Raw genomic sequence first — 288,358 nt, 5'->3', positions numbered from 1 at the left:
GGATTCCCAGCAGTGGACAGACATGTGAGGGGTGGCTGCAGAGGACTCCCAGCAGTGGCCTGCAATATGAGGGGTGGGTGCAGAGGACTCCCAGCAGTGGACAGACATATGAGGGGTGGCTGCAGAGGGCTCCCAGCAGTGGACAGACATGTGAGGGGTGGCTGCAGAGGACTCCAAGCAGTGGCCTGCAATATGAGGGATGGGTGCATATCACTCCCAGCAGTACACAGACATGTGAGGGGTGGGTGCAGAGGACTCCCAGCAGTGGACAGACATGTGAGGGGTGGGTGCAGAGGACTCCCAGCAGTGGACAGACATGTGAGGGGTGGGTGCGGAGGACTCCCAGCAGTGGACAGACATGTGAGGGGTGGTTGCAGAGGACTCCCAGCAGTGGACAGACATGTGAGGGGTGACTGCAGAGGACTCCCAGCAGTGGACAGACAAGTGAGGGGTGGCTGCAGAGGACTCCCAACAGTGGACAGACATGTGAGGAGTGGGTGCAGAGGACTCACAGCAGTGGACAGACATGTGAGGGATGGGTACAGAGGACTCCCAGCAGTGGACAGACATGTGAGGGGTGGGTGCAGAGGACTCCCAGCAGCGGCCTGCAATATGAGGGGTGGGTGCAGAGGACTCCCAGCAGCAGACAGACATGTGAGAGGTGGCTGCAGAGGACTCCCAGCAGTGGACAGACATGTGAGGGGTGGCAGCAGAGGACTCCCAGCAGTGGACAGACATGTGAGGGGTGGCTGCAGAGGACTCCCAGCAGTAGACAGACATGTGAGGGGTGGCTGCAGAGGACTCCCAGCAGTGGACAGACATGTGAGGGGTGGGTGCAGAGGACTCCCAGCAGTGGACAGACATTTGAGGGGTGGGTGCAGAGGACTCCCAGCAGTGGACAGACATGTGAGGGGTGGGTGCAGAGGTCTCCCAGCAGTGGACAGACATGTGAGGGGTGGGTGCAGAGGACTCCCAGCAGTGGACAGACATGTGAGGGGTGGCTGCAGAGGACTCCCAGCAGTGGACAGACATGTGAGGGGTGGCTGCAGAGGACTCCCATCAGTGGCCTGCAATATGAGGGGTGGGTGCAGAGGACTCCCAGCAGTGGACAGACATGTGAGGGGTGGGTGCAGAGGACTCCCAGCAGTGGACAGACATGTGAGGGGTGGCTGCAGAGGACTCCCAGCAGTGGACAGACATGTGAGGGGTGGCTGCAGAGGACTCCCAGCAGTGGACAGACATGTGAGGGGTGGCTGCAGTCAGTGAAAAGTCCATGGACCTCAGAAACCTGCGTTGTTCAGACATCGATGCTGACATGCCCTCCATGAACGACACCATCTGTGTTAGCAGTGTGGTGTGGCCATGGAGGACAGTCAGTACCGATGCCTGCCCAACCTGCAACTGCCGCAGTATGTCCACAGACTCTGCACTGAGGGCAGCAGGGGTGACAGGGGCAGGGGGTGCGGTGCCTGTCCTGAAGGAGACATGGGGGTGCCCTGCACGGACAGAAGGGACCGGAGCCACTGGGAGGGCGGTGCTGGGAATGGAGGAGGCGGGGACAGATGTTGGGCTGCTGCCAGGTGTTGTAGCAGCCTCCTCCCCCTCGATGAGGTCAGCCTCAGACCCGTCTGCGTCGTAGTTGGATTCGCCACCAGACAGGTCCTCTGACTGACTCCCCTCGCCCTCCGTGCCACTGGCTCCTGCAGACTCGCCAGCACTGGTGGCACTGGTACTGGGTCCCTCATCCAGGTCCATGCCCGTATCTCCCTCAGTTTCCAATGATGATGCTGTGGGCAAGGTGAAGATACAGAAAAACATCAGTCACCTGTATACATCTGACACATGAGTACAAAAACAATAGGTCACAGTGCATATCAGGCAATGCATCATGAGTAACAGCTATATTACTCCGCACATAGGTAAGCCCTGTACTCCCCAGTTGGTAGACCCACCATGACACAAAGAACAATAGGACACACCAGCCCAAAACTTGAATGAGAAAACACTGAGGAGCTAGTGTCTGGGAACAGGTGAGCACAGCAATACAATTAAGTCATGCCACCTCTTGTTTACCATGAAAGAAACAGTAGTGGTGCACCCAAGGCTAAGTAACACACCTCAATACCAAAGGTGTCCCCACACTCAGAGACCTGTAAGTACTGTGGAACACAAAACTAAAAAAACTTGGTCCCTTAGGAATCACAATACTTGACACAATCGACATGGTCAGAATGTGGGAATGTGCCATTTTGTGAACAGAACACACATGTGCCTTCATAACAGATGGCTCCCAAGGAGGTGCACACAAAACTACATGTACCCAGTCATTGAAGAAGCTGCCAGCCTTCTTTAAAGAAGCCACTGTTAGAAAGAAATGTAGTTGCAGAAAGTACATATACATGGGCCCACGGAGGGCTTGATGACTTGACACTCGTAAGTTGGTATCACCAACAACCAACGACCTACCCAATTTCCACAACACTGGGGGAACATGTAGATGTATAATAAGAAAAACAGTCTCATTAGAACAGTGCCTTCTTTAAAATTGTGCCAGTGTGTTCCCTGAAAGTGTGAAGGTGGTTTGGTGTGCACTTCCTTGGGAGACATCTGTCATGCAGGCACATAATTGTTCTTAACAACAAAACATCAAACTAAAGCATAGAAAACATGAAGACCTGTTGACAAGTGTTGTGAGTGGCAAGGTACAATACCTTGTGACTAACAACTTGAATTATGTCAGTTGTCACATGCCCATCCGTTACCTGATGACACAGTTGCAAACACATCTGACCCACTGCCTGTCATGTGGAGTGGCACACATGTCCAAACACAGGACAATGCATGAGCTAATGGGCCTGCTATTGTTTTGTAAATAGGCATACCTGCACTGAGGAGACACCCCCATGGCAAGCCAGAATGTCCACACAGATGTCAGCACACAAAGACCGAACTACGTAGCATCTTGACCACACACTGGTGCAAAACATGAATGAGCAGGAATCATGTATCTAAACAATTGACACATGCTGCAAAGCACAAACATTAAACCCTGCACAACATCACTGGGACACTGCACGTTGAGTCTCTGTCCAGCCAATTATCACACACAGGTCAGACCTTACAAGGAGACATAAGGTCTGGCCATGTAGGCCTCACCCGCACAAATCCCCCATACCCGAGACAATGTGATTGAGACAGATCAAGAAGTGACACCTCTTAAAAGGCTTTACTAAAATGTGCAGCAAGCCTTCCCAAATGTACTCCACATCACCTTGTAAGGCTGCCAACACATATTTGTGACAAAAAACCATTGACAGATAGTTGTGAATAGACACACAGGCACTGCCCAGTGTGAGTATGCACAAGCCAAATGGGGTCTCCCTGTCCAGTGGACACATGTAGCACACTTTGGATAAATACAAATGAGGCCAGGGAACAATGCCACAGAGGCAAACATATGCTAAACACACTGAGAATGGACACAGTGTTGGATGACACACATGATTACGAGGCTAGGGTGTCTCAGGGGACTGTAGTGGGCACACTGCTCCTTGTTCCTGGAATGATCTGACTGTAACATGAGCAATCGTCCTGGCACTATGCATATCTCCCACTCATGCACATCATGTCTGAGGCCACAACATTGGTCATGCATGCTGCAAGGGTGTTCATTTGAAACCTCACACTCCCATGTTGAGACTCATCATCAGTGCCAACAAATATGTACCCCCAACAGAGTGAACAGGACAGGGCACAGGCAAGGTACCAACACATGTCACAGACCACCCTCCCACATGATGCTGAAAGCAATGTTCACTTGGATCAACTGGCAGGCTAGATGACCATGTGCAATTGTGATTACACACAGACCAGGGGACACATGTCAAGCAGGGGAAGGGATGAATAAGAGCACCGGTTGACTTTGTGGAACAGAATATGCACTGCACATATAAACCCTGGCAGTATATCCAGGCTACAGAGCACTTCCAAAAGCTGGGGACACACAACACAACAAACAGACAGGTACCTACCCCCTCCTTGCTGCTCTCCCTCCTGTAACTGCCTATCCAGGTCAGGGAACACCACCGCCAGGACACGCATCATGTGGGTGGTCAGGCGTCGGCGCCCGCCGTGGGGGTGTGGAGGTGAGAGCCCCAGCTGGACCCGGGAGATCCGCCGGGTCCAACACTGGATGTCCTTCCACCGTTTTCTGACTTTGGCTAGGCGCCGACTGCGACCCCCCGCCACTCTCACAGCCCTCACGATCCGTTTCCAAATCACCCCCTTCTCGTAGGCAGTTACCTGTGAGGTTGACAAAGTGAGACAACATCACTACACCTGCTCCATGTCACAGAGACACTAATTTGAACATCGATGATATGTTGAACAGGGCATAGGATGCTGCCAAGGAATCCCATCTTACTCATATCGACATTGGCCTCTGTGGAAGCCCCAATGCACTACATGGCATTGAAACTACAAAGGTGGCAGGAGTGGTGCGACACACTCCCTGATCATGGCACACACTGTGCATCACATGCAACACCAGGCTGATGGACAGCACCTCAAAGCAGTTATATGCTCCAGCCCACTGACGCAACCTCAGCAGAGTACACAGACACACACAGGCACAGATCAATCACCTGCCATTGGCACCAGCGGATACATACCTCACTCTGCACATGTGCCACTTGCCTGTGGGGTGTCACAGGTGTCGGGCTAGCCCAGCAAGTCAGACACACAGCACGGCTTACTCCTCACATCAGATGGGTAGAGCTTTTGCCTCTTCCATGCAGCTGTGGTGCAACACTTCACATAGACACTCACACACATGACAAGGAACATTCACACACATCAATGTCCAGGAGGGCGTACACATCACTTGGACACTCTCACCACAGCTCCCCTCAACTCATACACATCTGTGGGTACAGTCACCTGTCACACCGGGGGGACCACAGAATCACCTCAGGACAATAGCCAAAAAATGTCACCCAGGATGTGCCAGGCTGAATGTGTCATGCACTATGCAGTGAATGTCACAGTAAGCACAATGCAAGTGAGGAGTGCACACAGGAATTACTTCATGCTCTGCATGACAGACATAAGACTCTACCCCCTGGGACCCACTCTAAACCTCAATGCATGTCTGTCACACCTGGACACAATGCCAGAAGTGACAGCCACGAAACAGGTGCACAGTCAAAGGTAGTGGGGTCAGCACTCACCTGCTCCCCTGGTCTCTCATACAGGCTGGGGTACTGTGGGAGGGGGACATCCAGCAAAGCCTGATTCTCCTCCTGGGTGAATGGCTGGGCCCTCTCCACAGTCCGCGACATGGTGCCAGAGGAAGCACAGACAGCAGCAGTGTGGTCGACAGGAAAGTTGTGCAGGCAAGTGCCCTCTCATGGGTTCTGGCTGACTTATATCTGTCTTGCTGGGGGCTTTCATTTACAGTAGTACAGAGTGATTGGTCAGACTCATTTGCATCCTACGTTTCCTCCAATCCCTTTAAACATACACCAATGATACAAATTTGCATGGTTCAAATTTTGAGCATCATAGCAAGGTAAACACCACTTTGCAACATTGTAATTTTTGGCCCAACTGACTTTTCAAGCCCACATGATGGCCACATTGCAACTGAAATCTCTGTATCCATGACAACCAGCACGCATTTTTGGCCTAAAACTCTTCCCCTATGTAATTTTTAAATCCAAAAAACATGTACGGTGCGTTTCACACGTACCCGTACACGTACGCAACCACTACAATAGTGATACGGACCGTACACACGCTCTGAGAGGCTGTGTATGGTCTGTATCACTATAGTAGTGGTGCCGTAGGAGTACGCGTGTGTGTACGGTCCGTACCACGCATACTCCGACAGCACCACTACAATAGTGATACGGACCGTACACACGTGTGTACGGTCCGTATCACTGTAGTAGTGGTGCCGTAGGAGTACGCGTGGTACGGACCCTACACACACGCGTACTCCTACAGCACCACTACTATAGTGATACAGACCGTACACACGCTCTTAGAGCGTATGTACGGACCGTACCACGCGTACTCCTACGGCACCACTACTATAGTGATACGGACCGTACACTCGCTCTCAGAGCGTATGTACGGTCCGTACCACGCGTACTACGATGGCACCATTACTATAGTGATACGGACCGTACATACGCTCTGAGAGCGTGTGTACGGTCCGTATCACTGTAGTAGTGGTGCCGTAGGAGTATGCGCGTGTGTACGGTCCGTACCACGCGTACTCCTACAGCACCACTACTATAGTGATACGGACCATACACACGCTCTGAGAGCGTATGTACGGTCCATACCACGCGTACTCCGACGGCACCACTACAATAGTGATACGGACCGTACATAAGCTCTGAGAGCGTATGTACGGTCCATACCATGCGTACTCCGACGGCACCACTACAATAGTGATACGGACCGTACACATGCTCTCAGAACGTGTGTATGGTGCGTTTCACACGTTTAAACTGGTGATAGGAGGCGCACACGAAAGGAATGGAGGTCTCCGACTCGCTCAAGGCTGTACATCAAGTCATTGTCATTGCAGACTTTCATGTGCAGGGCCTAGGTGTGTCAGGCAGTGATATTGCACATGTCTCCTCATGTAGTTGCACAATTGATGTGTGATGACCTGTGTACACATGTCATGTGTGATGGGGCACTATGTGGCACATTTCCCCTTCACAATTTGCACATGGGTGCCTGTAGTACAAACGTGTCAAGCACAGCATCACTGGTATGGCACAGTCACCACCACCACCCGCAACTGTCCCCTGATGCCAGGGACAGGGACACTAGCAACTGACATTTCACAATCAGCATGCCCCGATGTGACTATGTCATGTGTTTGTCATGTGTTCCCATGAGCTTGCTGTTACTGTTCCGTCAACTACATCTGCTGTTGCTGCATCCAACATGTGTCTGTGTGGAGATGGGCATGGCACACATCTACGCACACCATGCCACATGTGGATTCCCACGTAAGCAGGGTCTGTATGCATCGGACATGATATTTTCACCTCAGGACATATCTGCGTTATTTCAATGTCTGTGTTTTCTGTTTTCATGTGTACCCCTTCATGGCAATGTGTTGGATCTGTACATATGAGTTTCCATGTTACCTGTGCGTCTAGCTTGCCGTAAGCTGTCTGTATGAGATGACATCCTTTAAATGCAGCTATGTGGATGTATGTCACTCCTGTGATGTCTCTGGCTGTTCACTCAGACTGGCCCCAAGCTCATTTCAGGGCATGTCATGTAGACTTGCCAATCAACGGGTGTATCTGGCTTTTCGTAGGAGTATCACCAAGCTAGCATACGTGTCCTGGATGTATTGCACACACCAGACTCTGTATTTAGCAGATGTGTAGTAGCAGTTGAGCATGTGCTCTGTTCATTGACATTGATGTTGTCGTGCTCTCAATCCTCGTCATTCATCACAAATTTCTGCAGGGCACCGCCTGTCCCCCGAACAATGCCAGACTTTGGTGCCTTGAGGGACCGTGCCTGCATCCGACGTTACCGATTCACTCAACAGTTGATTGAGGACTTGACCGCCAAGGTGGCACCACACCTCAAACCGCGACACAGGTATCCCCCTGCGCTGACCCCCAAGATGAAGGTGATGGCAGCCCTACATTTTTTTGCCACAGGTACGTTTCAATTCACCATAGCTGATGTTGGTGGCATGTCACAGACAATGTTCAGCCGTGTCCTGCGTGATGTTTTGGCAGCCATGTTGGAGCACCTTGATGAATTCATCCATTTTCCGACTCCTGAGGAGCTGACAGGTGTCAAGGGTGATTTCTATGCCCTGGGAGGGATGCCCCATGTCATTGGGTCCATTGATGGGACACATGTGGCTTTGGTACCACCACAGGCACAGGAGGTAGCCTATCGCAACCGTAAACAAAATGCCCTTGTGGTGTGTCTTGCTAACATGCTGATTTCCCATGTCTGTGCATGTTTTCCAGGGTCAGCACACGATGCCTACATCATGAGGCGTAGCAGGGTGCCACAAATGATGCTGCGGCTGCACAACGAACGAGCATGTCTTGTTGGTGGGTATACTCTGTTTGTCCTGTGTGTTGCGGTATCTCTGGCTCTTACGGCATCTTGTGACCCACTTATTTACATGATGTTTCCATGTAGGGGACTCTGGCTATCCCAACATGACATGGCTGATGACGCCTCTCCGCAACCCAAGGTCAGCTGCAAATCACCGTTACAACAATGCACACGGGCAGACCAGGCGAGTGATTGAGAGGACGTTTGGCCTCCTGAAGAGCCGATTCCGGTGCCTTCACAAGACAGGCGGGTCCCTCCCATATGCACCGGCGAAGGTCTGCAAAATCTTCATCGTGTGCTGCACGCTGCACAACATGGCAGTGGAGAAGGCAGTGCCACTCATCCTGGAGCAGGATGAGCAGGAACATCCACCTGTGGAGGGTGAAGGGCTTGGTCACGAGGCAAGTGATGAGGAGGAGGAGGATATCCTGAGTCAGCTCATACGCAACTTCTTCTCATAATGGTGAGTCACTGGGTCTGAGTGTGCACGCTTGGAGGCTTGGGTGGCATGTGTTGCAATGTGTGTGTCCAGCTGACTGTATGCTAAGTGAATAAGATTTGTGTTCTGATGTGTCACTCGAGTGATGATGTCATTCCACACATTTTAGCAGGGACAGTTTCTTTTAAATTAGCATGGGGACAACATTTTTCCTGTTTAGTAAATGTCCATGTATGCAGAGAAAACATATTTTCGCTGACTTCTTGTGTTTCTGTCATTCCCAGGTTCTTGCGCGTGTTGTCTGCTCGTGTCATCGTTGTCCTCCTGCTCTTCCTCATGAGTATTGCAACGTGTGCTGAATCAGCGTTCCATGCACGGACATGGGGAAATTTCATTTTGGGTAAGGATTGCAGCAAGGCATTTTGGGGGTGGTACGTGTTTGGAATGTGTGAGGACTGCCTCTGTGCATGTTGTGTTACCATGCATACATGTAGACTCACCATCGGGCACATAACATGTAGCATGACTCCCATGAATTGACAGTCACCCTTCGTGACAGTCATCTGTAATGGATTTAGGATTCTGATGAAGGCATCAATGTGTGTAAAACTTCCCTCTGAAACATACGGGATGCTGCGGGTGGACATAGTGTAGGACATCCCCATGACGGGCTCAATGGGGAATTGCAGCCTCTCCGTGTGCAGCAGGAGGTGTTTGGCTCATCCCCTTAACTTGTGTGCCAGTTCATTTGGATTTACAACATCCGTGTTGTGAAGGGGGTGTCCAGTGTAGGTCCCACATGTTCATTCAAATGACCTGTGAGTTTGTTCATATTGATGCATTTCCCTTAGTGTGAGCTTGAGTAATAAAGGTGTTCCACACCCTCCAAAGTGCCTCATCTCTGTCAATGCAGGTCTCTTGCCACTTTGCATGCGTCATCTCTGGCATATTTGTCAAAGATTGTGCATATGAATGTATGTGTAGTTCGGCAACATGCATGCAGTTCTTCATGGCTAATAATCTCTATTGTGCATGAAGTCCATGGTTGTGTATGTATTTGGGCAGGTTGCTCCCCCCAACGTGCCGTCAACGCCTGCTGAGGATGTGTCTCCTGTACGCAGCTCGGCCTTCTGTTTCCTGATCCTGTGTCAGTCATCTTTGGTGATTGTTCATCCATTTTCTCAGGGTGAGCCATGAGTAACCTGACACTCCTTCCTTTACATACGCCTGTTGCAGTTGTCCTTTCTGACATCCTTGTCTTTGTGTGCTACTTTTGGCCTAGTTTCCAGTACATGCCGCCTGCTGCTGCAGCCCCTGCGGCAAGGGCCCACCAAGTTCCCGGATTCTGCAACCCACTCCTCCAAGATGCTCCTCCCTTCCTCCCTGCACCCATTCATTAGGCTGTCATCAGCTTGTCTGTGCCAATGTTGCGGCCACGCCGTGCCAAAGGCAGGACCGTCAGCGCATGCAATGTGCACATTGCACGACCCTCATGTCCTTGCATGACCCACAGCACACAACAGTCTCATGTTGCAGCCACCCTCCAAGCAATGTCCACCCGAAATTCAACCGCCTGCTCTCAGGCATACCCTAAGTGCACACACAACACCTTTGCATGCTGAGGGTGCAACTCCAACTGCCTACACAGCGCTGACCCGCCTTCCAGGCCCTGTCACACCAACCAGGTCATGTCCCTCCTACTCTACACCGGCTCCGTCCAACAGCACACCATTGGACTCTGTTACCTCCTCAACACAACAGGCCCACACATCACCTTCATGACAGTGACCTGGATAAAAGCATCCTCAGCACACAACTTTTTCATTGACATCTCAGACGGATACAAGAGCACCCGCAGGGACGGCACTAACAATCCCGGAGGATGAATTGATATCTATTCCCAAGTACGCACTCAGGGTCACAAATCCGGTTTGGCACAAACCCCCCGCAAACCCGCAGGGTAACACTCATCTACAGATCTCCAGGCCTACATCCACAATTCCGCAAGGCCATCAACACGTCCATCGTCACGCACGCCCTCACATCCACAGGATACATGTGGCTGTGGGCAAGGAACTTCTGGCTGGATGAGAACCACACCAGCATCCATCATTGGTCCATCCATATTAGCATCCACGTCTCTGACGAGCAACACACTGCCACACACCCCGCTACCAATCCCCCAAAGATGCTTGATGTAAGTCAACACAGACATGCTGTGTGGGACACTGGAACCAACACCACCGCCACACCCTGCAACCTCACACACTGGATCAGCAACGGATCCAACAATCTAGCCACGTTGACGGACTTTCCTGTGATGCACATCAACAATTAAGCCACCTGGGGCAAGGCAGACCTACTGGACTCATACACGTCTGGCCGGACTCTTGTGCAAACCTTGCAACACAAAGAACCATCAGTTACCTTACAGCCGTGGAAAACAGCACACACAGCCATCACCATATCATCAGCAAGGACAATTGGAGATCCTTCAGATGGGGCCGAGGCCAAAAACCACACTACATCAAGGAGCTCATCAGCATTGTGAGTGCACTGACATCAGCTCTCCATCCAAAAGACACCCCACCCTTGCAAGGCTGAGCCAATCCCTTGCAACTTTCTACCACTGCAAGCTCATGGACATACACGCAAGCCTTGGCACACAGAGGCAAAACGCGCTATTATTCACGGGACCAACCCCCCTCAGGCTTTGGACTTCCATCATCAGCAGATACAACACCCGGCTCATGTGCAACATCCCCTGGGGATCTCCATCAGGCCCCTTCCCACACAACATCTCAACCACATCATTCCCCATCCTTGTAGCCCACGTCCAGCACGTCATGTATGTATCATTGGAGTTAGCCACATTCCATGGTAGATAGAGGCATGCATTGACCCAGGCCCTTCTTAGACAATGGACGGCAGGAACACAGGCTCGCAAGGAACATCACCGTACTTCCCTAGCCAGCAAATGTCATCAGGAAGACAGTCAACCAGCAACTGACAAACTTCCTCCACGCAAAGAGCTCCAGGCAACCTGCACAAGACCATCTTCCACAGTAATCACACCACTGCAACCGTCATCATTGCCACCAACACCGACAACTTTGCCCTGCTCAACAATGGTGAGGCCACCCCCCCTTGACCTCTCCACAGCATTATACACGATGTGCTCACACACTGTCAGCTCACACATCTCCAACACTGGTATCGAGGGGATGGACCAGGATGAAATCACCAAGTAGCTCACCAGCAAGGCCATGGGAGTGAGACTCAAGCCTTCAGCATGTAGTACAGTGGTGTCATCTGGCACATGGCCCAGGGCTCATCTCTCAGTGTGTCAATCTTCAATGTGTCCATGACCCCCCTCTCCACCATCAGATGCACACACGACCTCATCATCATCTCGTATGCCATTGACAGCCAGCTGCTCCTCACCCTCACCAAAGACACAGCCATTGCCAGTTCAAACCTTCAAGAAGGCATGAGGTCCGTTGATGAATGGCTGAACATCAGCCACCTGAGGCAGGACTTGTACAGGACCGAGGTTATCATCTGAGGATTGTCCACTTACAGCTGGGGCAACTCCTTGTGTCCCACCCGCCACTGCACCAGCACCCAGTGGCCACGCACACAAGATGGTGTGCATAATGGACTCGTCGCTCACAATTGCCATGCAACTCACCAGCATCTGTACCTCATGCTGCAACACCCTCCGCATGATGCACATGACCCACAGATAGATCCACTCCAAGGCAAGACAGACCGTCCCCCAGGTCCACAACACCAGCCGTGTCAACTACAGCCCCGCCCTCTATGGAGCAAGTACAGCCAAACTCCCAGAAAACTTGTCCACATCCAGTGTGCATCTGCACACCTCAGCTTCAACATCCCGCGCCCCAGCCACATCACCATCCACCTGAGATAGCTGCAATGGATCACTGTCTGCTGCAGGATGACCTTCAGACTCCTCACCCACACTCAGGAGGCAGTCCACAACCGCAGACCCCAAACCAACCTTGGACATCTTTCATCCAAGACCTTGTTGGACCAACTCCGTGCATCCAACCTTGCCCTGGCCAACATTCTTCACACCCACCGCACTCCAGCATGCCGGACATAGTTCTCCCACCTTGCTACACTTACCTGGGACTCCCTCCCCGGGCACCTCCACATGAGCCATGACCTCTATACCTTAATGATGCTCTTCCAAATTGGTCTGTCCGCACAGTATTGCAAGCCCCCCCTCAGCAGCTTGAGGCCATCACGGGTGAGTATTGTGCTCCATGTCTGTATTGGATGATACATTGTGACCCATGTGTGTCCTGTACGGGACTCAGATCCAAGGGTATGGATGGCTGGAGTTCGTTCAACACTCAGGCATAGTTTGACATTTCCCCACACATATGTTGTGGACTCATGCAAAATGACTACAACATCTAATTAAAGAAATGTAGTTTTATTCTCGGTGGGGGGCATCTATTGTGGGTGAAAATTGGTGCTATACAGTGTGCCTAGAATTCAAAGTTCACAGGGGGAGATGGGATCCTTGGCATTTGAAGTCATCAGAGTCCAGAACACAGTGTTTGTCATCATTGGTCAGACTGTGACCAGCAAGTCCATGTGGCAGAGTATGTCAGTGGATGAGGTGCTGCTCTTGCGCATGAAGGCCAGGTGCCAGGCCAGGTGACCTGGGAGATGTGGATGGTCCGCTGCCTCTCACGGTCTTTTCCGTGGACGACCCACCTTCCTCGCGGGACCCTCAGATGCAGGCCTTGACGTTGTTTGGGACGCTCCGTTGGACGAATCCACCTCCTCCTCCCTCCCTGTGGCTGGTGTTGGTCTTCGCCTAGTGGCACAGGGAGGGTTGCCCATGTTGTCGGCGTTCCGACGGAGTGAACGGCTTATGTCCGTTTGCACCGCCAGGAGCTCAGCCAGTCTTGCCTCCATCCATCCTTGGGGTTGTTGTTAACTGGCGTGTTGCTCGGCCTGCTGGTTCTTAATCTCTGTGAGGGTCTCCACTACCTGGCTGATGGCCCTGGTGTCACGCCGGTATGCGTTCATGATGTTGCGTATGTGTGACATACCGGTCCCTTCAGCTGGCTGGTCAGGTTCTCGCCTCCGCCTGCCTCCACTCCCACCACTCCTGCCCACACAAGCCTGGCCTGCCGTTGTGGGCACATCGGGTCTACGGTACCCCTGAGGGATGGCAGTTGCGGGATTGTCTGCCTCCTCCTGGGTGCCCGGCGAAGCTTGTCCCTCCAGGTCAGACTGGCTCAGTTGTTCACTGCGGGCAGGGCTCCTGGGTGTCTCCTGGGATGTGGCAGGAATGGGGGTGGTGATTGGCACAGATGGTCCTGAGGCAGGTGCTGCAGGGGCTTGGACACCAGAGGGTCCAGGTGGGTTGGGGTCATCCGCGGAGTGTTGAGAGGCATCGCTGCCGGTGGGATCAGGTTCCTCCCAAGCCTGGGACTGTGATTCTTCCCCCCCATTGTTGGGGGGAGATCCATGAGGTTGCCCTGTGTGTGAGAGAGAGACAATGTTAATGCTGTTTCATGCGACATCCATGTTTCATACATATTCAAGTTGGCACAGTTCCTCCAGGTACTTGTATGTGCCTAGCATTCCCCTCGCTGTTCACTTGTGGATGGGTATGTTGCGGGGGACAGATTGATATGTTCTCCTGAGTGTTTGACATATAGATTTTTGGCTTGGATGCTTCTTTGGCTATGGATGATCTTGTTGTGTCACATGTCCATTGTGAGAGTGGGTAAATCCATTGCCTGCCCCGGGGGTGTGTGCTTGTGTAAGGGGTGTGTGTGACAGGGCCTGCCGGTGGGTGTAGTGTGATTTGGCTGTGGGTCTCCCAGGTGATGTATCGGTCCCCTCGTGGTGCATGCTGGCATGACAGTGAGTGTGAGTTCCTGTCCTAGATATCTGAGCTTGTGGTGTTGGTGTTTGAGTTGACAGTGGTCACAGGAGAGCCTTGTGCTGGCTACAGCAGGGCCAAGTGTCAGCTACCTTGTCAGTACTTTGCCAGTCCCTCTGCATTGAGAATGGTGCATGGGTATGTACCCGGGCCATATGGGCTGAGGGCAATGGTGTCCGATTCAGAGTTGAACATTGTGTTTTGTGAGCCCCACCCTCCCAGCATCTCGGACATCCAGTCTTGGGTTTGTGCTTCGTGTAGCCTGGGACATGGCATGGCCTTGCTTTGTGGATGGGGCATACACATGTTAGTGGTATGAGCGTTGTTTTTGAGTGTGGTGGTGTCCGGTGAGGGCTTGGGGGTAGTTGCGTGCATTTGGTGTAGTTGGGGTGTGGATGCCATTACCCCCATGTTAAATAAGTTGTTAGTGTACTCACCAGGCTCTGCAACGCCTTCAACTCCGTGTACTCCCACTGGCGGAAGCAGGGCCATCACCTTCTCCTCCCAGGGATGGTAATGTACCGGTCTGTGGGGCAGCCCACCTCCAGTGATGTTGCTCTGGGCGTAGTCCTCGTTCATTTTGCGCTTGACTGCCCTCCGCAGATCGTACCACCTGGCTTGGCATTCATTCCTGGTCCTTCTGATGGGCGCATCAGCATTCATCCTATCGACAATCCTCTGCCAGAGGCGTGATTTTTCGGCTATGCTGGTCTGTCTGACCAATGTTCCAAAGAGCTGTGGCTCGACTCTGATGACTTCGTTGACAAGGATGTCCATCTCCTCCCTTGTGAACTTTGGATTCTTGTCTGTGGGCATGGTGTGGGGTGAGGGTGTGGATGGTTGTGGGTGTGAATGTGAAGGTGTGTGTGGGAATGTGGAGAGGGGGTTTGTGTGAAGGAGTGTGTGTGAAGGTGTATCTGTTAAGGTGTATGGGTGCAGTTGTTGGGATGTGCTCTGTAGCTGCAGTGAGTCTGTTGCAAAGGCTCATGGTTTGAGTGTGTGGGCCCTTTTTATTGGTCCATTTGTGGGTGGGCCTGAGTTTGAATTTTTGGTGGTTGTGTTATAAGAGGTGTTTGTGAGTTTGGGCCTCTGTTTACCTGTTTGGATATGCCAGGTCAGTCATTTGGATGTTTTTTGTTCTGTAGACGTGTATTGTGGTGTTGTGCGAGTCGAATTGACCCTCCTTGTGCTGTTTTACAGTGTCCTGGTTCAGTACGAGTCGGTTTCGCGTATGTAAGGTGCGTCCATACGCGATGTTGTTGTACCGTGCTCGATTATGCAATGTTCTTGTAAGCTCCGTACATACGCAATGCTGGGGGACGGTTCAGGGGTATGGTACGTCCAAGTACGGTGCTGGGGTACGGTGCGTCCAAGTACGGGGCTGGGTACGGTGCGTACAAGTACGGGGCTGGGGTACGGTGCTGGGGTATGGTGCGTACAAGTACGGGGCTTGGGTACGGTGCGTCCAAGTACGGGGCTGGGGTACGGTGCTGGGGTACGGTGCGTACAATTATGGGGCTGGGGTACGGTGCTGGGGTACAGTGCGTACAAGTGTGGGGCTTGGGTACGGTGCGTCCATGTAACGGGGCTGGGGTACGGTGCGTACAAGTACGGGGCTGGGGTACGGTGCGTACAAGTATGGGGCTGGGGTACGGTGCGTCCAAGTATGGGGCTTGGGTACGATGCATCAAAGTACGGGGCTGGGGTACGGGGCTGGGGTACGGTGTGTCCAAGTACGGGACTGGGGTACAGTGCTGGGGTACGGTGCGTCCAAGTACAGGGCTGGGGTACGGTGCTGGGGTACGGTGCCTCCAAGTACGGGGCTGGGTTACGGTGCTGGGGTACGGTGCGTACAAGTACCGGGCTGGGGTACGGTGCTGGGGTACGGTGCGTTCAGGTACAGTGCTGGGGTACTGTGCGTCCAAGTATGGGACTGGGGGATGATGCATCCAAGTACGGTGCTGGGGTACGGTGCTGGGGTACGGTGCGTCCAAGTACGGGGCTGGGGTACGGTGCGGACATGGGGGGGGTACGGTGCTGACATAGGGGGGGTACGGGCTGACATACGGGGGACGTGTGGACATACGCGGGGGGAGGGGGGGTCTGTACGACTCGTATCCCGGGCACAAGTTTACCCAGGATACGAGTGGTACAGAGTTCGCTCCGTACTGGAGGTTTTACATACGCTTGTATATTCGGAAGGGCGGTACGGATCGTACTGGTGCGCTCGGACTTCAGTTTTACGATTTGTATGTAAAACTGTCCGGGTACGTATCGTAGACTCTTCCCGCAGCGATTCGTATGTATTTTTCACATACGAATCGTACTTCACCGGTGGGACGGGACTTGTACGAATCGTACGTAAAAAAATACGGATACGAGTCGTGCGGGATTTTTTTTACCCGATCGGAATCGGCTCCTGAATGTGGACTGTAATTTTTTTACCCTTAAATTTCAAATCCCAAGCCTTGAAAGCAGAACCTATTAGATATTTGGGTATCTATGTCTCCAATCAATTTGAACAATTATTTATTTTGAACTATGTAGCAATGCGCAATAAAATTAACATTTTGCTCGGCAGGTGGACCTTTCGACCATTAACTCTGATTGGCCGTGTAGCACTTATCAAAATGTCTATTCTTCCCTCATTGGTTTTTCTTTTTATATAAATGTACCGCTTAAGATTAATTCCCTTTACTTTAAAGAGATTGAGTCAATGATTAGGGATTTTGTATGGAACAGGAAAGCTTCTAGGGTTAAGCTGCCTATACTCCAGTTGGGATTGGTAACCGCTCAGGGGGGTTTAGCGCTACCAAATATTCATACTTATTACCTGGCAGCAATTTTGGATTTATCAGCAGGTTTATTGGATCCTAATGGTCTGTTAGATATGTTTTTTTATGACAGAATGATACAGGAGTCTGGATCGCAAGTTCCTACTTTTTTAAAAACAGCTAAACTATCAAAAAAGACCCGATACAAGACTGTCCGAGATTTTTCCGATAGACTTCAGTCCTTTTTTAAACAAGCCGGGTTTGCTGGCTTTTATTATTTGAAATTTGAGGAGTGTAAAATCTTCGGGCTCCAAATTCATTCCATCAGGCTCAAAAGATGGAAGGACTGTGGTCTAGGAGAATTGGGTCTCTTCCTTACTTCACAGAAACTTATCTCCTGGCAAGAGGTCTTAGACAGATCTGATAATCGACTAAAACCGGGGTTTTTGGAGTATCTCCAGATTGTAAAATGTATAAATAAATATAATCTGTTGTCATGTGGGATACCATCAGTTCAGGCTAACACCTTATATAAAGTCAAATTGAAGGGGGTGGGAAATTGGTATACCTTATTGTGAAAGGGCGAAGAGTCCCCCCTGGTTGAAGAAGTTCTGGCCAAAATATCCCGTGAAACTAATTGTTCCTTCTCGGGGCAGGAGTGGGAGGAGATAGGGAAGTAAGGCCCTTAGAGCAGCCAATTTTAAAAGGATGGCCTTTTTATCTCGGTGGCTGGCCTATTTCACCCCAAAAGCTCTTAATAAACACTTACCAGGAGTACAAAATAAATGCTTTCGTTGTCAGACTCAAAGTGGGGGCGATTGGCTCCACATATTTTTTACATGTCCGAAACTTGAAATATTTTGGCGTGAGATCTTCTCATCAATAAGCCAGGCCATTAACAAGAAGCTTGACACCGAGGCCGAGGTGGCTCTCTTTGGCATCTCCAAAAAAAGGTCTGTTCTGACCAAAGCCGAAGAGACAAACACGCCGATTTGCTCCTTAGTAGATCGCTCCCTAATTCTCCAAAATTGGAGGTCCGAGGATGTACCATCTTACCTAAAATGGGTGAACAAAATGCAAAGGACAAGGAGGTTTGAAGAGGCCTACGCCAAAAGGGGGCAACGAAAAAGTTTACGAATGTGTGGAAATTCACTGATAATTCTCTGATAGCTGGGAGTCCATGATAGATATTTAGCACTTTAGCACTTGGCTAAATGGCACTTGGCTGTTATGTTATGTTATGTTATGTTATTCGGATTTCTATAGCGCACAGCTGCCCCAGCAAAGGGGCGACCCGGCGCTGCAGCATCAGAGAGCGGAACCAAACACTAAAGCAGAGGAACATCAAGAATAGAAGGATGATCAAGAAGATTAAATTGGGGGAAAAAGAAAAGTTTTAATCGCTTTCCTGAAGGCAAACAAGCAGCTCATCCTACGAATCTGGGCAGGCAGGGAATTCCATAACTTGGCTGCCAGGCAGCGAAAATACCGACCCCTGGCGCAAAGGCGTTTTACGCGAAGGACAATAACCAGATGCTGCCCCAAGGAGTGCAGCTGACGCGGGGGAACATATGGAATAAGCAGGTTACCAAGCAAGCTTGGTGTAGCCAGCTTTAGAATCCTAAAAAAAAAGACACAGCGTCTTAAATTGAATGCGCTCCGCCATGGGAAGCCAATAAAGTCTTCGAATGGCACCGGCACCTTATATACTTAAGGATAGTCACGATAGCCCTTTAATGCTGCAGTGCTCCTCGCTAAGGTAGAATGTTTGCTCAATGAATGAATTCGATCTGTATGGGGGGTTTAAGGTAAACAACAACAAGAATATTGTTAAACCCTGCAATATTTTAGTATTGAGCACTGTTAGCACTTTTGAAATTAGGAAGGTAGGACTGTTAGCACTTAGCACTTTCTTGTCATATATTTAAGGGAGGACACAATGGTATTTTAATGTAGCAGGGTTCCTCGATTAGATAGAATGTGTATGCATTTATTGAATATGACCTGTATTGGGGGATAAAGGCCAACAACAACAATAATAAATGCCATTGATCAACCCTGTTGTATTTTGACATCTAGCACTGTTAGCACTTTAGAAATCATGGAAGTAGGAACTGTGTTTTCTTCTGCTGTTTCTTGATAATGTTTTTGACTAAAGGATCTTACTAGCTTTGTTTGTCTTTTTTTAAAATGGTTTTTTTCTAATCCCGATTGATTATTGTACACTGTATTAATTGCCCATCTGCTCTGCTCAATTAAAAATGTATAAAAAAAAAATATATTTTTTTTAATTTAGTCCATCTATTGTAGTTTGGCTCGTTAAATGAGAGACAAGTTGAGAGATTACAGCATCCAAAAACACATTTTGAATATTATCATGAGTTGTTTAACTGAGGAGTACATTAACTATGGCTAATTTAACATGAACACACTTTAACTACGGTTAATTACAGCATGAAACTCACACTTGGAATATATGTATATATAATGGGCATTACTACCCATGTTAGGCAAAGCAAAGATTAGCAGCAGAGTATCACCACATTCTTCCCTTTGAGGGCTTGCACAGCCATCACACGAAACATTTCTATTCCTTTGTTATTGATTTTCAAATAACTGTTTTAGGTGTCATAATTAGCAGAAGCAGGCTGCTGCTACTTATGACTCCTCTAAGTCTTTTAATTCATCATATAGACGACACTGCATCTCCTCAAGCTTTACTTATTCTCCCTTTGGTTTTCTCTCATTCTCCTTTGTCACCAGTATTGCCCCTTACACTTTGATCACTTTCTCCAGTCATCATTCTAATCCAAAGAAATGAGCCTATTGCCAAGATAGCAATAATCAATATGGTGGTAGAAATAGTTCCTAATAGTCTACTACCAATGCCACCAAGTCATCTACCATTTGCAGAAAAAACATTTTTCATTTGCCTCTTAGGCACATGTTGCTCACAACTTTTGTTTTTGTCAGGCACGTACATGTAGCACTGCTGTACTTATAACATCATGAAGTATACAAAAATGTGATGGATGGTTCACAATAATCCTTATTCAGTCAGACATAGACCATAAAAGATATATACAAATAAAATCACACAATGCAATTTTACAGTGCATCCTGTTGATTCCTGACTAATACAGTAGATGACCAAGAGAACCCTTACACACATATGACCACAGTTTATAAGAACTCATCGAGACCCTGCTCGGTGTTATAATCCAAGAGTGCAGAATGCAAGTATAATTAACGTATCCGATGGACCACATTGGTATTTAAGGGGCGATTCACTGACAAAATATCGACTACCACAATATTGAGCTACAAAAATATCGTGACAAAAATATCGAAGTCAAGAATATCGACATCCTATCTACATCATAGTAAGTACAAATATATTGAGAAAAAAAATCATTTTTTTAAATGTTAAAAAATCATATAAAATAAAGTAAATAATACATATAATTAAAAGAAACATAGTTAAAAATATTTAACATTTTTAAAAATCATAACGAATACCTATAGGGGTCGATTCCGATCCGTTAAAAATTATTTCCGTATGACTCGAATCCGTATTTTTTTCCGTACGAATCATACAAGTCACGTCCGACCCGTGAAGTACGATTCGTATGGGAAAAAAGTACGTACGGATCGGCCCGCTCCGTACGAATCGTAGCGGGAAAAGTTGTACGAGACGTACCCGGATACTTTTCCGTACGATTCGTACAATGACAGTCCGAGCGTGCAAGTACGATCTGGACCGGCTATCCAATTTACGAATCATACGGAAAACGGCCCGTACACGGGGAATGACTCTACCCGCTACGAAGTGAAGTTTGTACAACTCGTAGCCCGGGAAAAGTTGTTCCCGGGGTACGAGTCATACAGGCACCCCCACCCCCGTATGTACGCACTGTACCCCCACCCCCGTATGTACGCACCGTACCCCCACCCCCCGTATGTACACACCATACCCCCAGCGCTATGCGCTGGTGGTACGGTGCGTACCTACGGGGTTTGGGGGTACGGTGCGTACATAAGGGGGGTGGGGGTACAGTGCGTACATACGGGGGTGGGGGTACGGTGCGTACATACGGGGGTGGGGGTACGGTGCATACATATGGGGGTGGGGGTACGGTGTGTACATACGGGGTGGGGGTACGGTGCGTACATACGGGGGGTGGGGGGGCCTGTACGACTGTACCCCTGGGGAATCATCTTTTATGGCTGTTTTTGGCTCCCGTAAATAAAGAGCCGTACGGAGCGCCGTAGGGACGGATCGTACTAGCTGGGCCGTAAAACGCTGCTTACATCCGTACGGACGGTGCGTACAGGCTGTTCAGGAGATGATTCGTACGTTTTTTCTACCCGAACGGTCTTTTGTACGATTCGTGCGGAAATCGGCTTTCTGTACGAATTGTACTTCCTGGGTTGTACGGACAGTTTACCGGGTACGAGTCGTACAGAGAAAACGCTCCGTACGATGATTCGTAGGGCCTTTTTACCGGATCGGAATCGACCCCATAGGTGCCGATTCCGATCCTGTAAAATCCGGGTACAAATGGTCATACGGAGCGTTTTCTCCGTACGACTCGTACCCGGGAATTCCACCATACAAACCAGATTCACACAGAAATACCATTTCCGTACGAATCGTAAAAAACACGGTATGGTTAAAAAACTACATACAATTCCGATCCTGGACAGCGCGTACGCGATGTCTGCACGGAGTCAGGCAGCTTTTTATGGACCAGCAAGTACGATTCGTACTCACAGCACTCCGCACGGCTATATTTTTACGAGATCCAAAAAGTGCCGGAAAAGCTAAGTACGCCGCGATGCACGAGGAAAAGGGGACCCGCTACGTGACGTAAACGCCATCACCCACATCGTACGTGTCATCATGTACGGTGCGTACCCCAACATTACATATGTACAGACCGTACCCCCCCACTCCCCGTATGTACGGACCGTAACCACCACCCCCCTGTATGTATGGACCGTACCCCCCACCCCGTATGTACAGACCTTACCCCCCACCCCCATATGTACGGACCGTACCCCCCACCCACGTATGTACACACTCTACCCCCACCCCAGCCCCGTATGTACACGCCGTACCCCCAGCCCCGTATGTACGCACCGTACCCCCACCCCCCGTGGGTATGGTACGGCACGTACATACGGGCTGGGGTGGGGGTATGGCGCGTACATACGGGGCTGGGGGTATGGCGCGTACATATTGGGCTGGGGGTGCGGCACGTACATATGGGGTTGGGGGTACAGCGCATACATACGGGGCTGGGGTGGGGGTACGGCGCGTACATACGGGGCTGGGGGTACGGCGTGTACATACGGGGCTGGGGTGGGGGTACGGCGCATACATACGGGGCTGGGGGTACGGCACGTACATACGGGGCTGGGGGTAAGGCGCATACAAACGGGGCTGGGGGTACGGCGAGTACATATGGGCTAGGGTGGGGGTACGGCGCATACATACGGGGCTGGGGGTATGGCACGTACATATGGGGCTGGGGGTACGGCACGTACATACGGGGCTGGGGGTACGGCGCGTACATACGGGGCAGGGGGTATGGCGCGTACATATGGGGCTGGGGTGGGGGGGCCATACGACTCGTACCCCGGGCACAAGTGTACCCGGGGTAGGGGTCGTACACAGTTAGCTCCGTATGGGACGTTTTCCATACGGTTATGCATTCGGAACGCCGGTACGGATCGGACTTGTGCGCTCGGACTTCAGTTTTACGACTCGTATATAAAACTGTCTGGGAACGTCTCGTAGACTTTTCCCGAGGCGATTCGTATGTATTTTTCCCGTACGAATCGTACTTCACCGTTTGTACGGTACTTGTACGATTCGTACGTAAAAAACATACGGATACGAGTCGTATGGGAAAAAAAAATACAGGATCGGAATCGGCCCCATAATGTTAAAATAAATTAAACATATACATATAAAATATAATATATATATATATACTTACTTAATAATATTCATAAATAATTATTTTAATAACTTATAAATTGTTAAAAAAACATTTTATAAATTATAACTACATATATACACATTCAAAAGTAATATGAATAAAAATATAAAAACAATATATAACAAATTTAAAAAATTACAATATTTGTAACCTTTTTAAAATAAATAATACACAACATTAACTAAACAATACAGACAAATATTGGATAGCATAGGGAATACAATTACTATGCCAACTCCAGAGAGTGAAACACTAGGGAAAGTGTTGGATAACGTAGGGGTAAAAATGAATATTCCCACTCCAGTGAGTGCAACAGTAGGGAAAGTGTTGGATAGCATAGGGGTAAAAATTACTATTCCCACTCCAGAGAGTGCAACAGTAGGGAAATTGTTGGATAGCGTAGGGGTTAAAATAACTATTCCAACTCCAGAGAGTGCAACAGTAGGGAAAGTGTTGGATAGCGTAGTGGTAAAAATGAATATTCCCACTCCAGTGAGTGCAACAGTAGGGAAAGTGTTGGATAGCATAGGGGTAAAAATTACTATTCCCACTCCAGAGAGTGCAACAGTAGGGTAAGTGTTGGATAGCGTAGGGGCTATAATTACTATTCCAACTCCAGAGAGTGCAACAGTAGGGAAAGTGTTGGATAGCATAGGGGTAAAAATTACTATTCCCACTCCAGAGAGTGCAACAGTAGGGAAAGTGTTGGATAGCAAAAGGGTTAGAATTAGTATTCCCACTCCAGTGAGTGCAACAGTAGGGAAAGTGTTGGATAGCGTAGGGGTATAAATTACTATTCCCACTCCAGTGAGTTCAACAGTAGGGAAAGTGTTGGATAGCGTTGGGGTAAGCATTACTATTCCAACTCCAGAGAGTGCAACAGTAGGGAAAGTGTTGGATAGCGTAGGGGTTAAAATTACTATTCCAACTTCAGAGAGTGCAAAAGTAGAGAAAGTGTTGGATAGCGTAGGGCAAAAAATTACTATTCCCACTCCAGAGTGTGCAACATTAGGGAAAGTATTGGATAGCGAAAGGGTTAAAATTACTATTCCCACTCCAGTGAGTGCAACAGTAGGGAAAGTGTTGTTTAGCGTAGGGGTAAAAATTACTATTCCAACTCCTGAGAGTGCAACAGTAGGGAAAGTGTTAGATAGCGTAGGGGTAAAAATCACTATTCCCACTCCAGAGAGTGCAACAGTAGGGAAAGTGTTGAATAGCGTAGGGGTTAAAATTACTATTCCAACTCCAGAGAGTGCAACAGTAGGGAAAGTATTGAATAGCGTAGGGGAAAAAATTACTATTCCCACTCCAGAGAGTGCAACAGTAGGGAAAGTGTTGGAGAGCGAAAGGGTTAAAATTACTATTCCCCCTCCAATGAGTGCAACAGTAGGGAAAGTGTGGGATAGCATAGGGGTAAAATTACTATTCCCACTCCAGTGAGTGCATCAGTAGGGAAAGTGTTGGATAGCGTAGGGGTTAAACTAACTATTCCAACTCCAGAGAGTGCAACAGTAGGGAAAGTGTTGAATAGCGTAGGGGTGAAAATTACTATTCCCACTCCAGGGAGTGCAACAGTAAGGAAAGTGTTGGATAGTGTTGGGGTTAAAAATTACTATTCCAACTCCTAAGAGTGCAACAGTAGGGAAAGTGTTGGATAGCGTAGGGGTTAACATTACTATTCCAACTCCAGAGAGTGCAATAGTAGGGAAAGTGTTGGATAGCGTAAGGTAAAAAGTACTATTCCCACTCCAGAGAGTGCAACAGTAGGGAAAGTGTTGGATAGCGTAGTGGTAAAAATTACTATTCCCACTCCAGTGAGTACAATAGTAGGGAAAGTGTTGGATAGCGTAGGGGTTAAAAATGACATACTTATCAATTAAATATAAATTTTGTTTAAATAATGAATTAAGAATAAATTAATAATAATTTAATTATAATTTTATAAATACCAATACATTAAAATTAATAATGACTTGAATAACATTACATTACTTCCCACCCTATTCCCCTATAAACCCGCAACATATGCTTAGGGTTTAGTTCATCATCCAAGCAAGCTATCACCTGCCTACTACTTCTCCTAAATAATTCCTCCAGTGTGGCACCTGGGTTTACCGTACTCCACCTGTATAGGATCCCCTTGTTTTTACGAAAGGCTATTGGCAAAATTGAGGGTATGCTTGGTTGTTTATTAGTGCCGTATTGAAGGATTGCATCAATGGTTAGTAGTCACTAAAACAAACATGCAAATTGAGACGTCAAAAGCTTGTTTCTTGTAGTATTGGGATAAAGCAATAAAATCAAGAAGACTACCCTGAGCTCTTCCCATGTAAGTAATATGATCCATATTGGAGCTGGGAATGGGGTCAATGGTAATGTAGAGGGAAACCGTATTCAAGATGGAATTAAGAATGTCCCCACAAGGGCTATGCTCAAAATGGGTATAATGCTGCATATCACATCATGACTTTCCCCAGACAAATGGATGGTAGAATGCTTGAATTAATCTCAGCCACTGGTTATTACTTGGGCTCGCATCCCAGTCCATCGTTATTTTGCACACCATGCCTCCTCAGTTTGGACCCAACCATATGCAAATCAGTCGTGACCCTAATGGAAACAGTCCAGCTCCAACTGCTAGACCAGGTCCTCGCTGGGCAGGAACATAAGCCCCCTTCAACCTGTTACACCCTTGACAAGTAGCATGCAACTCCGCCCTCTTTTGTAAGTAACATATCTGAAGCAAGCCTATTCTGGAGAATCATGCTCTAAGAGTCTCTAATGTGGTATTTATGGCAGTCAGTGCACAAGCTGTATTGCTGGCAAGATGGTCAAATAAAATAGACAGCTTTCTAATCTTTAAGCAATTTGAAACTACTCCTACAGAAGGAATCATTGAGCCAAATATGTCATCTACTATCAGCAAAGCACTACGCTTGTGTCTTTCATGAAGCACTAATTCCTTATCATCTAACTCATCGACATGGTACACCTTAGGAAACACTAAATCTATATAGCGGCTGCTTACCCAATTCGCAGGAAGCTCAAAATAAGCAGTTTTCCTACATACTTAATAAACCCCGGGAATGACAAGCTCCCTTCCACCAAACATCTGTTCTTCCAGAACTTCAAATCTCTGCGGACATTCACTCCAGCGATCATCTGAACATCTTTAATGTTTTCTTCTCATAAAACAAAGCTTTCCTTGCTGTTGCCGAGATAAACTCAACTTGGGGTGAACCCAGCCTCACTTTATTTCTAGTATTTCATTTCCCACTCACCCTAGGGTTGTCTCTTCCACTTGTATTCAATTTCAATCTCAGGTGTATTCATCTTACAGGTTATCCCTTCTTTCTGAGCATGGGAAACGTCAGTCTTTGTTGGTGACCTAAAGAAATGCCATTCCGTATCATCATTGTCATCAATAATAACTTTATTTTGGTTATTTGAACCATGAAAGTGCACAGTACAAGTGTCACAGTTCATAATAGAACACATATTAGGGGGTTTAATATAGAAATCTGCATATATCATAAAACATCCTTTTGCATTAAGGCAACTTCCTGCTAAGGCAGAAAAACAAAAATAGCAAAAACCTCAGAAAAATTCATAAAAATTAGGCTAAGATTATGCCATCTAAAGAGTCTGAGCTAATGGCTGGCTTTGTCTGGCTTATAATACCTTTAAAATGCAAGATAATATTAATTGATAATTGCATAAAAGTACCAACCAGATTTGTAAAAGAAACATAAAAACAGTTTCAATGCAGATTTGCATGACACTTTACTGTATATGCTTAAGAGGGCTCAAATAAATCATAAACATTGACATCTAATAAAACACAATGCATTTAACTGACACTCATGATTTCATTATGCTAAAAACATAAGGCGAAACCTCCAAACTGAAAGTCAGCACTGCACGTATAACCTCTTTACTTCTCAGGCTAGGCAAATACGCAATAACTAGCTCATAGGATCAAATTTCCAACAGTGTTAAGACAGAACGAAGAAATTGCCTCCTCTGCAAAGTATATAGGGTACAAAATAGGATAAAGTACTTTATGCTTAGGGATGTGAGTCCATCACAGGGACAGGGAGGTGATGATGGGAACCATGTACCCTGGGTGGGGAATGCTGCCAGAAAATGTATGATATTAAGGCAGAATCTACTCAGCAGAAATCTTTGCTGCTCATGTGAAATTAGTTGCAGGCACAGTACTGGATATAATTTGACATGTGAGGGTTCCTGCCAGTCCTCTACCGCCCCAACTACCTTATTTGCAGTGCGGGTAGCATGAGTATGTTGGTAAAAGAGCGCTTTTACTTTAGATGCTGCTCTGGCAGATAAGGTGTCTGGCATAAAAAAAATATTCTTGAATGTCTAAAGTTGTAACGGTGTCTCTAACATTCATAAGCCATGGTATATTTGAGGCCCTATCCAGGGCTAAACAGTCGGCCAGCACTAGTCTACAGAAATGGGTTTCTGAGTCCTTCCTGGCTCTAAGCCACAGCATCATAGGCTGCAAATGGATGTGGTCTTCTATGAACCCTAGACCAACTTATTTTTGACAAAACATTGAAGGGGTCGACTGTGGGGAGGCAAAAACTGGTGGTGTAGCCCCACACACAAGCACCAAATGAGGAAATAGATAAACATGTGCTCCTAAAAATACAGAGTAATTATTTCGCAGGTTTATGCCCTAGTCTTTTAGAGAATCTAAAGACGGCGCCAAAAGACCTTTGACATTGTAAAACCCTCATACTCAGTAGAAAATTCTAATTAAAATCAACATCCACTGGCATTTCTAGATATGTAAAGCGAGGACTTTTGTGATCTCTGAGTCACAGCTCTTTATGCTTGGATATTTGCCACAAGTTCTCTAAGGGATTTATTCTTGTCAATATTCCCTCATTTGATATTCTAGCCCTTGTTTTTCTTAAAACCTAGCTCGTACTGTAGGGCATCACCATTAGGATTCTCACCTAGGCCTAAATACTAAGGGGTTCTGGTCACGTGTACAGGATGTCAATAAATATAGACGTGTATACATACTAAGAGATCCTTTAAGATTAGAACTTAATTAATAACAGAGCTTGCATTGGCGCTAAATATGTTTGTTTTCAATTGTAATCCATGTTAACAAAATCCTGTACAAACAGAAAAGAGTTAGCAATGACAACTTTCTTTAGTGTGTTCCATAAGGGGTATGTCTAAAGTATTTTATTATCAAAAAATTGAATGTTAAAGACCCCCACCCAAATAATTAATAGCTCTTTCTTATGCCCATTCTGGACCTTGTGCAAGATTCTTCTGAACCATCAACCACCTTAGTTACAGCTGGATCAAGAATGTCATGATAATAATTAATCAGTAACAAATCAAATGGATTTTGCAATTTAAATAAAAGCATGTGGTAATTTGGCAGGGTATCAACTTTCCGGATAGTGTCACCAGTCAAAGCCACAGAGATAAAGATGACCAAGCCCCCTTTAGCCCGGCCTGCCTTTCAGGGGGTAGCTGGGACATGATAAGTGATGTACCCTTCTATGTAGGGTGGATTCAATAGCCGGGTCTCTTGGCAACAGATGACTGGATACTGCTCCACTATCCTTAATCGGTCCGGGTTCCTAGCTTAGAGCTCAGACCTGCCATGTTCCACAAGATCACTCCCCTGATTTTATCCTCAGATGTATTAATCTCATTCGTCAGTCGGAACTTAGGCACAGGAGCCAATCTTTCCTAAGTGTACACTATATTTTCTCCCGAATAAGACAGTCAATCTTGTTACTCTAATGAGCTCAAAACTTCATCTCTGTTTGAGAGCAGGAGGCAAGTCTGTTGTTGCACATGTGCAGTGTTGTTATTCAGGGTGCAGTTCTGTTGGAAGACCCTATTAGTAATACTGCACGAACTGGAGGTTCTCTCATGATAAAGAAATCCAGGGGTTGTACTTGAATGACCCACCATTGATACTGTTGAGTGTGAGAGATGATATAGCAGTGCTCACACTATTTAAGGTTTCCTAAAATGTTTTATTATGCAGTCTCCGTACAGGGATGTAGGGGACTGGCCAATCATAGCAACCCTCCTTAGGGTTACAATCTCTTTCAGCAAATCAGTGAGACATCCAGAGTGTTTTTTCAGCCAGAAAGAGTCTTTATTTTAACCCCTTCAGTGCCCATGACGAGCTGGACTCGTCATGGGCCGCGGTGGCGCTGTGCCCATGACGAGTCCAGCTCGTCATAGACCCCGCCCGCTAATGCAACGGCCGGCACTGGGCGGGGAAAGGGGCGGGCACTGAAGGGGTTAAAGCAAGGTGAGGGATTCAAAGTGTGAACTCTCTAATTTGGGTACATTCTCCAAGACAATTATGCATGGTGTAAACGCTGGGATTGTATGCGTATAAACCACCTGAGTCTCGTTCCAATCCTTGTCATGGGCATATTGCTGCCCTTCTTAACATTTTCTCTAAATTAAGATGCCGCCATATCCCTTTTGTTTTGTGGGCTTGATGTTAGTGAGATGGTACTGGGGACTACACCCAAATCCTAGATCTCTCTCACATGTTCAGATACGGCTGACATAAAGGGGGTTGAGTCCTGCACTTGGGGCCCCTGTATAGCCATACTGCCCATCATGGCTATTTTATCTGTTACCCTCTTGTGGAGTAGGTGAAAATGATCCAACTTTTTTTCCAAAGTGTCTATTTTCGAATGAGTTGAGGTCCAGAACAGTGTTAGATCCTTGAAATAACTTTTGAGGGGGCCAAGCCTCTCTACACAGTCCTTGGCAAACTTTTTAAGGCCAATTTCACCCATAGAGGCTTTTTGTCAGCTAATTCCCTGCTCCCTTATTGCTGTGCAAACCTTTATTTGCAGAGTAAGTAGGAATAGTCACTGGATGGTTAGGGCAGGGGTCGATTGTAACCACCAATTCCTGTCAGCTTTTCTTCAGGGTTGGACTAACGTTGCACGTGGTGACTCATTGACAGTCAGTATTTAGGAATCAAGGGACACACAGGGGTTACATGAAGAAATTGCAGCAACTATTTTTCTGCGAGTAAACTCTGGGTCCACTGGGCAGCGATTGCCTAGTACAATCTGGGTGGCTAGGGCAGGGGTTGCTTGTAACCACCAATTCCTGTCAGCTTTCCTTCAGGGTTGGACTAACTTTTCATGTGGAGACTCATTGACAGTCAGTATTGAGGAATACAGGGCCACACGGGGGATAAATGAAGAAATTGCAGCAGCTATTTTTCTGCATGTAAACTCTAGGTCAACTGAGCAGGGATTACCTTGTACAATCTGGGTGGGAGCCACTCTCTGAGTCAGATAAACAAGATCTATAGTAGGTTCAACAACATTACTGCCAAGTAGGGGAGATTTTTTTAGGGTTGTGTCCATGCTGGCTTCTTCGCAGCCAATCTCCATCTCATTGACCCCAATGACAGATGACAAATAACCTGTAATCAATTTAGAACCAGTTTTACCTCTGTTGGCACTTGCTGTGAGATGGCTTCCTTTACACTTAAATCCATGGACCGACACTTGGATAGAAGAACGCCCTACTAGACTGTAAGTAGATTCAAACTCTTGAGAAGGTAGGTGGTGCAGGTGGGTTATTCCTCCTGAGTATGAGGATAAAATTGCAATCCAAAAAAGCACTGACCTCACATCATGAGGGGTGTCTCCCACTAGCACTCATGAGGGAGTAAGTAATCAGAATAATCACTTCTTAATTGATTTTTCTCAATGAACTTTATTGAGATAGTTGAATGTTCATTAATGCTATCATTCGTATTCATTCATAACAAAGGTCTTCATTTAGTAACATAATTAGCTTTCACGTATGCCCAATGCATTTTGAGAAATTAGCTCTTCATCAGGGGATGGATTCTGAAAATAGAGGAAACTTCAGTTCAGTACAACAATGGCGAACATGCCACAATGTGTGTTCCTTAGGCGACTCAAAAGAAGAGATTTAGCAGGGTATCCACCAATATCAGATGCCAAACGTGTAAGTACAAATATGTCCTGGCAACATAAACACATAATTTAGTGCGTACATGAGGTTAGAGAAAGCAGCTGGAATCCTTTTGGATTTATGGAATCCCAAAAATTGATCCACTTAGTTTCCCTTTGTAAAAGAAATTGAGTGTAATCATGTCCTTGCTGTGTAGGGACTTGTTTAAGAATCAAGAATCTTAGTTGACTGACATTATGGTGCATAGAATGTAAGTGTGAAGCAACCGTGGATTTTACATTTTTTGTACGTATATTGCTCTTGTGCTCATTCAGGCAGACTCTGATTTTCCATTCAGTCTTACCAACGTAAGCTAAACCGCATGGGCATTTTAACATGTATATAACGTTCTGGCTGTTGCAAGTGGCTGTCACTGTCAGTTTGATTAATGTTTCTAGACTCGGATACCTGATGGTATTGCCTTTGATGATAGAGTTGCAACTCCCACAATTTAAACAGGGTACCGTTCCTTTGAATTTTTTTTCTTTTGAATCAATCGGTTTATTTAATATCTGTTTGAGATTTCTTGTCCTCAAGTAAGCGAATCTTGGTTGCATGTCAAAATTTCCTTTGAAATCAGGTTCTGTGCTAAGCAAAGGCCAGTATTTTAATACGTTTTTTTTTTTATTTGATAACTGCGAGTAGAAAATACAACGAATACAGTTGTTTTCGTTCTCTTTAGGATCAGTACTTTTCAACAAACTTTCCCGGGTCTTGTTACCTGCTTTAGTGATAGCTTCTTGTAGAATGGACCAACTACGCCTTTCATGATGTGAGGTCAGCACTTTTTGGATTCCTTTACACTAAAATACAAGACAACTTATGACCTACTTAGTCTAAAGGAGTAAAGTGTAAAGGTTCAAGAAAATCAAAGCCAAGAGATGTGGCCCAGCCCAGCCCAGCCTCATCCAGTGTCTGACGGGCACAGACCGGCCAGCACTTGGCCTAGGCTTGGCCTGGGTGCATCCCACACGTGTCCCCGCAGTGGTGTAAGTGAATACGCTATATAGAGCTTGAAGGGAGAGGGTGAGAGTAATTACACGACCGCCTGCTGGGGCCTTGGTGCAAGGTGGAAGATGCAGTTGTTCCAAACTAGGTACCGCACTCCAGCACATCCCATGCAGCGGTGTATGTGATCGTGCAATATAGCATTTGCAGGGAGCAGGTGAGAGTAAATACAGGACCATCTTCTGGGGCCCTAGTGCAAGATGGAAGATGCATTCTTTCCCCATCAGGTTGCCACACTCCAGCCCGTCTCGTGCAGTGATGTAAGTGTTCACACTATATAGCACTTGCGGGGAGCAGGTGACAGTAATTCCAGGACTGCCTCCTGGGGGCTTGGTGGAAGATGGAAGATGCCGTCTTTCCCCACGAGGCTGCCGCACTCCAGAATGGCACCCACAGTGATGTAGGTGATTGAACCATAAAGAGCTCATAGGGAACAGGTGAGAGTAATAACAGGACCGCCACCTGGGCCCCTGGTGCAAGATGGAACATGCAGTGTTTCCCCACGCGGCACCGCACTCCAGTGTGTCCCGTGCAGCGGTGTAAGTGATCGCACTTTATTGCACTTGCAGGGAGCAGGTGAGAGTAATTACAGGACCGCCTCCTAGGACCCTGGTGGAAAATGCAGTCTTTCCCCACAAGTCTATCAAACTCTATCGCATCCCGTATCCACATACCTAGTATTATAATGATAATTCAAATGTTTGTACACAGGCACCTGCTCGAGGACTGCATCAACTTTTTAAAAGTAATATTCAAAACAACGCTGATGATAGAATATGTGAGTGGTAAGTGATGGTAAATCACACTCTCCGTAGTAGGTGCCAGTAAGCACAGAAATAATATTCATGCAAATGGATCACTCCAGAGTATTCATGTAACAGATTAAAGGAAAACATTATTGGTATGGTTTATTTGGGAAACATCGTCATGCTAAATTTTCATATAAATCTATGCTATTCATCTAAGTGAGTTGAATTAGATTTAATTGTAGTGGAAGCATACTCAACTGGAGAATTCAAGCCAACTAATGGGCAGATCATGAAAAAGAGTCAACAACGACAATTGCCAATACAGTTAATATCACCCTACATTTGTTTGGTGATTTAGATACCATAGTTTCTTCTGAGTCTGGCTTGAAGGAACATAAATCAAAAACGAGCAGATTTTCACCGCCATCTTCTACTTGTGTAAATCAGCAAAACTGATTATTTGAAAGATGAGTATAGATGTTTAGTTATTTTCAGAAACTATCCCTAACCCTACATCAGCTCCTTCTTAAATGACAATCCTACTCTTTTACTGGACACAGGACCCTAGGAAGTTTCATAAGTTTCACAAAATGTTTCAGTTTGTTGGTAATAGTTTTCTTAGATCTGAGTAAAATATCAGCCAATATTCACTGTGGTAGTTCTATCCATGGAGGTTTTTCAAGCACTTCTCATTGATACTCAAACTCATGTGTACTCTAGTCAAGCCCATTCTCAGCAAAGTATTTCTATTCAGGAGCGGAGTACCCTCCAGTAGGCACCTGTGTTCTCTTTGATCTCCTGATATCTGGGTGTTTATCTTCACTATCACTTTGCTCGCTGGTATCTGTTTCCTTGTTGACTGTCTCTGAGATGTACTCCTCTGACATACAGCTCTAAGTCTCTCACCCTTACTTGGCAACCTTTCTCTTCTTGGACACTTGTGGCTGCACTGCTTGCCCTTCGTCAGGGTCAGAGTTGTTATTCATGGTACTTCAAATTGGTTCACTGTGGCTACCCATGTCGCATTCACCACAGGCTCGGAACTCGTTTCAAGTTGACTTTGAGACTTTTGGGCACACTTTTCTCTTCCCTCTGATCATTCAGGTTGCTCTGGCGTTTGACTCTGCATCTCATTGGTTGTTGTCAACGCTTCTACACCAGTTTGCCTTACTCTTTGGGTATAAGAAGCATGTACCCAGGTCAGCGGACCACCACTCTTCCCAGCAGTGTTTGTCATCAGAATGACTTGGCAAGGGCCACATCAGTGGGGTCAAGACATAACTTCCTGACTTGTTTCTTCACCAGGGCCCAGTCTCTTGGTCTAAGGTCGTGGCCCTGATATTAACTGGGAACCAGAGTTGCCACCTCGACCTGATGAGAGACAGCATGTATCACATCAGTAAATTCCTTGCTATTGTTGTAAACCATATCAACTGTAATATTCACAAGTGCAGCTGCAGGCAAAGATGGAAGCCTCATCGCCATCCCCATAAGGATTTCATGAGGACACAGTATTTTACTCCGTTCCGGGGTACTTCTGAGGCTCATCCGCTCCAAGGGACGTGCATCTGGCCACGTAAGGGTTGTGGACTCATACACTTAGCAAGTCGGGATTTCAAGGGTTTATTGATCTTTTGATCTAGTCGGGTATGCTCCAGCATAAAAATACACAATACTACTAGGATGTAGCGGAACACATTGCACATGGGTATCTCAACAAAAACTACTTTTACGAAATTGAAGGCACCACCTGATTTAACTATATGACTCATTGAAGTCACGGTCCTTTTGACTGCATTCAAATGCTGACAGGTGACACATTGGTGACAGGTTCTCAGTGATGACACGGAAACTGGGATTTTAACCAGTGCCTCTTAAACAAGAGCACCATTGCATGTCTACCTATGTGGTTTTGCACTGTAGACACTTAACCTTTTCCAACCAATCAGCAACAGTCAACAAAAAGCTGTAGAAACATAATTTTCTAAATCATTAGAACAGTTTTCATTCAGTGTTCAATAACCAAGAGCCTTCTCATCCGCAAATAGGTTGCCAGCAGTCTCAAAAGCACATCCACTTTTGGTTGCTGCACATTTTACTTCAGCTATTTCAGCAGTCAATTGCAAAGCATTGAAAAGATCCATAACATCATTTTCATTAAAGATGGGGAAACCAGGGGAAATCATGAAACAACTCTAGGATCACAACTATCCAAAAAACATAGACCACGCCAAACCTGTATTGTCTATCAGTATACATGGTGACTCTCAAATTGTTAGAGACACAGCAAGCTCTAGTAAGAGCATTCAGTTCATCCTCCTGTGTGAAAGTTACATGGCACAAATAGGAGGCATCCCCTACACCTTCTAATATGCAAATACCATATGCTGCTTTCAGAACTCCATGTCCATCTCTTAAACAAGAGCTGTCCACAAACAGCTGATGATCAGGTTCTTCCAGATCATCATCTCAAATGTCTGGTCTTGTTTTGGCATGCAATTATGTTATGTCCAGACAGCAATGGTCAACCCCGTCATCATCCTCATCATTCACAGATGCAGGCAACAGTGTGGCAGTGTTGTGACAGGAGCACTTCTGCAGAGTTATGTTCTCCACAGCGAGTAGTACGTGCTTATAGTGGCTCAACCTGCTATTGGTCATGTGTTGGGTTTGAGTGTGGGTGAGCAAGATCTCAACAGAATGTGGAATCATAGCTGTAAGAGGGTAGCCCATAACTATACTCTCACATTGTTGAATGCTGACACCGACTGCGGTCATTGCCTTTAGGCAACCTGGAAACTCTGCGGCTACTGGGTTGAAAGTGGCTGAAAAATAAGCAACTGGGTGCTTAGAATCATCATGGGTCTCAGTAAGCACAGATAGGAAGCACCCATCCCTTTCGCTGCAGTATAAAACAAAGTCATTTTTCATGTCAGGCATTCCTAGAGTCAAGGAGCAGCAAAGACTTTCTCTCAGTTTGAGGAAGGCACTCATGCATTTGTTGTCTCATGGTAGCAGATCAGACATATATTTGTGTGTAAGCCTCTGTAAATGTATTGCCACTAGGGAAACATTGGGGATTCACTGTTGACAGTAGTCCACCATTCCCAGAAAAGTGATAACTTCTCTTTGCTTTGTTGGAGTGTGCATTTTCAGAACGGCATATATATTCTCTCTTGAGACACCTTTATACATACACCTTTCTACATCCTTTCTCCATATGGCGTTCTAGATACAGGACTTCCTTCTGACAATACTGCAATTTGGTGGGAGGCAGTTTATTTCCATTTTTGGCCAAATCGTTCAATAGGGCAATGGTATCATGTTTGCATGCATCTTGTGTTGTTAATGCCACCAATAGGTCATTGATAAACAAAAGCAGGACTGAATTTCATTGCAACTGCAAGCTCTCTAGAATCTTTTTTAATATCTTATTGAAGATCAAAACTTTATCTTGGAATTGTAATGCAAAGAGGAACTGACTGTCCTCATGTAAAGAAATGGAAAAGAATGCTTGGCTCAGGTCAATCACTGTGACCCACTCAGTATTGCAGGGTATTTGGAAGAGTATCTCGCCAGGATTCGGAACCACAGGACAACATGGGCCAACAACAATAGTACTAATATTTCTAAGGTCCTGTATGATTCTCCACTTCTTATTTAGTTTCTGCAGACCCAATACAGGAGTATTGCAAGGACTCCCTTTAAGATGCCCTACTCTAACATGGACTCAATGACGGGCATAATTCCAGCCACTGTCTCTGGTGAGAGGTTGTACAGGGGTGTTCAGGGATACTGTGCAGTCTGTTTGATTGTTATTCTCACAGGTTCAACATCTTTGATCGGCCCAATATCTTCACCAGTATAATCATGGACTCCCTCCTTTATGGAATTCTTTAAGTCAGGGTGTAAGTCTTTATTTGTCAAAACTGGGAATAATCCAACGGCTGACCTTCGTCTAAAGCCTATATCGTCATTTTGTGTCTGAAGCTTCATATCATCTGATGTACAATAGATCACACATCTTAACATGCAGAGAAGATCCCTGCCCAATAGACTGAATGGACTCAAATTACATACTACAAACTGCGGTCCTCTTCAAGGGGGCCTAGCTTCCCTGGGACTTTGGCTGAAACAGAATTCACAATTTGCTTATTTTAAATGCCTACAACTTGGACTTGGTCTACTGAGAGGGGTACGTTTGGGACCTCTACATTTCTTATAGTAGAACAAGTAGCACCAGTGTCAATCAAAAATGACAAGGGTGGTCATTCCCCTCTGCCTCCACGGATGGGCCATCTGGTCTGCCTCAAAGACTGCACCAAACACATAGTATTCCTACTCTTTCAGGCACCATCATTGTGATTGATCATAACCTTGATGTCAAAGCTGTTGAAGACTGGGAATTGCTGGAAATTGTCGGGTCTCATGAGAGTGTTTTGCTGGACTCTGGGGTTCAGAGTGACATTTACCCTTGGACCATTTACATTCGGCTGCATCAGTGGGGCTTGGAACATATTATCATTCTGAGGTCTTTGCATTTTTATGTTTTGAATCAGCATCACATTCACATTTATCATCTGACCATCAATTTAAAGACCATTTGGATTGAACCAGCATTCCCGTTTCCAATGCCCACCTTGTTTCATTAACAATACTGAGCAGTCTTTTTCAACATTGCTATGTCCATTCCTGAATTTAGGTCAACTGGCATCATTCTTCTCTACCTTGTGGGATGCAGTTCCCATTCTGCATCATTTGACCACTGCCTTGATAGCCAAATCCCTGCATTGCAGTACAAACACTAGGACTATAATCTGAATTCGCCACATAGGGGCCATTCTGAAATCCTTTCTGCTAACTTTGTGTGAACCAACATAAACGTCTCTTTGATCATCCTCTGTCTTGCTTCTAAATCATCACTGCAGTACTTTGCATAGCACAAAATTTCGTTAAGAATCTTTGACTGCCAACAAATAACATTCTGCTTGATATGTGAGCCAATTTCCTGGCATAACTAAGAACAAGGAAAGTCACGATTTTACCAAGATTGCTTCTTTTAGTCTTTTTGAAGCCGTTATGCTGGCTCTTGGATAGTTCTTGCTATTTTCAAGCAATCAATCGCTTTCCATAGGACCTTAGTTTAAAAAAAGGTAATTTCCATAACAGTAGGAGAAGGTGCACTGGTTGGGGCAACCTTCCACAGTTCTTCAGTCAGCCACTCCACTGACACCTTACATGAGGCCAAGAAATTTCTAGGAAGAACAATGTCATAGAAGGCAATCAAATCCTCCCAAAGCACCTTTGAAAGATTTTCATAAAACGGTCAAACTGAATGTTCAGGATTTTCTCTTAGTTTTGGAAATTGATTTGTAAATGTGAAAATATCACCACTACTCCAAGATACGTGCACATATCCCTCCCCATGCACCTCTCTCAATTGGCAAGTGTTAGACCCAGCCCTTTTTGCAGGGTCATCTTCAAACTGTTTGCCTTTTGACTCCCATTTTTCTGACCCTGTTTTTGTTGGCTATAGTACTTGGGCACTTCACCACTACTGATCAGTGCTAAAGTGCACATGCTCTTTGTGTAAATTGTGATTATGATTGGTTATCCATGATTGCCATATTTAATTTACTGGTAAGTTCCTAGCATTGCTAAACAAAGCTCTCAATTTCTTTAAAAATTTAATCTTTCCCCTATGCACGTAATGACACAAAATCAATGAACTTCAATCGAACTATCCAACAGTGCTCAGCAAATCACAATAAAATACACAACAGCACTACCTTCCAATCTCAGCATAGCATCCCTAAATGGACACCTCTCAGAGTGACACGCTCTGATCTAATGACCAGCCCCAGTGTGCCACAAACAACAATCGACCAATACAGCGGTTGCACCCTAGTAAGCAAATCACAGAGGCACACAGCTTCTCCCACTCAACAGTGATCAGCCATGCGATAGCAAATTATTAAAAAGCCAAAAACAAACAATAACTCTTCTCTGTTCCATTAAAGAAAATAAAAGTCTCCAATCACTCTAGAGGAAATGGGGAATAATACCCTCCTGGTATTATAAAACACGTGGAGTGAATTCTCGACTAGTGGGAAGTCACTCTGACTAGTGTGGTCTGCTTCTCTGTGCAAAAGGATTATTGAAACACCAGTCTCAGTCAGTACACCCTCCCAACAGAAGTTTAATAAGTCCCTATCTTTTTGTGTGGCCGATAAGGTTTCATGGTCCGACATCACAAGCCTTAACAGCCAAGTTACAACTTGGTATACTCAATATCTATCCCGGAATCGTAGACTACCACCAAGTCTGATAACTAAACTTCATCTCTTTTCAGCAAGTGCATTTCTCTTCATAAGCACAATAATATGTGTGCGAGAAAGCATTGGAAATCTCAACATCAACACAGAGCCTCTTTGGACCCAAAATTAACATTTCATACTAACTCATCAAAACCGCAAAAACTGCAACACTTGACAACAGGCAATCAGAGACACATAACCCCTACTATCTTGACACTTCTAGAAGTTTGCAACCATTTTAGGAACGCCGGAACACAGCCAATTCTCTAATCGGGACCATACAACCTCAGGGATGCAGGCTGGGCTGGGGCAAATTCTAACTCTCTATGAGGTGCTGAGACAAAATATTGAGTACAAAAAATCGACTTGCACAAATATCGACTCAAAAATATTGTGACATGGAAATATCGCCAGCAAGAATATCATTGTCAAGAATATCGATTTTAAGCTAAGTAAGATTTATTTTTAAAATATCAAAGTTATTAATATAGTTTGCAAAAATATAGTTGGTCTGAATTTAGTTTTTTAATGATTATTATAAAAAAAATTATATGCATAGTGTTTATGTTTTCAATGTGTTTTTTAGTAGTTATTAAATACAAGTTTAGTATCTTTTGTTATGTTTAGTACCATAGCGGGTTGTGGGTTTTTAAGAGCACAGGGTGGGACACAATTTATTTATAATAAATGAATGATTAATTTTTATTTCATGTCATTTATTTAATTGCTAATAAATTATGTTAGTCGTGAAATAAAAAAATAAAAAATAATTTTATGTGTGGGTTGAGGCGTTTATGGGAGTATTTATTTTACTTATTTATGTCATCTATAAAGCGCATGAATCACCCCAACCGGGGTATCTCCGCACTGTGACGGCCCTTGGGAACAAATACGTGAGAGATCAGAACAGTGTAGTTTTTAACAGCTTTCTGAAGGATGTGTAGTTGATGCAACGATGAAGGAGGATGGGCAGCTGGTTCCAAAACAATGGGGCTAAATATGGGAAGAATTCTCCCCCCAACCGAGCTTTTTTTATGTGAGGTATAAGAAGAAGATCTTAGGATCCTGAGCGGAGGGTCCTGGAGGGGGTATATTGGACCAGTTTGTTTGTAATGTGTCTTGGCCCCAAGTTGTTAAGGGCTTTGTGGACCATACAGCAAATTTTGAATTTAATCATTTTACGACTGGGGAGCCAGTGCAGCTTACGGAGTAGGGGAAGTGAAGCTGTACTGGGGGGGCGTTGGTCACTAATCGGGCTGCGGTGTTCTGGACCACTTGCAGTCTGTTTAAGGAGGATTCCTTGGCTGAGATCAACAGAGCATTGCAGTAGTCAAGACGACTTGAGACCAATGCTTGTATCAGAGGTTTCCGTGTGGACAACAGGAGTAGGGGGAAGACTCTGCCAAGTAGGTTTAGTATACGGAAACAGTCCCTAGTGGTTGTGGTAGCATGCTCCTCCAAGTTTAGCTTCTGGTCCATTTGGACCCCTAGGCTCTTTACCACTAGGAGACGGGGCCGGACCCAGTTCTCCTGGCCACCAATTGGGTATAGGGTGGGAGGTAATTTAATTTGACCTAATTAATAATTAATTGTTAATTCATATATTGATAATTAATTACATTAATATTATGAATATTTTTTAAATTTACATTTTATGTGTGGGTTGTGAGGTTTACATGGTTAGAGGATAGGAAGTAATTTAATTTCAAGTAATTAATAAATAATTATTAATTTATATCAATGCTGTATTTGATAATTAACTATTTTAATTGTGTAAATATTTGTTTAGGTGTATGTTGTGGGGTTTATAGGGGTACAGGATGGGAAGTAATTTAATTTTACATAATTAATATTTATATTTTTATTTAATAATAATTCTTTCCTTTTAAGTAATTTTGTTAATTGTGTAATAAACATTTTTTTACTAACTTTTTGGGGCCGATTCCGGCTGCAAAACGAACCGACCGACACGGACCCGGACTGAATACCGACCGACACGGACCATCGCCGTATGACCCGCGAGTGAATTACAACTGACACGTACGGAATACAAGCCGCACGACCGAGCCGGAGGGAAAATAGTGATCCGGCCAGAACACCGACGCGATTTTCACCGACCGACACGAACCCGGAATCAACCCGGAATCAGCCCGACCGACCCGTACCCGCGATGTATGATTAGCGCAGTATGATGCAATGCGTGTAAAACTAGAACGACTCGCACGGAGACCAAGCTGCATGACTGAAACGCACAGACAACCCGGCACACAAGCAATAGAGATCGCCGCGAACGACGCGTACCAAACACAGAAGACAGGCAGCGTGAACGAGGCGGAGAAGCCCGCATGAGAAAACAGCAGCGTCTGTTTCCGTCACATGAACGTCTCCTTCATGCCTACAAAACACAAAGGAAAAACACAAAAAAGGACCAAACAAGCAATGACTAAGCCAATAAATACCCTAAAAAATTAATTGGACAAAGACACACCCACAACTCAAACTATATAAAGGACTACAATCACTACCATCATCCCTTGCAAACAGGAGACACAGCCAGCAGCAAGCACCAGTACACAGTACACAGCAACCACAGACACACTCACAACTCACTCATCACACAACTCACACACCATCAGCACCTCATACAAAAGCACACACACATACACAGCAAAACCAACACCAACCCAACATCACTTGCACCCTCACACACACATCCCCCACCACCACCACTCATCACCATGCCTCCAAAGAAGAATCCAAAGTTCACAGATAGTGAGTTAGAAGTGCTGGTAGATGAGATCATCAGAGTAGAGCCGCATTTGTTTGGTACATTGGTTCAAAGGACCCCCATCTCACAGAAAATGAAGATGTGGCCGAGGATTGTGGACAAGGTGAACGCACAAGCACCAACGTTGCGCACAAAGGATGATATCCAGAACCGGTGGTATGACATGCGCAGGAGGGTCAACAAACTAATTGAGAAAGATCACGCCTTGAGTCAGCGCACCGGCGGTGGCCCTCCTGCCAAACCAGTCTACTTCAGGACCTGGGAGGAGAAGGTGCAGGACATCCTACCACCAGAGAGCGTCCATGGCCTAACAGACATCCCAGAGACTGGTGAGTACACAAACAACATACCCAAGATTGTGTGGCAAGGGGACAGTGAAACCATGCACCCCAAGCAAAGCTACACTAACCAATAGATAATCAACCCAAGATGTGTATGCCAGTCACACAAACACAATACCTGCCATCTCATAGTGACTGGGGACTGTGTCATGACATGCACCAACCTACAAACAAATAGAGCAAGCCAGTGGCGCTAAGCCAAATACACCCAGCCAGACAGTTTGCCACCACAAACACACCACCTCACATTGCAGCTGACTGTCAGGAAGGAATAGTGTGGATGGAGGTGAAGTGAGTGTAGACAAAAGCATGATGGGGCCTGTAGTCACAGATAATGCTCCCCCTCCTGATTGGCCCATCAAGACCCCTCTGAAACATGCCCACATCACAGGGAGTGGAAAATGACTGACAAGATGGCTGACACTGGCTCCTGCTGAGGGGAGCACAAAGCCCTGCTAGGGCTTGTGTGCAAATCAGAAGCAGGAACCACTGACTGACATCCTGAAAGACAACTTGCACGCCCTACAATGGAAGCACGTTTCATGATGGGAAGGAGGACTGACAGCCCTGACCATACTAATCAGCATGGGGAGACACCCCCCCAACACAAACTCTACAAAACTTACCGGGTACAATGCATTGACACACACCTCATTGAAATATGAGCAAAAGATACCCCGTACTGGGTGCTGCTGTGTGAAGCACAGGGGCTCACTTGGGACTTGTAGCCAAACAAACACCAGAAATTCACAGTCAGCCATCTTGCCATTGATGTCACACCCCCTCACAGGGAAGCAGAGTCAAGAGGGAGGAAGCATGGGCATGCTGGGAAGGGGGGTGTAGCCAAGAGTATGATGGGACTCGCAGTCACAGACAACCTACACCCACCCACATGGCCCTGCAAGATCAACCTGAACCATACTCGCCTCACAGGGAGTGGGAAGGGACTGACAAGATGTCTGACACTGGGCTCTGTTGTGGGGAGCACAAGGCCATGCTGGGACTGGTAGCAAAACAAACACCAGGATTTCACAGTCAGCCATCTTGCCATTGATGTCACCCCCTCACAGGGGAGCACAAGGCCATGCTGGCAAATGGCCAACAACAAGATCAAACTCTGTCTGTGACAAGCTGGGAAAAAGCAGTGTAAAGGCAGGCATCTGTATGAAAAGTAGAAAATGTCATGTTTGTGAACCAACGATGCATGTAGAAACATAAATCACATTGTGTGTCTCTTCCAAACACAGGTCGTGCTGGGCACCCAGCGCCAAATGACGAGGATACCCAGTCCCAGGCTCTGGTGGACACTGAGCTCTCTGGTCTGACTCTCTCACTGTCCTCTTCGGATGACGATGACCAACCTGACCCCTCCGGTGTGAGCCATCATGCAGCACCAGCAGCAGCAACATCTGCCCCCCCTGTACCCACACCTCCAGCATCTGGACACCGACAGGGCACCCCCGCCAACACGGACAGACCAAGGCCAATCAACACCCACAGCACAGGGACACAGGACCCCCCGGAAGCTACAGTCAACACCACCAGCAACACCACCCAAGGGGTCCCAGTGTCACCTGTGCGTACTGCCGCTGGGCCTGCCCGTGTGGAGAGGGGTGCTGGGAGGGGTGGGAGGCACAGGGTGCGCCTTGCAGAGGGGTCTGGACTGCATGATGACCCCCAACTGGCACGCATCTTAGATGCGTACCAGGATAGCACCGGAGGATTTGGCCAGGTAGTGGGGATCCTCAAGGACATGCAACACGAGCAGGTCGCCCACCATGCCCGCATGGAGGCAAAGTGGGATGCCCTAACTGCGGTGCTTCGGGACATACTACAATGCCTCTGCCAGATCAACACCATCCTGTCCCCACCCCCCTGTGTGCCCACAACATCTGTTGCAACACCATCAGCCAGCGCCACAGGGAGGGAGGGGGACTCTGGCGGAGAGTCCCCTGCACCGCAGAGGCCTGCACATGAGGATCCCCCCGGAAGAAGAGGGGTCGTCCGAAGAAGGACATGTGAGAGGCAGATGTCCCAGCACATTCCCCAGGGCCGCCAAACCTGTTCTGGACAATGTTCTTTGTGCGCAACCCGTTCACCTTGTCGAATCGCACACAACTCGCCCACGTTACATGGAGGGTTCATGTTGGGCCAATGTAGCAGACGACTGTGGACTTTACTCTGGACATTTCATCTACCATCACTTCCAACTCCAATGTGAACTTTGGATTCCCAAACCACTGTACAGCACCCACCATCCTGTGCACTTCACTCACACACGTTTGCAAATAAACTCACCAGTACACCATACTTGCCTCTGTTGTGATTCCAACTTGCCATGTTCAGGGCAAAGTCAATCTGCTACACAACACAGTGCATGCCAAATACTGCAACAATGTGACCAACGTAAGGTGAGTCATGGGGATGTGACACATGTGAGGGAGACACACCACTACGGCAACACAAAACATACTCACCATGGCCATGTTACTCATCATACACAATGATGTTGACCTGAAACACATTGGCATGCACAGACACAACACCAACCCCAGTCAGTGGTAACAAGTCCACAGGTGAGGTAAGCAGATGTCACTCAGATGCGGGAAGACAGACAATGCACATAACAAAGCGTAGCACAGGTTCATAACACATCAGCAACACGTTTATTCCACACTAGTTGTTGGCATTTGTCACAGACTACACACTGTTGTCATGATGTCATGGGGGATGTATTTTGCAGTCATACTTGATGTTTGCATATACTGGATGTGTTGCGCATCACCCATACTATGAGTGTGGGTGGCAGGCCTGATGGGCAAGAGGTCCCCTGTGAGTGGGGGTGGCAGGGGTGATGGGCAACATAGGCACTAGGGGTGTGGGTGGTAGGGGTGATGGGCAACATAAGCCCTGTGAGTGGGTGTGGCAGGGGTGATGAGAAACAGGTCCCCTGTGAGTTGGGGTGGCAGGGGTGATGGGCAACATAATCACTAGGGGTGTGGGTGGCAGGGGTGATGGGCAACATAGTCCATATGGGTGGGGTGGCAGGGGTGATGAGCAACAGGTCCCCTGTGAGTGGGGGTGGCAGGGGTGATGGGCAGCATAAGCCCTGTGAGTGGGGGTGGCAGGGGTGATGAGCAACAGGTCCCCTGTGAGTGGGGGTGGCAGGGGTGATGGGCAACATAGTCCCTATGGGTGGAGGTGGCAGGGGTGATGGGCAACATAAGCCCTGTGAGTGGGGGTGGCAGGGGTGATGAGCAACAGGTCACCTGTGAGTGTGGGTGGCAGGGGTGATGGGCAACATAAGTACTAGGGGTGTGGGTGGCAGGGGTGATGGGCAACATAGTCCATATGGGTGGGGGTGACATGGGTGATGAGCCACAGGTCCCCAGTGAGTGGGGGTGGCAGGGGTGATGAGCAACAGGTCCCCTGTGAGTGGGGGTGGCTGGGGTGATGGGCAACATAAGCACTAGGGGTGTGGGTGGCAGGGGTGATGGGCAACATAGTCCCTATGGGTGGGAGTGGCAGGGGTGATGGGCAACATAAGCCCTGTGAGTGGGGGTGGCAGGGGTGATGAGAAACAGGTCCCCTGTGAGTGGGGTTGGCAGGGGAGATGGGCAACATAAGCACTAGGGGTGTGGGTGGCAGGGGTGATGGGCAACATAAGCCCTGTGAGTGGGGGTGGCAGGGGTGATGAGCAACAGGTCCCCTGTGAGTGGGGGTGGCAGGGGTGATGGGCAACATAGTCCCTATGGGTGGGGGTGGCAGGGGTGATGGGCAACATAAGTCCTGTGAGTGGGGGTGGCAGGGGTGATGAGCAACAGGTCCCCTGTGAGTGGGGGTGGCAGGGGTGATGGGCAACATAAGCACTAGGGGTGTGGGTGGCAGGGGCGATGGGCAACATAGTCCATATGGGTGGGGGTGGCAGGGGTGATGAGCAACAGGTCCCCTGTGAGTGGGGGTGGCAGGGGTGATGGGCAACATAGTCCCTATGGGTGGGGGTGGCAGGGTGATGGGCAACATAAGCCCTGTGAGTGGGGGTGGCAGGGGTGATGAGCAACAGGTCCCCTGTGAGTGGGGGTGGCAGGGGTGATGGGCAACATAGTCCCTATGGGTGGGGGTGGCAGGTGTGATGGGCAACATAAGCCCTGTGAGTGGGGGTGGCAGGGGTGATGGGCTACATAAGCACTAGGGGTGTGGGTGGCAGGGGTGATGAGCAACAGGTCCCCTGTGAGTGGGGGTTGCAGGGGTGATGAGCAACAGGTCCCCTGTGAGTGGGGTGGCAGGGGTGATGGGCAACATAGGCACTAGGGGTGTGGGTGGCAGGGGTGATGGGCAATATAGTCCATATGGGTGGGGGTGGCAGGGGTGATGGGCAACAGGTCACCTTTGAGTGGGGGTGGCAGGGGTGATCAGCAAAAGGTCCCCTGTGAGTGGGGGTGGCAGGGGTGATGGGCAACATAGTCCCTTTGGGTGGGGGTGGCAGGGGTGATGGGCAACATAAGCCCTGTGAGTGGGGGTGGCAGGGGTGATGGGCAACATAAGCTCTGTGAGTGGGGGTGGCAGTAGTGATGGGCAACATAGTCCCTATGGCTGGGGGTGGCAGTAGTGAAGGGCAATATTAGCCCTATGGCTGGGGGTGGCAGTAGTGATGGGCAACAAAAGCCCTATGGCTGGGGGTGGCAGTAGTGATGGGCAACAGGTCCCCTATGGGTAGGGGTGGGAGTAGTGATGGGCAACAGGTCCCCTATCGATGTTGGTGGCAGTAGTGATGGGCAACAGGCCCCCTATGGGTGGGGGTGTTACTGGTGCTGGCCATGTGACCCCTATGGTGGGCTGTTGTTAGTGGCCAGGATATGGATCCCCTGTGTGTGTGTGCCATTTTGCAGGCACGTGTCGTTTGTTTATGTGGTAGGTGTCTGACTTACCGCCTGCGCCGTCGGCGTCGGTCTCTGAGCCGGTCATAGATGTAGAGTACTGGTATGACCTGCGTGATGGGATTCATGATGTGTTCGTGTCGTACACGCTGCTTGTTGCTCCGTCTCGTACCCGCTGCAAGCTGGTCCATCTCGTAGCCTTGTATTGATTTTTGGCGCGAATCGTAGCTGATATGCTTGTTTTCCGGATGCTGTGACGTGCCGTACGTGATGACCCGTCTGGCGCATAGGAAGTGCGCATTGTACTTTTCATGCCGGAAAATGCTATGGATACTGCTTCCGGGCGACACGGTTCCTCTTTGGGAGTTACGGCTCGGACGGAGAATGGGGCTTGATTCACAGCCTACGTGTCGGTCGTGTTTTTGGCAGTTATGCGCATCGTACTTCCTCTACAGGACGGACCGGCTCCGAGTACGTGTCAGTCGCACGGTAAGGCTACGGACAGCTGTCTGACAGGCTATCGGAATCGGCCCCTTTATGTGTGGGTTTGGGTTTTTTGGGGGTATATGGTTGGAAATGTATTTTTAATTAGGTTCTAATGTATTTCTTGTTTTTTAATTGATAATAATTATTACATTTAAAAAGTATTATGTTATTTGTGTAATACATTTTTTATAAAATTTTAGAAGTGTGTTTTGTTTATTTTGGGGGCGTATATTGTGGAATGTAAATTAAATTACATTAAATAATAATTAATTTGTATTTATTGATAATTAGTTTGTTGATGAATATTCATGTTAATAGTGTAAATAATTGCTTTTTAAAGTTACATGTTAGGTGCTGCTTGTAAGTTTTGTAGGGGTATATGGTGGGAGTTAATGACTTTTTGTTAATAAATAAGTTTTACATGAAAATACTTTTTGCATGAAAATTATTTTTGGGTTCCAATTTTAACAATGTTGGTAAATATTTATAATATGTTTTTAACATTATAATATGTATTTATAATATTTTTTATATGAAATATATTTGATTTGTTATATTGTTTTTGCAATTATTTTATTATTTTGCATCGAATTTGTTTTTTTTTTAATGTAGTACTAACTGCAGTGGGACTGTTAAATGTTTTCCTTCCACAATCCAACAGTTTCTCTACTGTTGGATTGACTTGTGTGGGATTAGTAAATGTTATTCCTCCACAATCCAACACTTTCCCTACAGTTGCTCTGACTGGAGTGGAAGTTGTAAATGTTACCCCTCCTCAATCCAACACTTTCCGTACTGTTGCACTGACTGAAGTGGGAATAGTACATTTTACTCCACTGCAATCCAACATTTTTCCTACTGTTGCAGTGGCTAGAGTGGGAATAGTAAATTTTCCCCCTTCGCAATCCAACAGTTTCCCAACTGTTGCACTGACTGGAGTGGGAATAGTAAATGTTCCCCTTTATTAATCCAGCATTTTCCCTACTGTTGCAGTGACTGGAGTGAGAATAATAAATTTCACCCCTCGCTACACAACACTTTCCCTACTGTTGCACTGACTGGTGTGTGAATAGTAAATTTTCCCCCTTTGCAATCCAACAATTCCCCTCTGTTGCAGTGACTGGAGTGGGAATAGTACATTTTCACACTTCGCGATCCAACAGTTTCCCTACTTTTGCACTGACTGGAGTGGGAATAGTAATTTTTCAACCTTTGCAATCCAGCTTTTTCCCTACTGTTGCAGTGACTGGATTGGGAATAGTAAATTTTACCCCTCGCTATACAATATTTTCCCTACTGTTGCACTGACGTGAGTGGAACTAGTACATTTTCCCCCTTCACAATCCAAAAATGTCACTACTGTTGCACTCAAAGATATTTTTACTTTTTACTTGAAAACAGTGTCACAAAGCTGAAGGTTGCGTAACTAGTTAGCATGGAGGAGTCTCGTTCATTATCGGAATTACCCAGACAAATCGCTCCACCAACAAAAAACGGCTATGCACCACAACCCACTAGTTACGTGTTCCTCAGTTTTTTGTGCCATTGTTTTCAAGTAAAAAGGAAAAATACCATATGCCTAAGAGTATATTTATAAGACAGTATCTATGCATCATTCAAGCAATACAAATGCAATGCATACCAAGATACACTAATAGTTAGGTACAATGTATTTGTATTATTGTGACAGTAAATACTTACATGTGAGGAGTGCTTCACTATTTTTTTTTCTCTGTTATATATCTGCCCTGGAAAAAGTTTCCTTTTTCTAAGGTCCAGGTGTACATATCGTGGGAACAGGTGTGATACACTGTTGTAGTACCATTAGAGGATATTCAATATAGGCCTCTAATTTGATAGGGGAGTGTGACTAAGGTTTTCACTGTTGCCCATTTGTTTAAAGTTTCACAGTTAAGCCTTCTGTGGACTGAAGACTCTAGACCAACATGTGTCACACTTGATACCCCATGGGCTGGAAACAATAGCAAGCCCCACATCACATTACAGCTCAGTCTCCAAAGGCCTGAAAGGAGTAGCACATCCTGTGTAACAGCTCAGTCTCACATGGGGTGGAAACAATAACAAACCTATGTCCTGTGTCACTGCTCAGCCTCCCATGGGCCCAGAACCGGTAACAAGTCTACATCCTGTGTCCTAGCTCAGCCTTCCATGGGCTAGGAAAAATAGAAAACCCACATTACATTACAGCTTAGTCTACAATGGTTTAGAAGCAATAGCACATCCTGGGCCACAGTTGAGGGCCCCATGGGTGTGACTAAAACACTTACTGCATCCCAACTTAGCCTCCCTTGGCTGAGTGTAATAGCTGGAAACATCTATTAGTACCAAGCCGGAATCATGCTGTGCCTTTACAGCGCCGGCAATAGAATGAACGGGTTGTTTCCATGCATTCTTTTAGCACGCCAGTCATTACAACGCTTTAGTGGGGCACATTGGTAGAGTGGTGTTGGATTTGAAGTCCAACACCTTCCCTACTGTTGCGAAGACTAGAGTTGGAATTGTAAATTATACTAATCCAAAGTCCAGCAACCCCCTAAGGCAAGTCGTTGTAACAACTTGCGTGCAAAATGATTGCGTTGCAACAATGCGTTCATGCTAATGCCAGCATTGAAAAGGGATGCGTACAAAATGCATGCATGATTCCGCCATACAATCTGTATTAGCATGCCTTGTATCACAGTCTGGCCTCCTATGGCCTTGACATAATAACAAGTTCATGTCCTGTGTGAGAGTTGAGCCTGCCATTACCTCGAAGCAATATGTTCATGTCCTATTTCATAGCTGAGCACCCTTGGATGGAAACAATAACACTTCCTTGTGTCACAGAAGAACCTCTTGAGGTCTGGAAACCATAGAATGTCCTATGTCACAGCTGAGCTTCTTGAGCATTGAAAACAATGGCAAGTTCAGAACTTTTGTCACAGTTGATCCATTCGTGAGATAGGAACAATGGCACAGCTCTGTCTCAGAACTGAGCCTTCTAATGGCTGCAAATCATAGTAAGTCTTTTACCACAGCTCAAACTCCCCTGGAATGAAAATAACATTACAGCTTTTGTGGCAAAGATACTCCTATAGGCTGGAAACTATAGCATTACCTGTGCCACAGTTGAGGCACAGTAGGCTGGAAACAATAACAAGCGCTATGTTACTGTTGACCCTCTCCCACGCAGGAAGCAATAACAATTCCTTTGTTACCACTTAGACTCTCAAGGGCTGGAAGCAGTAACATATCCCCTTCCTGTGTTACAGAGGAGCCTTCCATGGACTAGAACCAACACATGCACATCTTATGTCAAAGCTGAACATCTCATAGGCTGGAGACAGTGCACTCTGTGTCACAGGTGAACCTTTCCCAGGCTAGACACAGTGGCACATCCTTTGTCCCAGCTCAACGTCCCATGGGCAGGAAACATCAACACATACTGTGTCACAGCTCACACCCAGTGGGCTGGAAACAGTACATTTCGTGGGTCACAGCTAAACCTCCTGCATGGAAATAACAGCACAACCTGTGCAGCATGACAGCCTCATTTGGCCTTGAAAAAATAGTATGTTCACATCCCGTTTCAAAGGATGGGCACAATCTCCCATGGGCACAAAATAATGGCACATAGTGTCTCAAAGCTCAGCTTCCCCTAGGTTGGGAAGAAGCCCAGGCCCTATATCACAGCTGGACTCCCATGTAACAGTAACGCTTCATGTGCCACATCTAAGACCCCATGGTATAAAAACAACACTGCGTGTTTGTATCATAATTATGCCTTCCCACTGTAGTGTCATGCAGGCATGGTGCTGAGGACCATACCATCTTTCATCCATTTCCCCCTCCTGGTGTGTTTGTTGATTGTGTCCTATGACAATGTGTGTCGTGCATAAAAGGGGGAGCATGACAAATGAGGATCTTTTGTGGAGAGCTAAGAATGTTCAAGCTTGGGCATCAAGTGACATCCTTCCATGAGTAAAGCCAGCCCTAGGCCTACTGCACAGTCAACAGCCCAACTCCTTGCTAACGGCCAGAACAGGCCCTCCACATGCCAGCGCTGCTTCATCTTCTCAAGCTGCACTCTCTCACTCATGCAAGGCCATCAGTGGTTGATGCACATGTACTGCAGAACCCAACCAGCCTCATCTCATCTGGCCAATCAACAAGTACTCATTAACCCTATGAATGAAAACCTCTGGCTTGATTGAAAGTATGGCCTAATATATGTTCCTACATCCACCATATATTCTCTTTCACAAAGGAGTGCACTCCGCCAAGCATGGCCATCAGGAAGTAGACAATGTCAAGTGTGATAGTGTGCTCTACAAATCTACGTAACATAACATGACATGACGTGAAAGGACAGAACTGAACAGAACATGTAACTTCAGATGGACAGATTACGGAAAACTTTGCATCAACAGCTTTGCCAGCAGAACGCCTAAGGGACATGCTATTGCACCAAGCAGATGAGTGTCTTTATAAACCCTCTCACAAAGTGAGAGAAGTGGTACCACCGTTCGCCTTCATGATCCTTGTGTCTGCATTGAATGCATACTTTACCCCATTCGCCAACCAGATTATGGGTTCTTCCTTATGCAGCAATCAAAACAGAGGCCCAACTATTCCGTTGACACATTTCATACATGCCTCAAAGTGTTGGCCACTCTTCCGGGCATAGTTGTTGAGGTACATGTTCAATATCATCTAAACCAAGGATAAAAGTACTGAGTGGGCCTGGCAAGACTCTCTCTGACATCCTAGCTCTAGATGTTCACAAAGACCATCAAAGAGGAACCTTTAAATCTAATATAAAGAAAGACTTTGAATGCCAAAGCAATGCCAAAAAGAACCGAAAGCTTAAACTTTAAGACAATGTGGTGGCAGTTTCCCACATGCAGGGAGATGCCCTGTCAAAGGTAAAAGGTGTGGAACATGTGAAAAACACAAACCACTTTGCCAAAGTCTGCAGATCAATTCAAAGGAATGAAATCCGACAAAAGGAAACATTTAAGACTGTAGAGGCCACCCAGAATGTGGCTCACAAAGTAGCTATGGATGATGATGATGATGAAGTAGAAGAGAAGGAAGCAGTGAATATGGTGTACTGAGTGCTCTGAGAAGCAGATGACCACGACTAAAGAGCGAGATTAAGTTACATGAACTCTCTCTCTGACATTGGCAGCACAAATAATGTCATAGGTGAAAGCCAATGTGACCTCTTGATACTGCTGCAGCACTCAGACCCACTAAAGTAAAAGTCTTTGCCTATGGAAACAAATGGCCATGCCTATGTGTGGCATGTTCCATGCCAAGCAAACCCATGACTGACAGTATATGACCACCAATATGTACGTCACTCAGGATGGTGAAGGGATCTTCCTAAGCTGCCACACCACCAAACAGCTGCAGCTAATTCACTTTGCCTACAGTGTACATTTCAACCATGTGGACACCATGCTAGTGAAACATAAGAGCCTATTAAAAGGCATTGGGTAATTCGACTATATATAGATGAACCAGTCCACTCAGTTGCTCTCTGCCTTCAGAGCGTGACGTTTCACCCTGATCAAAAGTTGAAGCAGAATTGCTAAAGTTGAAGGAAGCTGACATCAGTAAGTAGAAGGGCACCCTACCTGGGTGTCACAAGCAGTGGTAATTCTAAAGATATGACAACCGGAAGAGGTGCACATTTGTGTAAACATCCACCTGCTGAACATCCCAATCTGGCAAGAACACCACTTAGCATTGACTGTAGATGCCCCAATGGTGGAGGTCAAAGGCTCACAGCATTTCACCAAAGCAGACCTCAATGTGAGGTGCCAATAACTACTGCTGGACCCAACAGTTGCCACCTTTTCAACACACTGAGGCCTAGATAGCTACAAGTGATTGAAATTTGAGATCTCCATTGCTGCTGAGGCCTTCCGGAATACCATCAGGGAGGTGCTAATATGTCTGGTTGGAGTGTAAGAAACAATATATTTGTTCACGCAGCATAGATTGAGGAGCAGCACCACACCCATCTCTGGAATCTCCTCCAAATACTAGAAATATAAGACACTGAAATGTGAGCGTATGTGCCCTAACATCAGCTTCTTTGGCTTCAGATTTTCCGGCCAAGGGGTAAGGCCACACCCAGCCGACCTAGCCAACAGTTAAACAGCACCATCCCCTGCATCAGTGTCAGAAGTAAGAAGCTTCTTAGGGATGGTGAACTATTGTGGCTGATTTATAAAATATCTGATCAAACTGACTGTTTCTAAGAGAACTTACTAAGGCTGCAGTCTTGTGGCACTGAGGTAATGAACAAACAGCAGCATTCCAGGCCAATAAAGGTGCATTGTCGTCAGACGTCATCCTCAGGTAAGGTGAGATTGCTCAAGAGTCAGAAATTGCTGTGTATGCCAGCCCCTAGGACTAGGGGCATTGATATTGCAGGAGCAGCCCTGCAGTAGTGCAGCAAGGTGGCTCCAGTGGCTTTTGGAAAGCGTGCTCTAACTCCAACAGAGCAATGCTATTCCCACATCATATACTCAATAGCCCAACATCTCACTCAGGGCAGAAAATAATACTAGGCACTGCGTTACAGCTGAAACAGTAACAAATACATATCCTAAGTCACAGCTGACCCCAGAGGGCTGGTTACAATAGCCCTTGCATTCCTGCGTCACAGGCAGCTGAGCCTCTCATGGGCTGGAAAAACGTCAATATCCACTTCTAGCGTCACCTTTGAGCCTCTCATTGGCTGGAGACAAATCCACATCCTGTATCACAGCTAAGCCTCCCCAATCTGAAACAATAGCATACCCTGTGGAACAGCTGAACTGTCCCCAGACTGGAAACAATAGCACATCCTGGTCCTCTGATTCAGCTGAGTACCCATGGCCTGAAAGCAGTAGAACGTCCTGTGAGCCACGTCCCATGGGATGCCAGGACCCTTGTCACGGCTGGTGTTTTAAGAACATGCAGTCAAATGCCAAGACAGTGAGAACTCAATTAAAAAGCCTGGCCTAGCTACTCTAGTCTTTTTTCTATTTTCTTCATGCCTCCTTTTAGAGGGAACAGGAAATGTTTAACCTTATTTATCGAACTTTGGGGCATATCAACAAGGGCTTTATCTCTGCTTTTTTGGCTTTAAAAGCCAAAAAAGCAGAGATAAAACTAGCGCCCTATCAACAACAGGGTGCTAACACGCAAATTTGCATTTTAGCACCCTTTTACTCTACGCTTCCCCTTGCATCTCTAATGAGATGCAAAGGGGGCGTTCCAGAGTAAAATAATAGGAGAAATGTCGCTAAGCGACATTTCTCCTATTATCAAGAATGTCGCTAACCCTGTTAGAGACAAAAAAAGCAGCGCTAACCGCGGTTAACGCTGCTTTTTTACGTCTGCTAATTTTCAGACTTAGCCATGATATCCTATGGAAGGAGGATATCATGGCTAAGTTTGCCTGTCCCTATCAACAAGTTAACATGTGATTATCGCTGGGTTTCCAGCGATAATCTCACGTTAGCCTGTTAGCGTGCAGATTTTTATCGCTATTGAGATAAGCGTTGCTAATAGCACGCTATCTCAGCGATAAAAATTCACGCTAGCCGGCGATAATTATCCTCACGCTAAGAGCGCTGAGCGATAATTATCGCCGGTTATTGTTGATATGCCCCATGGTTTTATTGTGAAGGGAGTTTTTTCAAAAGGAAATGCGGGTAAGCAATGTGGTGATACCATCTTGTATCTCCCACCTACATACCTCACAACCCTTTAAGTGGCATAACTAATGCGACAAAACTGAATCATAGGCTGATCTGTGCGGGGCTCATTTGGAAAGTCATACCGTGCTGAAAGGAACTTTGAGCTGCAGTAGTGGCGAAGCGTGGTATGTTATTTGTTGTCATTATTGAGGGCAGGGAGTGGCTGTGATTTATGATTACCCAAGAAATGAAGCTTTGAGTGAAGCCCAAGGCCTGCCCACCCTAGCAAGGTTAGTAAATGGCATATTTAATTCAGTGTATGTATCTGCGTATATGGCGAATGTCACGAACGAAGGTGTTCAACCATTACCCGAGAAAAATTGTTAAATCAGTGCAGGGACAAAATAACAACAGCTATGACCTTGTGAGTAATTCTTTCTGCACATGGTTTCCTGTACAAAGTGATTCAAATCAAAAGGGAATCTGTGAGGCATTCAGCACAGGTTTCTCAAGTCAGTTAATTGCCCTGAGGTAATAACCGAGAAAGCAGTGAAGGCGGAAAGATATAAACTCATGTGTGCTTGGGTTTCAGTGTTAATACACTGATTGAACTAACAAGTTATCCCTTGCTGTGTTCAGCAGCACATAATTGCCCATCTAACAAGTATTGTGGAAGGAATGCTTCAAGGTGCTGCTGAAATGTAAACGTAGCATTTTAAAGGCAAGAAAACCAACAAAGAAAGCATTGGTGATGCAGGCAGCAAGCTCCATAATGCTAAGTTAGTAGGAAACACTAATGAAGAAGGAACCAAAATGAATTTCAATTGTAAGCAGCCGATGCTCCTAGGGTATAGATAGAGGTTAGGACAAGCAATGCTTGGAAACTGCAGAGTACAAGCCACGGTTGCCATGTTTCCAGTTTGTGTTTTCATTTAACAAATGAGTGCATTCTGGGAATTCTTTGCCATGCTTGCTGCGTTAGAACTGATTGGGCAGGTGATAACTATGGCTTTTAAAGCGAAATCCCAGGACTGGATACAAGTTTCAAACATTTATAGACGAATCTGAAAACTGTAAATGTGATACCTTAGATCTGGAGAGAGAAGAAGGAACCGAATGGCATGTATGATAATACCAAAGAGGACAAAGATGGAATTTAGTGCATTTGTACTGTCACATTTAAAAATAGGAAAATGTAAAGTTCATCAATAAAAAGCTAAAAGACCTGGAAGTTTATATTTGTTCGTAATAGTAAAATATTAACTTCATCTTGACAATAAGACTTTTTAAGAAATGATTAAGAAACAGTTAAGAGCCGTGGTTGACGTTCTAATTTGGCGTCTGTCGGGGCCACAGGACAAAACATTAGTTAATGTGGAGTTGATGACTAATACCACTAATAGTGCAATTCCGTTTCTAAGGTAAAATCCCTAATAGTTTAAAAGATCCAGGGGTACACAAGAAAGCAAAATGGTCCATGTGCAAAAGGCCGTAATCAACTGCTGTTGAGTGGTACGGAGAAGTGGGTAAATCAACAAAACAACATTGGACTTAATCCTCCCTATTGTGATTAACAATTGTTCTCTTGCTGGCTCTCATTATTTATAAATCTTTTTACTGTTCTTGTGACGAACTTGGTGAACCGGATAATAAGCAGTGGGTTATCCGGATTCATTGATGCAAGGATAGCTTGTCGACACGTGTGGATGCCAAGTTTGTTCCATTGGCTCTTCAGCAAGATCTTTCGATCATCAAGGAGTGCAGGACAGAGGCATGCCACATGCCCGATTCTTTCTTTACTACTCCCACACCCCCTGCACATTATGTTGGTATTTGTGCGGCGCCAGCTTGGCAGGTGATTCAGGAATGGTCATTCACCCATTGTGAGGGCCAAAAATCTTTTTTTCCACAACACTGAAGGGTACATGACAAATGGGGTGCACGGTTCCTGGCTTGAACCCTGATACGATTGTCCAGGCGTGCTTACGTTGTGCAACGTGGGCTCTACCCGAGTGGAAAGACTAGAGGCAGACTTCTTTTTAATATAGTGCCTGCTGTGATGGATTGGAGCTCCAGATTTCTTCAGCGTCCAGGAGTTTTAGAGAGTCTTGTAAATAACACTGATATGATTTACCAAACTGACAAGCTGAGATTTCCTGCCACAAAAGGGCCTCCAGGCTTTCTTCTCAGGAGATGCGCAACTTGTTGCATAGCCTGATGAATGCTCCAGCCCCTACCGCTTGGTGATCTTGGAGACCAAACTCAAGAAGTATTTGAGCGGGGGATGAACTTTTTGGCATAGTATTCCGATTCCACATCCAATAGAGTGATCATCCTGTAGTTTTTCGGGTCTGATCTCTTGCCACCTTTGTAAATTGGGTGTATAATGGCGCCATGCCAAGATTCCGGTAATACCTGGTTTGTCCAGCAGTAAGAAAAAAGGGGTGCCAGTTGATTGGCCCAGAATTCTGTGTCCTGTTTATACAGATACTGGGGTAGACCGTTTGGACCAGGAACTCCATCTGACCGACCCTCAGTTATAATTTGTGCTGTTCTTTCCGTAAAAATTTCTAATGTTGTAGGTGCCCATTGGGGCGGTTCTTCATGCTGAATGAATGAATGATTACAGTCTTATATAGCGCATAGCTACCCGAAGGCATCCCAGCGCTTAACTCACTAGATCTTGAGGAAATCAGGCAAACAGGAAGGTTTTTAAACTCTTCCTGAACCTGAGATGGTTAGCTTCCAATCTGATGGAGTCGGGAAGTTTGTTCCAAATGGTGGCGGCTTGGAGGGAGAAGCGCCTGCCTCCCATTCGCACTCTCCTGGTTCTGGGAATTGCAATCAGCTTCTTATTTTCAGACCTTAGAGCTCGTCCTGGTAGAAATAAATGAAACATAGATTGAATCAGGGAGGGTCCTATTTTATTAATAGCTTTATGGACCGTAGTCAGCGCTTTGAACTGTACTCTTTGCTGGACAGGCAGCCAATGTAGTTGACGCAGTGCTGGCTTAGCAGAGGTCCGACGAGGGATATCCAGCAGCATTCGGGCCGCGCAGTTCTGTACTGTCTGCAAGGTTTTTATGGTAGCTTGTGTGGTGCCTAAATACAGCGCATTAGAATAGTCCAAGCGTGAGAGAATCAGCGCCTGCACTAATATTCTCCTGCACTAATATTCTCCTGGCCTCAAACGGAAGGAGTTTAATTATCTTCCGAAGAAGTCTAATGAAGGCATAGCAGGTTCCTGCCACCTTGCGAGCCTGAACACCAAAGTTCAGGGCAGGATCAAGCCAAACCCCCAGGCTCTTGATTTGTTCTTTAGGTGGCGGTGGAGGGCCCAGATTAGACGGCCACCAGTTCTCTACCGTATTGGATGGTTTATAACCTAGCAGCATCACCTCCGTTTTTGATCCATTCAACTTTAGGAAGGATCGGTCCATCCATTCCTTAACTTTATTAAGGCACAGGGAGAGGTTCTCAAATGGGGCGCCCTGAGAAGCCAGGGAGATGATAAGCTGCGTGTCATCTGCATACGTTACCAGCTGTACTCCCCAGGGCAACACCACCTCAGCCAATGGCCTCATATAAATGTTAAATAGGGTAGGGCTGAGGGAAGAACCCTGGGGGACACCACATTGCAGACGCATTTGGGGGGAACAGGCATCATCCTCAAAGACCGCAAAAGTCCTATCGGACAGAAAAGAGCGCAGCCACTTTAGTGCGCCTCCTCCGACACCTACTTCCATCAATCTATGAATCAAGATGGAATGATTCACGGTGTCGAAGGCGGCACTAAGATCTAATAACAAAATGGCTGCCCTATCTCCATTGTCCACAAAGTAGCGCTATGCTGAGGCGACAATTTGGTATCAGTTGCCGATGGCATCCTTATGTTTGATTCGGCAGGTTTCTCGGGTATCCCAGCATATGTTGTACCTAGCAGCTGGCATAAATTGAGTTGTGGGGCCGTAAGTGGAGGTTTGGCCAATGGACCATCTTTTCTTTCGGGTTCTTCAAAATGGGTTATTAGATGGGATGCCCATTCGGCTTCAGAGATGTTAGCGCTACTTTGTCCTCCTGGTTTATGTGTTTTGGAGTTAACAAGCGATCAGAAAGATTTTGGGTTGTGATTTTTACTTGTGTGTATCAATTTTAACCAAAACTGCTCGGAGCGCTTGTTTTTCTCAAGGAATATTGCTTGTCAAAGTGCTTTTTGGGCTTGCTTATATATATTGAATGTGCGATGTTCCCCTGGGTGCCTACATACTTGTCTAAGCATATTATTACGTATGGATTTTAATTTCTTAATTTCAGCTGTTATTATTGTTAATTTACCTTTTTTGTTTTTTTGTTTGGTGCGTGGGAAGTTTTTAAGCAATTCCTGGGAGAAGAGTTCCCATGCTATGGTAGGCGGGAATACATCGAAGCTCCTTGAATCTTGCAGAGCTCTGCATTTGATCATTACTGCTGGTATAATTGGATCTGACCTTTTCAACCTTTTAAGGTTTTCAGTGTGATTTCCTCCTGAAGTCTGGCTTGTCACGGCATGACGTGCTATGTGAAATGACATGGTAATCACTTGGGGACGATGATCGATGTCTTCTCATGCAGCTATGGTATAATTCTCGATCAAAGGGAGAATTTCCTTGTTGCAGATGGTATAGTCTAGAAAGGAGTGAGTACCACCATTAGATCTTGTCCAGTTTGGTTGATTATCCTTAGGGAAGCGGCCGTTCAAAATTGTGTAGCCCAGAACACTGAGTTGTAGTACCATATATTCGCCGAGTTTGCTATGTTTGTTACCGGTGGGTTTTGTTTTTTCCAAAATATCTGGCCACGGTGCATCATAGTCTTCAGGGAGTTCTTGAAAGAGATTTGTATTATAGTTTCCAGATACTAAGCAGGCTGTTCTTCTGTCGTTAATTTGTAATTTACACAAGATCTCAATTAGGTGATTGAACTTGGATTTTTTCTCCCTGACGCTTGGTGAAATATAAATGTTGATCAGAATCAGTTGTTCTGTCTGTTTGGGATTATCAATCCTTATGCCGGTGATCCAGTCGTCCTCGAATGTCAATTGAGCTATGTTAACATTTAACTTGACTGAGATGTAAATTGTGAGACCGCTGCTGGGTCGACCAGACTTGTGCAGCCTCTGAGCGGGGGTTCTGTATTCCAGGTATCCTTCTAATAGAAGGCTAACCGGTGACCATGTTTCCTGCAATAATATAACCTTGTGGTGGTTTAAAAATGTTATCACATCTGGATATTGAAGTTTCGGGGTAAGACCGTTGATATTCCCCGAGCATACTGAGAGACCGGGTTGAATACCAGTTCAATTGTAGTTTCCCCCGTCCAGGGCCGCTGGCAGCCATGCCCAGTCAATCGCCGTGGTTTTGGGCTCCTCTGTTTCAGGGCGGGTGGCCCTTCCGGGGGATCGGCCTTTAGCTGATCTTAGTATTGAGAGGGATGGCGGTCCTGGTTTATCTAATGAGGCCGGTGATTTTGCAAGAACTGATGGGTACCATGGTTCAATTTGGGGAACTATTTTAATGCCCCATTTTTTACATAGGTCCGACCTTGATAATACCTGCTACTTAATTGCTGCAGTTGAAAACGTGATTAACGTTGGTTCAGTAAGTTGATTACTTCTGATGGGTTTAAATTCAATTGAAATTATATCATTGGATTCAATATGGCGCAGTTCAGAGGTAGATTTAAAAAGTTTCACGGTGTTCCCTCTGTTCAAGATGTTGTGTGGTCCTTGAGTGAGGTATTCAGGGATTAATAACAATTTGGCTTTTTGGTTTGTTGTAGTGGGATCCTGACCAGGGACTTTGTGGTTGTTTGTATCCATTGTCTGGGGTAGGTCGATTCTCCTTTGAATATATAATAGTTGTTGCTTGTGTCCCACTTGTTCACCTTGAAGCTGGTGGTCCACTGTGTTGGGGGGATGTTTGCCCATTTGTATTATATCCGGATTCTTAAGCAGTGTTATCTGAAAATTCTCCTTGCCTCTTGACCTATACTCATTCTCGTACTGTTCTATGGCTTCCCTGTTTTGGTTTTCCTTTGGTATGTTTACCATATTTGTTGGAATTGTCGGATCTTCTACTCCGGTCTTGACGGTATAAGGTAATGTTTCTGACTTGGTGACCTTTTCCGGCTCATATAAAATCAAGGGCTGTGGAGATTTTGCTGAAACCTCTCCCCTGGTCCCGGGTGGGTCCTTGTGGTCTTTGCGGTTGGTGGGTGCCGATGGCACCTTACTAGTTGGCTCTGTAATTGATTGTGATACCAGTTCAATTGTAGTTTAATGCAGACACTGTAGATTGTAGGGTTTGTAAAAGCTGGGGCAAGACAGCAGTGGATTCAAATACTTCTGGGTCATGACCTTCAATCGCGTCTTTTGTCTTGTCTTTTGTCTTGTTGAATTCTGACTTAAAGAAAGATAAATCCAGGAGGGAATGGTCATTGGGCTCTCCTGACTTTGTTTCAGGGGATTCGTAATGGACCAGGGCAGGAGGCGTCGTTGGCATTAGCGGTTTGATGTTACCTGGGGAGGACCTGGTCTACTGTGCTGCTTGAGGGGTAGAATTAATTTTGTTTCCGGGAGATCCTATGTTGTTTATGTGTAGGTTGATTTCCTGCTGTGAAGGTGATCTAAGGTTGAAGGGAGAGTCGTCGCTTGAAATAGATATTGGTGAGGAGCTGTGTTCCTTATTTGATTAGTGAACTTGTTGTAAAGGAAGAGGCGTGTCTCCTAACTGAATAACTGATCTTGTCCTATTTTTTCCAGAAGTAGAGAGTTCATCCCTTGTAAGGTGGCCATCTGGGGATGTGGTGGTGACCTGGTTATAGAGCTGTTCGTGAATCAGGGCCTGCTCTTTAATCTGGAGTGGGTCTGTGTTGTGAGGTATTTGAGGGGGGTGGACTGATGGGGACGATGTTTCATTGGGGTTGGTTAGAACTTGAGCTTTGGTTCCAGGTTTCTTAAAGAAACCTCTGAGAGTCCTTTTTTTACATCATTGATTATTTCATCTTGCATATTATGCTGTTGGGTTGATGGCACTAAAGGCGTTGTTATTTCCGTCTTGGTGGTGCGGCCTGGAGGGCCAGATCCCTGTTCAGGGTACTGCGGGTGGGGAGATGATGGCGCCAAGGGGTGGGGTTGCACCGTCTCAAGTTCCTCAAGTGATTTTATAAGTTCTTTATTCAACTTCTTGTGGGTTTTTGCTGTTTCTTTCCTAAGCCTTCTGACCACATTATAGTGTAACTGTGACTTGGGGTGGCTGCTCCCCCTTTCTTTGGCGCTTTGACTTCCTTATGAGACAGAGAATCTCGATTTTACTCTTATTTATTGCGGGTTTTAACCCCAGTGGGCGGCAGCCAGACTCCGCTCTGTTTCAATGGGCGAGCGTGGGGAGTCGAAAGCGGGGGGGGGGGGGGGGCAGGGGAACGAGGGGGACTGTCGCCGCCACACTGACTTGCGTGGCTTGACCTTACTCAACCCCTCTGCTCTTCCAACACTGGCCCCAATCGCCGGTTCTGGTCCGTCTCTGTCAGGTGACAGACTGCTGACTGCGCTGGTCTCCTCCTACTCCTTTGCAGGTGGGCACGATCGGTTCAGAGTCACTCTGTCTCTTCAACTGAGCTCAAGTTGCCTCTGCTCACTGTCGTTGGTAAAAATGCAGTGGTGCTGTGGTGCGATTTAAGGGAACTAAAGCTGCTCCACTCGTCCTGCCTGCACGTCCTGTTGGGGAATGCAGATGGTCCTGTTTGGGGAGACGGCATGGGGAAGCGGGGGTGGAGACGCGGGAGTATGGGGAGTTGGGGAGTATGGGAGATGACCTCCGCTGAACCCTGCTCAACCCTGCTTTATCTACTGCTCGTGCACTTGTGCTTGCGCCGGTACCTGGCTCACAACGGCGGTGCAGTGCTGTAGTTACCTGTGGGTTGCACGCCTCTCGCTTTTCCTGGCAGCCTCCTCGCTGCTGCGGTGACGGCGGTGGTAGCTTTGGCGGCTGGCGGGCTCACTCGCACACTGCTCACGGCTACTCGCGGTTCTCCCTCCGTGTCCCGGGTCCCGGGTCCCGCGTCCTGCCTCGCCTCGGTGCAGCGTTCACGGCCACTCAGTTCTGCGTTCTCCATACACGGCCGCTACACAGCTACACGGGGTTACACGGCGGCTCTCATCGGCTCTTGGCTCTCAGCTCTCAGCACTCGACTCGGCACTCTCGGCACCCAGCCTCGGCGCTCCAGGCACAATGAAAACACGTATTGACTCCAGGGATTTCGCCAAGGAAAGACGGTTTCGACATGCTACATCTTTCTGCTCAAAAAAGGGGCTTCCTTCGCAATTGACCCTTTCCAGCACTAATCAAGTATCCATCCGTCTGTCCAACTATTTACCACTCAGGGCCCGGACAGAAGTTCTCATTGAGGGCCCAATTATAAGTTGTGCTGAGCAGAATTTCCATGTGGAAATTTTCTCTGCACAGTCGTACATTTGGCATTGTTTCCTTACTCAGATTTTTCAGGTGTGGGAACACCAAACCCGATTTTACCTACTGAAAAATCTGGCGGGTAAGATCGCATTGGAAAAGGGCTGCAGAGCAGCTAGGCCCTGGTATCTGGCCTCTGCTTGCCTCTCTGATAAGGCATGCTCCCCCTGCAAGGGCAACATCCCCCATTCCCCACCCTCTCCCATTTTCCCAACCCTCTCGCTCCAGCTCACATCCCTATCAGTCTCCTCATATATATTTACCACCTGCTGAGAGCAGGTCCTAAATGATTTCATTAATTAAAGAATTCCATTCAGAATTCCACTCAGTACATTCGGACAACATAGTGATTCTATAGTCCATGGGTTTAACCTCGTAATTGGACAAAATATGTGGCGAAATACCAAATGGTCATGAAAGTTAAGGCCACCTGCAATTTCCGCACATATATCTTCCTCACTCGTAAGTCGAGCCTAACTGTTTGCCTGCCTCCTCCTGTCTGCGCATGCCAACCTCTGTGCTGTCAGACTCTGGGCCATATGTACAATGAAGTGGTGGAGAGAGGCTTTAAGCCCCTTCCTGCACATAAACAATCCTAAAATGCATTCTGTCACTTTCATGTGTGCTGCTTCATGCAGCACACATGAAAGTGACAAAAGATTGTTTATGTACAGGAAGGGACACCTTCCTGTACATAAAAAAACATGGGAAAAGCAAAAACGTTGAGAAATAATGCTTTCTCCTCGTTTCGCCAACTTAAGACCAGTATTTACCTGGTCTTAATTTTGGCACTGCCTCCTATGTACGCCACATTGTACATAGGGGGCCGTGTCAAAATGAATGGGTGTTGCCCTGGAACGCCCACCACAACACCCACTGCCCACCCATTTCACGCTAACATAATGTGAAAGGGAGTCTTATTTTCAAGGTGGCTTAACGTTGCCTTGTAAATAAGGCTCTGGCCCTATCGCCTCCACAACGTCTGTAATAGTGACATTGTGGTGGCGATCGGGGCTTGGACATATGCCCCAGAGGGGTTTTGTGTAATTGTACATGGGTATGGATTTATGGAGTCTGAATATTTGTGTGTATGTGTGAGCCTCTGTGTGTTGGTCTGTGAGGAGGTGTACCTACATATCTGTTAGTGTTATTACTGAGGCGTCTGTACTGTATACAGGGCTTAAAGTGGGCCAGGTCTCACCAGTGCTGAGCACCGGCAGTTTTTCAAAGGGGGCCTCGAAACGGGTCTCTATCGGGCTCTGTTTTGTGCCCTGGCACGCCGTGGTCCGTTTTTTTCCGGACTTAAGTGAAGCAGGCACATCGAAGTGTGCGTGCCCACACTGCTCACTTCTCACTAGTGGAGAAGTTATGGCATGACGTCATGCCAGGTGAGCGTTGTAGGGGAAAGGAAATCCTTTAAGGAGAGCCATTTTCTCTCTGGATTCCCCTTCTCTTTTTGAAACGCAGAAGCATCAACATTGTCGTTGGTGACCAGGGCTTTAAGTCGAAGCTTTTTTAATATTATATAGAAGCTATAGTTGCTTCTTATTTATCTTATGCAACTAACAACCATTGACAAAGCCAATAGTCCTGACTTGTTGTAGGTATGACGTTACTTGTTGTATCATATATCTGGATGCAATGACAGAAACAGCAAAATACAAGTTGGGTGGCACACTATGTTAAGTACAGATTTTTAGATTACGTGCTTTTGAACCACGCCCTTAATTACATTGGCCACACCCATTTGAGAGACCCCCCAGATTTTTCATCCCGCTTAAAGCCCTGACTGTATGCTTGCTGGTCTTCATGTCTGAGTTCATGTAGGTATGGTGGTCTGTGTGCATGTGTACCTACCAGGTGGGCAACTAGAGCCAAATTTCGGGGGGGGGGGCTGAAAAAGTTTCGGGGGGGGCTAAGTCTTCCAGCCATAGGCAGAGTGGCTGTAAGAAGGGGTGAAAACACAACAAATGCCTCATTAACGAGTAAATGGTCTTTTAAAGACCCGTGAAGTACTCTGGTGCGGCTGCAATTAGACGGACACCAGCCCGCAGGGCTGTCACACACGACGGGGGGGGCTGAAGCCCGGTGAGCCCAATGGGTGTTGCACGCCTGGTACCTACATATATGTTGATCTGGTTGCTGGGATAGCTGTACTCTAATCGTCGGTATGCATGTAGATTCGGAGGTAGATCTGTATGTATGAATGTGTATCTACTGGTCGGAGTGCAAGAACGTTTACAAGTCTGGCTGCGGGGTTGCGCGTGGACGCCTGTTGAAGCGTGGGTTTGAATGCACATGGATGTCTGAAAGCATGTTGCTTTCTCTGCGTATGGACATGCATGCGTCATCTATGTCAGTGTGTAAATGGATGTGTTTCTGTGCACACGGATCACACAAAAGGCAAACCTATTGGTTTTGCAATGCTTGTTTAAATTCATCGCAGATGATTGAGAAGGCCACAGCATGGCATCTGTAAAAGAAAATATATACAAATAAAATCGATGCACCTTGGAGTCTTGCTCTCGTTCGAAAATCACAATAATCTATGTATTTATTTTCCGAAGTGACTTTTGCGTGGCTGGAACCATTGAATATATTAACAAACCAGTGTCGCCTCCATGCAATGGTATTCTGCAGGTTCAAGGACTCTGTTTTGTATTTTAATATCGCAGCACAGGCAGCGCGTGCAGCCACACGGTTTGAGAATCAGTCAGGCAAGAAGCGGGTTGTGATATTTCATTTCCTGCCGACTGGGCTCCGATTCCACCGAATTGTAGTGGCATCTCTTTACCCAGATTGAGGGAGACATTTCCATATATAACAGTGGGGTTACATAGGCAGTAAGTATAACTGTTTATGTAAAGCACTGCAGATTATCATATACATCACGGGGCAGATTTATGAGGCCCTTGCGCCTCATTTACGCCGCCGTTGCGTCACTTTTGTGACGCAGCGGCGGCGCAAATCCTGCGCCATGGTGCGGGGTATTCATAACGTGACGCATCTGGGTGATGCGTCACGTTGTGAAGCTCTGCGCCACATATAGGCGTTCCGGCGCGGGGGAGGGGCCTTCCGGCGCAGGAACGCCTCCTAAAAGTGGCTGAGTGAAATCTACAAGATTTCACTCAGTCACTGTTGAGCCCATGCTGCGTCAAAACCCTGCGCCTGCTTGAAGCAGGCGTAAGGATTGACGCAGCATTGTGCAGATAGGGCCCCCAAGAGCATTGCTGGAGCTGCGTCGCGCTTACGACGCAACTCCAGCAATGCGCCACTTTTACGGCACAGATGCGTGACGCATCTGTGCCGTTTTTGCCCCATGGTGCGCTGCATTATAAATGCGGCGCATCCATGATGGCGGAGCTGGGGCGCAAAATAACTGGCGCATCCCTGCTGATATGCAGGGATGCGTCAGTTATTATAAATCTGCCCCCACGTTTGAAAGAGCACTTAAGTATAAAAGTAGAATGCAAAATCATCCCTGAAGCGCATGCTGTGTTTGGGGAAAATCATTGCTTGGGGTGCTTCGGGTGCACCCTGCCTGAACAATGATTTAATGTGCACATTCTGAAAAGGCCATTTGTTTTGGTACAGTCCTTGGCAGGACTGACAAGGACTTCTGAAGGACATGTGGGGCCCCGGGCAAGATTCATTTTGGGTCCCTTGTTTGGAGCAACTTTGAATGTATTTCCACTTTTCGGCTCATACAAGCCCTCGTGATACCAAACAATATTGAATTGTATGTTATCATTTTAGAAACGTAGGCGGGCAGAGCAGTGAAAAGGTTGAGCTTCCGGATACCCAGTCAGAGACTTCTGAGAGGATGTGAGGCAGGGAAAGGGAATTGGCAGTGGCGTAGCAAGGGGGGGTGTCCACCCTGGGCGGCACGAGATTTGGGAGCTGTGGCTTCCCCTGCTCTTACCTGAAGTCTCAGGGCATCCATCGCAGGCACCCCCACTCCTCAATGCGTTCGCTGCAGGGCGGCAAACAGAGAAAACTCTCCAGAACCCCCCATTTTATGTGGCCGCTGCGGAGCGGCAAACGCAGGGACCGCCACAGGCGGTCAAAGGGCTAGCTATCCCACTGGAGAATAGGATTTGTGCATCATTGTCATAAAGTTGGTAGGTGAACACAAAGAAGGAAGTGATGCCCCTGAGAATGGTGGTGTGAAGAGAAAGTTAATGATAGAGGAGTGTCAAATGACTAGCAGGGTGGTAAGAGAGTAGTACCAGGAAACACGGTCAAGAGAGATAGTTGAAAAACTAGGATGCTAACAACTCGAGTATAATGCCTCTGATGCCTGTGGGGGCAAGGGCCGTAGCCATGGTGTGGTGGTCAACAGGGTTGAATACTGCAGACACATAATGAAAAGGGGTGATTAATATGAGCAGAGGAAAAATAAAATTGGATAATGTGCATTGGCAATCTCAGTGGAATACATTTGGCAGCAGCCAGGAAGCAGTGCATTGGACAGGTTATGGAATATAGTGTATGAACCTGCTGCATGCAAGTTACTGTAGGTTTTTAGAGCGGTAAAGGAGTTGTGATACAGGACAGTGGTTAGATGGCGAGGTAGAGACAGGAGTTTTAAGTCCAGAAAACTAAAGAACAAAAGACCTGTCATGATATAGTCTGAGTACGAAACTGAGAGGAGGGACTGAATGAAGAGTGAAAAGACGTTGGTAAAAACTCTGGAAGAGAATGCTTCAAGTTGGATGACTTGAAAACAAATGGTGTAATTTGGGGCACAATGAGGGATGACTCATCAGTGTGTAGGTACCATCTGTGGGCTAGGTATCTTCGAGGAGTCAGACTGTGGTGTGGATGGGGCGAGTGTGTGTGAATGTGTGTGAGTGTATGTGCGCAATGCAAAAAGAAGAACAATTGATGGACAGAATGCAGAACAATGTCACACATTCACCCCAGTACAGAGATATGGGCCAAAATCCATCTTTTATTGCTCCCCATGACATTCTAGTTTGAACTCAGCCATCGCAAATCTGTCTTGACCCTGCTCCCTATGGGAACAGTCCAGCTCAAACTTCCAGGCCAGGTCCTCCCTGGACTGGAAACAAGCATCCTAGGACCGGTTTTGTGGTTTGACCCCTCGTCAGCCAGGCTAGGTTGGCTCCAGTAACATGGAGAGCACGGGACCCATGTCTGGTCATCCCTATTCCACTCGGGTAACAAATGCCAAAAAACTAATTGATGGACAGAATGCAGAATGCAGAACAATGTAATACATTCACCCCAGTACAGATATATGGGCCTAAATCCATTGTTTTTTTGCCCTTCCAGTTTGAACCCAGCTATCGCATATCAGTCTTGACCCTGCTTCCTATGGGAACAGTCCAGCCCGAACTGCCAGGCCATATTCTCTCTGGACTGGAAACAAGCATCCTGGGACCGGTTTCGTAGTTTAACCCCTTGCCAGCCAGGCTAACTTGACTCCAGTGGCATGCAGAGCACGGAACCCCCTTCTGGGGGAGGATGCTTGTTTCCGGTTAGGGAGGACCTGGCTGGCTGATGAGGGGTGATGCCCCGAAACCGGTCCCAGGATGCTTGTTCATGGTCCAGGGAGACCTGGGTTTGAGGTTTGGGTTGGACTGTTCCCATGAGGAACAGGCTCAAGACTGATTTGCATATGGCTGGGTCCAAACTGGGTTGGTGTGGTGAGCAAAAGAACAATAGATTAAACCTAGATCCTTGTGACTGAGGTGAATGTTTGCATTGTTCAGTAATCCGTCCATCATTTGTTTCTTTTTGTATTTGTAGTAGGAAGGGTTTTCCCAGACGTGGGTCCCGTGCTCACTGCACCACTGGATTCAAGCTAGCCTGGCGGATGAGGGGTGATGCCACGAAACCGGTTCCAGGATGCTTGTTTCCGGTCCAGGGAGGACCTGGCTTGGCAGTTTGGGCTGGACTATTTCATTGAGGAACAGGGTTAAGACTGATTTGTATATAGCTGGGTCCAAACTAGGGTGGCCGGGTGAGCAAAAGAACGAAGCAATAAACCCAGATCCTTGTGACTGGGGGTAAATGTTTTTATTGTTCAGCATTCCGTCCTTCATTTGTTTCTCTTTGTATGTGTGGCAGGCCTGCGAAAAGTGTGATTGATTAGGGCATTTAAGATTATGGCAATCTATTTCTTTAATTTTTTATGGTGCAAAAAGAAACAAAAATGCAAAAACCTAAATGAAATGTGACATGCATTAATTTATAACTAATCCAGTTCAGAAGTCACATGCTAATTGCCAATTTGGATTAAAGGGCATGTAAACAACCCTATGATAATTTCCAACAACCACAGTGAGAAAATAAATTAATAGTACAGCTTCCAACGTCTCTCAACTTTTTTTTAAATAAATAAATAAATAGTTTACAAAATGGAAACAAAATGCAAGTTCTCTCTTCTCATTTTATTCTCTGAAAATATGTAATTTCGTGGGAAATCGGATTTTCAATTAAAAGCAATTAAGAAATGAACCACTAACTTGAATTTAAATGCCAATTCGGAGACCCCATCTTGGACCTTGCTTGTATCCACAGGTTGACCTAATACATAAAACCATCCTAGTAATATGACTTACATAGGAAGATGGAGTAAAGAAACACAGAATATAAAAAAGATGCCTTTGAATAATTAGAAAAATGTCTACATTATTAAAACTTGAGCAACCAGTTCGGATGTTTGACGTTACAACGCATACATTTACATCGCGGTATACTACATCGCGGTTTTGACAACGCAAGTCGTTACAACGACTTGCGCTAGATGGCGCTCTAGGACAAGGAATAGGATTTAGGAGTAGTCTAATTTACTATTCCAACTCCAGTCTACGTTCAGTAAGGAAGGTGTTGGATAGTAAATTATACTATTCCTTGTCCTAGAGCGCCATCTAGCGCAAGTCGTTGTAACGACTTGCGTTGTAAAAACCGCGATGTAATGGCATCGCGATGTAATCCCCGCATTGTAAACGATGTTTCCCACCAGTTCCCCACTTGTTTATTAGTGCAACGAGGACATAAGGGTAATATTTTGGATTTAAACAATGGAGATAATCTGGTTATAAAAATTAAGTCACATGCTAAAGAATTGCATTCACTAGAGTTTTCTGCAATGGATATGTGAAAAACTAAGATGGAGATCATATGTGAATTAGAGATCATAAGGTGAATACCATAAGACTTGTTCCCCCTGGTCAAAGGTAGATGATTATTTTAGAATATTTTGGGCCTGCAGCCATTAGCTAATTTTCTCACTAAATGTCTTCACTAAGATTGAAAACCAGGTCCTTAGAATTCATAATATTGAATCACAAAACGATTCTGAATGGACCAAAGAGTTGTATGGAAGGAAATCCCATGTCTAGCATGAAAAGTGCTGAACAGTCTATTAAGGAACCTTAATTAATATTAACTAATTTCAGTGATAGAGTAGGAATTCTCTATCCTAATTAAAAGCAGATCCAAAAAATTGACGACTAAAACAGTCCAGAAGAAAAGATTTGCCATGAAAAACAGGAATTTCAAAGTATTGAAAAAAAGAGGTTTGCTGTGTTTTTTAGACAAATTAAACTCTTATACTGAGCTCGCTTGGAGGTCAGAGGGATTGGTAAAATATGTGACGGCCATGAGCATCAAGATATTGGGCAATGATTTTGGCCGGGTTATTCTTAAATAGTGTAACTCCATTCAAGGAGGATAATCGAGCAAAATGTAGAAGAAAAGAAGCAAAATAATTCAAGAAAAAGATCGAGAAAGCCTAATCAGCCTTTGACAGCCGGCATTTTCAACTGATTTGAATCAAGATGACCATGGAAATTTGACGTCCATTTTTTGATGAATAAAAAATGATCTGGGAGACAGCATGAAACAGAACATAAGGAAAAGTATAAATTTTTATAAGAACAATGCACCCAAAGGAGGCAAATGTGACGAAGTCCAGCACCTGAAGAACGTATCCATTTTTTTTATTAATGGGGTGTAATTTGGTTTAAACTAATGGGCCGGAAACTCTGAAAATCTCACCTGAGTTTTGGGGTTATATGTATATTTGAGCTAGAAGTTAGTATGAATAATTGGAGGTTGTATGATGTTACAACTCATTCCGTTGCAACTCATGCCTTTACCACGCAAGCGTTACAACGTGAATGCATTTACCACGCATAACCTATACCACGAATATTCCTTTACCACACATTTACCACACATACTTTTACAACGATTTTCGTTGTAATTTCATGCATGGTAAGGGCATACTCTTGGTAAAGGTTATTCCCCCACCCCTAAACCCTTCTTACAAATACCCTCCCTGCCCTTAACCCTAAATTCGCACCTCTGTTTTTTTTTTTTTAAATCTAAAATTCCCCTTACCTCTCCACATCGTCTCTTCTCAATGTTCTTCCGTTTTGACGTTGCACATCGTTAAGAGGAAACGGAAGTGTCTTTCCATTTCCTCTAACGACGCTGATTGCCTCCACATAGAAACTTCAACAGGTGCGGTTTTTTTTGGGGGGGGGGAGGGAACCCCCCAAGCCTCCTGTTTTTTTCACGCTTTTTTTATTTTTAGCCTTTAACACATATGCCTTTACTATGTATCTCGTAGTAAAGGTATGCGTGGTAAAGGTTATTTGTTGTAACCATGCATGTGTTGTAATGCATGTGTGGTTAAATTATGCGTGGAAACGGCCGTTTCTCATAATTGGAAGAGTTGTGTAAAATCAACATAATCTCGAAGGTATTATGGTTCATCTAATAGAGCCCCAAATCAGTAAATTCCTGGAGGGTCTTAAAGGTAGCTGTGAGTGTCTCCAGATTAGCTAGCAGAAATGAGGCAATATTGCCAGTCGGAGGCCGCTCCTAATCCCCTATGTACGGCGTTTATGCTGTGGGGATTATGATGTCGGTTTCCGACAGGCTTTTCATACCGGGCTTTCAGACATGAAATGCCTGTCAGAAAGTGACTTTGATTACCCCTAGCAGATCCTCCTTGCCACAGCGGCCTCCGGTTGAAGGCCTGGGGGGCAACCCTGCACCGAGTGGCAGGCACCGCCAGGTGTCTGTCACGCAGTGCACGGATTAACAAAAACACCCATTTCTCTATGGGAACTTGTGCTACGGGTGGTTTACAGCTGCAGCAGAAGCTCCTATAGAGAAATGGGAATGTGCTACTGTACCATGTGCGGTCGCATCCTAATAATGCAGTTGGGACTGCCGACCGGAAGTCAGTCGGTCCCGATTCCACAATGATGCCGGGCGAACACAAATCCGCCAGACATTGTAATGAGGGCCTTAATATTATTTACATTAGCTGAGAATTGGACAATGTGACCCAAGATTATAGAGTTAAAATCTTCTTAGACATATACTGGATCGAAAGTCTAAATATTTTCCATATGGTATCTGTGTACTATCAAAAAACTCTTCATTATATCGGAATTGTTTATCAACTTTTCATGCCAGCCTAATTGTGTGATATGTATTTGTTTGAAGTTGTAAAGCAAAGACTAAAGCACAGTGAGCTGTTAGCACAGTAACAAGTATTTTATTTAACAGGTAATTATTCAGGTAATCCAAAAATAATCAATCCTACACCTAGGGCCTGATGTACTACCATTGGAAATAGCGATTTTCAAATTGCAATTTTCTCCGAATCGCAATTAGAGAATTGCTATTCCTAATGTATGGAACATTTATTTTTAAATAACCAATTCCCAGCAGGTACTAAATTGACCTACCTCCTGGATAATAATGTGATATATCACTGTTTGCCGCCCATTAGGAATGATAGCCTTGACAGGGATGGTGGCCTGCTGGGGTGAGGAGACCACCATGTCTGTGATTGTTTTTAAATAAAGCAATATATATCGTTTTTAAATTGAGCCCATTTTCCTTAAAGTAAAAGAGGATGGGTTGTGTTTTAATAAAAGTGAAACTTTGAACTGTCAGTTTTTTTAAGCGCTGCCTGCTCTTATCTGAAAATATATATCTTTAACGTCCTCAAAAAGGAAGTGGTCCCCTGGAGACACGTTCCCACTTGCAAATGGGCTACCACCAATTTTGAATTTGTGGTAAAATATTAATGCTATGTAACCAGAATTTGGTACATACCACTCCAATTCAATATTTGGAAGTGACACCATAAACATGCTCCTTCGAAATACCGAATCACAAACCCAAATTGTCATTCTGTAGAATCGCAGTTTGGTAGTTGTACATAAAAAAACGCATTTCGGAGGTCGCAAACTGCTCAATTCAGCAAATCTGGCCATCTGCAACCTTAAAAATGCTTTGTACATCTGGCCCATTGTGTCCTATTGCCCAGAATAGAATATATTTTGCTTAAAGTTAGATTTGGTATTTTTTAATGAAAGTAAGATACACAGTGATTGGAAGAGTGATAAGACAGAGTAGACCCTAAGGTGGGTGAGCATGTGAGGAGAGAGTTAAAAGTGCTGGAGAGCTACTGCTGGTAAGATTGGCAGGAGGAAATAATGCAACTACAACTACAAGGTTAAGGTAAAATGGGATCTGCTGTGTCTTCATTAGGGCCTCAAGGGCATCACAGTAGGCCTGTACATTCTCAAGGCTTCAGGATTTCATTCGCTTGTGGACATGGGTACACAATTTTGGCGTGGAACCATGGAGGGTATATGTGATTCCGTGAAGGGCAAGTTGTGTGAAGTTGTGATCAAATAACTGTGAATTGAGGGCACCTAGAAACATGCTATTTGAATTAAGATGGCATGGAGGAGCAAGATGGCATGGAGGAGCGTAGAAAGGCTGTAGGAAATGGAGTTGGGTGACATCTTCTGTTCAGTAATTAGGATTTATTTTGCTGTCGGGTGTGTATAATGGATTGATTAGAGGAGGATGTGTTAGCAAAGGAAGTGGGTGAGATAGGAATTTTGTGAGAAAGTTATTGAAAAAAAGTTGAGTAAAGGGAGTTGCCCATTGGTTATTGTTCTTGTTGATGTTGAAGATTTTAAGGACTACTAAGGCTCTTAGGAATTACAGTGATTCGAGGAAGGCAGTAGAGAACCACACTCTGGAGTTTGAATGGAATGAACATCATGATGTCAATATTATAAAGCTATAGAGATGGAGAAGTTGTAAAAGATTAGAGATCTGTATGTGTGTGGCTTCTGGAGGTCAGCTCGTGGAGCTGTATCTTTATGATCATGCCAGGTCTCTAAGAATGCAATGATGTATAATATGGTGTGAAAGGTGAAATAATTAACATTATGGGTGGCTTTACTGCATTCAGAGTGCCACAGAGTAAAGTGTGCTCTGTACCAAGATGGAATTGGCTCTGTTCACTCAAATACAGGACACAGTTCACCAACATACAAAGGATACCAATCACGCAGCTGTGGGGTTCAGGTGCAATGTGTGCAACATCTGTGACTGACCAAGGCTCCTTCGCATACCATTGATCCCTGCTTGTAATGGGCTATATGAGCAGAAAAGGTATGTAATGGAAAATACCTGGCATATTTACCATTAACTAAGATCGGATACATTTGCTTCAGACTTTTCTATTAATTACTTTTGTGCTGTGTGAGTTGCAGGAATGTTGGCAGGCACAGTTTCTGAGCTTACTGTCTCATAAAGACTCAGGTCCAGATTCTAGTAGCTGTGCCACTACCAAAAATGCTGCGCTGTGTTGTGTGATAGGGAGAGAGCAGGAGAGTGCCAAATTCACAAAGATATGGCTCTCTCCTCCCCTCTGCCTAGCTCTGGAGCTGAATTCAGCTGCCGAGCATCACACACACACACACCTTAGCACCATAGCGCTAGGGTGTGTGCATGAGTCTAGCTTAGATTTGTACAGGAAGGGTATCCTTCCTGAACAAAATACTATGCTTAGACAAGTGAAAAAGCTTTTCTTACTTTGTATGTATGCTGCACAGTGCAACACCATGCAAAGTCGGAAACGTACGGAGAAGTGAAAACATTTCTCTGTTTAACGCCTGCTTTTCAGCTGCATTAATTTTTGGCACTAAAGCCTTTCTATTGATGTTTGAGACTAGGTTTAAACATCATAAAGCACGGGTGTTAGCACAGGGATGCCCATGTACCACCCATGTAACAGACAGCCACTTGACGCAAAGTAGCACAAAGAAGCGTTTCATGATGCTTTGAGTTTCTTCTCCAATCAAACCAACGCAAATATCAATTCGCTTTTATTTGTGAATCCCAAAAAAGGTTTAGGGTTGGTTAAGTGTTACAAAAGCAATGCTAACCAGATGTTAAACCTTCGAGAATCTGGGTCTGGATGCCCTCCTCATTGATTAGATCCTTCAATGCTCAATATGTCTGTGTACCTAGTTCCTGATTTCGATGTTGGCGGATCAGGTACTGCTGTCATTTTTTCGACGTTCTTCCCACCCGCCGACTTGTTTTTCCACCCACTGTATTTAGATGTTGGTGGGTCTATGGAGGGAATCCTGTTCGAGTCCCGCCGCCTCCGCCAGAATCTTGCACGTTGAAGGCATCAGAGGCAAAAGCGGCTGCCAGAGGGAGTCCAGTCAAGTTTCTGGTCGTCCCAACTAAGATGTGCCTTTCTGTCGAGGCAACTGTGGGGGGAATACCTTCTACTTTGAATTGGCAGGTTGGAACCTAACCTTTTTTACTGTTTCCTACTTCCATTTCCTCTTTGCTGCTTTGGTTACACCATAACGCCAAATAACTCCGTTGTCACTGGGATGTAGGGTAAGCTACTTTTGCAATTGTATTACTATGAATCGTGTGCTAACAATTGCTGTAGCCTTGTGTATTTTTGCATTACTCTTACATGCAATTTTTTCTCATGTGTAATGCAGTGCTGTTCATTTTACAACTCATCCAGGTAAAATGAACTCACCTGTATTGACATTTAAAAAAAGTACTGTTGTTGTGGTGCTTGTGGGTGTTGTGCTTGTGATATATGTGGGTGTAAATTCAATAGTGTGTGAATGGTAGCACATTCACAACATATACGTGTAGTAAGACAATGATGAGTAGTACTTACCTGTCTCCACACCACCATGGCCATACTCCATCAGGACTCTGCTGCCAGAAGACTACTGGCGCAATGGGAACTTCTAAATCAGTTCAGCGTAAACCTGCCGGCATGACGGCAATGGCGAGTACTGTTAGTCAGCAGAGAAGACCGCCGCAGCGGTCAACTGTCTATTGCCGCAACATCTAAATATGGCAGGTGAACCACTGACAGACTACTTGGAACTGCTGTCGCAGTGGAACAGCAGTTGTCCTGCCAAGATCTAATTCAGGCCCTTAGTGTCTCTTTTCAAAGGTGATGTGATTATTTAGGAAATCAGGCTTCGCTTTTCATTTTGGTGTGGTCCTGGCTTATTTCCATACAGTTCAACCATATCTATAATGGAGAGGTAAACCACAATGGTGGACTTGAATGCACCAGAGTCATTACTAGTGGTTCAGCTTGACCTATACATTTACATCCATCACTATTTGCTGATATTTTATGAGTGCTGCTCATGAACAGGTTGGCCAGGGATTTAGAGGTGAAGCAAAGAAGTCAATTACAGTATGGCACATGTCCCATTATCATAGCACCCACTCACCCGGTGTAACTATTTAATTGAAAAGAATATTGAGCAGTGACATACGATAATAATAGAATCACACGTGCCTTCTCATGTATTATTCAGCACAATAATACTCATGTCACAAATGTAAATTTATGTGAACCACTTTTAATGCTTTGATTGGTTAAAAACACAGTGGTTGTAGGTAACTCGAAAAGGCTAACTGTCCATGTTATCTACAGGCTTATATTTCTCACTTTATTCTATGTGCCTGCAACATAAATAACCTCTTAAACTATTCATCAGAAAACATCATTTTGTCTCAGCAGAGAGCAATTCGTTAATTGCAAATTAGTGTTTAAAAGTGCCTGCAGCTCTGGCACTAAATTACTGCTATAAATCCAATGCTCAGTTTACCTGCCAGCTAGCGCTTTAGTCGTTGTGCCGCTGCATGTATTAACGTCAAGTTCACTTGCTCACCAACACAGAGAGGTTTGTAGATGCATTTGAGTCATTGCTGCTAAGTACCAAAAGTCATCAAATATTTAAAACTTGTTGACAAGCTCAGGTATGCCCTAGTAAATTAAGTTCCTATTTTCTTCCCTTTAGCTAAAAATTCACAAGATCTTCACAAGCATTGCCATACCTGTGAAAATACCCCAACAATCCTCTAACTATGAAGTCAAGCATTTCTCGAGATTTTACTTACATCACTCTTTTTCACTATTTCAACAACGTTTATCATAAATGTGAACAGTGTTTAATTTGCAAATAACAACAATAATATTAATAAGAATTATTATTAATAATTGTTAGAAACCCTGTCATTCGTTGTGTGGCCTGCACAAGTAATCGGTCTACATTTGTCCTCTACTGGGAACCAAGCACCCCATAGTAGCACTTGACTCTCATAGGGTAGCTTTGTCGAGCAGTCCAAGGCCTACTCAATGGAGGTGATGTGGGCTAGTAATCACCATTCACAGATACCCAATAATAACACACAATAAATGATGGTCCAGTCTGTGCTTTTTCTTTTGAAAAAGGAAAAAGTACATTTATTCCTCACACACTACTCAATACTATGCAGCTATTTAGAAAATATACACACGCTGATGGAAATACTTTTGAAAGACATTGCGTAATCATTGTTGTCCCTCTCAAAGGGAGAGTTAGACTAACAAATCACTTCTCAAAAACATTGTCTTGTCCCTAACTGCCAGGATTGAGTCTAATTTGGACTCAATCTTAATACTGGCACCAAAGCGAGTGGCTGTTAACCTAAATCTCAACAAGCATTTTATCATAGGAATGTCTTTTAGTGTAATTAAAAAACATAAATATATCCCCTAAAGGGCATCACATTTATAAATATTACAACACTATACAATTATATGCATTGCATTTATAATCACACAAAGGTGCAATTACCCACTTTCACCCCTAGAAGGTGTTCATCCAGCATGAAATTTCACATGAAACCTCTTCAGGCAGCAAGAACTGCAGCCAGATTCATTGCCCCTACAGAGTGCATCTCTCCCACCTGAAGAGCAAAATCTCCATCCTAGGGAATTCTTGAAAAACCCTTCAAAGCCCTTGAGGGGTTATCCTTTTGCAGTCCCACCAAACGTAGGGGGTGAGCTGTGCTGCTCCTGCAATTACCCTGCTCTTTAGCAATTATTTAGAGGTGGCCCTGTTCTCCTGGGGCCCCTCAAAGCCAGAATGAGTGATTTTGATGAGAAAATGCAGCCAGGCATTGTGGAATGCTGGTCTTGTGCTTTCACTGCATTTCATAGCAGCGGCTCTTTCGCTGCGCCAAGGATAGGCTGCGTCCTTCTTTTTCCTCTGTTCCAGTTTCTTTTTTCTGGTTGGCAGCTTTGTACCACGCTTCCTTTTGTTCGTGGTGCTGGGCACCTCATGAGCAACTCCCATTTCAGAGGACAACCTGAGGAGCCCACCCCGGCTTTTCTCACTGGCTCCCCACACAGACTGCACTCCTGTGTGCAACTCCGGGAGCCGGATGTTCTTCTTTGTCTGTCCACTCCTGCAGGCAGATGAGCTCACTGTGACTGGCCTTCCCTCTCACACTGGACACAGGCACGGGGAGTGGAGAAGGCTCGCAGGGGAGGAAAGTGTGGTGGCACTCCCCTACCTTCTCTTGCCACATCGAAGCCCAGGGATGGGGTCGTGGGCTCCCTTCATGGTATCGCAAGAGGGCACTGCCCCAGTCTCCTCTTCCTCACTGGCCCAGGAATGTGGTCCTGTGCCCCTTTCTCATATCGCGGGGTGTGACAGCACTCCCCCATTTTCCTCCGTTTCATGGGGAAAGTGCAACGGCGCTTCCCTACATTTTTCCTGCTCTGTGGTCAGCCTTCAGGCCCTGGCCCACCCCAGAGGTGAGTTGAAAAACGACGGTGGAGTCCCACGCAGTTTGTTGCCAGTGCAGAGAAATGTCAAAGGTCTCCATGACTTTAAACAGCCATACTTGGGCCCCGTTGGGCTGATTTAGACAATCTTGGTCTCGTTTTGAACCTGCCGAACTAACGCCGGCCCGCTGCACACCACGATTCCTCTGGTGCATGATTAATTCGTCTCTCAACTCACTGCCTTAAAATTGTATGTAACCAGTCCTGATGATGGCCTAGATTTCAACAGGCCGAAACGCCGTCGACTCCAACAGCGTTATTTTTGGCGCCCTCTTGCTATGGACATCCAATTCATTGTTCTTCATATTCTTTCACCATTAATTGTTTGGATGTCCTAATTTTTGCCAAATTTACTGGATCATTTTATTCTTTGTTGCGCTCTATATCACCTCTGTATATACCACTTCACGTGTCACTTGCGCCGTCACAACTATCACGAGCACTTGTGCACAGTATTCCATCGGTTAAATTTCCAATAATGTAAACGCAGTGCTTTCTGTCCATGTGTTTTGTACATATGATGTTTAATATGTCCAACATGCTTTAAGTAATTCGAATACAAAAAATGTTCTACCTATTTTTGTCTCCCTGTGTCTTTCCCCACGTTGATTTACTCCTTAACAGACACTATTTGTGCTTACTATATTTGTTCCTTAAAATGAAACCCACATTGAGACATTGTTGTTTGATATAATGTACTGCCCCAGTCTCACTGTGGTTTACGGGCTACCTCCTGTGGTCTGATATTGTCCACCCCAGAGGTGAGTTGAAAAACGACGGTGGAGTCCCACGCGGTTTGTTGCCAGTGAGAGAAATGTCAAAGGTCTCCATGACTTTAAACAGCCATACTTGGGCCCCGTTGGGCTGATTTAGACGATCTTGGTCTCGTTTTGCTCCTGATGGCAAGCCTACCCATCTGGAGCACTTTCTTCAGGCCTCCTGGCCTCAAAGGGTGACGAACTTTGCAGGGAGCATTTTCAATTGCTTCCTGAGGCAGTCTTACACTTTACTCTTCTTTTGAGCATCTCCCCTCCTTGCGCAGAAGCTCAGTCTTTTTCTACAACTAGTCCTCAGGGGGTGTGAGGGGACCAGCGTCCCTGGTCCTTGGGGGGTGCCCCACTGGTCCTACGGACAATCAAAGGCAGAGTCCTTAAGCCAGATGGCAGTCAGGGGGTTCTTCCTTCCAACTATCCATGGCATCAGCGTCCAGTCCCAGTGTTCAGCAGAAAAGCACATTCAAGAGAGCTATCCCCTTTACACAAGATTTTTTAAGTGGGAGCAGGGGGTACTAGCAGGGATGCATCTCTGACCTATCCTGAGGTGCCACTTCACCTCTCTGCCCCTGTTTCAACCTTCCTGCACAGCTTTCTGGGATACTTCAAGATGTCGCCACCTAGGAGTCACTTGCCACTTGTACTCTGGTGGTCTCAGCTCCAACCCCGCTGACATCACTGCCATGGACGGCCACTGCAAAACTTCAAAGGAGCTCCTCCTGGTTTGGCTCCAGTGTCTGTGCTCCCTCCCTTTGTTTAGTGGGCTTGGAACTGCCCTTTTCACAGGATGGCAGCTGGCTGATTGATGGTGATCTGTCTACACCAATATTATATGGTCTATCCCAGGTTAATACCCAACCCTGAAGAGGCCTTTCTGTGCCAGGCTACATGTGCACAGTTCCTGGACTGCACACAACAGGAGTCTCCCAAACGCAGCCCTTATATGCGTGTGCACACATGTTCATGGATAACCAGCCTAGTGCCTCTTACCCTTGCTGCATCGTAGCGCCCTTATCTTAAAAGGCAGACACTGGTGGTAAACACGTGCAGTCCATTTCACCATGAGTTTACCGGGGGTTAGTCACAGCTTTTGAGGCTCTCCCACTGTAAATGGTAAAAAAGCAGGTGATTAAAAAGCAAACAATCCGGTGGATTAGACGCTCAGAACCACCTATTCACAATAGTAATAATAATACATTTTAATTATGTTCTTTTTTAATTCTGAAGTTTATTTAGAAATGGACCTATCAGAGCATATCAAGTATAGTAAGGGGATATTACGAAATGAAAACAAAAGGGAGATATTGTTTCTTCATATTCCTCCACTTATTGATTAATCATGATACAGCGTCAGGAAGCACAACTCAAAATATCCACAATAGCTGAATAAGAGAAAGGCCTGTATATCTAAAGACCCGTAGACAATAATCCAGTGACAGAAATCTGGGGTTATCATTTAATTGGTGAATCAAAAATGTGTAATTTTTTTAAGGACATAGAAGCCAATTTTATGCATTCTCCTCTTCCCTTTTTTTAACAGCAGCCATGTAAACTCAAACAGCAACCATAGAGTTGTAGAAGAAAAATCTACACATGCCAGAGCTCCAACATGCACTACATATCACATTAGAATGTCCAATATCCAATCAGCACTCAGGTAGACCTAGAAACAGAGAGAACCGTATTACCTCTGTCTCTTCTGGTGTGAGTAATTCCTGTTTTGATATTAAAATTCCTGGTTTCATTCTTGCTTTGATCTGAAACTGAAAATAAAGAACTTTCATACATCATTGGTGGGGTCAAAAGCAATTTACATGTAAGGGATAGCATTTAAGGAATACATAGCTATCATAACAGAACTTAGTTGTTTATTTACACTTGTCCGCTGGGATAATCTTAGCCTCCATGTCCTTGATAAAATTGAAAAATCTTATTCACGAATGCTGTAACTTTTTCAATTATATCTCGGGACGGTAGGCATCAGATAATGCACGTACTTTAAAGCTTATCAACTACAAAAGAAAAATAATTACTTAATGAGTTATGGTAGAAATCTTTAAACATGGAATTCGGTGGCCAATTGGCCATGTGGATAATCTCCCCCAAGCATGCTCCCACCGCAAAAGACTTTGAAGCCATTGCTTCTTGGGACAATTGACCTCCAAAACTTCAAAAGAAGCCTTTTTACAGAACATGCTAATGTAGGGTAAGACACTGGGGCACAAGGTTGCAACAAAGAAATTAATAATGGACCAGAAGGGGAGCTCCATAGAGGGCCAGTAACTTTTTCATACTCTTGTAGACAGTGAACTACACAGAGCTTCCTGTCTCCAAGAAGTGTTGGAAATGCTACCAGCCTCAACATCTGATATTTGTTTGCGAGACACTAGACACAATAAGAACATACATTTTTGCAGAGAGTTGAATTCAGTTTAGAAGGGATTTGTTAGGCTAGGATTGAAGACTCCTAAGGACTAAGGAAGAATCCCAAAGAGTATACTTGGGTTGAGGTGGAACGGTAAAGCGCACACCTCTGAGAAGATCAGAAATAAGATGTTCTCCCATGGGTCTGTTTGCCACAGGAAAGTGACCAGCGAAAATTGACAATCTGTAAGAATTATTGGTTCTATAGGAAAGACCATACAATACCAAGGAGACTAAAAATTGATGAAATAAATCACATTTACTGCTACGGTATAAAAACTCCATTCCAAGAAGCAGCCAGACCATGCTGCATGGTAACAGTTATGTGCGGTGTCCACTCAGGATTTGTCAATGAGGTCAAGATCCTGTTCCTGGCACTTCCCAGGGTCTCCGGAAAGTCTCCACGCTACTTGCTTCAACTGCTGTGTCCTGACCAAGAGATGCTGGCATCTGAGAGGTTCCTTAAGGAGAGTCGAAAAGGAGAGGACAATCACAAGAAATTTCCAGTAAAGTTGAATCCAACTCTATGTCCTCCAAAGGGGCGAGATCAGGATAAATCTAGCTGATTGGAGTCTGATCTATAGGCCTACCCTCATCAGCTAACAGAATAGGGGAAAGGCATAGTTCAGGCCAGGCCACTTCTCCAAGAGCATATCCATCACTAGAGCTAGAGGTTCCGGTGTGCAACTGAAGAGGGATGATACCAGTGCTGAGGACTGCCACCACTTTGTGCTGCTGCATACCGGCGGGGGAGAAACTCAATCTCCCAGCTGACCCTGCACTATTGGCCTTGCGCTCTTAAGCACGCAATGCTCCCGCGGCGGTGTAAACGGCAAAGCTGACTACCAAGGTTTTTTTTTAACCAGATAGGAACCCTTGCTTAAGTTTTTATCGATCATGTTTCATTGATCTTTCAAATCCAATGGAAGGCTTGTTTTAATAGCGCGGCTATGAAAGTTCCAGCTCCAAGAATAGTAAGAAGGTATAGAATAGTTTTAAAGTGGGCAAAAATAAATAAAGATATATTACTACCTACTGTAATTGGGAGCACCCAGAAAGAAATATCAACCTGTCTCGACTTGCATAGTGACCTGCATAGTATAGCGCAGGCCTTTGTCTCACTGCTGAAAGCAATTTACAACCCAGGAAGAAAACCGGTTTAACACAGCTTGCACCAAGACACTCAGTAGTCTACACAAAGCGCTAAAGGAAAGGCCAAGAAATATTGCCCTGGTCAGCTCTCTCCATGTGTAATACAAGAAATGTAGGCGGGAGAGACTTATGGCTCTAAAGGAGGAAGCCTGGGACAAATTACAACTTGCCTCAGCATTAAAAAGCTGTAAAGAATTTTGGGCAATAGTCAACTCACCATTTTTGAGCCAAGATACAGGTCCCTCTCTAAGGGGTCTGTTCGGATGGCGGGCGGAAAACCAGCCTGACCACCGTGGTAGCAGAAATGAATCGTCCGCACGTACCGTGGCAAAACCGGAGGCCTGATTAGGATAAACCGCCAGAAAAAAAATGACTGCGGCGGAACAATGCCACAAAAGACTGCTGGTAGCGGGCACAACAGGTGAAAATCCATCCGTGGAGGTTGGATTCGCAGCGGAAATCCCAAAACCTCCACACGGGCAGTGGATTGACCGCACGTCCAATTAGGATACCATTGAGGTGACAGCGGAACGATCCGCTGTTTCTGACCATCGTGATGCATGCTCCTGTACTGAGACACAGTGGGACATAACCCAGTGTAACTGATGTTTCCTCCTCTTGTCTCCCATGCCTGCAGCTTAATGTCCACCAGCGTAAGGCCTTATGGAGGACAATTGCACGCAAGGTGTGTGCTCTGGGTGTCTCCAACCGATGGCACACACACTGTCACAAGAGGTGGGATGACATCTGCCGCCTGAGCAAAAATGTGGCAGAGATGACGCTGGGGCTGCTCTCTTGTACTGGAAGGTTGGCGCGCAGGAGCATGACACTACTAATGGCCCGCATCTTGGCTGTGACACAGCCAGAGCTGGATGGACATTTGAGGGCCCATCAGCAGCAAGTTGGGGGTGAGTATTCTGCAAAGGGTGAGTTTGGGTGTCAGTGACTGCTGGTATCCCAACCATGAGCTAGTGCGGAGCACTGTGATGTTTCTAGTGTCATGCAATGGCTTGTAAGTGGCCTCTGTGTTGAGTGCAGCTGTCTAGCATTTACTCCACATGTACTTTCTCATGTCTTTAATGTAATGGCCCTTGACATTGCATGCTGAGATATGGCTTTATGGCATCTGATGCATTAGGGGAGTCATGGACATCACTGGGCAGTGAACTGCAGTGTGCCTCATCTTAGTGTGCTGTCTTCGATGTGTGCAGTGCCTGACCTCGAAATTGTCTGAACTACACATCTGACACCACTGTGCAACTGTAGTTGTGCTTCAGAGCACAACATGGTGGACAGCAGGAGCTTATGGCCATTGCAAAAGGACATTTTGGAATCTGTACCTGTGTTGTCCCCTTAAAGTGAATCCATATGTGACTGTGGCAACATGTTGAGATAATAATAATAATAAAGGCATTTATTCAGCGCACACCTACCCCAAACGGGGTGTCCCTGTGCTATAGCAGACAGAGGGCAGGGGAAGGAGTCGCGCAGAAACTAGTCATTCCGACTAAAGAGCCAGGTTTTCAGGGACTTGCGGAATTCCTGTTCAGACTGTATTATGCCCAGATGGGGGGGTAGGTTGTTCCAACATTTGGTGGTATCCACCTCAAATGTTCTGCCTCCCATTATAGCTTTTGCAAACCGAGGAGTGGCGAGGAAGTGTTTGTTGTTAGACCTTAAAGATCTAGATTGTTGATAGGGCGGAGTCTCCTCCTTAAATATGCCGGCCCTCTTCCTTTGTCTGCACGATAAGCGAATGTCAGGGCCTTGAATTCGATGCGTTTGGCTATTGGCAGCCAATGAAGTTGTCGAAGGTATGGGGAGATGCGGTGTCGAAGCGGAACACTGCAGACCAAATGGGCTATGGTGGTTTGGATGATCTGAAGTCTACGGATCCGGCCAAGCGGAAGACCCATGTTTAGACCATTCGCGTAATCAAGGTGAGAAGTTATCAAGGCATGGACCATGGTTTTACGAGTTACATTAGGCAGATAGTTGATGAATTTCCTAATAATTTTAATTTTGCCAAAGCAGGCTGCCAAGACCGTTTGAACATGCGCTGAGAGGGACAAATCTTTGTCCCATCTCACCCCTAAATCTTTTACCGAGTCCTTAGGTGAGGGGGTATTACCCAGTTCAAAAGGCCACCATACGTTAGAAGTGGGGAGGGTTGGTTAAAAAACAAGACCTCAGTCTTATCCGCATTAAGTTTTAGAAAATTGCGGTTCATCCAAGCGGCGATGTTCTTGAGGCATTATTTTAGCGGGTCAAAAGTGGAGGCTGACACATCACTAAAGGTGAACAGTAACTGGGTACCATCCGCGTATGATGTTACTTTGATCCCAGTTTTGGAGATAAGCTCTGCCAGGGGGGTTAGATAGACATTGTAAAGGAGCGGGCTTAGGGCCGAGCCCTGGGGGACTCCCCACTTAAGAGGTTTGGCGGGTGAAGTGAAGGGGTGAGTCCAGACCTGTTGCTTACGGTCATGTAAAAAGGATGGTAGCCACTTCAACACGGTTCCCTGGATGCCTATGTCCTTTAGGTGATTTAAAAGGATGGGGTGAGAGACTGTGTCGAATGCTGCAGATAAATCTAACAGCACCAACATAGCCTTAGAACCTCCATTTACTGCCCATCGTATGGAGTCAGCCATTTCAATCAAAACTGATTCCGTGCTGAAACCAGGACGGAAACCAGATTGGTATTCATGGAGAAGGCTGTTAGTCTCAATAAACCCAGCCAATTGCTGGTGCACTAGTTTCTCTAAAACCTTCGCTGGAGCGGGAAGCAGAGAGATAGGTCTGTAGTTACTTTTGATTTCAGGATCAGCGTTGGCTTTTTTTAGTATGGGTAGGAGAAAGGCATGTTTCCAAGCTACAGGGTACGTACCCTGCCTGAGTGAAGAATTCCAGATGGTGTTCAGATAGGGGTTAAGACACTCCGCTAGGGCACTATATTGTTTGGCTGGCCAAGGATTGCCAGGGGATCCTGATTTACACTTCTGCAGTTCAATCAGCGAAGCTTCGACAAAGATCTCAGCGAATTCTGAGAAGACTGGCCTCAAAGTCTGCTCCCAATCGTGATCATTAATCGCCTGAGAGACGTCGAAGGAGCCAGGGAAAGAAGCATATATCAAAGCGATTTTCTCCTCAAAGAAATCAGAGATTTTATTGTATAGTGTCTGTGAAGGAGAATGAGTATGGGTAAGCGCAAGTGGATTGGTGAAAGATTTCACAGTTTTAAAAATTTCCCTGGAAGAGTTCATAGTACTGTTAATCCGTTCGGCCAGAAAGTCTTTTTGTTTCCCAATAAGGAGCTTGCGGTACTCTTTAAGCGCAGCACAATAACAAGTTTTACTTTCCACGGAGTAGGTTAGTCTCCAGTTACGTTCTAGTTTTTTACATTCGGATTTTTTTGCTCTGATCTCTTCCGAATACCAAGGTGAAGAGGAGGACGTTCTAGGTGACTTTACTGGTTTCAGGGGGGCCAGAGAATCAAGAGCTTTGCTAACCCATTTATTTAAATTTGAGATGCTGGCCTCAAGGTCATTTGAAAAAGAAGGCTTGGAGTCCTTCAGATGTTTCAAAAGAGACTCAGAGGTAACCTTCCTCCTACTCCGTCTGAGAACATCTTTGTCACCTACAGGCACGTAGGTATGCTTACAGGAATCTGTATGTCAGGTTACAGGGAGGCACGGGTAAGCTATTTGGCTGTGTGAACATCACATGGGTCATTTATGCCAAGTATGCATGTTACCATGCATCTTTTGATTATTGCATTAAGGTTGCACATGCAGACTGCACAGGGTGATGTGCAACATGGGGGTATCCTCATCTTGTTTTGGGCTTTGTTTGCATATGATTATTGTGAGTATGGCACTAAACTGTACCTACGTCTCTGTCTATTGCAGCATCTACCGAGGACACAGAAGGACAGGGGACGGACACCAGTGGAGAGGCATCTTGCACGACTGCTACACATAATCTCACTGACACTGATGTGACCAGCGCCTCGAGGGGGACAGAAGTTTCCTTGAAGAATCACGCCGTGAAACACCAACCTCAACGTCATCTGATGCCAGCTGTGACTCCTCGATGTTGGCGGGCACAGGGAGTGGGAAATCTGCCTCCTCTACCACCACACATCATTCAGTGCCCACCATCCCAGCTACCTTCACTAGTGCTGAATGTGCCTGTAACAGTAAGAAGGGAATAGTGTCCTTCCCCCCAGGTACTGCTTCCCCTGCCCCTGTCTCCCCTGCTGCCCTCAGTGTTGAGGCTGTGGACCTTTTGCACTAGCTGTGTGTGGGTCAGACAACTCTCCTGAATGCCTTCCAAGACCATGACAAGAAGTTGGCACAGGTAGTTGCCTTCATGGAGGGCATTCATTCTGATGTGGGTGGGCTACACAGAACTGTCCAGTCTTTGTCCTCCACAGTGATGGCAGCCATTCAGCTGTCACAGACTCAGAGTCCAGCTCCAGTCCCTTTGGCAACTCCCCTGCCAGTGGCAACATCTGACGCGAGTGACCACACACCACAGCCCTCAGGCTCCAGGTACTCCACACGCAGCTCACAACAGCAACACCCCAAGTGGCCCAGAGCGCAGACACCATCCCCCAAACAAACAAAAGTCACACAAGAGCACACAAGCAAAAGCCCTTCAGATGACACTCAGGGGTATCAAGCCAAGAAGCATGCCTCAGGCTCACATGCCTCAAAATCAGCCCCATCCAAGGACTCTCCCTTCCGAAAAGCGGCTCCCAAAGAAAGGCAAACAATTGCCATGCCTGCTGTGAAGCTGGTGCCTGCTAAGAGTCCACAGAAAAAGTCCTCTAAGGCAGATTCACCCACAACCTAAACTCTCACCCACACCCCTGTGAAGCTGGGACAGGGGGTCACTGTGGGGGGTTCACCTGGTAAACAGGGGATGGAAGGAAAAAGGCAAGGCTAGGACAAGCGTACGGCCAGATCCAGCAGATCCCCAGGGGGAGGGCCACCACCTGCACCCGATACACCTTTGGTGGGGAGTGTGCCTGTTGTGCCCACCCCACTTCCCACTCCTACCAAGATAATTATTACCTATTGAATCCCCAAGAAGTGGAAAGGCAGCCCTCCACATTCTCCCTCACACACTATGTCTCACGGCAGCATCTTTAGATGCCCATTTCCTGTACAGGTTCTCATGCACACATGTCCCTCCTTTGAACTATGGACTGGCCACTGGCCTTGATGTTTGTAACTTTGGATGCCCATTCCCTGTGCAGGCTCTCATGCACACATGTACCTCCTTTGCACTATGGACTGGCCACTGGCCTTGCTGTTTGTAACTTTGGATGCCCTTTCCCTGTGCAGGTTCTCATGCACACATGTCCCTCCTTTGAACTATGGACTGGCCACTGCCCTTGCTCTTGTCTACTTCTGTGGTCTATCTGTGTATTATATAATAAAGACAGTTACTCCTATTGTCTGCTTGTCAATGTCCTTGCTAAAAAAAACTTTTATGTATGGGTATGGTTTCATATGACACATGGTCTGCATGCCACTTTAACATTGCCAATTGCTTCGTATACTTTTTCAGAGTTTGCCAGAGGTGACAGGCACTTCAGTTCTTCTTAACTCTGAGGCTTGAGGGTGCAATGATGGTTGTTTGTGATGATCTACTGTTATCCTAATCATTCTATGGTCAGATTTGCTAAATTGTACACATGTCATGTTAGGATGCAATACCAGAACAGAGGGGAATTCAATCCATAGGATTACTTGCGGGCTGGCCAGGGTCCATCATATCTGTGTGATCTTTCTTGATAGGTGAACAGCAGTGTTTAAGTGTGGTCATCTTGTGATGGCCTGTCTTCCTAGTCACATGGGTGCATGTGTATGTGTGCACCTGAGTGGTCATGAAGTGTGAAGGGGGTGACTTGGTCAGTAGTGTTGATCTGTGTGTGCCCCTGCAATACCAACTGCACACATGTATAACCCAGAAGCTGAGTGCCTGTGTGTTTGAATTGTCAGCTATGTGCTTCAGATTGTGGGCACATGTAGGAGTTGTAGGTTGAGCACCGTGTAGTGTGTTGGTGTGTCCTTGCAATCCTGGGGGACACCTACTTGGTGCTGCCAGTTGTGAGTATGCAGAGTGTGTGACTGCCAAGCATGTGTTGTGTTTTGTTGATCAGCCATGTGTGTTATTACTGTTTGTGCTCACTGTGCAGACCTGCTCAGCCACACTGACATTATTTGTGAGTTTTCTCATGCATTGCTGTCACTTGACCCATTTTTGGCTCCAGTATGGTATGTGGGATGTGGAGTCATACCATCCCCTATCTGTGCTTCTGATGCCTACCCATTGTGTGTGACTCCTCTATGTGCTTCTGTACAGTACACTCCTCACCTTTCCACTACTGACGTACACACCACTTCAATCTCATGTCACCTACCCCTTGGCTTGCCAGTGTGTGAGCCTCCCCACCACTTTATTTCTTAGACTATGCTTTGTGTGCTGATCAGTGCACAGGACCAATGTGCTACTCAGGACAGTTTCCCAAATAGTTATGTGTTATTTCCTTGTACTGGTTTGCAGTCATGGTTGCTCATGTGCAGTGCAAATGTTCGTGCTGCGCAGTCCTCTGGTCATGTTGTTTGCACCTGGGTGTCCCTGAGTGGTGCATCTGTGGGTGATGGTTAAGCTGTATGTGTGTTTGCTTAGGTACTGCTACCCTTCCTGAGTGTGATGTTCTCTGTGTGCTGTGATGATTTGTGTTGTGGGAGTACATGTGTGGCACTCAGATGTGTGTGCTACTGATTTGGTTGGTGTGCACACACTGCTTGTTGTGCATGCAGTGTTGTCAGTGTATGTTGCCTTGTACTTGCTTGTTCTGCATCCCCCTGATGTCCAGCTGAGTTTTCAATGTGATGGATTGGTCTGTGCATCTGTTGTATTTTTGTTGTGGGTGTGTGATGTTCTATTTGCATGACATTGTGTGTGAGTAGTTTGTGCATTGTGATACATTCTGATGTGTGTTGCAAGTGTAGTGAGCATTCCTTGTGTGTCTGTCACATGCAGCAAGGTGGATTATTGTGCCTGATTTTGTTTTGGGTGCACATTGGTGGCCTGTCCACCTATTTGTGACCTGTCACTTGTCAGGATTGTGCATGTGCATGCTTGTGGTACACTATGACACCATGTTGACTTGATGGGTGGTGTGCTGTCTCTGTCTGTGTTAGCTGAATGTCCCATTGATCCCAGTTAGTGTTCATGATTGATTTTTGATTTTGCAATTCTTGTTTGTGTTGGGGTATGGTGTTTGTGCATTGGACAATGTTGTGTACTCCTGTTCTGTCTGGGGTCCCATTGCCTTTCCACTGTTTGGCTGGCCATATGTGGGCTTGTTGGACTTCTGTGTATGTTGATTGTGAGCTTTGTGTTTGGCTATTGTGTTTGTGTCAGCATTGGTTCAGTCATCCCTGAGTGTGGGTGTGATGTTTGTGGATGCACCCCAAGGAGTATGATTGGTTGTCAGTGAACTCAAAGGGCATCATTTGCACCATTCTGTATGTTTAACACTGGTGTTGAGTGTTGCAGGTGTGAGGTGGGTGGAGGAGGGGTATGTGTGAAGGTCCTACTTGTGTTTGACAGTCATGGAGTGTGACATTGAGCCATGTGTGTTGTGCAGATGACATACACTTATCAAGTAAGTTGACACAGATGTGTTGCTGGTCACTGCTAGACTTCATACACTTCCTATCATCCCTGTGCCTATGCAAGGCTCGACTTGATGTCTCCCTGAGTTGTTGCACAGAGGTCAGTTTGGTTTAATTTCACTCACTGTGCAACCCATGTCTGATTTAATGGCCTAAGGGTGGTGTGATTATATGTTCCTTATCTTGCATGTGATGTACACACGCTATGTGGCTTGCTCCATGCTTTTCCAGCACTGTCCACTTCACTTTTGGCTAGCCCATTGATTATCCTCCTTTGCTGCTAACCAATGGTATGAGTATGTGGCAGAGTGTCAGTTTGGGGTGTCTGTGGGTGACTTGACAGGCAGTGTGAACAGTTCATTGGATGTTCATGTGTAGTGTGAGTCTCCATTTTGTGATTATACTCAGTTTGCTTCACATGAGTGGGAGGTAGGTGTGAAGTGGAGGGGACATTGCAGTGATTTAGCAGTTCATGTGTGACCCGGATGTAGAGGGGTGATTTTCTGACAGATGGGACATGTGTGGGTACACTGAATGATATGTTCCTGTCCCCAACAGAGTGTCTGATGTGGCCAGGAACCGTATATCAGCCCAGAAGTTGTGTGTTGTGGTTGTGTGTGGAGTTGTGTGATTGTGCACCTGCAGCATTGTCCGCGACGGAGCATTATTTGCTGGTAGTGGCTAAGGTACAGCACCTGAAAGGATTGAAGAGCTGGATCCATTGCGGTCTGGACCAGGTGGAGGGGGCCGAGAGTCTGGTTTTGTGCTCCGCTGTCGTGCTTCCGCCATCTCAGGGTGGGTGGTTTTTCCGCTGTGGTGTGATGGGCTGTTTGGGGCATCGTGATTTGTATGGCGGACAGGATGTCATTCCGCACGGCGGTGGGTCCCTATTGGCTCCCTCCACTGCGGTGGCGGGGGCAAATATCTGGCGGTTCACGTCACTCTGCGGCGGACAGAAAATGGGCTATGTGTGCCCATTGTAATATGGCGGGTGCGAAAACCACTGCTGGAGTGCAGAAAAGGTCATTTTCGGTCGCCACCAGCACCACGGTTGTGCCTCCACCCCATCCTAAAGAGCCCCTAAGTGTAAACGTGAGGGCTGACGCATGGGTGGATCACTATTCAGCTACATTTGGGCTAGCTGTAGATAGGGTAAACTTGACTGATGATCACCCAAATTGTGATGTGGGTATTCCCATTACCCTTTCAATGGCAGAGGTGGAAAATGGTCTTATGCAATGCAATAGTGCGAAGGCTCCGGGTCCGGACAATGCCCTTATTGACTTTTTCTTTGATTACCTGGAACTCTGGATTCCATTCCTGATGAATGTTTTCAATGCAGTTATTAAAGGGGGACCCCCTGCTTCATGGAAAACGACAGTTATCATGCCATTATTCAAAAAAGGGAATAAAGCATTGCCCAAAAATTATAGGCTTACTTGTTAAACAGACTTGAGGAATGGGCCGCTGATAAAAATATTTTAGTCCCAGTGCAATATGGTTTTCAAAAACGGATGGTCACACTGGATCAGTGCCTAAACTTAAATCTAATTGCAGCAAAGTATAGCAATGTTAAAGGAGGGAGTGTTTTTATGGTGTTTATTGATCTCTCCACTGCTTTTGATTCTGTTTCGCATTATAAATTATGGAATATCCTGAAAAACATGGGAGTGGAGGACAATATTATACTTTTTATGCGTCAACTATGCTCCCAGTCCTCTGCATGTGTTAGGTATGGCAGCCAGGGCAAATGCACAACAGCTTTCCCAATTCCCCGGGGTGTTAGGCAGGTATATGTCCTAGCCCCCTTTTTGTTCTCATTGTATACCAACGGCGTGGAATCAGCAGTGAATCATGAGGTGAACGATGTGCCCATGGTAAATAAGAAACAACTCCATATCCTGTTATATGCTGACGACACCGTACTGGTTACTCGGACGGGTGTAGTCCTGCAAAAACTAGTAAATAATTATGTGTCATATATGGTTGCTTTAGATCTTCAGGTTAACAAATCAAAAACCTTTGTCCTTATAGAGGGGGAAACAGCCCAAAAAATGACCATCATTTTTTAGCGCCACACGGAAAATTTAAATAAGTAAGGAGTCTCTTAGGATGGCGGGCAGATGGCCGCCGCCGGTCCGGCGGTGCAATGCCATCGAAACCTGGAAAACCGCTGGTCCGATTAGCATCGCGGTTGTGACCGCCACGGTGTGATTTTCCACCCACCACTTTTCCGCCAGTTGCAGTCTGGCGAGCGGAGCTGGACTGCTACAATTGTAGCAGATCAGGGCCAAGTACCGCCGGCACGATTATGATGCCAGCGGTAGCCAGCTTTTCCGCTCCGGTGGGACCGCCATGGAAAGGCATGCGGAGACATGTTCCGGGGGCCCATTGCGGGCCACCAATGTGTTGCGGGGGTGGGTGCGCTGGCCCCTACATGTCCCTGTACCAGGTGGCAGGGACTGTGAAGTGCCTGCCAAGCAGTGCAGGGATGTGCAGGACATGCTCTTTTTGACATCGCTGCAGCAGTGACCCCCGCAATGTTAATCGCCAGAATCCGACCGCCGTGGTTGGATTTCGACTGCGGAGCATCCTAATTGGACTGGCGGTTATGCTGCGGTCCTTGCGGGTGCTCTTTTCCCGCTACCATGGCGATCGGGGAGATTTTCCGACCGTCATCCTAATGGGCCCCTAAGACTTGTTTATATTTGGGTGTACTTTTTAATAGTGCAGGGACTTGGTCAAACATGATAGAGCATATACAAAAAGGAGCTATAGGGGTAGAAAACAGGTCGTCCCCCACTCTTATAATCATACACAACAAGAGACCTGTTCACACGGTGAGTCTAATGCTCAAATCCCTTCCAATCCGTTATGGTTTCTCAAAATATCTGTTGGGCCAGCGGTTAAAAATATACCGTCTGTACTGCTGGGATCTGGGTCACCATTTTTAGAAAATTAAAAATTATCTGTTGCGTTAGTTCTGACTAATGTCTCCCACGGTCAAACCTATCCCCTCATGTGATACGACCAAGCTCAAGTGAGCAAAAAATAAAATGTAAGAATGAAAAAAAGTGTGGGAGGGCGTTGACGGTGCCTCACGGAAGTAACACCAAGGGCTTGAGCAGGATGGTACTCGCCTGCTTCCTCAGGTTCTCATCATCAGAGACCACCAATCCATAACAAAACTGTGATAGGGTGAATGGAAGAAAAGAAAAGTGGACAAGGTGCTAGGGTGTGGTATCGAATACTGCCTGTGCACCAGGCAGTTTGTCTCAGTGTGCAGCAGAGTCAACCTAAAAATTGTGACTGCGGGGTCCAGACTATAGCTCCGCCCATCCCAGTTAAAACCGAGCTAGATCACACTGGCTATTTAATTTTATTCAATGCTGTGTGTCTGTTCATTTAAAAGCCAACATGTTTCATTGCTAGGGGAAAACTCTTGGCAATTTCTTCAGGGCGTGAGTCGATCACTCCACCCTGCACCAAATTTTTTTTTTGTATTCCGGGATATTGCCCCACATGGGCATACCTGTACCCTTATGCACATGTAAGTGTGTGCGTGTTCACTGTCTCACTGGCTCTCGCAGTCACTGCCACCATCAATCGTGACCGCGTCGGTGTCTGGCGGATTTGAGCATTAGACTCACCGTGTGAACAGGTCTCTTGTTGTGTATGATTACAAACATGATAGAGATATAGATGTAACGCACTAGAAAAGAGTACCATGGCTATATGTTCATTCACAAAAAAGTTGGGTACAAAGCCTTTGGAACCAATCAAAAAGATTTATTGCGCTAAAGCTATTGCTTCAGCCACATATGGAGCAGGGATTTGGGGCATACCTAAAACTGAGCTATTGCAACAGAAAGAAGATTGATTTTTTAAAAAGTTATTTTTTCTCCCGAAAGGTTGCTCAAATTACATCATGCACCAAGGGCTGAATGTCCCATTTATATCTGATTTAATATCTATAGCCCCTTCCCTACTCTGGTACTGAATTTGGTCCAGGGATACAGTGGAACTTTTCAAAATATTATCAGAGACTGTTTATCCCTTGATCAGGCACATCTGGTTCCATGGCTGCGATATGTAAAGGTTACCCTGTCAAAACTGGGATCATAAACCCTATTTACTGATCCCCTTACTTGTACGTGTACCCCTAAAGTGGAAATTAAATCTCGCTCGAAAGAGTATAGGGAGAATGAAAGATACATACTAAATTGTAATAAAACCATGGTGGTTTCATATTTGGGCCTTCCGCCTGTCTTTGGGGAAGCAAACTCATATCTGGTGTCTATGACAAATGCCCGACACCGATATGTACTCCCGAGATTTTGATTAAATCTTATTCCATGCATGCTGAGCTTTCCATCAGGGACCTACTCAATTAACGAACTTCCAGTTTGCCAATGTGATGGTATATCCATCCAATCTAACCTGTGCACGGAAAAAGTATATTCATCTATTGTTCCTGAAATAGAAGTTTGTACAATGTCACCAAGCTTTATTTTTTCTCCAAACGCTCCCTGACCCTTATATACATTTCTCTGTTGCATCCTATCTATGTATGGTTTTTATCAAAAAGAAGATTATTTAGTATATAGCTGTTTTTTTAAATCTGATTGTGGCACTGTTCTGCACTTTATAATATATATATTATGAAATGCAGCCATGTTTAAGGGGCGCCCCCCCTTTTTTACTAGATACTTTTAATCAGAGTCAGTAGATGGTGGATAAATTGGCCCGTTGTTTGCAACCCAACTGCTCCAGTACCGCACTAAGCACTTTACGATTTTTTTGAATGAATTCATAATGCTTTAATTAGTGTTTTAGCTAATTTTTTAACATGGTTCCTATCTGTGTTTTACCTACATGTGACGGGAATGTATTATAACTCTAAATGTGTATTTTATGAATTTCTGTACTTTTATGATCTTAATGTTTAAGATCGAATAAAGTCATTTTGATTGATTGATTGATTGATTGATTGAATTGGTCACTGCATTCTGAGTGCCCAAGAGGTAATGAGCTATGACCAAAATCTGATGTAGGCACGATTGCAAGAAATCTTTCACAATCTCTCTTAGAACTTGGAATTGTACGACTGCTAAGCGATAGATGTATTGGACAGCTCACAGGTTGCCATTTTCAACGAGATACAGCAATGTTCTTGATGGGGAGAAAAGAAAGGATTTGCTAAGGAATTTGCTAACAACTTCAGACAGTTGAAGTGTAAAGAGATTTCTGATCTGGACCATCATCCCCCTGTTATTATGTTGCCGCAGGAGCAACCAGACCCCAAAAGTTCACTGACAAAAAATCCCCTCTGAAAACCTTGCCCTACCAGAATATTGTGACCAAAATACCGCTGTGAATAATATTGTCATCCTATACTTATAATGGTAAGTTCAAAAACATTGAATAAGATATCATTGTAATCAATATCATTATATTAAATTATATTAAATATTGTTTTCTAAAATATAGATACATTTAAATATTAAGTCATTAATATATTAAATAGTTACATTAATATACTGAAAATAAGATAAATTAAATGTATATTTAAACTAATATAGCAATTAAACCTATTTAAAAAAGTTAAAGATACATATATATTAAGACATATTTACATATATCTGGTTACAACACCATTATTAAACTAATAACTTTATGTTTAATTTTGGAGCCACACCCACTTGGATTCAGCTCCTCATTGATATATATAAAAACGTAACAAAATAATAATTTATATTTAAGAACAATGGGCTTGAGTCCCTGCAGATGTTACTAACAATGCTCTACCATGCAAATGATTGGTTTCCAAAATCACGTTTTTTAATTCCAAATCGGGCACTGAGAGCATATATTCATTTGAGGTCAGACCCTTTGTGTTACTTTTGATCAATTTGGATTTTTTCCCCATTGTCTGGCTTACCATTAAGTACCCTGCTGATCTCTTCTCGTAGTGATTTTAAATTACTACACACATTTATTCTTTCATCCTTTCACTTTGCACTCACTATTCTTGTTATAGAACACAACGTTTTTTGTGCCCGCAGCTGTCCGTTTTCATGCATTGATGATTTTTCAAACTTAGATCATCATACATAGGTTGAACTATTCTTATGATTATGCGTTAGATAGCGCCATCTTAATATGCATATGTGATTTTCCTCTGTGTTGCACATGAATTTAAAGGGCTATTCTGATTTTGAATCTATTCATGCGGACATATTGTATGGCACTTGAATGTTTATTTTAAACATTTGATTACCGTTACGTTACATGTGCCATGTATTAAGGAATTCTCATTTAAGAATGTTAATGAATTTTCCTTTATGATGTCAATTTGAAACGCTCAAATTTTATTGATTAATTTGAAGTATTTTAAACTTTGTTGATCACAATAGGTGCACAATTAGAATTACTTGAATCTTTCTACTATGTTCATCGAGTCGCATGGTAATCACACTGCCGCTCGGCCACTCATTTAATGAGTTGTATTTATTTGTGATATTTATGAATACAGAGGGCATTTGTGCTCGCTAATTACAAAGGAGCACTTGTGACGATATAAAGCAATTTAAGACATATCAGATACCCAATATCGTAACTCTGGTAAAACACTTCTCAGGATGCCTTCTATTTCCATGATGATGTTGCATGTATTTTTACAGAACTAATGAACTGCTGGCAGGTATTTTCAAACTTGACAAAGGCTGTCTGGCCAAAACGCGTTGTATTTTTGCACATTAAACTACCTGTGAACAGAAACGGTGTGCCGCTTCCTTTTGAGTGCTTAAGGATTGTTTGAATATATTAATATATATTTACATATATCTGGTTACAAAACCATTATTAAACTTATAACTTTATGTTTAATTTTGGAGCCACACCGACTTGGATTCAGCTCCTCATTGATATATACGAAAAACGTTAAAAAAAATTATAATTTATATTTAAGAACTTTTGGGCTCTAATCCCTGCAGGCGTTACTAACAATGCACCGCTATGCAAACGATTGGTTACCAAAATTACGTTTTTTAATTCCTTTGCAATCATGTCCTTCTAACACCGTATCCTTCACTTCATCTAAGCCCTTCCATAACTGACAATATCGGTACAGCGCATCAGCTTTTGGCTCGTTTTTTCCAGCAGGTGTTACTAGGAATGCACCGCTATTGGTTTCCAATTTACAATTTTTTGTTCCTCTGCATTCTAAAATAATGTCCTTTTAACCTTGTATCTTTCTTCTGATCAAAGTCTTGCCCTAACCATCTATCTTGGTACAGCGAATCAGCTGACTGCGGACGCAAACCTATGTTTGTGGGATCACGTATCAAGAATCTTGACCCATCGAGAGCAGCCATCTTGCACAGGTCAGTGTCCTAGTCTCCTGGCAGCATGAGGACCCGAACGACAGCCCGTCACTGGCAGGTTGTTCCTTAGAGTGAGGGAGCAACCTTGAAGAAATAAGTCAACGCAAGCCCCCACCCCATTTGTTTTGCATTAAGAATTCACATCAGTGATACTATGTGTTTTTCTCTGCAATAGAGTAAGAGTACTGGTGTCCCTCTACCCCTGGTCGGACTCCTTGTGCCTAATTTAGGCTTACTATATGTATGTATCTTTAATTTTTAAATATATTTTCCTCACAAATTGATTTGATAATATTCAGTGTGTCGTAGAATGCCCCATTCAGCAGCAGAATGGGAAGAACCCTTTGATGAAGCATGCCACCTAGAGACAACCCTGGTGGGTGAGGGTTATCTAAAGAAATTTATTTTTCCTCCAATAGAAAAGTCAGGAGTGCAAGAACAAAAGAGCAAAATTCACGTATATCAGAGTGACTCTCTTTTGTTTTGTAGACCGGCATTGTAGAGGACAAGTCCTCAAAGAACCCCTCCCTTCCTCTATCTCCCCTATTGTTGTTCATATATGCATATACATAGACCAAGAACATAAACTATTTAAAAAACAAGCCATTTTAATTTAAATAAAAATGTAAACAACATAAATGTCTTAAAATGTAATACAACTATTTTACACATTAAAAACATTATTTCTTATAAATATAATCATTTTAAATAAAGAAAAACATAATAATATAAATTATAACAATAAAAAATGAATTATTACATTTTACATTTAAAACATATGCTATTTCCACTACAATTTATACAAAAGTAGACAAAGTGTTGGACTAACAATGTATAAAATTCACAACTCCAACTTCACACAATGCAACAGTAGGAAAACTGTTACATCACACAGGGGTACAATGTACTATTCCCACTACAGTCAGTGTAACAGTAGAGAAAGTGTTGAATAGCGGAGAGGTAAGATTAACTATTCCCACACCATTCACTGCAGCAGTAGTGAAGCTGTTGGATTGCAGAGGGGTAAAATTACTATTCCCACTCCGGTCAGTGCAATATTAGAGAAAGTTGTGGATTGCAGAGTGGTATAATTTACTATTTCTACTCCAGTCGGTGCAACAGTATGGAAAGTGTTGAATGGTCGGGGGGCTAAATTTGATATTCCCACCCCAGTCAGTAAAACAGTAGAGAAAGTGTTGGATTGCGGATGGGTAACATTTACTATTCCAACTCCAATAAGTACAATAGTAAGGAAAGTGTTGGATTGCGGAGGGCTAAAATGGACTAATCCACTCCAATGAGTGCAACAGTAGGGAAAGGGTTGGATTCCGTATGGGTAAAATTTACTATTCCCACTCCAGTGAGTGCAACAATAGGAAAATGTTATATTGTGGAGGGGTAAAATTTACTATTCCTACTCCAATGAGTGCAACAGCAGAAAAGGTGTTGCATTGCGGAGGGGTAACATTTACTATTCCCACTCTAGTCAGTGCAACAGTAGGTAAAGTGTTGAATTGCGGAAGGGTAAAATGTACTATTTCAACACCATTCATCGAAACAGTAGGGAAAGTGTTGAATTGTGGTGGGGTAAAATGTACTATTCCCACTCCAATTAATGCAACTGTATGGAAAGTGTTGGATTGAGGAGGGGTAAAATTAACTATTTCTACTCCAGTCAGTGCAAGATTAGAAACAAACAAATTCTCTTCAACATTATAAAATAATTGAAAAAACATAATAAGCAATTAAAAATAGAAATATGTAAAAATTACAAATACAAATATATTTCATATGTGAAAACTAAACAAAATATAAACATATTGCAATGTTAAATACATATCATAAATAACTACAAATATTATTACAATTAATATACAAAAATATATTCTCCTATTTTTTATTGAATAAACAATAATAATAATATTCTCAACAGCTAACAAGTAAACTATTATTTACATTTAAAAAACACAACACAATTAACACATCCAATAATATATAACACACTTTTTATAAAATAAATACTTAAATTTAAATTTGTTCTAACTTAAGTTACATTCTACCTTAAACTTCAGCAAAGAATACAACACATATCTAAAAATGTTACTTTAAATATTAATTTCAACACATTACATACTTATTATTTAAGTATTCAAACGTACATGGATTCCTAAAATAATTACAGTCAATTACCACCCCACCATTTATCCTTACAAAAATAAAGCAACCAAACATATAATTTTAAAAATTATTATTTTCAACATTTACTAAATTAAATCATCTTAATTAAACCTTTATTAATAACAAATATGTAATAATACATTAATTATACCTAATTAACTTCCCACCATTTACTCCTTCAACTTCTACAACCCACACCTCACATATAAAATGAAAAATATTTTATGTACATATTCTACATAAATATTTTTCATTTCTAGAATAATGAGACATTTACTTATTTATGATTTAAGATAAATGATTTCCTATAAACCATTTGCACATACACAAACTACAACACACATCCCAAACAAAACACATTTAATATATTACACAATTTACATAAATAGTTTTCATTTAATTAATTATCAAAAATATATTCATTAAATAGTACTAATGTAGTTACTTCCCACCCTATACCCCTACAAAACTCACAACCTGCTCCTAAAACAGAACTTTAAAAAACATTTTTTTACACTTTTAATATAAACATTTAACAATTTATTAATTATCATTATTAAAAATGTATTATTACCTAATTATAATTAATTTCTTTCCACAACATACGCCTACATAACACAACACACTCCTAAAATTTAAACTAGCATAAAATCTATTACACAATTAAAATAATGAATTTAATCAATAATATCAATTAAAAATTATTACTGAATTTAAATGAATTTAATTCCAAAACTATACCCGTACAAAATACACAATCCTCACCTAAAATTAATGTAGAAAATTGTCAATTCACATTAGTTGCAAATTAAATCTTAATTACTTATAATTAATTTACTTCCCACCCTGTACCCTTATAAATCCCACAACCCACACCTAAAATTAAAAAAATTGAACATTACACAATAAATATAATTAGTTATCAATTTAATAATTAATATTAATGAACAACTAAGGGTTCGATTATGATGTCGGTCGGAGTTGCACCGTCGCTGTCTCTCGACTGACTGACCTCTGGTCGGCGGTCCCGACACCACAATCACAATGTGACCCCACTTCCTGGTATATGGCCACAGTACAAATGGGAGATACTGTTACTGATACTTGGTGCCTGCCACACGGTGCTGCAGAGGGGGGGCTGCAGAGAGAAGGGGGCCCCATTAGAGGCTCCCAAACTCGCTTCCTGACAGGCTTTCCATGTCAGAAAGCCAGGCTTGGAAAGCCTGTAGGAAATTGAGTGTAGTAATCCCAACGGCGGATACGCCATCCATTCAGATTACGTGCTGGTCTTCGACTGGGCACCGTGCTGCTTGAGCCGATTGGAAGCCAGCCGCAATGACCATCCTATCTCAGTTTCAACCACACCCATTGTAATGCGGCGGTTGGAACTGAATCCATGAAATGGCTCGGTTGAGCCTCCGACCAAGCTTCATCGTAATAAGGCCCATATTATTATTTTTTTTTTTCTTAATCCTCATTTGCCTCTTAAAACGAAAGGAAGCACCATTCCACTTACACCAGTAAAATGGAGAGTATCTTGCCTTTCTGTACATTTATGCTGGAAGGAGGGGAGAGAGGAGACGCCTGCTTCAGAATTGTTCCCGCCCTGGTATAAGAAGAAGCGCCGTCCTCCAGCCACAGCTCCTTTGTTATCACTCCTCTGCAACCCCCATGTGCCAGAGCACAGATTGGGAAGCAACGAGAAAGGAGAGAAAACACCCAAGCCAGCTGTACCGGCAGATAAGGCATAATCATTGGATATCAGCATTTGTTTGTTGTTCACACCACTCAAAAACAGGGGTTGAAAAATGTTGCTTTTTTAACACTTCATATCTAGACTGGCCACGTATTTAATTGGAGATAGCCAATCTAGGAACCTGGGAGGAGACACAGAAACCCAATTCTTGCATATTTCTCTGCGTGCTTGTAACATAGAGTAAAAAAACAGCCTTGCCTTGTTCTCTGTGGCTCCATCGAGAGAGGCTTCACTGCCAAAAATAATCGACAGAGCGCTTACCTTGATGTCAGAGCCGATCATAGTGGACAGAGCCTTACTCACATCAGCCCAGAATCTATGGATCTCAGAACAATCCACAAACATATGCACATATTTCAGACTTCCGCACTTTGGGCAGGCAACATCTCCTCCTCTCCCGAATTTTGACAACCTCTGTGGCGACCAATAAGCTCTGTGGATGGAGAAAAGGTGATTTCTCCTTAGGTGTGCGGGTTTTACAATTTTAAAAAGCATAGACATAGATACTTGCCACTTTTTCTCCAGCGAGGACTCCTGCAAGCATCTTCCCCATAGTTCCGTAGGTATTGTAAAAACACCGTCCTCCATCTCAACCAACAGCCAATAAATCATCGCCACTTATTTTTTAGTAATTGTCTTGTCCAAAAGTCTGTCCTCCAATTCATTCGTATTTCCTATCCCCATGCTTACATCTTGGAACCAACTCTGTATTTGTATATATTTAAATCTGGATACTTGTTGGTTCGACAAAAAGTGGCACGTTTCCCAGCTTATTAGTTGCGAATCCAGTGTAATATGGTTCCAGCTTGTTAAGCCTGCCTCTCTTAAAGGCCTAGCCAGAGCATCTTTTGTCCATCCCATTGAGCCTGGTGAGTCCCAGATGGGAGCCCTAGAGCTATAATATGAAATCTTAAGGGCTTTTCTGACCCTGTGCCAGGTCTCAGGTAGGCCTCTAAGGATCTTCAGCCTGACGTTCTTGAAGGATTTAGGGTCTGCATACTTGAACATAAACCCTTGGCTGCCTCCTGGCTCCTGTCTTGACATAAATCCCAACAGTCTCCCAATTTCCGATTGTGTGGGTGTGTTAATAGCGTTCTCTCATTTTTTAATAAGAAAGCCCAGGAATAAAAAAGCAGGTCCGGCAATGTTAGGCCCCCTTTCTCTACCCTCCTTCTTAATTTCTTCCAGGCTATTCTTGGACCTCTGCTTGCCCATATAAAACTGCTAATTTGATCTTGCAGTTTGTTAAGCGTCTCACTTTCAAAGGGGAGAGAAGTAGTGTCAAACAAGAAAGTTAGCTTGGGGAGAATCATCATTTTTATTAGATCAATTCGGCCTAGCAGAGTAAGTTGGAGATGTGTCCAAATTTTTAAAAGCCCACTAATCTCTTTTTTGCGTTTTCTTAATTAATTTTCGTTAGTTTAGAAATGTCATGTGGGATTATAACTCCTAGATATCTCATTACTTCTTTTTTAACAGCTTCCCCTGTTTTTAAATTCCAGGACATGATTTCAGTCTTACTTTCATTTATGTCGTACCCCGATACTTTCCCAAAATCCGCTGTTAGTTCCAAAATACGTCTTAAGGTGTTTTGAAGGTTAGTTGTGTAGATGAGAATATCGTCTGCGTATAGACTCAGTTTTCTACTCCATCCTGCAAATTGGAAAGGTATAATCTCCTGGTCTTCCCTGATTTTTCTGGCCAGAGGCTCTATATATAAGTTAAATAGGAGTAGAGATAAGGGACACCCCTGCCTCGTGCCTCTGCTGATAGAAGCCGGGTCCGTCAAAGAGCCATTGATCAATAGTCTTGCTTTGGGGGATCTATATATGGCTTCCAATACTCTGCAAAAGTTTTGGCCCAGGTTCACTGACTCAGCCACAGACTGCAAAAAGACCCAATTAACTCGGTTGAAATCTTTAGTGGCATCTAAAGCTATGACCGCGAGTGGTAGGCCATAGGTAGATGCCAGATCTATTGAACCTATCAGGGACAAAGTTAATTCCTTTAAAAACCTTCCTCGTATAAAACCCTTTTGGTCTGGATGGATAAACTTGTAATCACAATTTAATAAAGATATCGGCCGATACGAATCGCAGCTATTTGGACATTTGCCGGGCTTCAAAATCAGAGAGATATTTGCCTCATTCCAAGAGGCAGGCATAACTGCCCCATTGATAAAAAAAAGTCGTTAAAAATTTCCAAAAGAATAGGTATTAGGGTGTTTGCCAATACTTTATAGACTTCAAGGGGTAAGCCATCTGGGCCTGGAGCTTTCCCTTTCTTTCCTTGTTTTAATACCGGTTCAATCTCCCCTTCCTTAATTTCCTGATTAAAAATCCTGTTCTTTTCATCTGTAAGGATCTTTCTTGAGCCCTGACCCAACCAAGCTCCAACCTTATCTCGAGTGGGTTTTTGATCCTCTTGATATACCTTACTATAATATTTGTGGAAAGCCTGCTCAATCCCCTTATTGTCACTAGTGAGGGCGTCTGTACTGTCGCATTTGACCTGATCGATTCTATTCCTTGCCTGATCTTTTTTAGTCTTCCAGGCCAACAACTTACTGCAGTCTTCGCTGTATTCAAAGTGAGCCAGCTTGCTTGCCTCCCATTTTTTTCACACCCTTTCCTGTAAAATTGTCGCTAATTTAGATTTTACTGTCTGCACTTTTTGTGATAAATTCTCCCAAGCTTCTTCATCTATCATAGGGTCAGTCAGATCTTTCTCTAGAGAATGAAGCTGTTCCTCTACTGCTGATACCTCCCCATAGTAACAACGCCTTCTTCCAGCCGCTATTGTCCCTAATCTGCCTCTAAGAAAGGCTTTATAAGCATCCCAAATTATTCCATTTGAGGCTGACCCCTGATTAAATTGAAAAAACTCTTCCGTTTCTCTGGACAGTGTTGCTATTGTATCCTCATCCTGTAAAATAGTATGGTCCAGAGTCCACCTAGACTGGGAGGCTTTCTCGTATAGTTTTAAATGTAGAATCACTGCTGAGTGATCGGACAGATGAACACCCACATGTTCAACCTTATCAATCGATTTAGACAGATTATTATGAATAAGAAAATAATCTATCCTAGATTGGTGTCTGTATTTCTGGTTATAGAATGTAAAACCCTTTCTTTGCCCCGCCATCTGCCTCCAGATATCACAAAGTCCCAACTGGGACATTATTTGTTTAATAAGCACTCATATTTCTGGATTGACACGAGCTCTTCTGCATGAAGTCCTATCAAGCTTGTGGTCTAAAACTGCGTTAAAATCTCCAGCCATAATAATAGGATCCGAAGAATCCACTAGTTCGGCTAGTAACTGCCCCAGAGGGGAGACATCATCCTGATTGGGGCCGTAATATCCCACTAGAGTAAAAGGATAACCTAAAACCTTTACCTTGACCAGAAGCCATCTTCCGGCTTTATCTGAAATATGGGAATTGAAAACCACTTGCGACCCTCTCTTTGCTAAGATGGCAACCCCTTTTGTCACAGCCGAGTGCGATGTGCAAACTACTTGTGAGATCCAGCTTTGGCGCCTCCTTAAGAGATCCAAACCTTCCCCATGAGGTAAGTGTGTCTCCTGCAATATAATAATCTGGGCTGGGCAGTCTTTTAAATATTGTAGTATATTATATCTTCTCCCTCGTAGCCTGAGACCATTAACATTCCATGAAAGAATTTATATTAATTCTCCTCTCTTATCACCCATCGATCTTAAAAAAAAGGAAATCACGAGGGCAAAAACAAGCAAAAAAAAAAAAGAAAACTAATCAATTCTGAAGAAAAAATTTTTTTAGAGGCATCTGTGGATCTTTTAAAAAAAAAAAAAATTCCCACTGCTCCCCACCCCTTGCATCCCCCAAACCCCCCACCCCCTGGAAAACCCACCCCAGCTACTACATGGCTCATGGCCATATGGGTGCTCCCCCCCCCCCCGGGCCGAACGTGTGTAAAAGAAGTAAACAAGGAAAGAAAAAGAGAATTGCATTATTATTTCAGCTGCATTGAGTTTGCCTATAAAATTGCAAATTTATAAACTTAAATCACTTTAGCTTGTACCCATAAGCGTAACTACTGTCAAAATATCACAGTATTTAAAACCAGTAGAAAAACAGCCTAACTCCCTGATTGGAAGCCTTTAATAAAGTCATCTAGCTTGTCCACGGAGTGGAAGATGTGCATCTTGTTATTAAGCATAACCTTTAGATAGGCAGGGAATCTTAGCTGCACTGACGCACCCAGGCGTTTCAAACAGGCAGTTTGGGAAAACATGGCGGCCGGCGAGTAGCAGGTCGCGGGTGTGCTCCTGGGACGTCCGTGAACTTTCACTACGGAACTTAACATGGGATTGTAAGCTCCGAGTTTGCCTTTAGAAAGGAAGGAAAAATAGATGACCCACATCGTCTGTTAAAATATCGCATACTAATATCTTCCCTTGCTCGTATCCGTGTTGAAGTCTCCCGATTTTCCTGGCTCCTCGGCGTCTTCATCGGTAACACAGTGCCGGAGCGGATGTGGCGCAGAGTGGCCCTGGAGCTCCGTAAGGGGAGAGGAGCCGCGGCGAAAATCTCCTTTCGGGGGACCGGTGGTGAAGGCTTGTACGGCGCAGAGGATAGCGGCGTTGGTAAATGGGGAAATGTCTCTTCAGTTAAGGAAGGTCCCCCAAACGACTACGAGCCTAGAAGAGTACCCGGCGGAGTGACAGTCACGGCGGCCCAGCTGACCAGAGATAATGCGAAGGTAATCAAAAGAGGCAGGAGGAAAGGGGCTTTTGAAGGCGTGCTAGGAGGGAATGAAAATAGATATGCCCTACGGAGTGCAATAGAAACGCAGGGCAAAGAAGACAGCTGGGAGGCAGGTGAAGTCCAGAAGGATAGAGAGTTATCTTGTACATGAGTTAGGGGGCAAAATTGCAAGAAAGGTGGGAAGGGAGAGAAGGGGAAGGAGTGTGGGGAGACTGAGAAAGCAGAGAAAACAGAAAAAGGAGCAAAAGCAGGGGTCTGCGAAACCCCATTCAGTATAGTGAATAAAACGGTTCCCCTCCCCCAAGACAAAACATAGGAGAACCCCACAGGAGCCCTTACAAAATAAAAAACTACAAAGCCTTAAAGTTAAAATAACTCCCTCTCTTAAAACCTACTTTAGAGTCCTTCCAAAAATTCTAATTTTGGGTGAATACACGATGGCGGGGTCAAAGAACAACCTGGCGAAGCAAGCTGAGAGACAGCTAACTTTCCCAGAAGAGCCCTGTTTAGAGGGGAAAAGGCATGAAGTAGGTGGGCCACAAGGAAACTCTGAAAATGATCTGAATAGGCCAACAAATCATCCGGGTAAGGACATGTGTCAGTGGGCGAGCTCCTAGCTGCATTATCAGATGAAATTAGAAACAGATTTGAGATATCTGAGTCTAACCAGCTAGAGATAAAAAAAGCTTGCGAAGTGATGGAGAAGAAGATCGATGATCTCAGCTGCAGAACAACAACCCTAGAGAAGGAGGTCAAAGACCTTAGAGAATCAGTGCAGGCAAACGTCGTGGAGATCGTTAAATCAAAATCTGTCGAAAAAGAGAATATGGACAGAGTCGAAAGGTTGGAGAATTTCCAGAGACGTAACAACTTGAAAATTTTGAAGGTGCCTGAGGTAGAGATGGGGATGATATTAAATCTTATGTTGTAAAGCTGATTAAGAACAAACTCCAGCTGGAATAGTCAGAAGAGGAAATAGCAAGAGACTTACAACAAGTTCATAGGGATCCTTTCAAACTCAACCCAAACAGGGCAAAGCCCAGGAAGATCTTACTAGACTTTCTAACCTACACATTAAAAGAGAAAATTCTCTCAAAAGCCCTGGGGATGAAATCAATGGAGGTGGCTGGAGTCAGGTGTGAGATAAGATCAGATGTTTCTGCCACCACCTCTAATAGACAATGGGAGATGGGGCAAACGATAGACAATTTATAAGGTCCATATTATTAATTAATTATAATTCATTTACTTCCAACCCTATACCCCTATAAACCCCATAACCCACACTTAAAATAAAAATTTAAAAATATTAATTACACAATTAACATATTCTATTATCAATTAAATAATTACTATTAATTACCATCTAATTATCAGTTGATTATAATTAAGCTACTTACCACACTGTACACCTTTGAACCCCAAATACACACTTACAATCTCAATAAAAAAAATTGCACAATTAACATAATTGATTATTATTTAAGTAATTGTTATTAATTCAAAATGAATTATTATTTAATTATAATTAAACTACTGGCACTAGAAATCACAAATAATAATTAAAATAAATTTGATAAATACAAAAAATTTCACAACTACATTAAAAAACAAATAATTATACAAAAGATGTACATCATATACATTTAAAATATATACTAAAATCCATACCAATATTTTAAAAATAATATTATTAACAACTATATTTTTGTAAACGATATTAATGCTTAGATATTTCCAAAATCGATTTTACTTACCTTAAAATCAATATTCTTTACAACGATATTCGTGCATACGATATTTCAATATCACATTATTTTGTACACATTATTTTGCTAGGACCATATTTTTGTTTCAATATTTAGTATGAATACTGACCTCAACGGTTGGCATAGGATTCCACCTCGTTTGGAAGAAGACCAAAAATGCCCTTCCTGTTCCAGCGTCCATGTAGTCAAGCCACCACTGCAGTTCATGACACACTTCCTAAGTGAGAGCAACTTGTTCCTGAATAAGATAATCCTTTTCTTTAATTGAGCAATCTTGAGGTGCTGCAATGCCCAATATTGAAGTGTGCCCGGAAAGATCGCCTGGATGGTTGAAGCTATTCGGCAGATTGCCTTCTTTATTTCTCTTATCTTCAAGACACAAGGTGCCAATGTAGCTGGCACAGAATTGATCATAAAGCCTTGAAAAGTAATTTGTTGAGCAGGAAGAAGGTTGGATTTGTGGTAGTTGATGAAAAACCCTAAAGACTCCAACAGGGTAATTGTGAAGTTCAATTGATTGCTTAGCAGAGTGGGACCATGAGAAATGAAGAGGAAGATGTCCAAGTATAGAATCATTTGGATATTTCTGGCTTTCAGGAATTCCACCACAGGGCCGAGAAGCTTAATAAACCACCAAGGGGCTCAGGACAGTCCAAGAGCATTTCCAAAAATGTGTAAGTAAGATGTTGCCAATGAAACTATAAGAAGCGGTGATCTAGAGGGAAGAAGATTGGTACTGTCAAGTAGACGTCCTTCAGTTCCAAGTGGACCATGTAGTCACCCTCTCTTAGAAGGTCTCATAGCAAATAGATACCTTCCATTTTTAAAAGGCAAAAAGGATCCAGGTGTTGAACTCTGAGATTGATTATGAGACGGAAGCCTTTGCCTTTTTTACCCATGAGCAAGATGTTGCTTATGAATCCTGAGGGATGAGAGTGGCATTGGGCTATAGCCTGCTTCTGTAGAAAAGATAACTCCTGGTCTATGAAGTGTGTTTTGTGAGACTGGATCTGGAACTGGGGAGGTATGGAGGGTCACACTGGAGCTGGATAACATTCCAACTGAAAACCTTGAACTGTTTGAAAACCTGTGCATCTTGGGTTATGGAGCCAAATTGTGTAGAAAAAATGTAAGTAAAAACCCGTCCCCTAACTCTGCATGGGGAAAAAAGGGAAAGGCTTCATATTGGAAAGAGGTATTAGTAGCTGCTCCTCGAAAAATGTCTGTGGTTTTACCATCCCCTGGAGCCTTTGCTCAAGATAGGAAAAAAATAATTTCTCTTTTATAATCATTCCATCCTGAGAGTCTTTTTCCGGACTAGCCATGAAATGAGGAACCTTGATCTTGGAAGCAGGTAATGGACCGGCCCTTGCCTCAGCCAGCTCTGGTAAAATGGTAAAACTGATAAACCTTTTTTAGGGCTGCTTGGGGCTTATCTAATGCTGTTAAGGTATTCATGAACTTTGCCACCCCCTTCACAAAGGGGTTACCATACAGAGCCCACTGGCTGAAGGGCCGGCTTCATTAGTGGCTAATTTGCTGAGTTTAGGATCTAATCTGAGAAGAATAGAACACAGGCGCTCCAATGCATAGCACAATTAGCATTTCTTAATAAGCAGGTGGCCCGTTGGACCCAACCCGCCAGAATTTCGGAATCAATGGAGGTGTCTTGGTCTTTGGCAATGAAGGCCATGTCCCAAATTGTTAATAAAGGGCCAGAAAAATCTTAAGGCTTGTCCTGGCAAACTTTCCAGGATCTTTCCATCTATTTTCTAGAGTCCTTAACATTTTCCCCAGGAAGGTAGACAACTTAGGGCCAATGTCATAGCTACCTTGCTGTCTAAGGAAGGACTTTCTCTAACATCCTTGAAAAGAATTTACAGTCTGATTTGCACATAAACAGCCTCCTTATAGCACAACATCCACTCAGATGAAAAGGAATGGACACCCTCCTCAGGATAGAAGGTATCCCATAACAATGAGTGTTAGATAAGGAGTCTGAAGGACCTTCACCTAAATCTTGATGTTCAAGGAACATATTTATGGGGGCCGTTAACCAAGACTGAGTGTCTTCATTATCAGAGGCATCTGTGTCCCCTTCTGGGCATTCAAAATCCTGAAAAGAGTTTGTCCTCTGTGGGGACTCATCTTCATACTCTTCCTCTGGGAAGGAAAACATTGAATGCATATAGGCCTTCTTTATTTGTTCTACAGCATTTGTTTTGAACGTACCTATGTTCTGAGATGCTCTCTGATCTGGGAGGCATCCCTTAAAAAATACGCTTGGAGCTTTTCAACCTGTTGGCTAAAGATTTATTTAGAGGCCTGTGGAAATACCTCTGCTTTGCGTGAGACACTGCCTCTTTATCAGGGCCTAAAATGTAAACTGCAGTTCTCTCCTGCATCAGGTCTACAGGTAGATCAGAGGAATTGGATCAAGACATACTGAATAGTCAGTTATAAGCAGAATCAATATAAATCCCCAAATATAAATGCTGTTGAAAATATACAGGTCATCTCTCACCTTTGCTACAGGCAAGCCTGGTAATAAAATGGGGGTAGACACAGGTGAGGCAACAAATACCCTTGGTATATATGTAGATCTATATATGATTATGTGTGGAAACCACTATACAAATATGTATATATGTAAGAAACATACAGAGTATGAGGGCTTGATGAGACACTATGAAAAAAAGAGGGGGAACTTCTATATACCCACAGGCAAAATCCTGATTTCAATAATTGCAGCCTCCAAAATGGGTATCAGTCAGTTACATTGTTTCAGCCCTAGAAGGGCGACTCACCATGTTGTAAAAGGCCACCTCCACAGGAGGATTGGCCCAGGAGGTGGACTGCAGGCAGGGCCAAACTGAAGACAAAGATTATGCGCATGCTGCACTCAAGGTGAGTCGGGCTGAAAGGAGAGAAGCTGTTGGGAGAAACTGACACTTTGCCTCTCCTGATCAAAGCACCCAGCTCAGGAAACAACAAAGCAGAGGGAAGAAAGGTTTACGAGTCTGAGCTTCATCACAGACACAAGCACCCGCATCTGCCACCACCAAGGAAAGATAAAACGGCAGCTGCCCGGGCAGTAAAGTGGTGCTCCATCCGGGGGCAAATGGATGAAAACAATACCACTGACCAGAGTCCGCACAGTAAGGAGGGTAAACAAGTAAACAAAAACTATAGTCAATATACCCTAAATAATGTCAAAGCTCAATTTAAAGAACATTCATATGTGTATAATAATGACAAATCTGAGGAGTATGCTTAACATGGTCGCTGAGCTGCTCAGAAGGGGCAGAGTTAATACTGTTCTCCATGTTTCTAGGCTGCTTGAGTGCTGATTGGATATTGCCCATTCTAGTGTGATATATGTAGCTCATCCTGGAAATATGGTATTTGTACTTTTTATTTCTACTACTCTATGATTACTGTGTTTGTTTACATAGCTGCTGTTAGAATAAAGCAAAGAGGAGAATGCATAATCTGACGCCTCCGGTCCTGTAATAGAATACAGTATCACCAGTTCCAAATTGCTCAGTGTAAAATAATGGAGATTCATATGTAATCTACTCACCATGGCGTATCTGTGGGCCGTGGAGCATCTTTATCTCCCATTTGGGCTAAATACACCCATAACAGGCCCATAAAATCTCCGGAAGTTGGTGTTTGGAGAGTGGCAAATGTCTAACACTTATCATTTCATAAGTCTGCGAGCCAGTCCTTATTTGTACTGGGCGCTTTTCCCTCACCAGTTCATTGCAATCCTTCTCTTGGCGAGTAGAATGGCTGTTACTTCCAGACAACGTGTTCCAAATGGGATATTTAAACATATCCAAGCAATAATATTAGTTGCTGCATTTCTATTCTACTTCTAACTATTTAGATCACAACTGTAGTGACTTCTTGCCAAAATGTTTGTAGGGGAGGGGGACATGACATGCCAAAGGCATAAAACCAAACTCGCATAATTTTGATTACATCTAGGGCAACAGTGAGATCTAGTATTATTTATTTATATTTGTTAATGTGGTGTTCTCATTGTAAGAATTTGCAATGGGGTGGGTTATGTCAGTGGTTCAGCTAAACCAGTTTGGTCTGTGTATTGCACTATGTCTATTGTTCAATTTTAATCTTCATAATGAGATCTGCACTCTACACCATTCTAGTAAGCCTGGCTTAGCATTCTCTAATCTAGGAACATGCCATATATACTCTGGGAACCCAATGCGTGGAATCTGCTCCTCGAATAAGACATGTTAATGGGGTGACATCTCTGAATTCTTCTGGAAACTTGGGAAATGTTTGTGCACTGCGTGTTTGAGTCTGGTGTATATAAATTAATCTAATGGAGACAAAGTATGTTCTGAGGGTAAGGTGCTCCACTGTCAGAAAAACACCCTGTCGATATAAATCTACAAACTGTTGTAGGCCTCTATTTGTTGAACCAGGCATTCCAATGTAAGGGGTAGAAGAGGGTTCTGCTCTAGCTGTAGCAAAGGTAGGTACAAATGGGTAAATCCCATTTATAGGCATAATTTCCTCCATGTCCAACAGGTACCGGTAATCATTTTAATCTCACTAGAATTTAAAGATAAGCATTTGTTTAAAAGAGATTGCAGTAGAATTCAAGCCTGAGATGTGGTAACATCACTACTGGGTGGAACCAGTGTCTAATAAAATGGCATTGCACCACTGGGTAATAGAGTTCTTAATCTGGAATCTCAAGCTTACCACATTTATATGATAGTATCAAGGTATCCCCTTGAAAACTGGATTATACACAACCCAGGATCCAAGGGGATACCGTGATAGAAATATATGAACGAGGTGGCTGCCCAGATTAATGTTCTGAATAAGCTTCTCAGGGTAGAAAAAATCTCTTAGCAAGTGGAATAGGTATATTAATGAATAAATAAAGTAGTTTAGGGAGGACAGTCATCTTTATAATGGCCACGCATCCTGCTATGGTGAAGGGGAGTTTCATCACACTCTCCACCTAAGTTGTCAGTTTGTGTATCCATGTGCCATAGTTCACCCATATCACTATTCTTTGTCTCAATGAGTCATAATGCCTAGATATTTCATTGACTCCTGAGCCTACTGGAGAGGAAATTCCAGAGCAGTTTTAATTGTGCAGTCTGTGAGTGACTCATTACAAATGGGAGCTACAGAGGGTAAGTGCCAAGCCGCCCTCCACTCAATGTCAATATATCAAACAAGGCTAGGCACCAAAGAGGGGTATAAATTTTAGCTAAGGACTCACAAACTACTTAGAGAGAAAACAATTTTTTTTCTGCTACTGGTATTTTTATCCAGAAATTGTTTAAGTCCAGCCACCCTCAATTTATCAAACTTCAAACAACAAACAGCCCTCCACTACCCATCACCTTTACAGAGACAAATCAAAAGTATTTGAGCAAAAAAGAAAGTGAAACATGAGTAGGCCCCTCACGTACGCACCACCAGGGAGGCTACCAGCCGGTTCTCGCTAGTATGCCCACGTTTTCTCATCATCGGGTGCCCACTCATGGGAGAAAGAAATTAGAGTCCAGTGAAGAGAAAGGAGGGAACAGGTCGCAAGAGAAAGCTGTGTTCCTGTTCCCAGCAGAAAGAGAAAAGACACAAAACCCGTGAATTGCAAGGAACGACTGTTCAAAGCAATCTTTAAAATTGAGTTGTAGACTCACGTCACAATCACCCTCTTTATTCAAGACAGTGAGCCCACTCAAAAATAAAAACACTTAATGTTGTTACCCGTTTCAAAGAAGGCCAACATGTTTCATTGCCACTTAACTTTGTTCTGGCAAATTCATCAGGGCAAGGGTTTCAAGGGTTTCAATCACCTCACTGGAAATGTATTTTTGGGGTTGCAGAAGGGCATGTAGAGGCGGAGGGCATTCGTACCTGCCTCCACTATACCACAGGGGGTTATATTGAATACTGTCCCCCGAGTAAATGGCAACACTATTATTTGCTCATAAACCACCGCAACCGTAGGCTGACAGAGCCGTGTCTCGTCCCTGCTTCCTCGTTCCTTGCAATTCACGGGTTTTGTGTCTTTTCTCTTTCTGCTGGGAACAGGAACACAGCTTTCTCTTGCGACCTGTTCCCTCCTTTCTCTTCACTGGACTCTAATTTCTTTCTCCCATGAGTGGGCACCCGATGATGAGAAAACGTGGGCATACTAGCGAGAACCGGCTGGTAGCCTCCCTGGTGGTGCGTACGTGAGGGGCCTACTCATGTTTCACTTTCTTTTTTGCTCAAATACTTTTGATTTGTCTCTGTGAAGGTGATGGGTAGTGGAGGGCTGTTTGTTGTTTGAAGTTTGATAAATTGAGGGTGGCTGGACTTAAACAATTTCTGGATAAAAATACCAGTAGCAGAAGAAAAATTGTTTTCTCTCTAAGTAGTTTGTGAGTCCTTAGCTAAAATTTATACCCCTCTTTGGTGCCTAGCCTTGTTTGATATACAGTCTGTGAGTGAAACAAGTTCATTCTTCGCCCAGTTAATGGCTAGACTAGAGTATTGCCCAAATTAAGGGTACCATTACAATGGCGGGCGGACACCGTAACGGTATGCGGGACCGTCCACCAGGGGTGCAGCAGTCCCGCACTTGCAATTAGGATGCCACCGCAACTGTGGCGGGGGCATACCCAATTCCCAACATTGGGGCGGGCGGTACTCACAGCACCGCCCGCCACAATGCTGGGAATGCACGTTGTGCATTGGCATGCACAAGGTGACAGGCACCGCGCGGTGACTGCCACGTTGTCCATGCCAATGAACCCCCCAAGTGCACCTCCCACACCCCCAACACTCATGGGGCCCGCAACGAGCCCCCACAAGTGGAAACCGCATACCTTTTTGGCGGCAACGCCACCATGAAAAGGCTCATCTCCACCCTAATCATAATATGGATGGCAGTGTCTTGCAGACACCACCACCATGTTATGCCCTTTCTGTCCGCTGAGGACCCCCTAGCCATACTAATATGACGGGGGGTCATTCAGGCAAGAATGGCGGGCGTATCGCCCCCGCAGGCCCAGAGGTGGCACCGCCGGCCCGTCGGGGGCGACCCACCCGCCATCCTAATGGGCCCCCTAATGACCTCTCATATTAAGGCAGGGAGATTATCAGCAGGTTATTTTACAAACAACATGTCATCCATGTGAATTTAAAGTAACAGTCAACTGGTATGGAATCATATCCCCCTGTTTATATGTTTTTCTTGCAGCTGTGTCACCTCCCCGCCCACCTCTAAATTAGCCCCAGTGTATTGGTGCCAACCCTGCATCAATAGCTCTTTGCAGCCTAAAGGCATCATGATAATTGTTTTTTAGATATTTTCAATTTTTAACACATTTGCTCCATATTTTGCTGTATTACTCACATGGAGAAGCTAAAATTCCAGAACACTTACCAAGGACATGATGCCCTGAATATCTGGAGTCCCGATACCAAATACTTGTGGGTTTTTCTTTGGAACATAGTCTTCATAGTCAAATATGTAATAATAGGATAAATCACAAAGTTGTGGCAGGATCACTGTTAATGATGAACTGTTCATTTAATGACAGAAACCAGGACTATATAGAAAATATAAATACATATGTTTTCTCTCATTCTCTATGATGTAAGGAATCTGCCCAGTAAAACCTACTTATGTTTGTCAGATTTTTTACATTTTTTGTCAAAACATGGTATTTCCTGCCAGTCTAACACAGGAACATATCCCTGCCAATGATCGACCTCTAGATGAGCCTCTTTGGGTCTCTTGAGTGTGGGGTTTGCAGACAAGACATGAATGAGGGTTTTTTTATGGGTTTTGGATGCCCACAGTTAATTTACTATGCTGCAGCAACAAATGATGGACGGAATGCTGATTAAATCAAACATTCACCCCTAGTCAAGAGATATGGTTTAAATCCATCGCTCTTTTGCTCACTACACCACCCTATTTGGACCCAGCCATATGCCAATCAGTCTTGACCCTGAACCTCATGGGAACAGTCCAGCCTGAACTGGTGAGCTGGGTCTTCAGTGGACCGGAAACAAGCATCCTGATACCAGTTTCAACCCTCATCAGGCAGGCTAGCTTGAATCTTGTTGTGTTTGCCACAGTCAATGTACTAGGCACAGTGCTTTTTGAAAAATTGGAAAATAACTGTAAGCAAAATACAAGTGAAAAGAAAAAACGGGCACCCTGTATTCCAATGCAACTAAGGGTAATAAAGGCCATAAAATAAAATTGTGCTCTGAAAGGACTCATTCAAAGTAATGATTTAGTTTATTTAAAGGGCTGTCTTATTCGTTCGCCCAACAAGCAAAATAATGTGTGAAAGAAACAGCCAAATGAGTATATATACATTATTTATATGCCGCATAAATCAAAATTATACAAATGTCAATTCAGACAACAGTAAGTAGGTGCTAAAAGTGACTGCGCACTGCATGTGTATTAAAGTGAAAAAAACAAGACAGACATCAAAATAAAACACTTCAATACAATGTCATATAGAATCCAGATGACAACGCATATTAAGATTTTTTAGCATCCATCATCAAATGAAGTTTTTGACTCTTGGGTCTTAGCCAAATCTGTAGCATCTACTTGCTGTTGTTTGAATTGAAATACTAGTTTAGGCGACCTGTCTTTTGAATAAAAGGTATCTACGAACTGTTTATTTTTAATATGCATAAATCCTGAGTTTTCTATAGCTGGGTGTCCAACCTCCCTCATTTTGATAGGCTGGTTGAGATATTGCTCTGACCATGACATTTATCAGATCTTTCACATTTTGTTTCCAAAACATGGGAATCCCATCCAGTCTTCTTCATGCAGGAACATTAACCTCCTAGGTATTGATCCCCTCCTTTACTACTCGAGGCTTGAGCATCAGGATGCCAGACATGTATGCATTTTCTAGGCAATCTGGGGGGCCACCTATGATAAACTTGGGGCTGGATGTTTTGGAAATTTAGAAAGCCAAGGCAAGCAAAATTCATGTTTAGAGAATACCTGTCATTTGGTCAGATATGAACCCTGGGCCATATGGAAATATACTACAGCTTTTTAATATCTACTCATTCTAGGATTTCTATTGCAGGGTGTGAGAACTCTCTGATGCTTTTTGGCTGACAGATAGATTGCAATAATGTGACGTTTGTTGAAATATTTTTAAAAAATCCCCAAACTCTGTCATTCCTTCAAGTCTCCCTTATGCACAAAGATTCCCCTGCCAATATTTGGGGGCTGAATTACAGTTTGGCGATTGGGCACTTTGTCACAAACATGAAGGATAGCCTGTCCACCTTATTGCAGGTGTATTAGGAAATAATGCACTAGTAGTAAGAAGGGACACTGGAATTATGAGGCAGGGGAGGGTAAAGTTATGTGGCAGGGATGAATAAATTAGGCACCAAGAAAATGCAAATTATGCGGCATAATATGGCACAATTTGTTATGGTGGTACGTCAATATTTGTCATTTTTACACTTTCTAACACAGTCGATTTCGATTTCATAATCTTTATTCGAATTTTATCAAATCCATAAAAGCAATCACAAATATACAATCCCAATAATTAATTATAATTCTAAATACATATTAAAAACAACACACATTACAAAATCACATATTATTTAGCAACAAAGATTATTTCAGGGGTTTTCCATTGTTTTGCGTACGTAGGTAGTAACTCTCAAAAAAGTGCTAACGCGAAAAATCAGTTCATCAGTGTGCAGGGTAAGCAAAATCAGATAAGACTGCTCCAGGGAAAGTGGTCTTTGTTTCTTAAAGTATGGAAGTAAAAACCATTTAATATATTTTAGATAAAATTTACAAGTAAAGAAAAAGTGTAGATCATTTTGTAGACTCACTCCATCACATGGGCATAACATATATTCAGATTTCGATGAAAAGTAACCTAATGGAAAGCATAATAGAAATCTGACAGTACCTGCCCTTAGTTTAAACAGCAATGATCTTTCCCAATTTGTCATTGATAAGGTGAGATACAAAGGAATTGGTTGTCTATACAGGTTTTTATTCACATAGGCCTGGACAGTTGTTTTAATTAGTTCCACTTCCAGTCTTTCTTTACTATAAAGTCCATACAGTGCAAACTTAGTTTCATTTTTGTCTGTGGGCTCAATCTTGGTAGGATCGGTAAATAAATGACCTTTACCCACGCTGCTTAGTTTCTTAAAAACTCCAGCGAGCCTCGGGATCGTCGTCCCTTTCTCACAACTGAGACAATGTCTTATAATTTCATGGGTTAGAGAGGCTGCTGTATTCCTCCAGATGGCCAGCCAAAACAAGGCTGGTCTTGTTGCTATAAAATCTGATATGTAGTGCAAATTTAGTTCACAATGACAAATATACTCTGAGGTAGAAATAGGGGCTCCAAGGAGTTTCCTGCAGAAACGATTTTCCTCGGTTTGAATACTAAATGTCTTACCCAAACCCCATATCTCAGCCCCATATGTTGCAACCGGTACACACTGCAGTTTAACATTTTTATAAATTGCTTTAGTTGCACCTATTTTCTTAGGCCGTGGGAGACTTAAGATAGAATTAATGGCTTTTGAGAACTTGCTCGTGGCGTGGACCAAATGTCCACTCCACGAACCGTTCGCAGCAAAAACCATTCCTAAATAGGGAAAAGTATTTGTGGAATATAACTTATCAGTTCCCACCGAAACAGCACTAAGCTGTCTTTTCCCTGGCCCACACGACATAATAAAAGATTTTTTTAAATTTACTTTGAGGTCTAATTTATCCATATACTGTGCAAAACTTTTAACCAGGGTGCGTAGGGCGTTCGATGTGAGACCCATAAGGACCGCATCATCTGCGTAAAGCAATGTCGGTAACAACCCCCCCTTATTTTCGGGACATCCATAGTTGCCAATTTTAGGGAGTTATTTAGCCCATTAATATAAATAATAAACAAAAGGGGTGCTAAAACGCACCCCTGCCTAACTCCTCTTTCCACTCTTATGACCCCTGAAATTTCCCCCGCCATCCCGATCCTTACTTGGGCTTTTGTATCGGTGTGCAGATAGGCCAAGAAGTGTACAAGGGGCGCATCTAGGCCATAATTTAGAAGAATAGACCACAGTTTAGACCTATTTACAAAGTCAAATGCGAACGATAAGTCCATAAAGGCTAGGTAAATTGGTGACGACCTGGCGATGTTATATTTGCCAATTACTAAATTTAAATTCAGGCACTGCTCTGTCGTCCCAACCCTACTTAGAAAGCCCATTTGACACGGGTCCAAAACACTCGATTCCTCTGCCACTCTATTATATAAGACTCGTCCCAGAATTTTCAAAGTGTTGTCTAGGAGTGAAATAGGTCTATAATTTACTGGATCTGTTCTCTCCCCCTTCTTATATATTGGCACTATTATACTTGTAGACCATGTGTCGGGCATAGGTGCTGGGGTAGGCTGTTAAAAACATTTGTTAAGATAGGTGCCCAAAGTTCAGGTTTCCATTTAATTATATCTATTGGAAAACCGTCTGGCCCAGGGGCCTTATTACCAAGGCTCTGTTTAATAGCCACAATCACCTCGCCTAAGCTAATCTGTATAGGACACAGTTGGCCATATGTATAGTCATCATTAACATTTGGGGGTGTGGCATATACTTTGGAGAAATGATCTTCCCACCGATCACTCGGGATGATGCAGCTAATTATTGATAGTTGATTTCCCATATTACGCATCTTTTTCACTACAGGCCAGAAAGTCATTCCGTTCTTCCCTGCTGCAGAATCAGATAGCTCCTCCCAGTGCTCTATCAGAATCGCTGCCTTGCGTTCCTCTATTGTGGATTTATACTTCTTTCTTGCCTCCCTAACCTCCAATTGGCACCTCGGTTTTGCGCTCAATGCCTTACGTAAGGCCCTGTTAGCAACTGAGCAATTTCTATCGAACCATCTGGGATCCCTATCTATCCTTTGATTAGGGGCAGTTAGGAGTGACTTTATAACTGTACATAGACTGGTAAAATCTTTGATTACCCTTAGATTATTCCCATCTGAGAATATACATGAGTCAATCAGATGCTGATGCTTGTTTATAACAAGCTCGACTATCCTTCCACTGTCGACCCCCCTCCATTTCAGCCTCAGATTATTTGTGACGGGGGTAATATCTCTTGCACCTAATATACGTGCGAATACTGCGGAGGGACCCAAGCTAATTTTCGCCACTAATGCATTATGATCCCCAAAAGCGGTTTCTAAAACCTTAGCCATTATAAGGCGATCAATTAACTCAGGTGACATAAAAATATAATCAATAATTGAGGAGTGGTCTCTACCTCTGAATGTTGGAACGTGATTAGTTGTAAAGATATGGTTTACATCCATCACGTTTGTTAAAACATGCTCACGAATAGAGCAATCCAATTCTATGCCCCGTTTTACCGCACGATCAGTTTGAATATTTCCTTTATTTAATTCAGAATTAGGAATCTTTGCATTAAAATCCCCGGCTAGGATGATCCTATTACTCCTGCTTTTATCTAATGGTTCGATCACATCAGATAAAAATTTTGGGATTGAATAGAAATCGTTATTATAAAAATTGATCACATAAATAGGGGCCTTTCTTTTATATTCAATAACCTGAATATTAGGGCTTTTGGTTGGCATTATCTTTATACTTCCACCTGCCGTTATCCTAATACCAATCAGTAATCCGCCCACGGGGCGGCCAAAGTCAGGCTTGGTTGCAGTTACACTATTACAATGAAAGCCCTCTATATGGAGATCAGTATTAGCCCAAGTCTCCTGAAACATTATTATGTCTTTATCAAGTAGTGTCTTTAGCCAATCGGGGCCCGATAATCTAGGCTCCAGCCCTGCGACATTCCAGCTAAGGATACTAAGGTCAGTTTTAGTCGACTTATTTAGACAGGGTTTTTCAGTTTTCCCATTTGTAATCACCTTATTTAAAGGCCTATGTTTGGGTGATGCACTGTCTTCACCACCCCCAGGGATTTCCATTACAACAATCTCCATACTATTTGTCCCTATGGCTAGTGGGCAATGTGTGGTAAATGCTACAGCTACATCTACACCTGCATCCCTGTTCTCAGGAGTTGGTTTTAGGTGGCTATTAACCGTCTGGTTGACTCTACCATTATTCTTTCTAGACCCCTCCTGATCTCTGTTGGGGGACCCGGTAGTTACTGTGAATCAATCTACTGACTCCAAACAGCTATACCTGTTGGAAGTCAGTATCCCTCTACAGGTTTCCATAAATTCTCCATCACTACAAGGGTACCCTTCCCACTCTCCCCAATCTCCTCCCCAATCCCGGTGGCCTATTCTACTCCAGTTTTCATCATAGCTCGGCACAGATCGACTCCTGGGGGGATAAAAAAAAAAGGCGAGTCTTTTCGTTTCAATGCATACATTGCACCCTTGATTTCTCCATGAGCATATGTAATCTACTGTGTGTGGGTCCTCAAAATTAATTATAACACAGACGCCTTGGATTTTCTTCTCCTCTTGTCCCACCCAGGGCACTCTGCGCACCATTAAAATCCTACTTGACCGATGGGGAGGTAGCGGACGATTAATGTTAAGCCAATGTTGGACTTTGTTCTTTAATGACAAACTGAGTTCATCTATGTGATCCGCCACCTCTGGAACCCCAGTCATAACCACCACAAAGGGGCTGGCTTCAGGGGGCAGATTAACGTTAAGTCTGCCCTCTTTCACTCCCATGTCCCAATCCCTTTTGGGAAATGTGGTGGGGACCTTAGATATATTATTTTTATGTCAGTAGGCGCAGTAGAGATTGCCGGTTTATCTGCCATTTTCTTATCTGGAGCCAGAGGGGTGTTTAACTTTACATTTGGAATTACCACTGGGGCATGTTTTTTTTTACCTAAAGTGCCTAATGATTTAAAGTTACTGGGTTTAGTTCCCCCGGTCGTTAAAGCCCCGTGGTTGGGAGGGTTTTTGGGGAGAGCACTCAATTCGGCCAGTTGTTTTTCTATATGTATGAGTCTAGTCTCTATTGGGGACAAATGGATGTTGAAAAGCTCCTCCAATTCTTGCCAGCAATTGATTATTTGCTTCACAGTTGTTACATAATCCACCCAAAGTATCCAAGGCCTCTACACTTTCTGTATCCAAAACTACATTTGACACATCTGAGTGTGTATTCCCATTGCCGTTATTACCATGGTGGTTTAGTTCTTTCCCATGCTTTTTCTTCGTCATACAAGACTATTTGACCTTTGGCACAATTGCCTGTTTTGCTTGTTTCCGTGTAGCACCCTCCCTCCTCCCCCTTGACCGCCTCATGCTTGTCTCATCTGGTGTAGGATTGATGAGCAGTTCCAGAGACCTTTCTAATGCCAAGCTCAGTTGTGAGTCTGTTAGAAGTTGTGATGCTGACAAATCAACCTCATTCGGCATACTGTGCACGTCTACGCGAACATCTACTGTGGGGCCAATATCCTTAACCTGCACTGGAGTTCTGGCTGACGCAAGAGGTCCCAAGGAGGATCGTTTGGCCAAAGCTAAATCTTGTGATACTCTGCGTTCCAGAAGGATAATGCCTTGATCTATGGCTTCATTTGCCCTTATAATAAAATTATCTAATGGGCCTATCCCCTGCACTCCACCCACAGCCGTTTTACTTCTGCTACCCCTTGTGGACATGATGTTAAATAATGATATTAATAAACGTTTTCACAGAACTTCTGTTTGAAGGAGCAAAGCATACATACAAATACATACAGATACATGCGAGCAGGAGCGGTGAAGGATAAAGAGGGGGGGCCCGGTCCGGTCTTGATCGGTCTTTAAAGATCGGGCTGATGTTTAAGCACCACCAGGCACGAAGGCGGCGTGTCCTGTGAAGTTCTTTGCAGGGACTTCTGGGCCAGGTAGTCTGCCCGCACAGCGGCCACACCTCAGGTGTTTGTAGGTAACGGCGGCGGGGGAGACAGCAGGCAGCATGCAGAGCACCAAGCAATGGGGCAGCAAATATCCCCGAAATGCAACAGGCTGCAATACGGGACCTTCCTTTTATCACCAGGTATGTGTTCCCGCTCACATCCCCCAGCCTCCACTGCAGCCTAGTGGAAATAATGAATCAGTCTGTTCGGGTTGGTTGCAGACCCCGGAGCCTGAGTAAGATAAGTAAAGTGAGTAAAATAAATGATGCAAAGAGGATAAACAATATCAAAGGAATAAATCCAAAATGTTCCAGGATGCCAGCCACCTACAAACTCCCCAAACGGATACCATAGTCAATTGTCTCCCCAACAGAAAAACCCCCGATAACTTATCTGTAGCAAGAAGTCCAATGTTCCACTCAGGGTGATTCTTGTAAAAACGGAGACAATAAGAAACCCAGCCACTCCTGGCTGAGAGCACGGTAACTCCGTACGGAGTGATAAAAAAAAAAACAATGTAGCACACTCCTCGTTTCTTCACAGGAGCGGAGTCACCGCGGAGGCAAAGAGAAACAAAGTAGCACGCTCCTTGTACTTGTACTGTAAATCACCGTAGTGCCAAGAATCTCCGGACGTCCGTACTTCCACGTTGGCCCTGATCACAAAGGGAAGTGGGAGCGAGCAAAACCCCGGGTATACCCAAGGTCGCGCGCTATCCAAAAAAGGCAGAGCACTTCGTCAGTAAATGCCGTAATCCAGGGCAAAATTCAAGCAGTGAGCCGAGTTTTAGACCAGAACCTGAACGACTAGCCTCAATCAAGCAATTCAGCTACCGGCTGGTCGCTTTTCGGTTCGGTTCGTCTGTTTTCCGTAACTAAGGAGACTAAGGAGAACTCCCCGCCAGCGGAAAGAGTGGACGGAGAAAAAGCCGCACGGAATTCAGCCGTGGTTCTCCTCCGGTCCGCTTCACTCTCCGCGTTCACCACGCCAACTCTAGCGACACCTCTCAGTTCCCGCGAGACCACGGGACTGTCGGGGCACTTGACAGGAGTCGTTCCTATGGCACAGTCTTGGCATTGGTTGCACCTCATTAGTACAATTTTAACACAAAAATATTGGAATAAGCAACAGAAAGGTGACCAGCCAACCTATTCAAAGGGCCTTCTATAATTATGGAAAAATGCTGCAGCCGCACACTCACACAATTCCAGTGGCCCTGGTATTAAGGCGGAGAGAATATCCATTTATAACATTTGTGATGAAGTACTCATCTGCCAAACTCTAAATCGAGCTCTGGGACTCCTGACAATGTGGGTATCAGATGTCATGGGGTTTTATTTGATTCAAGGTGCTCACAGGTAATATTCTGCATACAGTTAGTTGTGGAAATTTGGAAAACAGGTTCACACAAAATGCCTATTAAGGGTACCTGTATTTTGGTCGAGGAGATCACTCCCGCCAGGTCCTTTATAACCTTCAATCAAACCTTCTTAAAATATTTTGGCTCAGCAAATTTAAACAAAAACCCACTCTCTGCATTTCTCTGCTTCTTCAACATCTCCCTATACATTCTCCCTATTTCAGTGTCTGCAGGTGTACCAAATAACATCCTACTATTTTTTAACATAAATGCCCATGAATAAAGCAGCAAGTCAGGCAACGCTTAGCCCCCCTTCACTAACTTCCTCCTGAGCTTTTTCCAGTACAAATGTGGACCTTTTGACATCCAAAGAAAATAACTAATTTCTCCCTTCAGCCTTACAAACCACTCCTTCCTGAAACTTAAAGGAATTGTTTCAAATAAAAAGGTTAATTTCGGCAGGATCATCATTTTCACCAAGTTAGCTCGGCCAAATAAAGTAAGAGGTAAATGTATCCATCCCCGTAAGCTAGTGCTGATCTCCTTTCTGAGCTTGTTGAAATTCTCCTTAGTGAGGTCAGCTATGTTGTGTGTGAACTTAACTCCTAGGTACCTCATCTCTTTTTTGCAAACTATACCTTCTGTACTCATATTCCAAGCCATGACCTCCGTTTTCTCCTGATTGATCTTATAGCCTGAAATACTACCAAACTCACTAGTTAAATCCATCAAACACCTCATGGTTTGTTGAAGATCAGGTGTGTAAATTATGATGTCATCTGCATATAAACCAATCTTTTTACTCCAGCCTTCAAACTCGAAAGGCACGATGCCCGCTGTACTCCTTATTCTACGTGCCAATGGCTCAATGTATAAATATAACAAAAGTGGAGACAGAGGGCACCCTTGTCTAGTACCTTGCGTAATCTGGACTGGCTGGGTCAGCACCCTATTTACTAATACTCTAGCCTTGGGAGCTGAATATATAGCTGTTAACCTTTTACAAACATTCAGACCTAAATTCAGATATCTTGCCACCGTCTGCAGATATACCCAATTGACACGTTAAAATACCTTAGCTGCATCTAAAGCAATGACAGCTAAGGGAAGATCAAAAGACGTGGGGCCATATCAATGGAACCAATAAGGGAGTATGTCAGTTCTTTCAGTGTTCTACCCCTAATAAAACATTCTGATCCTCATGAACCAGATGTGTCACAACTTTATTCAGCCTTCCTGCTATAATTTTAGCATAGAGCTTGTAGTCCGCATTCAGTAAAAAAATTGTCCTATACGAATCTACCTTTTTTAATGACTTCCCTGGCTTGGGAATCAGCGAAATATTAGCCTCATTCCATGAAGGCAGCAGAGAAGCATCTGACATAAAAATCTTATTAAAATAACTGCCTCATTATAGGTGCCAACACCCGACCCAAGTTCTATAAACCTCCACCGCAAGGCCATCCGGCCCAGGCGCCTTACTCTTTTTGCCTCCTCTAATAGCCTCTTCCACCTCTTCATTGGATATCTCTTTATTCAGGATATCCTTTGAATCATACGAAAGAGGATCCATATTTTCCAACCAGCTCCCCACATCCTGTTCTTTAACAACCAAATCTTCCTTATAAACCCTCTCAAAATAACTATGAAATGCTGCAGCAATTCCCTTACTATCACAAAGCACTATGCCCGAATCCTCACTTATTATTTCCTTAATTAAACTTCGAACCTGTTGGCTTTTTACTTTCCAAGCTAGTAGTTTGCTACAACCCTCGTCATATTCAAAATGTGCCAGCTGGCTGGTTTCCCACCTTTCCTTAACTCTGTCTCTCAAAACTCCCGATAAATTTGCTTTTAGATTTAATATTTGCTCCATCTCTTTTTCACTAGCCTCCCTGCTTCCAGCTTTAACTAAACCTGCCTCCAAGTTCCTAATATTTTCTTCCAAAGCCGACAATCTGCTGTAATATATTCGCCTTTTCCTTGCTGCCAAGGCTCCTAACCTATCTCTCAAATAAGCCTTATAGGCATCCCAAACAATGCCAATCTTAGCTGAACCCTAATTTCTTTAAAAAAATTCCTTTGTTTCTTCTCTTAAGGCCTCTACTACCTCCTCTTCTAGTAGTATCGTACGGTCTAACCTCCAAACAGTACCCGTTGTCTCTTCTCCTACCGCCAGCCACAAAAAAGATAGATGAATGATCAGACTGTTGTACCCCGATATATTCTACCTCCAGAACTGTATCCTTCACCCTCCGATCTACCAATATATAATCTATACGTGATTTATGTTTGTACGTTTTATAAAATGTATAACCTAACTGCATGCCAAACTTGTGCCTCCATACATCATATAAACCCCACTGTTTCATAAACAATCTAACTCTGTTCGACGTATTAGGATTCACTGCAGCTCTACTACTCTCAGACCTATCTAATTTGTTATCCAAAATAGTGTTAAAATCCCCTGCCATTATAATCTGACCGGGAAAACTCAAAAGCTCCTTAGCTAATTTGTCTAATGGGCCCACATCGTCCTGGTTTGGACCATAGTAACCCACCAAAACAAAAACCTGCCCAAATATCCTTAACTTAAATATAAGTCACCTCTCTGCAAGCCTTACCTTCTATTGCAATATTCAAACCTTGCTTAACCAATATTGCAACTCCTTTAGTAACTGCTGTTTGTTGTGTATAAACTGCATGAGCAACCCATCTCTGTGCTGCAAACATCTTCTTACTCTCTTCCCCCATCACATGTGTCTTCTGTAAGTAAATAATCTGCACCGGAGAATTTTTCAAGTATTCCATTGTCAGACCTCTCCTCCTCTTCACCCGGAGACCATTTACATTCCATGAAAGAACTTTCAGCTTGTTTAATCTAACACCACTCATCTTAAAAAAAAGAAACCCATGCAGCCAATTCAAATGACAACAGCAACGGTCGCAACAAAACCAATGAGGCATTTTTCTACATTTTCTACCCATCAAACCCACCCCCTCCTCAACAAACCCAAAACCCCACCCCCCTTCCCTGGAAAACCCTAACCAACTGTCCATGGCAAGCCCTATGAGCGACCCTTTAGCGTGCAGTGCTATACATAGAACACACTGGTGCACAGCAACTAATAAATCTCATAACATCCCTAATAACCCAGATTCCTATTATTCCTAATCTAAGTGGTGATACCATTCATCCTTCATAAGCTCCCAGACTGTTGTTGTTCAAGAAATTTATCTACCTCATCTACAAAACGAGAGGAGTACATCTTGTTATTCAACATGACTTTCAATAACGCTGGAAATTTCAATTGCACTGAAGCACCCAACTTCCTTAATGGCTCAATCCTTTTACCTAACTCCCATTGCCTATTGAAAGTTGCTGTTGAAAAATCTGATTTAACTTCCCAATCTGTACCGTCCACCTCCAAAACGTTCTTTTTCAAGGCCTTAGCTAAAATCTTTTCCTTTAAGGTATATGTGAGAAAATTTACCAAACTTCTCCTTGGTTCAGACCGATTTTGTCAGGTATACCAAGCACTCTTACCTGAGTTCTCCAAACCCTTACCTGTAAGGTGCTTGGTGGTGTTTCGCAGAGACGCTATGGGCCAAACTCCCTATAACTCTATTCAACAACCCAAGATATCAAATGCCCTCTTCAGGTTGATTATAGGATTGAGGGAGGAGGGCCGGAATCGACGCTAATGAAGTTCCTGTAGTCGACCTGCGAGGCAACAAGAATATTCCTTAGCGAAATTATTGTTCAGTCATATACTCTAAATTGTACTAGGATCTCTGTTGTTCAGTTTAATTAGTGTACTTTATTACTACAAGGTTTCTACCTGCGATTCTACAGGGTAGGGCTTCGCGTCCAGGAAGTTGTTGCGAGGTGAAGGAAATCCGATGTTCTTCCCCTGTTCTCTGCTAGATGTGTTAATTAAGCAGTAAGACGTGGGAAATCTGTGAGTAAACAATATTATCACTGTTAATAATTCTGCACATAAGAACAACTGAGCTGCTTTTCACTCCTCTATCCCTGTTCACTTACTTTGCAACCTTCCTGTTCTTTCGTTTTCTCAATAAGCTTTTCTAAAATGAGAAAGGATAAAACATAGCGATATACACATAACACACTACAATAAGTTTCCTTGTGATGGTTCTTTCTGTAGCGTTACAATCTTTGTTGTCAAAAAACAAGTCCTGGGTCCTTTGATTCCTATTTCACAAAGGTGTGTCCAAAAATTAGTAATTTCCTTTAACAAGTCTTTCTTGCGATGGGCGCCAGAAGTATTAAGAAAATTCACTTAGCTTAATTTTCCTTGCTTTCAGGTCGCTTCACGTCGAGGAATTTAAGATGCAGGAAGCGCGAGGAATGAAGATGCAGGAAGCAGGAGCGAAGGCATGAAGAATCAAGGAGCAGGAGAGCTGAAATGAAGGTAAGTGAAGTTCTGTAGAAGAGCGAGTTCAGCGCGATGTTTCCTGTTGAAGAGTCGGAAGGCTAAGCACCTTCCAGAGTCTGGGTGTGGCTTTAATACTCCAGCCACACCCAGAGACGTCCGTAAGGAGGAGCGCGTGTACGTGCTCTCACTCCGTGTTCTGTTTACACACAAACGCGAGGCAGGCTGAACGACGAGCAATGGTCTTTTGATCACGAGCGAAGCAACACTACAATACGAGTGTTTCTTTGCATAAGTCCTGCGATGCGTTCTTACACTCAGCCCGCAAACGGCGAGCGGAGCCCAAGCAGGGATCTGAATTGTCTGGTAAACAAACATTGGCAAACACAACGTATAATACACTGCCCATTCATAATGATGCCAATAACATCCACTGTTTGCACAATCAGTACCAATAAACATCACATATTTCTTGGAGTGCAGGATGCACGGGATAGGGGTGGGTTTTCCTACGGTGAATAGGTTTTGAAGAATGTGGGTTCATGACAGATTTGAATTCAATCTGAAGGGGTCCCTATGTATTCTCTGAATATCCCTAGAGATTTCCTCCTCTGACTCCTCCAGTTGTAACTCATTCTTCAACAGATGCACCACGAAACTTTTAACATCTCCTCCTTCTTCACCTTCTGTGAGTTTCAACATTTTTACATTATTCCTCCTTTGAAAGTTTTCCAATCTTTCTACTCTTTCCTCCTGCACCCTTTCCCTGACCTTAAACCCTTCAATCTCGGTTCTATTACCCATCATCTCCTCCCTAAGGTCTCTCACTTCAACTTCTAAAGCCATGGTCTGACTGTTTAAATCGTCTATTTTCCTCTCTAGCCCCTCACATACGGCCCTTATACCCTGTTGATTTGATTCTGAAATCTCAAATCTTTTCTGCATCTCAAGACTGAGGTTTGTAAGCATCGAAATTATAGAGGAATCTCCAGACCCTACGTGTGCCCCCTGTTCCAACCCTCCCAACATATCATTCTGTGGGTTCTTTGGTGATTCCACTCCTCCCTCTTCTACTGACATTAAGGCGGGTTCAGGGTCTGAACCAGCTCCCACCATGCATAAACTGAATCTTCACTCATCTCTTCAGATAATACCAGGAATCGGTTTGGGCTCAAAGTAGACCAATCTGTCAGATCTATATCTAACACGTTTTCTACACACTCCCCTGACTGTGAAAGATTGCCCTCTCCCTGCTGCTGTAATGATTTACTCTGATGGGTTGCCCCAGCCTTTATCCCAGAATTCTCTCTCGGCACCAGGGTCTTAGAGATCACTTTAAAATAGGACCTGAGAGATGGTGTTACCTTAATCTTGCCTTCTAAAGAGCCCGCTCTATCCAGTTTATTGTGCACTTTATTTTTAACAGAACGCCTACCCTAACCTTCACCTCCTTCATCTCCTTCACTTTCCTTTTGTTATTCTGAGTCTCTTTAGCTTGGTGAGGTGAACCATCTAACTCAGTAAGCACCTTTGCTCCCCCTTTCAGTGTACTTCTCAGAGTGTACCTTGAAATCCCACTTTTAGTCTAGAAGGTTAGATTGAAGGTTTTAAAGGACCTGGCAGAAACATGGTATAAAATTAGGAAAGCTTTAAAAATTCCATATTTTAGTCAGCTGGCTTCAATTTGGGACGCACCAGGGTCCCCACTTTGGACAAATGATCTACTGGCCCGTCCCTTAAAAGAAAGGGGTTTGTTGAGGTGGAAGCAGTTATTTCCGGAAGGGCAGTTAATGTCATGGGGGCAGTATGAAGAGGAGTGGGGACCTAGTTGCTCCAGATTTAAATACCTCCCTATCCATAGCTGGCATGTGGCATCCAGCGACTTGATAGGTACCTCTAATGAACTGGAGGAGAAGCTTCTCTCCAACTGTATTTTTAAGGAAGAAATTGCATTGTGGTACTGGCTAACACTCGAGATGGAGGATGGTCCTTTCACGCTGCCAGAGAATCTGTGGGGAAGGTGCTTGCCTGAGATTACGACAGAAGACCAATGGCAAATAACAATGCCTATGCTTTATAAAACAGTGAAACCTGCATATTTAAGGAAGAATCACTTTTTTACTATGCATAGGGTCTACTGGACTCCACGAAGACTTTCTAAATTCGGATCAGGTGGAATGGTGTTGTGTCCCAAGTGTGGAAGCCTGAATGAATATGATCTGCACATGTTTCTGCAATGCCCAAAGATTCAGACCTTTTGGGAGGCCGTGAGTAGTTGTCTATCTAGGGTTCTAGGGTTACAGATAAAGATAAGCCCTGAGATGGTTATATGTGGAAGATCAGAACTGCATGGTAAGGACATGAGCGATAAAGCGAAGCTTATATTTTATGCAGTATTGCTGGCCCGAAGAGAGATATGTAAACTCTGGGTTTCCCCTGTCAGCCCAGCAGAGGGTGGTTGGCTACAATCAATGAAATTTGCTGCTAAGATGGATATTTCGGATCAGACTAAAAAGAGGGACAATTTTTGGAAGCCTTTTCAAACACATTATGGTTACGGGTTGGGTGTGCTTCGGCTGGCAAAAATCTTCTCTGTCTATACAGGAAGACTAGGGAAATTGTATGATTGTGTGGCTGGAGGAGGAGGTCCTCTAGGGGTAAAAGAAGGTGCGATGGTTAAGGGGGGGCTTCCACTCCTAAAGCTTTACACCTACCCTCCTGTACCCAGTAAATGAAGCTGAAAACCCAGGGAGTCATTGTAACTAGAAGGGTGGCAAGAAGGCGAATTCTTGGAATAATGTGAGTACCCATGACATGATGCTGCCCAGATATAACAATGGCTTTGGCATACTAATAACGCCCTCCCTTGATGTAATGCTTGTTATACAAATTATTGGCATATTACTGACATCCTTGGAATCATGACACCACAAGAAGGATAATTCTGACATACTAGTGATAATTATTGGCATGCTATGGACAGAGCCAAGGCATGATAACACCCAGAATAGTTTATGGGTGGCACTAGCACATTTGGGTAGTTCATGGCATCTTGTTGCTATTCTCAGTGTGATGGTGTCTACCCATGGTGTAATACTGGCATGGCATAATGTTGGCAAATCTTGCTATGCCCTGGGTGTCCATGTCATGATGGTGCTCCTGCAGGGATATGTCTCCAGCATAACAGGGGTAAATATTGGCATATTGTGGGCATCCATGGTATACTTATGCACACAATTGGCAAAATGCTGGCCATGGTGTAAGGATGGCAGTTCCTGACATATTCTGATCATATTATGGAGTGATGGTGCCACCCCTCATATAATAATGAATGTTGCACAAAGCTGATCATTTTTTTTTTGCTTGTAATGGGCAACAGTGGCATAATGATGCCCTTTCTGTTGCAAAGGTAGCCAATCATTGGGATATTGTGGCAATTCATGGAATGATGGGGCCCACCCATGTTTTTTTTGTTTTCCCGGGCACATAGGTTACATTTTAGGCAAATGATCTACCCCATACTACCTGTGTCTTCATCCCTCATTTATCTAGTATGAGGGCCTGAGGCCCAAATACCTCATTGGCGACGAGCGGGCTAATCTTGCGTGTGCAGCCGCCTTGCTTAAGGTGGTGGAAGGGGGAGTGCTACCCGTGAAGAGGGCACCCCCTACGGAAGCTGAGTGTATCAGCGGAAGACCCGCGGGGCGTGTGAAGAGCGCCGGGGTGAAAGTGAGAGGTGATCGGGAGCCCACCCCGCACCTGCGATGCCCGAGAAAGTGGGGCGGCATCTAATCCGTCCATGGTGTGACCTGCATGGCAGAAAACGAGAGACCATGTGGCGGAGAGCGACACCAGTGGGGTGCCTGCCACCAGCCCATTGAGGCACGAAAGAAGTGTGAGCCGAGCAGAGCCCACCCGCATCGGTTGCGACAATCTGCTGGCAGAAAGTGAGCCGGAGCGCGGTCATAAGGGGCAGCGAAGCGGACCTATGGCGGGAGGATGGAGAGCGGAGTAGCTACCCACTCTCCTGCCCCCGTGAGTAAAAGACAGACTGTGCCCGTCAGAGAGCCAGCAGTCTCCGGTGCCAGCTCAAGCCCCCAGCACAGCGAAGGCAGTGGAAAAGTTGGGGGCGACAGCATCGTGTGCGGCCAGAAAGCGTAGTGAGTAGGAGAGCCGCTGAGCAGTGCTTGGCAGTGAAGGCCCTGCGTGCCTTTGAAACGGAATGAAAGAACTCACTGTGTTGGAGTTCTCCAGTGGCGTGCGGCTGGCTGTGTGTGTGTCCCGGGAGGCCACCCGATGTGAAGGTGCTGTGGGCAGAAATAACAGCCTCCGGCGATGCAGGGAGGGGGTTGGTCAAGTGCCAGCAGGAGGTGAGCCCCCCGACTAAGTGAACAGACTGCCGGCGGGAGAGGACTGTGTTGGTCGGAAGCAGCGTAGGAGACTTCCTGCCAGCGAATCTAGCCCCCGCGCAGCCCGTGAGGCGAGAGGGCCTGATACGAGGGGCGGAAGCTGAAAGTGGCTGAATGCGGCCGGCGTCTCTGTGAAATAAACGGCGAAGGCCCCAACCACACGGGAAGTGCTAGTGATGCAACTGCAAGGCCCCCAATAGAAGAAAAAAAGGAGAAAACTCACCCCGGCAGGCTGAGTAATGAGGGAGCATCGAGGACAGCGGGTGCAGGGAACGGCGATCCAGGACAGTCAGGTGTGTCTGCAGCTCGGTGGGAATCGGACTGTGAAGATGAAGGCAGCACCCACCACGCGGTGACTGCCCTTCCTCCCTATGCTCCAACGACGCTCGGGCACAGGTCAAAGGGTAGAACCATGGAACCGAGCGAGGTTCCAGAAACGATAAAAACGGCGGTACTTGGTGGCCACAGGCTGTCGCTGCAGCAGTAAGGAAGAGACAGGAGCACCACCACACGAACTAACGGTGGTTCTAGAACTCAGCACCAGGCAAGTGCGAAGAAGTGCAAGAATAGCAGACACTGCTCCAGGAATAAAAAAAGACTGAAGAGAATGCGCAGGAAGCAAATGAAGGGCTCAGTCAGAAGGGCACTGAAGCAATGCGACTGCAGAGAGAAGAAGTGGTTGCGCAGACCACGAGAAGCACGAATACCCAGAAGATGGTCGCCAGGAGGAAGAAGCCGACCAACCAGATGGTCGCAAGGGAGAAGCTGACTAACCAGATGGTCGCAAGGAAGACGTTAACCAGCCAGATGGTCGCAAGGAAGAAGCCGACCAGCCAGTTGGTCGCAAGGGAGAAGCCGACCTGTCAGACGGTCGCAAGGAGGACGGAGCTGACCAACCAGATGGTTGCGAGGAAGAAGCCGACCCACCAGATGGTCACAAGGAGGATGCCGACCTACAAGAGGTCAGAGAGCACAGGGACCTATCAAGAGGTCAGAGAGGGAGCGAAGAGAATGACCGAGGGGACGTCAATGAAGAGGACCCCAGGAGGGGTCCGCGAAGAGGACCAGAAAGAGACGGACGAGGAGTCCGATGACATCACTTTGAAGTCAGAAGTAATCGTGTGAAAGAAGGTCGCGACGACCGGTCCAGTCACAGAGTGAAAGGAAGACAGTTTCCTAATGCTAGGACAAGACCAGAGGGAAACGTGTAGAGTGCACGCTACACGGAGAAGCCTGGTGAGGACGAGCAAGAAGGCGAGAAGACCGGATCGCGTCGCAAAAAAAGGAAAAGAAAGACAGATCCTGAGTGACAAGACGCCATGAGGAAGGAAGAAGAAAAGGAGAGGAGAAGAGTAAAGAGGTGTGCGTGACAGATCAACTCACACACCAGAAGGGGAACACCCAAAGAGGAAAGTGAAAAGGTGCATGGACATCCGAACACAGTACCTGGAAAACATCAGCACCACTGGGAGTACACATCTACGTGCAAACCCGAAGGTCACCCGGGGACGACAGAGGCGAGCAGGCCCGTCTGTTGGTAACAACCCCCTCTGGGATGGAACGGACATAGGACTGTGGATATCCAAGGGGCAGAGGCCTCAGGGACACCGGTGGCAGCGGGTCCCGAAACGAGAGATGGACTGTTGAAGCTTGCTCTGGAAATCCTGCGAGAACGAAGGCAGCATGCGAAGGAACAAGTGCCAACAACACCCTTTTCAGGTGGAGCTTCGGACACTGAGAGAGGACCCGTAGTGATTCCTCCAACGCGGTTGGAGCAACAAGGCGGCAGTCCACCAGTCCAGTGGAAGCCTGGCAGCAAAGGGCCTCCAGGTTGTCCAGTGAGAGGGGACACCCACGAGAGAGAGGTATCCGTGAGAGGGATATCCTGCAAATGCAAATCCTGTTGGAGACAACCACCAGTTGGTGAAAACACCTCAACCAGGACTATACAGTGGAAAGTAAGACACCAATGATCCACCATCTTTCCTTCTACACTTTTCACTGACTGCAGTACAGGGAGAAAGAGACTGTAGAGCACACTTCCACGGCGCAAGTCCAAAAGAGCGCATCCACAGGGCACCTAAACATCGTGCCAAGGAAAACTTGTGGTCCCGGCTGCCATGATACCCTCGTCGGCAGCTGACCAGCAGCGAGGAAGTCGTTATCGCTAAGTTATGTTTTGTTTGCAATTTGTATTCTCTCCCACAGGTTCGGACTTCATTTGTTTTAACCTTCATTAAAGTTTGGGAGGGATGTAGTGATCGTCCGATCATCATTCTAGTGTTCAGCATGTTGTAACACACACTGAACACCCACCCACCACAGGCGTCACCAGTCAGGTGACCCTGGCAATAAAAGGGGCCGAGCGCACGTGCTCTGGGCCAGTTATCTACCCCATACCACCTGTGTCTTCGTCCCTCATTTATCTAGTATGCGGGTCTGAGGCCCAAATACCACAACAACTTACCATTTTGCGACCACTTTCTTAAACTGTATCTAATGGTTAGATTCATTTTTTTCAAATTGCACACAAGAGAAAGATCACACTAGGAGAAAGTTGGGTTCACCACGAGCGATGCAGAGTGGGTTTCACGGGCTTCGTCTCGAAATAAACTACTTTGATGAGTGGTTATTTACAGGCCAGCGCGTTCAAAAGTCACCACCATCCACTGCCAGCAGTGGACCCAAGGTGGCCAGGCATTGAGCGGATGGAGACGTACATGGTACAGAAATAATGGAAACTCCCTTTTATTCTAGAATGAAATATCATCATCACTGAAATATTCTGATGCCTTGCTTAAGGAAATGCTTCTAGATATCCCTTCCTTCGTCCTTTTGGTTCAATATTCGTCCTTCCTTCTTCCCTCCCGTTTTCCACTGCTCACTTATCCCTTCATGCTGTCTTTCCTTCCATCTGCCCTGCCTTTCCTCACTCCTTTTATACTATGCTTCTTTCTTAATTTCCCTAATTTCTCCTGCCATGCACCCGCCCCCTACTGTCCTACCTTCCTTCCTCGCTTTCGACTCTCCTTCCTTTTTCTTCTTTTCCTTGTTTTTCAATTCATTCTCTCTCCTCCTTAAACTATTACAAGTCTACATCCTCCATTCCACGTCCTTCCTCACTTCCGTTCTTCCACACTCCCACACTTGCCCCTTCCTTTCTTCCTTGCATTCTGCTTTTCTCCTCTGTTCCCTTCTTTGAAACTTCCTTTCTCCCTCTCCTCTACCCCCTTCCTCCGTTCTTCCTTGCCCCTCCCTTCCTTCGTGCCTTCCTTCCCTTTCTCCTGCCTTCTCTCTTCTCCTCCCTCATTTATATGCCTTGTTCCTCGCTCTACGTCCCATCCTTCTGCACTCCTCGTATTCCTCTTTCTGTTTCTCTCTCTCTTTTCTCATTGCTCGCCTCAATGTGCACTTGTAATCTATTCTGGTTTTCATCTGCATATCTCTCATTTTAGTTCCTTTATCTTCCTCGAGCAGGGCCTTAATTCTCCCCTCAATATCTTTCTCTAAATCTACCCCCGGCCTAGCCTTCTTTTTAACAATCAATACGTCTTTATGCCTGTTTATCCATCTTAATATCCCCTGCAGTCATCCTTGGGTTCGCTCCCTGGCCCCTTTTTTTCACATTTCATCCTCTGCATATGACAAGCTTGCACATTTGCCTTCTCTATATTTAGATGAATGGGGGCTGCGCTGCTGTTACAGGAATTCTGTTGACACCAGTAATTCATTCTTGTGGGTTATGAATGTCATCTGAATCATAAAATGCAATTACTTACATGTGCCCCGCGCGCACTGTGTTTTGTCATTGACATAGGAGAGTGCAGGGGAGCTAAAGAGATTGCATTAACACCTGGAGGGTACCTTATCACACTGTAATATGTGATCTAAACACCTATGTCGTATAATTACAAGCTGGGGGAACGCATCTTGATAGTGCGTTTGGGAGAAAAGAAAGTGCAACAGAGGTATGTTTGAGTCGGTGGAAGGCAAGATTCCACATACCAATGTGAATGCATTTTCACTGGTGTAAAGAAATATGTATTTAGTATTAGACATAATTCTGTGGCTACTGCTTTCCGAAGATGCGGACACATACCTATTATCACAGACCCGAGGCGTTAACCCAGCGCGCATCCTTTTTACCGGGGTCGCGCGCTGCTCTACAGAAGCTTCCAGGCGGTGACTGACGGCTCGCGATAACACATTCTACACGTCATCACCACACAATCATACTTCTGCGGCACCTTTTGATTCATGGACCACACGCCTGCAGCGGGTTGCTTCTGTGAAGGACACTGCAGCAGAATATTCCGCCTTTTGCAAAGAAGCACATCCTCTCTTCCCTGTGAGTGCTGGAGAAAGCGCCTTCAGACCAGCTGCAGCCCCCAATTCGCACGGCCTGGCTCTCATACTAGCACTCTGCTGCGGGACTCTCTCTCAGTTCTCCTGTGAGTCTAAACTCATAAAATAAGCATTGGCGCTGCCATTCGTCTTGGTTTTTGTATAACGAAAATGTTTATGGGAGCCATCGCTCACACACCACATGAACAAACGCTCCCGTTATGAATGGCTCGTAAATTGGTATGATATTTATGGGACCTGATAAAATCGAACTCCACAAGGTCGAAATTCATTAGGTGTGATAAACACAAATTAAGAGTTTCTGGGCAATAGCATGACAATTTTGGAGTTTGACGCCTCAAAATCTGCATATTTGTGTTAATACCAGCCATGTTTCCCCATTTGTGACAATTTTCGTCATAAAACTCGTCATTGCGCTAAAAGTGTAATATGGGTGGTAAAAGGAGTTATCGCAATTAATAGGACCACCCACAGTGAGGGCCACGGTAGTGGAAGTACACGGTTCTCTAAAACAAGCACAAGAAGAGGGAGCCCCTGAAGCAGTGTAAGTTTTCCTCAAGCACACTGAAAAGGTAAAACGTAAATAGCAGCTGTATATGATCCCTCGCACACACTTTTGACAAGGACAATACTTGTGTCAGCAGTGCAAGCTTTCCTCACACACAAAGAACTATTCGAGCACAGCCAGCTGAAGTGCAAGCTTCCTCACTTATGCCCAAGCACACAGAGTAGGTTCAACCTATGCAGCAGTATTGAAAGCCTCACTCTGTTAGTGGGTGTATGTGTTATTGTATATATATGTGTGTGTGAGAGAGTATGTGGGTTGGTATGATAACGATGTGATATGATAACATTTTATAAAGCATTCTAAAACCCTCAGGCACCAATGCACTATTGCGAGACAGACTAATCAACTGAGAGAAACCAACCAAGAAAACAGGAAACCATAGTGGAAAAAAAACGGTTTTAAAATGTTTTTTAAAGGACACAAGGGAGTCTGCTTCCTAAATATGAGTGGGCAAGGTGTTCCACAGCTGAGCAGCGGCAACTGAAAAGGAGTGCCCTCCCCATCGTTCCTTCCTAAATCTGGGAGTCGTAGCGTTTTTTAGGTGAGCAGATCTGAAAGACCTACTAGGTGTATGTATACCAGTTATATAGTGCGTTCAGTTGGCTGGGGCCCTTCCCATTCAATGCTAAAACGACAGTGCACAGAGCCTTGAAGGAGATGTGCTTCCTAACTGAAAGCCAATGAAGAGAGCAGATGCCGTCTCTGACCGAGAGTCTAAGAGAAGGTGGGCAGCCCCATTCTGTACCACCTGAAGTTGGTTCAGGGAAGAGCTGTTAATTGTGAGGTACAGAGTGTACAATAATCAAGCAGCGAGGTGAATATAGGTGTATGGACATGTGATCATCTACATGCACTGTCAGTGGCTACTGGGGTAAGTTGATGAAAGGGGAGACAGTGGGGAATGTGTGGTATAGTGTTGCTTAACTGTAGTTCCATTGTTTGCCTGCTACCTCTGTTTTTCTGCTTTCATCATAATCCTCTGCAACCCTATGTCCTCCCTGCATCCGAAGGCCCCATGGCAACCCCCATACCCTCCCTGTGATCACCAAGCACTGCCTGCAGCACTTCAAGTTCCCTAATACAAAGAACAGGTGCAGGGCAGGTGGAAGCATCAGCAGTGCAAGGCTCGCTCTACACCACCGAACAGGTAAATCCAGCAGAGGCCAGCGCCGGTGAGCGCAGTGGGGCAGGGAGCAAGTCAACAGGCGACGGAATAGGTAAACACTGCACACAGCACTCAGGCTTAGCTTAGAGGCAATGTGTGAAGTATTTGTGAAACACTTCAAACAGTAAAACTGTGAAAAAGCACACAGAAAGATCCCACACCAGGTTAGAAAAATAGAGATTCATTTAATGAACAAAACAACCAAAATGACAAATGCCAATGGGGAGAACCAAACTTCTGATTTTCTTTAAAGAATAAACCTCAGTATAGCGCTTAAAAGCATACAACACCAACTGCGGCTATCTGGTCGCGCTAGACTAGGTCAAAGTAAAAAGGTCAGGCCGACCGTGATGGAGCACGGGTCGGATACAGTTTCAGATTAGTCCCACTGAAGGTTTAGCTTCTGAAGTTTTTTACCAAGCGTGATGTTCATGTGGAAGAAAGTCGCCGGGAGCAAGGAAAGTGTCGCTGTAGGTGGTTGGTGTGGTGCGAGGAGGAGGCCAGGCATTGCAAATGGGTGGGCTGGTACTTTGTGCTGGCAGTCCTCAACGGGCGATTGGTGCTAGCTGTGCAAAGAGATGGGCTTGAGGTGGCTCGTGATGATTCTCTGTGTAAGCAGCGCAGGTCTGGAGCAAACGGGTGCATTCGTGAAGCTCAAAAGCTTGATTTAAGGGTCTGCTGAGCAACACCAAGGGTCAAGAACCTGAGGGGCACCTCTTGGGGGTCAGAAACTCACTGTAGATAGGTCCAGGAGCAGTTGTGGAGCTTTTTATAAAGCTGAGGCTCAGATCAGGAGTCCAGCGACTAGCCCTTTGAGTCACTCTGTGGTCCTTGGCTCAAGATGGGGTTGCATGTCCAGTTCTCCTTCCCCAGGCATGGGGGCAGCAGGCAGCAGGTCAGCACAGAAGGGCAGCAGTTCCTTCAGAGTAGCAGTCCAGCAGACTACCAGTCCTTTCAGTAGCGCAGCAGTCATTGTTCCTGGCAGAGTATCCACAAGTCCAGAAGTGTAATGAACAGTTGGTGTCTGAGGTCCTGTATTTATTCACAGTTATGCCTTTGAAGTGTGGAACGCTTCTAGACGCATGCATGTGTGAAGTGCACAGGTGCCCTGCCTTCCTGGCCCTGGCTCCAGACTAACTACAGGGGGTATGCAGCCCTTTATGTGGAGACAGGCCACATCCTATTCAAGTGTAAGTAGGGCTGGGCCCAGCTATTCCCTGGCCATCCTGACAGTAATGGCCCATTCTGCCACACCTAAGCTTCACATTGTGGGTGGCTGTCTAGTAGGAATGCACAAAGCCCAACTGTCAGCTACACCCATTCATGTGACTCAGTGACAGGCTGCAGGCAACAAATGGCTAAGGCAAGAAAATGACAACTTTTTATAAGAAAAAAGGGAAAATGCCTGACCCCTTCTCAACTTTTGGAGCTATCTGTTCAAAGCAACGATCAAACAAACTCTTTTCAATTTGATCAGGTTCTTTATTAAACCTTTTGAAGTTTTAAATCTTTTCACTATTGTTTTAGAAAAATTCATTAAGTGTATAAAAAAGTCATCACATATTCATTTCAGAAACATAATACAGTCACAAACATTAAAACAAAGAAAACAAGACATTGTATCTCACAATTTTACAAAAAGAACACATAAAAATGTAACACCACTACATCGAACAAATAACAAAAGAAGGTCTTACACAATTTTGCATCAGTCAACAAGGCAAACACTCAAAAGATCAATTCATCAAGACAATTATTTCAACAGAGCTATGGGGAATGCCAAAACATAGGGAACAATATATGCAAAACCATGGGTCAATTTAAAATACTAATTCCAAAGACACCAACAATGAAGTCGTTTTCTGTTCCCATTCAGAAATTGCACTTATAAAATGTAATACGTTAACTCCAAAGTTATCCTATGGGAGAGGAAGGTCTTGCAGTAGTGAAAAATGAATGTAAGAGTTTTGCACTACCAGGACATTTGAAACTCAAAAGTACATATCTTACTTTTTAAATGCATTGCATCCTGCCCACTGGGCTATCCAGGGCCTACTCTAAGAGTGACATATATCCATTAAAAAGGAATGTTTGAGCCTAGTAATAGCTTCATTTTGCCAGGTCAAAATGGCAGTTTAAAACTGCAAACAGAGGCTGCAATGGCAGGCCTGAGACATGTTTAAGGTGCTACTTAAGTGGGTGCACAATCAGGTCTGCAGGCCCTCTAGTGACATTTAATCTACAGGCCCTGGGCACAGGTAGAGGCACTTTAATAGGAACATACAAGTAAATTAAATATAGCAATGTGGTACAAGCCAAACTCACAATTTTTAAGGAGAGAACACAAGCCTTTTAGCACTGATTAGCAGTAGTAAAGTGTGCAGAGTCCCAAGGCCAGCAAAAACAAATACATCACAAATGAGTGGTCTGAAGTAGCTTCCACCCCCAATCTCCATGCTGTAAAGAGAACCAATATTGGACTAAGACAGGAATGAACATCAATGGCCTCAGGCAGTAAAGAGTGTCACTGGCACCAAGCATTACATGCATTAATGACAAAAGGCAGTAATGAACATCAATGGTCTCTGGCTCCAGCCAGCACATGCATTTTGGCTTCAATCAGTAACAAACATTAGTTGCCTCATACTGTAAGGGCATCAGTATTAGCCCTAGGCAGTAATAAATCCCAAAGCCTATACTAGTACCTTTTCAAGTAACTCATCATCAGCTGAGTTCTCTGTGTGGGTCTTGCAACACTGGTCAGCATAGTGAAAGGTTAGGAATCCCAATGCAATCTAACTGTGGACAAGGCAGTCTTCTGGTGTGCATTAGCAATGTAAGCTTTTCTTGAATACTCAAAAAACACTTACAACAAAGGCAACAGTAGTGGAAGCATTCTCTTGCACATGCACTGGTACACAATTTGTGCAGCAGCAGTGCTATCTTCACTGTTGGTGTATATGTGCCTGTGTGTGTTTGTGAGATAAAGACAACATTTATGTGAGTCTATGCACAAGCATGTATGCTTGTCTGCTTGTGTGTGAGTGTGTGGTGTATTTGTGTTTGTGTTTGTGTCTGTGAATGTATGTTGTGAATGTCTCTTGGTGTATGATGATGTGAGTGGAGTGTGAGGAAGCAGTGCTAAGTGGAGTGATGCATTTCTTCAACTACCATTCTTTTCCTGTAATCCCCATGTTTCCCTTGCAATGCCTATGCTCTCTATAAAGCCCCATTCTCTTCCTGCAGCCCCATTTTCTCTAAGCAGCTCCCATGCTCTTTACTCGTGTCCCCATATAATTACAGCATAATCAGTAGCAGAGAAAGATTCCTCAAACACACCAAATAAATGTATCATATGACACAGCTGTGCAATCTTCACTCATAATGTGAGGGAGTGTGTGCCTGGGGTCGCTAATGAGTGATGTGAGTGTCTGATGGATTGTGGCTGTGGATTGAATTGATGTTTGGAGGGGGGATGGTTTATCTTCACTCCTCATTCTTGACCCACACACTGCAAATTCCATATTCTCACAACAACCCTCATGTACCCACTCAATCCCCATCTTTTTCCCACATTTCCCATGCTGTAACAATATTGGACTCAGGCAGTAATGAACATCAATGACCTCAGGCAGTAAAGACAGGAAGAACTTGCACCCTCCTAAGCATAGCTATGGCTAACAATATTTACAAGGTGCGAACTGTGCAAAAACTCAAATATTCAACAGCTGGGTCCGGTGGCTCAGTGGACTAATGACTCTACTACAGTGACCTGTGTTTGACTTCATGGTCACAGGTTCAAATCCAGGCAGGTCCACTCAGCCTTTCATCCATCTGAGATCGATAAAATGAGTACTGTTGGGTAACAATAAATGTCTGTTATTCATCGCCAAGATACCCTTCTGGGTGAACGGGTGATTTACAATACACATGTTATGTTATATTTCAAGCCTAACTGTCAAAGCTTCTGTTTATACAAAACTATATTATTCATTAAAATATGACAATATCTATATATAAATAATTATATACATTTTTGATGCATCAAAATTATATTAGTTACTCAGACAGTATACGGTCTCAATGAAGCCAAACAGTACACGCATGATTAACCCAGACAGTAATTACATTGATGGCCAAAGGCAATAAAGAACCCCGATGGTTCCGAAATGAACATATATATTGGCTCCAATTGGTAGCAAACATCAATGGTCGCATGCTGAAAGGAGCATCAGTATAAGTCCTAGACAGTAATACGGGAAACAACCAATACAATACAGTCATTACAACACACTACATTTACAACGCAGCCATTACAATGCAACTGCCTTTACATCACATGCCAATACAATGCAGCCATTACAACACGTCACTACAACACATGCCATTACAATGCATTATAAGGTAAGTAATGGTGAATAGTAATTTTTTCCCCTACACCAGTGGTTCCCAAACTTTTGACATCTAAGGACCCCCATTGAGTCACCACTGGAAGCCGGGGACCCCCAAGCAATTTGTAGGATTTAAATTTCAAACATTAAAACAGTAATTCGAATAAAATAAACGCACGTGTGCACACAAAACAAATACTCAAATTACTAAGGATTCTAGGGGCATATTTACAAGTCCCTATTGCCATGGGAACATCACATTTTGCGATGTTCCTGTAGCAATAGGGGCTTTGCCTTATTTACAAGGCAGCGTTAAGCCACTTATTGTGGCTTAACGCTGCCTTGTAAATAAGGCCCCCTTTCACGCAATGCTTAGCATGAAAAAGGTGGGCAGTGGGAGTTTCACTCCAACACCCATTGATTTTGATGCTGCCCTCTATTTACAAGGTCAGCTTAAATAGGAGACAGCATCAAAATTAAGACCATGAAAAACCTGGTCTTAACTTGGCGATAGGAGAAGAAATGCCATATTTTTCCTCGTTTTTGCTTTTTCCAACAGAAAAAGCAAAACACCTTTGATTGTTTATGTTCAGGAAGGTGACCCTTCCTGCACATAAACAATCTTTAATAAAAAATGACGTTTTGCAACTTCCATGTGTGCTGCATTAGGTAGCACACATAGAAGTGACAAAAAGGCATTACAAAATTGTTCATGTGCAGGAAGTGGGAACATAGCAGCTTCAGTATAATGATAGACTGGGAATAAACATATGTTGCTAACTTTTACCATGCAGTTTGCAAGCAGCTGTTCGACAGTTTATAGGACACTGTGCTAGATTACGATTGTCCCTTATGAATTGCACAGTGACAAAAGAATCTGTGACAAAATCAGTAACCCACTGACCTATGCACATAAAATACTGTTTTTTAAAATGCATTGTACACGTTCTTTGCAGTAGGCATATTAACCCTCTGTGTTACATTAGATAAGTCAAAGCTGCCACGGGACAAAACTCTCATCTCTCTCCAGCAGGTACATTAATCACTGGCGGTTTCTTGACACTTTTATAGTTGCTCGAAAACTGCTAATTTTACAAAGAACTTTGCAGTGCTTTTAGAACTGCTGCCTGCGGACCCCCTGGGAATGTGCCACGGACCCCTGGGGGTCCTCGGACCCCAGTTTGGGAAACACTGCCCTACACTATCCAACACTTACCCTACTGTTGCACTCACTGGAGTAGGAACAGTAATTTCTACCCCTACACTATCCAACACTTACCCTACTGTTGCCCTCACTGGAGTGGGAATAGTAATTTTTACCACTACACTATCCAACACTTACCCTACTGTTGCACTCACTGGAGTGGGAATAGTAATTTCTACCCCTACACTATCCAACACTTACCCTACTGTTGCAATAAAAGTATTATGCATTGTAATGGGATGTGTTGTAATTGTATGCGTTGTAATAGAATACGTTGTAAATGTAGTTTCAAAAAATGCGCTGTGATGGCATGCGTTGTAAAATCATGTGTTGTAATGGATGTTGCGATGTAAAAACTGTGTTGTAAAGGCATGCGTTGTAAATGTTTGCATTGTAACGTGTCCTATTCCAGTAATGCACCTCAAAGCCTGAACAAGCACCCTTTCGGGTAACTTATCATCAGCTGACCTCCCTGTGCTGGCCCTGCAACTTTTTTGAGCATGGTGAGATGTCAGGTCCATGACATGTCCATCCACATGTCCATCCACATGTCAAAACTGAGGTGCTCTGGCTCTGTAGCAACAAAATCACACCACTGCCTTGGTGATGTGTCATACTGGCTCCCAGCACATGCTGCTGAGGAAGTTGAAAGAGTTTACGAAAAACATACTACCTATTTATTTAGAAATGTGCCTTAACGTTATCCCAAAAAATGCGTAATGAAATAGCTGTTAGGAAAATGTGCCTTTATTGACTGTGTAAAGCACTCATTTTTATTATTCTCGCACTGCTAGACCTCACTATTCCTTTGTACTCCTCTATCCCGTTAAACATATAAATGCTTTCACAAAAGATGAATTAATGTTAGAACTAAATTGTAGAGCCTGACCTCTATATGAAATGTGCTGTTTCCTGAAAATTGTATTTCTGTTTCCTCATATCATATGATTTCACTGCATTTAAATTGTTTCCTCTGTCACATATTCATAATGAACAGACATATTAATGAAATAGGATGATTGCTGCTGCTTACATTTCGTGATCTAACTAGGACATATCAGATTTAAATGTTTCATTTCATAGATAAGTTCATTGTTACACGGTTCGACACTATGCAGCTAGTAGAGTAGGCTTGCAAAAAGGTTCTCATGGGAACCTTTGTATCTTATTGTAATAAGTTGTAGCCACATCGGAGTGACTTCATATGTACATGGGCGCTTACCGTTGGAATTGAGGATGAAGATGACGGACCATAGAAATATCTTCCTCCATTGGACATTGATGACATATTTGCCTGTTTTTGCAAAATTGTTTGTGGCTTTTCTATGTATTACGTGTTCCTAGCTAGAGAGTGAAGGCATTCTATGCACTCCTACCCTGCCATGCCCCATAGCACTTTATAGTGCAAGCTCAAATTACCATAAGCTATTGCTAACGGTATTTTCCTTCAGTTATCCTTGCTTTAAGTGTGGAGACTTTCTATTCTTATGACAATCATAGCCACTGCTGTGGTTCTTTCCTTATACCTGTCTTAACAATTGTTACTGTAGCTGTTTGGAGAACTCGGCTGAGTCTCCAGAACTACCCTTTATGGAGATTTCTACCTTTCTTAGTTATCTGAATTTGCTCAAGAATTTTCTTGCTCTTTTCCTGAAGGAACTCTTTATGGGTTCTCAATAGGATAGAATAGATCCTTCAGTTTAGAATGGGGACTAAGTGCCTGATTACAATGGCGGTGGGATTGCCACATCAGGCCATTGGTGGTGGTCCCATCGCCATCTGCCCCTGCAGGTCCGCCCATCTCATTACGATGGAGGGCGATGGTGGGCAGGCTGAGAAACCGTCCGCCACGCATCTGATGGGCTCAAGGAGCCCGTCGGAGGGACTGCAATCCCTACAATAGTGGAGGTGCCTGCTCAGGCACCTCCTTAAGGATAACAATGTCCCTTTTTGCCCACCGTTTCATGGCGGTTAACCAGCCATGAAAAGGCAGGTTGAAAGTGACTTTGGGGGCCGCTTGCATGCCCCCCTTCTCCCTGGCCCTCCGCTATGGGCCCCAGTTTCCCCTAGACATCCCTGTACCATGTGGCAGGCACTACATGGTGCCTGCCACATAGTATGGAATGTGTACTAACATGCCTCTTGGCAGTGATGCTTGTGCTAAAGCCCTTTTTCGGGCCGCAGCACATGTCTCAATGCTACAAGGCATGTTTCCGACCGCCTCCACTGGCAGTCTGATCACAATTTGCATGACAGGACTGCATACTCCCTGTCGGCCTATCCAGTTCCCGACAGGATGGCGGTCGGAAACTCAACCGACCACCATCCCAATCAGGCTCTAAATTCCAAATGGAACATGCTGTTATTTTCCATGCTTGTCCTAACCAAACTTATTTTCTCCAATTTCTGTAATTGGATCTAATTGGCTAATGGAATAAAAAGAACAAAAATACTAACTAACCTCTTAAAGAGAAAATAAACTCTTGAAACTTCACCAAATCTCTCTTTATTGGCTGATCATTAAATGTGACTAATGACGGCTATATTGTGTGATGCTCCATTCTAATACGGTGGCAAAGATTCATCAATGTAGGAAGGCATGGAAATTCCAGGTTCTCTAAGTAAGTTTTAAGGTGACGTTACTTGCGGAAATTTTTATACTATTTCCACACTCAAAAATCTGGTGGCCGAGTTTGCTTTAACATGCTGAATAGAGCTCTAAAATGATACCCAGAAATAAAATAATACTCAGAAATAATTAATAGACTCCCTGAATCCTGAATCCAATGTCCACAACTTGAAGATCCAACAAAGTGGTGCTCGAAGGTGGTTGCGGTTTGAAAGAGTGAGTATTAATAGGATAAATGTGTTGAGGTGATGATTGTGTTATTTCTCTGGTTAGATAATATTTGAGAATTTATTTGCAGAGACATTGAAGTATTGAGTGTGAAGCACTAACACCTACACCAGTAATTTAGAGTTAATAAGTTGCTGTGATTGATTAATATTGATCAATTTAGTTGAACATAATTGCGTAAACAGGTGAGACTACGTTGATTTTGTGTGATTTCACGCTGGTCGAGATCTCACTTGTGATTGTTGAAAATATTCTTGAATGTGTGGGAAACTTGAATTCTTTTAGTAGAGCAAACAAGAAAGAGTTTTTGAGATTGTTTGTTAGAATTGTGCGAGTACAGAGAAAATTGTAAAGGAGGGTGAGTTGCCGCGAGGAATGAGGTTGTACATCACAGGGTTTCATGCTGGGAATAGTCAGTTGGTGTACTTTCACGCTGTGATTGGTTGGTGACGTAAAAGTGTCACGCTGGATTGGATCCCCAAAGGTGAATCTTGAATTTGGATTTGTTATTAGACGACTGTGAAATATATCAACTGGAATTTAATTGGTTCAGCAGAAAATGTATGTATACTGAACAAAACCATAACATTCACTTAATTGTGTTATTTCAGATTTAAACTGTCAACATTAAATGTTTTAAAGATTTTAAAAGATTTGGTAAGAGGGGACGTTACTATTCCAGTACACAAAGGTGAAGAGGGACCTCCTGAGGGTGCGGCGGCATACATTATTACTACTGAACATGGGTTAAATACATGTGCTTGGCTTCGCCAATAGAGCAGCATTACAGAGGACGGTGCTTTGAGTTTTCTAAGATACAGGACATTCAACACTAGGATTCTTGATCAATTGAAGGGAAAATGTATGAAATGAAGTCACCGCCTAGACCCCTTCAGTATGAACCATTTAATGCATGGGAGATTGTTGCCAGGGAAAAGGAGATGGAAAAATATCAGAGGAGGACCATAAGGGCAGTGAAGAACTACGCAAATGCCCAATGGGATGTAGAACAGTATTGATGCAAAAAGGCCATCATAGAAGGAACTAGATTAAATCCATTCCTTAGTCGATAGACTGCTGAAGGGGAAAGGACCAAGATTCCATTACGAAAGAAGGGGATGAGTCAGATACTGATCCAGGAGATGAACTGTTGGAACAAATGATGACTTAAAGATCCTCACCACATGACCCCAGCAGAATAGAATGAATCAGGCTCTACTACTAGTTCATTAGTGCCCACTGCCTCAAGGTGCATCCAAAATTGAACAACCCCTACAAATATTACAGATTGCTAGACCAGTGGTAGCTCGACCTCTACAGCTGCAGTGACCTGTGTGGTGCCAGTTCCTGTTGTGATTGCTTCATCTGTAATTTGGGTGGTAGCAAATGCTTCTCCACTTATAGAAACGAGCGGAGCCACAATTAGTTACTTACTTACTTAGTCTTCTTTATGATTTGTCCCAACTTCCCATAACTCACAGATAATTGCCTGGAAGCCACCACTTAAAGTAAATATTTCAGAAAAACAAGAGCGACCCATACGTCCTTGTGAGCTGGGTTTGCACTTATGCAGGAAAACAATGTTCACAAGGAACTCATTTATCAAAGCAGTATACTATATGAAAGCTAAAGTTTACTTACTTAGAATTAATCTTAAACATACATTTTCAATTGCGACCTTCCTAATGGGGTTATGGTGAAGACACCTAGGAATATCTGTACACAACACTTTAAGTGGATTCTTGAAAAGCCCAACACAACAGTTTACGCTTTCTTAAGCCGAAGTAAGTAGAATTTTATTCTGCATCACAATTTTATCATATATGTATTTTCTTATACATGAGCAAATTGGAACGTTTACATTAGTGGAACTTTATAAGTGAAATGTTAGCCTCAGTGAAGTGACCATAACCTATCTTTGTGAGCGCTAAGTGAAAGTATATAAAAAGAACGAGAAAACAGGTTATTGGTAAATATCCAAAGGGTGAGCTGTATACAATGGAAAAATTATTTATTCAGGATCTCTCCTTTGTCAATGTCGATGGCGTTTTGACCCTCTCTAGATACGGGGTCTCTTCAGGACAGCGTTTCTGGGGGCTGATATAGGAAAATACAATTAGGGTGAAGGAAATATAAATTGGTGATGCATTGGGGCTTAATCGAAGAGGTGTGTTGTGGCTTACCAATACAGCACCTGCCATCTGTATTGTTGATTGAATAGAGGATTGCTCGATTTGAAGGGTGAACTCAGAAACAGCAAGTCTTTATGACCTGTAACCAAGGAATGCTTTGGCTGAGTAAAAGATAGTCTAATTAGCGTGGTGCACCATGGTGAATTAAATAGGTGAACTCACTGTTGGTCTGTCCTCATTTAGGGATATCGGTCTGTTCGCATATAGGGATATTTCCAGAGTTATCGGTAGAAAGCCTTTTGCAGTTCCGTGACAAACTGAAATAAATAAATAAATAAAATCTCACAAATACCCCATGGTACTCTGAGCATCCAGTGCCGTTTGCAAGGTCGTGATACTACACGCGGCCCGCATCGTCGCGTCTTCAGACCTCTCAATGGAGCGGTTGATAGTAGTGAGCCATGGAGACTTGCAAGCATTTTTTAAGGAAGTCGGTAACTGGAAATTGGTCACGGTGGCATGCACAATAATGAGTTATTGGTACTCGCGATGCGGTGTCCATCTTGAAGTAATTCGGGTGTATTGTAACCCTATTCCTTATACTTATGGAGAGTCATTTATCATAATAACTAGGGGCGTACCATGTCTCCTCTATACGCTAGTGCGAATATTATTGTGGTATCATCATATTCGCGTGTGATCGCACAAGCTAATCATTGCCATTTTGTATAAATGGGTTAAATTGTAACCATGATAGTTACGGCGGCCATTTTATAGTGGTGTATTCGAGGCTAGTGTATTCTACATAATGAGATATATATCGATTGCTGCTACAAATATTGATACCTAGCATTGAGCAATAAAGGTACGATGCCTAAATATATAGTTACAATTGGTAAATGTAAGGTTTGCGTCAGTCCTATTCTGCACAGTTGATTAAAGCAGCGTAGTATATACCATTGGTAACTTTGATATCAGTGCCACACAACATTATGGCAACCATTTGAATGTAATATATCTGATGGTCCTAACTATATTGAGCATAGAGGTACATGTATACTCTGCATGATATGGCTTGTATTCATTCGATGTTTAAACAATACAAAGAATTAACAGCATAGTGCTGATTCCAGCTTCGCTAGTTAGTCAGGGCCCATCCGACATTGCACAAAAATCCGTACATGCACTGTATATATACAGGAACTTCAGGGATTACAAGATGTTTATCTCAATTACCTATTTTGTACCTTGAGCTTTCTCAGACTTTTGTTCTGGTTTCTTTTTATTCTTTGCTCCCTTTCCTGTTCTCTTTTCTTACTCCCTAGTCTAAATCTTTCTCTACTTTGGCCTCTTCTTGAGCCTGCTATGCTAGAGTACCTGAAGTTCTTGGTTCTTCTTGATATAATGTAGCTAGATTTTGCGATCATATTGATCCTTAATGGGGGTTATTCATTGTTTAACAATGTCCTATTATTTTTTCAAATGGTTGGAAATTGCTATTCTGGTAATATGCCTGTGACACCAGATGCACGATTTTATGTGTGATGGTTCATAATAGACCACATACCTTATCAGAAGATCTTAACATTGTGTCCCTAAATGTCAAAGGACTTAATCACCCGATTAAGCGCCGCTAAACTAAAGGAGATATAATACTGCTACAAGAAACTAAGCTGTCTAGGAATGATACTAATTTTATTAGATGTAACTGGATTTCGCAAGTGGCCTGTTCCCCAGCTGATTATAAAAAACGGGGTGTGATTACATTGATCTCAAAAAAATCTAATATCTCGCTAGAATCACAATCGCATGATAATGAGGGCAGACTGTTGGTGACCCATTTGAGGAAAAGGGAGGATCTAATTAATGTGGTAAACATATATGGCCCTAACTCTGACGATCCGACTGTTTGGACTGGTGTATCTAGCACTCTAGATGGTCTTCCTCAAGAAGATCTTATTGTAGTAGCAGGGGATTTTAATATTCCATTAGACCCAATAATTGATAGACAGTCTGCCTGTCATTATCATCCTACGAGCTCACATACTATAATCCAAACTATTTGTTCCAAATTTAACCTCAAAGATTCTTGACTCCTTCAACATCCCGACACCAAAGACTTCACTTTTTACTCCACTCCTCATAATTCTTACACCAGGATAGATTACATTCTTATTTCCGGTTCCTATGCACAAATAATCGAACATTCAGACATAGGCCCCAGGTTGGTGTCTGACCATTCGTGCATTAGTCTTAAATTAGCGGGTTGTCACACTGAACCAGTGCCTAAAAGATGGCGATTTAATAACGATGTTTTATCTGATCCTGAGGATAAAAAGAAGATCGAAGAAGCTATTTTAGAGTACCTTAGACATAATGATACTACTGAAGTCAATGTAAATTCTCTTTGGGATGCCTTGAAGGCCACCATTAGGGGAACAATAATTGAAATTAAGTCAAAAATAAACAAACGTATGAACCAGGGATTAATACAATTAGAACAAGAGATTAAATGCTTAGAATCTTCCCACTCTACATCATTACAGGAACTAAAATACTTACATCATTAACACCTAAGAAATATGAATATAATAGGATATTAAGTGAATGGGTTTGGATCAATACATTTAAAGCCCTTAATTTATGTAAAGCTAATAAGGTGGGGAAATTACTTGCTTCTTACCTCAGACATAAACAGAACCAGAGTGTAATCTCAGCTATTAAAGATTCTAATAACCAAACTCATACGAAACTTAAAGACATCCTTAATACCTTTAAAACATTTTATCAGGAATTGTACAAGAATGATCAGAACTTTAATCTGGAGAAATGTACCAAATACCTAAATAGGCTCAATTTGCCTCAATTTACGGTAGAAGACATAACTTGTTGTATTTCAGAAATTGAAAATTCCGTCAAATCACTGAAAGATAATAAGGCCCCTGGACCTCATGGTTTTACAGCTTCGTTTTACAAGACTTTTTTAGACCAGCTAAAATCAATTATGAAACACGTTTTCAACCATATTACAACTAAAGGGATTACATCAGACTCTATGTCGGAAGCTAATTTAATAGTCATTCCGAAGGAAGGGAAAAAAACAGTTTTTCTGAAAAACTATTGACCTATATCCCTTATCAATATGGACTGCAAAATATATGCAAACATTTTAGCTGTTAGACTCAACTCTGTTCTCCCAAAACTGATAAGTAACTCCCAAGTTGGATTTCTTCGCACCCACATGTCTATTGATAACACCAGTATGTTATGTCATGTTTTAGAAAATGCTGCGACCAAATCAGAGCCGTCCGTAGCGATTACATTAGATGCCGAGAAGGCCTTTGAAAGGATCTCTTGGGCTTTCTTAGATCGATGTATGCATTCGTTTAATCTCGGTGAGACTTACATCAACATGGTTATGTCTCTTTATTTAAAACCATCAGCCCGTATTGCTGTTAACGGATCCTTATCTTATTCTTTTACCCTTCAACAGGGTACTAGACAGGGATGCCCATTGTCTCCATCTTTATTTGTAATAGCATTAGAACCTCTTAGCCAGGATATTAAACTAAACTCGGATATTAGGGGAGTGGATATAAAGGGCATTCAAATCAAATTAGCCGCTTACGCAGATGACATCTTGATAGTGACAGAACAACCGGAAACATCAATTACGGCCTTGATGGACACAATTACAGAGTATTCTGTTCATTCTGGATATAAACTTAACAGAGACAAATCGGAAGTTAAACCATTAAATGTGCACTGTACTAGAGACATTTTGGGAAAATCTGGTTTAACGTGACAATCCGGATATATAAAATATTTGGGAATCGAATTTGGGTAATAACATAATGGATACTCTCCATCAGAATGAAAAGGTAACATTAGAAAAAATAAAGCTTTTTGGACTCCTGCTAGACTATTCTCTTTAGGGATTCGTGACGATGCATTATGTTGGAATTGTAACCAAGAAACTGGTGACTTAGCCCACCTTATTCTACATTGCACGTCAGTGAAAACTTTTTGGGATAAGATCTTTGATTTCTTAAATGTAACGTTTAAGTGTGCATTAGACAAAGAATTGTCTACCTTACCTATGGCTTTTTTGAGGGTGAACCTGGGTTCTGATTCTGACAAAGCTCTCCTTGATCTTCTGCTAACTTCTGCTGTGAAAGTGGTTCTTAATAACTGGAAAGATACAAGTAAAACATCCTACAAAGGTTGGATCAATTGGATTACACACCTTAGAGGTGCAGACAACATTGCTTTACAAAACTCCCTTTGGAAACCTTCATCCAGATCGATGTGAAATACTTTGGACAATTATTTTGACTCTCACAAACCTCTGTGAACTCAAAAATATATCTATTGGATGGCTTTGATTTATTTCTTATGTTCCGACAGTATTTTCTGTTTATATCTATATTTATATATAATGACATTTTGGATCTTTTGTTCTTTGCGACAATCTCTGTACTAATGGTTCTTATATAGCACATATGTCTCTATTGGTTTACTCTTGTGCCTACAAGTGCATAGAATTTTTCAGTATCTGCCTCTTGCCCTTTTCTTTTTTTCCTCTTTTTCTTTTCATCTTCTCTCTCTCTTTCATTGTCGATTATTATGGGTTAGTTCTCTGTGTTAATATGGGGTTAAATAAGTCAATATATATTTTTTTTTATATATGAGAAAAGTTGTTTTACTTACATGTTGCTCTAACCTCGATATGTAGATTATTTCCTTGTTTTTCTTTCCTTTTGAAAATCAATAAAGTATTTGAATTAAAAAAAAAATACAACCAGATTAAGTTGCAGTGCTTCCAGCAATGGGTAACACAGCTTACTCTTTCACTATAGCAAGCATTTGTGAGGGATCCAGCTACTTCCAGCCGAGCGTGTCATCTCTTCATACACTGCACGGCTTTGCCTTATAGTGCTCCATTATGCCAACATTTTAGAAGAAGAATCACAAGACATCATTGGAGGACTGTAGCCATTTTCAGTGGTATTTACGTTTTTGCACCGTCTATCCTAAGGTATTTTGAACAACTCTTTGAAGTATTCAAATACTGCCCTGGCATGTAGGCTTGACTAATGAAAGGTCAGTTCACACTAAAAAGAGGCTGAGACTTAGGGCGAGACCGAGAAAGCTCTGTGAAGGATCCCACTACGTAAGAACCTTTAGCTATATCAGTTCTTAAGGAAAGGTCTACTACAGAATCATACTATAGATGAGAAATTACAAGAACGTGTGGAAGAAAGAGAACACCTTAATATTTACTGATTTTAGGTATGGGGGAATAACTGACTTCCACCCTAAATATCACAGACGTATCTTCCACATTGCGCTCTCAATTCAGAAACAATTCCTTTGGCTACTCCCTTTCTAGACTTCGGCATACACCCATAATCTGTTTGTGACTCAATATGAGGGCAATTTTAAACTTGTGCTGTAATGCTTCGAGGCCTACTAAAAAAAGACTGTTGTTTTAGAACTAAGAGCATTTCCAATATAGCCAATTATTCATGCGTATATAACCAATAGTAACAGACTAAAACAGCGTTCAATCGAAAGGTAATTTTCTAATACGATCTATTTTATTTTTTGTCTGCTCTATACATTTTTATTAGCTTTCTTCACATAATGTGCTATTGAACCTGTGAACACAGTGCAATAGCGAGTATGGACAAACCGCACAAGAATGTGAATAACACAGAGTGCACAGAGCATAGTAATAAATTAGGGACAGTTCCCCATGTTTATTTTGAGCAAACACTGAAGTCTTACTCGTAAGAGGCATTGGCACTGAGACAACCCCACTGGAATGGTGTGCTCATCTGGACTCCTCACAGACCTCTACGCCTGTGATCATTTTAAGTTCTTTTATTACTCTCATTCCTCACATCAAAGCAGCAGTATTGTATTAAATGGTTCAAGAATGCAAAATCTGCTTTTTAATTTACTGCTAGACTATGGTGACAATATTACAGAAGCAATTTTGGTTATTATGAATGGAGCTGAGTCACTACAGGGGCTGGGCACCGGACCAGGCTTTTGCCCATTCCCTGTGCTTGCTGCTAGGGTAGTAGAGGATGAAAAACAGGGAAGGGAACATTGTGATTTATAAACAGTGGAGGGTGTGAGGGCAATGGAGGATGCACAACTGTAAAGGATGGGTACAGCTGACTCCAGAAAAGGAGAAGAGAACAATGGAGAATTGAGGATAGCTAGGACTAAATTTAGCAGCCATAACACAAGTACTATCAATGAATGAAACTGGAAACACCTCGACACGGAATTGAGCTCAGAGTGGGTACTAGAATAAAGCATAATTTCAGCCCACCATTAGATCGATTTTATCAACACTTTTGCACTCTGCCGCTCACTCAGAATTCTCATTTTGTTCATCTAGAACAAAACACTTCTGCTCTTAGTTTCTGGTGTTAGGGAGCCCAAGCCCACACTTGGTACCTTGCAGTCCTTTTGTGTGGAGGGAACCCATATGATTAAGTGAGTGAGGGTTCTTGTCCTAACAGCACAGTGCTCCGTCCGGTTTCTGATTACTATACTCTGTTCTTTTGCTTCCTTCCCATGTGTGACCAGACGTACAATTGTATGTAGATTCTTCTTTTTTAGGGGTAATTTGTTGTTGGCAGGGTTGCTGCTCCTCCGTGACCCTTTGTGTATTGATAATTGAGCTCTGCAGCCATCAATCTCAGTCACCACACCTGGGGTTTGTCGGGATTCTGTCACTTCTTCTGTTTGATGCTTGAAACTTACAACATTCCCTACCACAGTGATCTGTTGCTTAATGATTGTATTGTACTAGTTGCGTTTATATATAACTTGATACTACTGATGAGCAACTGAAGCATGTTAGTGGACAAGCAGTAGTACGTGCCACTGTACGGTGTACTTGGTTTTCCTTTGCTGTTTTGGAATCCTTTTTTCAGTTGCTGATTCGTCAGACCAATGGATGTCAGGCTTATGCAGGGTCGTGGCTTCAGGGGATCAGGGTGTTTGGGGTGTGACGCCCCCCAAAAAAATGCATTATTGATCCTTGGTAGTTGGGTCTGAGTAGCCTGAGTCAGGTCTTCTATCTCTGTGTTGGATTTTCTCGTTGTGACCCAAGAATGAAAAACCAAATATTGACATTTAATTTAAAAGAGAGATAGAAAGAGAGGGAAATGGAGATGGAGAGGTGAAAGTGGGGAGAGGGATGGAGGGAGCGACTCATCTGGTGGCTGAGTTCCAAAATGTGAAACCAGATCTGTTTGGAATCAATACTGGCTTCCCTGCTTGTCCACATTTGGTAATCCTAGGCAAATATTTTATTTCACATAGCTTAAATTTTCTTTATATCGCCATGAACCTACTTTTAAAAGCTTGTGTTCAGGATGTGGACTCTACAAGCACCTTTTTTATTTGATGTTGTAGACTGTAATGTTGCTCCAGCTATGATAAACATCTAGGCCATGACTAGGGTTTACATGACTACTGACTTGTCTCTTAGTTCACTAATAGCATTGTGTTTAGGGGTTTGAGCCATGAATGTTTCCAAACAATAAAATCTGATAAACCAAGGTGTAACACTTCTGCATTTTAAAAGAAATACTTCTTTTTGAATTTTGAAAAGATTGCATCATATTTTTACTAGTGACAACATTTCTCATGGTTCACCTTGCACACTGACTCTTGGAGTCAAGCCAGGTAAATGACTCAGCTCTGGGTCAGCTTGCCCTGTTATTTTGTTTGTGTCCACTCACTCCTCTGTTTTTGACTTGAGCATATTACTGTACTTGGAGCCATCAGAAATTTGATGTCATTATTTCTGAAAGGCGTGGACTAGAAACATGTAGTCCTGCCCACATGCACTGATTTGACAACTTTGCCATCTGGGCTCTGATTAGCAGAAATGAAGAGGAGTGAGTGCAGTAAAAATATGTTTAAAATAAGTGGTCCAGGGGCAGGGACTCTGGGTTGTTGTGCTGTATGTGACCATAGTCATGGGTTCCTAGGGAGAACCATCAAACCCAGGTAGGCCGTCATAGGTGTAGCTTCAGCAGGGTTGTCTGGGGTGTGACACCCCTCAAATGCATTATTGGGTGAGTAGTTGTGTCTGGGGACCCTGAATCGGCCCTGCTTTGTATAGTCCAGTTTTTCTCGTCTTGCACATTTCACTAAGAGGTTTTAACTTGTTCATGTTTTGGATCAGGATCTTATATATAGTGAGTGGTTTACCAAAAAGTAGTAAATCTGCACCTATAGAAGTACTCCTTGAATGTGTTCAAATGTATTACTTTTTGGGAATTCACAAACATTGGCAGCTGTAGGCTTGGAAAGCTGCCAGCTTTTTAGGCATACTACTGGCCATCAAACATCTAAAAAGTGATGGGATTAATATTTGCACATTGTCTAATTAGTGGCAATTGCTTTGGGTAACATTCCAACACATCTTTTTTCGGCCACTGTACTACTCTAGACATAGGCCCACCTAAAGCAAATCAGAACCAACCCTGTTCCTCATAGAAACAGTCCATCCCTAACCTTGGTAATCCCACATCTCCACCCTGCAGCCCACTGCTTTTTAGGTGGGAAATTTGAGATTCACACCGCTGACTAAGCTTTGCACCTGGGCTGGTAGGCTGCTGTTCATACATATTCCATATTCACTTCCACGTTATTAATTGGGAATTTTATATTTTGGCAGCACAGGGACAGTTGGAAGCATGTACATGCATTTTCATACAGAATAAAAAGTACTGGAACATCCTATTTTGGTACAGATCGTCTCTCCATGGCACCCTTCAACGCAAATCTTTCACATTCATATCCCTCTGTTAGTTGTAAATAGGAAGCTTAAAATGTCTTTGAGATTGTCAAACATAAAATCTCTACCTAGAGTTTTCTATTTTTTTTTTGTATTTTTGAGAACTAGGTCCATCATTGATGTATGTTGTTTAACGAGTTGTATTTTCTCAAAAGCTTTATTGGCAGATTTATCTTGTACGACTTTATTTTCTATTTGACTTTATTTCGCTGAACAGTCCATGATTTTTACCTCCTACTTCTATTTAAATATGTTGTTATAGTAAGGTAAAGGGCACAAAGTTGAAAGAATTTGATAATTGCATCAGTCTCCTTCCTTCAGAATTGATTCATGGCTCAGTCATTGGGCGCTAAAGACTGAAGAGCACCAGCTATGGGCTGGCCCCACCAGTGCTTAATTTGTAAAAACTTAAGTGCCAGGGCTCTCATCAGGAGGCCACTGCAGCTTGCACCACATATTGCCCCTGCATGGTGCCCACGATAGTAACAACACAACTAAAAACCATCACACTCCTACAAGTGTGACTATTCAGACTATTTCAAGCCCCCAAACCTATAAACATTTTGGGCGGCAGGTAATAGATCATTTTTAATGTATATTGAATTAATAATTACCTGTTGTTGTGGTCATCTCAAAATTAGCCAGACAGCATCACCTTGTGGCAGATGACACAAGCACCTGTGTTGAGAATTAAGTGCTGGTGCCGAGCACCAGAAACCACTGACTCAAATTAAGCACAAGGTCCCACACAAGTGATCATGAAGGCTTTGAATGAGGTTCATACTGGGACATGTATCAAGGGCCAGGTCCACTAAGATGGGTTTGCTAACCAATCAGTTTGTTTTGCACAGTAAATGTATTGAAATTTCACATAACTTTTTCGCTACAGCTGATAATATAATCAATCTCAGCATCATATGTTCATTCCCAGTGTTGCAAACACTCCTGTCTCATTAATATGCATGAGTCAAAATCTTTTTGAACATCACTGTGACTAAGTGTGAATACGGGAATGGAGATCCACTATGGCCAGGTGACCACCATCCTGACAAATCCATTTACTGAACGCTCACAATTTTGCTTTAAAGAATCTCCACCCCTTAAAGGGACAGATGATTTACAAAACAAATATATTCAATGAATGTCACTGAGGGAGCATGTAGCAGTCCCAAAAACACTGTATCCTCTCCCATTGCTGGCATCTGCCATCTACAAAGTGGAAGCTGTCACTGTGGGGACAGCTTCCATTTTGAGATAACGCTACCACCCTCTTTTTTTCTTGATAACAGATCGCTCGTTTGTGACTGGAACTGCAGTTGCATACTGTTAAACAGTACTTTGACTCACACAGGGGGTTGCTTTTAGAAGCTCTCTTTCCTTTGCAATTTAGTTTGGATCACAAAACGTATTTTTGTGAGACAGAAAGACATTTCTCAACTCACAAAGTGCACTTTGTACTTTGCAATACATTTTTTGTGGTACGAAAGCCTGAATTTTTGTGAATTACAGTCTTTGTAACAGGAAAATGGCATTATATATTTGGGCCTATGTGTCCAGTTGTGAGTGAGTTTTGTGACCTAACTCAAACAAGCCAGCATCAATCTGTATCAGGCATGTGTCTTGGCTTCAGTAGCTTGCCCTTTTTAGGTCGAGCCTAGACAGCGGGAGACATGCTGTAATCAGTATAATGTGGTGACACTTCGCCTATTGGCTTTTTATTGGTTAGTTGGCTTGTCTTGTAAAATCTCTTTTTTCCTAGTGGTTAATCTGTGTTTTAGTTCCTGCTTTTAGTTCTTTGGTAATGCCTACGCAGCACCGCTTAACTTCTTTAAACTTGCTACCGGTGGGATGAAGTATTTGCTTAGGAACTCTTTTGTTTATGGTTGCTTAAGTTGAACATGGATGCTGCTTATTTTTTGGACCTGTGGGATGAAGTCTTTCGTTTCTGCGTTTTGCAACTGTTTTTTTTGTGGTTAAAGTAAACTTTAAAAAACAAAAGCGCTGTTCGCTGTTTCTTTTAGGAATACGCTATAACATTATTGAAAGCTGTAACAGTATCATAGATTATTTGGTGCATTTAGTTACATTTCTGAAATTGTTTTTTCGTTCACTGTTGTATCTGTAATATTCTCTCTACATGTGTTGGCAGATTTAGCAGTGATCTACATGTTGCTTGCAAACTTTGACATCCTGATGATTCTGGCAATTTAGTTAATGTGCATCCCACATATGCTGCACACAGAAAGATAATGATCTTTACTAGAAGCCTGATTTGTGCTTTATCATCCCATCCCTGTTTCCTTTCACAAAAGGTCTACAGAATGTGCTAATGTTTCACAGGGCTGCAGACTTTCAGGCATACTTGTCCTTGCTTGTAAACAAGTGTGAATACATTATAGTTTTGCTTATACTGTAAAAACAAACAACAAACAGACAACTTTATCTTATTTTCACAATTAAAAGCTTTTTGAAACAAAGTGGTGTTGCTTTTATTTTAGGGGGATCTCTCGTTTCTGTATAGCCACAAACATAGCTTCAATATTCCTGCATACTTTTGTGCAGCAGGTACATGTACTATACATTATTAAAATGTATTACTTTAGCCTGCACCTAGTATATTTATGGAAACACTTATCTCTATATAGCTGGCTCCTACCCTTAGGCGCAGGAAGAGCTTAACACGAACATTACTGCAAAATCCACTTTTATTTAAACTGAAACATTGCCACTAGAGCTTCTAACCTCTGAACACACTCACAACCAGGCAGATTACAAGCAAACCTCCCAAATCATATATATATATATATATATATATATATATATATATATATATACATATATATATATTCACTGAAAAAACCATAGGTTTCACACATGTTATAGTTAGCGGAAATTTTACTGATAAAAAACCTGTGAAATTGCCCCGTTATAGTTAGTGCTGGCAACTATAACTCACGCGACCGCAATCCTCTGCTGATGCTAATACTGTATTTAGACACTTATTTGCCCATGTCTTCTTCCATACATTTTTAGCTATACATATATTACAAATATTTTTTTTTCATAAAGACACATATGTCATCAGCAGAAGATTGCGGTCGCCTGAGTTATAGTTGCCAGCACTAACTATAACGGGGCAATTTCACAGGTTTTTTATCAGTAAAATTTCCGCTAACTATAACATGTGTGAAACCTATGGTTTTTTCAGTGAATTTGCAAGGTTTTTTAAATGCTAATTCCTAACTATAACGTGTTTGAAACCTATGGTTTTTTCAGTGAATTTGTACGGTTTTTTAAATGCTAAGTTACTTTACGCCATTCGAGGCGTGCGCGCCCACTTAACGCAGTTCGTTCCGTGCACGGTTTTTATCAACTTTAATAAGCCCTGTACATTTGGTGGCCTTCGGCCACCAAAAGCACAGGGGGTGGGGTCAATGTGGATAGTGTTTTTTTTATTTCGATTTTATAATTTCATGTTGCCAAAATTTAGTTTTTTTTACCTATTAATAAGCCCTGTACATTTGGTGGCCTACGGCCACCAAAAGCACAGGGGGTGGGGTAAGTGTGGATAGTGTTTTTTTTATTTTTATTTTTTTACCGTACGCTTACGGTAAGCGTACGGTAAGCGTACTCGGCGAAATTGCCGAAAAAAAAATAAAATCGTTTTTGCTCTTGGGGGATGTTTGGGGACTCCCTCAACACGACTATGTGGGAGGGAGTTGTCAAAGCCCCGTAACATGTTTTTGGCCATCATGTTTGATAAACAACACTCAGTGCGAGAGACAAAATGGCGGACGCCGCTTCCTGGTTTCGGCCGATTCGAATGTTTACTAAGATCTAAGAGCCAATCAGAATCGCGCTCGCGCACGCCACCGTACGCTTACGGTAAGCGTACGGTAAGCGTACCGTAAGCGGGCTCAGATATATATATTGATTTAAAGGCTATTTTCTCAGAATCTACTGAACAGATTTACACCAAACCTACAAAAGGCACTTCCTTGACCTAGGGACTACCTCTCTGCCAAATTTCTAGTAATTCTGTTCAGCCGTTCGGGCTGTAGCTCGTTCTAAAGGTCCTATGGAAAAATGCATGGGAAAAACGCGTTTTGGGACCCCCCTTTTATCTCAGCCCCCGCTTGACGAATCCCCCCGAGACTTTCAGGGTAGGAGCGGAGCGTAGCGCCCCACCTATTTTGAAAATTTTGCGAGGATTCATCGACCGGCGCCAAAGTTATTCAAAATAGAATGTTGAGGTTTTCCTATGGAAAAGGGGTCCTAACTATAACTACCTACTGGCGACCGCCAGTAGGTAATATATATATATATATATATTATCTACTGGCGGTCGCCAGTAGATAGTTATAGTTAGGACCGTGTTTCCATAGGAAATCCGCAACATTCTATTTGGAATAACTTTGGCGCCGGTCGACGAATCCTCGCAAAATTTTCAAAACTAATGGGGCGCTACGCTCCGCTCCTACCCTGAAAGTCTCGGGGGGATTCGTCAAGTGGGGGCTGAGAAAAAAGGGGGGTCCCAAAACGCGTTTTCCCCATAGGACCTTTAGACACAGCTACAGCCCGAACGGCTGAACAGAATTACTTGAAATTTGGCAGAGAGGTAGTCCTCAGGTCAAGGATGTGCCTTTTGTAGGTCTGGTGTAAATCTGTTCAGTAGGTCCTGAGAAAATAGCATTTAAATCAATATATATATCTGTAAGCGCGCTCCGTGCGCTTACCGTAAGCTTACCGTACGCGTACGGTGCCGTGCGCGAGCTCAATTCTGATTGGTGGTTACATGACTGTAAACATTCGAATCGGTCGAAATCAGGAAGTGTCGGCCGCCATTTTCTGTCTCTCACACTGAGAAACAAAGGTGGGGAACGTGAAACGGGGGCAACGAAGAGAGTTGCAGACCCCCTAGTGTTTGTCAGGGGGTCCAAGAAGGACCCAAAAGTACGAAAAATAAATTTTATAATTTTAAAAAAAAATCGCGGGGTACGCGTACGGTAAGCTTACCGTACGCGCACGGCAAAAAAAATAAAAAAAAATAAATAAAGAAGTAACAATCACATTTATTAAATAAATTAAAGGACCCACAAGGGAGAAAAAAACAAATGTTACTGCGTAAAAAAAGGCGAGGCGCGCACAGCATGGTACCGTGCGCGCAGGGTGTGCGCATAGTGAAAAACCAGAAAAAAATAAAAAATAAATACATAACTTAGCATTTAAAAAACCGTACAAATTCACTGAAAAAACCATAGGTTTCACACACGTTATAGTTAGGAATTATCATTTACAAAACCTTGCAAATTCACTTAAAAAACCATAGGTTTCACACGTTATAGTTAGCTGTACATTTCACTCGTAAAAAACCAATGAAATTCCACGTTATAGTTAGATCAGGTAACTATAACTTGCGCGACCACAATCCACAATGTGTAATTTCAGATGTCATCATTGATGTCATGAGTGATGTCACTGACCATGTCATGAGTGATGTACTATGTGACGTCATCAGCAGTTTATTGTGGGCGCGCAAGTTATAGTTACCTGATCTAACTATAACGTGGAATTTCATTGTTTTTTTACGAGTGAAATGTACAGCTAACTATAACATGTGTGAAACCTATGGTTTTTTAAGTGAATATATATATATATATATATATATATATATATATATATATATATATATATATATATATATATATATATAAAATCTACTGGCAGTCGCCAGTAGATAGTTGTAGTTAGGACCGTGTTTCCATAGGAAATCTCAAAATTCTATTTTAAATAACTTTGGCGCCGGTTGACGAATCTTCGCGAAATTTTCAAAACTGATGGGGCGCGATGCACAGCTCCTACCCTAAAAGTTTCAGGGGGATTCGTCAAGCGGGGGCCGAGAAAAAAGGGGGGTCCCAAAACGCGTTTTCCCCATGCATTTTCCCATAGGACCTTTAGTCGAAGGTACAGCCCGAACAGCTGAACAGAATTACTTGAAATTTGGCAGAGAGGTAGTCCTCAGGTCAGGGATGTGCCTTTTGCATATATGGAGTCAATCTGTTCAGTAGTTCCAGAGAAAATTGCAGTAAAAAGCACTTACATATCTATAGCCGCGCACCGTGCGCGCACCGTGCGCGCATGGTGCACGCACCCTAACGTGGGCGAGCATAATTCTGATTGGTTGTTACATGTCAGTCAACGTTCGAATCGGTCGAAATCAGGAAGTGTCGGCCGCCATTTTGTTTGTTTTCAGTGCGAGATGGCGAACGTGAAAAGGGGGCAGGGTAGAGAGTTCCTGACCCCCTAGCTTTTGTCAGGGGGTCCCTGAAGGACCCCGAAGGCAGAAAAAAACATTTAAATTGTTTTTGAAAAAAACCATAGGTTTCACACACGTTATAGTTAGGAATTAGCATTTAAAAAACCTTGCAAATTCACTTAAAAAACCATAGGTTTCACACATGTTATAGTTAGGTGGATATTTCACTCGTAAAAAACCAATGAAATTCCCCCGTTATAGTTAGTTCAGATAACTATAACTCGCGCGACCGCCACTCTATCGCAAGGATGATGTCATCAGTGATGTCAAGAATGATGCCACTGACCATGTCATGAGTGATGTAATATGTGATGTCATGAGCAGAGGATTGCGGGCGCGCGAGTTATAGTTATAGCTATAACGGGGGAATTTCATTGTTTTTTACGAGTGAAATATCCACCTAACTATAACATGTGTGAAACCTATGGTTTTCTAAGTGAATATATATATATATATATATATATACATATATATATATGGTTGCCGCTGGCGTCTCATTTGAATTATAGACCGCCCATGAAGAAGGGCGAAGAGGGTATCTAATGGTTGCCGCTGGCGTCTCATTTGAATTATAGACCACCCATGAAGAAGGGCGAATGGCCTGAAACGCGTCGGCGGTGAGATTGTTTGGAGTTCGTGAGGGAGAGATGCAGGCTGCCCTGGGCTGTGCCTCCACCTGAGGGGTAACTCTTATGCAGCATATATATATATATATATATATATATATATATATTAGATACCCTCTTTTATTTCAATGAAATCCCAATGGAGGAATACAATCACAATGAATTCTGGGGCTAGTAGTATTCTTCAATCAAAACCCCATGTTTTGACAACTACTAGCCCCAGAATTCATTGTGATTGTATTCCTCCATTGGGATTTCATTGAAATAAAAGAGGGTATCTAATGGTTGCCGCTGGCGTCTCATTTGAATTATAGACCGCCCATGAAGAAGGGCGAATGGCCTGAAACGCGTCGGCAGTGAGATTGTTTGGAGTTCGTGAGGGAGAGATGCAGGCTGCCCTGGGCTGTGCCTCCACCTGAGGGGTAACTCTTATGCAGCAACTATAGTGACCGGCCCCGGTCACGGATGGCACCACTACTTTGATTCATGTGGGACCGCGGCCGTCATGGATAAAGAACGGCATGCGGTACGGGGTATCCTTATGTGCATCCCTGAGACTCACGTAAAATTCCACTATTGGATTATTTACCATAATTGTTCAAATGGACTGTATGCCAGCACCCCACATGGGGTTTTGATTGAAGACAACTACTATCCCCAGAATTCATTGTGATTGTATTCCTCCATTGGGATTTCATTGAAATAAAAGAGGGTATCTAATGGTTGCCGCTGGCGTCTCATTTGAATTATAGATCGCCCATGAAGAAGGGCGAATGGCCTGAAACGCGTCGGCGGTATGATTGTTTGGAGTTCGTGAGGGAGAGATGCAGGCTGCCCTGGGCTGTGCCTCCAGCTGAGGGGTAACTCTTATGCAGCAACTATAGTGACCGGCCCCGGTCACGGATGGCACCACTACTTTGATTCATGTGGGACCGCGGCCATCATGGATAAAGAACGGCATGCGGTAGGGGGTATCCTTATGTGCATCCCTGAGACTCACGTAAAATTCCACTATTGTATTATTTACCATAATTGTTCAAATGGACTGTATGCCAGCACCCCGCATGGGGTTTTGATTGAAGACAACTACTAGCCCCAGAATTCATTGTGATTGTATTCCTCCATTGGGATTTCATTGAAATAAAAGAGGGTATCTAATGGTTGCCGCTGGCGTCTCATTTGAATTATAGATCGCCCATGAAGAAGGGCGAATGGCCTGAAACGCGTCGGCGGTATGATTGTTTGGAGTTCGTGAGGGAGAGATGCAGGCTGCCCTGGGCTGTGCCTCCAGCTGAGGGGTAACTCTTATGCAGCAACTATAGTGACCGGCCCCGGTCACGGATGGCACCACTACTTTGATTCATGTGGGACCGCGGCCGTCATGGATAAAGAACAGCATGCGGTACGGGGTATCCTTATGTGCATCCCTGAGACTCACGTAAAATTCCACTATTGGATTATTTACCATAATTGTTCAAATGGACTGAATGCCAGCACCCCACATGGGGTTTTGATTGAAGACAACTACTAGCCCCAGAATTCATTGTGATTGTATTCCTCCATTGGGATTTCATTGAAATAAAAGAGGGTATCTAATGGTTGCCGCTGGCGTCTCATTTGAATTATAGACCGCCCATGAAGAAGGGCGAATGGCCTGAAACGCGTCGGCGGTGAGATTGTTTGGAGTTCGTGAGGGAGAGATGCAGGCTGCCCTGGGCTGTGACTCCACCTGAGGGGTAACTCTTATGCAGCAACTATAGTGACCGGCCCCGGTCACGGATGGCACCACTACTTTGATTCATGTGGGACCGCGGCCGTCATGGATAAAGAACGGCATGCGGTACGGGGTATCCTTATGTGCATCCCTGAGACTCACGTAAAATTCCACTATTGGATTATTTACCATAATTGTTCAAATGGACTGTATGCCAGCACCCCACATGGGGTTTTGATTGAAGACAACTACTAGCCCCAGAATTCATTGTGATTGTATTCCTCCATTGGGATTTCATTGAAATAAAAGAGGGTATCTAATGGTTGCCGCTGGCGTCTCATTTGAATTATAGACCGCCCATGAAGAAGGGCGAATGGCCTGAAACGCGTCGGCGGTGAGATTGTTTGGAGTTCGTGAGGGAGAGATGCAGGCTGCCCTGGGCTGTGCCTCCACCTGAGGGGTAACTCTTATGCAGCAACTATAGTGACCGGTCACGGATGGCACCACTACTTTGATTCATGTGGGACCGCGGCCGTCATGGATAAAGAACGGCATGCGGTACGGGGTATCCTTATGTGCATCCCTGAGACTCACGTAAAATTCCACTATTGGATTATTTACCATAATTGTTCAAATGGACTGTATGCCAGCACCCCACATGGGGTTTTGATTGAAGACAACTACTAGCCCCAGAATTCATTGTGATTGTATTCCTCCATTGGGATGTCATTGAAATAAAAGAGGGTATCTAATGGTTGCCGCTGGCGTCTCATTTGAATTATAGACCGCCCATGAAGAAGGGCGAATGGCCTGAAACGCGTCGGCGGTGAGATTGTTTGAAGTTCGTGAGGGAGAGATGCAGGCTGCCCTGGGCTGTGCCTCCACCTGAGGGGTAACTCTTATGCAGCAACTATAGTGACGAGCCCCGGTCACGGATGGCACCACTACTTTGATTCATGTGGGACCGCGGCCGTCATGGATAATGAACGGCATGCGGTACGGGGTATCCTTATGTGCATCCCTGAGACTCACGTAAAATTCCACTATTGGATTATTTACCATAATTGTTCAAATGGACTGAATGCCAGCACCCCACATGGGGTTTTGATTGAAGACAACTACTAGCCCCAGAATTCATTGTGATTGTATTCCTCCATTGGGATTTCATTGAAATAAAAGAGGGTATCTAATGGTTGCCGCTGGCGTCTCATTTGAATTATAGACCGCCCATGAAGAAGGACGAATGGCCTGAAACGCGTCGGCGGTGAGATTGTTTGGAGTTCGTGAGGGAGAGATGCAGGCTGCCCGGGGCTGTGCCTCCACCTGAGGGGTAACTCTTATGCAGCAACTATAGTGACCGGCCCCGGTCACGGATGGCACCACTACTTTGATTCATGTGGGACCGCGGCCGTCATGGATAAAGAACGGCATGTGGTACGGGGTATCCTTATGTGCATCCCTGAGACTCACGTAAAATTCCACTATTGGATTATTTACCATAATTGTTCAAATGGACTGTATGCCAGCACCCCACATGGGGTTTTGATTGAAGACAACTACTAGCCCCAGAATTCATTGTGATTGTATTCCTCCATTGGGATTTCATTGAAATAAAAGAGGGTATCTAATGGTTGCCGCTGGCGTCTCATTTGAATTATAGACCGCCCATGAAGAAGGGCGAATGGCCTGAAACGCGTCGGCGGTGAGATTGTTTGGAGTTCGTGAGGGAGAGATGCAGGCTGCCCTGGGCTGTGCCTCCACCTGAGGGGTAACTCTTATGCAGCAACTATAGTGACCGGTCACGGATGGCACCACTACTTTGATTCATGTGGGACCGCGGCCGTCATGGATAAAGAACGGCATGCGGTACGGGTTATCCTTATGTGCATCCCTGAGACTCACGTAAAATTCCACTATTGGATTATTTACCATAATTGTTCAAATGGACTGTATGCCAGCACCCCACATGGGGTTTTGATTGAAGACAACTACTAGCCCCAGAATTCATTGTGATTGTATTCCTCCATTGGGATTTCATTGAAATAAAAGAGGGTATCTAATGGTTGCCGCTGGCGTCTCATTTGAATTATAGACCGCCCATGAAGAAGGGCGAATGGCCTGAAACCCGTCGGCAGTGAGATTGTTTGGAGTTCGTGAGGGAGAGATGCAGGCTGCCCTGGGCTGTGCCTCCACCTGAGGGGTAACTCTTATGCAGCAACTATAGTGACCGGCCCCGGTCACGGATGGCACCACTACTTTGATTCATGTGGGACCGCGGCCGTCATGGATAAAGAACGGCATGCGGTACGGGGTATCCTTATGTGCATCCCTGAGACTCACGTAAAATTCCACTATTGGATTATTTACCATAATTGTTCAAATGGACTGTATGCCAGCACCCCACATGGGGTTTTGATTGAAGACAACTACTATCCCCAGAATTCATTGTGATTGTATTCCTCCATTGGGATTTCATTGAAATAAAAGAGGGTATCTAATGGTTGCCGCTGGCGTCTCATTTGAATTATAGATCGCCCATGAAGAAGGGCGAATGGCCTGAAACGCGTAGGCGGTATGATTGTTTGGAGTTCGTGAGGGAGAGATGCAGGCTGCCCTGGGCTGTGCCTCCAGCTGAGGGGTAACTCTTATGCAGCAACTATAGTGACCGGCCCCGGTCACGGATGGCACCACTACTTTGATTCATGTGGGACCGCGGCCATCATGGATAAAGAACGGCATGCGGTAGGGGGTATCCTTATGTGCATCCCTGAGACTCACGTAAAATTCCACTATTGTATTATTTACCATAATTGTTCAAATGGACTGTATGCCAGCACCCCACATGGGGTTTTGATTGAAGACAACTACTAGCCCCAGAATTCATTGTGATTGTATTCCTCCATTGGGATTTCATTGAAATAAAAGAGGGTATCTAATGGTTGCCGCTGGCGTCTCATTTGAATTATAGATCGCCCATGAAGAAGGGCGAATGGCCTGAAACGCGTCGGCGGTATGATTGTTTGGAGTTCGTGAGGGAGAGATGCAGGCTGCCCTGGGCTGTGCCTCCAGCTGAGGGGTAACTCTTATGCAGCAACTATAGTGACCGGCCCCGGTCACGGATGGCACCACTACTTTGATTCATGTGGGACCGCGGCCGTCATGGATAAAGAACGGCATGCGGTACGGGGTATCCTTATGTGCATCCCTGAGACTCACGTAAAATTCCACTATTGGATTATTTACCATAATTGTTCAAATGGACTGAATGCCAGCACCCCACATGGGGTTTTGATTGAAGACAACTACTAGCCCCAGAATTCATTGTGATTGTATTCCTCCATTGGGATTTCATTGAAATAAAAGAGGGTATCTAATGGTTGCCGCTGGCGTCTCATTTGAATTATAGACCGCCCATGAAGAAGGGCGAGTGGCCTGAAACGCGTCGGCGGTGAGATTGTTTGGAGTTCGTGAGGGAAAGATGCAGGCTGCCCTGGGCTGTGACTCCACCTGAGGGGTAACTCTTATGCAGCAACTATAGTGACCGGCCCCGGTCACGGATGGCACCACTACTTTGATTCATGTGGGACCGCGGCCGTCATGGATAAAGAACGGCATGCGGTACGGGGTATCCTTATGTGCATCCCTGAGACTCACGTAAAATTCCACTATTGGATTATTTACCATAATTGTTCAAATGGACTGTATGCCAGCACCCCACATGGGGTTTTGATTGAAGACAACTACTAGCCCCAGAATTCATTGTGATTGTATTCCTCCATTGGGATTTCATTGAAATAAAAGAGGGTATCTAATGGTTGCCGCTGGCGTCTCATTTGAATTATAGACCGCCCATGAAGAAGGGCGAATGGCCTGAAACGCGTCGGCGGTGAGATTGTTTGAAGTTCGTGAGGGAGAGATGCAAGCTGCCCTGGGCTGTGCCTCCACCTGAGGGGTAACTCTTATGCAGCAACTATAGTGACCGGCCCCGGTCACGGATGGCACCACTACTTTGATTCATGTGGGACCGCGGCCGTCATGGATAAAGAACGGCATGCGGTACGGGGTATCCTTATGTGCATCCCTGAGACTCACGTAAAATTCCACTATTGGATTATTTACCATAATTGTTCAAATGGACTGTATGCCAGCACCCCACATGGGGTTTTGATTGAAGACAACTACTAGCCCCAGAATTCATTGTGATTGTATTCCTCCATTGGGATTTCATTGAAATAAAAGAGGGTATCTAATGGTTGCCGCTGGCGTCTCATTTGAATTATAGACCGCCCATGAAGAAGGGCGAATGGCCTGAAACGCGTCGGCGGTGAGATTGTTTGAAGTTCGTGAGGGAGAGATGCAGGCTGCCCTGGGCTGTGCCTCCACCTGAGGGGTAACTCTTATGCAGCAACTATAGTGACCGGCCCCTGTCACGGATGGCACCAGTACTTTGATTCATGTGGGACCGCGGCCGTCATGGATAAAGAACGGCATGCGGTACGGGGTATCCTTATGTGCATCCCTGAGACTCACGTAAAATTCCACTATTGGATTATTTACCATAATTGTTCAAATGGACTGTATGCCAGCACCCCACATGGGGTTTTGATTGAAGACAACTACTAGCCCCAGAATTCATTGTGATTGTATTCCTCCATTGGGATTTCATTGAAATAAAAGAGGGTATCTAATGGTTGCCGCTGGCGTCTCATTTGAATTATAGACCGCCCATGAAGAAGGGCGAATGGCCTGAAACGCGTTGGCGGTGAGATTGTTTGGAGTTCGTGAGGGAGAGATGCAGGCTGGCCGGGCTGTGCCTCCACCTGAGGGGTAACTCTTATGCAGCATATATATATATATATATATATATATATATATTCAATGAAAAAAACAAAGGTTTCACATACGTTATAGTTAGGAATTAGCATTTAAAAAACCTTGCAAATTCAGTGAAAAAAACATAGGTTTCACACATGTTATAGTTAGCTGGACATTTCACTCGTAAAAAAATTCCCCCGTTATAGTTAGTTCAGCTAACTATAACTCGCGCGCCCGCAATGCACTACTGATGACGTCACATATTACATCACTCATGACATGGTCACTGACATCACTCATGACATCACTGATGACATCTCAAATGACATCACTGATGACATCACTGATGACTTCATCCAGTGAATCTGTGTTTTTCTGAAAATTAAATATGTTTTATATATGTATATCTCAAGGTCGAAGGAAGAATAAATGGGTATATAAGTGTCTAAATGGATGCTTTGTTTTTGAAAAATGTATTGTGTAACTGACTGATTAAGTGTATCTTATTGAATACATGGCTTACTGAGTAATGTTTAAATATGAAAATATCTGTATCAGTCTCTCACTTTGTGTATAAGTGGCTGCATGGGTTGGTGGTTAGCTTCATGGGTGTCTATATAGGTTATTAGTTGTTTTTTGAGTATCAGTCTGAGTGTCTGCATGGTTCGGTGGGGGGTATTACGTAGTGCATAGGTGCATGAATGAGTGACTCACTCTTAGTATGTGTTGAAGACAACATGTGTGCAGGACTGTATGGGTGGATGAGTGTGTGTATGGGTGTGTTAGTGAGTGAATGACTGTCTCAATAGTGTCTTTATGAGTAACTACATATCTATTAAACTAGTATATGTGACTATTGGTGTATATAAGTGAGTATATGTGAGAGTGAGAGATTGAAAGAGTTCCTGTATGAATAAGTATGTGTTTCTATAAGTGACTGTTTATAAGACTAAGTATGTGTAAGTTTCCATAGAAGTAAGTGTGGTGGTGTGTTTCTAACTGTATATGCAAATAAATGTATGTTTGATTCTTTATTAGCATGAGTGACTATGTGTGAGTTACTCTATGGATGAGTGGCATTGTGTAACAGGATGTATAGGTGTATGAGTACATATGATGAGTGAGTACATGTATGAGTGACCGTATAGGACTGTTGGTGAATGAGTGGATGTGTATGTGGATCTTAGAATTACTGAAGAGGTTGTTGTAACTGGTATTGGTATGTCCATTGTTTTGAAAATTTTAGTCTCTATTTTTGAATGTGTGTATCAAAGGTTATATTAGGGGAAGAGGAGGTCTGCCACTCTATCACAAGGATGATGTCATCAGTGATGTCATCAGTGATGTCATTTGAGATGTCATCAGTGATGTCATGAGTGATGTCAGTGACCATGTCATGAGTGATGTAATATGTGACATCATCAGTAGTGCATTGCGGGCGCGCGAGTTATAGTTAGCTGAACTAACTATAACGGGGGAATTTCATTGGTTTTTTACGAGTGAAATGTCCAGCTAACTATAACATGTGTGAAACCTATGGTTTTTTCACTGAATTTGCAAGGTTTTTTAAATGCTAATTCCTAACTATAACGTGTGTGAAACCTTTGGTTTTTTCATTGAATTTCTAAGGTTTTTTAAATGCTAATTCCTAACTATAACGTGTGTGAAACCCATGGTTTTTTCAGTGAATTTGCAAGGTTTTTTAAATGCTAATTCTTATATTTACCTTTTTTTTTTTTTTTTCAATTTTTTTAACATATTTTTATTTTAATTTTCTATCCTTTTTTAAAGACTATGGTTAAATTTAAAAAATTCTACAATATATTTTTTATTTTAACCATTTTTTTAAACTAAAAAGGTAAGATTTAATAGTATAACATAGTGGGTTTTTGTCCCCTTTTTTTTTTTTTCTATTTTTTTAACGTGCGCGTACGGTAAGTGCACGTCTTGCTTTTATAACGTTAGATTTCTACGCTGTTTGCGTTCAGTTACGCAATTTGCGTAGACGTACGTCACACGTGCGCAGCGCGTAACGCGTACGCTGCACGCGCATGTTACGCGGAAGTGAAGGGGCGTGCCTGTTTTGCGCATGCGCGCGTGCGCGTGTCTTTTTTACGCGCATGCGTACTTTTGCCGTAAGCGCTCCGTAAGCACACCGTAAGCGTAACGTACGCGCACGGTAGGTCATGTGATCAAGAAACAAAACTTTTGATTGGTTTAAAGTACTTTCAGTTCTAGAACTCTCCTACACCACACCCATTCCCCTCATTTCTGCTTGTGATCCCTTAGGAGAAGGAGCTGAGTTGTCTTTGTGATACGATGGCAGAACAGCAGACTTCTTCTGAGAGTGAGGCTAGCAGCACTACCTTGAGGCAGAGAAGGAGGAAACAAAAGAGCTCTTTCATATGGGAGTATTTTTCTTTTCCAGAGGGCAAGCAAAAGGTAAATGCACCCTTAGTGACTTGTAAGCTTTGTGGCCGTGTACTTTCAAGAGAGAATCCCAACAAGAAGTATTCCTTCGGGAATCACACCATGTTGAGACACCTTCATGATGTACACGGTAGGACATATGCTCGACATACTGAAAGTAACCCTTCAGTAAGTCAACAAAGCACATCCACAGCAGCTCAGCCTGGTCCATCATCTGCAGGGCCGAGTCCATCTTCGGCAGCTCAGCTGAGCCCTTCATCTGTGGGGGGAGCATCTCCTTTTTCTGGTCCTCTGGAAACCAACCATCGGTTTGCGAGGGTTTTAATTCGGTGCGCCACGTGTCATGATCTAATTTGTCATAGGGAGACCAGTGTTGCCCTAGTGAACAATTTAATAGATCAGCACATTTGTCGTACCGACTAATATTCCCATTCTTTCTTTCCTCTGTCCCTGCATGAACACAACGGCTCTTTTAAGAGCCAACCTTACCTTTTAACTTTTTTTATAGATATATTTTTAAACTTTTTTTTTATTTTATTTTTTACCGTACGCGTACAGTACGCGTAATTTTTTTTTTTTTTTTAAAAAACACTAAAAATCAATTATCACATTACAAGGTCCTTGAGAGACTACAATGAAAAACTGGAAATGTGATTGTGGAGAAGTGGAAAAAAGGGACCATGATATTTTTGACTTACCATACCCACTCAAAAAATTATTTATTAATTAAAATTTAATTTTAATTGCTTTAAAAAAGGTTCAAGTTTTCGAAAATTTTCTATCTCAATCTGAAAAAAAAGAAAAAAGTATTAATATTTAATAAAACATTTTATAATAGAGTACACATATTTACATATTTTCCCAAAACATTTTTTGCCTTTTTTTTGCTGTTTTCAGAATATATTGCATTTCACTATAAATTATGAAAGCAATTGCATTCATCATTTAACAGCGGGCAAAAAAAAAATAACAATCGCAAAGATTGTTTTAAAAAAGCCCAGAATCTCTTTTTACTTAAACATAACATTATAGAAATGCATAATATTCTAAAAAATTCAATAACTTTTTCTTTAAAATACCATCTGACATTTTTGTTTCAGAAGTATAATCACAAAAATATATCTCTATTAACTCCACAATACATCTTGTTCCATTTCCTTTAGGCCAAATAGTAATTTTAAAATTCTTTTTTGCTTAAATTTCCAATGTTAATCAAATAAAATTCTAAATTTTAAATTGTACAGATCTCACCGATTCTCTGTAACATTTTGGTTTCCGAAAGATTAATTAATAATTAAATAAGTCCACAATACAATTGTTTACCTTTCCTCATGGCCAAATGGTAATCTTAAAAATCTTTTTTGAATAAATTTCCAATGGCAATCCAATAACATTCCAAAATTTAAATTGTGCAGATGTTACCGATTTTGTCTAAATTTTTGGTTTTCCAAAGTTTCATTAAAAATTTAGAAAGTCCACAATACAATTGGTTACCTTTCCTTTAGGCCAAATGATAATTTTAAAAATCTTTAAATTTGAAAATTCCAATGGTAATCCAATAAAATGGTAAAATTGTTTTGTACAGATCTTGCCAAGTCTCTCTAAAATTTAGGTTTCAGGAAGATTAGATAGGAATTTGCTAAATCAAAAGGCAAACGTTGCTTGAAAATCAATTGGGAATCATTACACAGTGTCCAGCCTTTTTCACATTTAAGATAAACTGTGTAATGTCCAGAAGTAACAGTAGGTCCTTCATGGAAAATTATTGCAACTGTTACAAAAGTTTTTCCTGAAATTGATAATTGCTGTCCTGTAAACTTCTTTATTAAAGTATCCAATTTTGAACCATCAGCTTTACATCGTTGCATCATTAAAATTACATATTGTCTGTATTCCTTTAAAATTAACGTTGAAAACATTTCAGATTGACACTCACCGCATTCCATGCTATGATTAGCATCTTTAACTAATTTAGCAAAAGTGACTGTTTGTTCTGCTTGGGTTTTCAGATCGGGTGGAACCCGCTCTACAGAGCCCTTCTAACCCAAACCAGAACATTACCCCCTCCCTAGGGCCTTTTTACACCTAAATAACTATATATATATGTACCACCTAAGGACAGGGAATTCCTATTATATATATATATCAAGACCTCACAGCCTCGCGATCTCAGCAGCCACAGTCTCGCGGTCTCAGGCAGACCCAGAATCTCCTACCCAGACGGCAGCCACAGTCTCGCGGTCTCAGGCAGACCCAGAATCTCCTACCCAGACGGCAGCCACACACAGTCTCGCGGTCTCAGGCAGACCCAGAATCTCCTACCCAGACGGCAGCCACAGTCTCGCGGTCTCAGGCAGACCCAGAATCTCCTACCCAGACGGCAGCCACACACAGTCTCGCGGTCTCAGGCAGACCCAGAATCTCCTACCCAGACGGCAGCCACACACAGTCTCGCGGTCTCAGGCAGACCCAGAATCTCCTACCCAGACGGCAGCCTTAGCACGAGCTCATCCTATTATTACCGTAGTACACGACAGGGGAATCGGGATTACTATATATCAGATCACACAAAGACTATTAGTTGAGCACAACCTGTTCTTTAGTTCGAGGGGCTCGTTTCCCCCTCATTCAGTTACCACTTACCTGATCAGGATTAACATCTGTTCATGTCAAGTTAAATCTGACTAGAAGAATAGGCTATCCTCCTATACAAGGATACACAACACATGCTAACTCACGACAAGCTAGATACTTTATTTAAATGCCACATGCACATTCACAGAATACATCATATATACAACCTGCAAGGAAAGTAAAAGGTTAAGTTACACACTTCAATAGAAAGGGGTCGACATCACCTTAGTCGTATGTAGCCTGTGCTCAATGGTCATCTAGGTTCCCTTCTCGTCTGTGCCTCGGCTTCGCCTGGAAGTCACACCTCCGCAGTCGCGGATCTACTCCCTTCTCCCTCTCCGAGTCACTGGAACCTCTTCCTCATCGGCTACTCTCTCCTCTTTAGATTCAAGTGCGTCATCTGTCTTCCCTGGAATAAGTAGTAGCTTTTCTGCTAACGGCCAGATGCCGCCTATGGTCTAGAAGCAAGTGCCCATATCTAACTCAGACTTTCACTAATATAGAGGTGCATTCTCTCATGGAAATTTCCAGCTCGAAACCTGCCGCCCACCAAATTCCTGTACCTCCCCGTGCCAAGGACACGTTCCCAGCCGGCCGGCCTGATGTAGTGTCTTCGGCAGGGGAAAAATACACTCCTTCGATAAGGGCCGGCCTGAACCGGTTCTCTCCGAGCGAATAACACCTCATAACTAAAACATCACCCTTCGCCTAGAAATGTCCCAAGCTGCCGGAGCAGAAAGAAAGATGGAGTCTCTCCTGTCTGAGGCCTACCAGGCCTGAATTCAGCACGACTCCATGAAATACCCTCACTATAGGGCAGGTTATCCTTAATGCTAACGAATCTATCCCCTAGGCTATGTATGTAGGCCCTGATCTATGGGTAGGAGCACGGGATCGTGTCAAAGTGTCTAATAAATAGGCTCTATTCACTACTCTAATCCTTAGACTTGGATGGAAAGAGACTGAAGTCATATTGATCGCTCTAGAACACAAGAAGGCCGGGAAAATCGAGCAGTACATTTCACCCTTAACTTCAGTCTATTATACATCCATTAAACAGAACTAACATCGGTGGAAGAATAATATGAAACAAAATTAACTGATCTATGTCTAGTACCAGGTGTGCAGAATTGAAGCAGTGAAGGGATACACTGAATAAAGCAACAGATAGAAATCAAAACAGCAATAGCAATCAAAATGCCACCTAATGTGTGGCGTAACATATGCACGTCCGGTAACCAATTAAAGAGCCAGTCAAACCAGCCCTGATCAATGTGTTTTCTAACTTCATCGGTTAAGTCATGCAACTTATCTATGTGTGCACGAATGGATTGTGTATGATCAGATAAGTTAAAACAGCAGAGGCCTTCAAAGTCCGAGCAACCATGTCCATGTTTAAGCAAAATAATCAATGGCTGCTCTATTTTGCAAAATGGCCCTACGTTCACCCTGGGCGTCTAATAGCAAGTCAGACAAGACTGTAGAAGTATGATTAATAGATTTCACCATCCAGCAAGCCATTTTCCCAATGGATTTGGCATTATAAACCGCCAAAGCAGGAACACCAATAATTGAAACAGCTAGGCTAAGATATTCAGACTTGGAATATAAATGCAAAGATGAGTCACAATCCTCCTGTAACATCATAGTATCTCGAAGCACACGAGAGTTGGCATTTGGATGTGATGAGAACATGAGCAAACTCAGTCTAGTAATGGCACACGGGCCTCCGGAAATGTTTGCAGGGACATATGGCCAGGAAGTATTACCACATGAGAAAAGCCATCCGGCAGGTAGCAACATCGCACGATAGTGACTGGGAGTAACTACCAAACTATTGCAAGTCATATTGTTCTGGACTGAGACACATGTGGTCGGTGTCCTCTGAAAACACAAAGTCCGTTCGTGAGGTGTGAATGAAGTGGCGCCTCTTAACTTGAGGAGTAGGCATTCAGAAATTGCATTAGGATTACATGTAAGAAAGAAGCATAGGTCACCTTGTGTGATATTATACGTAATTATTTGGGACTGGATGGGGAGTTGGCCATTCGGCAGTTCAATACACAAAGGACAATATACATGGGTAGCAAAATCACCCAGGATAATATTCGGACGAGCCTTCGAAATGTTAAAGATACTGATTAAAGTCTCCAGTGAGGCGGGGACAGAAACTAGGCAAGTCGCAAGAATGTCATGCACAGATCTCATCGGTGTCAAGCAGAAGTGAGGGGCATCAGTCACTCTCTTGGCCAGTAATGTCCAAAAGTTCGATGACGAATCCCACGCATTGAAGGAACGCAACACTCGGGTTCTCAGTTCATCCCGGGTTGACGGGATCCCTTCTCTCTCGCCGAACCAATCCGAAAGGAGTCCAGTTCCGACACATCCTGCAGCAACAATCCAAAGAATGATCTGAAAAAGAACCAAATACAGGCATTAATCATTCTCGTAAATAACATTTATCAGCTGGGACAGCTTCCCAGCTATCTTTCCCTGGCCTCATAACCAAAATGGTATTGTCCTGACCGGTGGCAATAACCTCTGCTTGTTCAGGGGGATTCTTAGGCGATTGCACCCAAACCCTGGCCCCAGGGTTATCCGTAGAGCCAAAGCCTTTCTGGCCACGTACAGTTAGCAAAGTTGGGGCAGTGCCTTTCATTATTTCACCACTGAAAACAGGCATAATGAGTAATTGAGCCACTCGGTCAGTGTGGTGTATCAGTAAGTCAACCTCGCTGCTATTTAGCAGGAGTACCTTAATCTCTCCCTGATAGTCACTGTCGATAACACCTCCAAGTACCTGGATGCCTTTTACAGCCAGCCCCGATCTAGGGGCGATCAATCCAAAATTCCCAGGTGGTATACGAATACCAACACCAGTAGCAATGATGACCCGATTCTTACTTTCTAAAACGGTGTCATCCATGGCGTGCAAGTCTAAACCTGCCGACCCTGGGGTCGCTCTGCATGGAGCCAGAGCTCCGGGAGTAATTTCCCAATACATCACAGTTTCATTGATTACATTAGGCATAGTCTCAACATTTGGGGGAAACAAACGCATAAGTGGAGATTCAGCATTTAAAAAAGGACGATTATTCAGAATCAATAGTGCTTGGGGTAAAAAGTCTCGCCAATTTTTATACTTGTCATCTGTTAACTTACGTAATTGGTCCTTTAACAGGCCATTCAATCTCTCCACCAGGCCCGAGGCCTGCGGGTAGTAGGGTATATGAAATATCCATTCAATATTATTTTCCACACAGAATTCCTGTACCAATCTTCCACGAAAATGGGATGCATTATCAGATTGAATTTGGAATGGCACACCATAATACATCATAATCAATTCTAATGTTTTTATGGTATTCAATTGGGTGGCTTGCTTACATGGAAGAGCTACCAGCAAGCCACTATATGTATCGACAATTGTGCAAACATATTGACAATTCCTACTCATGGGAAGGGGTCCGATGTAATCAATCTGCCAAATTTGAGCGGGCAGTTTCCCGCGATGTAAATGGCCTCTAACAATTTGGGGTACCTTACGCTGTCTGATATGTTGACAGACGGGACAATGTAAAATAACATTTTTGATTAGATCCAGGGGAATATAAATTCCTCTATCAGCAGCCCACCTGCTAGTGGCCTTCTCTCCAAAGTGTCCTGCCTTCTGGTGTGCCCATTTCGCCAATCCCGCAATATCAGGATCTTGTCTGTCCACCACTGCCTCAGCAATTTTAGATTTTTCATCTGCAATGTTATGAAAAAATTTGTCAAGGGAGTCTATTGGGGTGTGAGCATCCACATGGAAGATGGTAACAGTACTCTGTGGGAGCATCTCCCAAATCTCTTGCCATAACTCTTTTCCCCACAATTCTTTGGAGTGTAACCTCCAATTATGGGAATGCCAAGTTGGCAACCAAACAGCCAGTCCATTGGCAGTGGACCAAGAATCGGTGAAAATATGACATGTACCAGGTAGTTCTTGTTTCAAAACTTGGTAAACAGCGTAAAGCTCGGCAAATTGGCTACTCTTCCCTTCACCAGTTGTGCTCAACAGTTTCTGTGTGACCGGATTATAAGACACCGCCTTCCAGTGCCGTGTCGTCCCAATAAACTTCGCTGACCCATCTGTGAACCAAACATGGTTTCTGTCCTCAGCGGACAAATCGTCAAAAGGTCTACCCCACTTGACAGGAGACTCCTGTTCTAAAGGTACGGAACACTCACTCTCAGTCTCAGTCGACGGTGCTTGCGCCACTTGCTCATGTAAAAACGCAACTCCTTTCGGTCCCACACGTGCCCTGTCTTGTATATACCATTTCCATTTAATCACACTCGCCTCCTGAGCATGCCCAATTCGATGAGTTTTCGGTGAACTCAAAACCCACTGCATAATAGGAATTTCAGGACGCAAGAATATATCATGTCCCAAAGTCAATTGCTCGGTATCCACCAAAGCCCAATAACAAGCAAGTAGCTGTTTCTCAAAGGGTGTATAACGCTCACCAGCATCAGGTAGCTTTTTGGTCCAAAACCCTAACGGTACCTTACTCCTGCCTTGTTTCTGCCATAGACTCCAATTTGCATAAGGGCCTTGCACAGACACATTCAAATCCACATCACCATCACGTACAGGCCATAGATCCATAGCATGTTGAATTGCCTCTTTCGCCAGACTAAATGCATCTTGCTGTTGCTTATCCCATTCAAATGCATTCTTTTTACGTGTAATTCGGTACAAAGGGGCCAATATTTGACTCAAATGAGGAATATGCTGGCGCCAAAAACCAAATAAGCCAATGAAGCTCTGGGCTTCCTTCCTATTCCTCGGAACCGAAAAATCAAGAATCTTCTGTTTAACTTGAGGGATCACCTCGCGGTGTCCCTCATGCCAATTAATACCTAAAAATTTTACAGCTTGGGACGGACCTTGTAATTTATCCGGATTGATCTCCCAACCTTTCTCACGCAGACACTCAATGACTCTATCTAATTGTGTCTGAACATCCTCTTGTGTTTCGCCTTGGATCAAAACATCATCAATATAATGACATATCTGAATTTTGGGATGAACTGGTACCTCAGCCAAGTGTTCTGCCACCAGCCGGTGACAAATCGTAGGACTATGCACATAGCCCTGAGGAAGACTTCTGAACGTCATCTGACGCCCGTTCCACGTAAAACTGAACTGTTCCTGACACTCAGGGGCAATTGGAATAGAAAAGAAAGCATTAGCAATATCGATGGACGCATACCATGTACCTGGATGTGTTTGGATTCTTTCAATCAGGGTGATAACATCCGGTACTGCAACAGTCAAAGAGGGCGTGTGTTTGTTCAATTCTCGATAATCAACAGTCATGCGCCAAGAATTATCACTCTTACGCACCGGCCAAACAGGATTATTCCAAGCAGAAGTAACTGGAGTTATAACGCCTGCATCAACCAACTCCTGAATGGTGGTACTAATCTCTTCATGACCACCCGGAATACGATACTGCTTCTGACAAACCACTTTGGTCGCCTGGGGAACTTGTATGGGGGGCATCCTTAAACGACCAACCCGTATAGGTCTCGACGAGATATAATGCGTCGTTCCAAATTGGTAACACCCATCATCAAGATGCAACGTCATTCCCTTCAAAATATCAATTCCAATTATGAATTCTAAGAGTGGCACCACTAATACAGAATATTCCTTTCTAGGGATTCTACCTATTCTCATTTCAAGCAAAGTTTGAACTGCAGGGGTTTCTTTTCCTCCTAATCCGGTAATAGTAAAAGGCTGCCCTGTAAACTTCTTTGATTTTCCATGAATAAGAGTGGCCTCCGCTCCTGTATCAACTAATGCTCGGGCCCTTTGGATATTACGATGTCTCCAATAAATATCAATATCTACATAGGGTCTATTATCTCTATGAGCCCATCTGTGTACCGGAGCTTGACCTATTTCCTAGTCATTCTTACTGCATTCTGTGTACCAGGACAAATCAGGATAAAGACTCTCACGTTTCTTAGGTATCGGTATCTCCTGTTCATATCCATTCCCCGTACGGAACGGATTCAAGTCTTCAGTATTATACCGTGGGTTACGATCAACCAAGCTGTGACGATTCTCTCTCCTCCTCAACTCAGGAGATTGATCCCTATCATCTCTACGCCTGCTGTAAGCATGATCATTTCTCCCCCTTTCCTTTTCCCCCTCTCTCTCCCTGTCCCGCTCTCGACGGGGGGACAGATCACGTACAGGACGCCGATCATCACGACGATCAGAGCGCCCACGGCGATCGTCATCACCGCTACCATCAGAACAACCACGATCACACTCAGTCGTTCGAACACGCCGGGCACCCTCCTTCCGATCCAAGCCCCGTTTGCGAAACAACTCCCACAAACGAGCAGTAGTCTCACCATCAATGTCCTCCCGACGCACACCATCAGCCAAAAGACCAGTAAAGATATCACGTCTAGTAAATTTATATTCACCAGGAGTACGAGTGTCAGACCGGGACTGACGTTCAGGTTTAAACCACTCACCCAACTCACCGAGTTGGCGCACCGATTCCAACACCGTAGATAGCACATTACCAGTCTGGTTAATCAACAAAGTCATCATGACCTGCTTGTAGGCAACAGGAGAAGAGCGAATGATACGATTCCGCACAGAAGAAGTCAACATCCCATCAAGCAACCTGTCAGCAGTGCCCAGAAAAATAGCCGTTTTCATCACTTCCTCCTTAAGACGTTGCGCAGCATCACGCAAGGTATACCACGGCTTGTCATTGACAGGCCAGTCAGATTCAGTAGGATACTTCAAATTACAACCCTCAGTCGCCAATTGGAGCAAAGAAATTTGACCACCACCATTATAGTTACGAAAATGATCTTGCACAGTAGAATCCAAACTCAAAGAACAAAATTTCAAACAGTCGCCAGTATCCAGCATAATACCAGCAGCGCCTAGTTCATAAAGGCGCACCATCCATGTGAGCAAGGCCTCACCAGTCCGCTGCCGAAAGCGCTGCAAAATATCACTAATTTCTTGTTGAGTAAAATCTTCTAAACAGTCCAAAGAAACACCCTGCGGAGCATTAGGAGATTGCTGCAACTTCCGACGAAAAACCGGATGCGCAGAGACCACGGGACAAGCATCACAAGGAGCCCGAGCAGTACTAGTAGAGGGACAATCAGTGTAAGAAGCATCGATCCCGCCCGAAGAACGAGCGTAATCACGGGGTGCACCATCAGAGGTGCGAAAAGCAGACTTACATTCATGACGGGAACGAGAAAACTCGTGCGTAACAGACTCCTCACCCGAGGAACAAGATGTACTCGAGTCCCAGATATTACCATCCCATTCATCAGGGTTCCAATCTAGTCCAGCTTTCGCCACGACCAGGCGCACCTTACGCGTCGAAACTCGACCACGCCTGTTCTTGTACTTATAACGAGCAATCCGCACAGCCGCCCTTTCGGCAACCGTTTGGTAAGTGTCAAGTTTGTCAGAAAGCAACTTATTTTGACACCGCAATAGAGTATTAGAATTCTGAATCTCAACAAAGTGTGCTTCCACATCCTTAAGAGAGATCTGTAATTTCAACAACCTCTCATGCAGAATCCGATACGCAGACAGAATAACCCAACCTCTGCGCCCCAAAGCGGGAACCTCCTCACCCTTCAATACAGGTGCCGTCTGCAAACAAGTAATCACGTCAGCCGGTTCCGCCGACTCCAAAGAAGAGTTCCAATTTTCACTCAGACCAGTAGAGTCAGCCCACTCACGGGCTAAGGCTCCATAAGGCGTTGAATCCCATCCGGGAATATCAACGGACACTTTAAGAGTAGATTTAGATTTCTTAGAAAACATCGCGAAAAAAGAAAGAAAAAGAAACGTAGAGAAGAGAAAGGAAGAGAGAAAGAGAGAGAGAAAAAACTATACACGCAAATATTTAAAAAAGAATGCAAAGAAAACTACGCACACACCGAAAGCAAACATAAGACAAACAAAACGCACACAGGTTTCGTAAACAGTTCATGACGCCAAATGTTCTGCTTGGGTTTTCAGATCGGGTGGAACCCGCTCTACAGAGCCCTTCTAACCCAAACCAGAACGTTACCCCCTCCCTAGGGCCTTTTTACACCTAAATAACTATATATATATGTACCACCTAAGGACAGGGAATTCCTATTATATATATATATCAAGACGTCACAGCCTCGCGATCTCAGCAGCCACAGTCTCGCGGTCTCAGGCAGACCCAGAATCTCCTACCCAGACGGCAGCCACAGTCTCGCGGTCTCAGGCAGACCCAGAATCTCCTACCCAGACGGCAGCCACACACAGTCTCGCGGTCTCAGGCAGACCCAGAATCTCCTACCCAGACGGCAGCCACAGTCTCGCGGTCTCAGGCAGACCCAGAATCTCCTACCCAGACGGCAGCCACACACAGTCTCGCGGTCTCAGGCAGACCCAGAATCTCCTACCCAGACGGCAGCCACACACAGTCTCGCGGTCTCAGGCAGACCCAGAATCTCCTACCCAGACGGCAGCCTTAGCACGAGCTCATCCTATTATTACCGTAGTACACGACAGGGGAATCGGGATTACTATATATCAGATCACACAAAGACTATTAGTTGAGCACAACCTGTTCTTTAGTTCGAGGGGCTCGTTTCCCCCTCATTCAGTTACCACTTACCTGATCAGGATTAACATCTGTTCATGTCAAGTTAAATCTGACTAGAAGAATAGGCTATCCTCCTATACAAGGATACACAACACATGCTAACTCACGACAAGCTAGATACTTTATTTAAATGCCACATGCACATTCACAGAATACATCATATATACAACCTGCAAGGAAAGTAAAAGGTTAAGTTACACACTTCAATAGAAAGGGGTCGACATCACCTTAGTCGTATGTAGCCTGTGCTCAATGGTCATCTAGGTTCCCTTCTCGTCTGTGCCTCGGCTTCGCCTGGAAGTCACACCTCCGCAGTTGCGGATCTACTCCCTTCTCCCTCTCCGAGTCACTGGAACCTCTTCCTCATCGGCTACTCTCTCCTCTTTAGATTCAAGTTCGTCATCTGTCTTCCCTGGAATAAGTAGTAGCTTTTCTGCTAACAGCCAGATGCCGCCTATGGTCTAGAAGCAAGTGCCCATATCTAACTCAGACTTTCACTAATATAGAGGTGCATTCTCTCATGGAAATTTCCAGCTCGAAACCTGCCGCCCACCAAATTCCTGTACCTCCCCGTGCCAAGGACACGTTCCCAGCCGGCCGGCCTGATGTAGTGTCTTCGGCAGGGGAAAAATACACTCCTTCGATAAGGGCCGGCCTGAACCGGTTCTCTCCGAGCGAATAACACCTCATAACTAAAACATCACCCTTCGCCTAGAAATGTCCCAAGCTGCCGGAGCAGAAAGAAAGATGGAGTCTCTCCTGTCTGAGGCCTACCAGGCCTGAATTCAGCACGACTCCATGAAATACCCTCACTATAGGGCAGGTTATCCTTAATGCTAACGAATCTATCCCCTAGGCTATGTATGTAGGCCCTGATCTATGGGTAGGAGCACGGGATCGTGTCAAAGTGTCTAATAAATAGGCTCTATTCACTACTCTAATCCTTAGACTTGGATGGAAAGAGACTGAAGTCATATTGATCGCTCTAGAACACAAGAAGGCCGGGAAAATCGAGCAGTACACTGTTTTACTTTCTGGCAATGTTAAATAAATAAACCTTTCAGAATCAACATTAGAGCCACATGTATTGTAACAGTTTTCACAACTATGTTCCCATTTATAAGAGACACCAAAAATATTTTCAATGGGAACCCCTTCTTCTTCCAGTACCTGAAGAAAAAACATCAAGAATTCCTGTGCGTCTTGCTGTACATTTTGAGAAAACTGTGTTCGTCCTGAACATACATCTAAAAGTTTTCTAATTTCAGTAGCACTTTCTATTTGAGTTTTATCATTACTCAGCTTTTGAAAAAGGAAACTCAACTCAGAACAGAATCTTTTTCTCTGATTTACTATTATCTGCTCTTGCACACTTTCCAGATAAAATGCAACATTCAGCACTACATTAGCGTAGCAGTTGACACCAGAGCTATTTTCAAAATGACATCCTACAACCTCTTCTTCATTCTCCTTTTTCTTTTTGCTTGCAATTACATCACTCCTTTTTTTTTCCTCCTCTCTACATCTTCATTACAGATATTCTCATTTCTCCTTTTACGAGAAACTACACGTTTCTCCAACACAGGATACTGACCTAAATGAGGATCATAGGTTCTTCTTAATCTATTATACTCCTTTACACAATTTGTATCAGCACTAACTTTTGAGTCATCAAAGTCTATCATGAATAAACCAGATAATGTTTTCACTCGTGACAAAGCTACATAAGCCATACCTTCTTTGAACACAGTTGAACCAATGTTCACAAAAGCACAATCTACAGTCAATCCTTGAGACTTGTGAATAGTTACAGCATATGCTAGAGAAAACGGAAACTGCTTCCTACGTACATATAAGTCTTTCACAAGCATGAAACGAACTGAACAACGACAAATGTCTTTAACTTCTTCTATCTGATCAAATTTTATTTTTAAACATTCAATTCCATCTTTTTTCTGATAATTAATAAAACCCACAACTCTTCCCATAGCTCCATTAACTAAACCTTTTTCAACATCCAAATTTCTCCTTAAAAATACTCTACAGTTCATGCAAACATATAGATTTTTTTCTAATCCAGCTGTTTTGGAAATGTTCTTCTCTAGTGAATCCAATTTATTTTTTCAGTGTGCCTGTTAATGTGATTGTAATTCTTCCATCCTCAATTTTGTCCACTGCTTCCAATTTCCTGATATCTTCCTTTTCCAATTTTAAAAGCTCCTCATTGAATATTGAGCATTCACGTAGAGTTGGCATTAAGCAGATGACACTTTTCTTTTCTGCAATGTTCTTGTATATCTTCTCTGCAACTATTTCTTCCTTTGGAAATAAATTATGTAGCAGCCGACTCTGTAATGCTTTTTTGCCAACTTCTGTGAGTAGTCCAATTCTGATATCTTTCAGAATACTTCCATATTCTTCATCATTTGCTTGCCTCATATTAGTAGTAAGTTCCTTGTACTCAAAGAAGGACCAAATATTTGCATTACCGATGCTTCCCAATGACTTCTTTGTGTCTTCATGTGTCACAGTATTAAACACTGGTTGTCCTTTAACTGGAGTAAGTTGTAGAAGATCCCCAAAAACTATGACATGTTTTCCACCAAATAACACGTCATAGTTTGTCCTTAGAATTTGCTGCATTCTTAAATGCACAAAGGCAAGCATTAAGTTTGATACCATGCTCACCTCATCAATAATGAGAACTTGCATCTTCTTCAATACTCTTGAAACTTCCAAGCATGCTTCTCCAGTTAGCTTGTTGTATTGCATTTTGTTCTCATGCTCCACTGGTAACATTAGCAAACGATGTAAGGTGATTCCTTTTATGTTATATGCTGCTAACCCAGTTGGAGCAGTAACCACACAAGACAAAGTAGAATCCGTTTTTTGCTGTAGGTAGCTTCTGATGACTTTTATTAAGAAACTTTTTCCAGTTCCAGCTTGTCCGCTTACATACATCCTGATTGGATGAAATGATGTGCATGAGCACTCTTTTTTTTCATGTAGAAACCCGTGATCAATTTTGCTTCTGATCTCTTCATAAATTTGTTGCTGCTCTTCATTCAGTTGTCTTTCCAAATTTTGTAAGTCTATAAATTCTTCTTGAGCTTGATTCATAGCCGTTTCCACTTCATTCATGGCTATTGATGCTTCATTTTCAACGATTGGTTGTCCTAGGGGATCTTGACTGAGTGTTCCTGAACTTTGGCTGTCTTGAGAACTGTCTCTAGCTACTTCAGCTGCAATTGTAGTTTCCTGTTCAATTTCTTCATTTAACATTTGCAGATAAGTTGAGAATGTACTGCATTGTATGCTGTCTTTGCAAGCATTAAAAGAATCTTCATAGCTTTGAAATTCTCCCAGTAGTTCGTCCTCTGTACGCCATGGTTTAAACAGCTGTAAAAGAGCCAAGTAGTAAAATTCCTTTTTGTCAGTAGTGTCGCAACTCAGCTTCCTGTGATTTATCAAACTTCCTTTTGTTTGCTTCACCAAACATCCTTCCTCACCAATGACTTTATATTTTCCATTGTTGATGTCTTCTGCGGCTTTCCGTGAATAAATGTAGTTCTGCAGCACTTCATAGAGACACATGTTCTCCAGATGATGACTTCTTTTTGGATAATATGTGTCCAACATGTTTGATTTCAAAATATCTGTACTTTCTGGGTCATTCTCGGCCAAATATTCAATTTCTCCAACAGAATTCAGTACCCGATTTCTCATTGCTGCAAGGCCTAAACTTGCCCAAATTATTCTTCTTGATTTCGAGTAGAGACTTGCAGAAGATAACCTATCTGAACATTCGTAGGATCCAATTTCTCGATGCGATAACATCTTTAAACTGAAACTGTACAGCTTCTTACTGACAGTCTTCTCGTGAGAAATCTCTTCCCACATTTCTTTCAATTCAGTTTTTTCAGATTTAGTAATGTAAGACGTTACATATCGAGCAACAGCAATGGAATTGTCAGCTACATACTGTATATCCATGTTAGCATTCCACATGGATAAAATGACTGGGTTGTAGTCATTTATATTTTTTGATTCTTCTTTTCTTTTTAGGTTGTAGGTATTCTTAGGTGATTTTCTTGTGATAGTATGTCTCACAGATGACATAAAACTGTTTACTCTTCCATTTGAAAGAACAGGTCTAGGAAATCCAAATCCACATTTAGTGTAGTATTTATCTTTGCTCTTGTATTTCCGTCGACAGTATTTTCCACACCGATGACTTTGGAAACGTAACACTTGCTCCTTTACCTTTTTCTCTTTTTGGTATAGCACATGTTGCATATTCTTCAATGTAAGATAACACTGCTTCATCAGTATCTGTTCCAAACTTTGGGGCATCCTTGATCCACAACAGCATATGAATATGAGCACCTCTTGCCTGGTACTCTTTTCTCCAAAAGAAATCCACTACTTCTCCAAGGGGTGGATTTTTTTTATTGCAGATGAAGGACATCATAGCCTTAAATCTATGATTGAAATATCTGCAAACATTAACCGGATCCAATGAGCACAGTTCTCCTGCTGTCTTGTATTCAATGTTTTTAATGTTTGAATTTGCCTCTCGTAGAAAATCCAGTAAATCATCCCAAGCGTACTCAGCACAGCTTAGGGTAAGGAACCATGTTGGTGTTCCTAAATTCCGTAACATGCATTTTAATTCACCATGGCGTCGGTACCAATATTCATTTGTCCCACGCTGACAAGCCATCAGATTGATTAGTTGTGTTTCCAAATGATCATCTCGGTGCTGCACTTTCTCCATAAAATCCTTAGCAGACACATTTTGTAAATGTACTCCACTTTTTAAAATGTGATTTACTGCATAAGATAGTGCAGACAAGTCGCTTTCAAATAAAAGATGGAACAAATAAGGAATACTTTGTCGAAATCTGGGATCTTCTGCATATAGTCTTGTAGTCCGATACTCAAAAGCTGGAATCTGTTCTGGACGTTCATCGTATCGTCCTCCTTTTCCTTTAGGAAACAGCTGGGGAAAACATCGAGCTTCCAAGCTCTCCTCCCATACACTCACGGGAGTTCCTTTTGCTTTCTTCATCTGAAACAGATCAATATTGTCTCCCATAACTTCTTTTGAATGAAGAGGATGTATGCTAACATGTTCATAAACTTCTTCTTCCTTTGACTTGTCCACTTTTTCAAATTGTCCTGTTGGTGTTTCTGTGTCTTCTTGTAAATCTTCTTCTTCTTCTTCTATATAAATTGATTCATACCATTTGTTATTCCTTTTCAAATACAAATTTGCTCTTTGTACTTTCCGTACATCTACCAGCTCCTGCCAAATCTTCTTATTCTTTGTAGGTACACCATTAACCAGAATAACTAATGGTTCAGTTTCCAAAGTATCTGCATCAATAGTTTCCATATTTTTTTTCAAATCCAAGGGCAAATACACCACTCTACCTTTTAAACCTCCCAGTAAATCTGAAGGAGGTAATTTACCAGTTTTGGGCTCCATACGCACTATGGTCTGGAACGGATGAACACATTGAATAAGTATAGACTCATATGTATTTAATTCAGAAAGTTCGGCAGGAATAGCATCCAATTCTAAATTATTATGTACAGCTCTGGTCGGCATTCTATTTTCCTCTAACTTGTTGTGACAGTATTTACAAATACGCTGATCTTCACCCAATTCAAAACAATTTTCAAGAAATATATATGTGGCAAAATCCTTCCACTTATAATTATCTTCATTTTCACTCTTTCTGTAGAGATCAACATTCCTACTTTGTTTTCTATAATGAGTTCTGCGGCAACAAATACAAGTTATATTTGGTCTTTCATTAGAGATTATTGCAAATTTGGTATGTGATCATTAAATGTTTTACTTACAGAGGGTTCTACATTCTCTTCCACTTCTTCCTCATTTACTGTGTCCTTTTCTGCACTGTCTTGTTCAGGACCAAAGTAACAAAACTGAATTTCATCAACAACCTTCTCTACATCTGATACCGATCCACGGAACAGAGCCCTATTCAATTCATCTAACTTTATTGCTGGACTTTTAGCAAAATACAACCGTCTCACAAACTTTCTCATTTCAGTATGATGAACAGCCAGCATCCTAAAATGATGGAAAACACTATTACACACTTTTCTAGATAGACAAGCCAGAGAATGACCCTGCAAACCAGTATTCTCTCTCACTCTGCATGGATCTAGACTTTGAAGCACCTTAATCTTCTGTTTTACACTTTTTTTACTATATTCTCTTAGAAACTCACGAAATTTATCAATAGATTCCTGACGCACAGTGCAAATACTACTACAATTCCAAGTGTACACTGGGGCTTTAGGACGTCTCCCCATAGCCTCATCCGCCATCACTTGTACCTCATCTCTTGGAACCATTATCTCCTTCTCCATTATGCAACCATTTTTCACTTCATAAGCACGACCTCTGGTGTCAACTGCATGCAGCAAACTATTACTTTGAAAATAACTCTCTTCATTAAAAAAAGGTTCACTACTTGAACTATGCATCCATTCTCCTAAAAACACTTTACAAAAGTTTGTTCTTTTCACTACTCTTTTCCTTTTGCTTTGTGATTTCAGTACATTAACCATTTTATCTAATGTACGCATCCTATTCAAAATTAAAATGAATAGTTTCCTTTTTAATTCTAATGCCTTTGCTGCAATAGCTTCAATTTCTTTTTTTCTCTTGTAATATTTTGCCTTTTTCTTATATTTCTTCACATCCTTTATCAAATTGGACATAACTCTTCTCTGAAACATTTTTCTACGTATCTCTTTAAACGCTGTTTTTCTGTTTAAGTTAATCTTTGTTATTGCAGAAGGTATATTTGCATTAACTAAATTCTCAATTTTTTCCTGTCCTTTTCTATTGAAAACATTCTTTCCAATACAGACATTTTGTACATTTTTCCTTTTTTTGAAGATGTTCTTTAAAAAATCTTTTGTCTGCTTACCAGAAGACTTTCTCTTTTTCCCAACATGAGCATCTCCAACTAACTTAGGACCTCCAGTTGTCTTCAAATATAGTTTTTTTGTGGTTTTTCGTTACTCTGGATTTTGTAGGCATCTTAAATTTTGTTCACTGCTCTTCAGCAATACCTGAAAAAAACAAAAAAAAAATTCCTTTTTTATATTTAAATATATTACTACATTTTTTATGATCTTTTCAAATCTTAAAATACTAAGTACCCCTTTCCTAGAAGTGAAAATCACAATAACACATTCACAAACTAAATATCTAAAAACAATTCCTGTGTGCACACAGAGTCAAGCTTTGAAATTAGGCAGAAAATGAAATTTCTTTGCCAATTGGAAAGCACACATTCTACTACTTTTTTTGGCAAGTAATAAGTACTTTTACAGTCTGACACATTTTGAATCCACTTTTCAGATTCTGATAAAAGCACATGTCCAAACTGCTTTTTGAGACCAGCACCATGTGTAACCTGGGTGACTGACTACACTCCAGCAAGGGCAACCAGCCTTAGTGATGCTGAATGTATTTGCATTACTGACTGCAACCTCAAACCCAACTCGGTTGTGAATACTGTGCATGATTCCTGTGGATAAGCAGCTGGGTGTGTGCTAAGAGTCTGCTTCTGCATAAAAAAATAGCTCCCCCTTTCCATCTAATGCAAATGTAAAATCACCAGAGCAATACCAAACAGATTTCTGAGACCAGCAACATGTGTAACCTGGGTGACTGACTACACTCCAGCAAGGGCAACCAGCCTTACTGATGCTCAATGTATTTGCATCACTGACTGCAACCTCAAACCCTAAAAGTATTCCTCATTTATACCACTACACCTTAATTTATGGTGAAAACATAGTCCATATTATTTTACATGTTTTTATTTGCATTATTAAGTGCAACCTCAAACCCCACTCAGTTGTGAATACTGTGCATAATTCCACAGGATAAGCAGCTGGGTGTGTGCTAAAAGTCTGCTTCTTCATAAAAAAATAGCTCCCCCTTTCCTACTAATGCAACTGTAAAATCACCAGAGCATAACGCAATAAATCTCTGCCTGTAATTCCTCTTTGCACACAGAGTCATGTTTTCATATTAGTCTGAAAACGTAATTTCTTTGCCAATTTGAAAGCACACTTACTACTCTTTTTTTTGGCAAGTGATAAATACTTTTACAGTCTGACACATTTTAAATCCACTTTTCAGATTCTTAAAAAAGCACATGTCCAAACTGCTTTTTCAGACCAGCAACATGTGTAACCTGGGTGACTGAGTACACTCCAGCAAGGGCAACCAGCCTTAGTGATGCCGAATGTATTTGCATTACTGACTGCAACCTCAAACCCCACTCGGTTGTGAATACTGTGCATGATTCCACAGGATAAGCAGCTGGCTGTGTGCTAAGAGTCTGCTTCTGCACAAAAAAATAGCTCCCCCTTTACATCTAATGCAAATGTAAAATCACCAGAGCAATACGCAATAAATCTCTGCCTGTAATTCCTCTTTGCACACAGAGTCATGTTTTCATATTAGTCAAAAAACAAAATTTCTTTGCCAATTTAAAAGCACACTTATTACTCTTTTTTTTGACAAATGATAAGTACTTTTACAGTCTGACACATTATGAATCCACTTTTTAGATTTTTAAAAAAGCACATGTCCAAACAACATTTTCAGACCAGCAACATGTGTAACCTGGGTGACTGAGTACACTCCAGCAAGGGCAACCAGCCTTAGTGAAGCTGAATGTATTTGCATTACTGACTGCAACCTCAAACCCCACTCGGTTGTGAATACTGTGCATGATTCCATAGGATAAGCAGCTGGTTGTGTGCTAAGAGTCTGCTTCTGCATAAAAAAATAACACCCCCTTTCCATCTAATGCAAATGTAAAATCACCAGAGCAATACCAAACAGCTTTCTGAGACCAGCAACATGTGTAACCTGGGTGACTGACTACACTCCAGCAAGGGCAACCAGCATTAGTGATGCTAAATGTATTTGCATTACTAAGTGCAACCTCAAACCCCACTCGGTTGTGAATACTGTGCATGATTCCATAGGATAAGCAGCTGGGTGTGTGCTAAAAGTCTGCTTCTGCATAAAAAAATAGCTCCCCCTTAACATCTAATGCAAATGTTAAATCACCAGAGCATAACGCAATAAATCTCTTCCTGTAATTCCTCTTTGCACACTGAGTCATGTTTTCATATTAGTCTGAAAACGTAATTTCTTTGCCAATTTGAAACCACACTTACTACTCTTTTTTTTGGCAAGTGATAAATACTTTTACAGTCTGACACATTTTAAATCCACTTTTCAGATTCTTTAAAAAGCACATGTCCAAACTGCTTTTTGAGACCAGCACCATGTGTAACCTGGGTGACTGAGTACACTCCAGCAAGGGCAACCAGCCTTAGTGATGCTGAATGTATTTGTATTACTGACTGCAACCTCAAACCCCACTCGGTTGTGAATACTGTGCATGATTCCACAGGATAAGCAGCTGGCTGTGTGCTAAGAGTCTGCTTCTGCACAAAAAATAGCTCCCCCTTTACATCTAATGCAAATGTAAAATCACCAGAGCAATACGCAATAAATCTCTGCCTGTAATTCCTATTTGCACACAGAGTCATGTTTTCATATTAGTCACAAAACGAAATTTCTTTGCCAATTTGAAAGCACACTTACTACTCTTTTTTTTGGCAAGTGATAAATACTTTTACAGTCTGACACATTTTAAATCCACTTTTCAGATTATGATAAAAGCACATGTCCAAACTGCTTTTTGAGACCAGCACCATGTGTAACCTGGGTGACTGAGTACACTCCAGCAAGGGAAACCAGCCTTAGTGATGCTGAATGTATTTGCATTACTGACTGCAACCTCAAACCCCACTCGGTTGTGAATACTGTGCATGATTCCACAGGATAAGCAGCTGGCTGTGTGCTAAGAGTCTGCTTCTGCACAAAAAAATAGCTCCCCCTTTACATCTAATGCAAATGTAAAATCACCAGAGCAATACGCAATAAATCTCTGCCTGTAATTCCTATTTGCACACAGAGTCATGTTTTCATATTAGTCACAAAACGAAATTTCTTTGCCAATTTGAAAGCACACTTACTACTCTTTTTTTTGGCAAGTGATAAGTACTTTTACAGTCTGACACATTATGAATCCACTTTTCAGATTCTTAAAAAAGCACATGTCCAAACAGCTTTTTCAGACCAGCAACATGTGTAACCTGGGTGACTGACTACACTCCAGGAAGGGCAACCAGCCTTAGTGATGCTGAATGTATTTTCATTACTGACTGAAACCTCAAACCCCACTCGGTTGTGAATACTATGCATGATTCCACAGGATATGCAGCTGGCTGTGTGCTAAGAGTCTGCTTCTGCAGAAAAAAATACCTCCCCCTTTCCATCTAATGCAAATGTAAAATCACCAGAGCAATACCAATCAGCTTTCTGAGACCAACAACATGTGTAGCCTGGGTGACTGATTACACTCCAGCAAGGGCAACCAGCCTTACTGATGCTGAATGTATTTGCATTACTGAGTGCAACCTCAAACCCTTAAAGTATTCCTTATTTATACCAGTACACCTTAATTTATCGTGAAAACATAGTCCATATTATTTTACATGTTCCTCACATTTAAATTTCTCCCAAAACAGAAAATGATAAACACAACTTCAACAAAAGGAATTCCAATTCTATAATTCATTTCTTAATTTACCATATACATCCCCTCTCAAACTCTAAACTCACCTTTAAAATTAGTTAGTTGTGAAAGAAATGTGGCACTCAAACAGCAGATTATCAGAGCCAGGATCTCTGTTCTGTACACCTCTCTCCTCTCAGCAGAACCAGATAATGGCAAAGTTTCCCTCTCGTTTTCCACACATATACATGTAAGTTTCAAATCTCAGTGCTTCCCCCTTTTTTTCAAATGTAATCACACATTTCTATTGGTTGAAAACCAACCCTTTTCCAAAAGTACCCTTCCCCCAACTTGACTTCTGCCTAGTACCCTTGACCCAACTTGACTTCTGCCTGCTACCATAGCAACAGCTCATGAAACACTGCTGTGCAGAGTTAGGTCAGAAGTTCACCAAACAATGTTTCATTTCCAAAGAGCAGGAGTGCTTGACTTATCAAACCTAACAGCAAATCCATAGTACTGTTCTTTGGTAACACATTTTTCTGTACCAATACAAAACATGCTTCTATAAATTTACACATACAGCGTAGTTTTTATTGTAGAATGGTATGAAACAGCCAATCAGTTTATTTAAAAAAAATATATATATGTATGCCTCCATTTCCAAACTGTCTTTCATTTCTTTTTACCATTCTACTGAATTACACCTCCTGAGTGCATCCAGTTCTCCTTTGAAGATGTTCACAGTGTGGATTGTAGGGCACAGCTATGTCTTCTGGAGTGAAAAGTATGCAGAGAAAACAGGTATGGTGAGAGACCTTGCTTTGCCAAATGTAGACATTAAATGGATTGGTCAGAGAGGGTTAAAGTGGCACCAATTGATGCCATTGGTGAAATCCTTCATGCAAATCCAACACCCTGACCTCATAATAGTGCACTGTGGTGGCAATGACCTAGGCACTTTGACTGAGGTAGGTCCGGAAATGCTTATGAAGGAGACCTTTGCACAACTGTTTTCACTTTTCCCTAAAACTGCCTTTGTGTTTTCTAACATATGCCAAAGGCAAAAATGGAACTGGTCCAATCATTTCTGTCCACAGATTGACAAAGCAAGAAAGCACGTCAACAAATCTGTTTCTGCTTTTCTCCGAGACTATGGTATGGGTTCCATTTACCACAACAACTTGCGTTACGACATGCAAGACATTTATAGAGGAGATGGTGTGCACTTCAATGATGAAGGGAACAGAGTCTTCCTCTTGAACCTTGGACTCTGCATCGGTACTTACTTGTAGGTACCACTAAAAAATCACTTCATAAACACAACGGCTCTTTTTAGAGCCCCCTAATATCTAAACACTTAAATCTGCATTTCATTTTTTTTTTTATTTTTTTTTTTTACCGTACGCATACGGTGAGCTTACCGTACGCGTACCCCGCGATTTTTAAAAAAATTAATAAATGTTTTTTTTGTACTTTTCTGTCCTTCTTTGACCCCCTTTCAAATGTTAGGGGGTCTGTAACTCTCTTCCTTGCCCCCTTTTCAAGTTATCTCCCTTTTTTTTTCTGACTGAAACACACGAAATGGCGGCCGCCGCTTCCTGGTTTCCACCGATTCGAATGTTTACTAAGATATATCATTAGAAAAAGGGGTATACCCAAAAATCACTGGGACCTGGGTGTCGAACAGTATAGGGAAAGGGGTCCCAGAGTATATGAAATCTAGAGCACACTGAATAGAATAAATTTAAAGATTGAATCAACAAAAAGAAAGCGTGAGTGTTGTTTAATCACACTCTGCACTGGTATCAAGTCATTTCAGATACAACAACAATTCCAATTAAACAAAATAAGGTGCAAGAGAGTGCCCAGGGAGGGAGGGGGGGGAAGGGTAACGTGTGGATAGTGATATTTTAGGAAGGAGGGGGTTAAGTGACACAACAATTCAAAACAATATCACAACTTAATTGTTTGGGCAAAATATTTCATGCCACATATTCAGACTGACATAAATTCGTTGAGACATGCGATCATTTGAAAACCCATGTACATAAAAAAGAACACAGTGTAAAATACACTATTGAGGTACTGGTATGGATGATAAGTCGACGTTTCGACCCCTTAAACCCAAGAGGGTGGATAGGTAATTGGATTCCTTATTGACGGGGTCTTCATCAGGACAGGGTCGCAGGGGTGAAGGGAGTGGGGAAGGGCACCTGTATAATGACACAATAGTGATTAAAAACGACTCTGGGGTCCTAGAGAAAGCATAAATAGGACTGATGGGAGGAAATCACCATAGTTACCGTTAAATGAATTCTTAGCTGAATCGCGAATAACGGGGCAGTAGGGCTCCCAGGGTGGAGAACGAAGACACCTGAAAATAAAGTGTCAGGGTGAGGGGGAGGCTAATCATGTAGCTGAAAGAAGCAGACTAAAATGTTGATGACTCACTGAATGACGAAGTCTCAGGATAGCAAATTAGGAACTCAGTCTAAGCCGTGGAAGTGGACCATCGGTGAAAGGCGTGGAATAAATCGCATTCGATTATTACTTCTACAAAAGAACATATCAATAAAGTATTAAAAACGCTACTGAGGAAAAGGGTGACAGGTTCCAGGAACCAATTCACAACATCCGTGATGACTCATAATATAGGTTTAAATAATCATGAGGCTCAGGTCATGTCAGGAGATGGAGAAATTAATTACTGAAGTTAGACCTGTATATCATACAGTTGACAGCCTCCAAAGTCAAATCGCGCACTCTCAACTTGTGAACTAAATGCGTGGAAACATTAATGTGAAAAACGGGATGGTCCTGCATTCAAGAAGGTTAACAGAAGGACAGAAGCCAACTCGTAGACAAAGGCGCCGAGGACCAAGGTTACCCAGGGCTAGTTCAACAAAAGAGGGAGGAGGGAGAGCCTTACCGAGCCACAAGGAGGAAGCGCTGAATCAACCCGTAGTGGATAGACCGGCGCCGCGTCTGGGGGTGATTATATGACGTGAAAAAGCACGCCGTCCGCCACGTTGCGTACCGGCGCGGGCAACTGCTAGATGCTGGCAAAAGAGGGTAATAGAAAAAAGACATCCGAGAGGTGTCTCCAGTCCCTGCTGTGGAGTTGAAACGGCGTTGAAAACTAAATAAACACTAAAGAATAAAGGAGTAAGGGGTCGAAGCATCGACACCAAAAACATAATTATTTCTTAGAACCAACAAATAGCCCTCGTATCGTAGAACAAGCATACAATTTGAATTTACAGAACCCTTCTTGCTGGGCGCTCACAAGTCAGAAAGTGTACATGATACAAAAAGGTGTACTGGATCGAATATTTACACCTAAAATTAGATAGAGATACATAAGACATTTCAACATGATTGGTTACTGTTTTACGTCAAGGCGCTTTGAAAAATAATGAAAAGTCCAAAACGGGCTGTATAAACATTACGAATAAACTAAAAATAAAAAGTTCAAATTGACAAAAGCAATTGACAGTTATAATTATTAGAACACAGCAGGTGAAGAGAATGAAAGGAGTAGCATCTCGGGATTATGTTCAGAAGAATGTTTAAAGTAATATACAGTATAGTAATGAGTCAGCTGTTTAGATCGCCTAACCACCCTATCTGCTGAGGCAGGCTAATTGGGCATTACTTGGATCGAGTTCATTTAGGCCATTATTGATTGTATCCAGACGGATCATGAGTTTGGATTCCCTCATAGTAAGGAGTGAGGTAATGTCACCACCTCTCGGACCCAGTTGGATTTTTTCAATGACTAGCCATTGCATTTGGTCAGGACTGTGGCCCAGTAAATCATAGTGTTCAACCAAGGGCGCTCCTGCAACACGGCATCTGATCCTGCTCTGATGTTGGAGGACCCTTGCTTTTATTTTTTGCTGTGTTTGGCCGATGTACAGGAAACCGCAAGGACACGTGATCCCATAGACAACATTCGTAGAATTGCAGTTCGTTTGGGCACGCAGCGTAATAGTGTGGTGTTTGTAGACAAACTCTTTAGTCTGTATGGTTGTCGAACAAGCTTTGCAGGATCCACATTTGTAGTGTCCTATGATGGGAGATAGGTTCCAAAGTGACTGGATGGTCGGCTCAACTGGGTCTTCCATAAAGGAATGTACCACGTAGTCTTTAATGCTCATGGCCTTTTTGAAGGAATGCATGGGCAAGTTGGGTTGTTCAATTTCAGTTGAGACCAGATTCCAATGTTTGTTAATGATTTTCTTAATGGCGTTGCTTCTTGTCGAAAAGGTAGTTACACAGATCATTTTATTTGAAATAGAGTCATCACGATCCTTCGCCACCAGGAGTGTTTCCCTTGGATTATACCAAGCCCTCTTCTGGGCTCTTTTGACCAAACGTTTAGGATAGCCCCTTGAGATCAATCTAGTGCTTAAATCTTCAGATTCTGAAAGATAGTCTAAACGTTTGGTACAATTCCTCCGAATCCTCAAAAATTGTCCTATTGGAAGGTTGTCACGCAACCCGCGTGGATGGTAGCTGCTATACCTTAAGAGGGAGTTTCGCTCGGCAGGTTTCCTGTATAGGGTAGTGCATAGTTGGTTGTTCTCACTGAAAATCTTTAGATCAAGGAAAGGTATCTCCAGGGCGTCGGATTGGATGGTGAATTGGATGTCCAGATCGCGTTGGTTCAACCACTCGTGGAAAGATTCAAGTAGCGCGGCATCACCATTCCAGATGAGCAAAATGTCGTCGATGTATCGTTTCCATAAATCGATATGACAATAGAAGGGGTTGTTGTTCAGGACGTGTAGTTGTTCAAAATTGTCCATGTACAGAATGGCTAGATCTGGCGCGAAGGCTGCCCCCATCGCCACTCCCTTTGTCTGGACATAGTAGTTCCCTTGGAAATAGAAAAAATTCTTCGTCATCGCAATTGTCAAGAGCGCCAAGATGAATTCGGTTGGTACTCTCATTGGAGTTGGTCGTTGATTCAAGACATCCCTGATGACACCCAATGCTGGTTCTTGGGGAATACTTGTGTATAAAGACACAATGTCACAAGTTACAAGTAGCTGTTCTTTTGGATCAAAAGGTCTCTGGTCAACCAGGGTAATGACTTGCATTGTGTCCCTCAAATAGGTTTCCGTCTTTTCTGCGATGGGTTTCAGAAAAAAATCTATGTATTTACAGAGTGGTTCTAGAAGTGAACCACAACCGGACACGATGGGGCGACCCGGCGGACGAAGAATGTCTTTGTGGATCTTGGGTAGAGTGTAAATCGTGGGTAATCGTGGGCACTTCTGATTAAGGTAATCAAATTCTAGTTTGCTCAAGTAGCCCAGGTCCAACGCTTCAGTGGTGATTCGATGTATCTCATCTGCCAAGTCTTTTGTGGGATCGGATCTCAATAGGGAATAGCTCACCCCATCTTGGAGTTGTCTCATGATTTCGGATTTATAGGCACTGGTGTCCTGTACCACTATGGCCCCGCCCTTATCGGCGGATTTAATCACAATATCCTTGTTGTTCTTGAGAGTTAACAATGCAGCTTTCTCAGGTTTACTTGTGTTGGGTATGATATGTTTATGGGTTAATAGCAGAGTATTAACATCATTCAAAACCATATTTTCGTAGGCCAGGATTCTGTTGCTCATTGCATTGGTAGGTGGCACGAACTTAGATGGGACCCGAAGTCCTGTGAAGGATTTGGACAAGTTACTCTCAGAGTTTTTGAAAAAATACCTAAGGCGGATTTTTCGGAAAAAGCCATGTAATTCTGATTTGAGGTTAAATGCATTAGGATGGGCCGTAGGGACAAAAGCCAGACCTTTAGAAAGGATTTGTTGTTCGTCTGCGCTCAAGACATAGGAAGAGATGTTGACTACAGGGCTGTTGTTGGCCACTACCATCTGTAAACCTTCCGTCTCGTTGAGATCTCGCCATGGTTCTCCGGTTGGAACCGGACCTGCTTGGGGATCGTGCCTCTGCCTCTGTCCCAATTCGTCATTGGTGGATTCTGTTGACCTCGCGGTGGTCCTCTTGGCCAGTTGCCCCTGCCACGTGGTGGTCTCCATTGTCCTTCCCCTAAAAAAGGAAAATAACCTGGGGGGGGTACCAATTATCACGATAATTGTAGTCGTAGCTTGGGCCGTGCGTCTCCTGATCACTGTCTGAACTCACTGTGGAGTCGGAAAATGTAGAGTAATTCCTCCTTCCCCTGTAGCCACCTCTGCCTCGACCCGTGAATCTACCAGAATTATCTTGTTTGTAGTAGTCGTCGGTGAGGTAGGGATAGACGTTTTTCTTATCGTAGAATCTGATATCCTTGGAGAGTTTATCAAGCTTCTTATTTTGGGTGGTGGTTTCAAAATCCTTTAGTGATTTGGAAAGATTTTCAAGAGCATTCTTAGCGTTGATCAAAGTAGAATCCCCAGCAATCTCTTGTTTCAGGGCTGTAATCTCTCTCGTCAGTGTGTGAACCTGTTCTGCCGCTGTCTCCACGCCTAAGACCATCCAATATCTCGAGGCGTTATTGGCAATGAAGCTAAACCCTTCCTTGAATTTGGGTACGTCAATGAAGATCGCAGGTTCGTTCCTGATCTGGAGTCCAACTGGTATAATGCCTGCCTGTAGGTACTTGGTGAGCAGATTTCCATGAAGTTTGGTGCGTATCAACTTTTTCTCAAGACGTTCGAGTTTGGCTACTTTATCGTTTAGTGTAAAGTCTATGTTGGGTGTATCGGATGAAAGGAAAAGGTTCCTAGGGTCCTGCAGGAGCTGGTTAATGTATTCCTCAGTATACGAAAGAGTTTCACTCTCCACCATTGTAAATGGAAGAATCTCGTAAAATACCTCGCAGGTGGGTACCTTCACTTAGGTCATTAGAAAAAGGGGTATACCCAAAAATCACTGGGACCTGGGTGTCGAACAGTATAGGGAAAGGGGTCCCAGAGTATATGAAATCTAGAGCACACTGAATAGAATAAATTTAAAGATTGAATCAACAAAAAGAAAGCGTGAGTGTTGTTTAATCACACTCTGCACTGGTATCAAGTCATTTCAGATACAACAACAATTCCAATTAAACAAAATAAGGTGCAAGAGAGTGCCCAGGGAGGGAGGGGGGGGAAGGGTAACGTGTGGATAGTGATATTTTAGGAAGGAGGGGGTTAAGTGACACAACAATTCAAAACAATATCACAACTTAATTGTTTGGGCAAAATATTTCATGCCACATATTCAGACTGACATAAATTCGTTGAGACATGCGATCATTTGAAAACCCATGTACATAAAAAAGAACACAGTGTAAAATACACTATTGAGGTACTGGTATGGATGATAAGTCGACGTTTCGACCCCTTAAACCCAAGAGGGTCGATAGGTAATTGGATTCCTTATTGACGGGGTCTTCATCAGGACAGGGTCGCAGGGGTGAAGGGAGTGGGGAAGGGCACCTGTATAATGACACAATAGTGATTAAAAACGACTCTGGGGTCCTAGAGAAAGCATAAATAGGACTGATGGGAGGAAATCACCATAGTTACCGTTAAATGAATTCTTAGCTGAATCGCGAATAACGGGGCAGTAGGGCTCCCAGGGTGGAGAACGAAGACACCTGAAAATAAAGTGTCAGGGTGAGGGGGAGGCTAATCATGTAGCTGAAAGAAGCAGACTAAAATGTTGATGACTCACTGAATGACGAAGTCTCAGGATAGCAAATTAGAAACTCAGTCTAAGCCGTGGAAGTGGACCATCGGTGAAAGGCGTGGAATAAATCGCATTCGATTATTACTTCTACAAAAGAACATATCAATAAAGTATTAAAAACGCTACTGAGGAAAAGGGTGACAGGTTCCAGGAACCAATTCACAACATCCGTGATGACTCATAATATAGGTTTAAATAATCATGAGGCTCAGGTCATGTCAGGAGATGGAGAAATTAATTACTGAAGTTAGACCTGTATATCATACAGTTGACAGCCTCCAAAGTCAAATCGCGCACTCTCAACTTGTGAACTAAATGCGTGGGATTCTACTTTGATCAACGCTAAGAATGCTCTTGAAAATCTTTCCAAATCACTAAAGGATTTTGAAACCACCACCCAAAATAAGAAGCTTGATAAACTCTCCAAGGATATCAGATTCTACGATAAGAAAAACGTCTATCCCTACCTCACCGACGACTACTACAAACAAGATAATTCTGGTAGATTCACGGGTCGAGGCAGAGGTGGCTACAGGGGAAGGAGGAATTACTCTACATTTTCCGACTCCACAGTGAGTTCAGACAGTGATCAGGAGACGCACGGCCCAAGCTACGACTACAATTATCGTGATAATTGGTACCCCCCCCAAGGTTATTTTCCTTTTTTAGGGGAAGGACAATGGAGACCACCACGTGGCAGGGGCAACTGGCCAAGAGGACCACCGCGAGGTCAACAGAATCCACCAATGACGAATTGGGACAGAGGCAGAGGCACGATCCCCAAGCAGGTCCGGTTCCAACCGGAGAACCATGGCGAGATCTCAACGAGACGGAAGGTTTACAGATGGTAGTGGCCAACAACAGCCCTGTAGTCAACATCTCTTCCTATGTCTTGAGCGCAGACGAACAACAAATCCTTTCTAAAGGTCTGGCTTTTGTCCCTACGGCCCATCCTAATGCATTTAACCTCAAATCAGAATTACATGGCTTTTTCCGAAAAATCCGCCTTAGGTATTTTTTCAAAAACTCTGAGAGTAACTTGTCCAAATCCTTCACAGGACTTCGGGTCCCATCTAAGTTCGTGCCACCTACCAATGCAATGAGCAACAGAATCCTGGCCTACGAAAATATGGTTTTGAATTATGTTAATACTCTGCTATTAACCCATAAACATATCATACCCAACACAAGTAAACCTGAGAAAGCTGCATTGTTAACTCTCAAGAACAACAAGGATATTGTGATTAAATCCGCCGATAAGGGCGGGGCCATAGTGGTACAGGACACCAGTGCCTATAAATCCGAAATCATGAGACAACTCCAAGATGGGGTGAGCTATTCCCTATTGAGATCCGATCCCACAAAAGACTTGGCAGATGAGATACATCGAATCACCACTGAAGCGTTGGACCTGGGCTACTTGAGCAAACTAGAATTTGATTACCTTAATCAGAAGTGCCCACGATTACCCACGATTTACACTCTACCCAAGATCCACAAAGACATTCTTCGTCCGCCGGGTCGCCCCATCGTGTCCGGTTGTGGTTCACTTCTAGAACCACTCTGTAAATACATAGATTTTTTTCTGAAACCCATCGCAGAAAAGACGGAAACCTATTTGAGGGACACAATGCAAGTCATTACCCTGGTTGACCAGAGACCTTTTGATCCAAAAGAACAGCTACTTGTAACTTGTGACATTGTGTCTTTATACACAAGTATTCCCCAAGAACCAGCATTGGGTGTCATCAGGGATGTCTTGAATCAACGACCAACTCCAATGAGAGTACCAACCGAATTCATCTTGGTGCTCTTGACAATTGCGATGACGAAGAATTTTTTCTATTTCCAAGGGAACTACTATGTCCAGACAAAGGGAGTGGCGATGGGGGCAGCCTTCGCGCCAGATCTAGCCATTCTGTACATGGACAATTTTGAACAACTACACGTCCTGAACAACAACCCCTTCTATTGTCATATCGATTTATGGAAACGATACATCGACGACATTTTGCTCATCTGGAATGGTGATGACGCGCTACTTGAATCTTTCCACGAGTGGTTGAACCAACGCGATCTGGACATCCAATTCACCATCCAATCCGACGCCCTGGAGATACCTTTCCTTGATCTAAAGATTTTCAGTGAGAACAACCAACTATGCACTACCCTATACAGGAAACCTGCCGAGCGAAACTCCCTCTTAAGGTATAGCAGCTACCATCCACGCGGGTTGCGTGACAACCTTCCAATAGGACAATTTTTGAGGATTCGGAGGAATTGTACCAAACGTTTAGACTATCTTTCAGAATCTGAAGATTTAAGCACTAGATTGATCTCAAGGGGCTATCCTAAACGTTTGGTCAAGAGAGCCCAGAAGAGGGCTTGGTATAATCCAAGGGAAACACTCCTGGTGGCGAAGGATCGTGATGACTCTATTTCAAATAAAATGATCTGTGTAACTACCTTTTCGACAAGAAGCAACGCCATTAAGAAAATCATTAACAAACATTGGAATCTGGTCTCAACTGAAATTGAACAACCCAACTTGCCCATGCATTCCTTCAAAAAGGCCATGAGCATTAAAGACTACGTGGTACATTCCTTTATGGAAGACCCAGTTGAGCCGACCATCCAGTCACTTTGGAACCTATCTCCCATCATAGGACACTACAAATGTGGATCCTGCAAAGCTTGTTCGACAACCATACAGACTAAAGAGTTTGTCTACAAACACCACACTATTACGCTGCGTGCCCAAACGAACTGCAATTCTACGAATGTTGTCTATGGGATCACGTGTCCTTGCGGTTTCCTGTACATCGGCCAAACACAGCAAAAAATAAAAGCAAGGGTCCTCCAACATCAGAGCAGGATCAGATGCCGTGTTGCAGGAGCGCCCTTGGTTGAACACTATGATTTACTGGGCCACAGTCCTGACCAAATGCAATGGCTAGTCATTGAAAAAATCCAACTGGGTCCGAGAGGTGGTGACATTACCTCACTCCTTACTATGAGGGAATCCAAACTCATGATCCGTCTGGATACAATCAATAATGGCCTAAATGAACTCGATCCAAGTAATGCCCAATTAGCCTGCCTCAGCAGATAGGGTGGTTAGGCGATCTAAACAGCTGACTCATTACTATACTGTATATTACTTTAAACATTCTTCTGAACATAATCCCGAGATGCTACTCCTTTCATTCTCTTCACCTGCTGTGTTCTAATAATTATAACTGTCAATTGCTTTTGTCAATTTGAACTTTTTATTTTTAGTTTATTCGTAATGTTTATACAGCCCGTTTTGGACTTTTCATTATTTTTCAAAGCGCCTTGACGTAAAACAGTAACCAATCATGTTGAAATGTCTTATGTATCTCTATCTAATTTTAGGTGTAAATATTCGATCCAGTACACCTTTTTGTATCATGTACACTTTCTGACTTGTGAGCGCCCAGCAAGAAGGGTTCTGTAAATTCAAATTGTATGCTTGTTCTACGATACGAGGGCTATTTGTTGGTTCTAAGAAATAATTATGTTTTTGGTGTCGATGCTTCGACCCCTTACTCCTTTATTCTTTAGTGTTTATTTAGTTTTCAACGCCGTTTCAACTCCACAGCAGGGACTGGAGACACCTCTCGGATGTCTTTTTTCTATTACCCTCTTTTGCCAGCATCTAGCGGTTGCCCGCGCCGGTACGCAACGTGGCGGACGGCGTGCTTTTTCACGTCATATAATCACCCCCAGACGCGGCGCCGGTCTATCCACTACGGGTTGATTCAGCGCTTCCTCCTTGTGGCTCGGTAAGGCTCTCCCTCCTCCCTCTTTTGTTGAACTAGCCCTGGGTAACCTTGGTCCTCGGCGCCTTTGTCTACGAGTTGGCGTCTGTCCTTCTGTTAACCTTCTTGAATGCAGGACCATCCCGTTTTTCACATTAATGTTTCCACGCATTTAGTTCACAAGTTGAGAGTGCGCGATTTGACTTTGGAGGCTGTCAACTGTATGATATACAGGTCTAACTTCAGTAATTAATTTCTCCATCTCCTGACATGACCTGAGCCTCATGATTATTTAAACCTATATTATGAGTCATCACGGATGTTGTGAATTGGTTCCTGGAACCTGTCACCCTTTTCCTCAGTAGCGTTTTTAATACTTTATTGATATGTTCTTTTGTAGAAGTAATAATCGAATGCGATTTATTCCACGCCTTTCACCGATGGTCCACTTCCACGGCTTAGACTGAGTTCCTAATTTGCTATCCTGAGACTTCGTCATTCAGTGAGTCATCAACATTTTAGTCTGCTTCTTTCAGCTACATGATTAGCCTCCCCCTCACCCTGACACTTTATTTTCAGGTGTCTTCGTTCTCCACCCTGGGAGCCCTACTGCCCCGTTATTCGCGATTCAGCTAAGAATTCATTTAACGGTAACTATGGTGATTTCCTCCCATCAGTCCTATTTATGCTTTCTCTAGGACCCCAGAGTCGTTTTTAATCACTATTGTGTCATTATACAGGTGCCCTTCCCCACTCCCTTCACCCCTGCGACCCTGTCCTGATGAAGACCCCGTCAATAAGGAATCCAATTACCTATCCACCCTCTTGGGTTTAAGGGGTCGAAACGTCGACTTATCATCCATACCAGTACCTCAATAGTGTATTTTACACTGTGTTCTTTTTTATGTACATGGGTTTTCAAATGATCGCATGTCTCAACGAATTTATGTCAGTCTGAATATGTGGCATGAAATATTTTGCCCAAACAATTAAGTTGTGATATTGTTTTGAATTGTTGTGTCACTTAACCCCCTCCTTCCTAAAATATCACTATCCACACGTTACCCTTCCCCCCCCTCCCTCCCTGGGCACTCTCTTGCACCTTATTTTGTTTAATTGGAATTGTTGTTGTATCTGAAATGACTTGATACCAGTGCAGAGTGTGATTAAACAACACTCACGCTTTCTTTTTGTTGATTCAATCTTTAAATTTATTCTATTCAGTGTGCTCTAGATTTCATATACTCTGGGACCCCTTTCCCTATACTACTAAGATATATCAGCCAATCAGATTCGCGCTCGCGCACGTCACCGTACGCGTACGGTAAGCGCACGGTAAGCGCACCGTAAGCTGGCTCAGATATATATATTGATTTAAAGGCTATTTTCTCAGAATCTACTGAACAGATTTACACCAAACCTACAAAAGGCACTTCCTTGACCTGAGGACTACCTCTCTGCCAAATTTCATTTAACTCTGTTCAGCCGTTCGGGCTGTAGCTGTGTCTAAAGGTCCTATGGAAAAATGCATGGGAAAAACGCGTTTTGGGACCCCCTTTTATCTCAGCCCCCGCTTGACGAATCCCCCCGAGACTTTCAGGGTAGGAGAGGAGCGCAACGCCCCACCTATTTTGAAAATTTGGCGAGGATTCGTCGACCGGCGCCAAAGTTATTCAAAATAGAATGTTGCGGATTTCCTATGGTAAGAGGGTCCTAACTATAACTACCTACTGGCGACCGCCAGTAGGTAATTGTTCTGCTTGGGTTTTCGGATCGGGGGGAACCCGCTCTACAAAGCCCTTCTGACCCAAACCAGAACGTTACCCCCTCCCTAGGGCCTTTTTACACCTAAATAACCACATATATATGTACCACCTAAGGACAGGGAATTCCTATTATATATATATATATATATCAAGACCTCACAGCCTCGCGATCTCAGCAACCACAGTCTCGCGGTCTCGGGCAGACCCAGAATCTCCTACCAGACGGCAGCAACACACAGTCTCGGGGTCTCAGACAGACCCAGAATCTCCTACCAGACGGCAGCAACACACAGTCTCGCGGTCTCAGGCAGACCCAGAATCTCCTGCCCAGACGGCAGCAACACACAGTCTCGCGGTCTCAGGCAGACCCAGAATCTCCTACCCAGACGGTAGCAACACACAGTCTCGCGGCCTCAGGCAGACCCAGAATCTCCTACCCAGACGGTAGCAACACACAGTCTCGCGGCCTCAGGCAGACCCAGAATCTCCTACCAGACGGCAGCAACACACAGTCTCGCGGCCTTAGGCAGACCCAGAATCTCCTACCCAGACGGTAGCAACACACAGTCTCGCGGCCTCAGGCAGACCCAGAATCTCCTACCCAGACGGCAGCAACACACATAGTCTCGCGGCCTCAGGCAGACCCAGAATCTCCTACCAGACGGTAGCAACACACAGTCTTGCGGCCTCAGGCAGACCCAGAATCTCCTACCCAGACGGCAGCAACACACATAGTCTCGCGGCCTCAGGCAGACCCAGAATCTCCTACCCAGACGGCAGCAACACACATAGTCTCGCGGCCTCAAGCAGACCCAGAATCTCCTACCAGACGGTAGCAACACACAGTCTCGCGGCCTCAGGCAGACCCAGAATCTCCTACCCAGACGGCAGCAACACACATAGTCTCGCGGCCTCAGGCAGACCCAGAATCTCCTACCAGACGGTAGCAACACACAGTCTCGCGGCCTCAGGCAGACCCAGAATCTCCTACCCAGACGGCAGCAACACACATAGTCTCGCGGCCTCAGGCAGACCCAGAATCTCCTACCAGACGGCAGCCTTAGCACGAGCTCATCCTATTATTACCGTAGTACACGACAGGGGAATCGGGATTACTATATATCAGATCACACAAAGACTATTAGTTGAGCACAACCTGTTCTCTAGTTCGAGGGGCTCGTTTCCCCCTCATCCAGTTACCACTTACCTGACCAGGATTAACCTCTGTTCATGTCGAGTTAACTCTGACTAAAAGAATAGGCTATCCTCCTATACAAAGATACACAACACATGCTAACTCACGACAAGCTAAATACTTTATTTAAATGCCACATGCACATTCGCAGAATACATCATATATACAACCTGCAAGGAAAGTAAAAGGTTAAGTTATACACTTCAAAGAAAAAGGGGTCGACATCACCTTAGTCGTATGTAGCCTGTGCTCAATGGTCATCTAGGTTCCCTTCTCGTCTGTGCCTCGGCTTCGCCTGGAAGTCACACCTCCGCAGTCGCGGGTCTACTCCCTTCTCCCTCTCCGAGTCACTGGAACCTCTTCCTCATCGGCTACTCTCTCCTCTTTAGATTCAAGTTTGTCATCTGTCTTCCCTGGAATAAGTAGTAGCTTTTTCGCTAACGGCCAGATGCCGCCTATGGTCTAGAAGCAAGTGCCCATATCTAACTCAGACTTTCACTAATATAGAGGTGCATTCTCTCATGGAAATTTCCAGCTCGAAACCTGCCGCCCACCAAATTCCTGTACCTCCCCGTGCCAAGGACACGTTCCCAGCCGGCCGGCCTGATGTAGTGTCTTCGGCAGGGGAAAAATACACTCCTTCGATAAGGGCCGGCCCGAACCGGTTCTCTCCGAGCGAATAACACCTCATAACTAAAACATCAGCCTCCATCTAGAAATGTCCCAGGCTGCCGGAGCAGAAAGAAAGATGGAGTCTCTCCTGTCTGAGGCCTACCAGGCCTGAATTCAGCACGACTCCATGAAATACCCTCACTATAGGGCAAGTTATCCTCAATGCTAACGAATCTATCCCCTAGGCTATGTATGTAGGCCCTGATCTATGGGTAGGAGCACGGGATTGTGTCAAAGTGTCTAATAAATAGGCCCTATTCACTACTCTAGTCCTTAGACTTGGATGGAAAGAGACTGAAGTCATATTGATCGCTCTACAACACAAGAAGGCCGGGAAAATCGAGCAGTACATTTCACCCTTGACTTCAGTCTATTATACATCCATTAAATAGAACTAACATCGGTGGAAGAATAATATGAAACAAAACTAACCGATCTATGTCTAGTACCAGATGTGCAGAATTGAAGCAGTGAAGGGATACACTGAATAAAACAACAGATAGAAATCAAAACAGCAATAGCAATCAAAATGCCACCTAATGTGTGGCGTAGCATATGCATGTCCGGTAACCAATTAAAGAGCCAGTCAAACCAGCCCTGATCAATGTGTTTTCTAACTTCATCGGTTAAGTCATGCAATTTATCTATGTGTGCACGAATGGATTGTGTATGATCAGATAAGTTAAAACAGCAGAGGCCTTCAAAGTCCGAGCAACCATGTCCATGTTTAAGCAAAAGATAATCAATGGCTGCTCTGTTTTGCAAAATGGCCCTACGTTCACCCTGGGCGTCTAATAGCAAGTCAGACAAGACTGTAGAAGTATGATTAATAGATTTCACCATACAGCAAGCCATTTTCCCAATGGATTTGGCATTGTAAACCGCCAAAGCAGGAACACCAATAATTGAAACAGCTAGGCTAAGGTATTCAGACTTGGAATATAAATGCAAAGATGAGTCACAATCCTCCTGTAACATCACTGTATCTCGAAGCACACGAGAGTTGGCATTTGGATGTGATGAAAACATAAGTAAACTCAATCTAGTAATGGCACACGGGCCTCCGGAAATGTTTGCAGGGACATATGGCCAGGAAGTATTACCACATGAGAAAAGCCATCCGGCAGGCAGCAACATCGCACGATAGTGACTGGGAGTAACTACCAAACTATTGCAAGTCATATTGTTCTGGACTGAGACACATGTGGTCGGTGTCCTCTGGAAACACAAAGTTCGTTCGTGAGTTGTGAAAGAAGTGGCGCCTCTTAACTTGAGGCGTAGGCATTCAGAAATTGCATTAGGATTACATGTAAGAAAGAAGCATAGGTCACCTTGTGTGATATTATACGTAATTATTTGGGACTGGATGGGAAGTTGGTCATTCGGCAGTTCAATACACAAAGGACAATATACATGGGTAGCAAAATCACCCAAGATAATATTCGGACGAGCCTTCGAAATGTTAAAGATACTGATTAAAGTCTCCAGTGAGGCGGGGACAGCAACTAGGCAAGTCGCAAGAATGTCGTGCACAGATCTCATCGGTGTCAAACAGAAGTGAGGGGCATCAGTCACTCTCTTGGCCAGTAATGTCCAAAAGTTCGATGACGAATCCCACGCATTGAAGGAACGCAACACTCGGGTTCCCAGTTCATCCCGGGTTGATGGGATCCCTTCTCTCTCGCCGAAGCAATCCGAAAGGAGTCCAATACCGACACATCCTGCAGCAACAATCCAAAGAATGATCTGAAAAAGAACCAAATACAGGCATTAATCATTCTCGTAAATAACATTTATCAGCTGGGACAGCTTCCCAGCTATCTTTCCCTGGCCTCATAACCAAAATGGTATTGTCCTGACCGGTAGCAATAACCTCTGCTTGTTCAGGGGGATTCTTAGGCGATTGCACCCAAACCTTGGCCCCAGGGTTATCCGTAGAGCCAAAGCCTTTCTGGCCACGTACAGTTAGCAAAGTTGGGGCAGTGCCTTTCATTATTTCACCACTGAAAACAGGCATAATGAGTAATTGAGCCACTCGGTCGGTGCGGTGTATCAGTAAGTCAATCTCACTGCTATTTAGCAGAAGTACCTTAATCTCTCCCTGATAGTCGCTGTCGATAACCCCTCCAAGTACCTGGATGCCTTTTACAGCCAGCCCCGATCTAGGGGCGATCAATCCAAAATTCCCAGGTGGTATATGAATACCAACACCGGTAGCAATGATGACCCGATTCTTACTTTCCAGAACGGTGTCATCCATGGCATGCAAGTCTAAACCTGCCGACCCTGGGGTCGCTCTGCATGGAGCCAGAGCTCCGGGAGTAATTTCCCAATACATCACAGTTTCATTTATTACATTAGGCATAGTCTCAACATTTGGGGGAAACAAACGCATAAGTGGAGATTCAGCATTTAAAAAAGGACGATTATTCAGGATCAATAGTGCTTGGGGTAAAAAGTCTCGCCAATTTTTATACTTGTCATCTGTTAACTTTCGTAATTGATCCTTTAGCAGGCCATTCAATCTCTCCACCAGGCCTGAGGCCTGCGGGTAGTAGGGTATATGAAATATCCATTCAATATTATTTTCCACACAGAATTCCTGTACCAATCTTCCACGAAAATGGGATACATTATCAGATTGAATTTGGAATGGCACACCATAATACATCATAATCAATTCTAATGTTTTTATGGTATTCAATTGGGTGGCTTGCTTACATGGAAGAGCTACCAGCAAGCCACTATATGTATCGACAATTGTGCAAACATATTGACAATTTCTACTCATGGGAAGGGGTCCGATGTAATCAATCTGCCAAATTTGAGCGGGCAGTTTCCCGCGATGTAAATGGCCTCTAACAATTTGGGGTACCTTACGCTGTCTGATATGTTGACAGACGGGACAATGTAAAATAACATTTTTGATTAGATCCAGGGGAATATAAATTCCTCTATCAGCAGCCCACCTGCTAGTGGCCTTCTCTCCAAAGTGTCCTGCCTTCTGGTGTGCCCATTTCGCCAATCCCGCAATATCAGGATCTTGTCTGTCCACCACTGCCTCAGCAATTTTAGATTTTTCATCTGCAATGTTATGAAAAAATTTGTCAAGGGAGTCTATTGGGGTGTGAGCATCCACATGGAAGATGGTAACAGTACTCTGTGGGAGCATCTCCCAAATCTCTTGCCATAACTCTTTTCCCCACAATTCTTTGGAGTGTAACCTCCAATTATGGGAATGCCAGGTCGGCAACCAAACAGCCAGTCCATTGGCAGTGGACCAGGAATCGGTGAAAATATGACATGTACCAGGTATCTCTTGTTTCAAAACTTGGTAAACAGCGTAAAGCTCGGCAAATTGGCTACTCTTCCCTTCACCAGTTGTGCTCAACAGTTTCTGTGTGACCGGATTATAAGACACCGCCTTCCAGTGCCGTGTCGTTCCAATAAACTTCGCTGACCCATCTGTGAACCAAACATGGTTTCTGTCCTCAACGGACAAATGATCAAAAGGTCTACCCCACTTGACAGGAGACTCCTGTTCTAAAGGTACGGAACACTCACTCTCAGTCTCAGTCGATGGTGCTTGCGCCACTTGCTCATGTAAAAACGCAACTCCTTTCGGACCCACACGTGCCCTGTCTTGTATATACCATTTCCATTTAATCACACTCGCCTCCTGAGCATGCCCAATTCGATGAGTTTTTGGTGAACTCAAAACCCACTGCATAATAGGAATTTCAGGACGCAAGAATATATCATGTCCCAAAGTCAATTGCTCGGTATCCACCAAAGCCCAATAACAAGCAAGTAGCTGTTTCTCAAAGGGTGTATAACGCTCACCAGCATCAGGTAGCTTTTTGGTCCAAAACCCTAACGGTACCTTACTCCTGCCTTGTTTCTGCCATAGACTCCAATTTGCATAAGGGCCTTGCACAGACACATTCAAATCCACATCACCATCACGTACAGGCCATAGATCCATAGCATGTTGAATTGCCTCTTTCGCCAGACTAAATGCATCTTGCTGTTGCTTACCCCATTCAAATGCATTCTTTTTACGTGTAATTCGGTACAAAGGGGCCAATATTTGACTCAAATGAGGAATATGCTGGCGCCAAAAACCAAATAAGCCAATGAAGCTCTGGGCTTCCTTCCTATTCCTCGGAACCGAAAAATCAAGAATCTTCTGTTTAACTTGAGGGATCACCTCGCGGTGTCCCTCGTGCCAATTAATACCTAAAAATTTTACAGCTTGAGACGGACCTTGTAATTTATCCGGATTGATCTCCCAACCTTTCCCACGCAGACACTCAATGACTCTATCTAATTGTGTCTGAACATCCTCTTGTGTTTCGCCTTGGATCAAAACATCATCAATATAATGACATATCTGAATTTTGGGATGAACTGGTACTTCAGCCAAATGTTCTGCCACCAGCCGGTGACAAATCGTAGGACTATGCACATAGCCCTGAGGAAGACTTCTGAACGTCATCTGACGCCCGTTCCACGTAAAACTGAACTGTTCCTGACACTCAGGGGCAATTGGAATGGAAAAGAAAGCATTAGCAATATCGATGGACGCATACCATGTACCTGGATGTGTTTGGATTCTTTCAATCAGAGTGATAACATCCGGTACTGCAACAGTCAAAGAGGGCGTGTGTTTGTTCAATTCTCGATAATCAACAGTCATGCGCCAAGAATTATCACTCTTACGCACCGGCCAAACAGGATTATTCCAAGCAGAAGTAACTGGAGTTATAACGCCTGCATCAACCAACTCCTGAATGGTGGTACTAATCTCTTCATGACCACCCGGAATACGATACTGCTTCTGACAAACCACTTTGGTCGCCTGGGGAACTTGTATGGGGGGCATCCTTAAACGACCAACCCGTATAGGTCTGGACGAGATATAATGCGTCGTTCCAAATTGGTAACACCCATCATCAAGATGCAACGTCATTCCCTTCAAAATATCAATTCCAATTATGAATTCTAAGAGTGGCACCACTAATACAGAATATTCCTTTCTAGGGATTCTACCTATTCTCATTTCAAGCAAAGTTTGAACTGCAGGGGTTTCTTTTCCTCCTAATCCGGTAATAGTAAAAGGCTGCCCTGTAAATTTCTTTGATTTTCCATGAATAAGAGTGGCCTCCGCTCCTGTATCAACTAATGCTCGGGCCCTTTGGATATTACGATGTCTCCAATAAATATCAATATCTACATAGGGTCTATTATCTCTGTGAGCCCATCTGTGTACCGGAGCTTGACCTATTTCCTAGTCATTCTTACTGCATTCTGTGTACCAGGACAAATCAGGATAAAGACTCTCACGTTTCTTAGGTATCGGTACCTCCTGTTCATATCCATTCCCCGTACGGAACGGATTCGAGTCTTCAGTATTGTACCGCGGGTTACGATCAATCAAGCTGTGACGATCCTCTCTCCTCCTCAACTCAGGAGATTGGTCCCTATCATCTCTACGCCTGCTGTAAGCATGATCATTTCTCCCCCTTTCCTTCTCCCCCTCTCTCTCCCTGTCCCGCTCTCGACGGGGGGACAGATCACGTACAGGATGCCGATCATCACGACAATCAGAGCGCCCACGGCGATCGTCATCACCGCTACCATCAGAACAACCACGATCACACTCAGTCGTTCGAACACGCCGGGCACCCTCCTTCCGATCCAAGCCCCGTTTGCGAAACAACTCCCACAAACGAGCAGTAGTCTCACCATCAATGTCCTCCCGACGTACACCATCAGCCAAAAGACCAGTAAAGATATCACGTCTAGTAAATTTATATTCACCAGGAGTACGAGTGTCAGGCCGGGACTGACGTTCAGGTTTAAACCACTCACCCAACTCACCGAGTTGGCGTACCGATTCCAACACCGTAGATAGTACATTACCAGTCTGGTTAATCAACAAAGTCATCATGACCTGCTTGTAGGCAACAGGAGAAGAGCGAATGATACGATTTCGCACAGAAGAAGTCAACATCCCATCAAGCAACCTGTCAGCAGTGCCCAGAAAAATAGCCGTTTTCATCACTTCCTCCTTAAGACGTTGCGCAGCATCACGCAAGGTATACCACGGCTTGTCATTGACAGGCCAGTCAGATTCAGTAGGATACTTCAAATTACAACCCTCAGTCGCCAATTGGAGCAAAGAAATTTGACCACCACCATTATAGTTACGAAAATGATCTTGCACAGTAGAATCCAAACTCAAAGAACAAAATTTCAAACAATCGCCAGTATCCAACATAATACCAGCAGCGCCTAGTTCATAAAGGCGCACCATCCATGTGAGCAAGGCCTCACCAGTCTGCTGCCGAAAGCGCTGCAAAATATCACTAATTTCTTGTTGGGTAAAATCTTCTAAACAGTCTAAAGAAACACCCTGCGGAGCATTGGGAGACTGCTGCAACTTCCGACGAAAAACCGGATGCGCAGAGACCACGGGGCGAGCATCACAAGGAGCCCGAGCAGTACTAGTAGAGGGACAATCAGTGTAAGAAGCATCAATCCCGCCCGAAGAACGAGCGCAATCACGGGGTGCACCATCAGAGGTGCGAGAAGCAGACTTACATTCATGACGGGAACGAGAAAACTCGTGCGTAGCAGACTCCTCACCCGAGGAACAAGACGTAGTCGAGTCCCAGATATTACCATCCCATTCATCAGGGTTCCAATCTAGTCCAGCTTTCGCCACGACCAAACGCACCTTACGCGTCGAAACTCGACCACGCCTGTTCTTGTACTTAGAACGAGCAATCCGCACAGCCGCCCTTTCGGCAACCGTTTGGTAAGTGTCAAGTTTGTCAGAAAGCAGCTTATTTTGACACCGCAATAGAGTATTAGAATTCTGAATCTCAACAAAGTGTGCCTCCACATCCTTAAGAGAGATCTGTAATTTCAACAATCTCTCATGCAGAATCCGATACGCTGACAGAATAACCCAACCTCTGCGCCCCAAAGCGGGAACCTCCTCACCCTTCAATACAGGTGCCGTCTGCAAACAAGTAATCACGTCAGCCGGTTCCGCCGACTCCAAAGAAGAGTTCCAATTTTCACTCAGACCAGTAGGGTCAGCCCACTCACGGGCTAAGGCTCCATAAGGCGTTGAATCCCATCCGGGAATATCAACGGACAATTTAAGAGTAGATTTAGATTTCTTAGAAAACATCGCGAAAAAAGAAAGAAAAAGAAACGTAGAGAAAAGAAAGGAAGAGAGAAAGAGAGAGAGAAAAAACTATACACGCAAATATATAAAAAAGAATGCAAAGAAAACCACGCACACGCCGAAAGCAAACACAAGACAATCACAATGCACACAGGTTTCGTAAACAGTTCGTGACGCCAAATGTTCTGCTTGGGTTTTCGGATCGGGTGGAACCCGCTCTACAAAGCCCTTCTGACCCAAACCAGAACGTTACCCCCTCCCTAGGGCCTTTTTACACCTAAATAACCACATATATATGTACCACCTAAGGACAGGGAATTCCTATTATATATATATATATATATCAAGACCTCACAGCCTCGCGATCTCAGCAACCACAGTCTCGCGGTCTCGGGCAGACCCAGAATCTCCTACCAGACGGCAGCAACACACAGTCTCGGGGTCTCAGACAGACCCAGAATCTCCTACCAGACGGCAGCAACACACAGTCTCGCGGTCTCAGGCAGACCCAGAATCTCCTGCCCAGACGGCAGCAACACACAGTCTCGCGGTCTCAGGCAGACCCAGAATCTCCTACCCAGACGGTAGCAACACACAGTCTCGCGGCCTCAGGCAGACCCAGAATCTCCTACCCAGACGGTAGCAACACACAGTCTCGCGGCCTCAGGCAGACCCAGAATCTCCTACCAGACGGCAGCAACACACAGTCTCGCGGCCTTAGGCAGACCCAGAATCTCCTACCCAGACGGTAGCAACACACAGTCTCGCGGCCTCAGGCAGACCCAGAATCTCCTACCCAGACGGCAGCAACACACATAGTCTCGCGGCCTCAGGCAGACCCAGAATCTCCTACCAGACGGTAGCAACACACAGTCTCGCGGCCTCAGGCAGACCCAGAATCTCCTACCCAGACGGCAGCAACACACATAGTCTCGCGGCCTCAGGCAGACCCAGAATCTCCTACCCAGACGGCAGCAACACACATAGTCTCGCGGCCTCAGGCAGACCCAGAATCTCCTACCAGACGGTAGCAACACACAGTCTCGCGGCCTCAGGCAGACCCAGAATCTCCTACCCAGACGGCAGCAACACACATAGTCTCGTGGCCTCAGGCAGACCCAGAATCTCCTACCAGACGGTAGCAACACACAGTCTCGCGGCCTCAGGCAGACCCAGAATCTCCTACCCAGACGGCAGCAACACACATAGTCTCGCGGCCTCAGGCAGACCCAGAATCTCCTACCAGACGGCAGCCTTAGCACGAGCTCATCCTATTATTACCGTAGTACACGACAGGGGAATCGGGATTACTATATATCAGATCACACAAAGACTATTAGTTGAGCACAACCTGTTCTCTAGTTCGAGGGGCTCGTTTCCCCCTCATCCAGTTACCACTTACCTGACCAGGATTAACCTCTGTTCATGTCGAGTTAACTCTGACTAAAAGAATAGGCTATCCTCCTATACAAAGATACACAACACATGCTAACTCACGACAAGCTAAATACTTTATTTAAATGCCACATGCACATTCGCAGAATACATCATATATACAACCTGCAAGGAAAGTAAAAGGTTAAGTTATACACTTCAAAGAAAAAGGGGTCGTCATCACCTTAGTCGTATGTAGCCTGTGCTCAATGGTCATCTAGGTTCCCTTCTCGTCTGTGCCTCGGCTTCGCCTGGAAGTCACACCTCCGCAGTCGCGGGTCTACTCCCTTCTCCCTCTCCGAGTCACTGGAACCTCTTCCTCATCGGCTACTCTCTCCTCTTTAGATTCAAGTTTGTCATCTGTCTTCCCTGGAATAAGTAGTAGCTTTTTCGCTAACGGCCAGATGCCGCCTATGGTCTAGAAGCAAGTGCCCATATCTAACTCAGACTTTCACTAATATAGAGGTGCATTCTCTCATGGAAATTTCCAGCTCGAAACCTGCCGCCCACCAAATTCCTGTACCTCCCCGTGCCAAGGACACGTTCCCAGCCGGCCGGCCTGATGTAGTGTCTTCGGCAGGGGAAAAATACACTCCTTCGATAAGGGCCGGCCCGAACCGGTTCTCTCCGAGCGAATAACACCTCATAACTAAAACATCACCCTCCATCTAGAAATTTCCCAGGCTGCCGGAGCAGAAAGAAAGATGGAGTCTCTCCTGTCTGAGGCCTACCAGGCCTGAATTCAGCACGACTCCATGAAATACCCTCACTATAGGGCAAGTTATCCTCAATGCTAACGAATCTATCCCCTAGGCTATGTATGTAGGCCCTGATCTATGGGTAGGAGCACGGGATTGTGTCAAAGTGTCTAATAAATAGGCCCTATTCACTACTCTAGTCCTTAGTCTTGGATGGAAAGAGACTGAAGTCATATTGATTGCTCTACAACTCAAGAAGGCCGGGAAAATCGAGCAGTACAGTAATATATATATATATATATATATATATATATATATATATATATATATATATTTATATATATATATATATATAGATATAGATATATATATATATATATATATATATATATATATTCAAGAAAGAGTTGCCCCTCCGTTGACCAAGCACATGCTGGTAAGTATCGCCAACCACCAAGAGCAGCCCATGCACCCACAGTCCTCATTAAAATCAGCGCTGTCTACGCGTTTCGGGCATGGCGCCCTTCATCATGGACAGTCTTTCAGTGAGTGACGGCAAACAAACGCACCACCAGTAAATACCCTCTTTTATTTTCATGACACCACATCAGGTAGACTGTCAAATTGCATGATGGGACTGGTAGTGTATCATCACCCCCAAGTGGGTCGCCACCGTCATCTCACTTGTAAGTTCGTGAAAGAGAGGATATCCAGTGTACTGCAGAGCTGTCCCCCATTTTCCGTGGCGCTTCCTGCTCTGTTGCCGCTGACGAGGTACATCGCGGCAGAACCGCCCTGATTCTGCGGTAGTGCTCAGCCGTGATCTGGGCTCGACCACAATATTGCACATGCAGGTAAGTATCGCCAACCACCAGGAGCAGCCCATGCACCCACAGTCCTCATTAAAATCAGCGCTGTCTACGCGTTTCGGGCATGGCGCCCTTCATCATGGACAGTCTTTCAGTGAGTGACGGCAAACAAACGCACCACCAGTAAATACCCTCTTTTATATATATATATTACCTACGGTCACCAGTTGATAGTTATAATTAGGACCTAGTTTCCATAGGATACTGGTTTTTGTTTTCCCAATAACGTTGGCGCCGGTTGACGAATCTTCGCGAAATTTTCAAAAGGTATGGCCCGTTACGGTCAGCTCCTATCTTGAAAAGATTCGGGGTGATTTGCCAAGCGGCGGCCGAGAAAAAAGGGGGGTCCCAAAACGTGTTTTCTCCCTGTTATTTCCCGTAGGAAACTTCAGACACGGCTACAGCCCGAACTGCTGAATGGAATTATACCAAATTTGGCAAAAAGGTAGCCCTTGGTTCAGAAAGAACTCCTTTTGTTAAATGGTGTAAATCCGTTCCGTAGTTCCTTAGAAATTCAAGAAAAAGAGGTCAAAAAATCAATTTCCAATAGGAATATTTAGAAACGGCTACAGCTTGAACTGCTGAACAGAATTACACCAAATTTGGCAAAAAGGTAGTGCTTGGTTCAGAAAGCACTCTTGTTCTTAAATTGTGTAAATCCGTTCAGTAGTTGATGAGAAAATCAAAAAATAAAAGTTCCGATATCTATGGCCGCGGTGGACCCGTGGACCCTGCCGACCACGAGCTGCTTTCTCATTGGCTGTCAACACTTCAAACCAGGAAGTGTTGGCAGCCATCCTGTGCCTCGGTAGAACCGAGACACAAGAAAACAGTAAAACAAATGCGCAAAACAAGAAAAGGGGGCAGGGTAGAAACACCCTGACCCCCTAGACTTGCTCAGGGGTTCCCAAAAAAGCATCTTTTTAAAAAAAATCAACCAAATTCGCTGGGTGCGCGAATCCATCTGAGAAAATAAAAAAAACGAAGTGCGGGCTCCCGCGCTTCGTTTAATTGAAAACCCCTGGGTGGGCTATGTCCCGGGGGCAGTAAAAAAATGTGTGGGGGGGTCACAATCCCCACCACACTGCCCCAGTGACCACCACACCCCAGGGCTTTGCATAAATATTTGTGGGGGCACATGGCCCCCCACAGCACCGGGGACTGCCACCCCCGGGGCTTTCATTAATTATAATCGCGGCGGCGGCACACTACCCCCCGCCCCCTGCAGCCCCAGGGACCGCCACCCCTGGGGCTTTTAAAAAAAATATATATATATACCTGTGTGGGGGGGTCGAGCCCCCCCACACGCCCCGGGGACCGCCACCTCCCCGGGGCAGTAATATTTTAATTTGGGGGTCCACCACCTCTCTGGGTCTGTTCAGATGTTGGGAGGGGGGCCCTCCTGGAGCCTTTAATGGCCCTGGGGACTGCCACCCCCCAGGGCCGGCTCCTGCAGTGTTCCGGATTGCCCACCCCGGGACACTGCTATTTGCTATGGTAGGGTTGGAGTAAGTCTCCCGCCCTACCGTAGCAAACTCTGGTTTGTATTTTGGAAGAGATGGCAGGGACCGTGGGGGCAGCGGGGCATTGGAGCTTCCCCCATGGTCCCCAACGAAGTGACTAGGCCCCGGGGGGTGGGGTCCCCTGGGTGAATAAAAATTAGTGATAGAAGCCGAATTTGTTTTATAAAAAAGTTTGGAGTCGCGTCCCCAGCGCGGTGCTCAGCGTGGCCCCTGGTGTGAACGCGAGGGGTGCGCGAGTCCCAGCGTGGCCCCCTGGTGTGAACGCGAGGGGTGCGCGACTCCCAGCGCGGCCCCCTGGTGTGAACGCGAGGGGTGCGCAACTCCTAATCGTGCTGGGTGCGTGACTCCTAATACAAAAAATTTAGATTTTTTTCATTAAGAAGCTATATTAAATGTTGGCATCTTGGGTGGCTCTAAAAAGAGCACTTGTGTTTATTGGGAGATTTTTGTAGTTACATGTAAGCGCCGATGCAGAGTCTTAAGTTGTTGAGAAGGACTCTGTTTCCCTTATCTGTGAAGTGTACACCATCACTCCTGTAGATACCATCCATATCAAAACGCAGATTGTTGTTGTAAATGGACCCCATACTATGGTCTCTGAGATAAGCAGAAACAGTTTAATTGACATTTTTTCTAGACTTCTCAATCTGTGGACAAAATTGATTGGACCACTTCCATTTCTGTCTTTGGCACATGTTAGAGTAGACAAAGGCAGTTTGAGGGAAAAGCAACATCAATTCTGCAAAGGTGTCCTTCATTAGCATTTCAAGACCTATCCCAGTCAATGTGCCTAGGTCATTGCCACCACAGTGCACAATCATGAGGTCAGGGGTTTCGAGATGCAAAAAGGATTTAACCAATGGCATCAGTTGGTGCCACTTTAATCCTTTCTGTCAAATTCATTTAATGTCTACATTTTGCAAAGCTAGGTCTTTGTCAATACCATATCTTTTGCACCAGAAAACATAGCTGTGTCCAATAATCCACACAGAAAGCATCTCTGTAGGTAATCAGAAGATGTCTGTAGCTGAGGTCGGCAGGTGGTAGAATGAAATCTATCTAAAATGGTGGACAACATGCTGTTTTTAAGAAAGTAGAGATTTGATTAGCTGTTTAAGTACACTCTACATTCAAATATAGGGTGCATTTTACTTAGTTAAGAAAGCATGTTTCTTATTGGTTATTAAGAAATGTTTGAAAGGTACAGCAGAAATGATAAGGGCATGCTTTGCAAATCCAACCACACCTGCTGTTGTCATTTGCAACATTGTGTGGTGAACTTGTGACCTGGCAGCTAAGTTGAATGTCGCATCACCTGTTGCTATGGAAACTGACATTAAGGACAAGGGGTGAAGATGTCAGTTGAAAAGTATTATTCTCTATGACCAATGGAAATTCGTTTTTCAATTTGAAAAACACTGGGAAGCAATGTCATTTGTGGGTTATGTGTATATGTATGGACAATTAGAGGGAAAGTTTGCCATTACTGGTTTTACATTGGAGAGTGTGCTCATCTACATTCTCTGTGACTCAAAGAAAATCCTGACTGAGTGTGTGAGATTTTTCATTCAACAGATTTATTTAAAAGGTGAGTTATATTTTGAAGAGATTTATGTAATATAGATTTGACATTTTTATGAAACTCTGCTGGTTAAATTAATTTATTAAATGTACAGATATATATTGGGATAATTTCTATTGTATTTGAACTTTGTTTACAAAATAGTATGTGCACTAATATATATATGTCTTGAAAGGTATAGTTGAAGGATGCTTCTTATTTATTGTTAATTGTTTAAATATGCACGAAGAATGTGTATTTTCAAATGTGTTCATATAAAGTGCTGTTTAATAGGCATGCATATTTCTTCTTAGTAAAAAGGTATAGTTGAACAAAATGGCATTATTACAGGTAGTTTGGTAAAATGAGGTACAACTGTGTTGTTTGCAAGATGATCATATAAGGTGTTAATGATTCCAATTCTGTTATTAGTTTGTACAGTGTGTGTGGTTTTAGAAATCCTCAGAAAAAAGGTGTTGTTGATTACTCTTCTTAATTAAGTCTGTTGAGAGGTTCAGTTTGATGATGTTGCATATTTCTAGATTTAATTGGGACTATGTAGTTCAAAAGAAAACCACTACATTTTACTCTTTCTGGTATGTAGTAATTGTCTCTTTAAGTACATAGTATGTCATGAGTCATGTATTTGTTTAGATTCTATTTATATAGTTGTATCTATATTTACTGAATTAATGAGAGGTACCTGATAGATTACACGAATGCAAAGGTAGCGAATATGTGATTATGTGATTTTATAAGTGCATGAGAAGTGTTTTTCTACAATGTCTAATTTCGTAGTTAGTATGTAGGTAAATGTGCACAACCTATACGGTCCCATTACCCCCTGCAGCCTACTGATTCACTCCTGCAATAATCCAGATAGTACTCATGCAGTGCCCCCATCACACTGTCACTCTCTGTCCACTCCTGCTATCAACCTGTAACATAGTTGTATGTATATTTACGAAATTAATGAGCGGTGACAGACAGATTAGAGGATTGCAAAGGTAGTGAATATGTGATTTTGTAATTACATGAGCAGTGATTTAGTGGTTCTATACTGTCCAATGTCGTAGTTAGGCATTAAGACACACAGTGTTACAGTCAAATGTACACAATATATACAGTCCCCTAACCCCATGCAGACTACTGATTCACTCCTGCAAAAATCCAGGTAGTAGCCTTGCAGATCAGGAATCACAGTGTTACTCTCTGTCCACTCCTCCTATCATGCTGACAGAACAATGATCTTATCTAATCACTGTGCAGAAACACAAGCACTTATAAACTCACCCTTCTGTCAACTACCAGCACTCTCACAATCCAGTCAGTGTCCATACACCTGTAGAATGCCTCAGGCATTAAGACGCGCAGCGCGACAGTCAAATGTACAAAATATATGTAGTCCCATAACCCCATGCAGACTACTGATTCACACCTTCAAAAATCCAGGTAGTAGCCATGCAGTGCACCAATCACACTGTCGCTCTCTGTCCAGTCCTGCAATCCTCCTGACAGAACCATGTCCTTCTCTAATCACTGTGCAGAAACACAAGCACTTATAACCTCACTTTCCTGTCAACTGCCAGCACTCTCACAATCCACTCCCTGTCCATGCACCTGTACAATGCCTCAGGCATTAAGACATGCAGTGCTGCAGTCAAATGTACAAAATATTTGCAGTCCCCTAACCCCATGCAGACTACTGATTCACACCTAGAAACATCCAGGTAGTAGCCATGCAGATCAGCAATCACGGTGTCACTCTCTGTCCACTTCTCCTATCATCCTGACAGAACAATGACCTTATCTAATCACTGTGCAGAAACACACGCACTTATAAACTCACCCTCCTGTCAACTACCAGCAGTCTCACTATCCAGTCACTGTCCATACACCTGTAGAATGCCTCAGGCATTAAGACGCGCAGCGCTACAGTCAAATGTACAAAATATATGTAGTCCCCTAACCCCATGCAGACAACTGATTCACACCTTCAAAAATCCAGGTAGTTGCCATGCAGTGCCCCAATCACACTGTCACTATCTGTCCAGTCCTGAAATCCCCCTGACAGAACCATGTCCTTATCTAATCACTGTGCAGAAACACAAGCACTTATAACCTCACTTTCCTGTCAACTACCAGCACTCTCACAATCCACTCCCTGTCCATGCACTTGTACAATGCCTCAGGCACTAAGACATGCAGTGCTGCAGTCAAATGTACAAAATATATGCAGTCCCCTAACCCCATGCAGACTACTGATTCACACCTAGAAACATCCAGGTAGTAGCCATTCAGATCAGCAATCACAGTGTCACTCTCTGTCCACTTCTCCTATCATCCTGACAGAACAATTACCTTATCTACTCACTGTGCAGAAACACAAGCACTTATAAACTCACCCTACTGTCAACCACCAGCACTCTCACTATCCAGTCACTGTCTATACACCTGTAGAATGCCTTAGGCATTAGGACGCGCAGCTCTACAGTCAAATGTACAAAATATATGTAGTCCCCTAACCCCATGCAGGCTACTGATTCACACCTTCAAAAATCCAGGTAGTAGACATGCAGTGCCCCAATCACACTGTCACTCTCTGTCCAGTCCTGCAATCATCCTGGCAGAACCATGTCCGTATCTACTCTCTGTGCCAAAACACAAGCACTTAAAAACTCACCTTCCTGTCTACTACCAGCACTCTCACTATCCAGTCAGTGTCCATACACCTGTACAATGCCTCAGGCATTAAGACACGCAGCGCTACAGTCAAATGTACAAAAAATATGTAGTCCCGTAACCCCATGCAGACTACTGATTGACACCTTCAAAAATCCAGGAAGTAGGCATGCAGTGCCGCAATTACACTGTCACTCACTGTCCAGTCCTGCAATCGGTCTGACAGAACCATGTCCTTATCTAATCACTGCGCAGAAACACAAGCACTTATAACCTCACTCTCCTGTCAACTACCAGCACTCTCACTATCCACTCACTGTCCATGCACCTGTACAATGCCTCAGGCATTAAGAGATGCAGTGCTGCAGTCAAATGTACAAAATATATGCATTCCCCAAACCCCATGCAGACTACTATTCACACCTAGAAACATCCAGGTAGTAGCCATGCAGATCAGCAATCAAAGTCTCACTCTCTGTCCACTCCTCCTATCATCCTGACAGAACCATGTCCATATCTACTCTCTGTGCCAAAACACAAGCACTTATAAACTCACTCTCCTGTCAACTACAAGCACTCCCAGTCAGTGTCCATACACCTGTACAATGCCGCAGGCATTAAGACACGCAGCGCTACAGTCAAATGTACAAAATATATGTACTCCCATAACCCCATGCAGACTAGTGATTCACAGTAGCCATGCAGTACCCCAATCACACTGACACTCTCTGTCCAGTCCTGCAATCATCCTGACAGAACCATGTCCATATCTAATCACTGTGCAGAAACACAAGCTCTTATAACCTCACTCTCCTGTCAACTACCAGCACTCTCACTATCCACTCACTGTCCATGCACCTGTACAATGCCTCAGGCATTAAGACATGGAGTGCCGCAGTCAAATGTACAAAATATATGCAGTCCCCTAACCCCATGCAGACTACTAATTCACATCTAGAAACATCCAGGTAGTAGCCATGCAGATCAGCAATCACAGTGTCACTCTCTGTCCACATCCTGACAGAACAATGACCTAATGTAATCACTGTGCAGAAACACACGCACTTATAAACTCACCCTCCTGTCAACTACCAGCACTCTCACTATCCAGTCACTGTCCATACACCTGTAGAATGCCTCAGGCATTAAGACGCGCAGCGCTACAGTCAAATGTACAGAATATATGTAGTCCCCTAACCCCATGCAGACTACTGATTCACACCTTCAAAAATCCAGGTAGTAGCCGTGCAGTGCCCCAATCACACTGTCACTCTCTGTCCAGTCCTGCAATCGTCCAGACAGAACCATGTCCTTATCTAATCACTGTGCAGAAACACAAGCACTTATAACCTCACTTTCCTGTCAACTACCAGCACTCTCACAATCCACTCCCTGTCCATGCACTTGTACAATGCCTCAGGCATTAAGACATGCAGTCCTGCAGTCAAATGTACAAAATATATGCAGTCCCCTAACCCCATGCAGACTACTGATTCACACCTAGAAACATCCAGGTAGTAGCCATGCAGATCAGCAATCACAGTGTCACTCTCTGTCCACTTCTCCTATCATCCTGACAGAACAATGACCTTATCTAAACACTGTGCAGAAACACAAGCACTTATAAACTCACCCTACTGACAACCACCAGCCCTCTCACTATCCAGTCACTGTCCATACACCTGTAGAATGCCTCAGGCAAAACATACTGTGCAAAACACAAGCATTAATAGTTTGTCTACTCTCTTTTGATGCAGTACTGTAATCATCCAGTTAGTAGCTATGCACTCATGCAATGACCCAGGTACTAATACGTACAGTGTTACAATCTTCTATCCAGTATTGATGCAGTCCACTGTACACATACACTCTACTTATTCACTTATTCCGTGCTACAATTATCCAATTAGTACCTCTGTACTGCAGTAAATGGATAGTGATATGAAAACAAAGTGTTAAAATGGATTTTATGTAGAACATGTGTGTATACTAATATAATAGTATATTTTATAGATATATTTTAATGATATTATATATATTTTTTTTTAAACAGATATTGTTCAATATCATTACGAAAAATTTACCATGGCTAGAAAAACAGAAAAGAGGAAACAACAAAAAAGGACTATTATTTAAAGAAAACACAACAGCAAGAATTAAATGAACAACATGTGAGGAAAAAGAAAAAGTCTTCTGGTAAGAAAACAAAAGAATTTATTAAAACACTTTCAAATGCTAAAAACAGTGTGCACAATGTGGAAAGTAGAAAGAATGTCCCAACAACAAAGAAGAAAAACAAGAAAAAAGGAGAAGTTAATGGAAAATTGCATTCCCAAGAAACAATGTATGGTAAAAGGGGAAGGAATCAGTTTGAAGAAATAAGAAAGAGAATGTTTTACAATAGAGTTGTCTTTAATTTGTTGAAAGACGTAAAGAAATATAAAAAAAATCAGCATTTTATAAAAAGAATAAACAGATTGAAACTATTGTTGAGAAGGCTTTTGATTTAAAAAGGAAATTATTCATTTTAATTTTAAACAGAATTCGATCACTAGATAAGCCAATACAGTTTATGAAGACGAAAAGTAAAAAGAGAGTAATTAACAGAACTAACTTTTGTGATTTTTTTTGGGTGAATGGAAACACAGTTCAAGTTCAGAGCCTTTTTTCAATGAAGAAAGCTATTTTCAAATCAATACTTTATTGCATGCATTTGATACCTCTGGTCGTGCTGATGAGGTTAAAAACGGTTGTCCAATTGAAAAAGAAAAGATGGTTCCCAGAAATGTAAAATAATTGATAGCTGATGAAGTTCTAGGGAGATGTACTAAAGCCCCAGTGTATACTTGGGATTGTAGTAGTATATGCAGTATACAACAGGAATCTATTGATATTTTACGCAATTTGCAGAAGTTAGTTAGAAGATTGTATTACGTACAAAGTCCAGCAATACTTTTAAATGATTTAAACAGTGCTCTTTTGCATAGGTCAGTATCAGATGTAAAAACAGTTTGTGATGAAATAGAGTTTTGTTACTTTGGTCCTGAAGAAGAGAGTAGACAAAGTGAGACATTGCTAGAAGAAGGTGTTGAAGAAAATGTGGAAAATAGTAGTACAGAGAAGTTTGAAGAACAAATTTTAAAGTTTAAGGTAATTGCGTCTGAAAAGCCAAATTTTACTTGTATTTGTTGTCAACAAACTCACTATAAAAATCAGACTAGGACTGTTGATCTGCTTTGATTTGGGTACTGATCTGTAAATATTGTTATAACAAATTAGACGATAATAAAATGCCTTCTAGAGCTGTCCATAATAATCTAGAGTTGCTAGCACTTCCTGCAGAACTGATAGATTTAAACATGTCTGAGTCTATTCTGATTCAATCTGTACACCCATTTCAGGCTATTGTTCGTATGGAGCCTAAAACAGGTAAATTGCCTCCCACAGATTTACAGAGAGGATTAAAAGGAAGAGTTGTATATTTATCTCTAGATTTAAAGAAACATTTTGAAACTATTTGTGTAGAGAAAGAAGAAACTGAACCACTAATTATTTTTGTTAATGTTGTTCCTACTAAGAGTAAGAAGATCTGGCAGGAATTATTGGATGTCAGGAAAGTGCAAAAGGCAACATTGTATCTTACAAAAACAATGATTACTACAAAAACGTGTATGTGGAAGAAGAAGAAATACTTTTGGAGATGATAGTGAAATGTCAAGTGGTCAAATTGAGAAAGTGGACATGTCCAAAACTGAAGAATTGTATGAACATTATAGTGTATATCCTTTACATTCGAAAGAAGTGATGGGAAATACTATTGAATTATTCCAAATGAAGAAAGCGAAGGGAAGTCCCATAAGTGTTTGGGAAAAAAGTTTGGAAGCTTGTTGTTTTCTCCAGCTGTTCCCAACTAGAAAAGGTGGACAATATGACGAACGATCAGTACAGATTCCTGCATCAGAATATCGGACAACAAGATTGTATGCAGAAGATCCAAGATCACGACAATGTATCCCATATATATTTCATATTTTGTTTGAGAGTGACTTGTCTGGAGTTTCATATGCAATCAACCACATATTAAAAACAGGAGTACATCTTAGAAATGTTTTTGCAAAGTAATTTATGGAAAAAGTACATCAGAGAGATGATCATTTAGAATCTCAACTGATTAATTTGATGGCATGTCAGCGTGGTACTAATGAGTATTGGTATCATCGTCATGGAGAAGTTAAATGCATGCTAAGGAACTTAGGAACTCCTACGTGGTTTGGTACCCTAAACTGTACTGAATACGCATGGGATGATTTACTTCAATTTCTTCAAGAAGCAAATTCAAATATTAAAAAGATTCAATTCAAGACTCCTGGAGAATTGTGTTCTTTGGATTCTGTAAATGTATGCAGATATTTCAATCATAGGTTTGAAGCTATGATGTCTTTTATCTGCAACAAAAAGAATCCTCCTCTTGGAGAAGTTATTGATTTTTTTGGGAGAAAGGAGTATCAAGCTAAAGGTGCTCCTCATATACATATGCTTCTATGGATCAAGGATGCGCCCACATTTGGAACTGATTCGGATGACACTGTTTTATCTTTTATGGAAGATTATGTTACATGTGCTATACCTAAAAGAACAGAAGAAAACACCTTAAGGCAACAAGTGTTGCGATTCCAAAGTCATCGATGTGGCAAATATTGTCGACGGAAATCTAAGTCGAAGGAAAAGTTTTATACTAAATGTCGTTTTGGATTTCCACGTCCAGTAATATCCAAAGGAAGAGTAAACAGTTTCATGTCAGCAGTGAGACATACCATCACTAGAAAATCACCCAGAAATACTTACAGTTTGAAAAGAAGTGAAGAATCAAAGTATATCAATGATTATAATCCAGTTATTATCTCAATGTGGAATGCTAATATGGATATCCAGTATGTTGCGGATAATTCCATTGCTGTTGCTCGGTATGTAACATCATACATAACAAAATCAGAAAAGATGGAGTTGAAAGAAATGTGGGAAGAAATTTCCCACAAGAAGAGTCTTAGTAAGAAATTGTATAGTTTTATTTTGAAGATGCTGTCCCATCGAGAGATTGGAGCGTACGAATGCCCAGATCGGTTGTTCTCTGCAAGTTTATATTCAAAGTCGAGAGGAATTATTTGGGTTAGTCTAGGTCTTGCTGCAACGTGAAAATGAGTACTTAAATCTATACAAGAAATCGAATATTTAGCATTAAATGAACCGGAAAGCACAGATATTGTCAAAACAAACATGTTGGATACATACTATCCAAATAGAAGTCCTCATCTTGAGAACATATGTCTCTATGAAGTGCTGCAATATTACAGCTTTAAGAGAAATACTACAGAGAACATAAATGAAGAAACATATGCAGTGATTGGTTCAGAAGGATGTTTGGTGAAACATAGTAAAGGAAATCTGATTAATCACAGGAAACTGAGTTGTGATACTGCTGATAAAAGAGAATTTTACTATTTAGCACTTTTGCAACTTTTCAAGCCTTGGCGTACGGAACTGGAATTACTTGGAGATTTTCTGTGCTATGAAGATTCTTTCAATGCATGTAAAGATAGCATTGAATGCAATGCTTTTGCAAATTATCTCAAAATGTTGAATGAAGAAATTGATCAAGAAGCTACTATTGCAGCTGAGATTGATAGAGACAGTTCTCAAGACAGTCAAAGTTCTGCTTGACTGGGTCAAAATCCACTAGGACAACCAATTCTTGAAAATAAAGCAGCAATTGCTATGACTGAAGTGGAAACAGCAATGCATCAAGCTCAAAAAGACATTATGGACTTAGGAAACTTGGAAGAACAACTGAATATTGAACAGAAAGAAATATATGAGCAAGTGAAACAACAGATCGACCATGGTTTTCTTCATGAAAAAAAAGAATGCACATCATTTCAACCTATCCGAATGTATGTGAGTGGTCAAGTTGGTACAGGAAAAAGTTTTTTAATTAAACTTTTGACCAGTTACCTACAGAAAACAACTGACTCACATTTGTCTAGTGTTGTAACTGCTCCAACTGGGTTAGCAGCACACAACATTAAAGGAATGACATTACATCGTTTACTAATGCTACCATTAGAGCATGAAAATGAATTGGAATATCACAAGCTATCTGGAGAAGCTTGTTATGAAGTTTCAAGAGTACTAAAGAAAATGAAACTTCTGATTATTGATGAGGTGAGCATGGTCTCAAACTTAATGCTTGCCTTTGTGCATTTAAGAATGCAGCAAATTCTAAAAACAGAATACGATGTCTTATTTGGAGGAAAACATGTGATCTACTGCAACTTACACCTGTAAAAGGGCAACCAGTATTCGAAACACTTGTGCATTAAGACACCAGAAAGTCTTTGGGAAGTGTTGGAAACGTTAACATTTGGTCATATTTTGAATACAAAGAACTCATTAAAATATGCGACAGGAAAATTATGTTGATTATGGCACCATTCTTCAAGATATAAGAACTGGAGTATTGACAGAACATGGCAAACAAACTTTGTCTACTTACAAACCTATTTCCAAATGAAAATATAGTTCCTGAAAAAATATACCAAAAAATTGCAGAAAATAAATCTATAATCTACCTAATGCCACAACTGCAAGAGTGTTCCCCATTCAATGAAGAGCTTTTAAAGCTGGAAAATGAACAAATAAAAAAATGGAAGCCATTGATAAAATAGAACATGAAGGAATTACTATTATTTTGACAGAGAAATTAAAAACAAAATTGGATTCTTTAGAAAAATCTATATCTAAAACTGCTGGTTTAGAAAAGAATTTATATGTATGTGTCAACTGTCGGGTTATTTTACGGCGTAATTTGGATGTGGAAAAAGGTTTAGTAAATGGAGCAATCGGAAAAGTTGTTGATTTTGGTAAATATCAAAAAAGAGATGGAATTGAATGTTTGAAAATCAAATTTGATCAGATTGAAGAAGTAAAACATATTGCTCGTTGTTCTGCTCATTTTTTGCTTGTTAAAGATTGGTATGTTCGAAGAAAACAGTTTCCTCTTTCTTTGGCATATGCGGTGACTGTTCATAAATCTCAAGTTTTAAGTGTAGACAGTGCTTTGGTAAACATTGGAAGTACCGTATTTAAAGAGGGTATGGCATATGTTGCTTTTTCTCGAGTCAGAAGTTTATCTGGATTGCATTTGATTGATTTTGATGAGAGAAAGATTAGTGCAGATGCAAATTGTGTAAGAGAGTATAATTGGTTAAGAATACTGTATGCTCCCAATTTAGGTGAATATCCTGTATATGAAAAGCGTGTAGTAAGTAGAAAACGGAGATATGGGATTATCTGTTGTGAAGTTAAAGAGAAGAAAATAAATCAAGATAATGTTGAGATTCCAAGCAAAAAGAAAAAGGAGACTATTGAAGAGATTGTTGGATATCAGTTAGAAAGTAGTTCAGGTATCAACTGTAGTGGTAAATGTATTTCTTCTAGAATATCTGTGACAGCAAATTATGGAGCATCGAGAAAAAAGGTTTTGTTCTTTGTTGCATTCTATTTTTGAAAAATTCAAAACTGATAAAAGTAAAATCCAAAGTGTTTCTGATATTCGAAATATTCTGGATATATGTTGTGGTTCTACGCAATTTACACAGAATGTGCAACAAGATGCTCAGGAATTTCTAATGTACATGCTTGCAGTATTGGAAGATGAAGGAATACAAATTGAAAATCTGTTTGGACTTCGTTATAAATGGGAACATGAATGCGAAAATTGTAGATTTACTTCTACCACTAACATAGACACTGAAAGATTCATATATTTGACAAAACCAGACTGTAAAAGAGTGTCTTTCAACAAATTAGTTAAAGCAGCAAATCAAAACATGGAGTGTAGTCAATGCAAATCAGAAATGTTATCAACACTATTTATACAAAGATTTGGACAATATATAATTTTAATGATACAACGTTGTACAGCTGATAGAAGAAAATTGGAAACCTTAATTAAAAATTTTGTAGCAAGTCAACTATCAATATCAGGAAGAACTTTTGTAGCAGTAGCAATTATTTTCTACGATGGACCTTCCACAACATCTGGACATTACACAGTCTATTTAAAGTGCAATAAAGGATGGACATATTGTAATGATGCTCATTTAGTTTTTAGATATCGTTTGCCTAACGAATTACCAAATTCATACCTAATATTTTTAAAGTCAAAGTTCTAATAACATAATTCGGCCAATTGAGAATATGTTATTATTTATTAATAACATTACTTTGGACAATATCAGTATAAACGATATCAGGAATATCATTTGGCCTAGAGGAAAGATATTGATATGAATTAAGCAGTTTTTCAGAGATAATCTGACACCAAATGTTTTAAAGAACATCATTTAGAGTACATACAAGTTAAGAAGAATACCTGATTAAATTATTGTTTCTGTTCTTTCATATTATAGTGACAACATTCTCTTACCGCAAAGCATTTTATGTATTTGATATTTGTTTTATATGCAATGTTGTTGAGGATGTTTTTTTTTACTCAGTGTGCAGAGATACTTGACTATGTTGAAATTATTTTTGAAACAGATTTGTTTTTTTTAAACAATCTTATTGATTGTTTTATTTTGCCCGCTGTTATGTGATGAGTAACATTGAAATCACTATTATTAGTGAAATTCAATATATTCTGAGAACAGCAAAAAAGGCAAACTAAATAATTTATTTAATGCTAAAACTATATTGTGTTGTAAAAATTACAATATTATATATTATAAGTGTTTTTTTCTTCTCTTTTACAGATCCTAATTCTAAAGTTCAACAGTTTTTAAACTTTAAAATATAAAAAACAACTGCAAAAAATGGTTTCAATATTTTGATATCTACTACTGTAAAGGTAAGGCTAAGTGCTCCAAACACTATGCATCTACTACTACATTCACCTGTGCACTAGCCATACAAACCTCTACCCACCTATTCACTGCTCATTAAAGTGTATAATACCTCAGGTACTAACCATACAGTCCACCAATCACTCTGTTACTCATAATACAGTTCTTTACTCATCTACTAGAAGCATGTACTAATTCAATACCTCTATCAATACCCAAACAGGTATGCATTTCCTCAGATGATCTCCTTGCAACACTCTAATCATTCAGCCAGTACCATGTCCTTATCTAATCACTGTGCCAAAACACAAGCACCTATAAACTCACCCTGCTGTAAACTACCAGCACTCTAACTATCCAGTCACTCTTGCAATAACCTAGGTAGTATTCATGCAGTGCCCCAATCAGACTGTCACTCTCTGTCCACTCCTGCAACCATCCTGACAGATCCATGTCCTTATCTAATCTCTGTGCCAAACACAAGCACTTATAAACTCTCCCTTCTGTCAACTAGCAGCACTGTAACTATCCAGTCACTATCCATGCACTTGTACAATGACTCAGGCATTAAGACATGCAGTGCTACAGTCAAATGTGCACAATCTATGCAGGCCCCTAACCCGCTGCAGACTTCTGATTCACTCTTGCAATAACCCAGGTAGTATTCATGCAGTGCCCCAATCACACTATCACTCTCTGTACATACCTCCACTCATCCAGCCAGTACCATATACTAGACATGCAGTCCTGTAACTATGTACACACTACTCATTCACACCTTCATTTATTCAGGTAGTACCAATACAGTGCAGCAATCGCACTGTAACTTCCCGTACACTTCACTAATCACCTATCTACCACTATGTAGTTTTCCAATCACTCTGTCAATACACAAATCTTTATAAATTTACCATGCATTCTCTTTGCAGTACTCTATTAATCCAGCCACTACCCATGTACTCATACAATGACCCAGACACTAACTCATGCACTGCAACAATATTCCATACACTACTCATGCTGAACTCTAACCACCTATACACTACTGATTTACTCCTCAAATTACTCAAACCTAGTACTTATGCACACCTGCAATCCACCTATCACTTTCAAGCACTCGTCTAATCACCCATCATGCACCATGTACGTTACCAATCAGTGTGCAAATATGCAAGCACTTATAAATTCACCAAGCACTTTCATTTCAATACTATAATCATCCAGTTAGTAGCCATTTACTCATGCAATAACTCAGACAGTAACTATCCACAACTACAATAACTTGTGCACTACACTTGCACTCATCTAGTCACTTAGACAGTACTCGTGCACTCCTATAATTATCCTGCTATAATCTATAAACTCATTTATTCACGTTGTCACTTCTCAAACATTCATTAAATAATCATGCACTACACTTGCATTCCTCCAATCACTCACATGGTATGCATACTCTCATACAATCATTCAGGTCATTTTTCTTTTTTTAACCAGTATATGTGGTTCCGTAAGAACCGGGTTTTTTTTCGGAACAGTTTTAATCTTTTTGTAATTTTTAATCGTTTTTTACTTTTTTTGTGTTTTTTATTTTAAACCAGAACAACAAAAAATGAAGAACAGGAAATCAACTGCTGGACAAAAACAAAAGCACATTTTAAAAAATAATTAACATTTATGTGCTTTAAGGGCATCTGAAATCACGTCGATACATTGCTCCCCAAAGCAAAGTTCAGTGGCGCACTTAACGCACTTAACGCAACTGATGTAAGCATTTAGAAACTCAGGCATAATATGTGGCCTTGGTATTGATGGAGTTCCTGCAGAGGTCGATGGACTGTTGGGGTCTTGAAGAGCATCCGAGTTTAATTTTTTCCTCGTGTCTTCTCTCGCAAGGTGGACAGGGTGGATAGTCTCCATATGCTTTTTCATTGAGCTCGTCCCACATGAGTATTTCTTGTCCGATCCTACTGAGAGTACTGTCTTACATATATTGCAAGTAACCTTGGTTGCATTAACTTTCTTCTCCCCTTCTGGCACCGTAAAATAGGCCCAAACAATGCTCTCTCTCCTTTGTCTCTTCGACTGCCCCATCCTCTCTTCATCGTCCACATCAACAGATCCACTTCAGCTAAGCTGGAAGCCATTGAAATTTTAAAATAAATTTACACACAGAAAAAGATGAATTTTTGAGGAGAAAGAACAAACAGGTCTTCTCTCTGCTAACATCAAAAAGAAAGGAAAATATCTGGAAGATGGACCCTCCCTTTTCTATAATAAAAATGATTTCAACAAATCAGATTACTTTTTCTTTTGCTAATAGGACATTGCGCAGGGTGCGCTAAATCGCCACGCACACATTGCGAACCCGCAAAACACATATATATATCATTATACAGTAAAATAGACATTTCTATAAACTTTTAATAAGTTTATTATGAAAACTTTTCATTCTAATATATTCAAACTTTCTTTAGTAATTTTTTTAACTTTTAAAATACGCCGAAGTCGCGAATTCGGCGCGATCTTGGCGCGATTACGGCACGACCCCGGAAATACGTGCGGGGACAGGTTGCGCAAACTAAGCGACTACACCGCGCATTTCCTAACTTCCCTTTCATCAATATCATATTGAAAATAATAGTTTAAAAATACTTTTATAATTAAATTTTGAGAAATACTTAAAGGAAAACTATTATTTATACGATCTTTGTAAAATATTTTATTCTTTAGAAATTACGCCGAAATCGCGTCACCCTCACGACTTTTCAAAATGGCTACCAGATTACGCGTAGCGATGGTGTAGGGTGCGCGAAGGGTGCGCGACGTCTATATAATAAAAAATAAAAAAAAGAATAAATATAGTTTTCCAAACTAAAAATTATTTAAAAATATATATTTATATTTAGAGAGAGAGAGAAAATAAAAAAAAATAGAATTGAGGCATATTAGACTTTACATATTTTCATTTAAAAAACCTTCGAAATTCACTGAAAAAACCATTGGTTTTACACACGTTATGGTTACAAATTAGCATTTAAAAAACTTTGAAATTCACTGAAAAAACCATAGGTTTCAGGCAGGTTGTAGTTAGAAATTAGCATTTAAAAAACCTTTGAAATTTACTGAAAAAAATATAGGTTTGAGGTACGTTATAGTTAGAAATTAGCATTTAAAAAATCTTAGAAATTCACTGAAAAAACCATAGGTTTCAGGGAAAGTTATAGTTAGTTTAGACATTTCACTCTTATAAAACCATAGAAATTCCGCCGTTATAGTTAGCTCAGCTAACTATAACTCGCGCCCCCGCAATGCACTGCTGATGACATCGCATATTACATCACTCATGACATGGTCAGTGCCATCACTGATGACATCACTGATGCCATCTCAAATGACATCACTGATGACATCACTCATGACATCATCTATGTGATAATTTGATTCATCTTCTCATACCCTAATATAACCTTTGATACACCCACTCTAAATTACAGACTGCCATTCTCAAAACCATAGACACTCCAACAGCAATAACTACATACACACTCACTGATTCTTAGTTTTACACACACATCCACTCACTCACCCGTACAGTCACTCATACTTATGGTCACTCAGTACAGCACTATCATATGCACTCATACACCTATATAGAAACTCACATACCGCCACTCATCTATAGAGGTACTCGCCTAGTCAGCCATGCAAATAATTAATCACACTGCCATTTACTCACCCATACAGTTATACACACACCAGCTCACTTACTCATACAAATACTAGCACATACATATGCTCTTATACAATCACTGATGCAAGCACAGACTCATCCATACAGCCACTCTCACAATCACACACTCTCACTTATAGCCATTTATATACTTCAACACACATATATACTGCCTTTCACATGTGTAGTTACCCACACATATACAACTGAGATATACATTCACTCACTAACACACCCATACACACACTCACCCACCCATACAGTCCATCACGGATGCACTCTTGAAACCATGCACCCAGTGAATCACCCACTCACACATCTATGTACAGAGTCACACACACCCCACCCACACAAACACTCAGGCACCCATACAGATACTCAGACAACCAATCAATAACCCATATAGACGACTCATGTAGCTATTCGCAAACCCATGCAGCCGCTTACACACCAACAGACAGACAGATACAGACATTCACACAGTTTACTCACTAACCCATGCATTCAGTAAGATAAGTTTAATCACTCACTTATAGAGTCAGTCACGCACCTACTAAATCATCCATTCAGAGACTTATGCACCCACTCATTCTTCAATACGCCTTTCCCTATATATAATAAACATATTTAAACTTTACACAAACACACAGTCACTGGATGATGTAATCAGTGATGTCATCAGTGATGTCAATTGAGATTTCATCAGTGATGTCATCAGTGATGTCACTGACCATGTCAAGAGTGATGTAATATGTGATGTCATCAGCAGTGCATTGCGGGGGCGCGAGTTATAGTTAGCTCAACTAACTATAACGGGGGAATTTCTATGGTTTTATACGAGTGAAATGTCCAACTAACTATAACTTTCCCTAAAACTTATGGGTTTTTCAGTGAATTCCTAAGGTTTTTTAAATTCTAATTTCGAACTATAACATACCTGAAACCTATGGTTTTTTCAGTAAATTTCAAAGGTTTTTTAAATGCTAATTTCTAAATATAACGTGCCTGAAACCTATGGTTCTTTCAGTGAATATATATATATATATATATATATATGTACATACATACATACATACACATTCTCCGCTCGTAGTCATGTCCATCTGTTGGAAAGAAGATGGAAACGGACCTCAATTGCTGGTGCAGAATTTGTTTATTGCAGGTAGTCCGCCATTACGCGTTTTTGCCTGGGAGGCCTTGATCAAATGACACCACAGCATTGTGGGACACACATCAATTTAAAGTGACAAGTGCTATACCCATGCCATAGACACTTGAACTCATTTGATAATGCTTTGTTTAAAATCACTGTAAAGTACCTTGTTATAAAAATCTGTATTATCAAAAATAATTATAAACATGATAATAAAAGTACAATAGTAAAAGCATTTTATACATATGTGGCATCACAAGTTACCATTTAAGTATTGGACTACAGTACAAGCATAAAGGCACATTCAGTAACCTCATCATGATGCTCCCTATAATAAAACTTGTTGCTTAAACTTATCTGTTTATCATGTTATCAATAGCTAGTGCTTGCCAATGATAATTGCTAAATCAGGAACTGGTCTTGTCATGTCCAAACGCAGTCTGACAAGGTATAAAGTGCATAAAGTGCTAAAGAATAAAGTGCTGAATGTGGGTACTTATCTCCTTTAATTTTTACAACTATTTTCAAATATTTTTAAAGTGCACAAGTGTGATTAAAATAATATGAGGTAGACAGCAACAATACATAAACACTGATGGACTCAATGCCCTAAAAACCTGTTAATATCTCTAGAATGTTACTTATAAATCATGTACAGCTGGTAGTACCATAAATCTCGCCTGGATTTTACTGCTCAGTATTTTTTTTATTTTTTTTAATCTTCATTACACCATGGCTACTGCATTCTGGGCCGTGTAGAAACACCCTTGACCCGTTTGTGGTCCATGAAGATTCAGACTTGTGGCCTCCACGGCACTGGTCATTATAAGGAGCGAGTGGGATCCGCCACCACCAAATCCATGGCATGATGTAATCATTGGACCAAATATCATGTTTGTAGCCAACTAAAAGCTTGTATTTGTAACCCTATCCTGAACACTTCAAATAGTCCGCCCAAAGCTCTTTTGACCTATGTGGGTTACATTTGATATCTAAATTGCATGTCCAGTTTACTGCACTTAACCAGGCTGTGGTGTGGGGAGGCAGGGGGTGTAGCCACTTTTTACATATCTATCTTTTTGCCAGAAGCAACAAAAAGAATAATAAGCCCCTTTGCTTTCTGCTCAGAACTTTTTGGGAGGCACTGTCTACCCCGAAAAGCACCAGTGTTTCAGTCAAAACTATGTTCTCTACAAAAATTGCCCGTATGGTGGCTTCAACCTTCTTCCAGAATTCTTTAACATCAGGACAAGTAAAAAAAAAACATGGACGTCATTAGCCCTTAAAAGATGACACCTCTTACAGCAGGGGACCGGCTGCAGCACAAACTTGGCTAGTCTTTGTGGGGTCCAGTATAACCTGTGGATGACAAAAAAAATTATGTTGTTTCAAATTAGCAGGAGATACTATAGCGTATAAGATTTTCAAGGAATCCATCCACAGAGACTGTATATTGCCTTCCTGTAGTATACTTATCCAGGTATCAGAGGGGGCCTTCAGTTTCTCTTCTTCCACCATCAAGAACTGTCCATACCATTTTGCCACCTCTTTAGCGCAGGGGTTTGTATCCTGTAGTGAGGCTTCAAATTCCCACCTGCCTCCCACCTCCTCTGCAGCAGTGGAAGACCATGAAGTGAGCTGCAGATACTTAAACCTGGATAGTTTATTACCTGTCCTGTTGTTTAATACCTCACAAGGAGTCATTCCTTCTGTTGTTGACAGGTCCCCCCAGTTTGTTATCCCCGCCTGTTTTAATGGCAAACTCAAGGCGTCTTTCAAACACTCCGTCCTTCCTGGGGAGTCCCAGATTGGAGAAAAGTCAGAAAAATAACTGATCTTTAATAATCGTCTCACTGTCAGCCACAATTTTAGTGCAGATTATATGGCTTTTAGCCTTACTTTTGTGAAAATTTTTGGGCTTCAAATATATGTAAAAAAGCTTTTGGACTCAGTTCTCTAGTCATTTCTCTGAGTATTGACCCCCATGTGGTGCTAATGGGCTCCCCTGCCAACATACGGATGTTTTTGAATTGGAAGGCCATGCAATAAAGTTTAAGGTCCGGCAATGCTAGCCCGCCCTTTTTAAGACTGCTCCGTAATTTTTTCCGGGAGTGATGCACCCCCGAGATGCCCACATAAAACTCAATATTTTCCCCTGGATTTTATTTATTTAGTCTTTAGAAAAACTAAGTGGTATACCGTTAAAAAGGTATGTTAGCTTCGGGAGAACAGACATTTTTATCAAATTTACCCTCCCATAAATAGACAGAGGTCATTTCTTCCACCTAGTTAGTTGTTTCTCCACCTCCTTCATGACTCGTTTCAAATTGAGGGAATCTCATTGATTTTATCTGTAATAACAATACCCAGATATCTCATCTCTTTACACACTCTACCGTCCCAATCCTCCATATTCCAACACATCACTTCTGTCTTAGATAAATTTACTAAATAACCAGAATAGACCCCATATTCGTTTGTCAATTGTTCCATTCTAGTTAGTGTTTGAGCCGGATCTGAAGTGTATATTACCAAATCATCTGCGTATAGTGCAATTTTACTATGCGAAGGAAGGTGGTGTATGGGAATAATTCGATCGTCAGCTCTCAGCATGTGTGTCAGGTGTTCAATATATAAGTCAAAAAGGAGTGGGGACAGGGAACAACCCTGCCTTGTCCCTCTATGGATGTCAAAGCTCCTTGTCAGGGAGCCATTTATAAGAATTTTGGCCATGGGATGCTCGTATAATTTTTGCATTGCCCTTATGAAATTCAAACTAAAACCCATAGTGTCTAAGACAGCCCATACAACCCCCCAGCTGACACGATCAAATGCCTTGGCTGCGTCTATAGTGATTACCACCAAAGGGATCGATCAAGCAACTGCTAAGTCTATTGTTCCGATTAGAGACAGTGTAAGGTCCTGTATTTGCCACTTTGGAACAAAGCCTTTCTGAACAATATGGATCCGTTGTGGGGCGACCTCTGCCAATCGCCCCAAATACCCGTGTAGATTTTATGATCTACATTCAGTAATGAGATCGGGTGATATGAATCAGCCCTCCTCGGGTCCTTGGACAGTTTTAAAATCAAGATGATTATGGCCTCTCTCCAAGACTTCGGGGTCATCTCTTCCTCCCTATAGACTGAATTAAAAAGAGCTTTCATTTCTGGCACTATCTCGTCGGCTATCAATTTGTAGACCTCAATTTGTACAGAATCCTGGCGCGCAGCTTTACCACTTTTCATGTGTTTAAGCTGCTCTCTGATTTCCTTCTCTGTAATGGGGGTGTCAAGTTTGTTCTTACCCTATGTCGTTAAAACCAGAAGGCCTACCTTGTTTAGCCAGCGTTTCAATGCCTCTTCATCTGGTCGCTCTGAATCAGTATATAACCAGATTCTCCTGTCTTTCTTCTTCATTATTTGTGGTATCTCCCTCCGGGTTAATTACCAGCTCCCCGATGTGATTTCTCGCCCTCTCAGCCCTTGACTTCCAAGCTAGAAGTGCTCACACTTTTTCTCCATACTCAAAATGCTGCATACGCCCAGTAGCCCACTTTTCCCTGCATTTTAAATCTAGTTTGATTTTATAATTTAATCTAGCTTCCTCAAGATTTTTCAAAGACTCCTCTCTATGCTGTGTATTGTGTGCTCCCTGCTGCACTCTTCTTTCTAATTACACAATCTCTTCTTCCAATAGTTTTAACTCAGCCCTTTCCATCTTGTTCTTAAATGAGACCTGACTTTGCTGGACCCCCCCCTAAGGTAGGCTTTAAAAGTGTCCCAGATAACTTCAATTGGAGCCGATTGGGCATTAATCTGAAAAAATTCTACAGTAGTTTCTTTCAAGCGAGCGGCCACATCTAAGTCTAATAAGATGGATCTTTTCAACGTCCATCTCGGGTTATTTCTCCTTTTTACACCCTTCAATAAGATACTGACAATGGCGTGATCAAAAATGTGCCCTGGGAGTATACATACTTCTTTCAGACTCCCTACCAACTCTCTATCTACAAACAGATATTCCAGTCGTGAAAAATTATGATGTTTTTTACTGTGGAAAGTATAGGCTCTTTTGCCTTGCATTAGATGCCTCCAATAGTCAACCAAACCCAGTTCAAACAACATATGCTTAAGAGCTTGTCTTGTTTTTGTCCTTTGGGTTTGGACGCCCCTCCTACTAGTAGACCTATCTAGTATTGGATCTAAAAGAGTGTTAAAGTCACCCCTATTAATATAGGTGCTGCTGCCCCAGCTGGAATAAGTTGCAAGTCTACTATATACTACTATATACTGGGGATCGTCCATGTTAGGGCCATAAAAATGCACACAATCTATTTCAGAGCATGTGCATCTAAGAGTGGCCATGACCAATCTACCTGAACTATCAGTTTTAGATGAGGTAATTTCGACTCCTGACCCTTTCCTAATTATTATTGCCACTCCCTTTGAATATTCCAATTGGTCGGAAGCAACATAGCTCCCTATCCAACTTTGCTTTTGATATAACTCTCTGCTCTCAATCGTTGTTAGGTGCGTCTCTTGAATAATGCTTACATGGGCTTGTGATTCTTCCAGATACCTCATTACCAATAACTGTCTTGTTTTTTGTTCTTAGACCATTTACATTGCAGGTTGTACTTTGTAAATTATTATCCTTCCCAGCAATCTATCTTTAGGCAATCTGGCCAACTTGGACCCGGGGATCTCTGCTTCATTTTTTTAAAAGAGGACCCTGATGGTATGTGAAATAAAGACTGATTTTTTATTTTTTCCCACTGCTCCCCACCCAGTGCCCCGACCTATTCCCTTCCACCCTTTCTCCCCCCTGTGGGAACCCTCCCAGAACCATCAGGCATAGGCCTGTGCGGACCGCCGAGGAGGAGAAGGCATTATCACATAGGAAATCTTTAGTTAAAACCAATCCCTCCCACGTCCCGCCCCCCCACCCCCATCTCCACCCTATATGTGTGACATTATATCTGTGTCCTATACTCTTCTTTTTTTTTTTCAACTTTTATTAGTGTTTTATATTCTGTTTTTTATTTCTATTATATCCATTATATCCATCTTTGGATTTGTCCAACTTTATGGTTCTTTATGGTTCTTCCTTAGGCTGACAATAACATATTTAGCAGTTTTATTTCTCATGACCCCCAACTTTCTTTATACTGTCTATCAAACTGTCTGCCTCATCTATAGACCATATATTACACATTTGGTTGTTCCACATAACACGGAGCATGGTTGGGAATTTTAGTTGGGCCTTAACGCCTAAATTATTTAGCTCCCCCATTTTTTTTCCCAGCTCCCATTGCTTCTGGTCTGTTGCGTGCCAGACGTCTTATCTAATGTTAAACGTCAGCTTCTGAGTTGTGTAGGGCCCATTTTTTAGGGCGCCAAGTAAGATGGTCTCTTTAACAGAATATGATAGGAAATTTATTAGAATTTTCCTTGGCTTTTGCCACTGCGGATTCCTCTTAAATGGATCCCTGTGCACCTGCTGTATTTCCTGATCAAGTTTGATATCTGGTCTATCCTTCAAAGCCGTCTCTGTTAACAGTTTTATCACAAAAGTCTTTAGATTTAATCCTTCCTCAGCTTCTGGAATATTTAGAATCCGAAGATTGTTCCTCCGTGAGTGGTTTTCTATTTGTTCCAAGTCATCCCTAAGGCTAGTATTTTTTCTAACCAAAGTCTCTACTCCTTTGGAATTTTTAGATATGTCATTTCGCATTGAACTTACTTCCACCTCCAATTGCCCTGTACGAGCAACCACGTCATTTAACTTTTGCGCCAGTACTGTACAGGAGGCCTGGATGTCTGCTTGGTTTGGCTCTGATGTTTCAAACCGAGTTTTAAGTTCTTCCCTGAGACCTAGAAGAATGAATGCCAACGGGACATCTGGGCTTTCTGGATTAGATAGAGGTCTCGATTTCTTCATCTTCATCCTGAGTGGATAAGGTACTAAACATATTTTGTGTGGTGACCTGTGTGGTGGCATGAAAACGGATCTCTTCGGTGCCATGGTTACGCTCTGTTTCAGGGTCCCTTTGCCCCTCTTCTCCTGTGCTACTATCAGACATACTAGGGTTGGCTCTGGTTATCTCAGATTAAGTGAGTAAAATTTGGGGCCCCCCTATTCTTCTGTTTCCAGCATCCCGATTATCTCCTGACGCCATAGCGTGTTTTAAGACTTTATAGTACAATTTTAAGGATGGAGTGACTTTAATTTGTACAGGGGAAATATTTTTACCTCTTCCACGTCGGCTCTTCCTTTGCTGTTTTAAGTTTTTTTAAGCCCTTACAGCTTTAGAGGGGATAGTGCTGACAGTAATATCCCCGGGGGCCCTTTTAGCAGAAAGAGTGAAGTCGCCACTTACCCCTGTATGGCTTCCCATGGTGCCGAAGGTTCTTGCGTGCAAAGCGTATCTTGATATCTTATCTGGGATTGCTCCAGCGTTCTCACCGACCTTCGCAGGCATCAAAATAACCTTCTCCATATGGGGCAAAAACTTCAAAGACAAGCGCTGTGTGAATCCTTTATTCAGAACTCGCTGGCCCTTTTCATCCTGCTGGCCCCCTCCACCATGATGCACTCGTTGTGAAACGCTTCTTCCCTTAACTCGAGTCAGCACAGCTCTCTGTGACTCAGCATGTGCTGCCTTCCAACTTGTTCTGACGCTGCTGGTGCTGCCCCCCAGTATACGTGCGATTCTAGCACGCCACAGCAGCCCTGGCGCTCGCAGCCATGCTGACACTCTCCCCTCCTCCTCTGCACCGAAATCAGGACCGCGCCCACGAAGCACCAGCCCGGAACGCCACAAACCGGCACGTGCACAGTCCGGTATTTTCAGCGCATACATTTTTCTAGGTTATTTGGGGCAAAGATGAGTGATGCGGGGGGGCACCGGGAAGGCCATTAAAAAACACCCTCCTCGCTCGGCGATCTGCAACTGTTTACCTCACGGCCACCATGTTCCCTTAGGAACGCTGCTCAGTATTTTTATTGAGATTGTCAAAATACTCTAAATGGTGATTGTGATTTACTGTCCCTTAAGGGTCCTACAGACATGTAAAGAGGTCCTCACTAGTGTTGAACCCTCCAGGAATCTTTGTATCAATTTCTAAAATGTAACTGGTCTCCAATTTCCTTAATAAAGACTCTCTGTTGCCTCCCCTTCTGAGACACGGAAACATGCCCAGAAAATAATAACTGAACTGATCCAAGTTGCTGTCATGCCTGTCTTTGAAGTGGCAGGCAACCGGGTACGTGGGGTCAGAATTGGTAATTGCCTGAATGTGCTGGAGTATTCTTTTGTGGGCCTGTAGCTTTGTGCTGCCAACATGGCGCAGTCTGCAGGAACACTCCAACACATATACAACATGTTCCATTTTACATGTAAGGAATTTGTTTATTTTGACTGGTCTGTAACTAAATCGGGTTAGATATGAAGTTTTATTTATTACAAATGTGCAGGCACGACAGGTGGTGCATTTAAAGAAACCTTTTCTAAGTGATATCCAGGTACCCCCTCCATTAATTCTGGACTGCTTTTGATAAGTGCATTGCTCATGGAGGCAGCTTTTCTATATGTAATAGATGGTGACTTGGGCAGTAGGTGGCCTATGATTGGATCATCCAATACTAGCGGCCAGTTGCGCCTCACGATGTTCCTCAGTTGTCTTTCCTGTTTGTTATATGTGATAATCAATCTAGTTTGATCTACCACATCCCTTTCTTTTGTATGCACCAGTTTAGAGGTTAATTCACAACTATTCTTACCAAATAGAAGCTCTGATCTATTGAGCAATTGTGTTTTGGTAATTCCTGAATTTATGTTGTTTTCAGAATAACCTCTTGCCAAAAATCTGAGTTTGCTATCTTGTTAGGCCCTTACCAAGTTGGCATTATTGCTGCAAATTCACTTCAACCTGAGCATTTCCCCATAGGGGATACTCTGAATCAAATGGTTGGGATGGAAACTAGTAGCATGCAGCACCAAATTGCTGTTTCCTTGTGATGTAACCTAGTTACCTACTTGTTGTCAACTATGCATTCCAGTTACATCTAAAAAATTCACTGTGTGTGCACTAACTGTTGCTGTAAAATTAAGATTAATATCATTATCATTGATCAATTATACAAATTCTAAGGCGCTCTCCTTCATGCCCCTCCAGATAACAAACAAATTGTCAATAAATCTCAACCATAGCATCACATGTTGATTCAGGATAACCCCATGTTTTGCCCTGAGGACCAGATCCTCCCACCAATCCATGTGTAGACATGCATAGCTGGGAGAGAAGCTAGCCCCCTTGGCAACGCCCCGTACTTGCTGATAAATTTGATTTTGAAACATGAAAAGATTGTTATCAAGGCAATAAGATGTCATGTTGATTAAAATTCTGCTGTGTTGAAATGAACAAATCGCTCTATTGCCTAGAAAGTGCTCAAGTGCTCTGATATCATCCTTGTGATTAATGCTTGTATAAAGTGAAGTAACATCCATTGTCACCAGGAGATAATCATCATGCCAAGCTAAGTTCTGTATCCTCCGGAGAAAGTCAGTTGTGTCCTGTATATACGATGTTTGTCCCTGAACATGTTCCTGCAGAAAATAGTCGATGAAGCGAGAAGTATTCTCCAATAAGCTATTTTGTGCAGAAATTATTGGTCTACATGGAGGCTTAGTTGGGTTTACATGAATCTTTGGTATAAAGTAGATTACTGGCATGACTGAACAATCATTTTTAAGAAATGTATATTCTTCCAAACTCAAGAGACCTGCACTTTTCCATGCTAGTAGCTTTGAATAAAACTGATTACAAGTAACGCGGGCTGCCTGAACACTACTTCTTTTGTAACAGTCTCTATCATTCAACTGTAGTCGTGCTTCCTCTAGATAATCTGTTTTAGGCCAAATGGCAATGTTCCCGCCTTTGTCAGAGTTCCTGATAATGATTTGGTTATTTTTCTGCAGCTTGTCAATCAATTGACTAAATTGGGACTCATGTTTGCTGGGTCTTAGCCTGGTTCTTTGTATACAATAGTTCAAATTTTTGATTTGAGATGTTACTTGTTCATTGAATATACCCATTGAATCACAGGGCATGATTGGATTGAATGTGGACTTTGTTCTAAAAGGTTTAGAGGTCCTTGCATATGTATTTAACTGTGACTTTGCAAGTGTTGCTGTGCCATCGCCTAAGGATCTGGGACCATCATTCTCATCTTGCAATTCTTGCAACTCTTTTAGCAATGGCATATCTGAAATGCTCAAGTTTGTTGTATTTGGTGGAAACTTTTCAGACTGAAAGTTGCTTGCACTGTCACTGACTTTGCGGAGAAGATGATAGTTCTTGCTGTAAAAAAGGCAAAAGACTTTGTCCCTTTCTATCTCGGCGTGGATGGAACTGTGCTAATTCTATGCTTAAAGACTTTGATAGAAAAGCAGACATTTGAGGTGAGAAAATTTAGAGTGTAGCTGGTATGGAGAGTGTTCTATACCAGAGCTGCTTTCCACCTAAACTTGAGAACTACCCAGAGTTCTCTGCTTCTTTTTTGCATATATATATATATATATATTCAGTGAAAAAACCATAGGTTTCACACATGTTATAGTTAGCTGGACATTTCACTCGTAAAAAACCAATGAAATTCCCCCATTATAGTTAGTTCAGCTAACTATAACTCGCGCGCCCGCAATGCACTACTGATGACGTCACATATTACATCACTCATGACATGGTCACTGACATCACTCATGACATCACTGATGACATCTCAAATGACATCACTGATGACATCACTGATGACATCATCCTTGTGATAGAGTGGCAGACCTCCTCTTCCCCTAATATAACCTTTGATACACACATTCAAAAATAGAGACTGAAATTTTCAAAAAAATGGACATACCAATACCAGTTACAACAACCTCTTCAGTAATTCTAAGATCCATATACACATCCACTCATTCACCAACAGTCCTATACAGTCACTCATACATGTACTCACTCATCATATGTACTCATACACCTATACATCCTGTTACACAATGCCACTCATCCATAGAGTAACTCACACATAGTCACTCATGCTAATAAAGAAACAAACATACATTTATTTGCATATACAGTTATACACACACCACCACACTTACTTCTACGGAAACTTACACATACTTAGTCTTATAAACAGTCCCTTATAGAAACACATACTTATTCATACAGGAACTCTTTCAATCTCTCACTCTCACATATACTCACTTATATACACCAATAGTCACATATACTAGTTTAATAGATATGTAGTTACTCATAAAGACACTATTGAGACAGTCATTCACTCACTAACACACCCATACACACACTCATCCACCCATACAGTCCTGCACACATGCTGTCTTCAACACATACAAAGAGTGAATCACACATTCATGCACCTATGCACTACGTAATACCCCCCACCGAACCATGCAGACACTCAGACTGATACTCAAAAAAACAACTAATAACCTATATAGACACCCATGAAGCTAATCACCAACCCATGCAGCCACTTATGCACAAAGTGAGAGACTGATACAGATATTTTCATTTTTAAACATTACTCAGTAAGCCATGTATTCACTATGATACACTTAATCAGTCAGTTACACAATACATTTTTCAAAAACAAAGCATCCATTTAGACACTTATATACCCATTTATTCTTCCATTGACCTTGAGATATACATATATAAAACATATTTAATTTTCAGAAAAACACACATTCACTGGATGATGTCATCAGTGATGTCATCAGTGATGTCATTTGAGATGTCATCAGTGATGTCATGAGTGATGTCAGTGACCATGTCATGAGTGATGTAATATGTGACGTCATCAGTAGTGCATTGCGGGCACGCGAGTTATAGTTAGCTGAACTAACTATAATGGGGGAATTTCATTGGTTTTTTACGAGTGAAATGTCCAGCTAACTATAACATGTGTGAAACCTATGGTTTTTTCACTGAATTTGCAAGGTTTTTTAAATGCTAATTCCTAACTATAACGTGTGTGAAACCTTTGGTTTTTTCATTGAATTTCTAAGGTTTTTTAAATGCTAATTCCTAACTATAACGTGTGTGAAACCCATGGTTTTTTCAGTGAATTTGCAAGGTTTTTTAAATGCTAATTCTTATATTTACCTTTTTTTTTTTTTTTTCAATTTTTTTAACATATTTTTATTTTAATTTTCTATCCTTTTTTAAAGACTATGGTTAAATTTTAAAAATTCTACAATATATTTTTTATTTTTAATTTTTTTTTAAACTAAACAGGTAAGATTTATTAGTATAACATAGTGGGTTTTTTTCCCCCTTTTTTTTTTTCTATTTTTTTAACGTGCGCGTACGGTAAGCGCACGTCTTGCTTTTATAACGTTAGATTTCTACGCTGTTTGCGTTCAGATACGCAATTTGCGTAGACGTACATCACACGCGCGCAGCGCGTAACGCGTACGCTGCACGCGCATGTTACGCGGAAGTGAAGGGGCGTGCCTGTTTTGCGCATGCGCGCGTGCGCGTGTCTTTTTTACGCGCATGCGTACTTTACTGCTGCAACCTCAAACCCCCCTCGGTTGTGAATACTGTGCATGATTCCACAGGATAAGCAGCTGGCTGTGTGCTAAGAGTCTGCTTCTGCACAAAAAAATAGCTCCCCCTTTACATCTAATGCAAATGTAAAATCACCAGAGCAATACGCAATAAATCTCTGCCTGTAATTCCTCTTTGCACACAGAGTCATGTTTTCATATTAGTCAAATAACAACATTTCTTTGCCAATTTGAAAGCACACTTACTACTCTTTTTTTTGACAAATGATAAGTACTTTTACAGTCTGACACATTATGAATCCACTTTTTAGATTTTTTATAAAGCACATGTCCAAACAACATTTTCAGACCAGCAACATGTGTAACCTGGGTGACTGAGTACACTCCAGCAAGGGCAACCAGCCTTAGTGAAGCTGAATGTATTTGCATTACTGACTGCAACCTCAAACCCCACTCGGTTGTGAATACTGTGCATGATTCCATAGGATAAGCAGCTGGTTGTGTGCTAAGAGTCTGCTTCTGCATAAAAAAATAACACCCCCTTTCCATCTAATGCAAATGTAAAATCACCAGAGCAATACCAATCAGCTTTATGAGACCAGCAACATGTGTAACCTGGGTGACTGACTACACTCCAGCAAGGGCAACCAGCATTAGTGATGCTAAATGTATTTGCATTACTAAGTGCAACCTCAAACCCCACTCGGTTGTGAATACTGTGCATGATTCCACAGGATAAGCAGCTGGGTGTGTGCTAAAAGTCTGCTTCTGCATAAAAAAATAGCTCCCCCTTAACATCTAATGCAAATGTTAAATCACCAGAGCATAACGCAATAAATCTCTGCCTGTAATTCCTCTTTGCACACTGAGTCTTTTCATATTAGTCTGAAAACGTAATTTCTTTGCCAATTTGAAACCAGACTTACTACTCTTTTTTTTGGCAAGTGATAAATACTTTTACAGTCTGACACATTTTAAATCCACTTTTCAGATTCTGATAAAAGCACATGTCCAAACTGCTTTTTGAGACCAGCACCATGTGTAACCTGGGTGACTGACTACACTCCAGCAAGGGCAACCAGCCTTAGTGATGCTGAATGTATTTGCTTTACTGACTGCAACCTCAAACCCCACTCGGTTGTGAATACTGTGCATGATTCCACAGGATAAGCAGCTGGCTGTGTGCTAAGAGTCTGCTTCTGCACAAAAAAATAGCTCCCCCTTTACATTTAATGCAAATGTAAAATCACCAGAGCAATACGCAATAAATCTCTGCCTGTAATTCCTATTTGCACACAGAGTCATGTTTTCATATTAGTCACAAAACGAAATTTCTTTGCCAATTTGAAAGCACACTTACTACTCTTTTTTTTGGCAAGTGATAAATACTTTTACAGTCTGACACATTTTAAATCCACTTTTCAGATTCTGATAAAAGCACATGTCCAAACTGCTTTTTGAGACCAGCACCATGTGTAACCTGGGTGACTGAGTACACTCCAGCAAGGGCAACCAGCCTTAGTGATGCTGAATGTATTTGCATTGCTGACTGCAACCTCAAACCCCACTCGGTTGTGAATACTGTGCATGATTCCACAGGATATGCAGCTGGCTGTGTGCTAAGAGTCTGCTTCTGCCGAAAAAAATACCTCCCCCTTTCCATCTAATGCAAATGTAAAATCACCAGAGCAATACCAAACTGCTTTCTGAGACCAACAACATGTGTAGCCTGGGTGACTGATTACACTCCAGCAAGGGCAACCAGCCTTACTGATGCTGAATGTATTTGCATTACTGAGTGCAACCTCAAACCCTTAAAGTATTCCTTATTTATACCAGTACACCTTAATTTATCGTGAAAACATAGTCCATATTATTTTACATGTTCCTCACATTTAAATTTCTCCCAAAACAGAAAATGATAAACACAACTTCAACAAAAGGAATTCCAATTCTATTATTCATTTCTTAATTTACCCTATACATCCCCTCTCAAACTCTAAACTCACCTTTAAAATTAGTTAGTTGTGAAAGAAATGTGGCACTCAAACAGCAGATTATCAGAGCCAGGATCTCTGTTCAGTACACCTCTCTCCTCTCAGCAGAACCAGATAATGGCAATGTTTCCCTCTCTTTTTCCACACATATACATGTTAATTTCAAATCTCAGTGCTTCCCCCTTTTTTTCAAATGTAATCACACATTTCTATTGGTTGACAACCAACCCTTTTCCAAAAGTACCCTTCCCCCAACTTGACTTCAGCCTAGTACCCTTCCCCCAACTTGACTTCTGCCTGCTACCATAGCAACAGCTCTTGAAACACTGCTGTGTAGAGTTAGGTCAGAAGTTCACCAAACAGTGTTTCATTTCCAAAGAGCAGGAGTGCTTGACTTATCAAACCTAACAGCAAATCCATAGTACTGTTCTTTGGTAACACATTTTTCTGTACCAATACAAAACATGCTTCTATAAATTTACACATACAGCCTAGTTTTTATTGTAGAATGGTATGAAACAGCCAATCAGTTTATTTTTTTTAAAAAAATATGTATGCCTCCATTTCCAAACTGTCTTTCATTTTTTTTTCCCATTCTACTGAAAGACACCTCCTGAGTGCATCCAGATCTCCTTTTAAGATGTTCACAGTGTGGATTGTAGGGCACAGCTATGTCTTCTGGAGTGAAAAGTATGCAGAGAAAACAGGTATGGTGAGAGACCTTGCTTTGCCAAATGTAGACATTAAATGGATTGGTCAGAGAGGGTTAAAGTGGCACCAATTGATGCCATTGGTGAAATCCTTCATGCAAATCCAACACCCTGACCTCATAATAGTGCACTGTGGTGGCAATGACCTAGGCACTTTGACTGGGGTAGGTCTGGAAATGCTTATGAAGGAGACCTTTGCACAACTGTTTTCACTTTTCCCTAAAACTGTCTTTGTGTTCTCTAACATATGCCAAAGGCAAAAATGGAACTGGTCCAATCATTTCTGTCCACAGATTGACAAAGCAAGAAAGCACGTCAACAAATCTGTTTCTGCTTTTCTCCGAGACTATGGTATGGGTTCCATTTACCACAACAACTTGCGTTACGACATGCAAGACATTTATAGAGGAGATGGTGTGCACTTCAATGATGAAGGGAACAGAGTCTTCCTCTTGAACCTTAGACTCTGCATCGGTACTTACTTGTAGGTACCACTAAAAAATCACTTCCTAAACACAACGGCTCTTTTTAGAGCCCCCTAATATCTAAACACTTAAATCTGCATTTCATTTCTTGTTTTATTTTTTTTTTCTACCGTACGCGTACGGTGAGCTTACCGTACGCGTACCCCGCGATTTTTAAAAAAATTAATAAATGTTTTTTTTGTACTTTTCTGTCCTTCTTTGACCCCCTTTCAAATGTTAGGGGGTCTGTAACTCTCTTCCTTGCCCCCTTTTCAAGTTATCTCCCTTTTTTTTTCTGACTGAAACACACGAAATGGCGGCCGCCGCTTCCTGGTTTCCACCGATTCGAATGTTTACTAAGATCTATCAGCCAATCAGATTCGCGCTCGCGCACGTCACCGTACGCGTACGGTAAGCGCACCGTAAGCGCACCGTAAGCTGGCTCAGATATATATATTGATTTAAATGCTATTTTCTCAGAATCTACTGAACAGATTTACACCAAACCTACAAAAGGCACTTCCTTGACCTGAGGACTACCTCTCTGCCAAATTTAATTAAATTCTGTTCAGCCGTTCGGGCTGTAGCTCTGTCTAAAGGTCCTATGGAAAAATGCATGGGAAAAACGCGTTTTGGGACCCCCCTTTTATCTCAGCCCCCGCATGACGATTCCCCCCGAGACTTTCTGGGTAGGAGGGGAGCTCAACGCCCCACCTATTTTGAAAATTTCGCGAGGATTCGTCGACCGGCGCCAAAGTTATTCAAAATAGAATGTTGCGGATTTCCTATGGTAAGAGGGTCCTAACTATAACTACCTACTGGCGACCGCCAGTAGGTAATATATATATATATACATATATATATATATATATATATATATATATATATATATATATATATATATATTCACTGAAAAAACCATAGGTTTCACACATGTTATAGTTAGTGGAAATTTTACTGATGAAAAACCAATGAAATTCCCCCGTTATAGTTAGTGCAGGCAACTATAACTCACGCGACCGCAATCCTCTGCTGATGCTAATACTGTATTTAGAGACTTATTTGCCCATGTCTTCTTCCATACATTTTTAGCTATACAAATATTACAAATATTTTTTTTTCATAAAGACACATATGTCATCAGCAGAAGATTGCGGTCACGTGAGTTATAGTTGCCTGCACTAACTATAACGGGGGAATTTCATTGTTTTTTTTATCAGTAAAATTTCCACTAACTATAACATGTGTGAAACCTATGGTTTTTTCAGTGAATTTGCAAGGTTTTTTAAATGCTAATTCCTAACTATAACGTGTGTGAAACCTATGGTTTTTTCAGTGAATTTGTATGGTTTTTTAAATGCTAAGTTACTTTACGCCATTCGTGGCGTGCGCGCCCACTTAACGCAGTTCGTTCCGTGCGCGCACAGTAAGCACGCGGTGCGCTTCGCGCACTGCGCGCCCACTTTACGCAGTTAGTGCCGTGCACGCACGGTGGGCACGCGGTGCGCTACGCGCACCGCGTGCCCACGTTACGCTAGATGGGCCATGTACGCACGATGCGCTTCGCGCACCGTGCGCACATGGAGGACATATGATGCACTTCGTTTTGAAAGGTAATATTTTAATTTTTCGTAATTTTTATAAGCCATGCACAAATGGTGCCCTTCGGGCACCATTTGCACACGGGGTGGAGAGAGTGTGGATAATTTTTTTTTCTATTATTATTTTTTTAAATATTATAGTTTATCTCACATGTAATAAGCCATGCACAATTGGTAGCCTTCGGCCATCAATTGCACACGGGGTGGGGAGAGTGTGGATAATTTTTTTTTTTAACAATTTTTTACCGTACGCGTACGGTAAGCGTAATCGGCAAAATTGCCGAAAAAAATAAAAATTCCGTTTTTGGCCTTGGGGGATCTTTGGGGACTCCCTCAACATGGCTATGTGTGTGGAAGCTGTCTAAACAGCCCCTTTACATGTTTTTGGGCTTTATATTATAAACATCACTCTCAGTGCGAGAGAGAAAATGGCGGCCGCCGCTTCCTGGTTTCGGCCGATTCGAATGTTTACTAAGATCTAAGAGCCAATCAGAATCGCGCTCGCGCACGCCACCGTACGCGTACGGTAAGCGCACCGTAAGCGCACCGTAAGCTGGCTCAGATATATATATTGATTTAAAGGCTATTTTCTCAGAATCTACTGAACAGATTTACACCAAACCTACAAAAGGCACTTCCTTGACCTGAGGACTACCTCTCTGCCAAATTTCTAGTAATTCTGTTCAGCCGTTCGGGCTGTAGCCCTGTCTAAAGGTCCTATGGAAAAATGCATGGGAAAAACGCGTTTTGGGACCCCCCTTTTATCTCAGCCCCCGCTTGACGAATCCCCCCGAGACTTTCAGGGTAGGAGCGGAGCGTAGCGCCCCACCTATTTTGAAAAATTCGCGAGGATTCGTCGACCGGCGCCAAAGTTATTCAAAATAGAATGTTGCGGATTTCCTATGGAAACGTGGTCCTAACTATAACTACCTACTGGCGACCGCCAGTAGGTAATATATATATATATATTATCTACTGGCAGTCGCCAGTAGATAGTTATAGTTAGGATCGTGTTTCCATTGGAAATCTCAAAATTCTATTTTGAATAACTTTGGCGCCGGTTGACGAATCCTCGCGAAATTTTCAAAACTAATGGGGCGCTCCGCTCAGCTCCTACCCTAAAAGTCTCGGGGTGATTCGTCAAGGGGGGGGCCGAGAAAAAAGGGGGGTCCCAAAACGCGTTTTCCCCATACATTTTTTGATAGGACCTTTAGTCGAAGGTACAGCCCGAACGGCTGAACAGAATTACTTGAAATTTGGCAGAGAGGTAGCCCGCAGGTCAGGGAAGTGCCTTTTGCAGGTCTGGTGTCAATCTGTTCAGTATTTCCTGAGAAAATAGCATTTAAAAGCATATAAATATCTATACGCGCGCACCGTGAAAAAAATCGCAGCGCACCGTGTGCCCAAAGCGTGCACACCGTGCGCGCAGTGCATTGTGCACGCATGGTGAAAAACCTTAAAAAAAAAAAATTAATAAATACATAACTTAGCATTTAAAAAACTGTACAAATTCACTTAAAAAACCATAGGTTTCACACACGTTATAGTTAGGAATTAGCATTTAAAAAACCTTGCAAATTCACTTAAAAAACCATAAGTTTCACACATGTTATAGTTAGCTGGACATTTCACTCGTAAAAAACCAATGAAATTCCCCCGTTATAGTTAGTTCAGATAACTATAACTCGCGCGACCGCCACTCTATCACAAGGATGATGTCATCAGTGATGTCATGAGTGATGCCACTGACCATGTCATGAGTGATGTAATATGTGACGTCATGAGCAGTGGATTGCGGGCGTGCGAGTTATAGTTATCTGAGCTAACTATAACGGGGGAATTTCATTGTTAATTGAGGAGAGGGGGTAACAGAGAGGCCCAATTGAGGAAACTGGAAACAAAATACATTTTGGAGTTCGATAGTAAGCATCCGAATGGGTTAAATACAACGGAAGACTTATATACCTGGCTCTAGGGGGAGAAAAAGAGAAAAAAACATATGGTACAAGTGTCATCTAAATGTGCTTTCCAACTAGACATTTGGCATTGAACAATAAGCTAATGAGCCATTACACTCCACTCCAGTTCCCAATTGGGTATTTTCTAGCATCCCAGTGGACTCCTCAAACCTCAATTTTAAACTTTATTTTTCCTTTATTATAAAAGCAATGTGTCTTTCCAAAGCACCGAATCTTAATTGTTTTTAAAATTCTAAAAACAGATTCAAAGCACTTTCTGCACTTTATTCATTCAGGTGTTGCACATATTTCTAGCACTTTATAATATACAACCTAGTCCAACATACCGCTGACTATCTATTAGGGGACACGGAATTATGTTAAAGAATAAGAAATGTGACCACAATAAGTTTACAATTGTTTTAACCTTGAGTGTTTTATGTAAAGATATGTTTTTAACACTCGTAATTGTATATGCTCTTATTTATTTCCTGCCCCACTTTTTAGCTATTTTTACACTATCTAATGTACCATATGTCCATGTTTTGACCAATATATTAGAAATCCTTTTATACTTTTTTATATTGTTGAATTCTTAAAATTCTTACCAGCAATTCTTAAGCCACATGGTCTTGGTACTAGCCAAACAATAACGTTGTTCATTTTTTATTGTATTTATACAATGAGTGGAATTGTTTACAATTGTATAGTAACGTAAAAAAATTGTTTTTCGGCACCTTGTCTTTTTTCGACTAGAAGGAAGACAGACACACATAGTCTGTCTCCATTGTCGCTCCCTGCACTTGCAGAAAAACAACGTTGCACATTGTTATGGTATTTAAACCGTGAGTGTAATTGTTTACAAACAGCAATATGATGTAAAAATAGCGTTTTAAGTATTTGGCACTATGCCACAAACCGATATGTTGGAAGACAGACGCATAGTCTGTCTTCATGGTCATTCTTTGCACTAGCACTTTAAAATGGGAAAAAAAGCGAATGGCATGTCATGTGATCAAGGGCTTGCGGGCCCGAAACGCGTCATGGCGGCATCTCTTGCAACTAAATAAACAGCAACAACACTAACTGGTGTCCGTTTTCTGCTTAAGAAGCTTCAGCGCAATTTGAAACTTTTTGACAAGTTGGAGTTTGTTTCATATATATATATAAATTCACTGAAAAAACCATAGGTTTCACACAAGTTATAGTTAGCGGACATTTTACTGATAAAACACCATTGAAATTCCCCCGCTATAGTTAGTGCAGGCAACTATAACTCACGCGACCGCAATCCTCTGCTGATGCTAATACTGTATTTAGACACTTATTTACCCATGTCTTCTTCCATAAATTTTTAGCTATACATATATTACAAATATTTTTTTTTCATAAAGACACATATGTCATCAGCAGAGGATTGCGGTCGCGTGAGTTATAGTTGCCTGCACTAACTATAACGGGGGAATTTCAATGGTTTTTTATCAGTAAAATGTCCGCTAACTATAACTTGTGTGAAACCTATGGTTTTTTCAGTGAATTTGCAAGGTTTTTTAAATGCTAATTCCTAACTATAACGTGTGTGAAACCTATGGTTTTTTCAGTGAATTTGTACGTTTTTTTAAATGCTAAGTTACTTTACATCGTTCGTGGCGTGCGCGCCCACTTTACGCAGTTCGTTCCGTGCGCGCCCACTTTACGCAGTTAGTGCCGTGCAGTAGGCACGCGGTGCGCTACGCGCACCGCGTGCCCACGTTACGCTAGATGGGCCATGTACGCACGATGCGCTTCGCGCACCGTCCGCACACGGAGGCCGTATTAGGCGCATCGTTGTTAAAGGTTATCTATTGATTGTTCGGTGTACAAATTTGCCATGCACAAAAGGTGCACTGCGGGCACTTTTTGCACACGGGGTGGGGAAAACGTGGATATTGTTTTTTTTTTATTTATTTTTTACCGTACGCGTACGGTAAGCGTAATCGGCGATTTTTCATAAATAAAAAAAAAAAAAAATTTGGGCCTTGGGGGTTCTTTTGGGACACCATAACCATGACTAGGTGGTTGGGAGCTGTCTAGCAAGCCTCTTTTAATGTTTTCCGACTTTGATTTTCCTCCCCCCCCTCAGAGTGCGAGAGAGAAAATGGCGGCCGACACTTCCTGGTTTCGACCGATTCGAATGTTTACTAAGATCTAACAGCCAATCAGAATCGCGCTCGCGCACGGCACCGTACGCGTACGGTAAGCTTACCGTAAGCGCACGGTAAGCGCACCGTAAGCTGCCACAGATATATATATTGATTTAAAGGCTATTTTCTCAGGAACTACTGAACAGATTTACACCAGACCTACAAAAGGCACTTCCTTCAAAACTAATGGGGCGCTACGCTCCGCTCCTACCCTGAAAGTCTCGGGGTGATTCGTCAAGCGGGGGCCGAGAAAAAAGGGGGTCCCAAAACGCGTTTTCCCCATGCATTTTTCCATAGGACCTTTAGTCGAAGGTACAGCCCGAACGGCTGAACAGAATTACTTGAAATTTGGCAGAGAGGTAGTCCTCAGGTCAGGGAAGTGCCTTTTGCAGGTCTGGTGTCAATCTGTTCAGTAGTTCCTGAGAAAATAGCATTTAAAAGCATATAAATATCTACAACCGCGCACCGTGCGAGCACCCTAACGTGCGCGAGCGTAATTCTGATTGGTGGTTACATGTTAGTCAACGTTCGAATCGGTCGAAATCAGGAATTGTCGGCCGCCATTTTGTTTGTTTTCAGTGCGAGAGTGAAAAAGGAAGGTGGCGAACGTGAAAAGGGGGCAGGGTAGAGAGTTCCTGACCCCCTAGCCTTTGTCAGGGGGTCCCTGAAGGACCCCGAAGGCAGGAATTTTTTTTTTTATTTAAAAAAAAAAAAAAATAGCGGGGGTGCGCATTTTGCGATGCTGCGCGCGCTACGAAATTCGTTTTATTTAATTAATTGTTTACTTACCTGCAATTATCCATATTCCAGTTTTTAGAACCCCCCACCCTGCCCCTCCCCCGCCCCGCCTTACCGCCCCGCGGAACTCCCTCCACAGGCCGCGGCTGCCAATAACAATACCAGCATGTGCTCTCTTTTTGGTAACTGAATTAACAAGCATTTGTAATGCAATAGGTCTTGCATTTCTGAAAGTTTGAGCTCTTGGCGTTGCATTACTATTTGCAATGCCAATAGCTCAAACTTTCAGTAACATTAGACCTATTGCATTGCAAAAGCTTGTTTTCTTATACCTGTGTGTGCATTAGGACCACAATTACACTGGGCGCGACAACAAAGCTTCAGTGTCTGCAAGCACGAAGGACCCGCGGAGAAATCATCATCTACAGTATGGTATAGCATATCACAGTAGTGCCAGGTTTTCTCAAAAGCAATCTGTTTGGACAAGCATCCTGAATACATCACCAGTTGCCGATGTGGATCACTTCCCTCCAAAATGGAAATCAGATTGGATGCGATCAGGCGGAATCTTACACAACTGGAGATCTCTTTACTGCTCGTTACCAATGAATGGTATTTCGTCACTCCTTTGATGCTCCTTTTCTGTCACCTCGGTACTCCAATTGCATTTATTTCTTCTAAATACTTGACAAATGTGGGAGCTTGAGACGGATAACATTGTTGTTAAATTGCACTACTAGAGTGTTATCCTCTGTTCTCGAAGACAGTTATGCACCGGATCTCCCAGGACAGTACAGGGTTCTGCAATTTTCCTTTTTATTGAATTCTGTCTGTGGATAAGTATGGTGATGAATGATGGTCTTTGTGACTGAATGTTCTAATTTAATAACTGGGTTATTTCGAACATTGTCTTTGTGTTGTCAGGTTGCCTAGACAACCCACCAGTATTTCGTGATGATGCAGTCATGATCCAGAGGGTGCAATCCTATTTTTACATCTGATTTGCTTCTGGTAATATATGTCTGATCAGTGTTTTCCCTGGTACATATCAAAAATCGCTATCTTTCTAGACCGGTTTATGCACTGTGCTCTATTTCTGCCTCTCCCTCCCACATCCATCTATTTGGATTTTACCTTATATAGCCAGCGGACACTGAGATGCATTTGGGGAAATATAGTTATTGCACGGATTGTCAAAATAGGAATACATCGTACAAAGTTCTAAATTGGAATAGCCCCAATTGTTTATGATGTGAATGTTGCATGTCCATAGAAGTAGGGCTGCCGTATAAACTAGAGTGGAACCTGGGTAGATAAAGTATATATATGCAGAATACATACAATTTCAAATTCAGCTTAAGTTCGGAAAACGATACATATAAATGTCCTAGCAGTAGAAATGCTACTTACATAAGATACAGAGCTCATGCACTCAATGTATAATATTCGTGTTTTCATACTAGTCAAACGCTTTAAGCACAAAAAACGAAAAAATATGGGTGTAAGGCCCTCATAACGAGTGGTTAATAATTCAGTTGGGAAACAATTGGCACTGTCAAAACTATTAGGTTTGCAAGAATACTCCTGCTCTGAGATGTTTCAATCTGCAAGTGAGCGAAGTCTCTGGGTGAAAAAAGGCACACAGAAGTTCAGATTCAGCACAGCCAATCCTATGCCAGCATGTTTTTGCTGTTCCTTCCCCCCTAGTGAAGCTACCAGAACCCTGGTTAAGGTGAATCAATGAGGGGGATAATAATAATAATTTTGGGGCTCTCCTGGGAAAATAATATTTTGATTTCCATATGAGAAAAATTAGGAGTGCATCATATTTACCCCTAGTTGGCTCTCAAATATTATGTGTGACTAATATTACTAAGGAAGGGGTGACATTCATTTAGAACATCCCATGATGAGGAAACATGATGAACTACGTGCAAAAAATGTGGGTGATGGAAATTATTGTAAGGGTCATGTTAACGTTTACAAGAAAATAAAGGGTTAACATGTAATATTGTGATGCTAGTAATTAACGTATGTGGGTAGGTTGAAGTCTAATCATTTGAATGTGAAGTTACTATTTATTGCTAATAATTTAGTGGAAATTATATAATGGTGAATTGTCTACATTTATTAACTACAGAGAAAATGTGAACATGTATGTAACCCAATGCACATGTTAAGTTTGTTATTATTCGCAGCCTAACATGCATTCATCTGTGTGATTTCTTCTAGCCTAACATTGCATTTCAGTGCAAGTATATGATGCAGTTAACATTTGATTTGCTTTTAACCTTCTGTGTGGACTGTGTTGCTGTATTTTGTCCCCACTGCAGGTGTGGATAAAGCCATATTAGTTAGCATAGAAGAGTTATTGTTTTGTTCAATAGTGTGGTGTGAAAGTACAAGGTAGCCTGACTGTGTTGCTGTATTTTGTCCCCACTGCAGGTGTGGATAAAGCCATATTAGTTAGCATAGAAGAGTTATTGTTTTGTTCAATAGTGTGGTGTGAAAGTACAAGGTAGCCTGAGAGGAATGTGGTAAGAGCATGGGGATGAGTTCTGAAGGAGAAGAAAAAGAATGGCCAAGACGAGGTGGATTGCTTATCTGTGTGTGAAGGGAGCTGGAAGAATCATTCCTGGCTAATGGAAAAATACTTGAGGGAGGTTGTGAGAAGTTGGCTTGGCATATGCTGGTCACTAGTTATAGTGGCCACCTTGCGCCAGTCCAATTCGACTCTTATGGTAGTTAGGTTTAAGACAACCTTTTAAAGAAAGCTATCCTAGTGGTAGCTGTGGAGAGCAGCCTTCAGGCTAAGTCTCAGAGGAATGTAAAGCAGCTTGTTTTACCTTATAATCTCTTGAATTACCAAATGAAAGGACACCACACAGGTATATATATCAAATTTATATGTATTTATTTCTAGACACACTCTACTAATCTCCTTATGAGATTAGAAGCCAGGTACACATTCAAATATCAACGTTTCACAATAAGTTAAATACTAAAAAAATGGGTTAGGAAAGTCGACTTGCAAAAAGACAAGGCCTAGGGCCTGTAGAATCGCTTTGGCTTCAAGACTGCACTGTTAGCAGGTAAGTAACAGGCCCACGGGAGACGCGTGCAGTGTGTGAACCCAGACGCGGGTTTCCTATTGATTACAATGGAGAAAGTCGCGGTTTTATTTTTAAAGTTTTAGGGTACTTCGAGGAAGTCTACAAGCAAGCCACTTCCAAGGTAAGTAATTCGAGGGCCAACACACACTAGGGCACCGGAGTGCACGAGTTACCTCACCCAGGGAAGCCGGGTTCATAGGTGTCGGATCGCGTCGCTGTTTTCTATGGAGACCAAAGAACTTGCTGCTTGCGGCGACTGAAGAAGTGTCCGGTCGAATCCAAGGCTGGATTCTGGATGTAGAAGACCTGAAAATTGAAGGGACAGTGTTCACAGTCACTTGCCGGTGAACCGAGGCCAGGAAGATGGATGCCCACGGATGTTGGGTGATTCCAGGTCATCAATGGTGTTTTGACTCTTTGCTCACGAGGTCCAGGAGGGATCAAAGATGACCAGCAGCTGGATTCAGAGTGTCCCATGACGTCTGCAGCTGATGGCAGTTTTGGCAAACGGATTGGAGCCAACAAGCCTTGGCAAAAGCAAGTCTTGTGTAGAGTGAAGAAAGTTGATGGTGCAGACCAGCAAGATCTGAGAGACTCACCCAGCAAGGATGAGTGAGGGCAGGCCTGGAGCAACTAGGGGAGCCCTTTGAGTTGAGAAGAAAGTCTTCGGGGGACCTGCTAGCCAATGGGCAAGGGATCATGAAGACGCCTCTTGAGGAAATGCTTCCCAGAAGCCCACGGTCACTGGGGATGCGGTAGGCCTCTGATTTTTGCTGCAAATCCTGCTGGATGCTTGGGCCACAAATGGTCCAAAGCACAAGTTCATTGAATGTCGTGAAGGGGTTGCACTTGACAATAGTGCACGGTTCCCAGGTATTGCAGTTCCTCATCACTCGTGGGGTCCAGATGCCACACCTTCACTGGGGACTCAAAAGGGCTGACGAGAGGTTAGTAAATCTGCTTCTGGGGTCACAGGGACTTCGGACTCCAGCGGGAGCGGGAAAGTTTGCAACTGTTGATTAGAGTTTCAGGTGCCTGCCAAGCAGGGGAGTCACTCCTTGACTCCAAGGGAGATTCTTCTGTCTTCCAAAGGTAGTGGAACATCAAAGGGCCAGGATTCTTCTTGAAAGCGTCGTCCAGGGTTACCTAACTTGCAATGGCAAGGTGTACCTATCTTATAGTAAAAGAAAGGGAGGGACTAGCTCTATGACCACTCCTCTAGGAGGGTCAGGGGGGTGGATGGTTACACCCACTCCCCTTTGTCCAGTTTCACACCAGAGCAGGGGCTGGTAGCCCCTGAACCCGTTTGAGCTGGCATATGCATAGAGGAGCCTACTGCTCCCCCAGTGCAGGACTTCAAAGCACTCTAAGAGTGCACCCACCCAGCTCCAATACACTAAATCCTGTCTGGAAGGTGGTGACACCTCCCTGTGACAGGATGCCTTTTGTTGGGCCTCCTCCACTGCGAGTTTCAGTCAGCAGCAGGAGGGCAGCCCAGTGTCTGTGCTGGTGGCATCCATTTTGTGATGCCAGGGCTCTTTCAGATTTCTGTTGTTTTACTACAGTGGGTACATGTCATCCCCTCTAGAAGGGTGGGATCATACTTCCACATCATGGACTGATGTGGGGGTATGATTCCAAGATGTTTGATACCAAACACGACATGTTTTGATGCAGTCATTCCAAAGTTAGCATTAACCGGGAGGTTATAATGCACTTAAGAGTATATGGTTTAACCGCATCCACAAACAGCCACAGGGAATGGACCCTGCCAGCTTCAGAGGGGCCCTGCTCAGGCAGAAACACCTACTCACATTGTAAACCAAGCACCCTGCTCTCAGGATTGATAGGGCCTGCCATAGGGGTGACTGATAGGTTTATATGAGTGTGTATGGTGAGATATAGGAACCTATAACTCTGTGAGGAGTGCTAACACTACCTCACCCAGGCTGCAGTAGCAGGCCTGAGGTGTCAGATTTAGTCTGCTTCCCAGGGGTGGCATAATACATGCTTCAGCCCCTGGTAGGCCTGTAAAGTACCTATGCCCTTGGTACCTAAGGTACCATATACTAGGGGCTCATAAGGCACCACAGTAACCAATCACTAGTGCATCTAATTTGCACTCCAAGTCGTTTAGAGAGAACAGAGAGACTGAGGCCCTGATTAGCAGGGACCCAGCCTGACCATAGCCAGAAACCAGTGTATACATCAGAAAAAAAGTGGGGGCAACATAAGTGCAGATCCTACTCTCCTACAGAGGTTCACCTGGAACATGCTTTTTCAAATGCAGTTGATATTGCTTGGTGATACTTGGAGGAGACAGACACCTTTGAGACTTTGTAGAGTGCAGACCAATGCTTGTGTGGCTTCATGCTACTTGACCCATGCTTGAAGTACTTCTACTGAAGACTTCAGTGCTGACACCTTTCTTTCCTTTCCTCTGATATTTTTCACAAACCTGAAGATCATCTGTTAGAATAGGGTTTTCTTGCTAGGATAGTGTAGGCAAGGGTTGGATTAATGTTGCATGTTGAGATTAAATTAATGCAATCTGAGTTAACTTTCTTTTTCTTGATTGTCTATTATGCAATAATTGAGCTAATCATATTTTCTCTTCTGTATCAAGCTAATTTTTTCAAGAATTTTGAACATGTTTTTCTAACTTTGTATTTTTATATGCTAATGCTGAGAGTGGTTTATGTAAGCTTGCTTTTGAATTTGTTATAAATTCCACTAAACCTTTTTCCAGTTGTGGACTGGGTTATTGAGCGGCCTAATGGGAAATATGGAACCCTTGAGATTTAAAATAATTCTCCCTTTTGCCTCTTATGCAGTCAAAGATCCATTGGTAGCAGAAAGTAAATGGGCCCAGATTTTTAACTTGGGAGTAAACTAGAGCCCTCCTAATGAAGGCCGAAGTAGTGAGAATATTATTTGACTAGCAACACCCCTAGTTTGGAGTGTCATCATACATCAATGTCCTTAATCTAGTACCTTAATTGTCCTTGATATAAAGTCCAGGTTTCAACCCATGGTGGTAGGCTAAATTTTGCATGTCTGACTGTAACACTTACCAACAGGAAACTGTATTTTCTGCAAAAATCGATCCAGAAGATCCATTGTTTTTGTTCTGTGTGAATGTTACTTGATTCTCCGTGGGTAGGAAAACATAACATCACTCCATTAATCTTAATATTCCCTAAACGCTCATTGTCACTGGTCTGAACATTGTGTGGGTTCTCTCTAGCTTATGAATAGTTTAATCCCAGGAGTGTAGAAAGCAATACTTCCTGCCCCTAGGGGTAGAGTACAGTTAAATGGCCATATAAAGCTGTCCAGTTTCAGAGCCCGCTTTCAAATGCCCCTGGCGGCCTGTGTTCAGCATCCTGTGTGGCGTTCAGTGTCCAGCAAGTAGACTGCTGATGTCCCCATCGCGGATAGTTCATTATCCCCAGCGTGGCCTCTGAAGGAGAAAAACTGAAACTGGTAAACCCACTGTGCATGGAACTATTCAGATTGAATATATATATATATGCTCCAAGAGCACTCCCACTGGACCTGTATTTCTTCAACAATGGCTAGAAATGCACACCGGGCTGCCCTTTGCTATGTCAATACATCGAATACTACAATGTTTTATTCATATAAATACAATTTTTTATTTATAAAATTATTTTTTTCAATTTTTTCAAAGGATAAAAAACATTTTCCAATTACACAATCATTTCTTTTTTGTCTTTTATACAAATATTTTTTTTTATACGTGATTCAATAATTCAGAATGATATGCACAATAAACACTATTTGTACAGAAAAACCCCTATACTATGATCAACCTCACACCACAACTAACTAACATTACATCACAGCCTAACTTACCAAGCTCACACATTCATACCTCACACACATACCCCACCCTGCTTAGAAGGCATACACAGTTCAAATCAAGGAAGAGATATTTCATTTGATATCCATGGTTGTGTTGCCAGCTGGGGGTCCAATAGGTCTATTCAGATTGAAGCCAATAAGACACCTGCTTAGGGTTCCGCGGGCAGAGAAGCAAGTGGCTGGTGGGGTGGGGTGGGGCATCAGAGGGTAAGCTGGCAAAGCTGGAAGGCAAGCGCCAGTTAGTTCCTCTTCTCCATCCCCTATGCACACCATGCCTGCCCACTGTCCATGATTGGGAATATTGTGGCAGTACATAGTGCTGGCCAGAGTCCCCAGAGTTGCAGGCTAATCTCCCTAGATTGCTGTCTATGGCAGATGATTTCCAAATTTCCACTCTTACATCAGGGAGCCAGGGAAGGAGAAATATTTGTGAGAGGGACAGTGGGAGGGGCCGAAGGGTCTAAGTGCCAGATGTACAAAGCTTTTTTGGCGTAGCAAATGGCCTGATTTGCTGAATCAGCCTGTTTGCGACCTCAAACAAAGCTTTTTGTAATGTACAAAAGGCAAATTGCAATTCTGTAGCTTGCTACCGAATCACAATTTGAGTTTGCTGCCAAATACTGATTCAGCATTTGGAAGAGGCGTCCTTTCCAAATACCGAATTAGAATGGTATGTATTAATGTTTTGTAGCTAAATTCCTCGCAGACAGTAATAATTTACCAATAGTTTAAAACTAGTGCTAACCCATTCGCAAAGGGTGGGGGTACATTGGGGACCCCTTCTCCATTGAGAATGTTAAAAAATATTTTATAAGAACAGGCATGATCCCACGGACCAATGGGTCCCACGGACCATTGCCTACTCTTAAAAAATGAAACTGCAAAGTTTCCTTTTTTCTTTTTAAATGCATCCCGTTTTCCTTTAAGGAAAATGGGCTGTATTAAAGAAAAGATTGCTTTATTAAAATTCAATCATAGACATGGTGGTCTGCTGACCTCAGCAGGCCACCGTCTCTGTGATGGCTGTGATTCCTAATGGGTCACAAAGTGCGACCAACTTCATTAATATGCATGAGGTAGGTCTATTGGTGACCCACTAAAAATCACTTATGAAACTCAAACGGGTTTCATGCATTAGGAATATCAATTTCCTAATTGCGATTCAGAGAGAATCAGAATAAGCAAATTGGTATTCCTAATATTTGTACATCTGGCCCTCAGTGCTTGAGAGGTGAATGCAGCTGGTGCCAGTGTGAGGGAGGCTCACAGGGGCCATCACCCTCATTTGGACATGGAAGGCCAGATTAATCAAGGTTTTACTCACCCTTGCACCACACAAGCAGGCGCAAGGGCGACGCAAAACCTAAGTGAGATTTGTCAAGCCACACAAGACCACCTTGCGTGGCCCTGCATGGCTTGATAAATGTGGAGTAACGCAAGGCAGCACAAATTGCTGCCTTGCGTTACTCTTACCCAGGGAGGCGTTCCATGGATGGAGCATGGGTGTTCCCAAGCATCCACCCATGGATTTTGATGCATTCCCAGATTTACCATTATTGGTAAACCTGGGAATGCATCAAAATGCTACGCCTCCTCAGGTATTTTAATTTCTCCTTGTTTTGTCCTCTCTCTACATGTGCTACATTCTGCAGCACACATAGAGGTAGGAAGATGCCGCTCAGGTGCCCCTTCCTGCACAAATGCAACCCTACCTACAGGGCAGGCACCCTTGCTCTATGTCAGCCTAAAGTGCGTCAGCGCTAGAACATGACAGGAATGTGCCGTATAATGTTAAATACTGTGCATTCCTGCCCTTTCACGCAGTGCGGCAAGGTGGCTTGCTGTATTGCCAGCGTGAGAAAGTTATAAATATGTGCCCAAGTAGCTTCGGGCGAGCTTAATCTCATGGGAGGTGTACTTGTTCAGATTTCTTTAATTGATCTTTTTTCTGGTTTTAAGCACTGTGCTATTATATTATGATTAAAAATGTTCAGGCTCTTCCTTTGTGCCCTTGCATAGGCTGAACATATAAACTGAGCAGTGACGCTGCACTAGGAAACAAGTTAAAAACTTGGGCACCACTCTGGGCAAGGAAGCATCATATGGTTGAGATCCGATTGCAGCAGGAAGTTTTGAGAATTGATGCCCCATGATGGGAGTTTCCACATTGTTTTTTCCACATGCTGTCCACATTCCTCATCGCCTTGAAAACACTGCTCGGAGTCACTGGCTTTTGCCCATGCTTCAAGAAGAATCAAATCGAGGACAATTTTAAGGGCAGTAATATGCAATTTTAAATGCCAACACGGTACCTCTCCTAACCCACCCGGCTTATCCATAGCCACAGACTTCCACCTAATACCTCTGTAGTTTTAAAAATTGCAAACATGAGTATCCACAACACTGCTCTTTCGAAGATGCCAAGGGGCACCCGGAAATTAAAACGCCCTTCTCTACCTTTTCCATCCAAAGAATAGAGAACCTGCCACGGGAAAAAGGATCTAAGATAGTTCCCTCAAAAACGAAAAATGGTTTTCCAAAATAATAATCCTGAATTTCCAAATTACCTGAGGGCATATCAGCAACAACCAGCGATAATTATCGCTCAGCGCTCTTAGCGTGAGGATAATTATCGCCGGGTAACGTGGATTTTTATCGCTAAGATAGCGTGCTATTAGCAACGCTTATCTCCTCAGCGATAAAAATGCTCACGCTAACTGCCTAACGTGAGATTATCGCTGGAAACCCAGCGATAATCTCACGTAGTGTGGCGTTAGCTTGCTGATAGGGACTCACAAACTTAGCCATGATATCCACCTTCCATAGGATATCATGGCTACGTCAGTCCTGAAGCAGGCGTAAGGAAAGTAGCGATAACCTCTGTTATCGCTACTTTTCCTGACGTTGTGCTTCATAGCGTCGGGCTTGATGATAGGAGAAATGTCGCTTAGCGACATTTCTCCTGTCATGTTAGGTCAGGAACGCCCACTTTGCATCTCTTTAGAGATGCAAAGCTTGGCGTTAGGAATCCTGATGCTAAAGCAAGGTTTCACGCGTTAGCGTGGCCTTGCTAATTAGGCGATAAAATTATCGCCGCTTTTCGCCCGAAAACGGCCGCAAAAGCGGCGATAATTTTTTATCGCCAGCTTCTAAATATGCCCCTAATTTCTAATGGATCAGTGGCAGTTTATTGTCACTGTTTGCTAAAGTTATTCATGTTAGCACAGCACAATTCTGACTTGTGAGACATCTGGTGGCCTCTGATTTGGTATAGCCTTGGTAGTTCGGTACCCATTTCCATTTCTGCGCACCATGGTCTGCTGTTCGATAATGCCCAAGGCAATTAAGGGTGATCATATAGCTCAAAATGCCTCTATTTTGCTGAGGATGAGTCCTGGTATAATGAGGAGACGCGACAGTGCCTCTAACAGGTGTTTCTTTTAGTGAGTTCCATGTTATGCACCTTTTAACACCTGCCTTTAGTCAATGACTAGCCACTGCTTTGCAATTGGCAAGCCCAAGCTTTATTAACAGACCAACAGTCCATTTACATATTTTAAAGAGTCCCTCTATAATCCCAAAAAAAGATAGAGGGCATTGAGAACACTATCCCTGAATTTTTGGGTTCGCATTGTATTCCCCCAGTGATTCAACCTACTTCCCTAACCAAGCAAAGAAAGGCTCCACTGAAGGCTATCTGAAATGATCACTGCCTGATATTCTTCCTTATGTAAAGTACCCTATGCAAATTGAGTTTATGCAACTAGATTCCTTTCATTATGTACTCTCTATTTCTATATGTATATGCCACCCATATTAAACGTGTTATCACTCCTGAAAAGGCAAATGCATTTGCACACTAGACCTAGCAGGTTTTAGCAAAGACGCATGGACAGTAGGGTTTACTTTCCAATCCCGGAAAGTTTAGTCTGACAACCTTAGAATTCGCCACTTGTATACCTTTACGTCGGACAGCCTTGGCACTTGTCAATTTTCTACATTTACACTCATAAAAGTTCTAATAATTCATGGCTGTATTTACGTATTGAAAAGGAATGCACACATTTGCAGTACTAGTCCATGTTATCTTCAACCTGATAATCTTAGGGCTTGGCTCCTCCTGGTCTCAGAATACTGATGGTTTTGAAAATACGTTTCTACCTCATGAATAATTTAGTGTATGATCATATCTTGTGTTTCAGCTCCTTGACGAATACTGGTAAGTCCACAGGGACACAGCATGAATGCTATGTGAATGCTAAAGTTATATTCATTTTCTAGATTGCACACATTGCTGTACAAGCCTTCTTCGTGCTAACACGGGAACCTGGCACAAGCAGCTCTTTTGCATTAAGATGCTGAAATAAAGCACCTCAATGGCTGTTGAGGGTCTTTCTGGCTCTCTAACTTTGTGGATCTCACCAAGGACAGATGCAGATGAAAAATGCAGACATTTTTCCAATAATTACCTCAGTGCTCCTTCTTACAGTGAATGTAAATTGAATTTGAATGTATTTCTCAGTCACTCACTAAAATAAAACCTAACCGATCCAGGCAATGTATGCCACTCTCAAGTGCTTGTGCTTACCTTTAATGATGAGGTTAATACACAAAAATGATTCATGTTCAAAAACAGGCCCACAGCCACCTCAAGATTACTATTATTTTAAGAAACTGAGAGAGATCAAATCCAACAACACCCCGTACCATGATTTATTTATATTATATGCAGGGTCATTTAGACCCTGCTGTCTGCCAGGTAATCAGTAGCCATGGCCCCCCCTCCTTAGCAAAATATTGCCTGCCAAATTTAGGGATCCCCGCGAGGCCAGGAGGGATCTATGTGCCTTCAGTGAAGCTGCCTGGGCTGTGATTCCACTGAAGGCACTGAACTTTGCCAAATGGGCACCATGTTTGTTGCTCCTGCTCAGCAACGTTGTTTGTTTTTCAAGAATCTCCCAAAGTGGTAGTTTATTTCCTGAAAACAAAAACAATGACCCTGATACACAGTGAGTTTTTTTCCTGCATATAAGAAGTTACTTGTTCAGGGCCACCATGTCCTCCTACACGGTAGGTCCGAGCACGGAGACCTACTGACAATCACCCCATCCCTAAAAGAGCAGGCTGACTGCCACCATGATCTGACAGCCCTGTGATGGCCAGGCCATCTCAACATAGGTTTCTGATCGTGGAGCTAGCTGAGACTGTACTCCCCCACCTCTATATAGGACAGAGAAACCCTGAGGTTGTCAGGGCGCAAACACTTCTCAGTTTCTGACAGTCTCGAAAAGACTTCCATAATGACATCAGCAATAGACTTTCTCAGTAGACATTGTTGGAATTGTTGCTTGTACAAAAACATTATAATATCTTATTCGTTCTGTGATCTTTGCTCATTTCTGGCCCCAAAATGTTAACTGTCTTTTTTTTTCCACAACAAGTTTTTATTGTCAACAGCCACAATGAGCCTGGCAATGCCAGGTACTCCAGCAATACAATATACATATTAGCACGAACGATGTTGACTTTTTGATGCGATTAAAACAATTGGAAAACAAAGTTAATAAAACTCAATGATAGAATATAAAACTGTAGTGTCATATATCTGAGACATACTATAGTTCATGTCCAGGTTAGCCACATCAGTCGATTAATTGTTGCATTTACGACCACGCTCAGCCCACAATATTTCCATCTTATTCAGTGCTAGTCTATGGAGATAGTAGGAATGGGTTCCAGGTACAATCCCCGGTATTCCGCCCACCTCTTCCAAATCTGAGTGTGCTTCTGGGGACATTCTCGTGCTTTAAATATTGGCATCTCTAACCCCATACAAAAATCAAGACCTTTCTTCCACACTCCAACCAGTGGCGGATAGGCATCTTTCCATGCTCTTGCAATATCTCGTTTGGCCAGTGTGAGCCCAAAAGTAATAGGTGGCACTTATATATGTTACCCCCAATGCCATCCATAATGGGAGCAAGGCCAAACGCGGCGAGCATGGGACATCTCAGCCCAAGACCTCTGACAGGCACGTGATGACACCCGGCCAGAATCTAGAAAGTGTTGTACATTGCCAAATGGTGTGTATAAGGGTACCATCTGCAATATGGCAGTGCAGGCACAACGGGGATGAAATCAATCGCAGCATGTCACAATTTATATCGTGTATAGTAGACCCTGTGAATGTATTTGAATTGTATATAACGTAATCATGCCGCAATGGCAGCACCACCTGGGGACTCTAGTGCCTCAGCCCAGTCTTCATCATCTAGAGGGCCTAAATCCCTCTGCCAAGCCTCTCGCATGCCACCCAGTGTATTGGGGCTATTTATTATCACTATACGGGAAATTTTGGTAATTGTATGTTCTCCCAGTTCTCCCATAAATACTTTGGCCTCTATGGGATTAAAGTCTGGTATAGTTTCCTGACGTGTAAGACAGGGAGAAAAGGCATGGTAGAATTGAAGGTATTTATAGAATTGTGATCTCGGCATCGAGTACTCGTGTTGCAGTTCCTGAAAGGGCTTCAAGGTCCGATCGTGAAGAACATCCACCACCATGGATATTCATATAGCCTCCGAGGCAGAGAACCCAGGCAACCCTGCCGGGGGTGTAGAAGACCGTTGTGACACAGAGGTGTTTCTCTTGTTAATCTACCCCACAATCCCATTTCTTGCAGTGAGTGTTTCCAGACCTAGAATATTGTGGCAGGGGCTGGTGGCAGTGCCATCAGGGTTGGGCCCGCACATAGGATCGTGTGGAGTGATAGGCTGCCCACCAACATGCTTTCAACCGCAAGTGCGGGATCACTCCTGTCACCAAGCCACCAGTCATTGAGGATAAGAATGTGAGAAGCTTCATAGTGGGGCATATGCATCAAGCTAACCAAAAGCGATTCCTTAATAGCGAGAAATAAGGAATCGTTATTAAGGAATCGCTTTTGTGTATGCATCAACAGATTCGGTAATTATTAGCGATTCCTTAAAAATCGCTATTTTTACCGATTCTACAATAGCGGCGCATGCAAACTCCGATTAGCTATTAGCGAGTTCGGTAATTCCGAATTAGCAAATAGCGAATTCGGTATTAGCGAAATCGCAAATGACCGCGTCGCACCGGGAACATGCAGATGACATCACCAACCAGGAAATACAGCAGCCCCACCCTCATTGCATCGACAGAGGAGCAAACAGGAGCACTGACTGCAGACTGCCTGTGCAGACTGAAGCCACACAGACTGTTCCATCTGCAAACAAACACCATCCATGGAGAAGGAAGCCCCATCCAGCGCTGAGGCTGCGCGCAAGCGCAAGCGCAAGTTCTCCGACAGGGAGCTGGAGCACCTAATCGAGGGAGTCTCGAGCAAGCACGATCGCCTCTTCGGCAAGCTGTCCCTCAAGGTGCCTGAGGCGGAGAAGCGCCGCATATGGCTGCGCATCCGCGAGAGGGTGAATGCAGTTGGTGTGACACCCCGCAGCATCGACGACCTAAAAAAAAGGTGGTACGACCTGCGGAAGCGCGCGAAGGAGAGGATAGCAGAGAGGCTCCGGGACGCTAGCAGAACGGGAGGCGGCCCTTCCACGGTCCAGGCTAACACTGCCCTGGAGGAGCTGGTGGAAGGTACAATTGAGCGGGAAGCCGTCGTGGGAGTGACCCAGATGGACACGTCCGGCGCAGCCACAAGTGCCCAAGGTAAGATGCATGCCTGTTGCCATACCCAGCATAGCGTAAATCCCATTCCAGGCCCCCAGCAGGATCTGAGTGTGCATGCAGCTTTGCAACACACAGCTTTACTCCTAACACTAGTGCATCATGGGGGTTGTAGTCTACTCAGGCAAGTGTGCATGTACAGGGGTAAATGCAATAACCATTCACCAGATCAGTAGAAGCTGGGTATAGACAGTATGTTTAGTGGATCACAGAGGGAGATGTATGTGTGCAACACTACGTAGGTCTAACTATCCCACTAACCATGCACTGTTTCACACACAGATGCATCACCTGGGGATTCAGATGACAGCGGCCAGCTGGTAATCTCCGAAACACCGGTTGATTCAGACCTTGAGACAGCGCAGGATGCCCTCACATCACCTACACCTGCCACCCCACCAGCACCAGCAACACCAGCACCAGCAACACCAGCACCAGCAACACCAGCACCACCAGCACCAGCACTAGCCACACCAGCTGCTGCCACGACAGCCACCAAAGCGCCGCGGCGCAGGTCCCAGGTTGCGCCCTTGGCGGTGATGGAAACACCCACCACACAAACGGGACACGGTCAGCGCCCCATCACACCACCTGATGCACCACCTGTCCGCGCCAGGCTAACACAGCGGCGCAGGTCTCGCCAACGTTCGGTCTCCTCAGGCAACCTTGATCTCCAACACACTCCTGGCATTGAGGAGAGGATGCTGTCTGTCCAGCGCGTGCAGGGCCGCCACATGGCAACCATCAGCACCAACATCGTGCACCTTGTTCGTGAAATGCGAGCCATGACTGCCGCAGTAACGGCCATGGGCACGGCGGTCAGGGACATGAGCACTGTGGTGGCAGAGGGCAATGCTCACCTCAGGGAAGATGTACAGGAGCTCACCAGTGCCATGAGGGAGGGCCATGAGTGCCAGAAGAGGAGGCACCGACAGCAATTGTTGCGTTCCGCTGCCGCTACTAAGGCTATCACGCGCCACAGCAACAGTACCGCAGTGTTGGCACGCCGCACTGTGTCCTTGCAGGTCGACCTTGGGCACTTCTGCGGGGATGTGGGAAAGGCACTGGGGCAGTTGACCACTGCTGTGGAACACATCCAGAGCAGCACATGCAGTGCTGCAGCTTTGGGGGGGGATGACGCTAGTGAGGCTGCCTCGAGTGTGAGCAGTGTGTCTGTGGCAGAGGGCAGCACCAGGCGCCGCAGTTCGCGGGCATCCACGGGGACAGGCCGTGGTGAGGCTTTGGAGACACCTGAGCGGAGGCTTGGGGTACGTGGGAAGCGCCACTAGACAGTTGGACATGCATACAGGACCATGGTGGGGCAACCATGGACATCCACTTACTGAGTATGCACAGGCGTAACTTTAAGGCACCTTTTATTTTACTTTATGCAATTGGAGCATGATTTACATAGCTAGTTTTGTTGCACAAACATCAGTGCTACTGTGCATTAAACAGTTGCACCCCAAACTAACTTGTAATGTATCATTCTCACATGTTTCAAAAATGATTTTGCATGATGTATGTCCGCCTCCTATGGCCCTCTGCTGTGTTAGGGACGTGTGCCTGTCGTTGTTGGGCGGGTGGTTGGTCATCCCGGTGGTCGTCATCCCTGTCCACCTCTATGGGTATCCCCCTTCTGGTAGCAATGTTGTGCAGCATTGCACATACAGCAATTATCTGGCAGCATGCTTCAGGTTTGTATAGCAAGGCGCCGCCAGTCTTGTGTAGGATTCTGAAGTGACTCTTCAGAATCCCAAATGTCCTCTCTATGACATTCCTAGTGCTGATGTGTGCAGCGTTGTAGCGATGTTCCTGCGGGGTTGCTGGATTGATGTATGGGGTGAGTATGTATTCACGCAGGGCATAAGCACTGTCACCTAGAAGATAGAAGCATAGACTTAGCATTGGTGATGTACATACATGTGTGGTGTTGGTGTGGGGAAGCGTATTTTTACGTACCTAGCAGGAGTCCCTCTCCAAATTCTCCGTTGATAAGTCGCCTGTGCATTCCACTGTGGCGGAAGATGTAGGAGTCGTGTGTGCTCCCTGGGAATTGTGCCACTAGGTCCGTTATGATTTTATTGGCATCGCACACAACCTGCACGTTGATTGAGTGGTATGACTTGCGGTTCCGGAAAATGTACTCATTTGCTGCAGGTGGACATATGGGGATATGCGTGCAGTCGATGCATCCAATCACATGTGGGAATTGTGCCACCTGGTAGAATGCCTGTTTGGTGCGGTCCAACTGCTGTGGGGTTGTGGGGAAGCTGATGTGGGTGTGTAGCATTGTCAGCATGGCATCGAGGAATTTCTTGAAGAAGCGTGACAGTGCGCTTTGCGATACGCCTCCGGCCACCGCAATTACCCCCTGGAAACTCCCTGAGGCCAGTAGGTGCAGGCTGCATAGGACCTGAACGTGCGCAGGGATTGCATTGGTCCGTTGTGTCTGGTGCTGCAGTAATGGTTCCAGGTCTGCAATCAGGCGCATGATCATTGCACGATTGAGGCGATACTTCTCGTACACCTCGTCCTCATTCTGCCCGAGCAAGGTTATGCGCAGTCTGAAAACTCGCTCCTGGACCCTTCTCCTGCGCTGTCCTTCTGCATTGATACGCATCCTCCTTGCAAGCACGTAGAGGGCAGCCATTTTGTGGGAGCCAACAGGGTCTCCTGGGCCACATTTAAGGGTTTTGTGATTGCCTCAATCATTTGCACATGTTGGAATTTTTTTTTTGCATTTGCTTTTTTTTTTTTTAACTTTAACTCCAGGTTTTGATTCCCCTTATTTAGCTCTTGCAAAATAGCGATTTTGGGGATTTTCGTTATTAGCGACTGTGCATTGGGGTGCGATTCGTTATTTGCTATTGGCACTTTCCGGGAGGTAATAGTGATTTCGGTAACTGCTAAAGCGGTATTTAGCGATTCGGTAATTTTGCATTTTGGTTATTAGCGATTCGGTATTTTGGCGGATTTATTTTAGCGATTCGTTATTTGCTCACGTTTTGGGTTCATGCATTTGAAGTGGGTATTTTTTAATCGGTAACGGGCGGTTTTTGCGATTCTGTATTTTACCGACTGGATTTTGGCTTGATGCATGAGGCTGAGTATTCTTGAAAGTTAGGCATAGCTATGCCTCCACAGTACGTAGACTGGAAGCATGTTTTCAATGTCACACGGGTGGAACCAGCACCCCAAAGAAAGTGTTGAAGAGTTGAATCCAGTTGCCGAAACCAGGCCGGCGGTATCAAGTATGGGTGATTTTGAAGCTGGTATAATAGATGGGGCAGAGAGACCATCTTAAAAATGGCGGATCTGCCAAACAGGGAGAGTGGTAAATGTGACCAGGAGCAGATCTGTTCCTTAATCTGCATCCGCAGTGGGGCCAGATTCCGCTTCCATGACATGGGCTGGGAGGACGACAAGAAGACCCCGAGGTATTTAAATCCATCCCGCACTATGGTCACTTCGCCATTCCATTTGCCTAATTGCATTATATCCTGCAAGGGCTACAAGTATGATTTCCGGGAACTCATATAAAGCCCGAATGTCTCACCAAAAATCTGCATGATCCTAAGTAGTCTGGGACCGGATCGATCAGGACTCGTAAGAAAGAATAGGATGTCGTCGCATATAGAGCTATGTTGTCGGAAACCTCCCTTGACCATTCAAACCCGTGGATTTGCACGTCAATTCACACCCATGCGCAAGAGGGTCCATGGCCAAAGCAAAAAGATATGGGGAGAGAGGACACCCCTGATGTGTGCCCCTCCCTACCGGGAAAGGCTGTGATGTGGTGTATGCGACGCCAACCGAGGCGGTGATGCCAGTATATAAAAGCAGAATGTATTTAAGGAGGCTGGAGCCAAAATGTAATCAACGTAGTAGTGCAAATAAATATGTCCAACGAAGGGAATGAAATGCCCTATTGATGTCAGCCAAAAGAAGCTCAGCCGGTTCACTGAGGTGGTCAACAGATGCAATGGCGTTGTGTACACGACGGATGTTGTGGCGTGTGGCCCGTCCGGGCATAAACCCCACCTGGTCTGGATGGACTAAATCTATAATGTGCGGTACAATGCAATTGGCAATGACTTTAGCAAGGAGCTTGGCCTCGACAATGAGGAGTGAGATATGGCAATATGAGGCATATTGTTCAGGAAGTCGACCTGGTTTTAAAAATACTACTACTTCTGCATGGCGCAAGTCCTTGTGTAGGCTCCCTTCATCTAAGTCCGCTGTAAGTGCTGCGAGATAGGGGGCCGTCAAGAGGGATTGATATTTTTTATAAAATTTGCATGGGTAGCCGTTTAGGCCAGGCACTTTGCCCGGGCGCAATTCGGATACAGCCTTTTGGAGTTCCTCAGTAGTTATTGGGGTGTCTAGCTCCTCTCTAACTGCGTTTGCCAAGACATGTGGAGGCAAATCTTCCAAAAATGTATGAACCGCATGAGGCGAAATAACTTCTTTTGGGGCATACAGATCTTCGTAATAGCCTGCAAAGCTGGCTGCAATGTGCAGGGGGTCTGTGAGCACCCCCGGTGGGGCCATAAATACTAGGAACAGTCACGGGGTTGAGCATCCTGAGGTAATGTAGCAGTGTGCTTGATTTATCACCCCACTGGTATACTCTGCTATGAGTAGCGAGCCACCCTGTCCTAGCCTCATCCATTAGTTCACTGGCATATCCGTTGAGTATACAATAATTGTCAGTGCGCTGCGCATCCTGCACCTGTCCTACTCCGGAACTCCAAGTCTATAAGATGGGCCTCCAACTGTGTCAGTTTCTCGCGGCGCTGTCGGCGCTGTGCTGTACAATATGAAATATCTACCCCCTGGAGTGTCGGCTTCATAGCCTCCCATAGTGTTACAGAGGACTCTACCGTCCTGGTGTTTTGTGAGAAATAGTCTGAGGTTGCCGTGTGTAGATGAGTTCTGTATTGTTCAACATTAAAATGCCATGTAGATAGGCACCAGCAGAGGGGGGGGGACACGCCGAGCTTAGACGCAGATCGAGCTGTGCAGGGGAGTGGTCAGACAGGCCCCTAGGTGATATTTCAGCCGTGTAGAGACTATGTATGCGAGCTGCGGAGATAAAGATATCATCTAGACAGGAGAAGGACCCATGTGTACTGGAGAAATACATGTATTCCTTGCAGTTGGGTGCAGTCTTCGCCAGGTATCTACCCAGTCCATTTCCTGCACCAGGAGTTGCAGTTTTGTGTTGCGTGATTCAACCGATCTATCTGCGCTGCGCCATCTGTCGGTATGTGGACACATAATATCATTCCAGTCACCCCCAACTATTGTCAGGAATGGGAGAATTTCAGCCCAAAGTCTAGTCAGGCGCTCCATTAATTTCCAGGCTAGTGGTGGAGGAGCATATATTCTACCCAGGATGAATGGCTCTCCATATAGTGTGCCCATAATAATGATGAATCTACCTTGGGGGTAATGCCACGTTTTCTCATGAAGGAAAGGAATTCTGCGATGGATTAAAATGGCCACCCCACAAGAGCCCTGAGTGAATCTAGAGTGGAATGTCTGCACATAGCCAAATCATGAAAAACACAGTGTCTTAGTGACTAATCAGTGTGTTTCCTGCAAAAGCAAAATATCAGAGTCATATCGTTTAGCCTGGTGTAGTACGGCTCCCCGCTTGACCTTGTCTAGTAGGCCCCGAACATTCCAACTGAGAACACGAAGACATCTGTCATATAACTGAGACATATCTAGCGTTGTGGAAAATGGTGATACAAAGGGGATGAATCTAAGGTATGTGTGACATATGTATTCAAGACAGCACATATGTATTGTGTGAAGCAGGACACTATCAAAAGAAAACATCAACTTTCCAAAACCCCTTTCCCCCTCCCACCAACCCCAATACCTCATGAGCGTTGAAGTATCTATCATGGTCAGACAGGCGTCCCAATCCCAACGGGGGTCAGGAACTACCATCCGCCAATGGATCCCCAAAGAACATCCCTTGTCTTCAAAGTCAAAGGAAGATGCTACTACAAGTAGCCCAGGATGCTCTGCCATCAGCATAATCATAAAGGTTCACAGCGTGGATTAGCTGAGGCCACCGCCCAACATACAATGTCCACTGTAGAGTGGGTGCGGGATTTGCTGCGGGTCTTGGAATGTCTTTTGAAGCGTGATCTGCGACGCTGTTTGTCGTTGGTCTGGGCAATCTTCTGGCTCGGACCACCTGACGATGAGTCCGAGTCCATTCTGGGTGGCGTGTGGGGCCCGAGCTTGACAACCTCATCTGTCCAATTGAAAACTTCTTCAGGCGATTCAAAGAAGTGCGTCCACGAATTGTAGGTCACACGCAGCCTAGCCAGAAACAACAGGGGGTATTGGATCTTGAGGGTGCGCAGTCAGGCTTTGGCCTCCGGAAAGGATTGTCCGCGCTGTTGGACTAGCCTCTTGTAGTCTGGAAATATCATGACCGGGTGCAAGTTATAGTGGAGGTTTTTCTTTAAGCCAGGACTGCTGCAAAATGACATCCCTGTCTTTATAGTTCAGAAACCTGGCAATAATGGGCCTGGGACGGTCACAGGGTGGTGGTTTCTGCAGCAAAGACCGGTGTGCTTGTTCAATAATGAAGCAAGAAGACAAGACCCCAGGGGGGAGCCAGTCCGTCAACCATTTAACCAGGAGGCCCTCCATGTCGTTGCCTATGCAGCCCTCAGAAAGTCCCACAACGCGGAGGTTGTTCCTGCTAGCTCGCCCCTCTGCATCTTTGATACGCAATACCAGACCCCTCGTGGTGGTCTCCAAGGAGGATATTTTCTTCTGGAGGGTGGTCACCGTATCCTCCATAGTTGATATTCTGGTTTCTGCATCAGTTATGTACTGAACCGCATTGTGGAGGTCCTGTCGTAGGAGCATGACATCGGAACCGACTGCTCCGATCTTGGCCTCCAGCGCGTCTCTAGACTGCGTTATAGCAGTGAGTATGGCAGCATTATCCAGGACAGGTGAAGCCGAGTCCCCCAGGTGAGGCACCTGAGCCGCAGCACTGGTGTACTTATCCATGGTGCTCTGGCGTGACGCTGTGCCTGAGGGCTTGTCCTTAGTCATTGTGGGATTATGACAGCACGTGTGAGTATCCTCAATGATGGTGCCAGTCGCTCACCAAGCAGTGCAGCTGGACTAAAATGGCAGCAGTGTTAAGCACCAGATAAGGCAGTTTTTGATCGCCTAAAGATCAGTGGCAGCGGATGAATGAAGGAGTGCAGCTGAGAGGTTTTCACCCTCAGGCCACCGCAAATATATTCTATATGGTGCCCCGCGAAATGACGATGACTAAGTCAGCTGCTGGGTCTTCCCTGCCAGTCCAGCACTACAGTAAATGCGTCCCAGCTCCAGGGGCCCCTGATGGCCCAGCGACCAAGGACCACCCCCTGATGAGCCCAGGACAAGGGCTGTTCCCCAGAGTCAATGTGGCCCAATTGCATAGTGCAAGATGGGGAGAAATATCTGCTGGTCTGTGGTGCTCAAAATTTGGCATTGGGATAGCGCACCCCCTCAGCATCGGTCTGGTTGGGGGCCCAAACTCTGACATGCGTTCCCAAAGTGGCGCCATGGTCAGAAGTTATGGCAGACCATCGACACGCTGTGCACACCCGCGGCTCGGCTCGGCCAGCACCCGTCAAGTATATGGCCATGACCCTAACGGGGCCAGCCACACCACCTATCAGGAAGTCTTCTGCTTGGGGCAATGTCATCACTTAATCCAGGCTGAGGATCTTCAGGCCTCAGCTCCTCCCACACTTAGGATCGCCTCACGGCCCGGAGGGGGCCGCTCAAACAGGATCTCGGGAGTGCGGCAGGGCAGGTGCACTGCCCATCCGCAGTTTTGGCGACTTTTCAGGTGCCGAAGTGGCAGGATAATTGACGGGTTACGGTAAGGCTACGGGGGATCCTTTACAGCGCGCCCACCATGTTGGACCACTAGGCCACGCCCCCGTCAACAGTCTTTAACACTCTGGATTGCCTGCTGTCTGCCATTTCAAGACTTCTGTTGTCATCAGCTTTGTTGGAAATACATCAGTGATGAATACATCAAAGTGGTCTTCCACATTTTCACAAAAAACATTGTTCACAATTTTTTTTTGTAGAGTATTGAGGAATATCACATGTGGTAACAAGAGAGAAGAGTGGGTCTCATCAATGCTACGCAGCATAAAAGAACTTCAGCTTTGGTACTGCTATAGCTGAGCATATATCAGAGTTAGGGAACAAGGAAAATCCCTGATTGCTCGCTGAAGGAGGTAAAATGAGCAAATATTATTGTGAGAAGCCACATGAGCATGGGAAAGTGTAATTTTGATTTCAATGTGAGATAACGCAGGAGTGCATCATACTCACCTATAGATAGCACTCAAATATTCTGTGTGACTAATTTTACTAAAGAAGAGGTAACATTCATTTATAATATTCCAAGTAGACGTAAACACGAATAAACTCTCTGTATAAAACGTGAATAATGGGAAGTATTGAAAGGGGCGTTATAGAGTTTATGAGAAAATAAAGGGTTAACATGTGATATTGTGATGTTAGTAATAAACATATGTGGGTAGATTGAAGTCTAATCAATGAATATGAAGATAGAATTTATCATTAATATCTGTTCTGCTTGGGTTTTCAGATCGGGTGGAACCCGCTCTACAGAGCCCTCCTGACCCAAAACAGAACGTTACCCCCTCCCTAGGGCCTTTTTACACCTAAATAACCACATATATATGTACCACCTAAGGACAGGGAATTCCTATTATATATATATATATCAAGACCTCACCGTCTAGCGATCTCAGCAACCACAGTCTCGCGGCCTTCAGCAGGCCCAGAATCTCCTACCCAGCCGGCAGCAATACACACACAGTCTCGCGGCCTCAGTCAGACCCAGAATCTCCTACCTAGACGGCAGCAATACACACACAGTCTCGCGGCCTCAGTCAGACCCAGAATCTCCTACCTAGACGGCAGCAATACACACACAGTCTCGCGGCCTCAGTCAGACCCAGAATCTCCTACCTAGACGGCAGCAATACACACACAGTCTCGCGGCCTCAGTCAGA

Source organism: Triturus cristatus, chromosome 4_1 (genome assembly GCF_964204655.1).
Source record: "Triturus cristatus chromosome 4_1, aTriCri1.1, whole genome shotgun sequence".
NCBI lineage: Eukaryota > Metazoa > Chordata > Amphibia > Caudata > Salamandridae > Triturus > Triturus cristatus.
Note: the sequence above shows the minus strand (reverse complement) of the source record.